General features: G+C 39.1%; 6 protein-coding genes across 14 annotated transcripts; 5 read left to right on the forward strand and 1 right to left on the reverse strand.

Moving 5' to 3' along the window:
• Positions 1-10277: 10277 nt before the first annotated feature.
• Positions 10278-24961, forward strand: hmg20a (high mobility group 20A). 3 transcript variants are annotated; one of them, XM_038285198.1, is made up of 9 exons: positions 10281-10566; positions 13755-13822; positions 13963-14172; positions 16973-17105; positions 17947-17984; positions 20681-20756; positions 20850-21065; positions 24291-24423; positions 24520-24961. In XM_038285198.1, the coding sequence occupies exons 2-9, from the start codon at positions 13757-13759 to the stop codon at positions 24521-24523; spliced, it is 876 nt and encodes a 291-aa protein (XP_038141126.1). In that variant the 5' UTR covers positions 10281-10566; positions 13755-13756; the 3' UTR covers positions 24524-24961. The 3 variants fall into 3 exon arrangements, with proteins under 3 accessions (XP_038141127.1, XP_038141128.1, XP_038141126.1); XM_038285199.1 differs by lacking the exon at positions 24520-24961 and having other exon boundaries at positions 10278-10566; positions 24291-24427; XM_038285200.1 differs by lacking the exon at positions 13755-13822 and having other exon boundaries at positions 10280-10566.
• Positions 24962-37939: 12978 nt separating this feature from the next.
• peak1 (pseudopodium-enriched atypical kinase 1) lies at positions 37940-164074 on the forward strand. 5 transcript variants are annotated; one of them, XM_038285202.1, is made up of 7 exons: positions 37940-38015; positions 62732-62842; positions 104314-104393; positions 137262-140685; positions 146906-147147; positions 156087-156913; positions 160114-164074. In XM_038285202.1, the coding sequence occupies exons 4-7, from the start codon at positions 137369-137371 to the stop codon at positions 161434-161436; spliced, it is 5709 nt and encodes a 1902-aa protein (XP_038141130.1). In that variant the 5' UTR covers positions 37940-38015; positions 62732-62842; positions 104314-104393; positions 137262-137368; the 3' UTR covers positions 161437-164074. The 5 variants fall into 5 exon arrangements, with proteins under 5 accessions (XP_038141130.1, XP_038141129.1, XP_038141133.1 ...); XM_038285201.1 differs by having other exon boundaries at positions 37950-38158; XM_038285205.1 differs by having other exon boundaries at positions 37950-38158; positions 156087-156904.
• Positions 164075-172652: 8578 nt separating this feature from the next.
• syt12 (synaptotagmin XII) lies at positions 172653-204165 on the forward strand. Of its 3 annotated transcripts, none has more exons than XM_038285195.1 (8): positions 172653-173050; positions 187969-188029; positions 188467-188660; positions 189207-189593; positions 198062-198277; positions 200112-200232; positions 200643-200776; positions 202609-204165. In XM_038285195.1, exons 2-8 carry the CDS (start codon positions 187984-187986, stop codon positions 202780-202782), a joined length of 1272 nt encoding a protein of 423 aa, XP_038141123.1. In that variant the 5' UTR covers positions 172653-173050; positions 187969-187983; the 3' UTR covers positions 202783-204165. The 3 variants fall into 3 exon arrangements, with proteins under 3 accessions (XP_038141123.1, XP_038141124.1, XP_038141125.1); XM_038285196.1 differs by lacking the exon at positions 172653-173050 and adding an exon at positions 173087-173238; XM_038285197.1 differs by lacking the exon at positions 172653-173050 and adding an exon at positions 173088-173202.
• A 3647-nt stretch (positions 204166-207812) lies between these two features.
• On the forward strand, positions 207813-220164 carry cat (catalase). Its single transcript, XM_038285192.1, has 13 exons — positions 207813-207976; positions 210460-210631; positions 211407-211517; positions 211637-211767; positions 211855-211959; positions 212527-212652; positions 213369-213560; positions 213821-213973; positions 214047-214185; positions 216475-216605; positions 217285-217392; positions 218842-218925; positions 219292-220164. Exons 1-13 carry the CDS (start codon positions 207911-207913, stop codon positions 219355-219357), a joined length of 1584 nt encoding a protein of 527 aa, XP_038141120.1. The 5' UTR covers positions 207813-207910; the 3' UTR covers positions 219358-220164.
• A 4568-nt stretch (positions 220165-224732) lies between these two features.
• Positions 224733-234568, forward strand: LOC119783605 (dispanin subfamily A member 2b-like). The gene is made up of 2 exons (XM_038285206.1): positions 224733-225227; positions 234339-234568. Exons 1-2 carry the CDS (start codon positions 225000-225002, stop codon positions 234477-234479), a joined length of 369 nt encoding a protein of 122 aa, XP_038141134.1. The 5' UTR covers positions 224733-224999; the 3' UTR covers positions 234480-234568.
• A 22963-nt stretch (positions 234569-257531) lies between these two features.
• LOC119783593 (chemokine-like protein TAFA-5) lies at positions 257532-283949 on the reverse strand. The gene is made up of 4 exons (XM_038285188.1): positions 283356-283949; positions 277318-277467; positions 269263-269390; positions 257532-257585 (listed from the first exon to the last, which is right to left on the reverse strand). Exons 1-4 carry the CDS (start codon positions 283435-283437, stop codon positions 257532-257534), a joined length of 414 nt encoding a protein of 137 aa, XP_038141116.1. The 5' UTR covers positions 283438-283949.
• Between the last annotated feature and the right edge of the window lie 2394 nt (positions 283950-286343).

Genomic DNA, 286343 nt, shown 5'->3' on the forward strand with positions numbered 1-286343 from the left:
GGTTGACGCGCGTCAAGGCGCAGCAAAAGGTCCTGCGGCGCGTTTCGAGCAGCAAGCGCAGCGCGTCTGAGCAGCTGAAGCAGCGCGTCGGGCGCGTTTTGGCATCTGACGCGCGTGACGCGCCGCAAACGCGTTGCTGCTCGAGATGGAAAAATTTAATTTTTGCTGCTCGACGCGCCGCGTCAACCAATCAGAGAAGCTGATCTGGGAGCTGGCTGGGAGAGAGACACAGCGCTGATGACACAGACCGCTCTGATTACTCCTCTTAAACAGTTTATTAACGCATAATTAACTTAAAATATATACATCTGCCGGCAGAATATGTTCGCTTTTATTATTGTGGTGCCTGCAGATCGGATTATTTAGATGAAAAACACCTACCAGCCGCCGCGGTAAACCGCGAGGAGGCGACCCGCCAGAGGCTGCTGATGAATGGATTCCTTCTGTCGGCGCACCGCCGGTATGTGGGGGTCTGAGCGGCTCCAACAGAAATAATATTGGGAGGCAGGATCGTAATCTGGATGAACTGACTGCTCTGATGTAGTTTTCAGGTGTATTTTCTCACTTAAAAACATATTAAAACTACTTTATTCCCACTGATCACAGCAAATATAGCTGCAAGGCAGAGAAAGGATAGTGAAGCTCCGCCCAACGCGCGTCAGACACACTTTTGGACTGCGCAGCCAGAGCAGCAAAGCTGCTTCAGCCGCGCGTCAGAACTAACTGGTACAAGCAGCAAAAATGAAGCGGCAGACGCGATTTTGCTGCTTTTGCTGCCCCCGGTGTGAACGCAGCATTAGACCAGGTTAGTGACTAATATGTTCATTATCATCCAATTCCAGAAAGACTTGGTCACTGACCTGTTGTCTCCTCCTGCAGAGGTGCCTTAAAGGTAATGCTATTTACAGTACTTCGGTTGAGTTTCCAATAAACTTTTTGAGAAATCTAACTGTTTGTCCGCCTTGAATACTGGATCCTACTGTTCTGAGCCTGACAATGTAACTTCAGCTGTTTAAATATCAGCGGAAAATAGGGTAAATTGTAGATATCTCTTGAGTAGAATTTCTTTGTCCTGTCCTAACAACTTGTGTTACAATACAATACTGCAGCTTTGAGTACTGGTCGATAGCTAAACTAACCCGATATAGGTAGGTTTTTTTATAAAAAAAAAAAATGGATTTGGAAAAATATTTCTTTTGCAGGTTTATTTGGAAATTATTTTATTTATTTGTAATTTTGCAATTGTTTTAGTCTATACGGTGCCAGCATTTTCATATAGAGTCTATCAGACAGCATCCTTTCTAAACATTTAATCTGATATAATGATATAACAGTGACTCATTACCTAAGTGGCATTTTTACTAAATGATGTTTTACTTTTATTTAAGTAATATCCAAGATGGCTGCTTTTTACTTTTACTTGAGTTAAAAGAATGTTGAAGTAAAGCTGCTCTTACTTGAGTTTAATTTTTACGGAACCCTACCCCCCTGTATATGTATACATAATGTATATATAATGCTTGCTCTTTAAATGCATCCTACTGATAGGACCCACCACATGTCGCTACCATTAGGCAGTCATCCAGGAGTACAGACTATAAATAGTTTGAGGAATTTAAGTGGTCTAAAAGGGGTCATCACACTAAAAACTCTGTCTATAGCAAGTAAACAAAAATATCCCTTCAAGCCACCTCCTCATCATTAAACCATAGGAGTCTGTTTATAATCGGATTGATTCAATAACCTTTTTTTTTTATCCAGACTTTTCCTACTCCTTCAGCATCCACCCAAACATCCAACCAACATGAAATGTAAAGTAAGCTCAGTTCAGTTGTTGAAAGAAATGTATTATTCTAAGATCTGATTCACCTTTGCCACATTAAATAGCAGTGTTCTGACAACAGCTTAACAGCCTTTGCGATAAAAGTGATCTGATATGCGAATCCCAATGGGCTAGATTAAATGCCAGCTTTGTATGTCATGGGCCGCTCTGTGTGAGTGCAGGTTTGAAGACTAAAGGCAAACAGCTGGAGGCGTTAAAGCTTAATACTGTTTCCTGTTTGAACAGGTCTGTATGTCAAAATGCGAGGCAAAGCCTGAGATACGATAAAGTGGTCTGCTCATATAAAAAAGTAATTTTTATGGCTGCTTTATTGGCTCTGTAAACCTTTGAAGTCCGCATCACGTCAAATGTTAGTATATATTATTTTATATCCAATTCTTTCTGGCACAACTCGTCCTCAAGTTGTGCTCCACAAAACTCTGTTCCTTCACACACATTTAAAGTAAGGCCATCAATTTTCATTATCTTTTTTTTTTTTTATTAACCAGATCCCTAAAGAGCAAAATTTATCAATTGACATTTTTTACAGTCTTTAAAATTAGGATTTAATGCCAATTTATGAAATAGATCAACCCCATATGTTAAATAAATGTGAATTTCGATTGAACTAATTTGGTTTGCAGTATTTTAAGTTTAGTTTATGCTAGAGTGAACCCCATAGAATAGAAATACACAATGCACCTATTTTATTCTATCATTATTAATATGCATTTTATTTGGAGAATATAAGGGGTAAAAAATGATTTGTGACACTATTTTTAAAGATAAGTGAGGTGAATTAAATGAACTGCAGCACACTTTTCAGATTTGTATTTGTTATCAGCTGAGTTTTATAGTAAGGTATCAGATTAAAGAGATAATCTGACAAACTTTACTTGTTAGATGACTTCTGATACACTTTCACTGCAAAAGCAATCCAGAAATAAGTAAAAAATGGCTTAAATTAAGTATATTTAGCCTTAATTTGAGCAGGTAAATAAGATGATTTGCCAATGGAATGAGTATTTTCACTCTTAAAATAAGATAGTTAGATAATATTTACTTGAAATAAGACGATAAAATAGTTGTTTCTTATTTTAAAATGAAATTGTCTTGTTCCATTGGCAAAGTGTCTTACTTACCTCCTCAAATCAAGGAAAAACCCACTTAGTTTAAGAAAAAATAACTTATTGAGATTTCTATTTTTTGCAGTGAAAAGGTCATTATAGGCCAGAGTTATCCTGCTCATATTCTCAGAGGATGTGAACGGGATTGGACAGGCATTCATGCACACTCTCAGAGTGAAGCTAAACTTCCATGCTGCCCTTTACTAAAAACTGTTAAGAAATAGTCCTAAATAAAGAAAAGTTTTCCTGGTAGACAATATACTGATAAGAAGACCTGAGAGGTCTCGTGGTAATGATATGTTCCTAGATAGATGTGGATATTTTATTCATGATTGGTGGTTTGTTTACTTTCCTACCCGGCAGTCTACATCAGGTTCATTTCTTTTTATTGAGAGGCCAGATCTGTGGTTCTGTGTTCCATTTTCGAATAATAGATTCAACTTTTCTCTGAGAGTCCAAAAGCTTCGGTTTAGAAAAACACTGGATCATATTCACTAATTGGGTTGATTCTAAAGGCAATTTAGTGGATTTTTTAAGGGTTAGCAAAACTTTTTGAAGGAATCATAATTTATTTGTTATATTTCAGATTTCTGTGGATATTTAAAACCAAAACATTAGTTTGCAAATGCATTAGTTGTTAGCAACCACTCCGAAAACTTCACAAATATGCACAACGTTTCTGTATCACAGAAAAAAGTGGCATTAAGGTTTGAGGCTTAATCCCTTTGCTCTCAGCTGAAGGTGAAGCAGGTTAATGTTCTTTCAGCAGTAAGGTTGTGAGGCAGATTATATATTTTCTAGGCTGCTTTCCTAATTTGAGCAGTCAATGTAATTTCACACCATGAATCACCATCACACCCCTTGGTGTCCTGAGGGGTGAGGAGGTGTTTGTTGCAGTGTTGCCGCTTTGCAGGACCGACTGACGGGACCATATGAGCGGACAGGTCATGGTTTGAACACAGCTCCTCCAGCATCTGAGGACAGGAACAGGCAGATATTGGTTTGTTTGGGGAGGTGGGGGCGTTTCAACGTTACCGCTGACATGACTGCTGAGTTTGGAGTTTTTCTTTAAAAAAATAAAAATAAAAACAAGGGAAAATTAAAGTAGAAAACAGGAAAAAAAATAAAATAAAAACTCAGCCAGTCACTGCTGCTGGGAGCTGAACAGTTGGTCTACATCACGCCTGTGTTACAAGTCACCCAATTAGTGACAAACATGATTCCACGCAGCAGTGGCACTTCTTATTAATTCATGACTGTTGCAGAAAGCTAGAATACAAAATGTGTGCAGGCAGAGTCAGCCATGCTGGCAGATGCCTTTTCTTCAACCAAAGATAATAAAGTCTTCTTTAGATACGAGGGGAAATACCTTTACTGCCCAAAAGTGGGTGACAATGGAAAAAACAAAAAGACAGAAGACAAAACATGATGTAATATAAAAGAAAAAGAAAAAAAGTTTAAAGTTAAGCTGAACAGTGGAAGAACAAAGACTCGTCTCACCATGCATTTATAAATAATAAAGACTTGTTTAGGCACAAAATTTCTATTCAAATTGGGAATAAGAAATTTGAAAAACAGCAGCTGATTTTAAGAATGGCTTAAAAAATGCAATTAACAGGTTTTTGCAAACAACTCTCCCAGAGAAACTATCCAAATAGTCATTAATATCATCTTATTTACATGTGCAGTAACCTCTATACCACATGCATTCAGTTTGTTAAAAATAATGCAAAGAACCAATGCAACCAAAAGCAAAGAGATGATAAAGTCTGAGCTCCTTTATGCATCTAAGATACAAAAGTTTTATATCCTGATTTTAAAAAGTACAGCTTAGTAGAGGGGTGTTTAACCCTTTTAATCAGGACCTCCTGTCCTGCATGTTGAGTTGAATCTCATCTCCAGCAACTAAATTAAATGATTGCTCCCCCCTCATTCAAGGCATTCTGTTGACCCATTTATTTAGGTCAATTGGATGGATGCAGAGGAACATCTAACGTACACTGAATGACCATACATCATACATCAGTGGGCTCCAGGACTGAGGACCTCTGCCTCAAGTTTAATGTTGGCCTGTTTTTTTCCATTTCCAAATCCAGTTTTGAAGTTTAGGATCATAATTCTGATGTTATCTGATTGGGTCCATGTTGTTTTTCTGAGATTATGTTGTAGAAGTTGGAGGTAGCCCTTCTTTAGCATTAAGCCATCCCAGTTGTGCAATTCAAAAAAGATCTCTATAAATAACACTGACCAATCATAGCTATGCTTTACATCTGTTATGGTGTTACATAGGAAAGCTCCAACCTGACTCCAAACACACATCTTGTTATTTTAACCTCTTTAAGCAGCTGAATATTTAAAGCTAGTTCGATGGCGTTTGGAGCAGTGGCATAAAACAAGTGGTGAGTTTGGTCCTGGTGGTTGTGGGGCTGTTGCAGATAGATCTCTAACCTATATTCTCTCCTCTAGGTGGGGCAGGTCCTGTTTAAAATATGGATGTAGTTCAGCTCCCAGAGAGGACGGATTGTAAAACACGCTTAACTTTTGAAATAGATTGCATAGCCTCAGATTAAGCTTTTGGAAAGCCTCACATCCATTTCTATTCAAATATTGCACTTTGCTTAACAGGCAGGAAGCAGCCAATTTAAATTAATTTTGCCGATCCTGCCTAAAGGAGCCAGCAAATCTCCAGCAATAATTATAGCAGGAGCTTGCTTATGGCTACAAACTGTGTGTAGGTTGAGGTTCAGTTGCTTAGGGGTTATTATCTATTGGAGCCTGCTTGTATAATTATGCAGAAAAAAGCAATAAACTCACACTTGTGCATCCAATCCTTATTTCCAGATTGTATGTAGATGTGTGTTGAGCAATCAATCCACCCTGGAAAAAAGACTAGTTTAAACCAGTGGCAGTAGCTGCTCTCTGAAACAGCAGAGGCTCAGTGGTGCTAAATAAAAACCAAATGTTATGTATTGCATTAATAAATGTTGAAACACATAAAACACATTACTACAACAAGTGAGAATAGCTATTGTGAAGCGCTCGGAAATATTAAACTCCAGACAAACTGACTAAATGATCACTTTAACCTCTTAACTCATGTGGAAAATCTCCTTGTTGTCTGGCTAATGTCAGTCAACAATTCTTAGGCATATTAACCAATCTGCATCTCGCAGCCAGCTTCATGACCAGCCTCTGCTCCATAGACCCCCTAAGATGTTTAGTTTATGTCCGAAAGTCCGCCCTAACCCCTAAATCCCTCAATCACTATATAGAGCGGGGACTATATAGTGGACTTTATAGTGAACTCAGTTAACTGACGGTTCGGACAGATGATCACTACTTTTCGCTCCCCGTAGGTCACGTAACTCTTCCTCCACCACACAGTGCCTGTGCCATCTTTGTTATTAGTCGCCACAGTAGGGTAGCGACAGCTGTAGGAGACAGAAGGCCGCTGTGACAGCAGATCCCATAATGCTTTTTGAGGAGAGTATTCCAGGATGTACGTATCTGCTCAGCTAGTGACCAGACCATAAGACAGAATCAAAGCAAGTAGGGAAAAAAATAAATAAAATCAAATAAAAAAATGCAGAAACAAAATAAGAATATAAAAATATAGTGGATTTTATAGTGAACTCAGTTAATTGACCGTTCAGACTTTTTGTTCCCCGGTAATCACGGGACTCCAACTCTCTGCATGGTGTCTGCACCATCTTTGTTATTTGTCGATGCTGTCAGGTAGCGACAGCCTATGGGTGCTTTGTGCATTCAAGGTGCATTGTGGGAAATTTTGAGTCCACTACTTTTTCATCCACTAGATACTTGGACACTAATTTAAAATAGCGTTACCACTATATAGTGCCCTATAGATTAGGACGGACATTTGGACACAGCCATGGAGGCTGACAGGCGGCATCCTGCTGCTCCAGAGCTGAGGGGAGATGGTGTCTTAGAACAGAATAACCAGCTGATTAATGTTCAACATACTCAAGAAATCAGGCGCATTTTAGTGCATATTTATTGCAGTTTAATCATGACATTTCTGAAGTTTGACAATGTCTATTTTACCAAAAATTTGACGTAATTTAAAGGGGACATTTAGCCTTTTTAGTATTCAATGATAAATCCCCACTGTTATAAATGCATTATGTAAATCACTTAATAAATGTCATCCTGACGATAATTATATGTAAAGTTCTGACTTGCAGTGCAGAATCAGCAACGCTCTACTGTTATCTCAACCTGTTTCTCCAGAGTGTTAATCTGCAGTGTAATGAAATGGAGGCTGGAAAAACATCAGGAATGGTTGAAAGTGATTTCTATTCATGGATTTAGATCATTCATGTCCCCAGCCACTGTTTGGATTACTTTCTAGATGTGCACCATTATCAGTTAACAACTGTCTGCCTCTGTTTGGTTAGTGACTTCATTAGCTAATCTACAAGAGGCAGCCTGATGTGGCCAACCTGTGTGTAATGAGCCTGGGAACCTCGTTGGATTAACTCGGGATAATTGGTATGAGATTGCAATGAAAGATTTAATTAGGATCCAGCTTCAGCTATCTTATTCCCACCTGACTCTTGATATGTGATGTGTTCATTTTAAATTCACATTTTAGCCTTTCTCTGAGCTCAGTGTGGAAAAAAAACAAACAAACTATGTTCTTACAGTAATCCAAAGATTGGCACTTTGCCTGATGAGCCGATTGTGATTTTGAGCCAGATTATTTTTTTGTTTGTTTTTTCCACTATGGTTATTGCTGCACAAAAATTGGTAGTTAACTGATTCCGGGTTGTACCAGTCAGGGCAGCCGAGGGGCCACTCCCTCTGGGGCCACAGCTGCCAATCAATTAACACAGAGAGAGGAGCAGACTATCAAGAAGAGAGACAAGAAAGGAAAAGGAGGCGATGGAAAAATAATGATTAAAAAGAGAAAAGCCCATCAGGCAGAGGCTGACAAATGTGTAAAATGCGCACAGATGTTTGCTGGTTGATGGTGGAGGCAGCCCTAATAAACAAGATTAGGGTTATTTCATTTTTGTTGTGCTTCTCATCTTTCAGTAGGCTGGTTGCATGTAGGTTTTTTAACAATTTCATTTTTATTAACTTAAACTACTGATAGTTATCTTACTGCTTCAGTAACTTCATTTTACTCATTCAATTTTTTAAAGTCAGTCTTGATTAAGTAGATTTTAATATTCCAGAGTTTATTGATTATGTGCACTATGCTGTGGTTTTTTATTCAGAGACAGCTAAAGCTCAATAGAGCAAAAATGTCCAGGAATACCCAAATGATTAGGCTGTTATTTATCATTAACCTTCTAAATTTGCAGATTGCAGATGTGATTTGGATTGAATCAATTTACCAGGAGCTGTGATGATATTCATTAACATAAAAGTTACAGGAAGTCTAAAGAAACTTTTATATATATATTGGTATTTTATACATGAAAGAACACCTGACAATGAAAGGAGAAGAGAAGCTGTGTGGAAAGTGCAAAGCTTAGGACCAAATAGGTAAGAAACAAACAGAATAGTGGCAGCTAAAACAGCAGCCGTTAAGCTGACAAAGAAAAACCTTACATTGAGAAGGTAATTTCACATTTATTATGGAAGTTATGTGATAAATGCTTCCAGAGGCACCCATACACATAATAGAATAGAATAGAATAGAATAGAATAGAATAGAATAGAATAGAATAGAATAGAATAGAATAGAATAGAATAGAATAGAATAGAAAATCCCTTTATTGCCCCACAATGGGGAAATTGTGGTGTTTAAAGAAGCAAAAGATTAGAAGTGGTCACACAATGTCCACCTTAGAAAAGGGTATAAAAAGAACAGATAAGAAAATAAAATAAATAGAATACTGTACTGTACTGTTTTGCAAAATAATAGTCTGTATCTGGAGAATAAATAATCAATAACAGCTGCTGACATTTTTACATTAATGGATATGTGAAACAGCAGCAACACCAGAGATGTGCAAAAACTGAAAGCTGCATGTTATTTAATTGACTAAGACAGAAAATGTGCAAAAATCAGCATGAATTTAACAACTTATTGTTGGGAACAGTATTGGTTATAGAGTCTTACAACTATTGGGAGGAAGGATCTGTGATAACGCTCCCTGGTGCATTTAGGGTGCAGCAGTTTGTCACTGAAGGAGCTCTCCAGTTCTGAAACTGCTTCATGGGTGGGGTGAGAGACATTATCCAACAGAGATTCTATTGTAATTAGAGTCCTTTTGCTTACCGCCTCCTGAACTGAGTCCAGGGAGCATCCAATATGCTTTACTACTTGGTTAATTTCACTATAGGAGAAGAACAACAGGTAGATGAGAGAGATTAGAGCAGGGAAAGAGAAGAAGAGGAGACAGAGGGAGCAGCAGACCGCCCATCAAGCAAAAGGATCTCAAAATCTGCCTTTTGGTTTAGGGCAGAGGTCTTCAACAGGGGGTCCGCATCCCCTAGGGGGTCAATGGAGGTAATTCATGGGGGTCGTGAAAGTTTTGGTTGATTTAGTAGATTTGGTAGACTGTTTTTTTATATACCTGCAATTTTTTCCACTAATTGAAATGTCTTTAAATACACATTAACATGAATTCAACACAATGTAGTAAACAGATACATGGAGGCAGAAAATGTCTTCCAGTCATCAATGCACACATTCAGCAACACACAGGAGCTCTTTCAAGCTGGGCACCGTTTCATTCACAACACCTGTCCCATCAACGGGGAATCAGAGTCAGAAATACTTTAATAATCCCAGGGAGAAATTACTTTCGTTACATTACTCCATCTGTAATAGAGTGACTATCGAGCCAGTTTGATATAACACAATTTCATACAATATATATAAAATTATGGGGTCCCTGCTCCATCTCGCCATCATTTTAGGGGGCCTTGGCCTGGAAAACGTTGAAGACCCCTAATTTAGGGAATAAGACTACTGGTCCTGAACATTTTGGAACTGCTCTAGTTCCCAAAAAGCTTTCAATGAATACTCTTCTTTAAAAAAAAAAAAAAAAAAAAAAAAAAGTTCCCTTTTGCTTTGGTTAGTGGATATTGGAGTCAGTAGCACTGAGAAAGTTTCAAAAATGTAGAAAATGTATGTAGAACAGCCTGAAACATATCCTGCCAGGGCAGAGGGCTCTCTGGATCCTCAGCAATCTGAAACCTCTGATCCTAGAATCTCTTCTGTGCATCAAACTCATACAAAGGTCACTGAAAACTGTTGCTGCGCTGCGTTAAAACGTAATGAACGCCAGGGGGCAGCAGAGAACCAGAGGTGGACAAAGCTTCTGGAAATACACCCTCGACGAAGAACGATCAGTCACAGAACTAGAAAATATAGAAAATAAACCAGAATTTAAAAGATAGTTTTTGTAACTATATATATATATTTTTAGGTTACATCACTAATATACGTTTCGTATCTAGTATCATTTTTACCAGTTTAAAATATCACCCATTTTTCAAATAATTTAGCTGAGATTAGCTGGATTATAGTAAGACATTAATCAACACCGTTTCTATCTCCTGTGGTTCTATGGTGTAGCTGCTGTATTGTTTTGGTTGATACGTCCCTGCTACAGCTTCGGATCACTTTTTACCAAGGTTAGTTCCCAACACTTTGGTATCACTATATCTATGAAAATAATGTCTTCTATGCATGTTAAACAGCTCTATAATAAGGAGCCAAAAACAACCCTTCCTGTACCCGTGTTTCGTCAGCAGCTTGCCAACTTAGCGCTCATGCTAGCTAGATGCTAAATTAGCCATTAGCTCCGCAGTTTGGTTTATTGTTACAGTTATATTTATTTCTGTAGTGTTAAATAGACAGTTTTTTATGACATGATATGGCTTAAGAAACATATAACGGAAAAAGTGGGACTCAGAAGTATTAAATTGTTAATAGCTGTTAATAGCTGTGTGACAGCGTTAGCATCCCTGCAGGAGGTGATGCTAGCTGCTAACATCTATCTGAAATCTAATCTCTTTATGTTTTATTGACATTCAAGTGTCTTTTTTGTGAATTTCGGAACGGGGAAAGTTAAATTTACACAATTTTTTTTTTTTTACCTTAATCTAAACATTACTTTTCGTCTGCGAGTCTATAGAGAAACAAGCCCAGCAAATTATTATAATAGCAGAGGTGAGGTATTTCTGTACAAACTTAGATAAGATGCATATCTGTGTTTTTATTGTATGAATTTCAACATTTGGTTGTTTTGGATTTTTGCTACCAAATGTCTTATCTCAAATATTTTATCAAATACACTAATTAAATATGTTGTAAGCAGCTAATTTTCCCACTTCTGTCTGTAAAAGTTACTATCCTGCTTTTAGATACATCCCTGCTCCAGAAAACCCTAATAAAATCAATGGCTTTTTGCTAAACCCGATGACAAAAAGGCACAATCATCTGATTTACAGTTTTAACAATTTTATTTCTTCTTTTTAAACTGGACACTAAACCAAATAAATTGTTGATAGTACTTTAAATGTGCACTGTTCAGGTTTTCAAGAGTGATTTGATCAGAAGCTACTATGATTTATTTTATTTTTGTGTGAAACATAAATGATTTTGTATGGGGAAACTAGTATCACGGAGCATTAAAATAATGTTTTTTGGTACTATACTGTCCTCTTTTAACATCCTTTTCACTAGTATCTACAGCCATTCTTCCTTTATTTATTTTTTGTTTTGTATTTTTATTAGAATCTTGCCACATGCATAAAAATGTGTTTATTTTACATTTCTGTTTTTTGCAATGACTTAGGAGCCACCCAATTATTATATTTATTATTAGATTATTATAACTGTAAGGTTTTTTGTATCTTGTGTGCCTCATGACTCACTAACTGAACTCTATGGTATCCCACAAATTGTTAGAGAAGAGTTTTAAGCCTATTTTTATAATACGTTAAACAAACAAAATAAGCTACTTATTATCAGTTTACACCTGGAAAACATTTTTAAATACTGTGGTTGTTGTTAAGACTTTAAATTATTTCTGTGAGCGACGTTAAAACGATAAACAGGTTCTTTGATTGTCAGTAAAACCTGGTTGCTTCTTACTCCTTATATTATGCTTTTGAATTGACAGTCTGACTATACTGCAGGAGTCATTTTTAGGATGCACACAAATCTTTGAAAATAATTCATATTTTAGCAGTTTTGATTGGTCACCCTACTGAGCAGTGTTAGTTCTGTATTGAAAGCAAACAGACCTTTGTTTTTTTGATAACATTGTGATTTTCCTCTAGCTGATGTTCGTCAACACTTCTGTTCTCAGTATTTCTGGTGGCCTTATTAAAAGCTTATTATAATAATGCTGCTTAGTTTCATTGGTTCAAATTAATGATTTTTAACCATTTCTAAACTCACCCCTCTGTCTCTGACCTGTTCTATTACAAAAATAAATTGACTACTGTAACACAGCCTACAGATTTTGTTGTTAAGAGTTTCTTGAAGTCTATTACTTCAATGCAGATAGTCTTTTTTGATATATGATAATATTATTTAATATTTGATCAATCAAATATTGATATAGGATGTTTACATCCCAAAACAACCATTCCAAGGGCAAAAAGGTGTGATAACAAACCCTGGTCTTTACTAATAAAATGTTGACTCACCTCCAAGCTGGCTCTGTTTGATGGTTCCTTCTAGGTTTTCCCCAGCAGAGGGCAGTGTTGCTCAGTTATCAGATGACCTGCAGGGAGTTCAATCCTGGTAGCAAACCTAGACTTAGACAAACTTTATTGTCATTTTGTATGCACAGAGTGAATACAAATCGAAATTTCAATGCATACAGCTTTTCAACAGCGAATGAGCAGCTTACAGCAGTGAAATTAACATTTCTATTCATAAAGTTTAGCACTGATAAGAAGAATAGGGTGCAAAATGCAGTAGAAACAGTTCTATTTAAAGGGATTTGAAAATTCCCCATGTAGTGCGAATATGATGTTTACAAGTGTGATGCAGAAACTTGATCTGTGGCTTGGTTAGAGGTTCAACAGTTCAACAGTCCCTTTAGCAATTATCCTTGTAGCAAAGCTCCGGCAGCCTTCAGCTGAAAACAAAGATGTTTTTCTGGTTAATTCCATCAGTCTCACTGAATTAAACCCATTTTTTTCTGAGATATAACATCTCTTAGTTGATACGGTTGTAAGACTTTATTTACTTCTTAGCTGCGTGGGGTTTCCCACCTGGTGTCAGGGCACACACAGGCTACTGTTGGTCTTACTAAGAAGTTTGGTGTGTTTTTTTATTGCTGCTAGGAGTTAATATAATGTCCCACAGGGAGCAGGCTTTTTATTTCTCTTTGAGTCGGAAAGTAAGATCCTGATTTCAACATCATCCTAGATTTCCTTTGCGACACCATCCCTGTTTAGATATGACTGCTTTAGCGTTTACAGTGAATGCGGTTTTCTTTTTCTTCACTTCTTCGTTAATGATTGATAGCAGCCAGACTTTTCTATTAGAGGAAACATGGTCAGCCAGAAGGTCGTTTTTGAGCCAAGACCGGGAGGAGTTTGGAGGAAAAGTAGCTCCAGCTGTAAAAGGAGCAGTCTATTTCCTGGCATTACTTTTCAGTGCTTCTATGTATTAGAAAAAGGCCCAGAGTCTCTCAATAGTCGACCCATTTTTAGGCAGCAGAGCGCGTCCCATTTGGTGGCTCCAATAAAGCCCCACCTTTTCAGGTCATTACATAAATACTTAATCAATCTCTAGATCTTAGGGTTTTTTTCCCCTCTATTCATATTCATTTCTTTTTCTCCCTCATGTTCATAAAAAGTGATGGATGAGCAGACGGGCTCTCCTGCAGCCAACACTGACAACAGCAGCCAGAGAAATGGCGATGAGGTAAGAGGTTAACAAATATCAAATGACGTATTTTTCACTTTTTCCAAAGGAAACTCCATGAAAGGTCCACCGGTGCAAATCACAGACAAGCTGCTACCTGCACCACCCAGTCACATCTCTTTTTATTGTTGTTTCTGCAGAAGCCTCGGCGTGGCAGCTGGACCAAAGGGAGGAAGAGAAAGAAGCCTATGAAGGACAGCAACGCACCTAAAGCTCCCCTGACGGGCTACGTTCGCTTCATGAACGACAGGCGGGAGCAGCTGCGGGCGGAGCGTCCAGACGTGCCCTTCCCAGAGATCACCAGGATGCTGGGCAATGAGTGGAGCAAGCTGCCCCCGGAGGAGAAGCAGGTCAGATGAGACGTTTCCAGCTCAGAGCTTACAAGTGTGAAGAGAAATGTCTGAGATGTGCTGTTTGTGTTGGCTCTCTTTTCCTGCTGCGGTGGTGCCCAGAGAGGGAGACGTAAACGAGCGCAGTGTGCTAACCGTTTAGACTGTCACAGAACACCATCAGAAACCAAAAAGCCTCATTTACACTACTGTTTTGAAACCATGTCGATAAAGGTCAGAGCATGGTTACCGAGATAACTGTTGAGTGTAAATGGAACGCAACTGAACTGGACCGTGCCAGACACAACCAAACACTACTAAATCTAGCACTAGTTCAACAGTAGGGCTCGGCTCTCCGATAACAAAGAGCGCATGAGTACACTGCGTCATCTCCTGTTTACAGTCAGCTGACTCATTTTGCTGGTTTTCTGGTGTGTCCAGCTTTGTAATTCACAGATCTCTTCACCTGTTCACAACACAGACTGCTTCTCAGCCTATTAACAATAAATGGCATCAAAAGAGAGTGGTGTGACCTGGGATGATGCAGAGGCCACGGCTCCCATTGAATTTGGGCTGAGGACGCTATCAAGGCACATAGATTTTTCTTTGCGTAATTCCCGTCTTTTAGAACTGTAGTATCCTGGACAGCTGATAGGAGGCGAGGAACCGTGCTGCTGTGATGTGAAAATGGTCGTAAGAACCAAGCTGGGCACAGATAACTGATCCATGCTCGGTCCGTCCTCGACACAGATCGGTCTCATGGGGTAGTGTAAATGTGGCAAAAGAGATTATTATTATTATTAGCAGAAGGAAATCCTTTCTTCACAAAACCTTATTTCTCTCCCTTCCAGGTTAACGCAGTTTGACACATTGCAGGTAATAGAGCAGAGGTCTGTAAGCTGCGGCTCGAGTCATGAGGGGCTATTTGGACCTCCTGCAATGGCTAAAATAACAGAGGCCAGTTTTAGAGGCTTCAACCATTTTTGAAAGTGGAATGAAATTTTATTTTCACAACAAAATAAAATGACAAAAGAACAATTATATTTGTGTGTTTAGTTTTAAATAATCTTCCACAAATAAACATCCAGAAAATCAATGTTTCCTGTTTATGGAAAAGATGCTTTTCTTCATTCTAAAACCCAAAAATACTAATTCAATTTTGGTTCTGGTACCAAAACACAGTTCGTTTAAGAGATATTTCACAGAAATGGGCTGTCTTTTATCAAAATGTCCTGTTATCTCTAATGTGCTTTTATTCAGCTACGTTCAGGGTTTTTGGATTTTGAAGGTTGCAAAAGCTGCTTTAGAGCTTCCCACGTGGTTCCCATCTGTTTTATAAAAACCTGCATAAAACGTCTACAACACAGGAAGGAATGAAGTTAAGTATATATATGCATTTCATCACCGTTGATTTCCAGTTGTGTTGCAGTCTTAACTTTGGCTAGGTCGTTCCAGCATTTTCTCCAGCAGTCCCTGTTCTGTTGGACGGTGAACCACCAACCTGTTGAGTTGCCTGCAAAGGCTCGCCTCACTTTTAGCTGCATTAAACTTCTCATTGGCACTGAGACGCATCTGCATCTCTTATAAAGTTTATAAAGTTTAATCTGATCAGCCTGTGTGGAAGGTACAGGCCGTTCGGCTAAGATGATACAGTTTGATGCAGGCCTGGGCGAAAAATCGATGCAATGAATTTAAATTTTTTGTTGCAGGTGTTTTTAAAAAAGAAAAAAAAGAAAATACTTTTTTCTTGTATAACGCCACAATTTTGGCTCCCCAGGGCTTCCATAGCTGGAGTATTACTCCCACAGTGCAGTTCGGCAAGTAACATCATGGCTACCCATCCGAATGGAAGTTAGTTAGTCCTGAAAAAAGGAATAGAATCATCCAGCGTTTGGAACTGGTTTGGAAACCCTAAGAAACCGCACGCTGCCACATTTACCTAAAGACAGTCGCAGTTAAAGGAAGCAGCATCACAAACCTTTTTCAGCCTTTTAAACAGAGACATTCAGAGGAATATGATAAATGCCAGTCTCTCTGAGACGAACAAACCAACAAACCTCAGCTAGAAGCCTAGGCTGGAAGGTGATGAAAACAAACGTACCAAACATCAACCAGAAATGCTTGTGGAAGCTGGGGTCATTAGCAAAACTGTTAGCATTAGCTATAAGGATGGGACTTTTCTGATGGTTAAAAAAAAAGATTTTATGTGGCAATTTTCTCATCTTGGAATTTCTTCATTACAATTATGCTGAATTTGTTTTATCTGAGGACCCTTACGGACAAATGGAATATAAACAATCTAAGATTCAAAAGTCGAAGCTTTATTTTAAAAAATGTTGATTTAATACGCTGCTATATCTTCATTAATTGTTCTCATGGTGTCCACAAAAAAAAAAAAACTTAGTTTTTGAGTTGTACAGAATCTATGATTTCTAAGGGAGTATAACAGATCTTTAATGTTAATAGTTTAACTGGTGTTTGTAGTGTAAATATGCACAACGGATGGCAGGGGATCATGTGGAGGTTTAGAGGTTGGGGGGAAAATCGGAAAAGAATCGTATTTCTAATTAGAAATAAATAAATCAGAGATTTTATTTTAGGCCATATCGCCCAGCCATAGTTGAATGAATTTCTTTATAAATGATGTTGAAGTTAAGGTCTCTGTTGAGGGAAATGAAGAATATGGATAACCAACAGTGGAGAGTTCAGAGTTTTATCTTCCAAAGGAAATCTTGATGAGCAATAATTAACCCCTATCTCAATTTGGCCAAATCTCATTTTCCTCCTCTCTCACCTTTAAGTCTTCTCTCTCTCTCTGCAGCGATATTTGGATGAAGCGGAGCGAGATAAGGAGCGCTACATGCGAGAGCTGGAGAAGTACCAGAAAACGGAGGCCTACAAACATTTCACCAGGAAGGTCCAGGAGAAGCAGAAGGGCAAGAGGCACAGGGGAGGTGAGATGTGGTCAGGAAGGACGCCAGGCTGCGAGAAGACTTTCCCTTTTTGGGACGTCCTGGTAGAAACGTGTCCGAGTGAGAAACTTCCTGTGTCTGTAGACGTTTGGAGGAACCAGTCATTGTTTGCCGAGCTGCCCTGTCCAGACAGGATGACTCACATGAACTTGAATTTGTAATAAGAGTGAGTGATGGAGGGAGCAGCCAGAAATGGGTGGGTTCATCTTTTACTGGACCTCAATCAATCATTTAACCAAGACACTGAAATGAAATCACTGAGTCATCAGCTGGGGCTTTGGCACTCATGAATTACTTTCTACACACCTAGATAGTGTGTTTGGTTAAAAGATCAGAACAGATGGAAGGTTGAAATAAGGGAAATATGAACACTGCAGCTGTTTTCCTGTCTGGACTGATTGGTTTTGGTTTCCTGAAAACATTGTCGCTCTTCAAACTAAAGCAGAAACTTTATTAAAACCAACATAGTTTACGTCTTGAATAATAGCTACACGTCATATTAATCAGCTGTCAAATGACTCCACTGAAACACTCCATTATTTGGCCATATTCTGCGTCTGCTCATTATTTTGAAACTTTATGTTCCCATAAAGTGGATAAAACCTCTGCCCGTGAAAGAATAATAAAATAAAAACAAGGTGGGACCGTTCCAAGGAGGCTGAAGTTTTTCCTCATTTGAGCTGATTGATAGAACAATTGGACGTTTTTATCGACTCTTGTATTTTTGTTCAACTTGTTCATTATGAGCTGATGACAGGCTGCACCCCAGAAAGTCTGACTCATTTCTGATGTCCTCTTCCTTTATTCTTTCCTTCCTCTCCAGATGTTGGGCACCAAGTCGCCAGTGAGGCTCTTCATGAGGTCAGTGAGTCTTTCCTGCCCGCTGGTAACACTTGAAATTGCCTTTTATAAGTGGTGACTATCACGTTTCATTAGGGAAAGAGCCCCTCTTGTAGTTCACTTAAGGATCTGATATGTTACACAAACCTATTAGGTCATGGAAGAGAAATGGTTTTATTCAGAGGGTTTGACATGTTTAGCTGCAAAGTTGAAAGATTTGCGTGAAAATGATTCAACTACATGCGACCCTCCCTGCAGCTTCACGGATGCAGAAAATCCAGTTTTCCTTTCTGCCTTTCCCCTCTATTGTTTTAGGCCTTACTTTCCCAAAAAGGAAGAAGGCTGTTTGCTTTCCAAAAGTGTCAATGAAACAAGTGGAAGTGTGTCGCTGTAGCAGTTTTCATCCTCAGCACAGACATCCACAGCTATAGAAAAGGGGCGGAGACTAGATCAGCCAATGCAGATGCTGTGGTATGTTTATGATTTTCTTCATAAGTCAGTTTCAGTCTTTGGGCTGATGAGTCTATGACTGCCAAATGAGAAGGCCTTTATTGTTCTCCTTTAGAACTAGACTAAGACATGCTTGGTGTTTGTCTGCTGTAGATAAATACATCATGGCAACTTTATGCATTAAGTTGCAGAAACAGGTTTTAGCTAAAGCTGAGAAACACCATGATTCAGTTAAGGGGAAGTAGATCATGTGGTCCTTGTGAATGGATAGAGGAGGTTTACAGCACTTGGAAAATTGGAAGTGATTAGGAAACTTAAAGGTATAGTGGAGGATGATCTTTTTCTGGGTGGATCATCAAAATAAGTGGTCCTCCAAATTGTCAATCATTGTGGTTATATCTTTACATAAGGCCGTCCTACGTGCTTGTCCCCATTTTCACTTACCGGCGGTGAGTCTGATATATTGGAAAAAATGTGAATCTTTTTTTGGAAAGTAAGCTTGTATGAGCGATGCAAACAGCAACTTTTAAACAGAGCGTGCACGAGGAGAAATGGTCTCGTGCACGCTTTTGCATGGGTTTAATGCACGTTCCCTCTATTAAACCCTCGGGTACGGGGTTGTGCATGTGCATTTGTTTTAAAAAATTTGCAAAAATCCTCCACTATAAATTTAAAGGTCTTATTTATTCAAAGCTGACTAAGTTTATTGATTTATAGGTTTCTACTTATCTCTAATCTGATGCACTAAACCCTTTTTGTATTTTCAGATATATGTATTTATTCTAATTATATGACCTTTTACTAAAAAAGATTTTTTTTTCAATAAAAATAAGTAGATTTTTATCCTTTAAATGTTAAAACCACTGTTTGCTTAAAGCTCAATAGTTGGAATAGTAGTTACAAATAGTTACAAAATAATTGGGATTTTAGAATTAAGCAAAATAAATCATGACTCATTAATCTCTGATTTGGGTTTAAAGGTCTAAATATTGTAAAAGTGCGATGAAATGTGTTTTTAGTGACTGAGGAGGAGGAAATCAAGAGTGAAAGATTGTTTTCCTGATTTTAATTTTTTCTTATATTAAAGCTGTCCTGAAAAAAAAAAAAAAAGCTGCAACCCTTAACTGAAGTAAATCTATTCAGTGAGGAGAAACGTCACCATAAGAGCCGATTATACCAAAGTCACCAGTGTCTCAATAACTGTAATTTCACAGCCCTTCATTGAGCATGGTGGAGGATAAGTGATGCTGTGGGAGCCTTGTTACGGTGCAAAGCAATGTGAGCTCTGCCAGGAAACCTGTAAAAAGTAAAGCTGAGAAAACCCGACTCTGGATTATCTCTACAGGAGGAACTAATGTTTCTCTTTTTGCAAAAATTGACTGAACACTTGAAGCTGAGCAGCAGCTCCTCCAACCAGAACCTGAGCTTCTTTCTGGTCCCACTGAGGAGAATCCCTTAATGACATTTCGGACTTTGTCACATCTGGGGTGTCAGAGATCATTTGGGGTTAAACCTTTTGAGAAAAAAACAGGGGAGGGGGGAAAAAAAATACATGTTAAATGAAAGAAGCAGAAGGTTAATGCATGTCTATAATAATGAATTGGTTTATTTGATCAATTCTATTTTTGTGTTATCTTTGTATGTTTTGTGGTATTTTCTCCCTGGAGAAGCTGGAAGTGCTGTTGGCCCTTCAGCTCTAAACATTTACTGCTCATTGTTGCATGACTGAAGCAGGGTTAATCCTCTTTACAGCCGCGTTTATGATCCGAACGCTTAGCTTCTACTTACTTTGCAATTCATTTTTATTAAGTTCTGTCTGTAATTAAGAGGCTTTCTCTGTAGTTCTCTCAGAACCTGGTGGAGGGTTGCAGCCAAGGTGACTTAACTGGAAGGAGCGCTGCTGTGGGAAAAAGGCGCCGCTCTCCTTCCCCTTAGATTAGCAGAAGCTGGGGATTCAGCATGGATGTCATTATGTTGGGAAATGAAGAACGATGGAGCTTTGCTGCAGTCAGAGCTCCATTGTGTCATGTGTCTCTATTTCGACGGCTGTTTTTAGTGCAGATTTATTGCCAAGCTTCCATATCTGAGATGCACCAATGATGAAATTACTTCCATCCCCGCATTTCATGAAACTGGATTTCTGTATATGTCTCTTGGCCAGATATAAAATCAATTACCAGCCCACACAGGACCTAGTAAGATAAATGACAGTCTGTTACAGCGTTTGGCTAATCCCCCCCTTTTCCCATGTCTCTGCCTGCAAACAGAAAGACGCAGAGGGAAAGGACAGGACTGTGTTTGACATACCAATCTTCACAGAAGAGTTTCTCAACCACAGCAAAGGTGAGAAGGCTGAACCTCATGAGACTCTCTAATCAGAATAAGAGAGCAGAACGCCAACCTCTCTGTTGTTTGAACGCCGTTTTTCCCCTTTAGCACGAGAAGCTGAGATGCGCCAGCTGCGCAAGACCAACATGGAGTACGAGGAGCGCAACGCAGCCTTGCAGAAGCACGTGGAGAGCATGCGAGGGGCGGTGGAGCGGCTGGAGGGCGACGTGATGCAAGAGAGAGAACGCAACGGGCTCCTGCACCAGCACCTGGAGACTCTGCGCCAGGCGCTCACCTCCAGCTTCTCATCGGTTCCTCTGCCAGGTGGGACTTTAAGCACCCTGCAGAGTTTATGACCTTTTCTCATTTTGTCTGTGTATTTTATCAGAATCATTTATAAGGGTCCCATGAAATCCATTTAGTTTTTTCCACAAGTTCCGTTTAGTTTTTTCCCCAAATTCCACTTTTTCCCTTTTTAACATTATTTTTAACATTACTAACAAATATATTGAAATAGTATAAGACATGCTAAGACATTCACATTCAAAAACAATATCTTAAATAACTTCTTTCATTGTGGTGTGCTAAAATTATTTACCAGCAATGTTCAGAACGCTGTAATCTCGAGCATCGGTTGTTTTGTCGACCACAGCATATTATTTTTTCCTTGCAATTTCTTCTGGACAGCCTCCATATGCTGATCAAACACCCGGGTAAGGTGGTTCTAATGGATGCTGCAAACGTCTCCTCGTAGCACACCCCCTTGCTTGCAGTGCTTTATCAAAAATGGATTAATCTTTCACATTTTTTCTAAAGGAATGTCTGATTCCGCATATATGTCAACAAAATCTTCAATAAACTCACGCCTCGCTTCCACTGACGTATTTGAATCTGCAACCGTATGCGGCTCACGCATGTGGCGTGGGTGCCACAGTTGTACTTACGCTTCCAATCGACCTGTGATGAAAAGAATTGCAGAAAAGTTGCTCTCCAGATTCATAACACTAGACATAACATAACAATTGGTGTTAAGTTTAACATTTTTTAACTTTCTGGATGACTTTGGTGTTTCTGCATGACTCTTTGACATGGCTGACCTATTTTTTTTGTCGTTTTAGAAACAAAACCCTGCCCTGCTTAACTATATATGCGAACAGGCAGAGGACAAAAGACCTTAGTTCTTTCCCAAAACAGTGAATTCCTTGTTTTTTTTTAACACATTCTATGTTATTTGCTAAATTCTACGATTCTTGCTGCGTTTTCTGCTTCATGGAACTCATAGGGGACTAATTTACTTCCGAAAGTCTCCCTGTGTGTCATTTATTGTGGAAGCAGTCTCTCAGTTAAGGCCTCAGGGGTTTGTTAATAAACAAAAGGCAACAAATGACATCATGAACCCCAGAAAACACACCACACTGGAAAGAAATCTAGATAAGTCCATTTTTCTTAAAATAAGTGCATTTTTTTCTGGAATTGAGGAGGTAACTGAGACACTTTTCCAATGGAACAAGACAATTTACATTTAAAATAAGAAGAAAACCATTTTATTGTCCTATTTAATGTGTATATTATTTAATGACTTTATTTTAAGAGTAAAAATCATCATTCCATTGGCAAGTAAGGCGAATGGAGAATACTTATTTCTAGATTGTTTTTGTAGTGCAGAGATGTCAGACAAAGTCAAAGGAGGAATTTCAGTTAGCAGGATGTTATTAAACAGGAAGTCAGACGTTTTTCAAATAGATTAATAAGAAATTGAGTGAAGTTATCCTAAATCCATGAAGGGGATTCAGAACTGCTTGGAAAAGAGTCTCAATGCCAGAAAAACTTTGCCCCTCAGAAGCGTAGCGCCGCACGTCACACTGAAGCAAGTGACCTGAAAATAGAACATGATGGCTGTATCAGGCTGACCATGTTTCCTGTCTGTAGAGACAGGAAATGTCATCCTTGGAACCATGGATCAGAGTATAAAAAACAAAAAGCTGTTAGAAGCTGAAGCAGAGGTTCACCTTCCAGCAGGTGAACATTCCTAAACATGGAGGCTGAGAGACACAATGCTGCAAAGTCTAAAGAAATGCAGCTTTTTTCTGCACTCACCCATTTCAGTGGAAATAGGTAAAAGTTGATTTCTATTTTCATTGTGTTGGTTTGTCTCTCTGAACCCAACAAGAAGAGTTTGATTCTAACATTGCAAAATGGTAAAAAAAAAAGGAACAGAAACTGTTTGGCAAAGCACTAGATCGCCTAATATCCTGGACTCATCCTCTTATCATGTATAATGGGATCTGTGATGGTGATATTCTAAACAGACAGGGTCCAGACTAACTCTGCATTTATTTCACTTTTTTCATGTTAATATCTTTTTCTCCACACATTTTTAGACTTCTCCCACAGAAACAGCGCAGCAAACTCAGCAAACACCAGAAATAGATGTAATTATTGCATCAGAGCTCCATAATGAAAGATGATTACAGAACAGGAATGTTAGACTCTGTGTCGAAGAGCTGTTCAATTAAAGTAGGTCAAGCAAAACCTGCAAGCTTCTGACCTTCCAAAGAAAAAAGGTTTCACTTTTGCTCTCCACTCTGATAGTGGCCTTTTAATAGGTTAAATACATTTACAGCAGTTTATAATTACAGGTTTATGACTCAGGTGTTTTACTTCAATGTTTGGCTTCTTCCTGAAGAAAGCTCTATAAATCTGAAGAGTTTATTCCTAATGTTCTCCTTTCAAAACAGACACACTGGTTGATTTGAAGTCCTGAAAGCACAATAATTAAGAGCACAAAAGATCCAACTAAAGATTTTCTGAGAGCCATCAAATGAGACAGAATGAAGCTGGATCCTCTGCTTTCAGAAAGACTAAAGGAGGGTCTCTGGGTTTACTGGCCTCCATAATGCCCTCTATGGAGCCTGGTTGTGGCAGCATCATGCTGTGAGGATCTAGTCCTGGAGGGAAGACTGTGTGAGGGTTCAAAGACAAGGAACCTAAACATGAACCAGATCTAGAATATGATAGCAAACTAAATAATACAGAGAAAATAAAAAGCAACAGTGAGAGAATGAGGGAAATTATTCACCTTTCTTATAAGGCCAGCATGCCAAACCCTTTTCTGTTTGGATCCGCAATGGTTTACACATCAACTTTTTATAATTTTTTATAGTTCAGCAGGCAAAGCTAAACTTCTTTTGTGTTAATATTAGAAGCTTTAAATTGAAGCAGAGTTGTACTTATTTTGAAATGATAAATGGAAAAAAATTCTGTTTCTAGATGGGAAAAAACGGACAAACACCTAGAAAGACTTGCGGACAAATCTGGTTTTACATAGTATAAATACTTTCCACGCTTTCTAGATTTTGATTTGAAGTGTTTATCAATCTTTTATCTATTTTCTGTTTACAAACTCAGTAACATATAAAAAGAGGTATTTTAAAAAGATCAGTCGTAAGAAGGTTCAGTGGGCGGGAATCGGTTTGTGATTTAAGTTAGAAAATGGAGGCGGATGAAGAACTGTAAGAAACGCTGAGGGTCCATGCTTTTTGCCTCTAGGCAGCGGAGAAACCCCCACCCTTGACAGCATTGACTTCTACATGAAGAAGCTCCACAGCATCATCGTTAGTAACCCCCAGGAGCATGAGAGCCTCATCAGCACAGTGAGGGATGTGGTGAGCCGTCTGGACAGGTAGGAACGGTTTCCTCTCCAGGGTTGGTATAAAAAGGATTCCACTTCGTCTTTTTTTTAATTCACCGTGAATTCTTTTTTATTACTTTTTAACAGATAATTTGGATCAAGCTCATCCGGTTTGATGAATCGGGATTTTCTGCACAGCTTCCTGTTTTCAGCTCTTTTCTCCAACTCATCGCCCTGGTTGGGTTAAAAATGTCCAGAACTCTGATCATATCGGTGAATGTGACCTTTGTTCTTTTATTTATTTATTGTTTCTAACGGTTTACACCTTTCTGTAGCGATCTTTTAAGCTGGATATGAAAGTTTCCCCTGTTCCATTCTCAACGTTCATTCCACAACAGACCCGTTATCGCCGTCATACATGCTGTGTTTGTGTTAAATCATAACCAAGAAATATTGTTGACATGTCTGTTAAACACTTATGATCTGTTGAAAAAGAAAAAAAAAAGGACAACTTGTGCCATTGTTTGTTTTCCAGTTGTGGAAATTCTTTGTATTTTCAATAAAAATGTTTTCATTGTCTGCATTTTAACATTGTTTAGAGAGCCTCACATTAATTAAGAAACAAATATTCAGTAGCAGATACACAGGTTAGCATTGGGCTAGGTTTCTCAGTAGCAGCCATATATATATATGTTTGGGGACATAAATTCAATAAAACCCTAAACTTAACTCAGGAAGTTTTCTGTTGCTGGAGGCAAGGAAATAACATATTCCACAGTTTTGTTTTTTTGTTGTTAATTTTGACATTTAGCTCAAGCATTACAGTTCTTTATATTATGTTATTTTCCTGATTGATAGTTTCCTTTAGAAACAGTACAAAAGCAGTCTGAGAAAATGTCTTTTTTTTTCTAGTTTTTGATTTTGTTTTGTATTTAACTGACATTGTTCTCTTTATTTGGTTTGTATATTTTGTGGGAGCTTTATTCTTTCGCTATTTTTTAAATTTTTTGTTGTATCTGAGAAAAGTTATTTTTAACTGAGAGAACCATCAGCTCCATGATGCAGAGGCATGTCACAGAGCTGCTGTGCAGTTTTCTCCAGAGGTCGTTAAGTTCGGGAACCTAAGATTAGAATTAAAATTAAAAAATAATAAGAAACTAATTTTTCTTTTATATGGAAACAGCATTTCAGCCTTAATGATGCAGAGAAACAGTAACTGTTTCTTTAACCATTATGTAGTGTGTTATTGCTTCAGGTTACAACTTTAGAAAGTAATAATTTGATCTGATGTCTGCATGAGCATTGTAGGATTATTTACTATTTTAAATAGTATGACAACCTATATTTTTTATGTAGGTTCAGTTTTAAATCTGATTAACATCATTAGGTACTGCTGCTTTGAGTCGGTTTTTAAGGCTAAGAAAGATGTTTTACAGTTTTCCAAAGCAGACTTTCCATCTGAAAATGTAAACTTTTGAGAGTTTCAGAACGTATCATACGTTTATATTCTTTGTTCTATATCCATAAATCTTCTGTGGCTAATCAACCATTAGTTAATCGACCTGTTTATTTTTCACCTAATCTTATTTACTTTCAGCTTATTTAGCCGATTAACAGCTTTGCTTTAATTCAGAAGCTGGACCTCGATCTGTGAAAACGGCTTCAACATTGAAATTAATGAATTTTCACACTGAAACAGAAAACATTATCAATTAATGGATGCATTTTGGTTCACTCAGAGCTGAAAAGTGCTGTCTGCTTATTGTGCATTAATATTTTACAGCTAATAAGAGCTTTGATAATGTTAATGTACATTTTAAATTGCACATTTCCTATTTTCTCTGCATGGGACTGACAGCATAGTCTGACCTGAAACTGGGCGTTTCATCGACCTAGCACCAGTTCAACTCAGCAGGTATGGCATCAGTCTAATTAAAGTAGCATGGTTCAGACAAAGTAGGGTTGATAAGCTGACCGTATTGACTAATAATACTCAATAACTCATTGTTTTATGAATGAATTTCTGAAATATTTTGCATTTTATAGTCGGCCCTTATATCGAGGTTTTACCTATGTGCCATTTATTGTTTTCACAAATATGGCGACATTACAAGGTTTTTTTTATACAACATAAGTGCACAAACACTATCATGCAGAGTAAATCAAAAAGGTCAGGGATGAAGATAAAAGATGTTAAAAGCATAGTTAGCTTATATTATCGATATTAAAATCTTAGTATTAAAAAACAATATTTAATTAATCATTTTAAACTGATATAACCAAACTAATAGGCAGAGGTGGTAACAATTAACCAGGGAGGTAACCAGGACGCTCAGTAACTCTGGAGGAGTTGGTGCGGTCCACAGCTCAGGTAAAGGTTTTGATGGAGCATCCCACAAGCTTTGTGGAGTGGCAGGAAGAAAGCTGATGGCAGAATGGATAAGGAGATTTGGTTTATTCTGTCTTCTGGGAATTTACATTTTTAAGATCCCTGTTGGAGAGACAACGTCCTAAAATTAGAGCCAACCTCAAGCTCAATGTCCCATATTACTGTTTATCACTGATTTAGCTAAATAAACCAAATTTAATAGCTCATTAGCTAGCAGACACATGGTGTAGGAGAATATTTACTTTGGAGCACAGTTCTTTAGTGTAAGAACACAATAAATGGAGAGAAACCAACTGTCGTCTGTTTAATACTAACATTGGTTCCTCCTAAATGATTGGATATTCCAGTATTTTAAAAAAGGATCTCAAGTTGGGTTGCCCTGACTTTTAATACAACTCCAAACTAAAAGTATTAAAGAAGAATAGGGTTAAAGATTGGGGAAAGAGATGCACCTTCCAGCAGGACAACAAGCCTAAATACACAACAACAGGTACAATTAAACTTTAGATGAAAAACATATTAATCAGGTTGAATGGCCTAGTCGAAGTCTAGACCTAAAACTACTAGAGAATCTGTGGGGAGACCAAAAAGCTCAATCCAATCTGATTGTTTTGCGTGGTGATGATGTGACTTAAATGTTGAAACTGTTCACGGTGTGAATACTTCAGCAGGTGCTGCATCCATTTGCAGTAAACAGCAAAACATAGCTTAAAATCTTATCTAACAATAAAAGTGAGATATATTTATGGATCTGCTGACGGCTGTAGATGTAAAACCAGACTCTTGCTTTGGCTGAGGGAGGGAAAAGCTTTAGATACTGGATGAAATCTGAACAAATATCCTTTTTTTTTTATGAAACCATTCCCCTGGTCTAACAGCAGGAAACATCAGTGGTCAACAAAGTAAAGTTCATCATAGATGCATAAATAGCCACTCATCCATTTATAGCTTCAAATGTTCATCCCCCTGTCTGGGAATGTCGTCCTGCTCCGTTATGAGATCCCTGATGAGATACGCAGCCTCATCTATCCATGGCCAATCTTCTTAGAACCGTAAAAATCTCTGCAAAGTTCATGCCTGTCTAATGTCCTCCCTGGAGCAATGCTTGGGAATAAAAAATGCTGAACTTTGTGTATAGGCTGGATGAAATTTGGGAAGTAAAGAGCATCCCATGAGAATCTGCCTCGGCTTGTTTAACTTGTTTACCTTTTCATTGACGGTGTCATCATTCACGTGTGTTCTGCTGGCTGTGTGCAGCGGGTCTCAGAGCTCATTTGTATAATGAGCTTAACTGGAGTGGGGTTTTTTTTTTTTTTCGTTTTGTTTGTTTTTGCTTTGATGTTGCTCAAAAGCTGTGAAAACACCATGAAAAACGGTTAAATCTGGGCTTGTGCCTCATGGTTGAGCTGTGCTCTCTTTTCCAGGTGGCGATTAGTAAATATGCTTTTCATGCAGGAAAGAATAGCTGGAGAGGAGACACAACAGTTCCTCTTGATGTTCCTCCCTATCAGCGGTGGATTTCTTTTATAAGGAGGCTCACCGCTCAGGGCGCTGTGAGTCTGTAGGGCGGCAAAAGCCCTTTTTTTAAAAACTGAAAAATATATACAAAAAAGATTTCTATCACATATTGCCATTTCCAGTTAATAGGAACCATTTTGGTCCTGGTTTCTTTTCATGCTGTATTTGCATAGGATTTCCACAACAGAATGACAATAATAACACAATAATTATTTTTGGTTGTTCCTTTATTTTATCTTTAGGTAAAAAAAATGTCTAGTTTTAGTTGGTGTAGGTCTGTCTCTGCTGTCCATCTACACAAAAGGACAGAGGACGTTCATTTGAGGACCAGAATGTTTACAATTTGGACAAAGAAGAGAGGTGGTTTGAAAGGGGTGTGAAGGAAGCCATTTATGTTAAGAGAGAAAAAAACAAAATTAAACAGAGGGGGTGGACTCGAAAACCTAGAAAGTGGCGATAAAGTTGATTCCTTCCGCTATCATCTCAACCCTCATCGTCATGCAGGCGACCAAAACATCTCACCTGGTCAGCACGACCAACAATGACCCTAACAACTCCCTTTTCAGAGGCATAGGCCAGTATTTGGTATTGCAGGCCAACAATGACCTCAACAACTCCCTATAATTAAGGGATGGACCTATTCTTCAGTTCAATTTTCATGTTTTCTAAGCCATAACAAAGCTTTGTTGGGCTACGGTATGAAGCCTGCAACTGAAGGCTAATACATTTTGAATTGACAAGTCTGCTGGATGGGAAAAAAATGTCTTCAAACTTGGAAAACTTAAGTTCAGTGGTTTGGTTTTTTTTTTTTTTACTTTTTTGGATTTACACAAACATAATTTCTTAAGAATGAGGATAAAAACTGCTCTTTGAAGGATGCTTGAATTACCAGACCTTAATTGGAAAATTAAAAAAAGAATATAAACATAGTTTGAGAGTCATCAAATCTATTATTCTGTTTGGAAAATTCCAAAAGCTCGAATTTTTTATGCTTGTTTGAATTATTTCACTTTTTTATTCTGATTAAATATTTCTACAGAGTAAGGAAATCAGTATCTGAAGGCTGAAATGGGGGTACTTTTCTACTAAAACCGTTAAAATCACTTTTTGTGTGTCTTTATTGTTGTAAAACTCATGTAAAGCTGGGTTTAAGCAAGAACCTCCTCTGCTCCTCTGGCCCATTTTTTTCTGGCCACCAAATGCAGCACACCACCGTCTTTTGTCTCCACAAAACAGACACTCATTAGAACACAAACACCTTCTGCAGCTCCTCCGCAGGGGCCCGTCTGCATCGCTGGCTGCCCTCCTGCTCATGGAGCGCAACAGGGTGGACATGAGGACAGAGGAGGCAGCTCCAGCAGAGAGTCACACGTATCCTGGACCAGAGGAGGGAGGGAGTGACTCAGACGAGAAAGGATGAGTCAGTGCGTCATGTGCTGAACTGGCAATCAGAGGTATCAGTGTCCTGAATAGTTTCTCTTCCCGCTATACCAGGGGCCGCTACTCTCAAACTGAGCTACCTTTTGTTAGGGTGTTGGGCCCAGTCCAGTGGACACATTTGTAGGAAGCGATAGAACAGTGTAGACTGTCAGAGAGAATGCTCTGGTCTTAAATTCAAAGCATTAGTTTAAAGACTAACTCCTATATGTTTACAGCTGTCAGATTCACAGTTCATAACCTTTGACATTTTTAACAGTTTGTCACCTCAAAGCCGCAAACTGCAATGTCATTTAATGTTATGTAGTTGACCAACACAAATAAGCACATATTGTGACAACAAAGGTAGTATTCAACCCCTCATAAAACCAACACTTTGTATACAGTAGACCTTTTGAGGTGTAATCATAGCTGCAGTTTTCATCATCTATAAATGTATAACATTTGTATTCATTTCTTCCTTTTGCAAAGGATATTTATTTATTTTTGTAGCCTCAAACAGTTTTTGTTCCACAATTAGTTTGGATTTTCCTCTATCAATTCTTTTAACTCTTACTTGCTTACTTCCCCTAGCATGATGCTACCATCGCCATGTTACCCTGGGGATGATACATTCAGTATGTGCTGCTAAGTTCATTTTTCACCTCACATAGTGTCTATCAAGTGACTGAAGTTCTTTTACATGTTTTGCTGTATCCCAATTTTCAATGAAAATGTTTTCATCATCTGCATTTTAAGATGTTCAGAGCATCACAATAACAAAAAAATAATCACTATGAAATAAAAAGTAGCAGATTTCGCTGGTTTGCATTCTTCTTGTGTTCTCAGTTGCAGCCATATACTTTTTCCATCCATTAATCCATTTTCTCCCATTCCTTGTCAGGGTCGCATTGAGGCCGGTGCCTGTCTCCAGCTGTCAATGAGTGAGAGACGGAGTACACACTGGACAGGTTGCCAGTCTATCGTAGAGCAACACAGAGACACAAAACCATTCACACACACTTAAGGTAGCCAATTAATCGACAGTCATGGTTTTCAACTGTGGGAGGAAGTCAGAGTACTCAGAGAGAACCAATGCATGCACGGGGAGAACATGCAAACTCCATGCAGAAACTGTTACTAACTGCTCTGTGCAACCCATCTTATAAAAAAACAAAAAACAAAACAGTTTTCTCTTGCTGGAGGCAAAGGAAATAACAGACAATTTTTACTTTCCACAGTTCTTTATATCATTTTTTTTCCTGAATGATAGTTGACTTTAGGCTATGAAAAGCACATGTCTGACATTTCTTTTTTTGTTTGTTTTTTATTTGTTTTATATCTAACTTATATTGTTCTCATCGTTTAGATCTTTCGTTTGGAGGGGGGGTTACTGAAATATGCTAACAGCAAACTGCAAATGGTGTTGTTCAGTCTTTTCTTCTTAAGATATGCTTTTTATTTCTAATAACAATAAAAAACCAAAGTTTAAGGGGATTAGCATTAATAGATGTTCTTAAAGAGCAGCACCCCCTCACCCCTCACTACCACCACCTAAGCTATTGATCTCTGCAGCTCCTCCACATCTGGGTGATTACCAATGACAGACAAGCTTTCCAGATTTGAAAAAAGAACAAAAAACAATCCTGCAATACGTATCGATCTTTAGCATGGAGCTAAATAGAAACACACCCATCCATTACTTTATGTTACGGCTGAGGATGAACTAAACTAAAAAAAGGGAAAATGATAGTCATCCTTCGTTTTTCTTCATCTAATCACTCCCCCACCGCTGGAAAGTCCTTGGCCTCGCTGCTTGGCAGCAAGGAGGGGGAAACAATGCCTGGAATGTTAACAGAAAAACTCGACTCATTCCCCACGTGTCATTTTCTGCTTCAGCTCCTCCTCATCCTCATCTCTTTCTGTCACAGAAGGCTTTCTTGGAGCGCAGCTTTAAAATACCGATCACAAACCAGAACCTTCGTCAGTAAAAGATACAACTTTTAATACAAACTTCTTTGTCATATCACATTTTGAAGTCTTTCACATCAAAGAATAACTTTTTTTTAATCTATTTATAAGACTTAAAAGAAGCTGGGTTCCAAAAAAAAAAATCTACTTCAAGAGTTGTGAGACTTTTTTGTGTGTTTCTAATTAATTCTGATCACAGCATGTTCTGCAGAACCTCAGGGCAGCTGAAGGAAGTGATTTCCTTTTTCCAGTGGTCATTATCCCTTACAGATACATTATGTCAGTAAAGCTGCACTCAACGCTCTCTAATAAGCATTACAGACACACTCTCGCTGTGGCTTTGTACTCTGTGCATATGTTTACTCCCTGCTGATTCAGTGTTTTCCCCTCCAAACAAACAGCAGTTTGAATAAATTAGACAGCATTACATAAAGTTTTACTTTGAAGTGGGCCTCTGTAACTTTCTGTTGACAAATGTAACTCTAGGAAATGTTTGAGGGTGTTGTGTAAATACCCAAAACAATTTAAATGAATCTAAGGAAAGATACAGTAATAGGTACTATCTCTAGATAAGCAAACTCTGTCTTAAACTGGCCTTGTTTATTACCATATGCGATGGGTTTGATTTCAGGTCCAAAACTTCTTCTTTTATTTGTAAGAACAGTTAATAAGATTTCACCTATGTTAAAAATTAGGATTATTTTGAAAAATAATAGTTAAACCTTTTTGGCAGATTTCCTGTTTATTTCAAAAAAAAAAAAAAAAACTAAATGGTTTAGAGAAAAACAGCTATTTTTGATCAAATTTTGGCATTCAGTTTCCGTCCATCTTTTGCAACTTATCCGCCCGGATCGCAGGAGGCTGGTGCTCATCTCCTGCAGTCTGTGAGCAAGAAACACAGGAAACACCCTGGATGGATCAGTCTATCACAGGAAAACAAATATGGCAATGCACACCGAAGGGCAATATGGAATTACCTACTAAACAAACAATCTGACAACCTGAAGTGAAGCAATGCATGCACTGGGAGAACATATAAACTCCATGCAGAAACATGTGGATCTTATTGCTGCAAGGTAACAAACATATAAACTTCACCATGATGTTTATACATTATATGTATAATGTGCAGTTACTATTTAATACCCTGCACAATAACTTGTTTCTTTATATTTAATATCCAGTGCAATAATTATGTATATAGATACCCATCTGTATTAACACCCTGTGCAATAACCCTGTAAAAATAATCATGCTAAAAAGAAACGCATAAATTTATATATATATATATATATATATATATATATATATATATATATATATATATATATATATACACTATATTGCCAAAAGTATTTGCTCACCCATCCAAATTATTGGAATCAGGTGTTCCAATCACTTCCATGGCCACAGGTGTATAAATTCAAGCACCTAGGCATGCAGACTGTTTTTACAAACATTTGTGAAAGAATGGGTCGCTCTCAGGAGCTCAGTGAATTCCAGCGTGGAACTGTGATAGGATGCCACCTGTGCAACAAATCCAGTCGTGAAATTTCCTCGCTCCTAAATATTCCACAGTCAACTGTCAGCTGTATTATAAGAAAATGGAAGTGTTTGGGAACGACAGCAACTCAGCCACGAAGTGGTAGGCCACGTAAACTGACGGAGCGGTGTCAGCGGATGCTGACGCGCATAGTGCGAAGAGGTCGCCAACTTTCTGCAGAGTCAATCACTACAGACCTCCAAACTTCATGTAGCTCAAGAACAGTGCGCAGAGAGCTTCATGGAATGGGTTTCCATGGGCGAGCAGCTGCATCCAAGCCATACATCACCAAGTGCAATGCAAAGCGTCGGATGCGGTGGTGTAAAGCACGCCGCCACTGGACTCTAGAGCAGTGGAGACGCGTTCTCTGGAGTGACGAATCGCGCTTCTCCATCTGGCAATCTGATGGACGGGTCTGGGTTTGGCGGTTGCCAGGAGAACGGTACTTGTCTGACTGCATTGTGCCAAGTGTAAAGTTTGGTGGAGGGGGGATTATGGTGTGGGGTTGTTTTTCAGGAGTTGGGCTTGGCCCCTTAGTTCCAGTGAAAGGAACTCTGAATGCTTCAGCATACCAAGACATTTTGGACAATTCCATGCTCCCAACTTTGTGGGAACAGTTTGGAGCTGGCCCCTTCCTCTTCCAACATGACTGTGCACCAGTGCACAAAGCAAGGTCCATAAAGACATGGATGACAGAGTCTGGTGTGGATGAACTTGACTGGCCTGCACAGAGTCCTGACCTCAACCCGATAGAACACCTTTGGGATGAATTAGAGCGGAGACTGAGAGCCAGGCCTTCTCGTCCAACATCAGTGTGCGACCTCACAAATGCGCTTCTGGAAGAATGGTCAAAAATTCCCATAAACACACTCCTAAACCTTGTGGACAGCCTTCCCAGAAGAGTTGAAGCTGTTCTAGCTGCAAAGGGTGGACCGACGTCATATTGAACCCTATGGATTAGGAACGGGATGTCACTTAAGCTCATATGTGAGTCAAGGCAGGTGAGCAAATACTTTTGGCAATATAGTGTATGTGAAGGCCCTATCATATGGTAACCCCTTTATATGGCTCCTTGGTTGAAGGCCCAATCATATGGTAACCCCTATATATGACACCCTGGGTGAAGGTCCTATCATATGGTAACACCTATATATGACGCCCTGGGTGAAGGTCCTATCATATGGTAACCCCTTTATATGGCGCCCTGGGTGAAGGTCCTATCATATGGTAACCCCTTTATATGGCGCCCTGGGTGAAGGCCCTATCATATGGTAACCCCTTTATATGGCGCCCTGGGTGAAGGTCCTATCATATGGTAACCCGTATGAATGGCACCCTGAGTGAATGCCCTATCTTATGGTAACCCCTATATATGGCGCCCTGGGTGAAGGTCCTATCTTATGGTAACCCATATATATGGCGCCCTGGGTGAAGGCCCTATCATATGGTAACCCGTATGAATGGCACCCTGAGTGAATGCCCTATCTTATGGTAACCCCTATATATGGCGCCCTGGGTGAAGGTCCTATCTTATGGTAACCCATATATATGGCGCCCTGGGTGAAGGCCCTATCATATGGTAACCCGTATGAATGGCACCCTGAGTGAATGCCCTATCTTATGGTAACCCAAATATATGACGCCCTGGGTGAATGCCCTATCTTATGGTAACCCGTATGAATGGCACCCTGGGGGAATGCCCTATCTTATGGTAACCCAAATATATGACGCCCTGGGTGAATGCCCTATCATATGGTAACCCGTATGAATGGCACCCCTGGTGAATGCCCTATCTTATGGTAACCCATATATATGGCGCCCTGGGTGAAGACCCTATCATATGGTAACCCGTATGAAAGGCACCCTGGGTGAAGGTCCTATCATATGGTAACCCGTATGAATGGCACCCTGAGTGAATGCCCTATCTTATGGTAACCCATATATATGGCACCCTGGGTGAAGGTCCTATCTTATGGTAACCCATATATATGACGCCCTGGGTGAAGACCCTATCATATGGTAACCCGTATGAATGGCACCCTGAGTGAATGCCCTATCTTATGGTAACCCAAATATATGACGCCCTGGGTGAAGACCCTATCATATGGTAACCCGTATGAATGGCACCCTGGGTGAATGCCCTATCTTATGGTAACCCATATATATGACGCCCTGAGTGAATGCCCTATCATATGGTAACCCGTATGAATGGCACCCTGGGTGAATGCCCTATCTTATGGTAACCCATATATATGACGCCCTGGGTGAAGACCCTATCATATGGTAACCCGTATGAATGGCACCCTGAGTGAAGGTCCTATCTTATGGTAACCCATATATATGGCACCCTGAGTGAAGGTCCTATCTTATGGTAACCCATATATATATGACGCCCTGGGTGAAGACCCTATCATATGGTAACCCGTATGAATGGCACCCTGGGTGAATGCCCTATCTTATGGTAACCCATATATATGACGCCCTGGGTGAAGACCCTATCATATGGTAACCCGTATGAATGGCACCCTGAGTGAAGGTCCTATCTTATGGTAACCCATATATATGGCACCCTGAGTGAAGGTCCTATCTTATGGTAACCCATATATATATGACGCCCTGAGTGAATGCCCTATCATATGGTAACCCATATATATGAGGCCCTGGGTGAAGACCCTATCATATGGTAACCCGTATGAATGGCACCCTGGGTGAATGCCCTATCATATGGTAACCCATATATATGGCACCCTGGGTGAAGGTCCTATCTTATGGTAACCCATATATATGACGCCCTGGGTGAAGACCCTATCATATGGTAACCCGTATGAATTGCACCCTGGGTGAATGCCCTATCTTATGGTAACCCAAATATATGACGCCCTGGGTGAATGCCCTATCATATGGTAACCCATATATATGGCACCCTGGGTGAATGCCCTATCTTATGGTAACCCATATATATGGCACCCTGGGTGAAGGTCCTATCTTATGGTAACCCATATATATGACGCCCTGGGTGAAGACCCTATCATATGGTAACCCGTATGAATGGCACCCTGGGTGAATGCCCTATCTTATGGTAACCCATATATATGGCACCCTGGGTGAAGGTCCTATCTTATGGTAACCCATATATATGACGCCCTGGGTGAAGACCCTATCATATGGTAACCCGTATGAATGGCACCCTGGGTGAATGCCCTATCTTATGGTAACCCAAATATATGACGCCCTGGGTGAATGCCCTATCATATGGTAACCCATATATATGGCACCCTGGGTGAATGCCCTATCTTATGGTAACCCATATATATGGCACCCTGGGTGAAGGTCCTATCTTATGGTAACCCATATATATGACGCCCTGGGTGAAGACCCTATCATATGGTAACCCATATATATGGCACCCTGGGTGAAGGTCCTATCTTATGGTAACCCATATATATGGCGCCCTGGGTGAAGGTCCTATCTTATGGTAACCCATATATATGGCGCCCTGGGTGAAGGTCCTATCTTATGGTAACCCATATATATGGCGCCCTGGGTGAAGGTCCTATCTTATGGTAACGTGTCTGTGTGGTATGAAGCCTATAAATGCCGCTGCTGTTAAAAGTGCAGCTTAATCAAAAGTAAAGCACATCTTCGTAAGGTTGTGAACGTGTTCGTCTTCCCACTTTACAGTCGCCTCAGGACGGCGCGTGCCCGCCTTCCCTGGCCAGCCCAATCTCTCCGTCGCGCGCGCTCCCGCATAAACTCGTTGAGTGAAAAAAAAAACTGCAGCGGAGATTCTGGAAAACATAAGCGGTGCAAAAGTAAAAGAAGTAAAACGGTTAAAAACAACAAGAAACGGAGAAAGATCTGACAGTTTATCTGTACTAATTAAATTCGAGGAAGAGCAATTACCAAGCAAAGTATTCATCGGTTACATCAGTTACAATGTCAAAATCTACAATCCACCACCATTGAGATGTTTCAAATGTCAAAAATTCGGACACATTGCAGCAGTTTGTAAAGGGAAACAGAGGTGTGGAAGGTGTGCAGGAGAACATGAATATGGTAAATGTGGAAAAGAAGCTAAAATAAAATGCTGTAATTGTGGTGGAGAACATACTGCTGCTTATCGCGGCTGTGAAGCAAGCAAAAGGTCTGAAGAAATAAAAAAAATGAAATTTGAGCTTGGAATAACTTATGCTGAAGCTGCAAAAAGGATCCCATCTCAGTCAGAAAAACCCAAACCTACAGTTCAACACACGGCAAATTTCAAACCTCTAGAGAAATCTCCAAAAATTGATGAAGACTCACTAATTGTTAAAAAGACAAATTTTGTTCTTTTCATGGTGGAAGTGATTAATTGTACTGCTCAGACGACAAAAAAAACAGAAAAAATCAAAATAATAGTGAAGGCTGCAGAAAAATATCTGGATGTTAAAGATATGAACTGGGAGATGGTTGGAAGCATGATGGAAAGACCAATGGGACCATCAGAAACTGGCAGAGGTACGATGACCTAGAGTAAATTAAATTATACGGGCAAATGTAATTTAGTATAATTTAGTATTATGTGGGTTTAAGTTACACAGGTTATTTTATTGTATTTTTTTTTTTTTTTTTTTTTTTTTTTTTTTTTTTGGGGGGGGTGAATCGTTTCCTGTTTCCTTGCTTTACTCCATATCAGTTGGTGGCGGTAATGCACATTTCACAAGTTTGCCAACCGCCATAAAATCTCATAAGAAGAAGAAAACTGCAGCGGCTGTTGGAGGAGCCACGCAGAGCAGAGCAGCGGTGTCCGAAAGGCTCTAACAGCAGGTCAGCAACTCAGTCTCTGCTCTTTTTCTCTGTTACTTTTCGAGTCAGTCCAGTTTAAGCCAAAAAAAAAAAGGCCCTTCTGGAGCTGGAGTTATTATTTCCCAGAAGTGGGAGCGGTGTCGACGAGGAGACGCTCTGCGGGGGTAAGGAAACGTTAGCCCGGGGTTTCTGTTTTCTTTCTCGTCGCAAAGTGTCTCAGCCACAAAGTGTCGCCAGTGTTCCCAAGTTCTACTTTATACAGCTGAGGGGGTCTTTGGGAGATTTTATTTAACCGTTAGCTGCTGCTGTCAGAGTGTTTCTTTTTTTGTTGTTTTCCCTCCTTCATGGATGTCAGGACTGAAGTTTTTACCATCCCATTTCAAACTGGTACCGCTACAACGTTAGCTGCTGCTGTCATAAGTTTGTAGAGACATACCGAGAGGTTCGGTTCGGGTACAGCAGGTAAGCTAGCACCGAACTCCAACTGGTGGGTGTTTACTAACAGGGCTGAGCGAGGCTGGGGTTAGTTTAGCCCCAGCAGGGGTCTTTAATGGGGAGTGGTACCTGGTTAGATGGGAGAGAGGTTAGCTGCAAAATGCTGCTGATAAACTGGATGATCATTTTCAAGCTTTTATTGTTGTCATTCTGATTTTAGAATAGATAATGCAATAGAACATTCATTTATTGTCCCACAATGGGGAAAATCTGGTGTTTACAGCATCTAAAAATATAATAGAAAACATTGTCACACAAATGTGGACCTTAGAAGAGTGTATGAGAGTAGCAGAATAGTGAAGAGTTAAAAGGTAAACAAATAAAAATGCAATACTGTACTGTAAATAGTTTTAATGTGCACCTGGAGAATAAATAAGCAATATATAGCTGTGGACATTTTTACAGTAATGGATATTTGAAAATGGCAGCAATGTCTGAGATGACAGCGAAATGACAGCAGCGTGTTATTTAACTAAGGTAGAAACTGCAAAAATCAGCGTAAATGTAAAAACTTACTGAGGTTGTTGGGAATAGTGGTGGTTATAGAGCAGGGGTGTCAAACTGGTTCCAGAAAGGGCCGTGTGGCTGCAGGTTTTCTTTCCAACCAAGCAATAGCACACCAGACTCCATTCATCTCATCAAGTGAGTCTAATCTTAACATGATGACTTGATGAGATGAGGGAGTTTGGTGTGCTATTGCTTGGTTGGAAAGAAAACCTGCAGCCACACGGCCCTTTCTGGAACCAGTTTGACACCCCTGTTATAGAGTCTTAACAGCTGCTGGGAGGAAGGATCTGTGATAACGCTCCCTGGTTCATTTAGGGTGCAGCAGTCCGTCACTGTAAGGCATTATCGTTAGATTTATTTTTTTATGTGTTGCGAAATGCTCCTATTTTTCATTTTTTTTTTTTTTTTGTTTGTTTCATCTTGCCAAGCCCCTTTGGGTTACCTTCAGAGGGTTTGTAAATTAGCTGACCTGGAGTAGTTATTAGTGATCAGTAAAATATGATAGTGTCTCCCACTCAGGAACATTGTGACCAAGTGTTTATTATTGATTTATCTGAGCTAGGGCTGCAATTAAGGATTATTTAGCAAATCGATTAATCCGTCGGTTATTTCTCAGATTAATCGATTAATAATCAGATAGCCAAAGGTTTCTTACAGATTTTTAATATATATTTTTTTTTTTGCAAAATCATACCAGGTCAAACTAAAACTTTTCCATTTTAGGAGTTCTGGATAGAGCATGTTTATGGACTAAAAAGTTTTTTTTTTTTTTTATCTTAAATGCTAAATGTTTACTTTTTTTTTTCAATTTTAAAATAATTACTGCTCTAAGTGGGTTGCTCTGTCAGCTAAAGGCATATTTTACAGTCTCTATACTCGAGTTAATGATTAATCGAGTACTAAATTAGTTGATGATTGTTTCAATAATTGATTAATCGCGATTAATCCGATTAATTGTTTCAGCCATAGTTCTTACCTTAGTTTTGAAGTCACACTGATTTAATAGAAGCAGGAGCAATAATGTTGCATATACACCAATTTGGCTTTTATTCAAATTTTGTTTCTGGCTTATACTGATTATCTTTGTCTGACCTGCTGACAAAGTTTTAATAATTAAATTTTTTACTCAATGTACTATCTGCGATATCAGCATAAATCATGCATATTTTATAGCTCTGTTGAATAAAATGTTAGAAAAGGCTTGATCAATGGATATCATTCAAACAGGAAATAACTGTCAACAAAAACAGGTAGGAATTAAAGCTCACCCATTTGTTATTAACCAATGGGTTATGTAATCTTTCAAGAAAACTTTATTATTCTTAGAGCTGAAATTTGGGTCCAGTTTTCTTAATTTTAGGCGGTGTGACTGTCTGATACCTAAGATGCCTTAAAGGTCTGAAAAGCAGCTGCTGTTAATGCTGTAAACTTTTTATTTATATAGGAGACTACCTCATTTTTAGATCCAATCAAGTTTATATCGTGTTGCGGGTATTTCTGTTCAAATGTTTTTTTTGTTGTTAAATCATTTTCAGATTTTTTTTTTCTTTTTTTTGGTGGTCGGCCAGAAATCTGCAATTGCTGATTTTAATAGTTACCATTGGAGCTGAATGTATGTTTCCACATATCTAATGCCGATACTTTTGCTGAAAACTGCTTATGTTATTACCAGTTTCCTTTCTTCCTGTTTATGTTACAAACTCTTCAGCTTCAACATCTCAGCAGCTAAAGACGAACATCAGAGGAAGCAGGTCAAAACAATTAGACTCCAGCAAATGGCCCAAATCTATTATTGATGGGCAATTATGCAATTGTCAGACACTTAACTTAATGTTGCAGTTTTCTGAGATTGTCATATCATGATCTGATAAGTTATTGATGGTAAAATAAAAACCTAAATGACCAGCCAGGGCACTGAGCTCTCAGCAGCCCTGTTCACCCCTCCTAGAAGCAGAGTTAACTTATCTAGTGGTCAGTAGCTGCCGTCCTCATAGTGGCAGAAGGACTTTTCAGACTGTTTATTTATTTATTTTTTCTTGCCATAGCTTTTTTTATAAAATAGCTCCATAGTTTTCCTATAAACTAAAATTTCCAATGAAAATCACAAAAATGAAGTGTTTATTGTTTGCTTATACAGTGTGAAATAGTTTTATTTGAGGTAATAAAAAAATCTTTTTATATGGATCAGTCAATCGCTGATAAAGAGAGAATTGATTGATTTCAGTTTCTGGATGGTTTGTTTGCATAACTTTACTAAATGGCACAACAACCAAGTCATTTAATTATTTAATGTTTGATTAGATAAAGAGAGGCAAGCTGTCCTTTTCTCTTATAACTGTAAAGTAGAAGCTTGCCTGTTAAGTGCTTTGCTTAAAGCAAAATGTTCATTGGTTTTTGGCATCACAAGTTCAGGTCACTTGAAGGTTTAAGTGGATCTTTGCCCCGAGCATGGGCTCCAGCAGAGCGCCCTCTGTGCTCCTGATAAATGAGCTCTTCTCTTCTTCATTCCACTGGGATTCCAGTTTTCTGTTCTTGTTTTTACTCACTTTCACAATGACAGATAGAGCCGCTTCTGGCGTTCTGTCAGCACTCCCTCAGAGAGAGGTCCCAGTGGGTTTGCGTCCTGGTGACGGTCCACCGGATGCTCGTCCAGAGAGCGGAGTCGAACAGATGTTTGTGGGATGGTTTCCTACATCTCTGAGTCGGGGACATACCTTTCATTCTTGTGGTGAGCAACAGGAAGGTTGTGTTTTGTGCTGATCTGGATATTGTAAACAGAGAAGTTATGTTTTTTTTTAGGTGCTCTGTTTTTGACCGTTAAACACAAAGTCTGACAGGAGTAAACCCTCAATACTCAACTTTGGGTAGTGTTGGCTAGTGGTTAAAGCAGTGCGCTTGTGCTCTGGGAAGGTTGCAAGTACTCTGTTCATCCCCACAAACTGCACTCTGGGTCCCTGAGCAAAAGCCTTAACCCCACACCGCTCCCCGGGCGCCACACAATGGCAGCCCAGTGCTCCCCGATGGAATGGGTTAAATGCAGAGAATGAATTTCCCCAGTGTGGAAAAATAAAGGAATTTACATTACATTAAATTTACTAAGACCTTTTGTAGCAGGTTTTTTTTTTTTTTTTTTACAGTTTTAAGCAAAAAAAATAAAAAAATTTAACACATCTAAAACATGAAAAGTTAAAACAATCTACCATGAGTCCAACTGGAATTAAGTGCTTATACATGTTTGGTTTTGGTTAATTTTGGTTCATGGTTTCATTTTTAGTTCAGACCAAACAAACCAGCTTGAATCAGTTTGTTAGAAATAAAGTTTCTGTTAGATGAAAGAGGCTTTGCTAAAACGTACAAAACATTCTCATCTGTTCAGCAATTACTGCATCATGAGCTAACGAGCTGCATAGCGAGAACAAACTGCATTATTTATCAACACAAAACGGACATGAAAGCAGGGAATTCTCTCTCATCGCTATTATTTACCTTCTTAAATAATTTCTCAAGGTCTGTCTGAATTTCCTATTGTAACTAAGCTGTTTTTTTTTTTGTTTATTGTGGAAACATTTTTTGAAATGTTTTATGAAAAAAACTGAAGTAAATTTTTCTTGAAACGATTTTGTTTTTTATTTTTAGAATTATGCAGGTAAGAATTGGCCATTGGTTTTTGCCATTTCAAATAAGGAATAAATATACTTTATTATTATTTTTTGATAATTTTTTGCAGAGAATTAATGTAGTTTTCAATTTGGTTTGTTATTTTCTTAATTTCAGTATAATTAAAAAAGGTTCACTCCTTTGTACAAATTGACGTCCTGCGCTTCATGACATCTGTCTGAAGCAGGAGCCTGAAGTGGTTTTAATGTCAGACATTTCAGCAGAAGTAGCCTGTTCTTGTGTTTTAACTTTGAATGTTAGTTCAGTTATGACCCGTTTCCACATGACTCGACCGGAGCAAGAGATTTGACAAAAGCGTTTTCTTTCAAAATAAATGTGTTTCTCTCTAAACATACAGAAGTGTTGGATCAGTTTCATATTTTGTGTTTAAAAGAGGTTTTTGTTTCATGTCTGTAGATTTAATCAGTTGTCTCTTTTCAAAAATACTTCAATAAGATCAAGTTTGAAATCGTTATTTTTCGACACATTATCTGCTTACGTTAAGTTAGCGGTAGCAATTTGTCGTCTTCAGCTGATTTTTTTCTGCTTTTATTCTTTTTTTTAAAGAATAAAAAGTCTGAAACGCAGCTGATATTAGATTTCTGAGCCTGAGAGCACGAGTCTGATTTCTCTCTGAGCTGCTTCCCAAACATGTTCTCCTTAAGATGAGAAACATTTCAATCCGACATCCATATTATCTCACCCTGAACGCAAACTGAACAGCTCGGGTGCAGTAATTAAAATAAAAATCAATTGGTTTCCTTTTGTTTTTGACACCTCTATAGTTCAGCACTGCAGTACGACAAACCACATCAGTGTAGTTTAGTTTTTTTGTATTTGTATTAGAAAAATACCACATAATTTTTTTTTTTTTTTTATGGATCCCAAAGGAATGTATTTTAAAAGAAAGGTCTTTAATAAAGTCTCAGTAATTCCTTAAGGGGAAGGAAGAACCTTTATTTATATAAGTAACAATTAGGCTGTATTTATTTAAATGTATAAATTTAAAGCTTACCTTGTGGGTAAAATCCGATTTAAATCATAAATACTTCAGGGAATTAAAATAATCTTTTTATTTGTTTCTGTTAGAGGAGAAAGCAATACAATAAAAACTCATTAACAAAAGAACACTACACCCTTTGTAAAGTAGATTGGCAAATTTTTCTTCAGATAAAATATTTTCGGTGTTTAAAGCCATGAACTCTTCCAAAAAAAAGCTCAACTTTAATTTGAAGGAGAAGTTCAAACAATATTTGATTAATAAGAGGATTTTAAAAGCTTAGCAATGACCTACAAAGAACTAAATTTTACCTTTAGGGTCTCATAAAAAGGAGGATGCGCAGGGAACTGTTCAAGGTAGCAAATATGAGATGAGATTTGGGATGTTGAATAACTCCCACAGAAGAAGACGGATGTTTAGTCATTAAGCATTATTTATTTATGTTTTTTCCAGCTTTTATTGTCATTACAGTGTCACAAGTACAGAGCTTGGGAGCAGTAGGCTGCCATTGTGCGGCACCCAGGGAGCAGTGTGGGGTTAAGTGTCTTGTTCAGGAACCCAGAGTGGCAGTCTGTGTGAGTGGGACTCAAACTCAGAACCTCTGGATTGCAATCGCAATGCCCTAACCACTAGGCTGCCACTCCATTAGTTAAAGGGATCCAGGTTGTTGCAGCTGGGCTAGTTTTTCTATTTCAAATTTCATATTTTCAAAGTTAGATTGTAGAGTTAAATTTAAGGCAGGGGAAAAAACAAAAACGTTTGGGAGAATCTTTCAAGGTCTGATAAAGCATTATAAAAGAGCAGTTTTGAATTTGAATATTCACTGCAGGGTGGTTAAATCTGAACATTACTCACTTGTTACAATTGAGCACAAGCAGTTGTACATTTTCATAATGTGCTGCTGCCTATTGACATCACCAGAAGATTTCAAGTCTGCATTCTAAGGCCAGAGGCGGACATGAACATGTTTCTGTTTCTTTGCACGAAACAAAAACATTGGAGGTGTTTCTGAAGGTCATAGCCTGATACAGTGCAGTTTGGGCTGGAAGCCTGGTTGCAATCAAGGCAGAGCTGTGTTTTGGAATATTGCTGTTGATTTAAATTGTGTTGGAAGGTTTTTGTCGTGTATTAAGCCAAATAGTTTTTAAGCAGTCCAGCTGCATGTATTAAATTGTTATGTCCTTTCAGTGGTCTAGAGGACCTCAAGCTCCACACCTCAAAGTCCTGCAGACTCATTTAAAGTGTTATTCCCTGCAGACATGGATGTTTTAGTTAACAGAGGAGATTATTAGATGTAGATACATGGCCCAGCATGACCTGCTGGTTCATGTTGATCAGATAAACACAATACTTTCAAACTAGGAGCACATTCATGTCACATTTTAAACCTGTCTGCTGAATTAGGGTGAAAGTTCATCTGCTGCTGATAAGTCAGAGAGCCAATTAGGGATGGAGGTGTGAGATGAACGGCCGCTGGTGCTGCATCTTAATACTGAGCTGATGTGCCTCTGATCCGTCTGTGCAGAAGCTGTGAGTATCTTTCTACCACCCAAAGCTGGAACTGTTTGATTTAAAGAGCTTTGTATCTTCATCTATGAGGCTGTAGGTTTGAATCAGCAACAAACACATCAGTTCTTAGTCGGAACATAATTTCCCTTAATCTAGGTCTTAATTAATGCTGTTGATCAATCTCTAGATATCTTCTCTTGCCATTTATTCCCTTTGAACAATAGCTGTAGTTGACCTTTCAAAGGAATGTTGACTGTGTAAACAGTGATTATTTGGGAGCCTAACGGCTCTGGTGCTTCTGATAAGCTGTTAACTAGAACCTGACCTTGGAAATGTCACAGTATGAACTTGTGGCTAACATATTTAGCTTTGGTGGATTAGAAATATAGAACAATCATTGAATTAATAAAAAAATAGTCCTGGTATAGAAAGATAATCCCATTTGGCCTATTTCTTTTATTTGAACCATAAAAATTATTTATTATTCAACCTTGAGATCAAGCAAGTTTTTTTTCTTTCATAAATTCCCAAAATTTTATAATAGTTTATTAAGATTACACCATGACAAATCCATATCAAATCCATCCTCCCCCCCACCCTGGACCCCTTTCAATTCGCATACAGACCCCGGCGCTCCTCAGAGGACGCCATCAACTCAGCTTTGCACCCAGCCATCACTCACCTGGAGAAAAAAGACTCTTATGTGAGAATGCTGTTCATCGACTTCAGCTCAGCATTCAATACAATTATACCCCAACAGCTGATCTGCAAACTGGACAAACTAGGCCTCAGCACCTCCCTCTGTAATTGGCTGCTGGACTTCCTGTGCCAGAGACCGCAAGTTGTGCGCATCGGTAACAACACCTCGGACACTATCACGCTGAGCACAGGAGCTCCACAAGGGTGCGTGCTAAGCCCTCTGCTCTTCACCCTACTCACACACGACTGCAAAACAACCCACAGCACTAACCACCTGGTGAAGTTTGCAGACGACACAACCCTGGTGGGACTCATCTCCAACGGTGACGAGACACACTACAGGACAGAGGTGGACCACCTAGCCAAGTGGTGCAGTGACAACAACCTCCTACTGAATGTCAGCAAGACAAAGGAGATTGTTGTCAACTTCCAGAAAGGTCCCCGCCGACTCCTGCCACTGACCATCGATGGCGCTGCTGTGGAGAGGGTGAGCAGCACTAAATTCCTAGGAGTGCACATCAGCGACGACCTCTCCTGGACCACCAACACTGCATCACTGGTCAAGAAAGCCCAACAACGCCTCTACTTCCTGCGGAAGCTGAATCAGGCCAGTGCCCCACCAGCCATCATGACCTCCTTCTACAGAGGAGCCATTGAAAGCATCATCACCAGCTGTATCACTGTATGGGGCGGGAGCTGCACTGACTACAACAGGAAAGCCCTGCAACGTATAGTGAACACAGCTGGGAGGATCATCAAGGCACCTCTCCCCTCCCTGCAAGACATCTACTCCAGCCGCCTCTCCCGCAAAACCCTCACAATTTTGAAGGATGACACCCACCCAGCACACAACCTGATCCGTCTCCTGCCCTCCGGAAAGAGGTACAGAAGCCTACGGTCCAGAACCACCCAGCTGGCGAACACCTTCATCCACCAGGCCATCAGAATGCTGAACTCCCTCCACCCCCTCCCCACACGGTCTGCTCCAGCCACCAGGCAGACAGGAAGCTAAGTCTGCCCCTCTCTCTCTCTCTCTGTCTCTCTCTCTCTCACACACACCCACACACACATACACTGTACCAGAGACTGCACCTTACCTGCACTACCTCAGCCTGGAACATTGCTGCTGAACTATTGCTGCTGTTTTTATTGCTTTTTATTGTAATGTTTATACTTCATACTTATATTTATCTTACCACTCTTACCTGTCATGTCCCGCACTTTATGTCAGTTTTTAAATGTAAGTCTTGTATATTCTTGTATATTTGTATATTGCAGAGAGTAAACGTAATTTCATTTCCCTTGTATGTCTTGTACATATGTAGAAAATGACAATAAAAGCTGACTTGACTTGACTTGACTTGACTTGATTTGTGAATTATTAAAACATACAGGAGCAGCATGATGTGGTAAATGTGATGTATATGGAAGATAGGAGATTATTACTGGATTCTGAAGCTTGCTTTCATGCAGCAGTAATGTTTTTTTTTTATATATTGCATATATGTATAGTACCCAGAGTATTAGTCCAGCGTTTTCCATTTATTAAATGAACTGGTGATGCTTTTATTGCTCTATTAACCATAAAGTTAGTCTGTGACTGGTTTGCTTTTTTGGCAAAGAACCTGAAGGATCATCAGCAGTTTGCTGACAGTAAACATAGAGAGGCACCAATCTGATGGTCTCCTGGATCATGGAAGTTGTTTTTGCCTTCACAAACTTGAAAATAGAATTTCATCTGGGCAGTGAATGTTTCATAAGGTCTACCAGCTTGTAATAACAGCAGGAAGCATTTTTTTTTCTAAAAAAAACAAAAGGAGAAACAGCACAGAGATGTGAGGATAAAACTATTGTCTTTCCACTTGTCCAAGTATGTCTCCAGTAACTCAAACCGAAATGTAACGCTTGTTAAAGGCTAATGAAAAGGAACTGACTATATAGATGTAGAAAGATGTTACCAGAAGAGGGTTAGTTGAGGAGCCCGAGGTGTGAATAATCACAGAGACAAAAATAAGGTTTAACTAGTTTTGTATTAAAGTGGCCAAGACACACACAAAAAAAAAAAAACAACAAACACACAAACATTAATAACAAAACAGTTTTTGATTAATTGTCCCCAAGGTTCAGTTAGGTTAGATTATTAGTCCATACGCTATGGTAATCCAGGGTTGAGAAGAGAATAGTTTTTATCCTTATAGGAAAGAAGAGTCTGTATCCTACCGCACAGGTAGAGGTCTTAGCTCGCCATCTTCAGTTGAATTAGAAAAAGAAAAAGTTGTTGTGAACCAGATTGTAGTGAGGGTGATGTCCTTTTTCTGGCATAAAAAAAAACCTGACCTAGAATGGTCAAAAAAACAACAAATGAGCAGTTGTTCTTAACCAATGAGATCTGCATGTTTAAAATATGTGTGCATTAAATTTTGGAACACATTTATACATGCAGATAGTTTTCCATATTTACGCATTTTACCAATATAGATACAAATATATATATATATATATATATATATATATATATATATATATATATATAGCTATAACAAATAACTATATAAATAAATAAATAAATCGTTTAACAGATTATCACAAAAGTTTTAGATACTCAAAAACACATTGTAATCAAGTGCACTTTTTTCCCATAAATCATGAATATTCAATGTATAAAAAAAAAACTCTTTTCCAATTAAATTACTTGAGCAGAGAAAAATACTCAAGCAGATCTTAAGTTGCGCAACAAATTCCACAAGTACGTAGCTACATTCAATTATTTACTTAATTTTCAATGAGGTAAGAGGAAGGAAGAAAAAAAAAAAACTAAACCTCATTGCTTTTCTAATGATCCAGTCAAAAGCTGGAAAAAAAAAAAGTGCAAAATGAAACAAAAGTGCAAACAAAAGGGGCGCTTCTGTTAAACTAAAATGTAAAGCACAATTCGGCTTGAATGTAAATTAAAAATAATTTATATTAAACAAGCAGAAGCGACATTTTACACACTACAAACGTAGTTCAAAATTCATAATAACGCTGGGACTCAGCGCGGCAAGGAATTAAGTGGAGGCAGCGGTACAAACAAAAGACGCAAATCGCGGAATATAAACTTAAATCTAGCCGCTGCAAACAAAATAAATGACCCGAATCGGAGTTAACAACTCACCGTTGAAGGGATGACAAGTTGATCTCCGTCTGTGTAGTGGTATTAATGAAAGACAACATGAGCGGTTTGGCCCAAGTTGTGAGAGAGAAGCGAGTCTGTAAAAAGTTACGCTTGGTGAGTAATCACACGATGTTAGTAAACATTAGGAGATTGGTTTTGTAGCGTTAAAACACTCACCCAAAAGACAGCTTATAATATTAGATCTTTAGGAAGATCCAGTAACTTTTTTTGAAATGAGACGCCAACAGAGCATGCGACAGCCACAGGTGGGGAATGGAGGAGGGAGTGGCACTCTGACTCTGCAGGTAAATAGAGTTGGGGTGATGTCGCACAGGGCGTGGCCCGTCAAATTAAAAGGACTTAGGAGCTGAGGGCTACAGAAACAAAGAGACAGAGGGAGGCTTTAAGTAGATAATTGGAAGGCCAAACATTACAGTAAGGTGCCTGATACTGGCTTCTACTATAAATGATTGACTGCTCATGACAAAAAGGTATGAAAAGGTTGTTTTTAATTTTGTTCTAAGATATAGTTTATAAAGAACAAACTAAATCTAATGAAGTTAGGATTTACAGGTCAGAGATTTACAATAAAGGTAAATTAGAAACAAACTGCCCCCAAAGCTCTGAAAGCTGCCTCTAAACACGTAGACTTAGTTTAGATAAGAACAATTAAACTCTTATATATTCTGTGGTGTTTCGTCTCTGTTTAATTGGCCAAAGGATCCAGCCTTGGGTCTTTGATGAAGATGCTGACTACATTACTTCCATCAGCCTGGATGAAGCGAGGCTAAAACTTAAATCATGTTTTTATTTATTTATTTTTTATGCACCTCCTGATTGATATGACCTCTTTAACTAGCCCTGCAACTAACAATAATTTTGCTAATGATTAATCAATAGCTAATGGCAACATTTCCTTAAGAAGATTTTTTTTTTTTTTTACAGAATTTGGATGAGAGGGGACTAAATCTTTTCCACATTAGGAGTTTTGGACAGAGCAGATTTTTTGTTTATTTTATTTTTTATCTCAAATGCAGATGTTTATTTTTTTAATTTTGATAGTGTCTATACCCCATTTAAAGATCAATCAATTACTAAATTAGTTGATGACAATTTCAAAACTCGATTTATAGCAATAAATCTAATTAATTGTTCCAGCCCAGTTTTTTTTTTCCTGCATTCCACTCCTCCTCTGTCTTTGTCTTTCCCTCCCAGTCCTATGGTCTGTCTACATGTCTCCTACAGTACATTTCTAGAATAAGCGGTTCAGTTTTACCTCATAGATTCACGCTGCTGTGCCTTGTGGTTTATTGATTACGATCTGGTTTTTAATGATGTTAGCCACTTGGGATATACACTCTCTGCCATTATTTGTTTTCCTGTAGGGATCATAAAGCAAACCCTGAACTCCAGCCAGTAGTGATGTAATTCTGTTTTATTGTTGACGTTTTCCAGACCTCTCACCTGTTTCCCAGCTTGTAAAAGTCTCTATTATGCCTCATTAATGTCGACTTAGTTGTTGATTGATGTGACTTGTGTTAGTGAAGATCAGCTTTTGCTTTCAGTGTGTATAGAAAAAACTATGGGACATTTAGATATTAGGAATAAATGTGAGGATTTTCTGTGATTTCTAGGCACCATCCAATAGGAAAGCAATAGGGTCAGAATGTTGTTCCACTGTGAGATCTGTACATTTTAAATGAGACGCTTGTGTCACGGTCATGTCGTCAAAAAACGTAATAGATTGTTCCAAAAATCTCTTGTTGGTTGATGAAAATGATAGGAGAGGGATCTGGCTTTACGGCATAGGGGAAATGAAAGGAATTTTGCCATCCTAGTTGGTCCCAGAGCTGCACGGTTTATTTCTAAGGGCTGCAGAGGATGTAAGCTCCAAAAAAAGAGTTAACAGTGTTTCGAGAGATTCAAATCTGCAGATAAATCTGGTTTGCAATTTCACTGGCAACACAGTGCCTGCAGGCAAAGTGGTACCGTTCTGTATTGCTTGTGATTCAATCTGGGAGCTGATGGACACAAGCAGTGAGAGTCCTAGGTTATTTCAGAAATCAATTCAGATGTTATTCTCAAAGGTTATGCAACTGGGAAGATGGATGTAGCTTTTCTCTTCTTTAGAAAAAAAAAAAGTTTGGAAAATCTGATAAGATAACTTTCACTGGTTGAGGCAAGTCTGAGGTGTTTTTATGGAGCATTACAGTTTAAATAAATGAGTGCACTGTCTGTAAAACAGAATCTATGCCATGAAATACATCAGGGGAGCTGGTTACTGAATTATTGTTTAAACATTATTTGCAATGTTAATCTTTTTTTTTGAAGAAAAACATCTGGACAGATGTTTATCATTTACTTTTCAGTAGTTTGGGTCTGAATCCTTAAAACCAGGTATTTACAGAATCCACCCTCAGCAGTCTGTTGTAACATCTATTAATAACAAGTCTACGCTTCTTTAAATCTGAGGGCTGCACCATGAAGCAGGATGACTGGGTTAGCGAGACAACTTCAGCTTTAACCCTGACTTTCCGGTACCACAAAGCTGGGTTCATTCTTAGTTAAGTAGTTACCATGGTAACATACTCTGATCAGGTAACCTGCTTGGAGGCAGGCTAACTTTCAGGATTGATCTGAATCCTAGAAACACTCCACACAGCAGGCAAACTGGAAATAATTATGTACCCTTTTAGTAATGAATTCGAAAAGAAAAACAACCTAAATAAAACTGTCACAATAAAATAACCTGAAAACCAAAAAGCAATTAAAACTAAATACTTTTTGGAAATTAAATAGTTTTTAACTTATAATTTTTTTTCCTTTGCTTCCTTTTTGACATACCATCCTTTTAATATTCTATATTTGTTTTCTCCTGTATAATGTCCTCATACACTGTAGGCATTCATTTTTTTTTTGTATAATTGACATATGAAGCCGATTAAAAAAATAAAACTCAGAGCACAAATTATGAGAAGATCCTTTGAATCATGATGACGGTTGCTTATATGAGACACAGGTTTGAATCATTCCAGGATCTGGCATATTTATGCTGTAGGTATTATGCATCCAGCAGCTTCATGTACACCGTCTAGGATGCTGAGCACCTCGGGGAAAAATACAGACTGATGAATGAATTCAGCTCAGAAATCAGGACGTTTAAACTCAGACTGGTCACTTCTTGTCTTAATAAGATGCAATGGTTGCATCAGCTTCCAGCTTTATTGTAGCCCAATATTATTGAATGGAAAAGTCCAACTAACCAGATGAAATTATGTTTTTGTGTTTTATTTTTATCTGCTCCAAAGTCCTCTTCCCTCCCAAGGGGAATGCGATTAACATGCAGTACTGTGTTAAATGGTACTGATTTTTAACAAACGCAGTCAGCAATCCTTCTCCACACCCTTTCCAGTATCGTTGTTTCCTCCACTGTGTTTAATTTTTTTTTCCATTGAAACTTTTTTCCTCTTCGTATTTCTGTAAAATGAGTTTTCGTTCCTTACAAGAAAAATATGCCGCTCTCCCTTCTGTCCTAAATGTCATTGGGCTGCTACCCTGAACTCACCCCTTTATACATTGGAGTTCACAGATTCATGAAATTCAAAAAGCTGGATTGAGTTAGCGAGTTGATAACCGGCTTTATGTTACCGCTGATCCTGATTGCCGTTGTTGTGGGTTGGTTAAATTCGATTGGTTATTAGTAGTTATTCTGGTTAAGCTCGCTTTGTGGAACCAGCCTCTTGGTAATATCCCATGTTGGCACTGTTCCTGTTAATTCTGCACAGACAAAACCTAAAAAAAGGTATTGTCTTGTTTCACGAACAATGTTTTTTGCTTCTAACCTTGTAACATTTGGAGACTAATGATATGGCTGCTCTCCTCCAAGCTTTGGAACACCGGCCTCTAACTGAGTGCAGTTGGTCAAGGAAGTTAAATAAACCTGTGCAGGTTGTCTTTTACTGTGAACGGATCAAGAAGATAAAGGCACCGCATATTTATGAAATTAGAGTATTTGAAAACGGAGCTGTTAAATGTTTCGTGTTATTATCTTGTCTTATTATGAAGCAGACCTCATATGAGATTAGAAAAAATCCTTCGCAAGGAATAAAAGTCGCCTTATATGCATCAGAGCCAAATCAGAACAATATGACAGCTTTAAATGTTTTCAAGTTCCTGACTTTGTCTTTTATATATTTTTTCCTTTTACTCAAACTGTCAAACAATTTGTAATATTTTTACCTCAGTATGGAAAGACTGTTCTACTGGCAGACTAAGAGAATTGATTTTATGTTAGAAAGTTGGGAGTGATTAAAAGTCTTGGAGTATTTTCTAATGCCAAATCTAGGCTGTCCTGCTGAGTTATGTTTAGGGCTTTTTCAGCCAAAATCTACCAAATTCTCCAACTCATTCAGTGTCTTAAAATAAGTTTTTTTTAATGCTTGACTGAAATCTCTCTGACACTGATGAAGATACTGTCTCGTACTGCCGTCTCATATTAAGGGTCTCCAAAATATTGTGTTGTTCAAACGAACTGATCGGGATTTCCCTGGTCCATGTTGACACTTTTATATATATTATAAATCAGATATAAAGGAATTACAAGTTTATCTTCAGTAAATCATTTTTTCCTGACAACAAAAAGTTTAGGGATATTTATTTTAAGTCTATTAACTATATATACATTTTAAAGGTTTATTTGAATTGCTCCCATGAACCTAGAGGGAAATTTGCTTTATTTATTTTTTTTAGGGATTGGTACAGATTGAAAATGTTTCTACAGCTATTATACTGGTATTGTTTTACACAAAACAGAACATGGATGTTTGGAAAATTCTTGTAACCAGCTCATCATTATACAAGTTTCCATTCAAGAGGTTTTACTTTCATTCTTTTGCAACTGCTTCCGAAGAACTTGGTTTGGACTACCCAACTCCGAATGCATTCGGGCTGAACTTCCCACCCGACCGACTCATTTGTCACCCTTTGATTCAAGGGGTTGAGGTCATCACACAACGTTCGTGTGGTAAACGCCTCGTAGCGCCCGCCACCTCAACACTTGTAAATAAACATCCACTGCCTGACCTCCTCTGACACAGCAAATCCATTTTCCAGAAATAAATCACGTGGATGCCGCTCATATTAAATTTGCACACTCACCCCGTTTTCCACAGAGCCAGCTGAGTGAGAGCACATCTCCAGTTACCCAACGCAGGGTCCATCCTTTCACTCTGTCACACTACGCGAACGCACACCTCAGCCACACCGGGATCTCGTTAGCAACAGCAGAGTACGTCCTGGCTCTGTCACCCCCATCCCTCCCCCTCCCTCACCTCCTTTGGTTTTGTTGGTACATTTTTGACTTATGTGCTGTAATCATGGTGGTATGAAAACAGGAGTGGTACATACTGAAACTGCATCAGTGTTTCATGCTAGTAGGGGTGTGTTTGGGGGGGGGATCATGGCTAAATGTTTGCAAGGGGAGTGTGACGTATCTGTCTGAGAATGTTGAGAAAGAGAGCATAACTGATTGAAAAAATGCATATCCTTATTTGGATGAGAAGATCTGGTTTAATGGTTGTCGCTGTGAGCTGGCTGTTTCTGATGTGGGGTTGATTGTGATAGCCTGTGGCTGCCCTGCCCAGATACTGGCGTCCAGCCATGAGGTTTGGGCCCTTAAAAGAAAGAAGAAGGAGGAGCCTGGGGGTCTGATTCACAGAATTGGTGAGTGACAGCAACAGGGGTTGCGCACCAACACCCAACTGGCTAAAAGCTGGTAAACAAGCTCTGTTATGCAGCTCATGTTCTTTGTGAGTTCACAACTGGGCTCTTCGGAAGATTAAAGTGAAAAAGGGATGTTCACTTATGGATTCCCGAGTTTGTTTCTCCAGCTTTAACATTTGATCTGATGAGGAGGTGCAGTTTAAATACAGAATGAAGTCATGCACATATGTATTAGGGCATGCTGATTTCTGCCTTTTGCTGGCTTATATCTCTGGTTTTAGGTGGTGCACCTGCATTTACTCTTTCAGCGGAAGCTTATGTAGACCTCACAAAAAAAAAACTTCCCTTTTGTGGAATACAAGCATAAAAAAGACCACCTTTGATAAAATAATCAACAGATTGTTTGTTGTAAATGTTCTAGTCCAACTTTTCTTGGGCCCTTAATCAAAAGGAGGTATTGGAACTCCCTACCTAACCACTACCTCTGTCAGAGAATCCACAGCTGATCATTTTTGTCTGCAATAATCCTTAGAAAGAAAATCTGAATCTCAAAATCAGAATCGCCAGATTAGACGGGTGGAGATCACAGAAAACCGGAGTCAGTATCACCCAGAAAATATGATCACTGCTTCTTTCAGCTTTTCACAGCGTTCATATTCCCTCTCTGTTAAATAAAAAAGTCCTCTCTGTGCAAACAGCACTGTAGCTGCCAATAATAACTCAGCAAGATGAGCAGCACATGCTAATTTACTGTTTTTGCACAAGCCAGAATTTGGCTCTGCAGAGGCGTGCTGGAAAAGAGGTCACACGTTGTAATGAGAGCAGAGAGGGCTTCAACTAAGCAGGTCTGTCATGTTTTTGTTCTTTTAAATATAGGGCCAACATAAGCAACACTGAAATAATTAGACCATACAGTATGAAAAATAAAAACAAAATAAGAAAAAATAAATCAGGCAGGGGATTCATATCAACATAAATGAAAAATGTTACCTGTAGCTCTTTGCAAATGTTGAACAGCTTCTTCATATTTTGGTTTTTATATGATAGAAAACCACCTTGCCATAGACCGGCGACCTGTCCAGGATGGACCCCGCCACTCGGCCATAGACAGCTGGAGATGGGCACCAGCACCCCTTGTGACACCAACTGAGATTTAGTGTGACAGAAAATTGATGAATGATAGAAAAACTGACATGTTGTATTTGTGAAGAGGAAGGGAAATAATGCATACAGAAAAAAATTGCTGTGCAGTTTGAATCTGTCCCTTTTTTCTCTGATTTTTCTCTACTACATGTCCAGTGCAAACAACAGCCCCCAGAAATCACCTAAACGAGTACATAGAGTCAGTTTGTGTGTAATGTGTTGTCAGCATTAGTGAACTACAGCACTATGAAGGTCAAATGAGACTCGTGGCGGTCCTTCAGGCTTCGATGCAAAGAACTGCATGGTGGAAAACTAACACACCATGTCCAAGGTTAAACATGGTGGTAGCAACATTAGATTGGGTGGAAGATTTTCTCTAACAGCAGCTGAGAAGCCCCATCATTTTTAACAGACATACAACTAGAGCTACCATATCATTATTTAGATCAGGGTAGGTAATGTCCGTCCCTGACGATCACGGTCGTGCAGCTTTTCCATCCAACCGTGCATCAACACACCTGAAACAAGACTGAATAATGACCACGGGATGTCAATGGCCATTAACCGTTTATTTGTTCAGGTGTTTGATCAGGGACTAGGGTTGGGAATTGATAAGATTTTCACGATTCTGATTCCCCTATCGATTCTCTCATCAATTCTTGGAAACCTGGGACATTCTATTTCTGCCTGCCTCGGAGAAAACATAAGGCAGTGAACGGGAGCTGCCAGCCTCTGAGCCAGCCAGGCTACCCGTCTCGTCACAGTCTTCCAAATCTAATGGAGAAGGCATCTGTTTAATGAAAAAGCATTACTGTACAATTTCGGGAAATAAACTCATCTCCCCTGATTTAAATAAATGAGCGTCACCTTTCTCTTGCTCCCTGAACTGCCGAGCAACTTCGTAGCATGTTTCGTTACAACCATTGCAATAGCTAGAATCATGTAAGAATTCCAGTATTTCCAGCTACCAGTAGTTCTAATTAAGCATGCTAGCAATGAAGGGCTGGAATAACAAGTAAGGCACATTCCCTTAATTACCCAAAGAGAGGTAGGACATTGGTTTATTTCCAGAAATTGCATATGATTTACTAGGAACCACATTAAGCACAGCCAGTGATATAAAACTAGCTACTTACCACCAGAGCTGGCTTCCATGCTGGTCGTAACTTTAGCTTCTGTCCGGAAGGCATCAAAAACACGGCATTCGTTAAAATGTATGCCATTTTGTGTGTGCAGGTGTTTCTGCATGTTGGATTTATTTCCTCCCGCGGATGTAATTGCCACTTTGCAATGATTGCAAAGCGCCTTGTTGCCTTCTTTCACCTCCTTAAAATGAAGCCAAACTTTCGATCGCTTTGATCGCTTTTGTTGTGCTTTTCTAGACTTATGCCTGGTCACGTTGTACTTGCTTACTGAATGCCGTGTGCGTAACTCGAGTAAAAAACGTGACCTAAGTCGTGCTGCCCCCCGAGCTCTAGGCTCTGGTGCTGCCTGGAACCGATAACAGAATCGTTAAGCAAGCTGCCAAATGGTGCCATGGAGTTGGAACACATGGAACCAGTTCTGAACAGGAACCGGTTTTCAATAACTGCAGGACAGTGTTGCTTTAGGCCTAATGTTGCTCTTTCCTGGTTTGTTAGAATGATCCAGTCCAAGTCCAGTTTTGGTAAGACAAAAAATATTCATCCATTCTGGCAGAACCTGAGCTACTCAGACAAAAACTTTAAAAAAAGATTCGGTCTTTTGATGTGCAGAGTTGGTACACACCTACTTCAGAGGCCTTTCTCTATAATTATAGTGAAATGGGGCTCATCAGAGTATTGACTCTTGGAGGGAGATGAATGGAAATGCAATAGATGGACTATGGGTTTGGGAAAATCATTTCTGTTTTTTTTTTGTTTTTTTTTAAGCCATCTATCCTTTTCCTTTGCTTTCTTTGTCATGGTGTATGGCTGGACAAAAAGTGAAGATCTTACATGATAGCCGCCAAACTTAAGTGTTTCTCTGCTAGGCAAGCTACTTTAAACTGGGTGCTGCAAAGGAATGCTCAGCATAAACAAAGAGACGTCTGGTTGGTTTTTATCCGTCACCCTCTCTATGTTTGGTTGAATAAACTCTTGCAGTTCTGGGTTACTTTTATGCGGACTGGAGTTTCTGAAGCTTAGTGAGTCTGCAGACCAGCAATTAGTGCTGATCATAAACAACCAGCATCCCACTGAGAGCTGTCATGGGTGGCTGCCCTCACAACGACAATTTGGAGTTTCCCCTTTGTCCACAAATGCGTTGCATGTAAAGCCAGCTGCCCAACCTGAGATTTAAATTGTAGGCCTACTGAGAGGACTGAAAGAAAGTTGGAAAGTGTGTGGCAAAATCTCAGGGAAGTAAAAGGAACCCCATGTTGTATAAGCGTGGCTATAAAAGGGTTTAACTCGGACGTTTGCATCCAGGAGGCGTCACACTCCTCAACCTGAATCATTTTTAAATATAGAGGCTGATGCCATCTGAACGTGAGCAATGCCTTATCTCTTTGATCAGATGTGAAACGTTTTCCGATCCGCCTTCAGCTGCGTTGTGATGACCTCATGGTTAATGCATTACTCAACCTAACTCCCCTTCATTTGAAGTTTTATGTTCATACCTTCACGGTGATTGTAGCTGTTCAATCACATGCCAAACTCTACCTTGTTTACAAAATTTCTGACTTGTGACATCATCTGTGGATAAATAGTCACTGGCTTATGTTTGGATTGGCTAGGAATGGAGGTAGTATGGGCCGTCTTTCCCAAATGTTGCCCCAAATTTAAAACCTTGAGCTAGGTTTGAACTCTAGATGTCTTTTTGAGTTTGAATCATGAGTTTTTAGCCTCATGTGATTATCATGCTGATGTTTATTGTGCAGGGAACAAAATCTAGCTTGAAATCTCTGTGAGTCAGCTGGCTGCTCCTTCTGTGGCTTTCTATCCCATTTGCAAGGGATGCAATTTAAGATGCAAGCCTCAGTGGGACAAGCAGATCAGCATTTAAACTGGAAAGTAAAATATTTTAGGAAACTGGTTAATGTTCTTGTAATAATCTAATTGAAAACGGAAAATGTCTTTCTTTTTTCATTTGGTGGTTCCCAATATTTTCATGGGGAAGAATAAAAGATTCCTGCAATCTTTTGAAGTAATTGGAACTTGATTATATATTTGTTTTGGTTTGGATAAGAATGTTAAAAAAAATAAAGTGCAGGAAAAAAGCATGACTTGTATTTTCTGGTTTTATTCTGGTCCTATTAACTAAACGTCTGTCCTAAGCATTAGAATAGCACACAGCGTGTCTTGTAAATGACTATTTCTTGGATTGTGGCTCCTGTCTAGTAAGGAGTGAATACCTGATACTTGCTGTTTCAATCCAAATCCTTTAATATCATATACGGTTTCAGGGTTAGTTTGATACAAAGTCTTTTATCCAGGTTCGGTTGAGCTCTGCCTGTTTTCTTCCTAGGAGGATCTCAGCAGTTCTTTAAGTTAAAGATCAAACAACTGTCACACATGCACAACGTGTAAATTATTATGGTCCAACTACATTCCGTTGCCATGTCGGTTCAGTCCTGATAATTTCTAAAGGGAGGTATACCATATCATTGTAATAGCAGACTGTGTATCTGAAAGTCCTGCAGCTAAAGGAGAGGTTAGAGGAGATGCTGGTGCTGTTAGGGTGCAATAAAACACTGGCATCACGGCCATTTGTATTCATCTCTGTATTTATGCTGATTGCCTTGCTAAATTCACAAAAAAACACCTGGAAATGTTCGGCCGCCTGTGTCTTTAAAAAAAACAACAAAAAACAAACTGTGGTGCTATGGTAATTAGAGCTGGAGGAAGGAAGTGGCCATGTCTAAAACTAAGAGTAAATGAAAGCCCAGGGGAGACTTGGCCAGGATCTGTGTTTTAACTTCATACTCAGGGGCACTTTAGACCTATTACTTCACTTTAACCTAAAAGCATTTTAACTTTGTTGTCTCCATTGGTATCAAATTATGTGGGAAGTGTCTGGCCTAAGCTTCAGGAATGTGAGGATTATCGTGTATCTATGGATCATTTTCCACCTTGTTTACTTTGATGTCTTATTTCTTCTATTCAGTTTGAAATGGAAAAACAACAAAAAAAAAAGAAAAAAAGATGAACAGCAATGAAGACTAATGAATAGATATATAGAATCTCAAAAATCTAGAAAGTAAAAATTATTGTTATTTTATAAAGGAATAAAAACAATGTTAAAAATAAAATTTTATTAATCTTTTCAAACTTTTTTGCTCACTTAGACCTATGCTAATGTATTCTATTTTCTTTTATACTTGTATTTAAATCTTTAAAGATTTATTTTTATAAAATCAACCTGCTAACAGCTTTTAAATCCACACAGTCGTGCTTTAAATCATTCTTGCTGGACAGTTTTCAACTATGATTTAACCTGAAGGTCATAATTACTTTTATTCGATGCAATAATGTATCTATATCAATATAAACAAAGTAGAAGCATCAGGAAAAACTGCCAAGAATGTCCACAGAAGACTCCTGTGTAAACTTCATTATTTTTGTAATGTTTATAAAAATCCTTCAAACTAACATTTTAGAATTTACTCCTTTAAAAAAAACATAATATTAAATGCGACCCGGAACCTCATCCTATGACTAATAATATAATTATAGATTGTAATGTGCATTTAAATATTGGAAAAGTAATATGATCCTTATTAAAATGAAATTATATTGTGACTAGAAACAATTCATCTGATTAATCCTGATTAATCGATTATTGAAATAATTGTCAACTAATTTAATGATTGATTAATCGTTAACTGGGGTATAGAGACTCTAAAACACACCTTATCTAACAGAGCAAACCACTTAGAGCAAACGTTTACCAAAATTGAAAAAAATATATATTTAAACATTTTACAGTTAAGATAAAAAAATTGTGACATAATAATATTAAATCATTGTTGACTCCTAATCAATGCTAAGTAAATGTGCAACATAACCTTTTATGTTCAACAAAAATTTGGTTTGGCTTTCCTACAGCTACTAATAAATGCTAAAGGCAATTATTAATAGGATGGACAAAAGGCGAGATAATCCCCCAGCGGGGCCTACAGTGGCCTTTATGTTAGCATTAGCAATCAGATTACATCACTATAATCTCCCTGGTCTCTAAGGTCTCTGCTGGCATGCATCTATGCAGGTTAGTTAGAGCAAAGCAACATGTAACACAGAGAAAACAGACTTAATAAGCTGTTTTAGAAGCTAATAGCCTGTGGTTGGCTGCTGGGTGTGAGTGGAGCAAGTGACTGACATGTTAACCCTATCAACAGGAAGTAGCGGTCAACGATGCGAAAGATGCATTTCGAGCAACGTGCATTAAGAACGAAGCGAAAAGTCGATAACGCAAATCAGTATTTAAAACCCTAACCCAGTATTTATAAACCTGAACTTTACTGCGATAACCAATCAGGGACTGGACGGCACTGTGCAACAGATACACTAAATTATATCCATTTACACTTTTATTTAATTGGATAACTGTATAAACGAACCCATTCTATTAAAACATATAGTAGAAAATACCGATACAGATTTCCACAAATAAAAATTAACAAAAAACTGCAAATAGCATGGAAACCTACAAAGCTGCAAGTGGGTTTAAAAAACTAGCTTGTTTTCCCACACCCACCCCCTACGCTCTCCTCCACCTACTGACCACTAGAAACTAATGTTTGTGTTGGATTATATGCTAAAAAGGAAATAATTTTAGCATGTGTACTTGCTTTGAGTGTAAACAGCTTTTCCTCCCCAGGCCCTTAACTCTAATAGTTTAAAACCGCATGCTGAACTCTACAATAACAATTCCTTATTTAGCTTGTTTTCTTGCCTGAGCCGACTGCCGGGTAAGAGGGTGAAACATTACAGCAGAGATTAATTTAAGGGAGGGGAGTGGCTCCTGTCTAATTTCTGTCGACTCACTGCTTTAAATGGGAAGTGGGACGTGACAGTGTTGGTATTTGCCTGTTATTCAGTCAGCATTATTCATTCATCCTGGTTCTCTGTCTTTCTGATCTGATCGTTAGCGTCCACCAGAAAGGAGCTGTGTTTGTTCTGTGCTCTGTCACGTTCACAGCTCAGTTCCTTTTTGGAAAGCAGTGACCACTAAGAAATCATTATTTTATGTCTAGATGATGTGAGGAAGATGTGGGTCAATTCTCTTTGTTGGTATTCAAAGCTTTGTGATTATTATGGTTTTATACTCTATCTTAAATGTCTGATGATTGTGGTTAAAAGTCCTTACTGATCACCCTCTGCCTTCTAAACTTTATAATTAGGTGCTAATTTTAAATCAGTTTGATGCATCAGCTCATTATTGCTTTTTGTAGAATCAGTCATTAGATGCAGACTGGCCATCGTAAGCAGTTCTAGTCTCTCTTGATTTTAAACCAATATAAAATGATGGTATGGTTCATGCCAAACTCCACCAGGTGGCTCTAAATTGGTTGTTTTTTGCATAATTAAAAGCAAAACTATTGTTAGTTTTAACCTTCAGGGCCGATCAAGCTAAAAATTAGTCCACTCTAACCTGCTTACCTCCAGATGAAAGTTGTACACTCGGTACAGAGTTCTGAGCTATTCAGATCATTCACCTTCATCAACCAGAAAAGCAAGCTGTAGGAATGTTTGAATGTCTTTTTAGGCTGAATCTCTATTTTTGTTATCTAGCCTTACAATCATATTGGATGTCGGAGGATGCACTCGTATCTTTTGGTGACATTAATCCAATTTCTGCCATGTTTCTGTGGCTTTTTTTTTTATTTTGTAGGAAAACTGACTGCAGCCAGAAGATGTTCTGCGGCTTCATATGAACCAGCTGGAGTGCTGAGACTTCAGGCTTTAGAAGATCAGAGGAAACAGGGAAGCTATAACCTGGCAGGTGAGCCAAGTCAGACTTTCTGTTGCCGTTTATTACCTAACTGCCTTCATTTGCTGAGTTTAGCAATTATCACAGCGGGGCTGCTGTTTCCCTTTAAGGTGTAATCTCTTATGGTTTGACAGTTTTACATAAGCTCTCCTTTTTTCTGCTGTATAAGAAAAATGACTTTTATCCCAACACCTTTTCATGAACTTTAGTTATAGATATTTTTCTGTCATTATAGAGATTTAGAAGGATTTCGGTGCCATGCAGGGTTCTACATATAAATCACTCCTTACAGTATAAAGAGGAGCTGTTGTGTAAAGTCATAACTGGGGGTTAGCTTTCTTGAAGAGATTGTTGTTGATCTATTAGTCATTATGATATCTTGCGCTCGTTTAAATATCCGGATGATTCTTCATTTACATAATGCTGTAGTCAAGCTTTCCCAGGCAGACTGGAGGGCATAATGTGTATTTCTGCTTGTCCTTGCTTGCAGAATGTGATCATTCTTTGTCTTTCTTGTTTTTCTTCCTGATTTATCTTTTTGAGTGGAATCTAACTTTGATATAAGACAACAAAACCTAACATCTAATCTTGCATATTAAGCTATTTTGAAATAACTTTAGCGTTGTTGTTGTGAGTGAGTCAGTAAGGTGGATGAAAACAGCCGAGTAAAAGAAATATCCAGTTTCTGGGTCACTTTAACCTTTGATAGATCATGCCTGACTAATTTTATAAAAAAAATTTATATTAGGATGTAAAGGTAGATTTGAAAAACCAAACTTATTATTATCTCTCTGTAAATTTGATCTTTTTCAATGTACATCAACTTATTTTTATTCTTAAATTGTTTCTGGTTCTGAGCTATTAATTTAATTAGCAGAATCTAACAAAATAAATTTGTCATATTGCAGAGGAGTGTGATTTGTGTCACATTACCTTTAAAGGAAAATTCTGGTCATATTCAGAATTCAAACTTCTGAAAGTACTTTGAATCTGGAATTATTACATACTGTTCAATAAATTATAAGTGTGTTTAATTAAGAGTCTTTTTGATTTCAATGTGTTTACTGGAGACATCCATGTTTGTCAAAGAACACTACTAACACCTACCGGTTTGTGACTTCATCGTGTGGTATTGACTGTTGATCAAGTCCCAATGCTGTATCTGGTGTTTGCCACACCGCGCTATTATCCAGATTATATTGAAATCATTCTTCTTCAAACTGTTGGCTGCATATGGCGGGTTTTTTCTCTGGCCAGAAATTCGATGGCAAATACTCCCTCTTCAAGTTGGTAATCCAACGACGAACCTGTGGTAGATCATGAATCGAAAAGGTGAACACATTTTTTTTTTTCACTTTTACCCGATTTATTACAACATCCAACTGCATGTGGGCATCGTCACTTTAACTATAGCTCTCATGAATTTCAATGGAGAAGTCCTCTCGAAATGTAAAATAGATGTTGTTGATTGCAGACGTTGAGTATTAAAGCGGGGAGAATGGCGCTAGACTTACCGCAACGTGACATCACTGCCGGAAGATATCAGCAGTGAGGTGTTACTATATTCGGGTAAAAATGGCCGGTCCTAGACAGATCGAGGGTTTGTTATTTTTTATTTTTTTACTGATTAACACTAAATTCAATAAAATCACCATGAATGTATTTGTTTTAGGTATAAATAATGATCCATTGATCAATCCTTGCTGACCAGACTTTTCCTTTAACAGTAGTAAGAAACTGAATTACTCCCTTCAGCCCTTTAGTTGGCATTAATGCTTTTAAAGCAGGCTTTCTGGCACACAGACGGGAAGACTGAGTTGCAGATAGCCTGCAGAACCATGCATGTGAATAGAAGTGATAATAGAAGTAGGCACTTTTCAACATGGTGAAAGTACTGCAGCACTGGAGTACAGATGAGAAAGTTTTCAAGGTCATAAATACATCAACATGCCTGTGGTTAATAAAAATGAACCTTAAAATTTGATTGCAATTGTAATTATGGTTGAAAATTATTCAGATTTATTTCAGTTACTGCATCAATGTGAGTTTTGGAGAAAATGTTTCAGCAAAATCTTTTATTGTATTGTATTATTTTGAGATTTTTAAGCGTTCAATGAAAATGAAATGTAGTAGAGTTTGGTTTAAGTGTGAATGAATCCTGGTTTATTTGCTGCTGCTGGTTGTTGCTTTAAATAACAAAGATCACAAAATTTACTGATAATAGATTTGCAGTTTAATCTGAATTACTTTGAGCAGAATGGTAGGATAAGCTTGAAATGTTCAGTTTAGTGGACTGGACGTGAAGTTTTCTAGAAGACGTTTCACCTCTAATCCAAGTGGCTTCTTTAGTTCTCACTAGTGGTAGGGAGACCTGAGATTAATATATTGTTGGTATAACAAGTTAGGAGGGAAAAAAGGTGGCTATGATAGAAACACTTATTATAAAAACAAATAATAACAATAACAATGAATAGCAAAAAGTAGGGAGCAGCAATGGATGAGCACCGTGTAATCTCTAGGCAGGGCTGCTGTATGCATTGATGATTTTATGAATAAATGCAGATATCAGCTTAGCCTGATAAACCAGAGTAAATCTGAGACTAAATGTTTAATTTAGCCTGGCCCTGATGAATAAGACATCGGAAGATTGTTGATGAGAACAACCCGTTGTTTTTCAAACCATGTCTGTGCCTACTGGCCAATGCTCTGACCAATGAGCGCAACTGACTGTGATGTAGGAAGCGCAACAGGAAGATTGTGGGGGAGTGTAAACAAACAGCCTGTCGTTAAAACAGCAAATACGTCCTTCTTAAAAATGTATGACCGTAGACCTTCTTCCTGCTCACGTTTCAACAAAAACGGCTAATCTTTCGAAAACTGATTCCAAAGCTCAGTCAAATGAGAACTGTTCAATAGTTGTTGCCATCTTCCTTGTTGTACTTTCTCCAGCGTTGCACAGCAAAAATTATTTTGGCCGCTGGCGGGTGGGGCTAATTTACTAGGCTAGTATCCGCCGATACCATACAAGAAATTACACTAATATGAGACTAAAATATTAGCGGCTGATGTATCGGTCTATCCCAAGTTGTAATCGTAGGTTAGTTAAAAAAAATCCATCCCCATTGAAGATAGCGTATGAACAGCTTCTTCAGTTTTAATGCAGGAATACCATTTTACCATCTGTCAGCTAGTTCAACTCTCATTGCTGACAAGTGAAATCAAAAGAATCTAAACTGAAAACTCTCAGGGCTGAAGGGTCTTTAAATGCAAAAGAAAGAAAGCCTATCGTTTTCTTTTTCATTTCTTAATTAAATTTTCACAGACAAACTGACCAATAGACCAGAACCAGAGAGTTTTCAATGTGACTGGTCAGTCATAAACGCCAAACCTCATCTTTGTGTTAGGAGAGAGCACATCAGAACTTACCTGGTAGGATAACGGTGTAGGTACCAGATCTGCTCGGGGCCCTGCCGCTTCTTATGACGTCAATATATGGCAACTCCGTTCGGACAAACTGTATTGCACCCGTTTGTTAAGGATTGAATCTCTTTTGGATTTTCAGTATATTATTACCTTTATTTGCTATTATTTCACATGTCATTGGCGATCTAAAGTAGCCGAAATTAGAAAACAATCATTGTCAGTCTTGAAGGAAAGCACTGCCTCTGCCATTTAACAAGGTAAAAAAAAAAAATCTCAGCTTATTTTTATTCTTTTTGTTAAGATCTGAGGGCAGGGGAGGACAAATGGGACATCTTAAAAAATTATTTTGGTAGAGATTTTAGACAAATAAAACAGTTATTCTACTTGTAGAAAATGAACTGTTGTTGTTGATACAAATTCAAAAGTAGTGTAGCTTAATATGGTCTAACTGAGCTAAAATAGGCTAACCTGTTGGCTACTGAGCACAGCTAGCCACAGCGCTACCCAGCTCTCCCCCTTTACACCATGGTCTAACAGTTACTTTGTTCACCAGAAACAGATTCTTTTCAGTTTTGTTATCTATGAAGTAAAACTTTATCGGTCATTAGACACAGTAACACTACAGATACTGCCGACTCCGGACACAGATGCTGTGTTCAGCCAATCATATAGTGTAACGTCAATGGCATGCGCAGGACCCCGAGCAGACCTGACCACCCGAGCAGATCTGGTACCTACACCGGCACCAGTTTAGGTGGAAACTCCTTCTATAGAGCAGAGTCAAATATAACTTTATTTACCATCAGTAAGGTAGTTAGAGTGAAGTCAGAGGAAGTACAGAGATGTGAGGTCAGAGGAAAGTTTATTTTTAAGACGTGTTGGTACCATCAGCCGCAAGACAATGAGACTTCAGAAAAAAAGTAGGAAGTGCTACAGCAAAGTTCTTTTTTGAACTTTTCACCTCTGTCATGAAACAAGCAGAAAATAATTTGTCCTTTTGATGATCTAAAACCTGATTAACACTGCTGGCTCTGTTGCATTGTGGGAAATTACTTCTCTTAATTTCCTCAATTAATGGTGGCTCACAGTAGAGCTGTTTGGAAAATATTTTCCCTTGTTTCATATCGTTCTTGAACCGTTAATTGAATTGGCCGAAATAGTTTTTTTTTTTTTACAAACTAGAATTGAAATAAATCTACCACACAGTTTTGATTGGATCTGTTTGGTAGTCTCACCTCTATGCATAAATATTTCCTTTTTCAAGGAAACGGCTGCACATTTTTGTCTTTGGTCAAAATGTAATTATTGAATGAACACAAAGTTTACATGAGTTAAGTCCTGCGTGTTTTATAACAGAATTGTTACAAATAAAAGCATTTAAACCTTGATTAGTGAAACTGAGCTTTAGCAAAAAGCTTTTTTCTTTTCTCACTTTAAATGTTCTGTTTCGATGATGGGTGCGATCAGAGTCCAACTGCTCCTTAGTCCCTGTGGAGGTGTAAAGTGTTATGAAAGTCGATGCTTATTGACTGACAGTATGTGCATATGTGTAGATCCATCATTTCTTTGACTCATAGACACTCAGAAAGTTCCTGTGTTTATTGATTGTTGCATTTCCCCCCTGGTAATTGAAAGTGATAAATGGGCTGAAATATGAGTTACCAAATCTGCTTTGTTGCTGAAAGTGCCCTTGCCTTCTTGTTTGTGAAGTAAATAATGTATAGTTTTTTTCCCCTTCAGGACCCACTTTGAGGTATATTGAATTGCTTCATAGAAAATATCAACCTTGGAGCAAAATGTTTGAAAGTGGAGAAAGGCTTGACTCATTATGTCCTTGAAGCCTATTACGTTAAAATCAACAGAAATCAATAAATTAGAAGGCATTTAGAACATTTGTTCCTATCACCCATCATGTTTGTCCTGCTAAGTGGAGTGTGCAAGCTAGCAGCTGTTGGAGTTCCCATCAGAGAGCAAAAATGGATTTCACAAAGTCACAGATGTCTAAGACATCAATATAAAATGATCTGCGGGTTGGCTCTCTGCTCCTTTTCTCCAACTACCATTCAGGGAAACGGATGCATTATACACATGTTTTCTAATAACAGTAATTGGATTAAAATGCCTCAGAGGGGGCAGTCATTTTTTACATAACACTATGACCTTTGGATGACATCTAAAAGATCCAGTCTGTCTGCTTTTTTTTAAGTCCCTCTCTCCTCCTGACCTTGGAGTATTTAGTCTAACTTTATAGATGTACTTGGGTTCTTGATGGATAAGAGAGCTTGAAGAGGTGCTGTAGATGTTTCCCATAAATCCCACTAAGTTGTATCCCATGTTGCCTGCTATAGTTACCCTGAGCCTTTTCACTTTAGTTATGGTAGGAATTTGGCATTGCATGAGAAAAGGTCATCATTCCTCCTCGCCTGTCATAGTTCTCCTTAAGTCAAGGCTTCCAACATACAGACATTCTTTCCCACACACATAACCATACACTGCTTCATCAATAAAAACTACAAATATTTATTATTTTAGGAGCTTAGTTGTTCTTTGCTCAGAGACTTTAGATGATGTAAGCAAAATGCTTTATTTAAATGGCTTTCTCTACTCATGCTAGATTTTAAATAAACCCAAAGTAATAGCTTCCACATGTTGAGAGGCTGAGTCACCAGAATATAAGTAACAATTTCCAGGGAAAATGTGTCAATACACTAGTTTACATTAGATAATGCATAATACTACCTACCTCTTTAGAAATTTGGTAGTGATCTGGGTCTTCCAGCTGCTTTTAGAGTCCTGGTGCTGTAGGTGAGTGGTACAGGGCTCGTGGAGGGATGTCAGTAATATTTTTAAAAAAAGGTCCTGGAGGGGAAGCAGCCCTCAAATTATTCTTTTATTGTAATTGTGTATACGCTTTGTGTATACAAAACAAAATATAATTTATTAAAGCTTTCCAGACAATTAATGAGCATTTTCTTTCCATAAAGTGCAGCAGTAATCAAATGTTAACAGTGTGGGAGAAAAAAATCATAGCATTCATATGGAAATTTAGAGCATTAATATATATGGTGCAAATATGTAGTATACTTTGTTTGATGTTATCAGTGTGAGGCTGAGTTAGTGAAATGATTTAGAGTTTTTTCAACAGTTCAGCAGTCTGATGGCGGCAGGAAAGAAACTGTTGCAGAATTTGCTGGACCTGCATTTCATGTTGGGAAGCCTCTTCCCAGAGGGCAGCAGGGAGAACGGTCCATGGTGGAGGTGTGAGGGGTCGCTGGTGATGTTACAGGCTTGGGATATGCAGCGCTGGGATGAAATGTATTTTATTGAGTACTGCTTTAAAATTATATCCTTTCTTTATGATGTTATGTTAAATAATATGAAGTGTTTCATATTCTCTGTGACTACTCTGAACCCCAGTGACCTTTTTTCCATCATTCACTGTCAAATTACAGAACAATTGCTATTTTCTGTTCCATTCTGGTCCATCTGGCTTCAGCTGTGTGTTTTGTTCACCCTCTCTTTGTGCACATTGTCATTGTATTATTAAGTATAAGAATTAGGAGATGAGAATGTATCATTATTTGACCACTATTTTAATCACTGTTTTAGCAAAGGAGTGCGGCACATATGAGCTTTTAAAAAAAATCAAATGTAAAGAATGTAATGGTGACAAAGAATGGAGTGTGGGGAGGTTTATGGGTACCTATTAATTTTAGCCACTAAGAGGACTGTTTCTTTATCCTACTTCCAGTGCAGACACCGGCCAGCTTCTGCCTTCTCTCCCACCTCTGTCTCTCTGTTTGCCTGGCAGGCTTCTCTGATCTACCACTGTACTCCTTTCACCTCCAGCTAGAGGCTAGCTTTGATCTGCTGCTGCCTCTTTCTGCTCTGTCTCCCTGGCAGACTTTTTAGAGTTAGCATCTAAAAAGCATCCTGCTTCCATCCTCCACAGTTAGCCTAGGCCATCTGTAGCATAAACATGGATAGACCCCACATTTTCGGGTGAGAGGCTTGCCAACAAAGCGGCCATCTTGGGTCAGACCAAGCTGCAGTCAGAGATAATACACGTCAATTTAGTTAAATGATATTTTATGACTTCAGACACAATCTGGTGAACTCTCAAACGATTTCCAGATAAATCGACAGATTGAGAAGTCCACGTTTCAGGGGCTACATAGGCACAACACCAATTGATATGAAAGATTTTTTTAAACAAATATGTAATTATGATTTCTGTATTGACAGTAGAAAACTTCCAGAGCTACCTGTCAGGATGCCTGACTGCTTTTTTTGTCTATGGGTGCACAAATAAAAGGAAACTACAAGTCATTGTGGCATAACCTTTCATAACTTGGATTTTACATAATCTTGATTGATTATCACTCCAGAACCTTCAACGTGATGTCAAATAAGCAGTTTAAAGTAGTTGTAGCCTTTTTAGTGATTTTCTCAAGGGTTGTACATTACTTCCTTTTTGTTTGTTTCAGAATAAGTGTGTTGAGACATTGATCCTAAATGCCTCATCTTCATAATGTTAGCATAGAGCGACATTGATTTTGTCATAAAAGTTGTGTGTGAAGGTGGTGCAGTGGTTAAATGCGAGTCCAATAAACGGAGGCCTCAATCCTGACCCGGCTGTCATGGGTTTGAATTCCAGCCCGTTGACCTTTACCGCATGCCTTCCTCCCTCGCTCTTAATCCCATTTCCTTTCTGCTGACTGTCAAAATGAATTAAAAAAGGCCCAAAAAATCTCTAAAACATTTTTTAAATTGCAAATATGTCATTGCAGTCATATTTATCTTTTTAAAGACCAGAAGCAAACAGAGATTTAGAATACATGCTTTGCAACGATTTTTTGTTTTAAGTGTCTATTTATGTAATTTTTTACATTTGCAAACTGTCCACGTCTTTACATCATTTTCAGGGCAGGCTGACTGCTATATCCTAGTTTTAATAATTTTTTTTTGTCGAATCGAAGTAGTATAATTGGAAACACTTACCAGAATCAAGGTATTCACAGATTCAAATCACTGCAACATGCTTTGTGCATGGATTTCATCTGACAGATTTAAACTCCGGTTCTGATGAAACGCTACAACTGATGTTTGACATACAATCGTTACCAATAGAGACGGGTTTTATTTGACACCAAATGATTACTGTGGTGTTCAGGCTATCAGACTGTTAATTGGATGCAAATAAACAGATTACACATATAAAAAATAATCAGTAATATCTGGATAATAGAACACGTGACATCCTAAATTTAAAGTTTAGCATGTAAATCCTTATTCATATGCACTACTTCATATAACCCCAGGCTCTATTTAGAGTAGATTATATCTGTGAAAGAGCTGCTCTGCTGCTGTGTATCTCTACTCCCAGATAGACCCTGATTGTCTCACCCTGTTTTTAAATTGTTTTCTCAGCTGTGTTTGCATTCTAGCTCCCTAAAACTTGAAAGGTGGGCTGAATGCCTTCTCCAGTGCTCACCCACTGACATCTGTCAAGACTGATTATCATTCAAAACCAGCATTCCTAAACTCTTGTGTAGAGTCAGTTGTTAAAGGTCAGAAAAGAACTTCCCAAAAACTCACAAAGGGAGATTGAAGTAGTTTCAAGGCCAGTAAAAAGAAGCTCCAAAATCTTTTCTAATGACTGGATGTCTTCAAATATTCAAATAAATAAAGAATTGCAAATTATCCAGACTGCAATGAATGATTTTTGCTGTTCGATTCAAATTTCAAACCCTTCTTTTTATTTCAATTGGCACGCAGTCTAAGGTAATACATTTTAAACAATTTGAGACGCACCCAGGAAATGTCTGGTTAATATAATCAGCAGTTGTCAGCTCAACTTGCCCTGATAATCAGCAAGTCTGAAACTCAAAAAACTGAACTTTTTCTGCTCTGTTGATGGCACACTCGTGTGTTTACTGTTACTGTAGGACGGCTATTTAATATTATCAGCTACAAAAAAATATTTTCTATGACGTCTTTCAGTTATTTTAGGTTGCAAAAAAGAGGATTACAGCCTGCTGAACTTGCTGAGGGCAACGTTGCTCTTTTTTTAGGATGTTGTTTAGGGCTGGGTAAAAAACTGATTTAATCGATTTTAATCAATTCCTTTACATTTTTTTGCCAAATCAATGTCTAGGGAATGAGATCGATTTGTTTTATAGTGACACATGTGATGTTCACGTTCAAATGAGCAGGAAAGATGCACTCAAGATGACTTCAAGCCAGACAGCTGCAAATATAGCCAATAGGTTGACTGAAGACATTAACAAATGGGGCTGACCAGAAAGCACCCTGTAGTTGTTACAGACAACGCTGAACATATGGTTTGTGCAGTGAAGATAATGCAGCTCATGCAGCTTACATGTCTTCTGTGTCCTCGCTGTGTCATGTCTGCTCGCCCAAGTGAGGCGTCACTTTTTTACTTTTCACAAATAAGCTTGCACTTTTGAAACAGTTTTGTTCACATCTCAATTTAAACTGTCTGATTTACAAGGTTGCACTTGGTGTTTAATATGACAGGGAAAAAAATACATGAGCATTTTGAAACACAGTTGAACCACTTTCATTATTGTAAAAACAGAATCAAAATAATTCAATTTAGAACTGTATGAATCAAAATCAAATCGATTCAGGACTTTGGCGAAAATACCCGGAGCTAGTGTTGTGGAACATGCTGGATTGAAATGTTTGCCAGTCTTTTGGAAATCACAGAAAAAAAAGAAAAAAAAAACATTTCTACGGAAAACAAATGGAAATCACCATTAACGATGGGTAAGGCTAACTGCTAATATAGAATGCTACAGCCAGTTTAAAAAGCCAATGTATATGTTTTTTCTTTGTTTTAAAATAACAATACATTTTTATGCCTATTTTTATGGTTTTATTCAATTCAGAAATACAAAACTGGCTGTAACTCATGTATCTGCAGATGCTGGTGGCTGTAGTGGTCTATCTTGCACTAAATCTGGAAAAGCCTCTGACTAAAGACCCTCTGTTGTATCACAGTCCGATAAAGCACATTCTCAGAGTTTTCCATAGTCCTCCTCGTTTCATTTTGCTATTTTATATATTTTCAAAAGAGAAACTGCAAACATCCAAATTAAGCCGGGGGTGGAATGCTAATGTCGTGGGATAAACAGGAATAAAAGTCCATTCATTGTTAAATAAATGCCTTCAATGTTTTTTTTTTACCAAAAACAAACTCCACTGAGCCCCTAATGTCTCCTTTAGAGACTCAACTTTCTGGTAATTGTTGGATTGGACTCTGACCACATCCATTAGGGCTAACTTCATTATGCATCATATATTTTAATATTCACGTCCAGACGTTAGCTGTCAAGTTGCCTCATTGCTAAAGAACGAGTAATGAACAAACCAGACAGATCACCTGCATTGTGATACCTGCAGGAGTCTGATGAACCATCCATCTCATTAATGTTTTAGTCTTTGTTGTCAGGATGCAACTGTTCTTAAATTAGGGATTAAAAAAACTAATCTGCAAAATTTACATTTTTATTCAAAGCTACCAGCCGGGGTTTGCGCTTTGAGTGTGTTCTTATAAAGCTCCAACAGCACCGACTTATCCATTAGATACCACAAATATCTTTAAAATTCAGAGAGAAGGTTTAAGTTAATCTACTTTTATAATTCCTGCCATTTAACTGTCTTTTTTCTGGACAGTAACTGCAGGCCCAACTAGCAAGACTAGTAAAATCTGTCGAGATGAATCATTGCCTGCACAGCAAAACCTTTCTCTTTTGAGCTAATGCCATGATGTGAGAGCAAGTTGGATAAAAGTCACTACACTTTGTCAGTGGATTTCATGAAACCTAGAGGGCTCTTTGAACTGGCAAAACTTTTCCCTGTCTGAAGAGATTTTGTAGCTTCTTATAGATGCAAATTTATGATAGTTACCCTCCAGTATCACAAGGTAATAACTTTCTTCCTCAGATTGATAGTGTTTCCTTTTTCTTTAGAAACGTCGTGTTTCCTGCCAGAGGACCTGCAGAGCCAGATCCTTCTTCGGGTGCCAAATGACCAAAATAAAATTAGATTTTCAGGGAAGGGAGTGGAGGGGGAACTATTTTCAGGTTGAAAAGTGGGGCAGGATTGGGTTCAAAATCAACTAGAAAATGTATTTCCTTTTTTTTTTTATTCTGTCAGGGTTTTATTTATTTATTCATCTATTTGTGGCTGATTTTAAAATTGCGAACCCTCTATGAACTGTTATGCTTAAGCTATATTTAGAGAAACTATATTTAGTTTCATTTAAGATCAGACTTTTAAATAGGTTCTCTTGTGATCATGAATTTTTTTTCTTCACAGTATAACTCTGTGAAATATAAAAGCTGTATTCATAAGGAAGCTATTTCATAAAGGGACATGCAAAATGTCTACATTAATGACATTTTAGGTCTCACTGGTTTCTGTGATATTCTGAATGTTGAAGCTTCCTGTTTTGTTTTTTTTTTCTGTATAAATTAGTTTAGTGAAAAGTCCTGTTGTTTACACAGCCTCATTTTTCTTATTTGATCAATGCAAAAATTTGTCCTAAGATGAATTTAAACTTTAAGTTAAACGAAAATCAAAGTGTGTGCGTCAGGTGCTGTGTGGCAACATGATGCTGTGCAGAGCTTTTTCAGTCATCAAAAAAATGCAAAGGGGGAAATTCACGCCAGTCAGCTGCTTCATTATGATAAATGCCCAAAACCTGTCATGTTGTAACACGATATTGCTCTTAAGGCCTTTATCCCCAAATCTGCGGTTCTGGCAGCGTTGTGATGTCCTGTTGCTGCACGTTTCTCACAAGCTCAGCTGTTGATGGAATGTGTGGCTGATGGAGTTGAAATATTTTACAGCAGGCTGGCATTGATGTGAAAGCTTCTCCAGAGAGCAGTGAAGTCTGTTTCCTGAAGCTTTTGGAGTGCTAATCAAACAGCATCCGATTCAATTCGATTATATTTTGCTGTGAAGTTTCAGAAAACGACCAAAGAGCTAATTTAATATGGAGAATTGTATTCATTTTTTTTTTTTTTTTAGATGATGTGTTTGGTCATTTGTTAACAAGATAGTAGTTGAGTGTCATTAGTAAAAGGGTCCCCTAATGTGCATAGTTTATGAGTTATGGTAGATTCTGTTTGATCATTTGATTAACATATTCGTAACATCCATCCATTCATTTTCAAACACGCTTAATCCCAGCTGGGGTCGCAAGGGATGCTGGTGCCTATCTCTCGGTGAGAGGTGGGGTCCACCCTGGACAGGTCGCCAGTCCATCGCAGGGCAACACAGAGACAAACAGGACAAACAACCATTCACACACACACTCACACCTAAGATGAATTTAGAGAAGCCAATTAACCTAACAGTCATGCTTTTGTGCTACCCACTGGGCCACTGAGCAGCCCATATTTGTAATATTTTCTTCCAAATAGCTGGATATACCTCTGCTTCCGATTAAAATTTAGGTAACATAAATGTTGGTTGTTCTTATACCAGTTGTTGTAAACTACTGTTCCTTGTTTGAGTAATGTTACTTAATCAAGCAATTTCGGATATCGCACCCTACAGGATGTTTCGTGCTGATATTTGGGGAGAATATTGGCATCAATCAAATCACTGGAAATGAAAAAGTTGTATCTGGAAGTCTGGGTTGGGATTTCCCCACATGACTTTTTCACAAAGATCTTATTGTGACAGCAGTGTTTAATCTGAGGAAGAAGCAGTGGAGCAAAAACGTATCTCTATAGAATTAGTTTCCCTTGCTCGAGGTACAGGTGAGATTTGTAGGAAAGGGATCCCAGATTAACTAATCCAAACTGTTCATAAAGTTAAGAATCAGTCATACCTCTGGCAGATCTAGATTAGAGTTACTTTAATTCAATCAGTGGAGTAAAAAAAAAACAAACAAAAAAAACACAATGCATTTATCAGTTAAACCCATAAAGGATCCGCTCTCTTTATGTAGGAGGAATGATTTATTCGGGGGATACCTACCTTGGCATAACACCGGTTTGTCAAAGTCCTCTTTCTAGATTTGGGAGCTGTTTAATTATGCTGCTCATTTTGTGCCCTTCTCATTATGTTAATGTAATGCCACTGTTGATGCACTGAGCTGATTGGTCATTGTGACAGCTGCTGCTCTCACAGTTAGCTGTGTCCCTATGGGTAATACGGATTCTGCATCATCTGTTTTCATTGGCTTTATCGTCCGATCGGTGGACTGGGCATCAAAACTAGATCCATACGATGTTTGGTGCCCATCTCCATTAATTACTCAGAATTTTTTTTTACAGATATTAATTAACCCCTTAAGCCCAGAGGGTCTTGGGAGCAAACTCCACCTGAAATTACATATGTGATTAAAGAAAGTACTGCTACCAAACTATAAAACCCAATAATGCCCGCCATTAGGGGGTGTGGCTAAATATGAAAACCTGCTGTTGCATTACTCCCGCAGAGTCAGACATGTCAGGTGTAACTTGAAATCTCATTTTATTTGTTTACACAGCTATAAAACAAAAATTACTTTTCAAAAAGCATGTGGATGAAACGCCACGTGAATGTTTTGGACATTTCTATAAATAAATAAACATGAGCAGATATCAGATGGGCCTGGTACCGGGCTCAAGGGTTTAAAGTATGTATTCAACCAGTGTGAGGAAATGAGAAATTACATTTTCCTGTAAACCTTTCATTTTGTTTTTGTTTTTTTTCATTTATTTATAAATTGCTTGACATATCTAATAGCCTTAAGCTTTACCCAAAATCTTTCCTTTGGCTCTGAAAGTTAACAGCCCTGCTGATGTTCAAGGTCCTGTTTTCATGATGAGCGGTAAAGAAATTCACTTCCAGCAGTATTTGGTTCCTGGTGTATTTTACGGAGTAGGCTTCAAAGGGCTAATTTAGGACTGACATCCTAAAAATAGAAGAGCAACACAAGGCTGTAAAACTCAGCAGGGAATGCTTCTGTTCACTCTTCTAATGAATTCATTTCTATGCACGACTCATAGTGCTGATGGACCTCACCATCTCGCTGTCTTAATGTCTTAAACATCACATCTATGGGACTGAGTAAGTGTGTTGAAGTATACAAAAGATGGAGGGTTTTATTTATTTTTTTCTCACTTCTAGATTTACTTTTCTCCTACAATATTCTGAAAGCAAATTATGTACACTATATTGCCAAAAGTATTTGCTCACCTGCCTTGACTCACATATGAGCTTAAGTGACATCCCGTTCCTAATCCATAGGGTTCAATATGACATCGGTCCACCCTTTGCAGCTAGAACAGCTTCAACTCTTCTGGGAAGGCTGTCCACAAGGTTTAGGAGTGTGTTTATGGGAATTTTTGACCATTCTTCCAGAAGCGCATTTGTGAGGTTGCACACTGATGTTGGACGAGAAGGCCTGGCTCTCAGTCTCCGCTCTAATTCATCCCAAAGGTGTTCTATCGGGTTGAGGTCAGGACTCTGTGCAGGCCAGTCAAGTTCATCCACACCAGACTCTGTCATCCATGTCTTTATGGACCTTGCTTTGTGCACTGGTGCACAGTCATGTTGGAAGAGGAAGGGGCCAGCTCCAAACTGTTCCCACAAAGTTGGGAGCATGGAATTGTCCAAAATGTCTTGGTATGCTGAAGCATTCAGAGTTCCTTTCACTGGAACTAAGGGGCCAAGCCCAGCTCCTGAAAAACAACCCCACACCATAATCCCCCCTCCACCAAACTTTACACTTGGCACAATGCAGTCAGACAAGTACCGTTCTCCTGGCAACCGCCAAACCCAGACCCGTCCATCAGATTGCCAGATGGAGAAGCGCGATTCGTCACTCCAGAGAACGCGTCTCCACTGCTCTAGAGTCCAGTGGCGGCGTGCTTTACACCACCGCATCCGACGCTTTGCATTGCACTTGGTGATGTATGGCTTGGATGCAGCTGCTCGACCATGGAAACCCATTCCATGAAGCTCTCTGCGCACTGTTCTTGAGCTAATCTGAAGGCCACATGAAGTTTGGAGGTCTGTAGTGATTGACTCTGCAGAAAGTTGGCGACCTCTTCGCACTATGCGCGTCAGCATCCGCTGACCCCGCTCCGTCAGTTTACGTGGCCTACCACTTCGTGGCTGAGTTGCTGTCGTTCCCAAACACTTCCATTTTCTTATAATACAGCTGACAGTTGACTGTGGAATATTTAGGAGCGAGGAAATTTCACGACTGGATTTGTTGCACAGGTGGCATCCTATCACAGTTCCACGCTGGAATTCACTGAGCTCCTGAGAGCGACCCATTCTTTCACAAATGTTTGTAAAAACAGTCTGCATGCCTAGGTGCTTGAATTTATACACCTGTGGCCATGGAAGTGATTGGAACACCTGATTCCAATAATTTGGATGGGTGAGCAAATACTTTTGGCAATATAGTGTATGTGGCATTCATCTTTTAATTCCTAGCAGTATTATTTTCAAACATCTTTCTTCAGCTTGGGTTATTTTACAACAAACTGTGCACATTTCATCTGATCTGTTTTTCCTGAATGAAAGGCCTCTGGCATAGAGGAAGGATCAAACAGCTTTTCTTTCTAAAACAATCACACAGGGGTGGCATACAGTAGATGCAAGAAGATGACTCAGGATATGTCGGTATTTTCTCAGCACTTCACAAGAAAGCCAAGGTGCACATTTTCTTTTTGCTACCCAGAGGGTTTGTGCGTAACTCTGGAACCGCTGCAGCCTGCAAATGTGTGTGAGTTTGCTCTATTAAAAAGCAGTGGGGTTTGATGGTTATTAGCTTAAAAAACTAAAATAAAAAATAGAAAGAAGACCCAGATTTTATTCCCATCCTATTATTGTGTTCAATAAAAAAAATTATCAAACTACTTCATTATATGTATTGATTTATTACCAACAACAGTTCTAAAGATGCATGTCGTGTCGACACTGGTTGGTTTTAGGTTCCCTGTGAAAAATCTTACTGTTTGCAATATAATCACAAAAATAAGAGTTTTTATAAAAGAAATAAAAAGCTATATTATTTCCATTGTTTATAAGTCAGTAAATCGTATCTATTATATAGATATATTCATAAGAACCTTTCTCCAACTTTTCAGAAGATCACTTCCTGCCTAAATTTTTCAGATTCCCTAAATGTTTTCTAAGGACCACCTCAAATGCCAAAAGTCTAAGCTGTTTTCATTTTCTTTTTTTTTTGTAACTTTATTTTCTTTTTTCATTTGCACAAAAACAAGCATGGAGATCTTTCACTCGAAGGGTTTTATTTCATTCTATTATCCTAAGTTCACTTTTTCACGCTCTTGTATGGAGAAGTTCTCACATCTTTAGCTGAAACTCTCATTTCTCTTTTTTGTGGTGGCAAATCCACCTTATGTGCATTACTGCCACCTAAGAGTTGGAGTGAGAAAGTCTATGCCTCAAGGGCTGGTTATAATCCCTGCAGTGTGTCGCAGTGAGCTTATCACAGATATTTTTTTATTTATGCCCAATATTGAAGCGTGGTCTGTGCTATTTTATTCCACGCCACAACGCAAGAGGGAAAATCAGGAACTGCCTATGGGTTTAGATACGGCTGAGGCGGTGAGGAAGTGGGGGCAAGTTTGTGCGACAACGGATTAACATGAGGGTGAAAAAGAGCGGAGTTCCAGGTGGAAAAAGGGTCCCAGCGTTCTCGCGCAGCTCACTCTTCTAGCTGGTCCATCTTCACGAGTTGTTTTCCGCAATGGTGGTCATACCAACAAAAAAAGCCGGTAAGGTACCAAACAGGAAATACGCATAGTGTAGAGCGGATGTAGATTTGACCAATCAGAGGCCTCCTGTCTGCGGTCACCTACAATTTTGAAGAGGTTTTGCAGACTGTATGCGGAAGGGGTGGAGGCATTTTTGCATTCACTGCTACACAGTTTTTATTGTTGTTAAAGGAATAGTACACCCAAAACATGATTAGCCTTCATTTTCTACTCACCCCCATGCTGAACAACACTCTGGAGTACTTTTTTGATATCTCAAATGCATCTGGAGATCTGGGAGGCTTCTTGCTGTCTGCTGACATTCAAATAATGGAGGTCTATGGTGTCCCGAGACAGAAAGGTCCATAAAAGTCCACAAAAAACGTGTCAATATTCCTCCATACTGCTCGTCCAATGTATTCCAAGTGTCCTGAGTGGGTAGCATCCAGAATTTACTCGAAACAAAGTCATTTAGAATGTTTTTAGAGCATAAACAGTAGTGTATAGGATTTCCTGAAAGCGCGCACATGCGCGTTCACGAGCCTACGGAAGCCGGCAGACCAAACCAGATGAAAGTGTGCATTCAGCGTCTGCTCTGCCAATAATGCAAGCGTAGAAGAAGAAATGTGCTGTTTACCTGTGCAAAGAAAGAAACAACGAAAGAAAAATGTCTGAGGACTTCAGTGTTGAGGAAGAGCATGAGTTCTTTGCCGAGCTGAATGCGCACTTTCATCTGGTTTGGTCTGCTGCGGTTTCCGTAGCGTCATGAACGCGCTTTCAGGAAATCCTATACACTACTGTTTATGCTCTAAAAACCTTCTAAATGACTTTGTTTCGAGTAAATTCTGGATGCTACCCACTCAGGACACTTGGAATACATTGGACGAGCAGTATGGAGGAATATTGACACGTTTTTTGTGGACTTTTATGGACCTTTCTGTCTCGGGCACCATAGACCTCCATTATTTGAATGTCAGCAGACAGCAAGAAGCCTCCCAGATCTCCAGATGCATTTGAGATATCAAAAAAGTACTCCAGAGTGTTGTTCAGCATGGGGGTGAGTAGAAAATGAAGGCTAATCATGTTTTGGGTGTACTATTCCTTTAAATGTGACCATAATAGATATGACAGTTTGAGTTGAAAATTTGGTTTTGTTAATTTGCAATTATTGCAGAAGCTGTCTGGCTTCTTTGTCTTGTTCTGTCTTGTGACTTTTTCCTTCTACTTCAGAGGATTTTTAGCAGTTCTAGTTCATATTCAGAAATCAGCCCAAAGAAGGAAGACTATATGAGCAGACAGCGCAGAGACATCATCTTGTAGTTAATAATGACAGTCCCATTCTCCCTTTTTCCTGTCAACCCTTTTTTTCTTTTCCTGAAGGCTGTTTATAGGGAACCCGTTGTTTATGGGTTTGGCATTCATTGCTCTCAAAACGTGCCTTCGGCTAAAAGCTGTTCAAGATGAAGGAACCGCTTCCAGTGAATTTTTCACATATTACTGAGGAAAAACTTTTTTTTGAGCGACAGTAAGGATCTTTCTGTGAAATGTGAAATAAGAACCAGCCAAAGGCAGTTTTACCTTGTCATAACATTGGGTTTTTGAAGTAATTATTGTACACACAGTACTTTGTAGACTTCCTTATTCATATCTCTCTGCTCAGTGTCACATTTTACTCTAACTTGTCTTAAAGATAAAGATAAATGCATTCTTTTAGCTGTTTGTTTATCAGCAGGTCTGACCAGGCATGAGCCAGTAGGAGACTTTTATGGTAATATTACCTTTAGAAAAAACTAATATGGCTTCATAGAATTTATCTGCTGGATATTCCAAATGCAGTCAGCCACGGGCGCACTTTCCAACTTCGGTTTTAATCAGCTTATACCTTAAAAAAGGCGGAACCCTTTATTCGGTTTGCATGTCTTTACAGCTGGGAACATTTCCGACTGTCCATTTAGTCTTTATTTTAACCAGGAAAAATGTACAGGTTCTGTTTTTCTTCTTTTATCATTTTCTCTATTCATTTAAAGACTTAAGGCAAAAGTCTTTAATTTTGTTTTATTTCAGTTGAAGTCTCAGAATGGAGTCATTGTCTCTGCCCCGTATAGAGATTAAAGCGTTGTTTGCTAATAGAGCACATCCATTAAGCATCAAGGTGCTACATTTAGCTAGTGGTAATACTACAGGCTCGCTTATGTTTCTGCATTAAACTTAAGATAATAAAGGTTCTCAATAATAACAAATTATTTAGAAATCAGAATAATAGAGTTGAGCAACCTTTTCAAAAGGCATCCATTTTAAATGTTTTTATTTGGTACAGGAGGTTTTACCCCGACAATCTTATAGTCGCAATGTTTCTACTGGTAGATTTTCCATCTGATCTTTGTTGTTTTATTTTTTACTTAATGACAGATTTGCACCAGTAAACTGCCTTGATTGGCAGCTTGCATAAAAAAATAAATAAATAAGGAATGTTTATTATCTTAAGAACCATCTAGAACCCAGGTAATCTGGCTTCTATGTTTCTAATGAGATAGAAGTCTGAATACAGTAAAAATTTACCATTGATATATTTTTGAAACATGTGTAAAACATCTGGAAAAGTTCAGTGACATTCTGAACATTTCTAATACCTGACTTTTGATTATTTAAACCCTCAAAGTCTTATTTCTTTTTTTAAACTTCCACCATACTCCTCACAGCCCTTGTTTTTCTAAAAAGAGCCAAACATGGTTGCCCAGTTAGATAATGCTTTTCGAGCCCGGCTTCATGTACTTCATGCATTCCTAAAATTATTAGTCAGAGTTTTGCTCTTTGAGTAATTTAGCTCCATTTTATCACTCTTAACAATTTATGCTCAGTGATCGGGTTAGGCTATCATATATCTGTCTCAGCTTAATATTTTATGACTTAATGCCCTCCTCTGGCTACAGATCATGTTGAAGATGATGTGTGGTCATTCTGATTCTAATGCTGTCCTTTGGCCTGTAAATGGGTTGGAAAACATCCATTTTTTTCTGCTGCAGTCTAACAATTTTAAATGGCCATATGAGGAGCTCATGTTATATCACTTTCCCCACCGGTTATATGTCCCGTGAAAGGCTTTTATAATCTTCCAAATTATTCATAGCTGTGTAACATAATATATTCCTCTGATTTGGAGAAATTATATCCATGATGGTCTCATTTAAGGTTCACTTTTTAAACTGGAAATGGCTTCAGACCACACTACTATTATGGCACTAATAATGTCATCAAGAAGTTAGTGCAATTATGTTATCAGGTCTCCTTTAAGCTGAGCTATGTTTCTGTTGGAGCTGGAATATAATTTAGAATCACCATGGATATTTTTATAAACTATGAAAAAGTAGGAAAAGTTTTTCCATCTACAAAGTATGTTAAAAGTAGTGCTGTTATAGTGGAGGAAAGCAATTAAAAATAGTTTTACAAGCCATTGCAGAGGATTAAAAAGTCTTGAATTTAACTTGCCTTATGCTGTAGGAACCCTGTGTCTACCCTTAGCTTCTCTACCTTCCCTGTGCATCAATAGTTTCTTATTATCTTCTGATTAACTTACCTGCAACCAAAGCTTTGCTCCCCTTCTCCGTTGGTATATATACTTACCGGTTTATATTGCTGTCTGCTAGATCCTCGGATTATTTCCCGTTTCTCACTCACTCCTGTCCTTTTGCCCTTACTCCACATCCTGTTCTTCCTGTAATGTTTTTTTTTTTCTTTTGCATTTTATTTATCATTAATTCTTCACTATCCTCATTCTAACCCTTAGGTTTTGGTGTTGTTGCTGCAAACAACCTACAGAAATGACAATAAATGCATGCATTTTTTTAATTCATAATAGAAATATTAGATATTAATACTTTTTTGAGGATCTAGCACTTAGGTGTGTCAAGGAATCAAACCTTCAGGAGGTATTATGACTTTTTCACTGCATTGTAGATGCTAGTCGTATTGGTGTTTCATTCAGCATGCAGAGAGTCGATAACGGAAAATATATCTGCTTCCTCAGGACAGAATCCAGCTTGGTCCCCATCCTTTTCTTTGTACACTCCTAAACTCCATGTAACTTTATGGGAGAATTATCCTGCCATAATGCAAGAGCACATAATTTCAATTTGAGAAAAGAATTAAATCTTGTTGCACTCAAAACTTATAATGCTCACACTCAAAACATGCGCTCTCTCTCAAATATTTTCTCTTCTCTCTCAAATCTTTGTTTCTTCTCTCAGATTTAATGCTTCCTGCACAGATATTTTCTCCTCTCACTTGCCTCCTTCTCTTCGCACACAAACCGTGCTCTGCTCGAGTCTCAGATACGCTCGCAAACCCGTAGGCTCTGCTTGCAGATTTTTTTGCTCTCTCTAAGACTGCAGTCGGATCGTCACCTAGCAACCTTTCCAGCCAATAGAACGACAGCCTCAGAAAGGGTGTGCTTGTCTAACTCTACTGAGTGTGCCTGTGATAAACCTTACAGACAATAAAATGGCTTTTTAATTTAAAAGCTATTAAAATAAGAAGCTGAAAAACGATAACAATCAGGAAAATAAATACAGGAAATAATAAAGGGCGATTCAAGAATCACCAATAAAAAGTCACGTAATTTCTGCTGGAGGCAGAATTAGCATCTGCCCTGACTAGCAAACTTTTTTTTTTTTTTTTCTGACGAGCAACTCTGAGGCGGGAGTTTTCTGTTCACATCACGTCACGTCTGAAAATGGGTCGACTGCAAGACTCTAAAGTAAGTAGTAATCCATAAGTACTGAACTTTGCTGAATCGAGCCACAAAACTACTGTAAATAGCAGTTTCAGCTGACGCTCTTATAAGTGCCATAGCCTACGGGTTTGCGAGCGTATCTGAGACTCGAACAGAATGCGGTTTGTGAGCGAAGAGAAGGAGGCAAGCGAGAGGAGAAAATATCTGTGCAAGAAGCATTAAATCTGCAAGAAACAAAGATTTGAGAGAGAAGAGAAAATATTTGAGAGAGAGGGCGCATGTTTTGAGTGTGAGCATTATAAGTTTTGAGTGCAAGAAGATGAAATTCTTTTCTCAAATTAAAATTATGTGCTCTTGCATTATGGCAGGATAATTCTCCCATATAACTTCATCTCACTGACTTCCTAATAGTTTTAGGATCTGGAATAAAGGTCCGTCAAACATTTGATTTCTAACCAAATCTAACAATTCAGACTTCGCACATGTGACACTGCATTCAGAGCAAAAAAAGAAAAGCAACCCAATGCTTTGCCATTATCACTTTTTGTCACTGGGCTCCCCGAGCTCAACCTCACTGACGCAGAAGCCCTTTCATACGCTTTGATCCTGTTAATAATTGCATGCCATGCAGCTGGAATAGAAGGGCAGATTTAAAAAGCTGCAGAAGGCCGGGAACTGATAGGGCTAATAATAGAGGGAGGCTTAAGACTTTTCTGTTGTCAGAGCTTCAAACCACAGTTGTCTATTCTGCTGTTTTGGGTTACTGTGATAACCATGCAGATGGTCTGAGGGTTTGTTATAGAAATGGTTTTTCTTTTTTTTTCTTTTTCTTTTTTAACCAAAAGACAGTATTGTTTTCTGAACATTTAGGAGCTGGGTTAAAAATATATTTGTTTAGTTTTTCCATAGATTTTTTCTGTAATTGCTACTCTATTTTGTTGAAGTTTTTGTTATTTTTTTTAAGGATTATTCTCCCTGTTAAATAAATGTGAAAAACCTGCTGTCCTGTGTCCACCCCGGAGCAGCTCTGATAGAACAAAAGGCAGCTTCAATGCTGGCAGAACTGAAAAAGAAAAGCAGTAACTGGGGACTTAAACAGGCCAAAAAAATGGATTGCTGTGGCATTCTTCCATTTCATTGTCATCGCTCAAACTCTCTCTAGCCTGTTGGGATATTCTCATAGAAGAAGCAATTTAAATGCTAAAAGCTCTTAATGTTTTCACAGGGAATAAAAGATGTTGTTCTCTGTAATACTGGAATTGTTGGCGTGTATATTTTAATAAAGAAAAAAAAGAATAAAAATAAAATAACTTAGAGGAATGCAAAGCTTTATATATTTAATCCAACAGTCTTCAATAAAGCAACATTTAGCTTATTATTATTATGTGTTAATGAGCAGTTGGTAATGTTGCAGGCTAATGTCAACATTTTGCATAGATTAACATCTGCCCTGATTAAGTTTTAAGCAGCTCTTTAACTTCTAACCAATTGGAAAATGTGATCAGTATATATTGGGGTAAATTCTTTTTTGTTTCTTTTTCTTCAAATATTATTTGCACATCTACAGTACAGCTTGAAATGATCCATACAGCTGGCAGAATGAGGTTTAAGGTATTTTCATTCAATCAAGACTTTTGGAGAGTCAGAAACTCAAAAGATTTAAAACAACCTAAAATCAGTTTCATTTCTTTAAATATTATTCAGTTTTTTATTTTGTTATCAGCAAAATAAAAAAAAAGATATGATATCGCTCTCATTTAGAGGAGAGCATTTATGGTGTCATTTATTGTTTCTTGTTAATTCCAATTTATCATCTAAAAATACTTTATCAGACATAAAAAATAAAAAATAAAAAAACAGGTGGATTGTGGATTTTCATTCTTAATATTTCTCTTTTATTGTACATATGAAGAATATGATTAAATGTGGTTACTACATCTGGTGATTTATTAGTATATGAATCATACTTCTTAATGTGTTATATTTTGAATTTTATATTTTTTTCAAACCAGTTTTTGTACCTTTTGGGCTACGATTGCTGTGGCATCCAGTCACAGATATAAAGATATCTAGGAAAGACTGCAAGAGTTTTTTACGGAAGAGGATTAGGGCCACTGAAAAAATTAAAAAAGTGAACTGATTTTTATTTTATTTCAGTGTTTCAGTATTTCAGTCTTTAATCTCAGAATTCTGGCTGAATTCTGACAGCCAACAAACATGTTGGCATCATGCTGTAGCCATGTCTGTTTTAGAGACTAAACTAGCTCTCTTGTTTTAATGAACTTCTGCTCTTCCATTAATGAAATAGCATCACTGGTGATCCCTCGGGGATGTAAAAAGTCGCCTAATTCCGTCATTTTCCACCAATGTGGTACTGGCCCTCCCAATCAACTCACATCTTTGTCAATGAAGCTGAGTGCTCCCACATCTCTTCCTTCATGGTGCTAATCCACATTAAGATCCAAGATTAATAGATTAAAGTTAGAAGTTTGAGAATTAAGTCAGAATTCTGAGGAAAAAAGTCAGAATTCTGAGATTTGAGTCAGAATTTGGAGGAAAAAAGTCAGAATTTTGAGATAAAATTCAGAATTCTGAGATTTTAGTTAGAATTCTGACTTTTTTCCCTCATATTAAACTGAAATAATTAAAAAATTTTCAGTGGCCCTAATCCTCTTCCTTTGTTTTTATAGTTTATAACAACAGTACTACAAAATATAAGAGTTTGAGGCCATATCACCCAACACTGCTCTCATTCATCAATAGAACAACAAATTTATTGATAAATAAAAATTTTAAGAAAAAGAATACATTCAAATAATCAAGCTTTTGAGAGACGAATTAAAAAAATGAGTGCATGTTTTACTATTATTTGAGGTTGGAAGGTCTCCTTGCCATCACCCTAATAATTTATTCACCGCCCCCACACTCACGTGAGTGGAGATGAAATCAAAGTTAAAAAGATTCAGTGGTGTTTGTGTGTAAAAGCACAGAAAACGGAACTATTCCTACATGGAGAACTGACTTGCACACAAACACTAAAAGCTCACATTCACAAATGAAGGAGGATGAACCGTAATGGGCAGGTTGGTCATATATAATGGTGCCTAACCACAGGGATTTTTCTAGAAGCAATCTTACATTTTCTGTGGTAACATATGGTTTGTAACAGCTGACTCACTAAAGACTGAAAACACAGGTTGCATAGCCCCTGAAAAAATAAAGCATGCATGTTTGGATCCTGTCTGTTTTCTTTAGTGCTTAGGGACATAATCAGAGAGGTCAGATTTAGGCAGTTATCCAGTTTCTGGTACATGTGATTATGTTTGGCAAGCTGTGGAATTGTTTAAAGCTGGACATCTAACAGAGCACTGTACTCTTAAAACTAAATTATTACGGCATTAGGGCTGCAGCTAATTATATTTTTGTTGATTGAGTCGTCGGTCAACTATCCTACTGATTAACTGAGCAATCGATTAAATAGTGAGCATATGCTATAGATCTTTCTGTTAATTATTTCATTAATATAGATGCACGCAAATGAACGAATCTGTAGCTCATTGCTTATAATGCCTTTGGTTTACACTTGGAACTACTGATGCATCTGCAGCTTAAAGATAAGTTCTAACACCAATATGTCAAAAGCTTAGCTCTTTCTGGTTGACTTTTCATCAATACAGCGCCTGCCTCGGTAGTGATGAAGGTCAAAAAGAAAAAAAAAAAACATAAAGTGTTGCATATTTTTTTACGTTCTGGATTTAAAGAGATATTGTTTGACATTACAAAAGCATAATGTAATCTAAAAAAAAACAAAAAAAAGAAGAAAGCCTGTAGTGTACTTAGGTAATCCTCCTTTATTTTATTTTTAGATGACAAAGGTTTTTCATCTTTAATCTGAAAGATTTGTGTGTATATATACACAATCCCATGCAATCCCACCTAATGCAAGAAGAATGTTTATCAGAGAATCAACCAAGAACCCAGAAGCCTATAGTAAACTGCAGAATTCCTGGGCTCAGGTGAGGAACCACTGATCATACATCGTCTAAAAAAGCATCAGGACAACAAAAAAGCCATTTAAATCCACCTTATTGTTTGCATCAAGCCATGAAGGGGACACGGCAAAGAATGCTTAATTGAGTTATTTGGTAAGAAATAACTCACTGTAGGAAAATCTACAAAATTCTCCACTTCTTGATTTGTAAATCTATTAGACACCTAACCCTACAGCCTGGCAGCCCTAATTGCTGCTTACAATGGCTCTGTTTCTTGCTTCCATTGCATTTGTATTTACTACTGTTTTGGTCTGGTTTTTGGTTGAAAAATCTTTCCAAAGCACTTAACATAATTTCCATATATACTTGTCTGGTCGTTCTGCAGCTAGCAGAGCTCTTTGGCATCTGTTAATCATCATGTGCAGAGCGGTGTAACGAAAACTCTAAGTCATCACTCAGTCTAACAGCCAAATGGAGTGATTAGACTGGAATATATGTTTATGGATCTTTATTCTGGTCCCAGAAGAGCAAAACCATCAGTTACCACAAGGCCTGCAAACTATCTCTTGTTTTTTGTTTTTGTTTTTTTAAGCCCTTTCTCAGAATTTTTTTTCTGTAAAGTGTCTGTATGTTAAGGTGGCAAATTACTGACAAACTTTAAGATTGACTTCACCAAGCCATCAACTGTGGTTTAATTCTCTCTCTTTTTTTTTTTTCATTTTATCTGTTTACTATTTTTCCCAATTTACTCAACAGCTTCTCTACAGTCTGTGTCCCAGTTCTTTTCTTTGTCATCTGTATCCATAGAACTATTTGAAAAGTACCTTTATAATTACTGTCCATAGCAAAAACTTTCAGCATTTCATGGGTTGCCATTTTTGTTTTGTTTTTTCAAGCAATGGCATTGTAAGCCCCTTCACCAATACTGTGACCTGACTTTAGGTGTGATATATAGACCCTGCTCCTGCTGTGTAAAAGCCATCTGGTCCAGATTTCAGTAAGGGTGATGGGCCCACACAGACCAGAGCAGGTCAACTGCCAACTGCTGTCACATCTGCATGCACATGACCTCCGATATCCAGAAAAGTTCCTGTTGGACCTAAATTATCGGCCAAGGTGCCGCTGAGACTAAACACCATAGAGGGTGGTATCCATCAGCTGTCTTGGTCTTCAAATTGTTTTAAACATTTCAGTCAGTATCACTCCTGTTTGTTTTGATTGGAAAGAAGGCGGACAGTTTAACAAAGTGAGGTCACACAGAAATGAAGAACTGTGGAGGCAGCCGTGGAAACTGCACTGCTAGGCAAACATCTGTGGAAAAACCGATTGGTTCTGTTTAGGTTGAGCTTGGATGTAATTGGCCCATACATTCCTAAGGCCCCTGTCACACTTTGATGATTTAGACCAGCGTATGCCTGACATATGAAAAATCTGGCGAAAAAGCCGACATACCTTAGATAAGTTTTGGTTACATTTTGTATAAGTTATGAGCACCTGGAAGTATGCTGAAAAACGCTGGCACACGTCGACATACGGCGAGTACGGCAAGAACTATTGAGCGTTCTCAATTTCCCAACGTATGGAAGCGTATGCTCATACGTGGGCCATAAGTTACAGGTAAGTTATCTGATCGTTGACATGAATTAAGTTTCAGTTACTTATAAGTCGTGGTGTCTAGCTTATCCAAAACCTATGAGTAACTTGCGCATAACTTACGAGTAACTTATCAAGAACTTATCTCCAACGCATATCAACGTATTTGACGTGTTCCAGACAACAGCTGAACGTTTTTCTGATATACAACTAATGTTCAGGGGCAAATTGGCAGCGTTTTGGTATGAAAGAGGGTTCATATGAAGAAACCGTCAGTTCTCCTCCAGACTTCATTCCATGAAGTCGAGTTTGATGGATCCTCCCTGCATTCATGGACACGACCAACAAACTTTCTAGCAGACATGACGCCGAATCTGCTGCGACTGCAAACCTTCTTTCTTTCTATCTTTTTATTTATTTTTTTGGGGGGGGGGGCAGGTGGTGAAAAGCAGCCAGGTTAATACCGCGATCAAATATATCTTTTTTATGCAGACCGGGCAACTCTGGGCGCATAACTGCTCCCCTCAGGCGCATTGGTTCGCCTAAGGAGAGCAGCTTTAATTGATATTGATGTCACACATTATGCATGAGTTAGGCTGTTATGAATACTCTATGTATATGCCCAAAATTGAAAAAATACATAGAAAGTTCAGTGTATGCCACAGTTTTAGGAGATTCTGGGTCACCAGGCATACGCTGTCTAAATTGGCAGGGCCCTAAATCCCTAACCATTATCTGAATCTTTAAAAGGAGATTTTAAAGAACCTTGCAAACTGTCCCCTGTGTCAACAATTAGTAGAACCATCATTTTATGTCTCGACCAGCTTTGCACATCTTTAAACCAAAGCGTTTGTCCGTTGCTCAAGGTTGGTCAGATTATGTTAACTTGAAACAGAGGTGCTTTCCACAAACCTCATCCCCATTCCTGCTGAAGCCCTCGGTCTTCATGAGGCAGATGTTCTTTAAGTAACTACTGAAATCTTTAGAGAACATTTGTTTTCTCTGGTTATAGACTTTCCTTATAAACCCCAAATTATACATCCAGGTTTCTGGCTGATTTTGGACAAAATGTTAAAAATGTAAGAGTATGAGTGCCTTTGTGTGGCTCTGTGAAAGATAATCCTTATATATCAAAGTAGGTCTTCTCCCCCTTTAACTTAAGTTTTTATTAGAAAACTTCAAGTGAAATCTTCAAATTATTTTGAACTCTTAGATGTTTTATTGCCCAATTTTCTAATAATTGCGAATAGGTTTTCTTTTGTCAAATTACTTCTCCTTCTCCCTTTTAACTCAAGAATGAACTTACTGAAATAAAATACATCTAGCCCACATTAAAACCCTCCAAGTGTGACGTATTTCTTTCTCGGCTGTTGCATTTTTTTTTAATATAGCTCACTGAGAGACGTACTACATCACATTCTCTGTCTAGACTCGGAGTTAACAAACGGTTTGGCTGCTGACACATCCATTAAATTAGCAGCAGGCAGACCAGGAACCACTCATACTTTGATCCACATCGCTGGATGGTTGACAGCTGCTCCACTCTCTCCATGTCTGAGAGATGTGAGGTTAAAAGGTGTCATGGAACTGATGGGAATCCAGCTCTACTCTCAATTAGATTTTTTTCTTTTCTTTTTTGAATCCTCTTGTAAAAAAAAAAAAACATGAGTTGTTGACTCTCTCTGTCAGTTTGACTTTTGAAGGAGATTTCTGGGCATATAGATAGAGTTATGATTATTATCACTAATTATTATGTCTAGCTGTCTTAATGCTTCTTTTTCGTATTGATCTTTCTTGACTCTCACTATTTTGTCCCGATAATCAAACTCTTCTTGTGTTTCCTCCAACTACTTGCTGTTCTCCAGTGTGACTATCTCACCTCATGCCTGCTCCCTTCCTTCGTCCTTTTGTAGCTCTTACGCTCTGCCTCTGTCCCCTCCTCTCATTCATGCTCCGGCTTCATTTCACCAGGCTTTTCATGCCGCTCACTCATCCGCCCGACCACAGACCGGATTCACACCAATGCTTTGTGAGTAGTTATTTTCTATTCACTTCTCACCTCCTGCCTAGCTGGAGGTTTTACCAACTGTTGCTGCCAGTTCTGTAAACCAGAGGCTTCCAGGAAAGCACAGATAGACACAATGATTACACATCATTTAAGAGTTTTCCCGTGAAAGTGCAGTATATTTGTTTAGATGAAGTGAAATATATGGGAAGCAGAAGCGGTGTAGTTGTAAACCTGATACCTGCTTCAGCACTGTCTCCTGACTACAGTCGAAGGACTTTCAGCACTGATGGGACACCCTCTAATTTAACAGGATGCGTTGGCATTGCACAGGCTGGCACACATTTTAATGAGCGCTTCTCATTCACAAAACACTGGAGTTGACATATTTGTTTAATGTGTCACTTCACGGCAGCCTTTGCTTTTTTCTTTACTGCTGGGATAACTGTTTGTGTCTTTAACTGTTTAAGGTCAATGCCGCATGTTCTCATATCGGACAGTTAATGAGATTAGAGTCTATTATTTAATCTCTATATGTGTCCATTCAGTTTCAGCTGCTGGTTTTTCTGCTGCTCGATGACACCAAATGTGTCATGGAGTTTCTCATTCCTCAGAAAGGAACAACAATGAAGCTGTATGTGGTTACAGGAATGCTGGTTTTCACTCAGTCTTTTCTCAAAATGTCCAAAATTTTTCTTCTGTCTGTCTGTTTCTCTTGCCAGCAGCAGATATTTAATAATGCCGCTCCAACATGGGTTAGCTTGGTTCAAACAGCTAATGTTCTGACAACCAAATGCCTGAAAGTGCAGCTTTATGATTTGTCTCTAAACTTACTCAAGATCTAGCAATTCAATTAGCTAAAATGTCTGTTTTCTTGTTTTAGATGTTAGCTGATATGCTAGGCTAACCTACAATCTACTTTCAACTTTTTCATGCAATGTTTTGTTTGTAACATGTTCCATTTTATTGTTTAAGGACACAATTAAGAAAAGAAAAAACATTTTTGCACTTAGATTTGGAAAGATTCAAATTTTATGACTCTGGATTCAGTTGCTGTCTGTGAATATTTAACCACCAGCAGCAGCTGTCAGTGTATACGAGATCAGTGGGCATAGTTTGGTCGTATGACACAGATGGACAGGAAGGGGCATCAGGCGGCACCAGCTCCCTTTTTATCCAGATATGATTGAAAAGATAATAACAGCCCCCCATTTTAGAGAAAATCCAATGCACAGGATGATAGGCTTATTTCTAAAATTGATTCATGATAGCCTCCAGGGATCCTACAGAAAAAAATGAAATCTTCACAGTTTGTACAGCAGCATTCAGCATTGAGAGTTTGGACAAAGTTTAGTTCACATGTTACATGTTATCTTGTGTCTGTGGTTTAAGTTCTCATTATATGTGTCCAATTAACCCCCTGTTCTTTATTCATGAAAGTTATGATAAATATTTTTTCCTTTGACTTTCCCTCTCTAGAAATGGCAAATCTCCTGTCTCATGTGACAGTTCATCTGTTTTATAGAGGAGAAGCGCTGGCTGCTTGCCAGCCAGTTTCTCTCTCACTGCTCTATAATTCAAATGTTTTACTGTGCCCTAAAAATAATCCCGGCACACTCAGGCGGAAGTGTTGATTGGCATGTTTTCGTGCCTTTATTGTTTTACACTTCACCCACATGTAAGCTCTGAAAGGGCAGGACGACGATAAGTGAACCGACAGGGAAATATTTGGAAGCTTTAAATTATCGACCGTGTTTTAAGTTTATAAAGCCTCACAAAACACTCAAACACTGCAAGCCGATTTGCCTCTTATTTCCATAAAAATAAAGGATACAGGAAAAATGTATTTATTTTTTAAATTACAACATGCAGCACCCAGATCCCACAGCTATGTCTTTGCTTAACTGATTTCCTGAGGTTGTCGGCTATTCTGTAATCACCCTATAGTTTAACAGACTTTAAATCTTTTCTGCTTGTGCTGTACTAACACAGGGTTGGGCGATATGACCTCAAGTCAATATCACAATAAATTGGGCAGTTTTACCTTGATAATGATAAAAGCTTTGGCTCTTCTATCAGGAATAAAGACATTTGCAAGATATGCAACTGATCTATTTATAATTTACTTATTAAATAAATCACATTCCATATTACTTTCAATTCATTATAAAAGTATTGTAGCCATTGAAGTTAAAACATTCAACAATGTCTCATTGAACTCGAGAAAAATTATAACTCTCATGCGAACAATTTTGCACAAAGGTAATGAAGCCTTTTGCACATCTTTAAACTCATTAGCGTGGCAGTTTGCATTTCATGTTCTTTTGCTCAACATTTATGGTGTAATTTTGGTGCCACTGAACTGAGTTTTCAGTGAGAACAACGTGATTCGTTTTAACTCGCACATCCTTGCTCAAAACCAGTCTGCAGGGCACTCAACACTGACAGCGTTGTTTTCGACATCTTCTCTGCATGCTCAGCTTCATCTTTGACCAGCTCAGCTCCACAGGATTAACTCATGTAATTTCGTTTACAGCTTAGTTAAAGGCTTCTTCGCTGGGCTTATTCGCCATTCTCTTTGTTTACGCTTCTAACTGGATCAGTGGAGTCATGTGATTACCCACGCTGCAGTGTCTTAAAGGTGAAGGAAATACTGGCGGGAAGAATTATTTACCAACTTATTTTTATCGACATGTGAAAATTTGCCCCGGTTATTGTAGTGAATTAGCCTGGGTGCCAGTCCGAACTTAGTCCCGCCCACAAGGTTTGAGTTCGGGGAAGTTCGGTCTGGCTCTGCTCCATAGTAGCGCGAGTATTAAAGCCCACTGTCAGGCGATCCAATCAAATTGTCAGGGCGGGCTTTATACGATGATGGACAGATGATCAAGAGTAACGTTATCAACCACGTGACCAAAGCGCGCTTGGGTGACAACAGTAATGGCTGCCGCTGGAGAGTTTGGGTGAGTAGATTCTGCTATTAGGTCTGTTCTAGAAGATATCGACAGCAAATTAATTTTAAAAGAGGAACAGAGAAACGCGATCAAGTCTCATCTTCTTATTCTAGGCGTGAAACTGCACGCTTTGATTTTTGTGGACAACAACTATGCCTCGCTTAAGATACGTCACGCACTCCGTTGCTCTTATTGGTTGTAGATCTATCCAATTGAGTGCGGAGGCATTTTTTTCCTGGTTCGTTCAAAACACGCCCCATAATCACAGCTCTATGGAGCAGTATCAGACTCATATTCTGACTAGAATTGAGTCGGACTACGTCAGGCTAGTAGTGAATAAGGGTAATGGTAGAAATCCAGTTTAGAGGCCCAGCACTACTAACACATACAGGTGCTGGTCATAAAATTAGAATATCATGAAAAAGTAGATTGATTTCAGTAATTCCATTTAAAAAGTGAAACTTGTATATTATATTCATACATTACATACAAACTCATATATTTCAGATGTTTATTTTGTTTAATTTTGATGATTACAAATGACAACAAATGAAAATCTCAAATTCATCATATCAGAAAATTAGAATATTGTGAAAAGGTTCAAAATTGATGGCCCCTGGTGCCACACTCTAATCAGCTAATTAACTCAAACCACCTGCAAAAGCCTTTAAATGGTCTTTCAGTCTAGTTCTATAGGCTACACAATCATGGGGAAGACTGCTGACTTGACAGTTGTCCAAAAGACGACCATCGACACCTTGCACAAGGTGGGCAAGACACAAAAGGTCATCGCTAAAGAGGCTGGCTGTTCACAGAGCTCAGTGTCCAAGCACATTAATAGAGAGGCGAAGGGAAGGAAAAGATGTGGTCGAAAAAAGTGTACAAGCAAGAGAGATAACCGCACCCTGGAGAGGATTGTGAAACAAAACCCATTCAAAAATGTGGGGGAGATTCACAAAGAGTGGACTGCAGCTGAAGTGAGTGCTTCAAGAACCACCACACACAGACGTATGAAAGACATGGGTTTCTGCTGTCGCATTCCTTGTGTCAAGCCACTCTTGAACCACAGACAGCGTCAGAAGCGTCTTGCCTGGGCTAAAGAGAAACAGGACTGGACTGCTGGTGAGTGGTCCAAAGTCATGTTCTCTGATGAAAGTAAATTTTGCATTTCCTTTGGAAATCAAGGTCCCAGAGTCTGGAGGAAAAGAAGAGAGGCACTTCATCCACGTTGCTTGAAGTCCAGTGTAAAGTTTCCACAGTCAGTGATGGTTTGGGGTGCCATGTCATCTGCTGGTGTTGGTCCATTGTGTTTTCTGAGGTCCAGGGTCAACGCAGCCACATACCAGGAAGTTTTAGAGCACTTCATGCTTCCTGCAGCTGACCAACTTTTTGGAGATGCAGATTTCATTTTCCAACAGGACTTGGCACCTGCACACAGTGCCAAAGCTACCAGTACCTGGTTGAAGGACCATGGTATCCCTGTTCTTAATTGGCCAGCAAACTCTCCTGACCTTAACCCCATAGAAAATCTATGGGGTATTGTGAAGAAGAAGATGCAATACACCAGACCCAACAATTCAGAAGAGCTAAAAGCCACTATTAGAGCAACCTGGGCTATCATAACACCTGAGCAGTGCCACAGACTGATCGACTCCATGCCACGCCGCATTGCTGCAGTAATACAGGCCAAAGGAGGCCCAACTAAATACTGAGTGCTGTACATGCTCATACTTTTCATGTTCATACTTTTCAGTTGGCCAACATTTCTATAAATCCTTTGTTTTTATTGGTCTTCAGTAATATTCTAATTTTCTGATATGATGAATTTGAGATTTTCATTTGTTGTCATTTGTAATCATCAAAATTAAACAAAATAAACATCTGAAATATATGAGTTTGTATGTAATGTATGAATATAATATACAAGTTTCACTTTTTAAATGGAATTACTGAAATCAATCTACTTTTTCATGATATTCTAATTTTATGACCAGCACCTGTACCTGTAAGATGTTTACCCTTGGTTAACTTTTCTTTAAATCAATTACCATTCCTGATTCCCAATTTCCGATTGTTTACTTGCAAAATCATTCAGTCCTCGAATCTCCAAAATCTTATTGTTTTAAGAATTAACCAAGAGAGATAGATAATGCAGTATCCAGTTGATATATATGGCCAGTTTGATCAGTTTTCTCTCCTGTCAGCCGATACTTGCTTGCATGTGGCGATTTATCAGTGCAATCAGCTGCCATGCTTTGAGATCATGCAAGGCATATGGATTGCTACTCCCTTAATTTGCTTTCCATTAATGATCTGACTGACTTGCTGATAAATGTTTCTTTATTTATGTAAACACAGACTTGTTCAACATTTGTTATCATGTAAACTGAGAAACAAAAACCCATATTAGTGTCAAAATGGGCCCCAAAATATTCACGGGACATATTGAGGATCAGCTAGAGTTATGTCAAAATAAACTGTATCGGCATCGACCTTCAAAAGCCTGTATCGGTCAATCTCCAGTCACAAACATCTCACTTGGTACAGATGCTTAGCTCCTAAATATGATGTTGACAGTAGAAACCTTTTTTTTAAAAAGTATTTTCGCCCGCCACGTTTTTTTAAATGATGTAATGGCTTAAGTGCCACCAAAAGTAAAGTATAGCTAATGAAACATTCATTGTGGTGCTTTTAAAACGTCTTAAGGCAAAATAAAAAAACACAGAATGGGCTGTAAAATTTGCCAATAGCATAGCACTGTTATCATACATTTGCGTTAACCAGTTGACTGTGACGTCCAATCTGCGTGACATACTGCCACAATAAGGCTACTTTCTGTTATTACAGCTATATTATAAGGAAGGTTAGAACCTGTAAAGGGCTAAAGAACAACAGCTGATTTTATTTATGCTTTTTCATGGAGTCTTTGGTTATTTCAGGTTAAGATGGTCTGCCTCAAATAGAAAACACGTAAACATCTAATTCTGAAACATACTTAAGAAGATCTTAAAGTAAAGCAAGCTGCCTCACATATTTTTGATATTTCAAAAAGCAGATGTAATCTATATGCCACTTTTGACCACCACTTTGCAAGAATTTACATTAATGCTACTAAAATATTAACCAGTTCCCAAATCAGGTTTTCTTTCTTTTTGTTTTTTTGTGGCTTAGTTATATAACTTGGGTCTGAAGGTGCTATTCTTGTTACTGTGCAAAGTTTGTCATTTTCTTGTAACATTATTTAATTCTCCAATGTTTTATGTTAAAAGCCTTAATTGCTGACCTATATGGGTTTAAACATGGCTACTGCAGTTCAATTTTCCTATAAGTTAAAATCTGCTTTCAACACAGCCTAGTTGTGTGATGATGGTGAACTTGGAACCGAAAGGTTCGAGTGACATTATCTTAGAGGTGATAGCATTCCTGTTCCCTGTTTCTTGATTCTCCTCTCCGTTGTTGCAACTGTTATAACTATAGCAATGAGAAAAAACACGGATCTAGGAGGTATCCCTACCTCTGATCTACACCTGCAGCTTCACTGGACCAGAACCACTCCCATGTGTTGTCTTTCTGTTCGATTTGATCTGGATCTGCAGCATATATTGAAGTAAATGAGGGTCTTCAAGTGGTTCAGCAAGTTTGTTAGTTTAAAAAATAAAACAGAAAACACAAACAACAGTTTTCTATCCACGACTTACCTGAATGTCTGTCCTATTAACAAAGAGCAGTGCTAGTTTGTAGCTATGGGGATGTGTTCACCTCTTGTGGCACTGACCCTACATATAGATGTAGGACAGTCTTTTAAAACAATCAAACTTTTCTGTTTTCTTGCTTCAGTAGAATCCATACATTTTTTCCCCCAGTAACACTAATTTCTGTTGAAGTCCCAAGCTGCCTCCTCCTGTGTGGCATCAAGCTTGCCACTGAGCTCTAGATTTTAAGTGACGATTTGTCTGTGGTGTTCCACCAAGCCATGTAGTTGTGTAAAGACTTCCTATGCTTAGCTGCACTTAACCACAGACTTCTAACTATCTTGAACACACCATGTAAAAAAAACAAAAAAAAAACAGGCCTTTAAAACAAGCTTACTCTGTAATCTCTGAAAACATCTAGATCATAGATTTTAGGCTTTGGGGGGCAAACTGGGCTGTGGGACTTAAAAGCTTGTGCTGTTTTTCTGAGGTTTTTGGAAGCGACTGGGCTCACCTTCTTGCGCAGCCATTGAGTAAGAAAGGTTGAATAAGTATTGTTATCACGAAGATAACTGTCCTTTGAACAACAGATGTCTAGCTGAAGGCATGCAGTCACATGGTGGATCGCTCCTTAAAGCTACGTCTGATTGACAAATTGTTAGAATTAGAGTCCCTGTACCTTAATCCTAATTTCAAGTAGGCATAATCCTCAGGTAATCTCATATGATTTAAAGTATGAACCATACCAACTTAAGTTATGGTGGTAGACACCTTCCTACTGGTATTTTTTTGGTCCAGTTGCTAGCTTTAAGAAAGCACCATGTTTTCACAAGGGGCTCGTCTCTGATGTTCAGATGACTCTTACTGTGACTGGAACTGGACATTTTTTTATTTAGCTTAAACGGCTCAGAACAGCGCACTTCTGGTGGTACATAAATGCTGCTTAGCCTCCTAGCAGCTGATTTCAGCTAACACCTATTGGCTCCTTAAGCCGATGGGTGGAAAGTACTGCTGCTGAAGTTCTCCTGCTCATCATTTCAAATTTTGCAGTTTCCTCGTTCTGATCTTGTCATGCCGTGTCATGGATGTTTTGTTCTGACCAGCATTCTTTCATTCGCATCATGGGGATTTTTCAGTCCATTAGACATGTTGCCATACTCTCAAACCAAAAAATATCTAAAAGGAAATATGTTAGAGGGTCATTTGCATTGATGTATCTTTTTTTGGGAACTGAAATGGAAATAAAGAAATACATTTACTTAAACAATTTGTCACATTTGATAATCCTTTCTTTTTCACATTTTTTGACAATGTCAGAGTTAGACTTCCAGGTTTCACAGATGTCAGCATATTAATTATATATTCTACCTTAAACCTCAGGGTAAACCAAGGGCATCAGTAAATCTAAAAATCTTGAATAGCATTACATCTGATAGACTGGTGACTTTTAGCCTTTCAACAAATAAACTGTGATTGCAGTGAAACGACACTGGAGGCTGAATCATAAGACCAGCTGGAGACTTAATTTTTCTGCATGCACCAGAGACACTAAAACAGCCTTTATCACTAACCAGGGAGTTTATTGTTAAACCTCTAAAGCATTTGAAAAAAAAAAGACGGCCAATTAAAAGCCTGCTCTTGTCTAAGTATGCAATTTAACAGTTCAAGCTGCTATTATTGCTATCCACTATAAAAGCAGCAACCTTAGCTCATGGTATCCCTGGAAGTGTGCTCCTCAGAGGAGCTGGGCTAATGGCATGACAGAGCTGTGAGTACTGCTGAAGAGAATTTAACAGGTAGCAGATGGATTACTTGAACCAGCTGCTGTTGGGTTTTTTTTTCTGAACTCTAAACCGCATTGTGGTTTAGAGTTCAGAGGCAAGGACATGCATGCAATGGCACCTGTAAACACCATGTACTTTGATGGAAATCTGCTGAGGTGTTCAAAAGGCCTTGCAACGACTCACGACAGGAGGCCACAATAGTTTGAAAAAGGTTAGGACGGTTTGATGAAACTATTTGCATAACTGACATAATGCTGTCATTGCTGTAGTGGGTTATTGTTTGGTATTGAGAAATACACTATATTGCCAAAAGTATTTGCTCACCCATCCAAATTATTGGAATCAGGTGTTCCAATCACTTCCATGGCCACAGGTGTATAAATTCAAGCACCTAGGCATGCAGACTGTTTTTACAAACATTTGTGAAAGAATGGGTCGCTCTCAGGAGCTCAGTGAATTCCAGCGTGGAACTGTGATAGGATGCCACCTGTGCAACAAATCCAGTCGTGAAATTTCCTCGCTCCTAAATATTCCACAGTCAACTGTCAGCTGTATTATAAGAAAATGGAAGTGTTTGGGAACGACAGCAACTCAGCCACGAAGAGGTAGGCCACGTAAACTGACGGAGCGGGGTCAGCGGATGCTGACGCGCATAGTGCGAAGAGGTCGCCAACTTTCTGCAGAGTCAATCACTACAGACCTCCAAACTTCATGTGGCCTTCAGATTAGCTCAAGAACAGTGCGCAGAGAGCTTCATGGAATGGGTTTCCATGGTCGAGCAGCTGCATCCAAGCCATACATCACCAAGTGCAATGCAAAGCGTCGGATGCGGTGGTGTAAAGCACGCCGCCACTGGACTCTAGAGCAGTGGAGACGCGTTCTCTGGAGTGACGAATCGCGCTTCTCCATCTGGCAATCTGATGGACGGGTCTGGGTTTGGCGGTTGCCAGGAGAACGGTACTTGTCTGACTGCATTGTGCCAAGTGTAAAGTTTGGTGGAGGGGGGATTATGGTGTGAGGTTGTTTTTCAGGAGCTGGGCTTGGCCCCTTAGTTCCAGTGAAAGGAACTCTGAATGCTTCAGCATACCAAGACATTTTGGACAATTCCATGCTCCCAACTTTGTGGGAACAGTTTGGAGCTGGCCCCTTCCTCTTCCAACATGACTGTGCACCAGTGCACAAAGCAAGGTCCATAAAGACATGGATGACAGAGTCTGGTGTGGATGAACTTGACTGGCCTGCACAGAGTCCTGACCTCAACCCGATAGAACACCTTTGGGATGAATTAGAGCGGAGACTGAGAGCCAGGCCTTCTCGTCCAACATCAGTGTGCGACCTCACAAATGCGCTTCTGGAAGAATGGTCAAAAATTCCCATAAACACACTCCTAAACCTTGTGGACAGCCTTCCCAGAAGAGTTGAAGCTGTTCTAGCTGCAAAGGGTGGACCGACGTCATATTGAACCCTATGGATTAGGAACGGGATGTCACTTAAGCTCATATGTGAGTCAAGGCAGGTGAGCAAATACTTTTGGCAATATAGTGTATATTTTAATGAGATTAGCTGTATTGCATAAATGATTCAAATCAAATAAGTACTGAGTTTGATTGATGTGTGGAGAACTTTTCCTGAATGTTTTATTGCACATAACCTTACAGATAACTTATCATTTTAATGCAAAAATAATTTTTTTACATGCTGGTGAAATTTAAAAAAGCTATTGTCCTGTAAAGGTTTTCTATGGCACCCAGGGTAAATTGCTTCTTCTGCATTGGAAGCTTCAAATTCAATTTAACCGAAATCCTAATTTGTCAGTCATGGAGCAGCAGATAACTGCACATAAGCTACAGCAAACTTGTTCTCCCATAATTGCTAGTTTAATACAATTCAGTCTATTTATATAGTGCCAATTCACAACACGTCATCTCAAGGCACTTTACAGTTCAGCAGATCGTACAGTCAAATTGATTTTCTATCTAAGGAAAACCAGTTGATTGCATCGACTCATTGACTCTTCAGCAATCCCTCACCCTAAGCATGCTTGTAGTAACAGTGGAGAGGAAACACTCCCTTTTAACAGGAAGAAACCTCCAGCAGAACCACAAGCTCTGAGCCAACTCCCATGTCAGAGGATAGAGAGCACATCCAGCCAGTCACAGTCAGAGAAACAGGACTACACTGAAAAACAGGCCGATCTCCAACATCTATAAACGAAGGTGTTGATGGCAGTAGTTCATGTGCTGCCCCCCAGCTGATGCTCCCCCAGATGGTGAGCCATATCAAGAATCACCACAGAAAATAAAAGTTATGACTCGTTCCTTATTTTCCCTCACAATTATGTTGGATTGTTGACTAGCATTCAAATCCAAACCAGCCCTGAACATCGTCAGCTCTTATCGTGAAACCTAGTAACACATATTCCTGCCTTAATTCAAGGGTACTGCCCGCTGCTCTCACAGTTTACATTAAATTAACCTTCCACAGGCTTTTTATTCTTTTACATATTTGGCCAGTACATTTTTCTTATCCAGAAGAAATTAAGTTAGCTCTAACAGCGAAGCCGAAACCTTCGGGACGACTGTAGCTATTGTATTGCAAATAAAACGGTTAATGTGGAACATTAATGAAAATGTTAAAATCAGGGTAATGCTTCTTTGTTTTGGCTTGTTTGTTCATTTTTTTATGCTGTTGCATAGCAACTCACATGGAGCGACTTGTTCTGCATCAAATACAAAAACTTCCAACTGATCCATAAACAAAAGGAGGATGGGATTCGCTGATGGGCTGAGCAGTCTCAGTTTGCCCATTAAAGAATATGTCTCCTCCTCACAGCTGGCATTAAACCCACCAACTGGATCAGGAAAGCTGTTACTGTCTAGTTTATTTTCAGCACAGTCGCACCAGAACAAAGCGGAAAGGAATCCGCTGTTCTTTGTTTCCTCAGCATTGTGAATTGTCAAAGATAGGCACAGTTTAAAGTGACACATTATCCAGAGTATTGTGCTGCCTTAAAATCCAAACCGCCCCCAAAGATGCTTTTCACCCAGTCGCTTTTGTTTTGGGTTCTGATGCAGAAGCAGCTCTTCTGCACAAACTGGAGACAGTGCTCCTTGAATGTTAAACTTATCAGTAAATCTGAGATCTGAAAATGCAGAGCTTTGTTAAAATGTGATTTTCATGCAGAATTGGAGCACATTGCAAAACAATAAAAATCTCATTAGAGGAATTCTGCTTGTTTTATGCAGCTATAGAGATTTATCTACCAGATTTTAACATTAGAAGGTCTCAGCTTATTCACAGGACAACGAGCTGCTTACAGTGAAGTCAGCTGCTGTGGGTATGACCACAGGCAGGTTTTTATGTGCTTTAACACATTGGTAGCAAAATATGTGTCTGAGATCTGTTATATAATGTTGAGCCTGAACCCTGAATGCCTCTGACACTAAACTAGGGTCTGTTTCACAAAAAGAGCGTCTCTCTTCCCTCCAACTTTGTCTTTAATTTCATCTCATCATCTGAAAAACCTCTGCCTTGTGTCTCTCTGTCATCCACAGGCTCCAGCTGTAAGTTATCTCTCCTCCATCATCCAGGACTCCATGGCTGCCGGTGCGGCTGCTGCCTGATTCATTGCACCGTGAGTTAGCGTCTGTTGACTGTGAACATGCATGTGTGTCCACGTTCCCCTATCCATCTGTGTTTTGTTGGCATTTTCCGGGTTGGTAGTTCTGCAGAAGAGGTGTTGTGTATATTTGATCAGCTCAGAAAACGAGCTGCAGCTTCTAGGATGCTTTGTGGTATTATGTTATCATACATACTTTTTTTCTTGTCCTTGAAAAAAAAAAAAAATAATAAGAAAGAGGTTTTTCCAGGTTAGACAATAGCAAACAAATATGTCCATCTTTTTCCCCGATGGCTTTTAACATTTATTTGACCAATGTCTTGCAGTATATTTAGCCTTCACCCATAGCCACTCACACAAACTAGCGATTTCCTACTATTCAGACTAAATGTTGGGTTAGAATTACCAGACACATTTAAAGTATGGCATCAGAGTCAAAGCCAGGCATTGGCTCACTCTTTAATACCCTTTGATTTTAGAGACCACCATATCTTGGTGTTTAAACACCAAGTTACGAGGTCAATTGATAGTCACCTTTAAAAGTTGAGTGTTTGATTCCCCCTCCTCCTGCCAGATGGCGTTGTGCCCTTTGGAGCACCACAGCTACCAGCATTCATCCAAACCAAAGGGTGGATGGAAACATTCTAAGTTATAAACCAAGTTTTAATGAGTTATTTTCAAACATTTTATTTATTTTTTTGTTCAATTCCACTGTCTTTTCTTTGGAGATTGATCAATAAAATATTAGCATATAGATTAAACCATATTGGCAATTTTCTATGAAAAATGGGAAAAATATTTTATTACAACTTCAGTTATAACAGTGCATTAAAAGTGATTTATCTTAATTATTATTCTTTAAATGTGATACATTTGTATGTTTAATTATATATATATATGTGTATATATATATATATATATATATGTATATATGTGTATATATATATATATATATATATATATGTGTATATATATATATGTATATATGTATATATATATATATATATATATATATATATATATATATATATATATATATATGTATATATGTATATATATATGTATATGTGTATATATATATATATATGTAGATAACCTTACTTATTTTATTTACTGGACTTTTGGAGCAGTATGGTCCAGTAACACCAGATAACAGGGATAAGAATCAGGAATATTGCTGGTATTATGCACTATAGGAAGTTTAACAAGTATGGTTAAACCAGTTGCACTACTTTAATCTCCTTTTCAGATATAAACTGTAAATGCATTATACTTCTAATGATTTTATATGTCATTAATTTTATCATTTGCATGTTAAATCAGTAAAAAAATGGTTTACTACTTTGTCTGATAAAAGGTAATTTGTTCATTCATTCATTCATTCATTCATTCATTCATTCATTCATTCATTCATTCATTCATTCATTCATTCATTCACAGTAGTGATTAAGGGGTCAGATATTGTTTCCAGGTGAACAGGTAGAGCTGCTTGTTTTAGCTGCTGTTTATTGTAAAGCATTTCTCCCACAGACATCCTCTCTTGTCTGCCTCTGCTGTCATTCACCTGGAAGGTAGACTGGTGTGGGACATGGTGAACCCCCCATCCCCTCAGCTCTCCCCAGTATCCATCACTCTCTGCTGCTTCCCTTTGTTTTGTATACATATATTTTCTGCATGTTAGAAGATTGTTGTTTCCGGATTAAAGTTCTTTTGGATTTGCTGTTTGTTTTCAAACAGCAAATCCAAGGGACTGATTTCTTTTACACAGTGAAACAGAAATGATGTGAAAAACCTTGTGTTTTTGTCCCTTTACCAAAGTCTGTCATGTTTGAAAACGAGGGGAATAGAAGGCAGCTTTGTAAAGGATCCAAAGTGAAGCCAGACTTTTGGATCAGAACAACCATTTTCCAGAGACCTCATAGCAGGCCTGGGAAAAAAAGTGCTACTTAAATCATTAGTTAAAAAAGAGCCTGTCCTGCCGTCACTATCAGCCTGATGCTGTCCAAACCCCTAATGAGGAGCCAGAGAGACATTCTTCACTCACAGAAACCGTTTCCTTTTGCTGGTGATTTGGAAGCGTTATCGAATCTGGTGCCTTGTTCTATTTTTTCCCAGAGTTGAGAGCTGTAGCAGAAAGAGGCGTTTGTTCTTTGAAGAAAAGTGGGACAAGCTTCTCCAGCTTCATTTTCACTCAGAGCCTCCTAAATATTCCTCACAGATGGTGTTATGCTTCTCCGGATAGACCCAGGGAAGCCAGAACTGATGAGAGCTGAATAAGGAGGTGTGAATAAATGATTTTATCATGTGTTCATTTCTTAAACACATTTAGTTTTTATATTTTTTATGTAGATAGATCTCACTAACTTATAATATGACAAAAGGGTTCATACGTTGAAAACTCATTTTGATTGCCATGCATACCCTTGGTGATAAACTGAAGTTATTTGGATTCATTTTAAGGACTTTGATTCGCCTTTGACCTTCAGATCTTCTGCATCTGACATCTCTTCTTCTTAAACTAAACCCCACAGATGATGTTGATGCTGATAATTCAACACTTTAATACAATGCTTACATATTTTACTTTAGGCAGCGGGGTACTGCTGAAAATGAAATCAGTATCTCCACCATCACTGAGTGCAGGGATAATACACTGGACCTCCTGGGCCTCCCCTTACTTCCCCCAGACTCTTGGATATTGACTCCAAAAAAAGTTGAAAAACAAACCACTGGCTTTTGTTTCTAAGTTTAAGGACATTTCGCTTCCCATCCAGGAAGCTTTTTCAATTCAAAATCCGAATTCAGCTCCTGACCTCACTCGGTCTGAAGGGATCATTTTAAGGGTTTTAAAATAAATTTTAGAATTAAGTTTTGGAATGACTAAACATTACTTCCAGTCATCTGGAGAGAGTCTGGATCTTTTCCTGTTTAGTTCAGGTCAAATGCTTCTGACTTCTACGACTTAGGTGTAGCTAAAGCGGTTATTGCAACGGTCCATCCTCATGTCCTGATAGGTCCCTACTTCTACACACCTTAATCAAACATGTGATTTACATCCTTAGTTTGCAGTCAGGTTGCCTGGAATCCTGCTAATCACCTGATTTTTTAACTTTTGATCGGAGATGCATCCCAAAGGTGCTGGAAGCCGGACCTCAAGTGCCTAAATGGAAGTACCCTCCTCTATAGTCTTTCTTTGCTCTGCATCTCAATCCCACAGTCACAACACTTTTTTTGACTCCGCCTTGTTCATTCAGTTCATAGCATTCAGTAGCCATGGCTTTTTTGTGTAATATCAGAGCCCAAACCTTTGGTTTTCATTCAGTAGTGTTGGAAATGGGCAGAGATGAATAAATTGGGTGTAAATTTAAAAGGAAATAAGACATCACCTGTTAAGTTGGCTGGGGAATCAAACATCAAACAGATATGAATCCCAACTGTCATAAGAGAAACACCATGAACATGTCTACATGCAAATGAATTTGGTGTAAAACCCGTCATGACTGCATGATTTACACTAACTGCTTGCAAGCTGAATTATTTTAAAGTCTATTAGGCTACAGAGCACTGAGAGGATCACTTGCCTTTTCCCTGCTGTCTGTTGTGCCTGAAAACCTGTTTGTGAAAGCAGTGTCTTTAAGTATTTATACCAAGTGTGTCCGTGGGATTTTATGGCATCGAAGCTGTAGGAATTTTCTGTGATCCCATCTGATCACTGTTCACTGGCAGCTCTGCTCTGCTTCCCGTTTCTAAGAAAGGGGGGGGTAGACTGTCAGTGGTGGAGAACGTCTTCATGAGATCTCACAGTCACCACCCTGCTGCCTTGGGCTAATCTGTGTCCGTTTCCACCTGGCTGTGGAGTGAAGTGCATATGAGGAGATGTGTGTGAAATGAAACTGGAAAACCTTAAAGTATGGATGCCCTTTTTAGAGATTTCTAGCTGATAATAGACTAAAATTTACATCAATACCTATTTGCAAATACTTCCTGAATCAACTATTAATAAAGCCAAGACACAGGTTTGAAACATCACCATCACTGTCTATTAAAGAAAAACAGAAAACACCATACATGTTAGCATTCAGATTACCATAATGATTTAGGAAAACTTTTTTTTTTTTTATACTCTTTATTTAACATTTTTCATTACAATAAAACATACAACACACACAGAACTTGGGGCACTGATACTTAGATAAGTAGAAAGACAGAAACAAAATAATACATTACAAGATGATACACCTAGTTATGCTTCCTTGCTCTTGTACGTCAGCCATTTAGACCAGCGTTTGTTGTATGAATGACCTTTCATACGTAAAAGATATGTCAGTTTTTCCATAGAGTGAATCTCCTCCACGACATCTCGCCAGTGGTCCAGCTGGGGTGGCAGTTTCTTTAGCCAAGACCGTGTAATTGCTTTTTTGCTTGCAATTGACAGAACTTTAAAAAGGTACTGATCTTCTTTTTGAAACACTTTTCCAGACATCAATCCCAGCAGAAAAATTCTAGGGTCATTGGGGATTGCATACCCCAAAATTATCCCAGTTGTCTGACAGATTCCATCCCAGTAAGTTGCCAACTTTGGGCAGGACCAAAATACATGAGAGTGGTTGGCGTTCTGATGACCACACTGTCTCCAACATTGTTGTTCTTCTCCTCTATATCTACTAGTAATTTGAGGTGTAATAAAGTATCTGATTAAGCACTTCCATCCGAATTCCCTCCATCTTTTGGAACTAGTAGATGTCTGTTGTGTCACACACATTGAAAGCCAATCATCCTCTGTAATTATAACTCCCAATTCTCTTTCCCATTTAGACTTAATGTTTAAGGTGTTATTTCCATTATGTTCCTGCAACCCTTTATATAGTTTGGAAACAGTTTTACAAGGGAGGTGAGTATAAGCTTTCGTAAAAATGTTCACAATAGTATTACCTTCTGGAGGAACACCTTTTTTTATTTTCGTATTGTAAAAATGCCTTACCTGGAAATATTTAAATAAATCTCTGTTCTCAAGATTATACTCCCTTTTCAGTTGCTCAAATGTTTTGAAGGTGTTACCTTCTACAAACTGGCTCAAAGCCACAAGTCCTCTATATTTCCAGCCCAAAAAAGAAGAATCTAATTTTCCTGGCCGAAAGTTTGAGTTACAGGAGGGCCACATCAGGAGTCCAGTGACATCCGCTAATCTGTATCTATCAACCACTTCCTTCCAGATTAACAATGTGCTTTCAACTATACCATTCCCATTTTTGTCTGTGACTATTTTACCTCCCAGACGTGTTTGGGGTTGGGCCCCACCCTGCCTTAGTTCTATCTGTTTCCATCCAGTCTCCATTTCTGGGGAGCACCAGCAGACCATGAATCTCATCTGAGATGCATAATAGTATTCCCTCAGATTTGGAAGGGCCAGACCACCCTGGTCCCTATTAATTTGGAGTATTTTAAATTTTATTCTTGGTCTGGCCCCGGACCAAATAAATCTGGAGATCAATCTATCCCAGGCATGGAACTGTGCGTTAGATATTCTAATAGGCAATGACATAAAAAGATATAAAAATCTAGGAAGCAGGTTCATCCTCACTATTTCCATTCTAGCTGTGAAGTCCAACAATAACCTTGACCAGGCTGTCAAGTCTTTTTGTATGTTTTTAGTAAGGTTATCAAAGTTCAAACTAAATAACTCGTCCAAGTCTTGAGAAACAAACACTCCCAGGTACTTTAGCTTTTTGGCATCCCACTTAAGTCCATAGGTCTTTCTTATAAATTTACTAGGGGAGTAGTTAATTGCCAGGACCTGTGTTTTTGTGATGTTTAGACTGTAGCCCGATAATTGACCAAATTCAGTTAGAGCTGACATAACCCTAGGGAGCGTTATATCTGGGTTTTGGAGGTATGTGATTACATCATCAGCAAAAAGGGCAATTTTGTGTTCAGTATTTGCAAAACTAATTCCCTTTATCCCATTATCCTCTCTAATGGCCTGTGCCAAGGGTTCAATGAATATTGCAAAAAGCGTTGGGCTTAGACAACATCCCTGACGGGTTCCTCTGTATAGTTGGAAGCTGTTTGTTAGGTGCCCATTGATTTTGACCCTGGCCTGTGGTTTATCATAAAGTGACTGCAAGCACCTAATAAACTGGTTATTAAAGCCTAGGCGTTCTAGTACTTTATATAGAAAGGTCCAGTTGACCCGATCAAAGGCCTTTTCTGCGTCTAAACTAATTAATGCGGCGTTGAGGCCCTGCTTTTTGGTTTGGTCTATGATGTGTAATGTTCGTCTTATGCTGTCATGAGTTTGTCGTCCTTTGATGAATCCCGTCTGGTCTTCGTGTATTAGGTCTGACAAGTAACACTCCATTCTCCGAGAAATTATTGATGTAAAAATTTTATAATCGACATTCAGAATTGAGATTGGGCGATATGATTCGCAGTATTCAACATTTTTCCCTTCTTTAGGGAGGACAGATATTACAGCCTCTCTCCAAGATGGTGGGATCTCGGCTCTGCTCAATGTCCAGTTCAAAGATTCAAGCAGGACAGGGGAAATCTCCTTCCTGAATGTCTTGTACCATTCATTTGGAAATCCATCGCTGCCTGGGCACTTATTACTTTTCAATTGTCCAATAGCTGTATCTAATTCTTTCTGCGTAATGGGAGCAGATAGAGTTTTGTTTTGGGTTAGACCAAGTGAAGGTAGATCCAAGGCTGCCAAATAATCATCAATAGCGGTTACATTAACTGGTCCTGGAGCAGAATATAGTGTTTTAAAGTAATTTTGAAAGGTCTTGTGTATTTTATCCATGTCATAGGTTAAGTTACCAGTTGATGGTTCTCTAATTTTGGTAATCGAATGCTTCAAATGGTGTTTACGAAGTTGTCTAGCTAAGATCCGTGTAGCTTTTGGGCCTGATTCATAAAATGTTTGTTTGCAGAATCGTAATTTTTCCTCAAGTTCTTCAAGTATCATATCATTTATTTTGTTTTTAGTTTTTGTTATTTGTTCTGAAATTCCTCCGTTATTAGTCATTTGCTGTTTTAATTCTAAATTCCTCAATGTTTTTTCCAATTCATCGTATTTTAACCTTTTTATTTTTTTAAGATAAGCAGTTCTAGAAATTAGTCTCCCTCTCATTACTGCTTTGACAGTGTCCCAGACTAAGGTGGGATTTACCTGCCCATTACTATTGTCTTTTACACACTCCGTTATTTCTTTTCTAATCTCCTTTGTTGTGGTTTCATTATTAAGAATGCCTATATTTAGGCGCCATAATGTTGTTTTAGGCCTATTATACAAACCGATGGTCAGATATATAATGTTGTGGTCTGAAATATCCGATGTTCCAATTAAGCATTCCTTCACTTTAGATCTATCAATGGTGTTCATCAGAAATAGGTCAATCCTGGAGTGGACTTTGTGGGTAGAAGAGTAATGAGTAAATTCTCTTTCTTTAATATGAAGGTCCCTCCAAACATCAAACAGGCCCATCTCTCTAATTAGGATATTTAGGTCTTTTGACCGACCAGATTTTTGTTTCCTATGGCTTGTTGTATCTAGGGTATAATTAGGGATTGTGTTCCAATCTCCAGCACAAATAAGAACTCCTTCACTAAATGAGATAATGGTGTCAAAGAACGTATTCAAGAAAGACCGGTCGCTCTCTGGCGGTACATATATATTAGCAATTGTGACCACAACATCATCAATTCTCCCTTTTATTATAACAAATCTGCCCTCTTTATCTCTCTTCTCAGATATCAATTCAAAATTCAATGAATTAGAAATTAGGGTGATCACCCCCCTCTTTCTACTGTTTCTACAGGAGCTATAAAACGTGTTCAGGTAACCAAATGACTTAAACTTATCGTGTTCTTGTTTAGACATGTGTGTCTCTTGTAAAAGAGCGATTTGTATCCCATCTTTCTTCAATTTAGCTAAGACCCTTTTTCTTTTCACTGGATTATTCAAACCGTTTACATTCAAGGAAGCAATTTTTAAATTATATGACAGTAATGTGTAGAAATACCTTGACTGATTTGGCCCCTGAATCCAGAACACGAACAATAACAGAACAAAACATTAACAAACTGACTTCCAAGGTGAGGAGAGGCTCCCTCTTCTCACTCGTGACCCCGTTGGCAAGTCGAGGGATAAACCTCTCAAACTGAGAGGGCCCAAAAAGGACAGTAGAAGCGCCTTTAGGAAAAAACACGTCCATCCTATTAGTCCAACGTAGAAAAAAAACAGCGTCCTCTCCTACCAAGTAGTAAATCAGAGCCCAGTCGAAATAATGCTGCGTTATATTATGTCATTCTGCCTATTTTCACTCGACTATGCTTCGCTGGAAATCCTGCAGTTTGCTCTTGGCTCTCTGCGCAACCGCAGCGCCGCTGCTATCCGCCGGCTGCCAGCCCAGCAGCTCCCGGAGACTCCACTCCGCTCTGGATCCACCGTCAGCTGCTACCGGTTCCTCCGACTGGATTCCGCGTCTCTTCAGCTCGTTGTAGGCTTCCCGAGCGCTGGCATATGTGCGGGTTCCTGATTCCCAGTGGATCCTCATGTTGGTAAACGGTGTTTGGAAGCGGATGCCTTTCGCTTTGAGCGCTTTCTTGATAACATTATATTCTCTGCGCTTTTTCACTATCTGAGGTGCATAATCGTGGTCGAAGTGAATAATAGAAGAGCCCACCTGGATCTTGCCCTTTTTCCACACTTCTCTTAAGATCTTTTCTTTTGTGGAAAATTCCAAAAAGTTGACAATAATCGCCCTTGGTGGTGAATCGGGTGGGGGTTTAGTTGCCAGAGTGCGATGTGCGCGCTGTATTTTCAAGTCCAGGTCCTCCGGTAGTTGTAACTGGCTTCTCAGAAACGTCTCGATATACTGTGTAGTTGAGTTCCCCTCCGTTCCCTCTGGTACCCCAAATACACGGACGTTGTTTCTTCTGGAGCGAGACTCTAAATCAAGCACCTTAAGCTGTGTTCTCCTCTGTTGTTCGATGCAAAAGCACAGCGCCTCGGTTGCCTCCTTTGCCCAGGTCTCCACTTGATGAACGCGGGCCTCCGCCTCGTCAACCCGCTCTGTCAAGCCCTGGACCTCGGTAGCAATATTGTCCAGCTTACCGTTGATCTCATGCCCCAGATGGTCAATATTTTGTTGCAGCTTTGCATTATCACCCTTTAAAGCAGTCTTCAAATCGTCGATAGCCTTAATTATTCCCTCCGAGTCCATGTTCGTTCCAGGGCTCTCAGCGTCCGAACCAGCCACGTTGTCGCTAGCTTGCTTCAGACACATGTTAGCCTGAGCTGCTTGGGCACTTTTATCCTGAGCTTTGGGCATTTTTGTCGATTTTTTGTGGCTCGACATGTTTCTCCTTCCGTTCATAAATTATTTTATCTAAATAGTGAGCGGATTAACGAGTTTTGAACGGAGAATTTTGAAATTAAGGTGGGAGAGAGGCTTTGGCACACCCGTCTACTCCATTTGCTTCCGGAAGTCGCCATTTTAGGAAAACTTTTAACTGATTAGGAAATTAAATGTGATCGTACCAAGTCTGTCTGTCTAAAGATCCTCTGCTCTTCGAAGAGACAAAAAAAAAAAAAAAAAAACTCACATTGATTGCTGTAAAGAAATATCTGGAATTTGATGAAAAAATTATCAGTTGCTGGGTTTTCTATTTACCGGTGTGTAGTCAGCTTTCCTGTGGGACATGTGGGCAAAGCTCTTCTGTCGCTGGAGGGGTTCCTGAGAGGGTCTCTGAGGAAAGGAGGCTGGGAATCATTGAATTAGTTGATACCTGTTCTCCCTAAGGATGCATCCATGTCTTCTTGTGACATGCAGCCCCTTTACTGCCTCAGGTGACTGATTCTTAGGGATGTTAAAAATTCTCAGTATCTCTCGTCAAATAGGAAATAATTTTTTTCTTTTTTTTTAAAAACCCTCTCCAGTTACTGTAGTTGTATGGTTAAATAACTGAATGAAGTAGGGATGCACGATATTGGGATTTTGGCCGATATCCGATATGCAGATATTTTAAAACTCATGTAGCCGATAACCGATACCGATACCGATGTTAAAGCTGGACAAATAATAATACACTCAAATATATTTTCATATGCTGATATCACATTGATTTTTAAAAATGCGGTATTGCAACCCAGTCTCATGGGAAAATGTACCCCCACTACGTTGGTCCACACTGCAAAACGTAGTGGAGGTACATTAATGGCCATTTTTTTGTGGTACTGTTACGTTTCTTCTACCTATACGCTTTCTATTGTTTTACGTCATAGTCACGTGACTTTCAAGATTCCAGCTGGCTGGGAGAAGAAAAAAAATAAATATATGGCCGACATTCGCTCATTTTTTTGTGGAAAGATTAATGACTTGAGTTTGTTTTTGCATTAAAATGAGTTTTGATTACATTTCTAGTGAGAAATGTATAGTTTGTTACCAGAATATTTACTCAGGGAATGTACATATTCACTTGCTTGTTCGTTTCTTGCAAAGATTTTTCAAGATAATGTGAAACTGTAACATTTTGGTATAAACATGGCTGAGATTTCTCTAACTTTTAGTGGGAAAATCAATAATTTCAATCAGTTTCTGCATTTAAATGGGTTTTTGATTACATTTATAGCGAGAAGTGTAGGGTTTATTTACATAATATTTCCTTAGTGAACATACATAATCACCCGCTTGCTAGTTTTTGCTACGGTATTTCGGATCTCGTCAGGATTATGTGAAATTGCAACGTTTTGGCTGCTACCCATCGCCTAGCATTTAGCTGCCGCCCCGATTCAACATTGAATTCTTTGTGATTTAACTCCATCTGACGGATCAAACCCTCGCCACTGCGGCGTTGCGTCTCAGGTTGATTTTCAGATCAATGCATTACGTCGTGGCATACGGGAGAAACTAATTAAATTAGTTAAAAAAAGGATCATGGGTTAAGATCGGATGTGTTTTATTTGGAAATCTACCGGATCCTTTGTGCATTTCACTTCCTGTTTGGTGCGATCTCATTGATGGGTTTTGACCAGATTTTGACCAAAGAGGAACTAAAAAAAAACAAAACAATTTAAATACACAACCAGCATATCTGGAATCAATGACAGAGAGCGACTGGGACCAGAAGTTTATTCATCTCTCCCCACTGATTTCCATTCAAAATGTTTTCGATCCCACCGTGCTCTAGGGAAGGGGCGGACATACCGCCACCTACTGTTCATGAGTGTGTAGCATCATTGTTTTACATCTATTAAATTCTATTTTTTAATTTTGTATTCTGAAGATAAATAAATAATGCTTTCCTTAATCTATAAATATCTTTTATATTTCCTTTATTTCCCAATAATCCTCTAAGACTCCATTCTTGGCCTGTCCTCTTTTCAATTTCTTCCTTTCAGGTTCATATGTTTTGCAGTTCATCAATACATCTGCATTTTCTATCTCTCCACATCCTTCACATTTATCATAATTTTTCCTCCCTATTAAGTATAAATTGTCATTTAGATAAGTATGACCTACTCTTAATCTGATCATTATTATTTCTTCCCTTCGGTTTCTCTCATTAATATTTCTATTTAATACTGACTTTTGTACTTTATATAACCTTCTTCCTTTTTATCTTCATTCCACCTTTTTTTTGTGCCATTTTTCAATGTCTTTCCTCTTAATAAATGATTTTCCTTTCCCTAAAGGAATTGTAATTGTTATTGCCTCCTCTAATTGCTAATTTGTCTACTACTACTACATTTTCCCACTTTGACCTTTTAAGGTTAGCATATTGACCAAAAGCTGACACCAAATATAAAGCAATCGATTATTTACAACAATATGTTACATTTAATGAAGACTAATACAGATTTTACTCTCTTATAAGAATTAGTTTTAGGTTTTATAGGGGAGAGTTTGTATCGGCAGTCATCTGGGAATCTTTTATGTATTTACTGGTAAAGAACAACCTCTCAACCCATTTAATGTAAATGTTGCGTCGAACCAGAAAGTTATTTGATGAGCATAGATGCATAAATATGTGCATAGCTTTAACAAGGGCCTCATGAAGGTCTGTTCTGTTATTCTCTTTTGGAGAATATAGACATTGTGGGCATTCATTTCCCTGATAAGCTGGTGAAGATTCTTAGACATCCAGGTCATAATCATTCCAAAAAAAAAAAAAAAAAAGCTTTGGACTTTGTTTTTCAAGTTTGAAGACTTCCCATTCAGGACGTTTTTCAATTCAAAATTACAGTAGCCCAACAAATCCTTGTTTTGGCTAAGAAAATATGCAAATTGAACCTGATGCCTGATCCCAATAGCTTGACTCTGAACCGAATTTGATCCCTATTACTTTTTGGCCACATGCACATTATTGTGCTGCCTGGTCAACCCTAAGAAAATATTCTGGAACTGCCACTGAAATGACACCCAATGCATGGAGGGTAACCCAAAAAGGGCCATTGTTAGAGAAACTGGGTGCCTACAAAGTGCTGTTTTCAAGCTAATTAATGGAAAGTTAGCTGGAATGAAAAGTAGACAAATAACAATTACAATTCCTTTAGGGAAAGGGGAAGGAAAATCATTTATTAAGAGGAAAGAAATTGAAAAATGGCACAAAAAAAAGGTGGAATGAAGATAAAAAGGAAGAAGGTTATATAAAGTACAAAAGTCAGTATTAAATAGAAATATTAATGAGAGAAACCGAAGGGAAGAAATAATAATGATCAGATTAAGAGTAGGTCATACTTATTTAAATGACAATTTATACTTAATAGGGAGGAAAAATAATGATAAATGTGAAGGATGTGGAGAGATAGAAAATGCAGATGTATTGATGAACTGCAAAACATATGAACCTGAAAGGAAGAAATTGAAAAGAGGACAGGCCAAGAATGGAGTCTTAAAGGATTATTGGGAAATAAAGGAAATATAAAAGATATTTATAGTTTAAGGAAAGCATTATTTATTTATCTTCAGAATACAAAATTTAAAAATAGAATTTAATAGATGTAAAACAATGTTGCTACACACTCATGAACAGTAGGTGGCGGTATGCCCGCCCCTTCCCTAGAGCCCGGTGGGAGCGAAAACATTTTGAATGGAAATCAGTGGGGAGAAATTAATAAACTTCTGGTCCCAGTCGCTCTTTGTCACTGATTCCAGATATGCTGGTTGTGTATTCAAATTGTTTTTTGTTTTTTTTAGTTCCTCTTTGGTCAAAATCTGGTCAAAACCCATCAATGAGATCGCACCAAACAGGAAGTTAATTGCACAAAGGATCCGGTAGATTTCCAAATAAAACACATCCGATCTTAACCCATGATCCTTTTTTTTAAACTAGTTTAATTAGTTTCTCCCGTATGCCACGACGTAATGCATTGATCTGAAAATCAACCTCAGACGCAACGCACACAGTGGCGAGGGTTTGATCCGTCAGATGGAGTTAAATCACAAAGAATTCAATGTTGAATCGGGGGCGGCAGCTAAATGCTAGGAGATGGGTAGCAGCCAAAACGTTGCAATTTCACATAATCCTGACGATATCCGAAAAACGTAGCAAAAACTAGCAAGCGGGTGATTATGTATGCTCTCTGTCACTGATTCCAGATATGCTGGTTGTGTATTTAAATTGTTTTGTTTTTTTTTAGTTCCTCTTTGGTCAAAATCTGGTCAAAACCCATCAATGAGATCGCACCAAACAGGAAGTGAAATGCACAAAGGATCCGGTAGATTTCCAAATAAAACACATCCGATCTTAACCCATGATCCTTTTTTTAACTAATTTAATTAGTTTCTCCCGTATGCCACGACGTAATGCATTGATCTGAAAATCAACCTGAGACGCAACGCCGCAGTGGCGAGGGTTTGATCCGTCAGATGGAGTTAAATCACAAAGAATTCAATGTTGAATCGGGGCGGCAGCTAAATGCTAGGCGATGTGTAGCAGCCAAAACGTTGCAATTTCACATAATCCTGACGAGATCCGAAAACGTAGCAAAAACTAGCAAGCGGGTGATTATGTATGTTCACTAAGTAAATATTATGTAAATAAACCCTACACTTCTCGCTATAAATGTAATCAAAAACCCATTTAAATGCAGAAACTGATTGAAATTATTGATTTTCCCACTAAAAGTTAGAGAAATCTCAGCCATGTTTATACCAAAATGTTACAGTTTCACATTATCTTGAAAAATCTTTGCAAGAAACGAACAAGCAAGTGAATATGTACATTCCCTGAGTAAATATTCTGGTAACAAACTATACATTTCTCACTAGAAATGTAATCAAAACTCTTTTTAATGCAAAAACAAACTCAAGTTATTAATCTTTCCACAAAAAATGAGCGAATGTCGGCCATCTAAATATATTTTTTTCTTCTCCAGCTGGAATCTTGAAAGTCACGTGACTATGACGTAAAACAATAGAAAGCGTATAGGTAGAAGAAACGTAACAGTACCACAAAAAAATGGCCATTAATGTACCTCCACTACGTTTTGCAGTGTGGACCAACGTAGTGGGGCTACATTTTCCCATGAGACTGGGTTGGGTATTGAGCTATTTTACTTTCAAAATCTCGTGAAATTTCATCGTTCTGTTACAAACTCTCGTGATATTTTTCTGGTGAGATTTTGTTAGTAAAATAGATCGATACCGCGTCAATATATCAACTTATAAAAATATGGCAAAATTTTGTGGATTTTCGGGGGATTTCGTAGCATAATGATGACATATTTCATTAGTAAAAGAGATTGATATGGTGTTTTTAAATGGCAATATATCAGCGTATGAAGATATTGTGATATTTTAATGTATCAATATTTTTTCCCTCGTCTTTAGACGTTTTTAAGTCTGTAAAAAAGAAGTTTTTGAGGAAGAACTAGTAGTATTTTTTTATTTTTTTTTTAGACTTTAGAAACTCAGAAGCTGATCAAATATCGGATTAAATATCGGTGGGGTGGCCGATGTCCGATATTCAGTTTTAAGGCCGATACGATAGGGGGCCGATTATATCGTGCATCCCTAGAATGAAGGAAAAATTTTTTTACAAAAAAGCTTTATATTTGCTCCTTATTTATTCTAAAATGAGTCTTGAGGGATATTCACCTCATACACTCACATACATATATATATATATATATACATACACATACACAAAGAAAGCAAAGGAAAATCACTTCTTGTTTGGTCTCTAGACAATTTTATTCAGGTTAAACTCCACCTGTGGTTCCTTTGTTAATTTTGTTTTACTGAAATTTCCGGAATGTTAAGAAAACCAACCTAAACAAATGTTTGAATGAAATGTTGGGCTTTGAAAGGGGTAATGAAAATATGTGGAAACTTCTGATTTTCCACTTTCTGTGACTATCTGCCGTGTATAATTCTACATGAAAGAATGATTGGTTTATTTTTTCTACACATGGTTTCAGATGTGTAAAGCCTAGATGATGGCTGTCTCTGAGAAGAGATCAGCAGTACAGACCTAAGCTGTTCTGGGAAATATTGTGCTGCACATTTCACCTTTCAGATTTGTGTGGAACACCCTGAACATTTCTCTGCTCCATAGTTATTGTAATCAGAGATGTTATATAAATACAAAGTAGTGTTGGCAGCTCTGTAACCATCCGTTAACACGATCAGGGAAACTACGTGTTTGGTTTGAACATTTGGAGGTCAATCAGTTCTACTACTCTGAGCTTATGACTGATTACCTGAACAGTCAGCCTGGCTTCTGGACTAAACTTGAGTTATAGATTTAAATGTAAAAAAGGATTTAAAAAAAAAGAGCCAGCACAAAACAAAAACAAACAAAATACACAACTTATTTCCCCTTTTTTGTGATTTATAGTGGAGTTGGATAATTTTTCTCCTTATTGTCCTAACAATCTGTACACCCCTTGTTTGACCCGTCTACAGTTGAAGTAGATCGTCATCCTCATGGATGGAATATAGTTGTCTACATAAAACCCTGCTCCTACAGAAACATCCCATAAAACCAGTCATCTTGCTTTCAGAATCTGTTACATTTCTTTTGTTGTGTGTATGTGTCCCTTTTGTTCACCCTGTGTGTTCTTTGTGTGTACTGTGACTCCTACACATCTGGCTTTGTCTGCTTTGCCACTCTGCTGGTGTTTTTCTGCAGGCTGCTCTCCCCAGAGACCTGCTCTGGCTCTTTCCCAGGCCAGACTGCAAGCATTCTCCCAGAGCTTGCACAATACCAAATACCACAGAGGAATGTGGTTGCTTTCTCATTTCACCCCTCTTTTTACCCCCCAGTTGCTCTCTGTATTTTCTCATTTTATCACAGCTTCTAGACTGTCTCTACCATATTATGTGGCTCATAAATCCCAAAAAAAGGCTCACTTTTATTTTATTACTAGATAAATCTTTAGCTCGTGCCTAATAGTTGAACCTCATCCAAGAGATGGCTTTGCATTGCTATATTTCACCTTTTAACCTGCCTTGTTTGCATAACATAAACAGAAACTCTATACCCTCGCCTTAAGAGGAGTCAGAGTTTTATACTTTATTAGGGCTGATAAATCCGGTTTTTCACAGATTGTGAATTTAGAAAGTTCTCCTAAAAAAATCTGATCCCCAGTTTTGATATCCCCTATCTTAAAGAAACTAAACTCCTGAAATGCATCAGATAGATAACTGAGCAACTCTACTGCAGCTAAGATGTTGTTTTGACAGTAATAGTAATTTTCTTTTATTTTTTTGTGTCCAGTTTTGCCGATATAGCTCTGGGAATAAATGTCCCAGAGTTGGCTGATAGCCCACCAGATTTGCTTTCACGAGCAGACCATAATGGATGTTGCCATAAGGTTCTGCTTGGTACTTGTACATGAAACTTAATCTGAATTATTTAGGGAGTAAAATTGTATAAACGGAGACAGAAAGGGAGGTGATAAATAAAGACCAGATAAGAACTAGGGGAAGAGAGAAGGAGGTAGAGACAGAAAAGAGTGCATGAAAAGAGAAAATAAAAACAAAACGTTAAAATTAGGCACTGAAGATGTACAGTAACTCCTAAGAGTCTGCTTCCACACCTGTATGAGACGAGAGGAACAGAAAACAGACAACACAACAGCAAAAGGAAGACAATAGATGACAAAGAAAACATCAAAAGCTTCTAAAGCTGCAAGTATCCCTTAGATATTCATACATGTGGAAGACAAAACCTATATCTGTAGCTTAGTATTTAGTCTAAGTGTGTATCTGTGAGTGCTGACAGTAATAAGGGCAGATTAGACTTCTGCAACCGCTCACATCAAATGTCGCTTGCGTCTGGTCATGAACCAGTTTTGCTGGTATGCTTCTGCACCATCGGTCGGAAATTTCTAGGGAAGCATAGCAGTTTCCCTTCAAAGCGCAAGGGGGAGCCTATTCGAGAACTCGCAAAAACTTTGGCGGATAATCACAAGAACTTTGGCGGCACCGGCGGGAGTGTTTATCTTCCAGAACAACAATGGCACGTCTGCAAGATATCACGTCACAGGCGTAGGTTGTCCACACAGACAGCCGGAATCACAGCTGCTTTTTGTCTGCACACTTCCGCTTGAGGTCTGCATGGGTTTGTTACCGTCCGACTCGTATTCAGGATTTTTTTTAGGTGTGCAACGACAGTTGCAGAACCTGCACGGGGAGCGTGTTTGCGCACAGCAACAGTTTTGCGACAGAAGCATAAATTGGCCTATAATCTTTGAACATTTGATTCTGTCTAAGGTAGAGCTGTCACTGAACGAGCTCTAAGTTAACCTCCTTTAATGAGGTGATTTAGGCTTTACATTACTCTCTGTCTTCACAAATTTTATAAGGCTTTATGATTTTTGATCTGTTCTTAATAGAAAAGCCTAAAAGGAATTGGACGGTGCCTTGCTGAGGTTTTCACTCATCCTTTTTTTTTTCCATCACCAAGACAAATTTTAACATGATTATGTACTGATGAAAATGACAGAATAGAAAAAAAAAAATCGTGTCTCTACTGTTTGTTTGACCCCTTTATTCTGATGTCCCTTCATAAAATACTTCTGTAAAAATATTCAATTCAGGTCATTTTTAGGAAACTTTTGTCACCCCGAAATTAGTCTGTTAGAGGAAGAGCAGCATATCATGTTTACATGACATTTTATTAAAAACATACATCATCATAAGGCTTAAAAATCTCCAGCCAGTTTTGGAGAATTTGCTCTATTAGATTTTGTTTCTCTTTCTGTTTCATCAATTTCGTTGAGGCTTTCAATAATAATGGTCTACAGGAGAATTTGCTTCTATAAAATATTTAGGTTAACCTTTAAACAAGATGCTGCTGGAAGGAAAAACAAAAGTCTTGTTCTCCTTTTCTATACTGGTAGATCTTAGATTTGTTTTGGTCATAAATGTGCTTCTTGGACCCTCTGTAGGTCACACACTAAGTCACTACTGTAGTTGTGCTGTTCTGTTTTCTACCTAATTGTGTCACTCTATCTTGGGCCTATTATCAGGCTTTTTAACCCGAAATGACTCACTGCTTTATTAATCTGAGAGGAAATCTCAAGCACATAATTCTTTTAAGCAAATAGTTCTTAATTACAAACAGTCTCCTTTCAATAGTATGAAATGTACTCCTAATTTAGTAATTATAGTGTGTGAAGGATTCACTGGTTTCTTAACATCAGTGTTTGTATGTAGCTGTCTTTTGTAGCTTTATTGCTACCTCAATATTGCGATTAACGTTTGATTTAAACAAACAAGAAACCATAATCTAGTCCATTTAAAAGCTCCTGTTTCTAAGCCACCCAACTGTTTTCCATTTTGCTCTAAAGATTCTTGTGTTCTTGTCAATTTCAATACATATCTTAAACTATCCATCTCACCAGAGAAGGCTTTGCTTTGATTTTCCTGAGGGGTTTGGGTTTGAAAAACGCTTTACTTCATTTGATGTTAGCTGGGAAGTGATTACAACTCTTTAACATGTTTAATTGAGCAGCTAATGAGGGTTGTGCTTTTGGGAGAACTCCTTGAGGCTGGAATGACATACAGTGGAGTCACTTTGTCAGGACCCCTCAGTGGAACAACTGCACTGAAATTGGGTTGAAACTCTATATTGTGTGAAACAACTCATCCATGAAGCGGCTTTAGTCCTGGAAATAAAAGCTTGTTGGATTACGCCGCCCACCTCTGGGGTTATACAGTCTCATTTACACACTACAATGTGAATCATGATTTTTTTTTTTTTGACAAGAGGAGTTTTAACTTGAGTGAACCTATTCCACTAGCTAAAGATGCAAGCCTCTGACACCACTGGAATTTAGAAATACACCATTTGTAGATTGTGGCCAGTTCTCAACCTAACCCTGATTATGGTCTCTGGATTCTCCAGAAGGTAGTAAGCATTTCTGGATCAAGCGTGCTACATGACAAGATGAGGTTTTATGCTTCAATGGTAAAAGGACATCCAACTTCACCATATATCAAATTACCATAATCGTAGAATAAAACATTGCAATCTTTATTGTGAATGAAACGGTGAGACACTCAACAAAGTTTAGCAGCTTAGTTTGAAAGAACAATTAAAACTTGAAGAAAAGAGCACAGGGAATTATAAAACAACAACATTGAATAATCCATAAATGTTGCTCTCACTTTGTCATGCTGAACCCTCAGCAGAATTTGACTCAAAACTGTCTTTAAAAAAAGGCCTAAGAAAACAATATTTGTTTTGCAACAATCAAGTTTAAAAGGTCAGAGTGACCACTCAGCATTCAGCATGCTGATGGATAAAAGATAAAAAAATTGATCAAATTCTATTAACAACAGACTTTGAGCTGCCACAATACAGTAATTTAAACAGCACATGCCCTGTGTGTAATCTGAAGGACTTTTCTTCACTTTTCCGAGACGGTAAGCATGCAAACATATTATTTGAGATCACACTGAACACGTTGCAGCTGCCTGAACACTTACATCAGCCACGGTGGAGTGTGGGTGGGGTTACCAAAGCCACATGGATCATAAAGGAATTGAAAAAGCCTCCTGGATGGGAATCGAAACGTCTTCTATCTTAGAAACTCTTAGAATCTTAGAAAAGTACAGTGGATTGTTTTTTTTACTTTTTTGGAATCAAGAAGGAAGTCTGGCTGGATGCTGCAGCAGTCTTCCAATCAAGCTAGGGCTATTGGACCATGAGATGGGATATTTATATGCAGCTCCTGGAAAAAAAAGCATAAACCCACATGAACATTTTTCCTGATTACAGTTTCTGAACCTGGAGCCGCAGCTGGGACACCCTAGACCCAGCATTCAGTTTGGGGGACTTTCTGCAGCACACCTGCACCAAATCTGCACAGCAGCTAAACTGCATTCAGTGTGAACCGCAGCTTTATTGGCAACCTTAAATACACTTTTAAGAGCTTTCTTCTATGGAGCTAGAACACCAAACACAGAGAGTAGACCAGGACATTCTCTACCTTGCAGTGTTTCAAGGAGGCTGTTCTGTTTGAGAACCCTTCACGGTTGCAGTGTGGGTTCCCTAGGATGGGGACTTCTTAGAAGCAGAAGTCTGACACCTTCTCTACATAGTAATCATTGATGACTGATTGAATGTTGACAGCCTTGTGTGAAACTCATCCCCCCTTGCTGAGCTTGTTACCATGGTGTTATCAACGCACTTCATCATGCTATTACTGTGGTGGTAGGAATTAGGGCTGGGCGATATGACCTCAAATCAGTATCATGATTAATTGGGCAGTTGTACCTTGATAACGATAAATGTCGGTACTGTAAATGCTCCGGCTCCTCTATCAGAAATAAAGGCATGTGCAGGAAATGCAACTGATCTATTTATATTTTTTTTATTGAATAAATCACATTACATATTACTTTCAATTAAATGTTAAAGTCTTGTACTGTACTGTATCCTCCGTAGGGTGGCTGGGCTCTCCCTTAGAGATAGGGTGAGAAGCTCGGTCATCCGGGAGGGACTCGGAGTAGAGCCGCTGCTCCTCCACGTCGAGGTGGCTCGGGCATCTGGTTAGGATGCCTCCCTGGTGAGGTGTTCCGGGCACGTCCCACCGGGGGAAGGCCCCCGGGGAAGACCCAGGACACGCTGGAGAGACTATGTTTCTCGGCTGGCCTGGGAACGCCTTGGGGTTCCTCCTAAGGGGCTAGAAGAAGTGGCTGGGGAGAGGGAAGTCTGGGCCTCCCTTCTTAAGCTGCTGCCCCCACGACCCGATCCCGGATAAGCGGAGGAAGATGGATGGATGGATGGATGGATGGATGGATGGATGGATGGATGGATGGGTCTTGTACTGATTGAAGTTTAAACATTCAACAATGTCTCATTGAACAGGTGAAAAATTTTACCTCTTTGCGTAAAGGTAATGGAGCCTTTTGCCAAACTTTGAACTCAACTGCGTGGCTGCGCTGTAGGTGGTGGAGATTGGATGTGTTACTTCGGGTAATCCCGACAGTTTTCAGGCAAACTTTGCATTTCGTGTTCTTTTGCTCAACGTCTATTGCGTAATTTTGGTCCCACCGAACTGAGCGTGCAGTAAGAACTCAACTCTGAAAATGCACTCTCGGCTTCTTCTCTGCGCGCTCAGCTTCATCCCTACTCTCCCTCAGCTCCGTAGGATTAACTGATGTAATTTTGTTTACAGCTGTATAAGAAGCTTCTTTACTGGGCCATTCTCTTTGTTTAAGCTTCTGACTGGATTAGTGGAGTATTGTGATTACACCCATGCTGCAGTGTCTTATAGGGGAAAGAAATACCAGCCAGCCTTGCACTCAGGCAAAATGGCAGAATTAAGTTATCGAAGTGAGTGACGGTAACGGTAAAAAATCACGGTTTATCGCTGAGCCCTTGTAAGAATGCATTTGTAGGTACTGGGATCTGGGCTGATGTTGTGGAGAAGTGGTTGCCATCTCTAAGGTTGCGAGTTTGATCACTCAGGAAGTCCATGATTCATTGGCAGCGGGAGTGTGGTAGGCCTATATCTCGCTTAACCCTAACTAGTTTATGGGGGAGGGTTGAATGAATCGCAGAGGCTTGTACTTTTTGTCTGATGCTGTTCCGTTACTGTAAAAATGGGGCTGTCCTTGTTCCTGAACAGGGTCCGTTTCTGGTTGACAGACTGTAAAACCACGAATCACCTCCTGAACCACGAACCACAGGAACTGACTTCAGTAGTTTGTCGTGTCCTGGATGGCTATCCACACTAGCCTGCCCTTATTGCACCCTCTAAAGATGAGCATCCATGCCATTGTTGCAGTTTCAATATGTTGTTTTTAAAATGACAGATGTCAACCAGTCACATACTGATAAAGCTTTAAACAGTTTCTCATGATTTGACCCTAAAACATTGAATTTGTCATGTCAGGTTACCACTGCCATTTTAAAAGATAGTATCTGGATTTAAAACTGATTTCACTTTGTTTTCATGTCATCATGAAAAATAAAAGTTTCCTATTTTTTTCAGTAAAGCCTTTAATGCACACTACATTGAATTGGATTAGATGAAAGGTGACCTTTATAATAACGGTAGTATCACTCATAGTAATGCAGTCTATGCCTCTGTTGCAGCGGCTGACTTTATCATTGAAAGCCTCTTCCAGGTCCCATCAGCTCCTGGCTCTGGGTTTCAGCTTCGTTTTCTCAATATGTAGCAGGCAGGAGCTCCCACTGTCCCTTACTAAAACTCTTTGTTGCAAATTAGATTCAATACTGAGCACTAACATTTCCGAGAGGAGGAAAAACATTGGCTCTCTGTGTTGGGCTGATTGACTCATAACCTGATGTTAAATGTTAACAAAGGTCAGTTTTTTTATGCATCTCTTAATTATTTCTTAGATTATCCTAAAGCTTTTCATTGCCTTTATTGTTCACCAGCACCCTACCCTTTTTTGCTTTACCTTTAAAACTGTCAAGTGTCTTGCAAAAAGTGAAATTGGGCATATTTTGTCACATCACAAACTTCAATGCAATTTTCTTTTAGGATTTTATGTTGCTGCATCATGATGCCATCACGACCAGGGACCAACATGTGTTTTCTTTGTCCCCAACATATTTTTTTGCAAACTGCAAAAGTGAATAATTCACCAATTCTTCTTTCCATTTTCCACCAAGGCCAAATTTGTGGAATGCATAATGAGCAATTTTTCTTTCTCCAGTTTCTTTCAATCTGATCTCTGGACTTTGGGTCTCTTGCCATCTTCTTCCATGCCCAGCCTATATGTTCAGTTGAACCGCAACTGCAGCTGGACCGCACACTTTTCCTTTCAGGATGATCCATTGAACCTAGCTCCGCTTTAACCTGAAATTACTCTTAAATTTATTAACCAGGGGTTTAAGAAAAAATTGATTCTCTCAAATATTGCGATATTTCATAATATTGGTATCGATTCAAAATACAGCATGATTTATCTTAAATAAGCCTGTCTGTACTTAAAAAAGTACTGATAGGCAAAACATCCTTTTCAATGTCTTACTTTTATATAATTCTAAACCTTCACCCACTAGTTGGCAGTGCACCGCCAAGGAGCCTTTTATACAGCTGCTCTGTACCAGCAGCAGCAGAGCAACGACAAGTTCTTGTGAGGTTTTCCAGAGCTATATTATTATTATAAAAATCGCAATATGTTATCTTTGTTAATGTATTGGGATAAACGATATCATGTATCGTGATACGTGTTTTATCAATAAATTCTTGCCAATTTGCACCCTATTATGTAAGTTGATGCTTAATTAAAGCAATTAGCTGCACATTATTTTAATTTGGGGTATCAGAGTTGGATGATCGAAAAAGTTATCCTGTGCTTTGGAGTTGTTTTTTGTGTATTTTTTTTTTTCTTTTAATCATAATAATCCCAAAATAGCAAACCGCTCTTACCGTTTCTCAGATTTTTAACTCTAGGGTATGGTACTGTCCGCTGGCTCGATCATATGAAGTATTTTCTTCACTGTGAGCAACAGGTGACCGAGCTAATCTAAATTACTAACACAAGCTATTAAATATTGACTTCAAAGTTCTCAATATTGAAGCCAGATCATTTTTTTTATTTATGCTTTGTTACATTATGGTTTTATCAGTTTACCTCAAACAATTTTACTTTGTACACCACAGCCTGAAATAGTCTCTGATCACCATGGTCTACTTCATAGAGGAATCACACATCAGCCAATGAGGAGATAAAAGCTTATTGTTGCGGCCTTCTGTTCCAAAAAACACCAAAATTTCCAATAAAGGCTGTGGGTAGTAACAGGTGGTTTTTGGTATTGAACGCACTTCCAACTTGACTTATTGTAAAAGCAAAGACAAAAATATTACTAAAAATGTCATTCGACACAGCACCCCGTGTGTTCTTAATTACTCAAATTAATACCAATTAATTTTAACAATTAACAATGTAATCAAAACAATTCCAAATATAAAGAATAATTTAAAATGTTAGTTCTTAATTATCTTGAATATATTCTAGCTACCCAAACAAGAAAACTAAATTGGTGTAAGTTGTGGCATAAATGCCCACAACACTTATGGAGTTTTTTTGTCGTTTTTTTACAGAGAAGTTGCTGTTAAAGTTTTAAAATCCTTTTAATGTGTGGCAGTTGGGTAGCTGTCTGAAATACCGTCTGTGGAAGTCCTGTACCCGTCTTTGTGTGCTGCCAATACAAACCACCAGTCTGTTGTGTTCACAAACATCATTTTGACTGTGCTGGATTGAATGTGCCCTCCAATTTAGTGCTGTGAAATGACACACTCACACATCCTTGCCTCAAACACTGTTATGCAATACCCCCTTCTCCCCTGAAGCCAGTCACAAGGCACTTCTTCCTGAGTCAGAATCAATTTGACCTGCTGGAAAATGGTGCAGAGACAATGTAGCTAAAACATAAGGGTTGCTAAACTCATGGTGACATCTTTGCAATCATTTCCAGACAGCTCTCTATTGCTTGATCTCCTTTAAGATGAGCATTTCTCTAGCATGTCAGCTCAATGAACTATAACTGATGGGATAAATGATAAGAAAGGCCTCAAGTGTAGAAAAGTTTAATTGAAAAAAATGGTCCTGGTGTCAGGATGTAAAACTTTTACACACTTTTCTTTCCGGAAAACGCCTCAAAACATAACAGTAATCATCTGAGTGATAAACAATGATTTCACAAAAGTTGTTGACTGTAATGTATCTTTTAGCGTTTTATGTTCTTCCCTCTCACTTAATTCGAATGATCTAATAAAAATAATAGTACATTTTCTGACACCCTACATTTGCAAATAAATTCAAAGTGTCCAGTCAATATAATGAATAGTGTCTCAAAAACAGGGACCTTAACATGCTAATAAGTTACACCAGTAAAATAGTTAGTTTTATTAAACATCTCAATGTCTGTTGAGCCCTCAGATGTGGAGGTAGTGTCCACTTGGAAATGAATATGGATTCCTAGTCTCCTTTGGTTTGGGATGGAGTCTTGCGAATGTGGAGAAGGTGGGTGTTGGAGCAGTGGGGAATGTGTTTGGGATAGTTACTGTAAGAGTCAGGAGGTCTTTTAACTAAGATGGCATATTGCTTTGCACATGGTGGAAAGTCAGAAGATGAGAGATGTTTTAAGTAATGGGAAGCAAGAGAAGTTAACCATGAACGTTTATTCACATTTATTATTCACATAACATTTATTCACCCATTCACACACACACACACTCACACACTGATGGTGGCAAGCTACATTGTAGCCACAGCTGCCCTGGGGCTCACTGACAGAAGCGGGGCTGCCGTACACTGGGCCGGGCCCTCTGACCACCATCAGTAGACAATGCAGGTGAAGTGTCTTGCCCAAGGACACAACGACACTGAAAGTCAGAGTCGGGGCTTGAACCGTCAACCCTTCGATTTCAGGGCAAACTCCTACATCCAACGCCACTGTCGTGATGGTAGGACAGGAACTGGGTTCCCTCCTAACAACCCAATGGGATTTAAATGGATCTTACAGAGACTTTGTGAGCCCAGGATGCAACTCTGTTGTTACAGCTCCCTAGCCATAGCTTTTGTTTTTTTAATCTTCTTTAGAATGCATCTCACTGTGCTTGTTTGTTAACCTAAAGGCTAGAAAAATGTCCGTGTCATATCCTATTTCCGCTACAGGGAAATAATGTCAGGGATTACGGATCAGAAAATCTTAGGTTAATCTGAACATCTACAAATTCCGAATTTCTACAAAGAAGCTCCTTGCTTTTTGAATAGTTGTGGTGATTTAAGGTTTCATTAGTGTTTGCAATACTGAACAGTTTGCTTTATCTTACGCTAAATTCCTGAACTATTTCTTTGTATTCATATAGTCACACACTGATTTCCATATTATGTCATCCTTCCAGCTTTCCATAAACATAGTTTTGATCCACCAGTCGCTTTCATAAGGAGTACAAATCTGGGGGCTCACGTGTCGGTCTCATGAAGCCTGTGTTTTGGGGGTAGCGGCACAGAGCAGCAGGTGTTGTGCGTTATCTCCTCTGCACAAAACCAGACCCTGTTTGCTGCAATCAGATCAGGAGCAGATGGTCACAGATTGTTTTCCTACCCTGAATCCCATATGCCATCTTAGTCTGCAGTGTTCAGAGAAGTCAAGAAATTGAGACTTTAACAGTTAAAATCCCCCTGAGTAACCCATTTCACTGAAATGTATTTGATTTTTTAAGGTAAATTAGCATTGATTTTCCATATGTGTGGCTGGTATGTAAAGTAATTTGTCTCAAAGATACAAATATCTTTGAGATGCATTTTAAAAGAAAGAGACAAAGGCATCAATGGATTTGGCTACTGGGCTGCATTTACACAGGGAACATTGAAAATGTAGAGTGTAAAATAAAATCTCTAGACTACAAAAGCATCTTAGAGCAAAACTCAACATCAATAACAGGTGCCCCTGCAGGACATAGACCAAAACATGCAGCTAAAAGCACTTAAATGGCTAAGAACCCCCCCTCCCAAAAGAAAACAATGTTGGACCATTCCCAAATGGCTCCCTGTGACCCCAGATGCTAGCCGTATTGAGTGTCAATGTGAAGATCCTAACCCTGCAGCAGAGTAGTGGACCAACCTACCCGATGACAAATGCATCTGAATTTCAGATATAGATAGAATGCTAGAGATGGGTACTTGATCTGGTTGCCCGTTGATCTTAGGCTCTCTTGCCTCTGTAATTGTGAGCCAACATGTCCAACCAGGCACCAGTCCCCTGCAACTTCGCAAAGATAAGGGGGCGTTCTGGCAATGCATGGATGCATACCATTAAAGGAGAAGTCCGGTCAGCCTGGAATAATCAATGTATCATTATCTACACTTAAAACTAATACGTATGTAGTGATTCAATGAATTTGGCGTTAATCAGTAAAAATATTAAAGCAATAATTTTCGTTGCAGTCGCTGAGTCTGGGAGCAACCATTTTTGCCCAAATATAGTAACATCTCACTTCTAACATCTTCCAGCAGTGACGTCACGGTGCGGTAAGCCTAGCGCCATTCTCCCTCGCTTTACAAGCAAAATCAATGGGAGCTACTGGACAGATCTTCAATCCACAACAATTATTTTAGATTTCGGAAAAGGTTTTCACCATTGAAATTTGCGACAGCTATAGTTAAACTGACAATGCCTATGTGCATAGCAGTTGGATGTTGTAATACATTAGGTAAAAGTGAAAAAAGAAAATGTATTTCCCCTTTCCGATTCATGATCCACTACGGGTTCTTCGTATGATTGCCAACTTGAAGAGGGAGAATTTGCCATCGAACTGCTGGCCAGAGAAAAAAACACATAATATGTAGCCCACATTTCAAAGAAGAGGGATTTCAAGATGACTTGGATATTGGCACGTTGTGACAAACACCAGACACAGCACTGGGACCTGATCAACAGCCGATTCGGCACCGTGACGTCACAAACCGCTAGGTGGCAGTAGTGTTCTTTGACGAACATTGATGTCTCCATTCAAATAAAAAATTACTTTTAATTAAAAACATAATTTATTGAACAGTATATAATAATTTCCTATTTAGAATACTTTCAGAAGTTTGAATTCTAAATATGACTGGACTTCTCCTTTTAAACATGCATGTTGCCACAAAAAACAATTATGCAACTACAAAGGTAAAGAAATTGCAGCTCAATAGAAGCACAGATGCAGCAAAATGTGTCCAAAATATTTCTCAAAGGTTATCGCTCCATATTTGTTGGTATCAGAGAGTTCTAGAAGATAATGGCTTCATTGATGCCATCACAATAACAATACAACGTGAATTTGTGATTCCACTACATTTCACAGGAGCTCTAATCAGTTGAAATTTGGTGACTTCAAAGGCCAATGGTTCCCAATAAACTCTTCATGTTCAAGAAATAAGCGTGAGATTGTTCAATCATGTTAAACTAGTGCAACTAGTTGATGCATTCTAGACAGGCTTAACTGGTATAGGGTTTAGTTTAATGTAGTTTGTTTTAATCACAGAAAAACAAAGGAGAAAAAAAGTGATAAAACAGGGTAAAAGTAATAACAGATGTGATGGCATGGTAGACACGAGTAGATTTTTATAAACGATACCAATAAAATTAGAAATCATGGTACAGAATATTAACAACACATAATTATCAAGTATATATTAATTATATAACAAAAATTAAACTTAAAGAAAACATGAAACATTTTCAAAATCCTGCAGTTTTGAATGTAATGATTTTTTCGTTGTACATTTTTGAACATGGAAAATAGAGAGTGTTCCATAAGCTATAAAAAATGGTTCCAGAGAGTTCCTTCTTATGGTCAGCCAAGGATTGTAAAATGAAGAAATGTTTAAAAGGACCATTTTTAAAAACCCACTATCAAATATCTCATTTTGCGTACAAAAGTACAAGTTTGCAAAATATTTCTATGAAATATATGCAGCAAATGCTGATTAGAAAAGTAAGGTCTATGTAAATATTGTTGTTAATCTAACAAAGCACTGTTAAAGCAGCAGGATTTTAATAAAAATATAAAATGTAGTTGTTCAATCAACAATGCAATATTTTTCTACAAAAGATGGAGACAGTTGTACAGATAAAAAATAGAATTATAAACAAAGCTTATAATTTTTGTGATAATACTAAGTGATTTAGTAAAGGTATCCATCAAAGTGTGCCAAAAAAATCATCATCTCTGTCTTTGATACAAAGCAGGATTAATATGTGCTTTCTTGTTGTTTACTATAAATTGTAATCTTACCATCTGCTTTAGCAGCTGAAGAGACTCACCAAAGCAGCCGTGTTTTTAAACCTGTGGCTCTCTGTCCTTGGTCAACCTGAGGAAACGGGAGCCTGTTCTTAGCTCACAGGGGTCCACCTGGTGGGGCCCTCAGCTGCTTACAGCACCTGTTCTTCAGAGATGGTTCTCCAGATACCTTGGAAGAACTGGATGGTTTTTGAAGTATTGTGGACTGTATATCGCCTTCAGTTAGGGACAAATGGTATTGGTATCAGTTTAATAAGTAAAAGCTGGTCAGTATTAACAACCGATGTTTATTTTAATGTAGTTGCTGTTTATGTTTCAGGAGCTGAAGGGATTTGTAATGTGGTGCTCGTTTGGTTATGTGATGCTGAAGCAGCTCAGGATATTGATATCAGCCAAGATTTTCATGTCAGTCATCCCTGACTTAACCCAGTCCACGCATACTGACAATTGGAAAGTTCCTCTTTTTAGGATTCTTCTTAATAAATCTGAGAGATAATTGTGCGTTAAGATCCCAGCAATTATTTCTGAAATATGTAAACTACTCCAAGTGATAATGATAAACCATGCCATGCCGAAAGTTGCTTTATTTTCCTCTTTTCCCCATGTGGTTTTTGTTCCATCATCAAGAAGGACTTTGCCCTATCGAAATGGCCAAGTGACATGAGTTACTCCCATGGCTAACAGAGAGGCTAGTGAATTATAGAAACATAAAAAAAAAAAAAAAACGCTGAGTTTGCTAACTTGCATAATAAGAGAAAAATAAAAAAAAATGGAGAAAAAGTATTTCATGTAAAATATATTTAGTCAGAAAGAGGCTCTGCTTTTTCAAACATTTCTGTGTAGATTTATCCTGTTTTCTTCATTTCACCTCCAATGTTAGCTGTGAGCAGGGAATTGTGATAAACACCTACAGTTCCCACCATGTTAGATTATCAACTGACATCTCTGGTAGAATGTGGCCCTGTTATTTATTGAAGCATGGTGAGAAATAAAATTACTACCAGATTGTGCCTGCTTGTTGATTTCATGTTGAATTAAATCTATGAACAGATGAGAAAACACAAAAAGTCGGTCGTGGATGACAAAAAAGTTTCCATATTCCTCACTCATAGCTTGTGCTTTCATGAAAGGGGCCTGGAGCCTTCTGTAATACCTGATTTTCTATAATATTTATCAGAAAAGAAAGCCATCATTAGTTGCTTTGCATAATTGCATCTAGCTGTTAGAATCATATTCAGAAGATCACATGCAGAGCGTAGAGAGGAAAAAATATATTTCTTCTTGATTGATGCATGATTGCTATTACCTGTTGTAATCTTCCAACGGTAGATACTAATAATGTATCAAACCTAGATTTTCCAACCTGACCGAAGTCTTTTTTTATACCCACAAATACAGAATAAAAATCTGTGTATTTAAGAAAAACATAGTTTTAATTAATAATTTTGATTATATTCTATGATGTGCTGCTAAGAAGATATTGGTGGATTTTAAACATTGAATTTACATTTTTTTTTTTTAATAAAAGAAATTTACAGTTTAAGAACAATTCAAAACAACCAAGGGGACATTTCTGACTTGCAGAACCTTCCATGTTTTCTCACCTGGTTTGTCTGATGGCACTACTGACGTTCCGTAAAAATTCAAAAAATATCCACTGGACTTGGTTTTCAAGATTTGAAGACGTTTCGCCACCTCTCCAGAGAAAGCTTCCTGGAGAGGTGGCGAAACGTCTTCAAATCTTGAAAACCAAGTCCAGTGGATATTTTTTGAATTTTTACGGAATGACTGACCTGGATGACTGAGAACCTTCATCAGCATATCGCACTACTGACGTGTTTTAAATGATATTGTTGGAGTGATGGTCAGGGCTCCCTGGAAGGATGAACACTGTGTGCTGCAGCAGGAGAAATCCTCTCCCACCCTTTACCATGCAGCCTGCAAAGTTCCTGCTGTAGTGTGTCTGCTGCTGGGCGGGATGTTCTCATGTTAATGTCTATCTACACAGGATCTGACTCCAAGACTGATTCAGTCATCTGTTGATATGAGATTAAACATGAGTCATGGCTTCATTTGGAATTGATGTAATATAATAGTTTAAAGGGTGGGTGGTAAACTCCGAACTGAGTTACACTCTTTAAAAGAACAATACCCGAACAATTGTTTTTAGCTTTAATTTTAAATTTTCTTCATGGTTAGGCCTCTGCCAGGAGCTGTTTGGAGGAAGATATAGAAATGTAGCAAGAACTAATTACATAACATGGCTTAAAATATTTGTTTAGGTTCTTAAAGTGAAGATAAGTCTAAATCTACTGGTCTGTATAAGTAAATACAAGTGATTGAGAGTTCAGACTTAATTCTGCTTACCGAAATACATTTTTCTTAGATTTTCTATATCACAAACTGAGCTTTGATATTTAACTCAACATCTTGTTTTCTAAAACAAAGCAATTTCATTAGCACTGCTGCATGGCAGTATTAAGACTTTAGGTGTTGATCGATCAAAGATGAAATATGCAAATATTAGAATTTATGGAAAAAACTTTGGTCATTCAAAAACATCTGCTTGTCTTTTGAGCAAATATAATCTGGGATTAAAAATTTAACAGTTTCAGGCATTTCACAGTTTGACAGAGGCTACCACAGTGTCTGCTGATAAGCCAATAGCAATGCTCCAAGGGAAGTAGGTGTAACATATTGGTTTATAAAAATTATTATGCATTTAAGGTATGTTTATATATACATTCCCTTTTAGCCCATTTGTTGAGATTAATGTTTTTGGATTAATGTTTTTGGATAATTATTTTCTCTATATATATATATATATATATATATATATATATATATATATATATATATATATAATAAAACTAAAATTAGGAGAAAAGAGGAGATAAGTTTTAATTTTCTTTCACATATTATAGAGCTTGATGATCAGGGCAAATTTCATGATCAAAGCCTATGTCAGATGGGTTTTGATCATCTGACATAGGCCATTATACTGAAATGACAGCTCCACCTGACGCAAATTAGTTTGAGCTGATTTAGCTCTGATTGTCTGCAGTTGTAGTAAAATGTTAGGTTAATTAATAGAATACAAGAGCTTACCTGTGTTTTCAGCAGAGTTTTTGTTATGTTTAAGATTGCTTATTTAAATTAAATTCAAATGAGGATTGAAAATGTAGAGCTTTTGTTTATTTATTCAGAAATAAATCAGACATGGTAAAAATTACAACAGTGGTTCCAGGGGAACAGTTTTTCTTGTTGTCTAGCCTTTACACAGGTACCATCTCCTGTCCTTTATTCTCCATGCTATTTCTTATATTTGCCAATTAGTGGGTTAGGAGACAAATCACTGCACTTTAAAAGGGATTCACATTGCAAATGGAGAGTCTGCCACCCTGTGGAGGAATTGTGGTACTGCTTTTACAATAAAACCTCCCTCTTATCTGCACTTCTTACTCTCTGGAGTGCCTTTATTTTATGCGTCTCATTGCTCTGTGTTGCTTGATAAATATTTATTGCTTTTGTCATAAAGAATTACTTTAACAATAGATTATCAAGTGAGTTTTGTTCTCAAGGAAGCACCCGTTATTTTGTTTCCAATTACCTCTAACAGTTTGCAATTCCTTTCCCGTTTTGTGTTTCAGGTGCAGCTTTCATCGTTGTTGTTCTCCAGTCCTTTCCTCTGCGCCCTGGCTTCATGGAGGGATTTCCTGTGCACTGACCTAGCAGGCTGCCCTCTGGACCAGCAGCCATGTCAGCTTGTAGCACCTTCACTGAGCATGTTTGGAAACCAGGCGAGTGCAAGAACTGCTTTAAACCAAAGAGTCTGCACTGTTTGACGCAGAGCAGTGGGGGAAAGCCCCCATCTGAACAGAGGCCACCCTCAAACCAGCAGCAACCCCCCCTTCCTGCAGGATCCAGAGCTAACTCTAACCTTACTGCCAACTCCCAGCGGGTAGGGGGCGGACCTGCACGTCCAGGACACATCCGTCCTCCGGTCGCTAAGAAGCCAACCATTGCTGTTAAACCTACTATGATGCTCCCCAGCTTATCTCCAGGACTGGATTCAGATGGCAATCTTCAACAGCAAACAAATGTTATAGAACAAGATAAAACATCAGCTTTTACTGCCTGGAATCGCAATGGACTGAACTGTAAGAGGCCTGGTGGGCCCAACAATAACAATGAAGGAGAAGATGACAGTGAGGAAATAGAGGGTTATGGACCACTCAGCCCAAGGACGCCCAGTGGAAATAATAACAACAGTGGACTGACGGATGTCCTTAAAGAGATTGCTGGGTTGGGCCCTGGCTCTAGCTCCCTGCTGCTGTCTGGTTCCAAAGACCTGTTTTGGGGGCGAATCAGTAGCTCATATCGAAGGTCCCTGGAAAGAGGCCTTCCAGCTTCTAGCTGCCTGGCTATAGGAAGCAGCAGCACAGAAGGTGGAGCTCAGAAACGAGTGTCACTAAGTGATTGTACAAAGATCATTAGCTCAGAGGGTGGGCGCTACTGCTACCCAGAGTTTTCCAGTGAGGATGAAGATGATGATGAAGATGAGGAGGGTGAAACTGAGAAAGATGAGGAGGAGCATGAGAGCTGGGATGAAAGTGATGAAGAGTTACTAGCCATGGAAATCCGTATGCGAGGCCAGCCACGATTTGCCAATTTCCGTGCTGCGACCTTGTCTCCGGTGCCCTTTGCAGCAGGGAAAAAATGGAATACGGTGCCCCTTCGAAACCGCTCCTTACAGAGAATTTGTGCGGTGGACTACGATGATAGCTATGATGAAATCTTGAATGGATACCCATCCAATGGAAGCCTTCTCCCCTATGGACCTCGTGAGACGCAAAGCAGTGCTTTCCTCTCAAATTCAGAATCCACAACCTCTCCTGAATCATCTTCATCATTGCAAGAAGATTCTCAAACCATTTCCAGTAGTGGAAGCAGTGTGTTTAAAAATGGCTTGCATTCGCCCACATCTTCTAAGGCACCTGTGCTTTGTACAACCCCCCCAAACAAGGAGTCTCCAAAAAGGGCTCTGAGTCCACCTAGGCTGGCCGAGACTCACAAGGCAGTGCTAGCAATTAGATTAGAGGACCAAGATGGTAGGGAAGGGATGCCAATGCCTCAAGCCCTTCCTGGACAACCAGTTACTATAAGCTTCAGCCCTACAGAGGAGCAGGCTAAACCTTATCGTGTAGTTAATTTGGAAAAGTCCCTGATTTGTAAGCCTTACACTGTGGTAGATGTCTCTGCATCAATGGCAAGTAAAGAGGAAAACAAACAAGATCCGTTGCCAAGACCCAAAAACCTACCAAAACCCTCTAGTCCTACATCATTCTGTAGCACCCCTTCAGTCCAGCCCCTTTCTCCTGTGACTCCCATTTCCCCAACTTCTCCTTTAAGATCAGTATCACCTTCATCCATTGCTCTGTCACAAAAGAAAACTGGACAAATACGATACCAAGAAGTATGGACGTCAAGCACAAGTCCTCGTCAGAAGATACCCAGAGTGGATCCAGGGTTTGGGAGTAGTTCTGGCCAGTCCATTGCTCCTCAGTTTTGCAGTCACAAGTCAGCTCCCACTTCTCCCATTGCAGGACTGTCATCCTCTAGAACTGTACCCGTAAAATCTCCAAACCTGTCTGAGATAAAATTCAATAGTTTTAATAATGCTGGCATGCCTCCTTTTCCAATTATTATCAGAGATGAGCCAGCCTATGCCCGGAGCTCCAAGAATGCAGTGAAGGTACCTATTGTTATCAATCCGAGTGCCTATGACAATCTTGCAGTTTACAAGAGTTTCTTGGGCCTCCATGGTGAGCAGTTACAAACAAAAGGGGGTAGTGGTAGGGTTGCAAGCCATACATATGAAGAGATTGGTTCTTCCGAGAGTGTCCAGTCCTCCTCTACAGAGAAAACACTTTCTGGGAAGGCCGCATCAGAGCAAGCTTTGCTTGAGGAGACGAAGTTTCCACTTGAAGTAGTGCCAAGTTTGCAGGGTAGAACCACTACAGATCCAAGCACACTAACAAGCACTGTTAAGAACTCCTCATCTGGGGTCCTCTCTCCCACTACAGCAACAGTTTCTTCTGCCAGTCTTGCCATTGCTGCAAATATAATTAAAACCAGCCCTGCTGCTAATGCTGTTACAAACCCCTACATTAAAAGTGGAAATGATGATGATAAAGTATTAGTTGCACCTACGGGGACAGGTGTAAGTCACAGAGAAGAGGCCAGTGCTGTGCTGTCACAGATTGTAGCATCAATCCAGCCTCCACAGTCTCCTCCAGAGCCCCCCTCAGCACAAACCAAACCCTTGAGCTCTGAGGAGTTATACGCCCTCCCTCCTGATGCCATGAAGGAGACCCTTACACGACCCAAGTCTCTGTTTTCTGGCACTGATAGTTGTCTTTCCAAGCCGAAAAAAGAAAACCCCTCAAAGGTTTTGTCAAAATCCCAGAGTGCGTCTGCTGCTGTCCCACTCGCCAATTCCAGATCAGAGCCCAGTGCGCCCTACCCACCACCGAGGTCCACATCGTCCCCTTATCATGCTTCTAACATACTACAGAGACATTTTGGTAATTGGACAAAGAGCTCCGCCTCCAGCTCCCCATCGCGACCTGGTGAAGGCGAATCGAGCCCCGGTGGGGAGGGGAGACGGATGTCTGCTGAGAGTTCCAAACCTAAAAGATGGATTTCCTTTAAGAGCTTTTTTCGCCGGCGGAAAGATGATGATGATCAGAGAGAGAAGGCAGAGAAAGACAAAGAGAAGGGCAAGCTGGTTGGGCTTGATGGGACTGTCATCCATGTTCTTCCACCACCACCCAACCAACATCAGCACTGGTTCACAGAGGCCAAACCTGAGGATCCCACCCAGAAGCCTACCATTATTTTTACCTACAAACCAGACACAGGTAGCAGCCCTGGTGATGGAGATCTTCGCATAGAGCAGTGTAGAGAAACTGATCTGCTGGCAGAAGAGAGCAGGGACTCTGACCTTTTGGGCCAAGGGGAAACTGTACCATCAGAAGGTGCTGGAGGAGACGCCAGCAGTAAAGACCTCAGGTAATTCTGCTTTTCATTTCTCAATGTCATCAAAGCATTACTCAGTATAGATTTTCTTACTGACTACAAACTATATGGCTGAGTTTGATCTTTCATATTGTTTCATGTTATTTTAGTAAGAAGTTGTTTTTGCAAACTGACTGATCCTATGTCCTGATTTTACATATTCCTGTATCAGTAAAGGTGAGCTAAAACATCTCATTCCCATTAGTTCAGCTATTCCACACAGGTAAACAAAACAACCAGAGTCTCTACTGGTTGGGAAGATTTCTAAGACGCCTTGCAAAAGATTTTACACCATTTTAGCTATTTCACATTTTGTCAAGTTACATTGACAGACTCCATTGTAGTTCATAGGTGGAAGGAAGAGGATGAGGATACCTAGCTGTGAATTCTATTTGTAGATAAATTTGTATATAGGTATTTTTAAATAGTAGATTGTATTTTAATTCAGTCCTCCTTGAGTTGTAGGTGATTTGTAGTTCCACCTCTTGCTGAGATTACGTTTGCAGGTTATAGCTCTACCAGCTCTGCACTTCTAAAGACTGAACTTTTTTACATTTTAATTTACAAAATAACTCAAGTTTAGTCAGCCTGGCTGGAGAGCATCCATAACATCGACTTTCAAAATTTGACTCAGATTTAGTTTTTTTTTTTTTTTAACCACACAATGGATCAAATCAGGGAGAGCTACCAAAATGTTTTTTTTTTTATTATTTGGTAAATTAGGCCTGGATCGATATTTTATATTTTTAAAGTTGAACTTTCTGATAAGTTTTTTTTTTTCAATTTGATCATATGTTAAATGTGCTCAAGCAGTAAAAAAAAAAAAGGAAAGAAGCATGGTTAACTGATCTGACAAATTTTTCAAGGAAACTTTAAATTCCTCATCTCACTAACAAGCTGTTAACATTTTCAGTCTTCAGTCACTCTTCCAAACCTGCTCAGCTTCTGAGCTCATATCTTGTTTTCTTTGCCCTGCTTTTATTCTGGTTTATTTTCTTTATACCCCTGCCATCCTGAACAGTTTTTGGGTTGTGTTCAGATGCCTTCTCATTTTTTTTATTATTTGTTTTCTCTATTTTAGCTCTCCCAGGATTCTCTTTTCTTTGAGCCCAAAGCCAGGAAATATTTTACTCCTCTATCATGTCAAAAGCACGGCCTCATTCTGTCTCATTTCAAACTTTTCAAATTTTTTTCTTCCTGTGGTTTTTGTCTTTTATTTCTTCCTAGATTTTTAGTAATTTAATTTCTTTTTCACTTTATCACTAGTCGCAGGAAACTCCAGTATGTCTAGTTATGCTATTTATATCTCACTGCCTGTCTGCTTATGATATCTGATGTATTAGGGCTCTCAGCATGCAGTAAAGGACCCGCTGTAGGAGTAATTAAGTCTTATTAAGATTCAGATCTCCCCCAGAACGATAGACTGCCCTCTGATTAGACTCTGCTGCAGCATTAAAGCTGATCTTTCACCATTTTCACACAGTGGCATCCCAGTAGGCAACATGAAACTCTCAGACTTAACACAGACAGTAAAGGGAAATATCACACCCAGTTTAATCAGTAGGACTCTCTACTCACTTACCGCTGACTTTCTGGGTGCTTCAGCCAATCCTGATTTGTTAGCTGTGAAAGAAACCATAATTTCTTCGAGTTATCCTTAAAAAGCTACAGTAGCTCAGAGATCACCTCGTATGACAGCCTACTTTCACAATATTACTGTACCTGAACAAAAAAAATAATGCATTGTCTGGATGGACCTGCTTGTGTTTAAAATAGAAAATCAAATATAACTCCACTTCCGCAAAAACATGCAAAATATATAAGCAGTTATAAACAATGTATATGGCACATTTTAAATTTGATTGACCAGAGAAGGATCTGGGATAGTTTCTGCCAAACTTTACATGTAGTTCACAGGAGCTTGTTGTGCAGAGCGTAGTACATAGTGTGCTGGTAAAGACTCTGCCGATGGCCCTGCAGTCGGCTCTTTAATCGATCTGCCACTTTGAGGTTGCTTTTACAGCTTCCCTTTAAATGGAGGAAGCGGAGCTACTCACTTCTTTTCACTCCACATCGATTTCTTAATATTACCAAACAGCCAAATTGTTTTTTCTTTGCGTAAGCTGAAAGAATGGCTACTTTTAGCTGATCAGTAGTGTGGGGGAGGGGCAGCACTTAATAAATAAGTTTGTTCTGATTATTTTTCTTGTATCTAATGGAAAAAAAACTCATGTTGAAGACGGTGAGTTTTTAAAAACTTGGTATACCTTTACAATGATAACAGGTTCACCTCTGTTCATACTGTACAGGTTCCATAATCAGTTTGTTCTCTTCTTGTTCCTACTAAAGGTGTTTTATGTAGAGCTGTTTGCTGAGGTGATAAACAAACATTAGCTCAGTTACCCTGGTTTTCTATAAATCATTAATATAAGTCATTTTCCTACTTTAAACCTGCGTAAAACAATGCTAAATAATTCAATTAGAGACATTTTAAAACCTGAGGCAGGTCTCATCCTTTCAGGTGGGAAACGAGGGGTTAACTCAGGAGAGTTTTTTTCTATTCGTGTTTTATTGGTGAACAGTGGGCGTGATCTTAAGGGCTGGGCAGCACACTTTACCTTCAACAGGTAAGAACTCTCACAGAGGGACAGACTGAGAAGAAGACATGCAGGAAAAGAGTTTGTTCCTCTGAGTCAGACCTGGTTTGGCATAGAATGTGATTTCTCCTGCCGTTTTGTTCAGAGTTTTCAGATGGGAAGCTGTGTGAGCCAGTACAGCGGGTAAGATCTGGCTCTTATCTTTTTACACGCCTTTGAAACCTGTGACCAACTCTGGTCAGTGGTTTACTGTAGACTTAGCTGGGAGGAATGAGTGTGTTTTCTTTCTTTCTTTTTTCTTTTTGTTCCGTTTCCATCCTCTGGACATGTGCAGCAGAGTTCTGAGAATGAGGGAGGCTGTTTCATGCTGTCTGAACAAGTCAGATCCTGACACTGAAGTGTGTAGCAGCCATTAAGGTATTCATTGTGTCAAGGACCTGGGAAGAAAAATGTATGGATGTTTTGTTCAGTATTTATTCATATTAATGGTCTTTAGACTTTAGGGATCTTTCAGGCAGTATTACAGCTTTTTGTCAATCATTCATATTTCAGCTCAGTTTTTCTTATATGCTTGAATAAAAAACAAGGAAGAATCAATGAGGAAATATAATTAATCAGCAACAAAAAAGCAGAAGTCAATTAAACATCTTCTGTGGTTAATTGTAGTGTTTTCTTTTTACCCTCTTCAGCTTTCATGTTTACTCTCTCAGCCGCTTTAGTAACCACCCACCTGCTAATGCTGGAATCCTGCATTAGCACTAGGAATGTGTCGCTCTGTGTTGATCAGCTGCCTTTTAAAGGCTCCAAGATTGTTTATGGCCTGCGGGAACATATCTGAAGCAAGTCAGATGATGAGAGGTTTTTCTCAGACTCACTGTCTGCCGAGGATAAAGGCAAAATTGGCAGAGTGTGGGGATGAACTGTTGGAGCATGTCTTTTCTGATCTTTTGGTCATACATGTGTCAAAAAATGAACAGCTTTTTATGGTAAGATGGTACATTAAACCCAACCCTCTTGATGTGTAATTTTAGGGACTTTCGCCCTGTATTCACATCATTAGTCACATCTGTAGCATCCTGAATCAGATGTGCCACAGTACAGGAAATGATACAGGATTCTGGTTTATTGCTGTTATTGTGCCCTTCCTATGGACAGAGGGTGGGGGAATGACGGTTCAAACTTAGCTTTAATAGAAAATAGTTTACATCAAACAGTACGTTGTTACCGTGCTTGGAAAGTAGAAAGGGTTCGAGTCTACAGGAGGGTTCAATGCCACCCAGAGCTACAATATACCTGGACGATCTTTGGGAAATATCAAGCTAAAGAGACTTTAGCCATTAGGTCGTTATACTGATTCAGGCTGGAGGGAAAAGAAGAGTTTTCATTTTATTTACAAAACCCAGTTAGTTTTTCTTTAAGGTAACGTCATGTTTCCTCAGGGTTCCTGTTCCTCAGGTACACCTTCCTTGCATGTTGTAGACAGGACTTTGTTCCAGCACACCTGATTCAAGTTAAGGCTCCTCCTTGACAATGAAGTGCTGCAGAGGCCTGTTAATTATCTTTTTTTTTTTGGGTCTGATACAACAAGAAAACTCCTTAAATATGCAGGACAGGGGTCCCTGATAAACAGGGTTGGAAACCACTGGCCAACTGGTTATGTTTAAGAAGGATTCTAGGTGGGACAGAATAATGGTATGGAGTCTTTTCATTTGATTGGCACATTCCAGTATTTTAGACATAAGGCTAATGTTGGTAACAAGTGGGAAGTTGCTCACATTGTCAGAGTTTAGTCCAGGCTGTTTGAATATGGGGGTCACAGCATCTAGTTTGAGTTTTGGGGACTGAACCAGAGTGAAGAGGAGTGATTCGTGCAGAATTTACAGAGAGATGCCGATGGTCCTTCAAAAACTTGGATGGGATGGGGTCCGGAGCACATGTGGATCTACGCATGCCTGCAATGGACTGTTTGGACCGTTCCACTGATGGGAGAAACTGAGTGGGGAGATTTGGATGAGGGTGATAGTATTCATGACCACAAAATGGTGTTTTTGTTCCTTTGGAAAAATGACAGAAAGAAATTGCACTTATTTACTGTGAAAAATTTGGAGATCTTGTCACTTCTTTAAGGAGTTTCTTTACTGTGGAGAAAAGAACCTTGATATTAGACAAGCCCTGGTGTATGAGGTTTGATTATTACATAACTGAGCTGAGTGAAAAGCATCTTTATATCGTAGAAGATAGTCAGTGTGGACTTCGTTAGGAAACAGTTTCCTTTTACAGTCTTTCCAGCACTCCATTTGGTAGAGTTTGGTGGTGTATCAAGGAGCAGAGTGCCAGAAAGTGACAGTTCTGGTTTTAGTAGGAGCCAGCTGGTCAAGACACGAGGAGTGTAAGTGGTCACGAGGTCAGAGGAGAGCAGGAGCACATTTTAATGTTAAGAGAGGCTGAGAGGGCAAAGAGAGGATGGATCAGATATTTCTAAATGTTATTTTGCCTTTGTCCTGGCGAATGGGGATGTTGATGTCCATAGGGGTTGCCAGGTGGTCTGAGATAATTATGATGAATAATAATTGAACTTAATTGATCTCACATTGGAGAAATTTACCTCTGCATGTAACCAATCCCCTTGGGGAGCAATTGGCTGCCATTGTGGGGTGCCTGGGGAGCAGTGTGGGGTTAAGGGTCTTGCTCAGAGACCCAGAGTGGCAGTCTGTGGGAGTGGGGCCCAAACTCAGAACCTCAGGATTCAAAGCTCTATCCCCTAACAGCTAGGCTGCCACCTGCCCAATGTTCAGCTTTGCAGAAAATATGGTAGTTTTAGTTGAAATGAGTGGAAGAAAGCGACTTAAAAATGTGTCTCTGTTTAATTAATATTATACAAGTATAGAAAATTAAGATCGATGGCAGAAATGAAAATACTCTCTGTGGTATTGAATTCAGTGCTGCTTGTTACCTCTGCAATTACCAATATTAAACAGTTGGTTGATTATAAGGCTCCTCTCTCTCCCTGTAGCAGCCAAGGGAAAGTCACCATGGCTTGAGGTATTCCCTTCAGCCTAAATGACCCACAATTATCTGGAAACATAAAGTATGACTCACATCTCTTTCACTAGTCATATTAGTTTTGATCTGATGATTAATTCTCTGTTCCAGTCAGGCAAAGGCTTGGTCATGCTGCTCTAAATTCATTTGTAAACACTTCTGATCAAACTATAGTACCTACCCTTCCATAGGTTCTTTACTAATACATGATCATCACATTACACAGTGCCATATTTTACCTTGTCATTGCATCTCCTTCCTGCCTTTATGTGTGAGGTTACCTGTAAAAACTCACATTTCAGATACTTTGATCAATCCAGTTCCCCCTGAGAGCCAGGGGGGTCATAGAAACACTGATTTTAGAGGGTTAAAGAGGATAATAAGGGTCAGTTTAGAATAAGAAAATGAAGTCCTTTAGACATTAACTTTTGATTGTAATTCAACATTAGCTATATTTGTGTTGTGTTGTTTAATTTTATCTTGCTGCTTTTTTGATTTCTTTCACAAGAGCAGCTTTTTGTTTTCCAGTTTTAATGAAGTATTAACATGAGTTCTTCCTTCTCTGTCATTTGCAGCCAGGTACCAGTCAGTCATGCCAGGGACCGGGACCTGCCCAGGATCATCCCTCTGCCTGCCAGAGTGAATCTAGGGCTGGTGTTCGGGGACGCCCATGAAGACCATGCCAACCAGGCCGCCCCCCCAGTCGCCATCAGTGATGGCAGCATCAGCGTCGGCGAGCCGGAGGACGATGGAAATCATTCCCATCACTCCCACTCTCCTGCCTCCAGCCAGTGTAGCGCAACCTACAGCAACCTAGGTAAGAACGGCTCATAAGAAACCAGCTATTCTTCATGTTTAAACCTTAGTTAAGAAGATGTGTTTTTAGGATTTCAATCTAACAGACAAAGTAGTATATAATTGTAACAAATAAGAAAGCTAAATCTTTGGCATGCAAACCAAACAGAAAAGTAGATGAACATTATCACCAGAACTGGGCCTGAACTCAGCATGCATCCTCATGTGACAAAGCTGGAATTCATTGCTTCCAAACATCTCTACACAACGTGTCACCGACCGTCTGCCTCCAATAATAACCCGAAATCTGTCAGCTTGAGGTGGGAAATGATTGCTGCGAAGCTGGGAGCTCCAGTTTTAAAGAGCTGGTCCTGAAATAGAGCGATAATTAAAACCGGGGTCTCTCCTTCAGCTGTAATTTGCAGTAATGAGGGTTTTAAGATGTGTGAAATCAGTTTTTTGCCTACCAAAAGTTAAAAATCAAACAGACAAAGTTTTTATTTCTTTTAAAGAGGATACACAGCACAGTTTCTACTTCTCCTATCCAGCTCCTATTTCTCTAACCACACAGTACGGCTGGGCACAGAGATGCTGCTTGTATTATTGCTGTGCTGAACAACAATCGGACCATAATTATATATTTTCTTTGTGCTGTGATCCTAATAGTTAATGGGATGCGGCGATATTAAAGCCCAGGGTTACAGAAACGGATGTGATTTAAAGCCATCAGGTGGCCGGCTTGCAAAGGAAAGAAAGAAATCAGGAGATAACTGAGCAGCTCATTAGCACAGGCTATTGACCTGCTTTATAGTCGTCCAAACTGGTGCTGATGATGAAGCTTCCCTTCTGAGGATCCTCTTTTAGAGCTTCTATTGGGCATTGAATATTTAATCTTCAGCTTCTCATAATTCGTTGTTAGAAATTTAAGCCTTTATGAGATTCTTACATCATGAAAACTTTGAGTAGAAATACTAGTTTCTTATGTGTGACATGATTTAGCTATGAATCATTCCTGCTGCTGCCAAAACAACACAAATTGTTACATCTCAGATAAAGTTAGCTGACCTTTATGTATTAGTATCTTAAATTTGATGCATAAATACTGCATGAAGAGATGCTGATTTAGTACTAGTGTTCAGGTTCTTACTGTAAATAGTTTCCGAATTCGAATGTTTTTAAGTAACTCAGTTATAACAATCTGATACTAGCTGGCTAGTATCTGGTCTCTTTCTCCTCGAATATATAGTCTGCATTTAGATATGCTGCCATGTCCGTGTTCAGCAAGCTAATAACCAAGCTTAAAAGAGCTTCTCTGTGTTTACAGTATGCTTTCAAAGATGCTTATTCATCCTGGTCATAGTCATTCCAAAAATAAAAAAAAAGTAAAAAAATACGACCCCCCTTTCGGAGACATAGACAGGTATCGGGTATTGCAGGCTAACAAAGAACCTAAACGACTGGCCATTTCTAAGGGGCAGACCTGTTTGTCCATTTCAATTTTCATATTTTCTAAGCCAAAACAAGGCTTTGTTTTTGTTCCACTCTATAAAGCCACCAATTTAAAGCTATTTCTGACATTTTGAATTGAAAAAGCTTCCTGGATGGGAAGCAAAATGTCTTCAAACTTGGAAATATAATCCAGTGGATTGTTTTTAACTTTTTTTAAATGTGCTTACAGTGTTTTTACATTAGCTTAGCATGTAGCACCGCTCAGCATTTAGTTTTTTCTTGTCAATCTACACAAAGAACTCTTTTGTTTTCCCGATAAAGAAGTTCTGTTTTTTTTTTTTCTGACTTTTTTCTGGATATTCAGACTTTAAAGAGTTATTATGGCCTGGTGAAGCAGCGTCTTTTAATGCTGCACCAGTGCTGAAAATAAGACTAATGTTATTGAGTAAGAATAAATCAATGAGTATCTTTGAATTATTCCTTTTGATTTAAGAATGAATTAATTCCAGGTATTGATTATTTATATGGCCTTCCTGACAAATCATGTGAATATTTTAGATGTGATCAGAATCAAACAGTTATGCATTTAGAAGCACTAAATAAAAAATCTCCTGAACCAATATAAACAGATTTATGCAGTTAAAATGTTGAAGGTGATAATTCTCGTTGTTCCCTTTTACATCAGCCTCTACATCGTCATCCGTGACTTGAGCTGAATAGGAAAGGTTTTGAGTGTTTTATTAAGGAATGATGACGATAGTAGAATGTGCTCCTCTTTATGCATCGCAGATATGAAGCAGTACTTCAGAACACTTTATATATGATTCATTAAGAAAGCTAAACCTTCCAGCATCTTTCAGTTTCTACAGTGAAAGATTCAAACAGCTTTGCTAACAGTCAGATTAATGACAAAACTAATACATTTTTCTTCATGTGATCTGGAATAGACTGGGCGTTTACCCAATGTATTAGCATGGATGGTGGGAAAAAAAAAAAAAGGATTAGGATTTTTAGCTCTTTCCTCCTAAAAAAGCACAATGTAGTTTAAGCACAAGTTTATCCAACACTGGATAGTATGTGTGAGTCCCAGTTATTGCATCAAGTAGTGGTAGAGGTGGGCGCAGCGGTGCTGGCCACTTGAAGCTGCAATGTGAGTGGGAAAGTATCAGGCTGTGATGAAGAGCATCTATACAGGAGAAGAAATAGAAACATAGTGATGGACAGAAGGGATGAGTGTGGGTATTGTGGAGTAGATTCATCAGCGAGGTGCTTCACTTTACAGATGCCAGTGCGTGGGTCTCTCTTTCTGTTAGACGACTCATCAGGGACTAAATATGTCTGTTGTTCTGTGCTACTTGCTAATTGTTGCTCTTATGTACCCTGCCTAAATGTGTGTGAGCGGTATTTGTGTTATTAAACCTCAGTGTGTGTACTTGTTGTGTTGGCCTGTGCTAAAAGCTCCCTGGGTGTCTAATGATGAGCTGCCTGCAGCCTGTTTTTTATTTTGCTTCATGCAGCTAATGAGAGACGAGACAGGAAATAACGACTCTTTGTTTCTGTGAGGCGGCTAGGAGACGAGCGCATCTTCTGCCTTGAGATGCACAAGTCGTTATTTGATTTGATGAACTGACTTGCTCTCCCTTTTGCTGTTTTTCTGCAACTTTCACTTTTCGCGCACACATGTGAGTACCTCCCTCCCTCCCTCGCCTGGGTGCACCAACTTGTGGTTTAATCAGAGCATCAGGCAGGAGGAGGCAGAGCGCTCGCTCAGAGCTGCTCCTCACAGACTCAGAGATGGAAGCAGAGAAGAGTGTTTCACTCCGCCTCTCTGCTCAGCTGCTGCACAGTGTTTGCTGTTAAAACGTTAGTGGAGTTGAGGTAGGCTCGTTTTTTCCTTGTTCTCATCCCCTGGTTTTCATCTGTTTTTCTTCTAAATTTGTCAGTTTGTCCACCAGGATCCACCCAACTTCTCTGCTGTTGTTCCTATGCTTATCCTGATTTTGTTTCAAAGAGTTTGGCTGGAATCCTGTTGCTATATCAAGAAGTTCTGCATCCCCTCGTTTTAATCCGTTTTTAGAAGCAAAGAATGTATGAATGTTTTCTATAAAAAAACTCTAAAGTCTGCAAGGATGAAAATGAACAATGCTAAACACTGACAGGATTACAACCACTGCCTACAGTATTATTCTGCAAGTTAGATGATTGTTACAATTGTGTTAGAAGATCTATGATGACTGTCCAATGAAAACTAGTAGATATACCTTTCTTAGACTCTCTGACCTTACGTCGGACTTACCTTGATTTGGTTTGTTTTTTCTGGTCATCTCAGAGAACTGAAATGATTTCTATTTCTTAACAGGAGAAGAATTTATTTTAAACAAGTTGACACATATTTCCTTAATTTTTTATTCCTTTTCTGAGTCGAACATTTCCTGCATCCCAAAACAGTTTGCCGGGTTTTGACTCATGACAAACTATTGGGTGCATCGTGATGCACAGATTGCAGCTTTCTGGCTGATCACAAATTACCAATCTTTAAATGGGGCTTTTTTTTTTTTCATTAAAAGTGACACTGTCAGTTATTATAAGATCGCATTACACCTTTAATATTAACTTAAAACATTGAACTATACATGTGAAACTATAAAGATATGTTCAGCTGCCCACTAGCTCAGTGTTTCCCAACCTTTTTTGACTTGTTTACCCATGAGTACCCCTCTCAGTCAAAAGTATTGATGATTGTCCAAAAGTGTAACGTACAATAACTGATTTTAAAATAAAAATTATTTCACTTAATCTTTTAACTTGAGCATTTAATTGTAAGGCATTTTATAGAATAAAATCCTATTATAAACATTTATTGGTAAAACCGGAGCTCTTCTGAATAACTCCCTTATAATCACATTTAAACTTGATGAATTGGGAATAAAATACAGAAAAAAAATTATAGTCAGTCTGACTTCAATAGTTTTATTTACTTTTTGGTTGATACTACCTAAGAAATAAATTATGTTCATGTACCTCTTGCAAAGCACTGATTGACCACTAGGGGTACAAGTACCACCGGTTGGGAATCAGTGCACTAGGCGATGGTTGGGATGTGACCTAAACTTGGTATATCGGTGGGAAATGGAGGCTGATTAATGGATGCACCCCTATGGGAGGTGAGTTTAGGATTGCAGCCCTCTTTGGTTGCACACATGGTTTCAGCTCAGCCTCTTCTTTAGGATTTTAATGAGAACGGTAAGACATCGCCTCCAGTGAATTTGTCACTTTGTTCTTTAAGCCTCTTTGAATCCATTAATATCCAAGAATTACCTTCCGGACTATTGCTTTAATATTTGTCCTTAAAGGAGAAGTTCGGTTTTTAACACTTTTAGCCCATTTTCTGTAGTGTCCAGGATGAAATCGAATGATCGACACCAAAATTTTGACAATTGGTCCTGTCTCCGACGTCGAGGTGCTAACGTCTCTGTTAAACACTTTAAAAAACTCTGAAAATGGAATACGAAAGGTGGATTCTTGATTCTCGACGTCGGAGTACACAGAGTGAAGCGAAAAGACTACAACTGTGTAAACAGGCTCCATTTCCGTTTCCGGTGGCAGCGGAATATTGACTATTCCAACAGAACTCAATGGGATTTACAAAATGCTAAATAAAACACTACAGGAACGTTTTTTCTTCACGAAACTTTTTTTGGAACGTCATTGAACAGCGCTGACGACCCGGTGAGTAGCATATTTTAAAAAAAGAACGTTTAAGGTTGTTTTAAGGACATTATCGGACATGCCCTATGGAAGCCATTCTGAAGCAGCTAGGGGGTGATTCTAAATGAGCCAAAAAGCAGAGACAGGACCAATTGTCAAAATTTTGGTGTCGATCATTCGATTTCATCCTGGACACTACAGAAAATGGGCTAAAATTGTTAAAAACCGAACTTCTCCTTTAATTTTCTTTCCTCATGATGTCATTAGTTTTGAGGAGTGAAGAAAGACATGATGTAAACTTCATAGATAACACTGTTCTCATGCTTCCCCTACTTTCTCTAGATGTGACTAATCATCGTCATTTTAGCCAAACACTTCCACTACACCACAGGACATGCCTGATGATAGTCTTTGTTATTGAGTCTGTTAATGAATTGCAATAATGCTTTTTACATATTTTTTTTTTCTTCCTTGCTGATCAGCTTTCAGCCATAAAGTGGAGAATAACGAGCTCTTACCAGCCTCAGATAGCATCTTCTCAAGCAATAAAGTTTGTTGTTTTTCTAGCATCATGACAAACATTTTGCCACTAAATAGGCTGGACAATAATCTAACATTACTATATATAATAATATAGATTTTATTAAATAACAGGGATATGAATTTTCTGAACTTTTATCCGAATACCTCACAGTCTTCAGCCTTCAGTTACACCCTTCTGTGATTGTAGAAGGTATCACTGACTGATCTCCCAGGTTTTATGTGGTTTTGGGGGGGTGTTTTTTAAGCAAACATGTCTAAAGTGTCATATTGAAAGAGCAGAATGATCATACGTTTGTTTTGGGCATTCTTAGCTGTCATTTTTTTATATCTATATCAAACCTTTATCATATTGATTGAAATAAAGATATGTATCATGGTGTATTGATCACAGTGTTGAGCTGTAGCCCCTAAACAGGTTCATCTGTGGAACACAGAACCCGTCTCCTGGTTTTATACTCCTGTATAATCTAATAGAAAACCCTGGAAAGGTTATGTCTATCAATCAAGGGGACTTGCAGAGGTCCTGACATCTCAGCTCATTTCTTTAGATGTTGCTTTCATGTTAGGAGCAGACTGTTTGATGCATCGCCTTTAAAATACACCCAGTGGAGCATCCATCCTCATTTTAACCCCCATGTTTTTCCAGAAACTCACAAACACGTGATGCTTCAGACTGTTTAAAGTAGTAATGATTTTACTGTGTCTTTTTGTATGACATGGAAATAGCTCTGTGGAAAAACAAAATCATATTTGGTAAGAAATGTTTGGTTATTATGTCACATTTTCTTATGTAATTCATTGAGTCACAACAGTAGATCCCTTCGACTGGACAAGGAAGATGTCTGCCTCCTTGGACGGATTACCAGAGATTGCTGGATGAACATAATAATCTGTGCCTTCTAGGGAGGATTATGATGAGTCATTTACTCATTTCATCCTGACCGCTCTGTCCAAAACTGTAGCTCCATCCTTAAGGCGAAAGCACATCAGGTGGTCTTATAGCAGAATTTGTAATCAGCAGCATTTTATGCAGGGAGAAAAGATTTGTTAAAGCGGATGCCTGGACCACTCTGATGGGAGGAGTAAATCTCCAGAGTAATTGACTGAAAAGGACATCATCTTCTTACTCTGTGCAGTCTTACAGTAACATCTGCCAGGAAACCAAGGTGATCCTTGGCGAGCTAAAGCGGTGCTGAAGGCCTGCCTGTGACCTTTTGAACCCAGCTCCCTCTTTTATTCCATGCAATGGAAAAAAAACGTTTATCTAGCCTTTTAATGGACGCTTATCTCTGACGTTTTTGTCTCTGGGGATCCCTGCAGTAAAAGGATGAGCCCCCTCCATCCTTGAACCTCTTCAATCATTTCATAGAGATAAAGAAACAACAAGCTTTGGGTATATTTGATCTCTATAACTTGGGGTTTAGTTTGAGGCTGGTTTGGGCAGGCGAATAGTTTCAGCTCCTCTGCTGAGTGTTTTGAATTCTCCTCAGAGCCACACGTTCTTGCACATAAATTTTTCACACTCTTGTCTTCATATGAGGCAAGAAGCCAGCAGCCACGAAAGAAACCACTGGTTCAAAGAAAGACGTAATGAGGAGTTCTGCCTTTTCTTTCGTCTACGATTTCTCTTTGATTCTTGTTAGAGAAACGTTTGACATCAGCATCCATCTTTGTTTTTTATAAATTCTTGAAAAAAACAGGAACTGTGGATGCTTCAGTTAAAATCCTCCAGATTTTATTTCTAATGGTGCATTTAAGAGGAGCACATGACTGATTTGTAAAAAAAACAAAAAACAAAAAAACACACGCACATTATATGTATGTATATATGTGTGTGTAAGTGTATGTGTGTGTGTATGTATGTGTGTGTGTGTGTGTATATATATATATATATATATCTATATATATATATATATATATATATATATATATACAGGACTGTCTCAGAAAATTAGAATATTGTGATAAAGTTCTTTATTTTCTGTAACGCAATTAAAAATCATGAAATGTCATACATTCTGGATTCATTACAAATCAACTGAAATATCGCAAGACTTTTATTGTTTTAATATAGCTGATTATGGCGTACAGCTGAAGAAAACTCAAAAATCCTATCTCAAAATATTAGAATATTTCCTCAGACCAAGTAAAAAAAATAAATTATAACAGCAAAACAAAATCAAACATTTGCAAATGTCCATTAATGCACTCAGTACTTGGTTGGGAATCCTTTTGCACAGATTACAGCATCAATGCGGTGTGGTATGGAGGCAATCAGCCAGTGTGGGAACTTCACACTGGATTTCAAGCAACTTGGATTTTGTGCCTCTCCAGCCTTTCTCCAGACTCTGGCGCCTTGACTACCAAATGACATACAAAACTTGCTTTCGTCTGAAAAGAGGACTTTGGAGCACTCTGCAACTGTCCAGTGCTTCTTTTCCATAGCCCAAATCAGACGCTTCTTCAGTTGTCTTGAGTTCAGAAGTGGCTTGACCATGGGAATACGGCTATTTTAGCCCATTTCCCGGACACGTCTGTGAACAGTGGCTTTTGATACCTGGACTCCAGCTTCAGTCCACTGTCTTTGAAGCTCCCCCACATTCTGGAAGCAGCTCTTCTTCACAATGCTGTTAAGGCTGCAGTCACCTCTCTTGGTTGTGCAGCGTTTCCTGCCAGATTTCCCCCTTCCAACACACTTTTTGTGAATGTGCTTTAAAACTGCACTCTGTGAACAGCCTGCTCTTTGAGAAATTTATTTTTGTCTTACCCTGCTGATGGACGGTGTCAGTGATGGTCTTCTGGACAGCAGTCAGATCAGCAGTCTTCCCCATACTTGTGATTTAGTCTACTGAACCAAGCTGAGTGTTTTTCAAGGCTCAGGAAACCCTTACAGGTGTTTCGAGTTAATTAGACGATTCAAGTGATTAGTTGAATAGCCTACTAGTATACTTTTTCACGATATTCTAATATTTTGAGATAGGATTTTTGAGTTTTCTTCAGCTGTACGCCATAATCAGCTATATTAAAACAATAAAAGGCTTGCGATATTTCAGTTGATTTGTAATGAATCCAGAATGTATGACATTTCATGATTTTTAATTGCGTTACAGAAAATAAAGAACTTTATCACAATATTCTAATTTTCTGAGACAGTCCTGTATGTGTATATGTTCTTAAATCCTATGCATGTCATTTTGATCCTCACAGTTGAGTCATCCAATTTAAACCCATATTGAAGTAGCTCTTCTTTTCTATCTCCAGGTCAGTCAAGAGCCAATATGATCCCCCTGAAACAGCCGCGGAACCTCAAAGCCTCCAATGACACGTTGTCCTCCGTGGATCTCGACGGCTCCATGGACCAGCCCCCTTCTAAAGCCACTCCTCCTCCGCTTCCCAAGAAGATTGTCCCTCGCTCCAGCACTGAACCCAGCCTGGGGATCAAAGAGCCCGCCCAGGGAGCCCTCAGACCCCGGGCTGAGGCCAAACCAGGAGGTACTAACCTGAGTGTGGCCAACCCTCTGTATGACCTGGACTCCACCTGGGAGACGGCTAGCCAGAGCTCATCTGTGAGCTCTGAACCACATCGAGGCCATGACCATGAGAGCGGTGACTCTTTGGAGAGGTCGTCTGCTTCCACAGCCACTAGCAAGGGTCGCTTGGCTAACAGCGTGTCCTCCCTTACCCCCCAGCCAGCCACCGCCACACCTGGTACTGCCTCTGGCAGGGACAAGAGGGCCTTCCCCAGCGTGGAGTCTCTGGGTGGGAGGGGTCGGACTGCAGGACGGGGGACGGCTGGCGGGGGGGCCTCTAAACCACACAGACCTGCTCTTTACAGGGGCTTGGACAGCTGGGATGAGGTGGTTGGGAGGATCCGCGGACTTCACACCGACACCCTACGGAAATTGGCTTCAAAATGTGAGGACCGCTTCATGGCCGGCCAGAAGGACCACCTGCGCTTTGGGACCGACAGCTGGTCCCACTTCAGGTTGACCACCGGCAAACCGTGCTGCGAGGCAGGAGACGCCGTCTACTATACTGCCTCTTACGCCAAGGACCCTCTGGTCAACTACGCCATCAAGGTGAGCAAGGTGCTTCTACATTCATTATTGAGGATCAGTTAGATTTACAGATTGCCTCAGACGGACCAGCACCTCTAAACACAGGGTTTAGGATTAATTGTATCACCAATACCTTTAGTAAAAGTTTGGCTCTGTTCAGGAATGAATTATAGGGACAGCTCCTTGCAAAAGTGTGTTTTTTTTATAAGTTCATTTGATTCTTTATGCAGGTTCTCAGAAGAACAAAGCAGGTCTTTTTAGCTTAAATTCAGGAAGTCAATCAGTCAGGAAAAACTATACTAAAACTATAAAAACGTATTTTTACTTTTTAATCCTTTAATCTCCGTTTCATTACCTTAATTATATTCTTTATTCCATTCCTTCTTCCTTATGTCGTTCCTTGCTTCTTGGCTCCTACTTTATCTTCATTTTTTGTCCCTTCCTTTAAGTCATTCTTTCCCTTCTTCAGTCCCTCTCTGTAGGTCCCACCTCTCTTACCTACCTCACCATCTCTTCCTTTAAATCCTCTCCTCTGTGTTCTTGCTTGTGTCATGTCTTCCATGAGTTCTTTCCGTTTTCCATAATTTAATGCGCCCATTTCCCCATTTTTAATCTATGTTTTGTCAGTGTGATTCCAAAAAGTACAAAAAAAACAATGTACTGGACCTTGTTTCCAAGTTTGAAGACGTTTCGCTTCCCATCCAGGAAGCTTTTTCAATTCAAAATGTCAAGAATAGCATTGAGTTTGAGGCTTTATACAGAGCCCAACAAGGCCTCAGTTTGTTTAGAAAAAATGCAAATTGAAGACTTTCCTTTAGCGGGTCATCAAAGCAGATCTGAGTGGCTGTCCTAATGATTGGACCTAAATACATTAAAATCCAGGACAGAGACCTGCTTAAATGTTTAAAACTGGGGTGGAGGGTCACTGCCAGATGAACAGCAACACTTGAAACAGAACCAGAGCTACAGAATGGCAGGGATATTTTGGAATAAAATTAAACTCCTCTATTTAATATTTGTTCTGCCCTGAGGACTGGAGTGTGAGATCCCTGGTTTAGATCAAAGCATATCAAGGTGCTAAACCAGTAACCACACACCTAAAAACAGTCACATCTGTAAAAGCATCAGAACAGGCAGACTGAATACAAATATACGGCACATTTCAACAGTATTTTACCTGTTAAACCAACCTTCAAAATGTACCCACTGCTTTAAAAGCTCCGCCAAAGAAAATCTTCATAAACACATTAAATCCTTTTTTGTGTTGTAATTTCTGTGAGCTTCATAATGCATATTGAATGATGCCAGTTCAGAATGACACACCGTAACGGTCCAATCAAAGGCCTCATTTCTAAATGCTGCCTCTAGTGTATGATCAAAGCAAAGCCTTTTAAAACATACCCTCCTAGAACTCAATATTGTTGCCTTTAGAAGTCCTTGTTTTCTTTCTGTGGTTTAAACTCCTCCCACATCCTCTGCAAAAGTGTTTACCTTAAAGTGCTGCTACTTAAACTTTGAGCCCTGAGGAAACGTTCCCGTGTAATAAAACCTGTCTGTGTGTGTGTGTATGGACTAAAAGGTAATTGTGGCTTAGCTCTCTATGCCTCATTGGACATCAAAGCTCAAATATAGTCTATTCTTTAAGGTGTTTTTATGAAACAATGCAACTGGAAACAGCAGAACTCCAACAAGCACCAACTTGCTGGTTTTCCTTTTGTAAAATCTTCCCCCAGTTTAAAACCCTCTTAGCATGTCTTTGTAAAAATAGTTTCTGACGCACAAAGTTGGATATCTACATGAACACGTTAGGTTAATTTATGAGAGTTAAGTATGTAGTGAAAGGGGTGGGATGTTAAAGCATTAAAATGAAGCTCAGATTTATTTCTACACAGCTTCTTGGTTGCTTGCAGAGATTCAGCTGAAATGGGAACGGAAACTGGGCTGAAGGACACCTCTCAGCTATGGACCTGTAGGCCTGTTAGGTGATCCTCTCCAGTTAGATGTGCATCTTGTTCCTTATTCTCCTTCCCTCCTCTGTCAGGATGCACTTCAGCAGCGATACGGTGGAGCTTTAAAGCTTCCTCTTCTTGAATTTATCCCAGCACACACTGAATAAATCAAGCGAATTCTAATCCCTCCGAGTCCCTTTAGCTCAAAAGTAAAATATATTGCATCATTTTAAATTTTTCTGCTTTTATTACTGGGGGTAAAACCTGTTCTTTTGAAGACTTAAATAACAGTTTTATATACATTTTAACAGTGTTTATAAATGTTTAAATACTGTGTGCTTCACAGTCTACCTGCAGCCAAGAGTAACAATGTGATACTAATACTCTGAGCTGAGGTGAAGGGCTTGAACATTTTACTGACCAATATATGCTAATCCAAATGCATGGGGTGTATCGTCAGATATCAGCTTTAGTGAGGTCTGAACTCTAGCTAAGTTTATAACACATTCATATCCTTTTTTTTATAAACTACTCTGTTGCAGCTTTGACTCTCTTTTTACGATTGTTGCCCCTCTTGAAGGAGAACCTCCACCCAGCCTGGAGCCTTTTAATGCTTCTAACTTAGACTTAGATGGATTTTTTTTTTTCATTTTGCATACAGCAGTGTATACAAAAAGAAATTTAGTTTCAAACAGCTGTAGAAAATTTTTATTTTTTCATATTCTGTGAAATAGTGAAGAGGAGCTGTTCTTGGCCGCTGCCTTGGAGCGCCGCTATGGGGGCATGGGGCCAGGATTGTTTTGTATTCAATTTACTCTGAAAAGCTTTAATGCCATACTAAAGAAAAGGATCCCATAGCATGATGCTGCCACTATTCTGTCATTTTGCAGTGCAGTATTGAGTTTCTGATCAAAGGGTTTCTTCTTTACTGATTCTAAGGAATTCCTTTGCCTCCTGTTTCCATTACTCTGAATATTTATATAAATCCGTCTGATAACGTATGGAAAATTTGATTAAATAACTGCAATATACCTTCTATCCAGTGTTTGGCTTTACTAAAATACAAGACTGACTGAATGTTTAGATTGGATCTAAGAATTATAAAAATAAAAAAACTGATAATCTGTCCACAAGTACAGAGACTTGATAGTGTTTACTTCTAATCATAAGCAAATATTAATATAAGGAGAAGAAAATGAGGTGATGTAGAAGGTGAAAGCAGGATCAGCTGGTGGGGTCCAGTAACAATCAGTGATTTCTGTTTGTATTAAATGTCTGCAGATCTGCCGCAGCCACGTGAAGGAGACACAGCAGCAGTTCTTCCACAGCCTCGCTGTCAGACAGAGCCTGCCGGTGCACTTTAACATCCAGCAGGACTGTGGCCACTTCCTGGCTGATGTCCCCACCCGACTGCTGCCTTGGGAGGAGGAGGAAGAGGAGGAGGACAACAACGAAGATGAAGAGAGGAGAGAAGGGAATGATGAAGGACAGACGGAGAAAGGAATTCGAATGGACACAAAAGTGAGCGAGTCTGAAGCATCCAACAAGTCCGATGAGACCCCAGCAGCAGGGAACATGAACACAGCGGCCCACCTGAGGAGCCGAGTGGTTGTCATAACACGGGAGGTGCCCTTCCAGACCGTGGCGGACTTTGTCAGAGAGGGTGTGGCCCGCCATGCTAGCAACCCCGAGCTTTACGAACGTCAGGTGTGTCTCTTGCTGCTGCAGCTCTGCTCCGGCCTGGAGCACATGAAGCCCTTCCACGTCACCCACTGCGACCTACGGCTGGAGAACCTGCTGATGGTCCAGTGCCAGCCGGGCAACCCCTGGAACCTGGAAATCCTCGAACCCAACAACAACAGCAGCGGCAACAGCTCAGGGGCTTCAGCTGCCAGCAGCGCCACCTGTCCCGCCCGCCTCATCATCAGCAACTTTTCTCAAGCCAAACAGAAGAGCAGCCTGATGGCCACCGACCCCGGGACGCTGCGTAACCAGTCGAGGCTGGCACCGGAGATCATCACGGCTACACAGTACCGCAAGTGTGATGAGTTCCAAACCGGGATCCTCATCTACGAGATGCTGCACAGACCCAACCCGTTCGAGGAGACGCCGGACCTGAAGGAGCGGGAGTACACATGGGCGGACCTGCCGCCGCTGCCCGTCCGGTCGCTCTACTCTCAGGGTCTGCAGCAGCTGGCCAGGTTGCTGCTCACCGTCAACCCGTCAGAGCGCATCCAGATGTCAGAGGCCCGAGCCTGCCTGCAGTGTCTCCTCTGGGGGCCCCGGGAGGACCTGTTTCAGGCGCTGGGCTGCAGTAGCACAGGCCCCATGTCAGGAGCCACGGCGAGCCAGCGGGAAGCCACCCTGCAGAACTGGCTGGACCTGAAGCGAACCTTGATGATGATCAAGTTTGCTGAGCGCTCCCTGGACACAGCCTGCAGCGTGAGCCTGGAGGACTGGCTCTGCTGCCAGTACCTGGCCTTCGCCACCACAGACAGCCTCGGCCGTGTGGTGCACATCCTGCAGCAGCTGCCCCACAACCAGAACCAAACCCAAACACATCCGGCACACACACACCGACTGACTCAGTCGCAGCAACTCTAAGCTGCTCTTCCCATCTGTTACTATGGCAACTCCTCCAACCCCCCCACCCCCTTCCACTCTGTGCTCCCTCAGCTGATGGTGAAGTGTGAATTAAGCTGGCTGTGAGGCACCGCAGTGCTCTGCAAACACTGAGCAGTCTGTTTTCCTCATCAGTTTCTGCTGTGACCCCATTACTGCTATGGAGTCCTCAGCAGCGCCTCTGAACCTGATTAGATCCTTACCAAACGTTTAGGGAGATCATCAGAGGTTTGAGCTGCAGGTCTCAGTCATTCACAAAAACACAGCAGTGAAGATTTAGAAATAAAAGGCGGCGCTATGAAAAAACTGAGACATTTAAACAGTTAGTTCTAGAGATCTTTTAGGGCTAAAGCAAAAATGTTTGTAATGAACAATAAGAAAACCAGATTTATTTTAAAGGAATTAAAAAAAAGGGTTTTAGAAATTTTTATGTAACACCGATGAAAAGTAGTTGATAAATTTCCATTGAAGCCAAAGATTAGCCTCAAGCTGCCCACACAAAGTTTCCTAGACAGGGTTTTTTTTTTCTAGAAATGCACAGATTAGACTCTTGTGTGTTTTAAACTGCCAATAAAGATTTCAGATCATAAGAAGAAATATAAACAGGATTGGAAATGTTTTTTTTTTAACCACAGACGCTCCATCATACTTTATAACAGCAGTAAAGATGACATCCACTGTGTGAGAGCAGCTGCTGTAGAACAGGGTTTAATTGATAACAAATCTCAGAGTTTACATTCGAACTGGTTTAAGCAGCTTATATTTGTGTTTAAAGGATCAGTGCAGCCTTCTTTAGGAAAACAGTATTCTCCTCGTTAAACTCAGAAAAATGGATGATTATCTTCATTTTTTAGATTTCCAAAAAACTCAGTGTTTCTAAATACAGCGCAACTCTTCACCGAAGGTATAAACACAAAAGGATTAAAGAAAACGCTGTACTATATGCAGCCTTCCCGTTAGGTGCTTGAAGTCTTGCTCTCTCTCACTCTCTTCCAGCTCAAAACAACCACTTATATTACTCGTCACATAGAAACTAAATAGCTTCTATCTCTGTGCTCCTCCTTGATGCTGAAAACATGGAACTTTTTCTTTAAGTACAGAAGAAACACTAATCAAACATGTTGGACCTTTCAGTTACTGACAGCTAACGATCTTCTGATTATGATTTCTGGATGCATCTCTTGTTTTCCCAGATTGTCTGAACAGAACATGGTTAAAAAGATGAGTCTGACTCTGAAGTTTCAGGCGCTCATTTTTAAAAGCTAAAGGCTATTTTCCGGTTGAAATGAATGGCTTTCCATACATCCTGTTGACCAGTCTGACCTCCCTCAGTGTTTTTCTACAATGGCTCATTTTATCTCATATTAACTCTTCCATTGGTTTTTTGGCACATAAACTGATTTTATTTTAATCCTGCAACTTAAAATACATGGATTTCTTCCCTTGGATGAAATGTTTCATGGACTGCAAAATAGTTTTTTTTTTTTTTCCTTTTTTTTTGTCGCATTGTTTTCTGAGCTACAGATTATATTTGCACATTGTGTCAGAGCGGTGGTGTATGAGTGGACGCCTAAGGTTTTAGAGAAACAGAAGACTAAGAAAAGTTGTGAAATGGAAGATTTGACTGTGTTTTTGGACTGGGATAGATGTTTGAACTCTTACTGAAACAGCCTTGAAAAGTAGGAACGAACTAATGCAACCACTGCTGAATGTTTCTGGCCCTCTTGTCATCCGTTCGGTCCTGAAATAAATCCTGATCTCTGGTCAGATGGCTTATTCTGCCTCGATTAAAGGGATGTGCGTTATTAATCGCAGCCTTTCAGCTTCCAGTCAATGCAGGCACACATGCCTCCCTCCACCATTCATACTCGGATTAAACACTTTATTTGAGCAGTTTGCTTGTTTTGCTCTTTTTTTTTTTTTTAAGTTGAACTCTTTTTGTTTTTATTTTTACAGTATATCAACCCTGCAGCAGAGTGCGGATCTGGAATAATTTCTTGCAGATGTACAGTTAAAACCAATGGTTCAGATTTAAAAAAGATAAAGTGGTATTTGATTCTGCAGTAGCGTATGGTGAGGTATGTGTGTGGGACAGCACTGGTGGCTGGCCGCCTTTATATAGTAAAAAAGATAAATTTAACCTTTATCTATTTTATCCACACACTGTTTTATGGAGTACAGAGCACCTGTATTTTTCTTGTCTAATAGTCATTTATTCATTGATGCTTTACTTGACTCTCTTTCTCCTCGCATGTTCTGGAGGAAGATTAAAGTGAGTAGTTATCACTGTCCTACGCAAACAAATGACCAGAGAACATCTCCAATATCACGTGCATTAATACGGCGCAGTGTACAGTATTTTATCGCTTGTGTGAGTTTACCTAAAAAGGAGAAAAACCACTGTGGCTGAAACGACGTCTTTCTGAACCAGCTTTCAACGCGTTCAGATTATGCATCAGATTTTTCTTCTGTTCCGGTAAATTCCACTGAGTTTTAAAGATGAACAGGAGCTCTAATGCTTTCTGTGAGGTGTCCAGTTCTGTCTGCTGGCTTCATCGCCATTAATTGTTGAACAAGTTAGACTGTAACAGAACAATAAATATATGTTTTTATATATATAAACATACTGTCTTTGTGTCTTTTTAGCCTTTATATGTCTACCATGTTCACACACTCCCTTCAGTCTCTAAATAGTATATCCCAAACTTTCCAAAAAAGTAAAAAAAAAATCCACTGGACTTTGTTTCCAAGTTTGAAGACGTTTCGCTTCCCATCCATGAAACTTTTTCAATTCAAAATGTCTGGATTAGCGTTGAGTTCCAGGCTTGAGTTGGTCCACTCCATAACGCTTCGAACTAAACACTAATTCAGACATTTTAAATAGGAAAAGGCTTCCTGGATGGGCAGAAAAGCATCTTCAAACTTGGAAACAAAGTCCAGTGGATTGTTTTTTTGTTTTGTTTGAAATGACTATGACCTGGATGACTGAGAATCTTCACCAGCATATGTTCCAACCCTTAATCCACATCATACCTGTAAAAACCAAAACCAGAAAATGTTGCTCCCCCTTAGGATTACTGGGAACGATTTTCGTCCCTGGTATTTTTCCATCTACACCGGCCCACTTATGACCCTGGTATGATTTAAGGAGGGCTGACCCTCCCACGCTGAAATTAGGTCAACGCCCGGTATAACAGATTACCAGTCCGAGCCTGTGTAACTAGTAACTTAATAATGTGACATTGCCAAAAGGTCTAAAAAAAAAAACACATAAGCAGAAAGTAGGATCAGGTCTGTATGATACTACTTCAAAGAAATAAAATAAAAATATCTTTGTGTTTATAAGCAGTGCTTACTTGCTTCCTTTTTTTATATGAAGGTTTCTTCTTTGGCCACCAGGGGGAGGCCTTTACAAGGTGGGAAAAAAACTGCTTCTGATTAACCTTATGCTATTATGTTGTTTACTCTCTCTTCAGTACATTAGAACCCTCTAGTTATGCAACCACCATTAAAAAGTGTTTCTAAATGAATGGAGAAAATACAAAAATTATAAATTGGTCTTCTCCTGTTTTTTCCCAAATTCATATATAAAAATAAATTGGATAGGATTTCAGTTTCAGTGCCCTACAGTTTATTCACCCCAACATCACACACTTTATAAGATAAACAGATCAAAAACACATCAGGAAATGTAAAATCAGATCAAACACAGTCGGAATATTTGGAGGGATTTAAATAAAACAACATTCTTTTTTATTTGTGATGACGTTCTAATGCGATCAAGTTTAGTTTTTAATGGCAAGCTTATTTATCTACAGAAGGCCAGCGAAGACATTGATTTTGCTGCAGTTCCTCATGTGGTGAGAGGCCAAAGAAAGCTCAGGGTGAGCGGCCATCTGCCTTCACTGACCATAGAGGGCGAGAAAATGGAACAGACACAAAAACAGAGACACTCGTCATTTGTATTTCGATGTGCAATAAAATCTTGTTAATGGCAGCAGTCACTCCATTTTCCGTTAGAAGACTGAGTTAAACAGAACGGAAACTGTGTCATCTAGAGCAGGAGAATGTAGCCAGTGGCAGCACTAGGTCAGAGGATGTCCCTACTCTAAAAAAGTGAAAAGAAATCCAGAGAATGAATTAACAGGTTAACATATGCTTCCAGTTTCATCCAGAATGTTAATTCTGGATGAAACTGGAAGCATCCGAATAGACCCAAAAATCGAGGAAGCCTGTCTTTTATAAGATGATAACAGCTTAAGTTCTCTATCCATACACTCACAGGTAAACTTGTCTGTTTAAAGCACATTGTTTCAGATGAAGTGTCAGCGAGGTGCATGAAAACCCGACATGTTTGTATTTCTAGTGATAAGATGAAAAAAAGCTTTTTTTCCTCAAATCGTTCTCAGACAGCAGGTTAGAGATGGAACAATGAATGGATGATATTAATAACCCCTCAAATACTGCTGTTTGTCATTGGTAGAAAAAAAGAGGTACCCTCATTGAACCTGGTGGTAAGCAGCTAAAAGACAAGAACATTTGCACTGATTAACTTCCCAGAGAAACAAGTTAGGAATTAATTAAGTTATCTATACGAATCCTTACATTTACTTATTGCTTTAGCAGCTCACAGTAGCTTTCTATAAATATGCAATATGAGATGAAGGCTTTTTATGTGGCAAGAAAAGTGGAAGGTGCTGTAATATTTAGATTCAGCTTTAAGGAAAAACAAGATTGTTAATTAAGTTCCTGCTCTAACAATGGTCTCATCTTAGAAAGCAATCAAATAAAGCTTTAATAATGGAATGCTCTAGTGGCTTTATCACCGGTGTTTATGCTGGCATCACTGGATCAATAATGGAGCCCAATGTGGTCCCATTTTTCCATTTGCTGATGGATGAAACATCAGAGGGTATTGTTAATCCAGACTAGGATTAGGATTTTAGAGGTTATCTGTGAAACCAGTTCAGGTGGCAGCTGACTCAGGCTTTCAGAGAGAATAACTGCTGGATTCTTGAGCTGATGGATGTTTTTATGAACAAAAATCCAATGTATATGTTATGGCTGATCTTTTTACAGTGAAGCATCATCTTTGTTTAAGGTCCTAATTATGATGCATCTAACAACAAATTATTAAAGCGGTCATAGGATGATTCTGTAGGGTATTTGGTGCTGGTCCTTAAGGTCTCTGAATAGGGTTTGTAACATTAGTTGGGCTGAAAAGGGCATATTTGCTGTTCTATGTGCCCTAATTCAAGCCTGGTTAAAAACCCTAGAATGAAGCGACAGGTTTTCTTCCTTTTATGGCATGCTGATGATTATTTAGATGAACTGTGCTCTGATTGGTTGGTTTACAATGAGCGCAGCTGCTGAGCAAAGATGCATTATAGCAGCAAGCACTCACTCACTGAAACATGGAAATTGTTGATATGGTAGCATTGCTATCAACAGTTATCAGAATCATACAGCTTGCGGATGTGGTGGCCTTACGGTCGGAACAGCCCCTCCTCTCAGTAAAATAAGTTTAGCAAATCCTGCTTTGAACTGTCCAAGATTTTGAAAGCTGTCTTCCGTAAAATAGTTAGAGCAAATGAACAGCTGAGCATCAAACTTTGCAGGGATCTTCTGATACACAAAATAACCCATGCTTGTTGAGTCTTCAGATCCTTAGGAAGACTAAAAAATGTCCACTTTCTCTGTGCAGTCTGGAACGCTGCGTTTACGCCCATTCTGGCTCATTTTCAATAGAGAAACTGCCTGCTTTGTAATTCTTGTAGAAGTAAACCCAACTGTAGGATAAACAGCTAAACTGGTGTCTTACATCTACCTCTATTCATGCTCTTTGGTCAGTGAACCAGTGGGCTGGTCTGTGTGTCAATTTCAGGGCGCGACAAAAGTACAGGCCAGAACCAAATAAGGCAACATCCCTGAATTGACGTCAATTCTGGGCTTCTTTGGATTCACCCGGTTTATGATAGAAGTTTAGGATTGGGAGATTTGCAGAGGAAGAAGGTGTTGATGGGGGGTGAACTTCTCTGTATGTCCATCTCACCCACTGAACTATCGTTATTCATTTGTGACTCCTTTAAGGCATCAATATCACAACATGATTACTGACAGAAAGAAATAAAAAGACCAGAAGGACACAATTTCAAGGATTTACATGAAACTTTATTATTATTATTTGTTGGTTCAAATACAGAAGAATATCAGAAGGCAGAATTAAATAAATTTTTATTTATATTTCCCTTTGAAGCACTTGAGATAACCAAAGTGCCATACATTAAATGAACAATAAAGGAACAAAGTGAGACACTATAACCAATAACAATATAAAGGTAAAAAATATGACACCTTGTAACTGAATGTCAAAAGCTAGTCTGAATAAATCTTTAAATAGGTTAAAGTCATTATTAGTCTGCATGTCAGGAGGCAACATGTTCCAGATCCCGGGCCCAGCCCCTAGACAAGTAGAAAAGCAAGTTATGAATTTACATATGATGTCTATGGCAGCTTTTTACTGTAGTGATTGATATTTTGGCAAATCTCAATAAATCATCAAAAACACAGGTCATTTTTGTCATTGATTTAAAATGTGAAGCTTGAGGGTATGTTATGTAATAATTATGGCTTACAGTCAACGAATGCCTGAAAGAAATCACTATTAGAAAACTTTAACACAAAGATTATCTTATGATCATGTTACGACTCCAATCATTGCTAAATATGCAGACTGCTCTGAGTATATTAATAGAAGGTTGAGTGGAAGGAAAAACTATGGTAGGTCCACAAGCAACAGGGATTACTTCTCACATCAGAGGATTCTATAAAAAAAAAAAGTTTTAGGGTTTTATTACATGTTGTCTTCAATATTAAGACGTCATGTAATCCTTGTTTTAAATCATGCTTGATTTTAAAGATGGTCAGAGGAGTCCTAACCATGGCCTACAGGAAACTGCAGTGGACTACAAGTGATCCTAATTTCCCTTTTAAAGCTACAGTGTGTAATAATTACAAGGAAATACAGTCAGAAATGTAATATATTATACATAACTATGTTATTTATCATCATCTACGAGCTCAGCCTCTTAATCTTAATATTTGCGTTGCCTTAGAATTATAATTATATTATTATTATTATTTATAATTACATAGGAGCGGGTCTCGCAGCCATGGAGGCAGACATCTTTGCGCTACGGCAGCGCAGAGCCAACAAAGTAGCGATTGCGAGATCGCCAAAACGTCACAACGATGTAGAAAAAATAACGGATATATTTATTATCTTAAGTCTACATGAAATCTATACCCTACACAGACTAATGAAATACTATCTGTAAAATTATCTATGTAAACAAACCTCATCACTTGAGAAGGTAGGTGATGTGGACGTCGTGGAAGACATTTTGTCCCGTAACGCTCGCCGTACTGTTGGGGGGGAGAAGCGGTGGGGGGGAGATGTTCATGTTGCTGCAGTCTGCAGTCTGACCGCTAGATGTCGCTAAAAGTTACACACTGTAGCTTTAATTTAAACTATATGGGAATCTTTTTGAATATCAAGGCTAAAGAGTCTTGAAGAGGAGTAGAGGAGCAGATAATCAAGCAGGTTTCCATATTTAGTCATTATATACTGCAGGTGTTCATCCACTGTTTTTTATTGAGTCCAATTTAATTCAATTTATTTATATAGCACAAATTCACAGCACACGTCATCTCAAGGCACTTTACAGTTCACCAGATTATACAGTCAAATTTATTTTCTATCTAAAGAAAACCAGTTGATTGCATCGACTCATTGACTTGAAGGCAATCGCTCACACTAAGCATGCTTGTAGCGACAGTGGAGAGGAAAAACTCCCGTTTAACAGGAAGAGACCTCCAGCAGAACCAGGCTCAGTGTGAGCGGCCATCTGCCGAGGCCGACTGGGGTTCAAGGAGACAGAAGCAGAAATTTAAAAGGCAGCCCTGTCCAGGAAACACACAGCCAGGCAGACAAGCTCCAAGCCAGCTCCCATGTCAGAGGATGAAGAGAGCACATCCAGCCAGTCACAGTCAGAGAAACAGGACTACACTGGAAAGCAGGTCGATCTTGAACATTTACAAACAAAGGTATTGATGGCAGCAGCACAGCTGATATTTCTCTCTAGGATGGTGTCACAGCCAAACAGGAACAGACGAGGGAAAGCTACTATGGGAAAAAGCAGAGAGAGCAGAATGTTAGAGAATGAACTAACAGATTTTGCCAACATATTCTCATTATGAGTTCGTATGAAATTGTACGAAAAGTTATGCACACTATTTCGTACGTTTTGGACGTTTTTCCTCAAAAAACCACATCAGTGCGCATGCGCTGGCAGACAGACAAAAAAAGCAGATCCACGGACGGATGTAAAACTGGGAAAAACTTCTCACTTCTTCATGTCTCTAACTACGTTGCTTGCTGTTTTATATCTTAGGGTTAGGGTCAGGGTTAGGGCTAATTGTATTTTAAATTCTATGTTCTTGAATGGTGCGTAAGATGCGCATGCGCATACGACGAAAAAAACGTCCAAAACGTAATAAATTACGGTGCATAACATTTCGTACGATTTCATACGAACTCATAATGAGAATAGGTTGATTATGCAGAGTAGGAGAATAGAGATAGAATGATGAAATGGGGGTCCCTATGTCCTCCAGAAGCCTAAGACTATAGCAGCATATATAGCTCAGGATAACCCGAGCCACTCTAACTAAGCGTTATCAAAAAGGAAAGTTTTAAGCCTAGCCTTAAAAGTAGACAGGGTGTCTGCCTCACGGACTAAAACTGGTAGTTGGTTCCACAGGAGAGGAGCCTGATAACTAAAAGATCTGCCTCCCATTCTACTTATAGAAATTCTAGGAACCACTAGTAAACCTGCAGATTGAGAGCGAAGTGCTCTGTTAGGAACATAAGGAACAATCAGATCTCTGATATAAGATGGAGCTTGACCATTTAAGGCTTTATATGTGAGAAGGAGGATTTTAAAGAAGAGAAGCCAGGACAGTAGAGATGTGATCTCTCTTTTTCATTTTCATCAGAACTCAGGCTGCAGCCTTTTTGGAACAGCTTAACCCTTATATTATGTTAAGGGTCAATTTGACCCATTTCAGTTTTTGTGTTGATCAAAGTACTGGTTATCTTTTTGTCTTCTTCATGAAATTTGGTGACTTTTCCTCATCTGGGGTCATGAACATGTATGTAAAATCTGGCCACTCTGATGTGTAGTGGAGTGTCTGTGCAGAGTATGTATACAAATATGATGTTATGGGTCATTTTGACCCGGACACTTTAATGTGGGTAATTAGCCATTCAGGTAAATAAAAATGGCTCTTTGATGTACTTTACTCTTGTCATTTGCCTCTGAGACCCAGACCCAGGTGTGGTAAGGGAGGGAACTTTCTTACAATAGTTCTTGTCACTGCTCTCACGTCATCTATATGAAAAAACTCACCAAAAACTGAGCTCCTGAAGGATTACAGCTGAGTAGTCTTTTTCACAAATTTTGAACTTGGATAGTGATGTAGAGCAAGAGTTTTCTAAAGCAGAGGATATTCCAGAATCAGAAGACAAAGTTATTGACCCACATTATCAATTCTCCTACTATGAGATGGACTCAGAGGAAGAGTCTTCTATTATCCCCCGAACAGATGAAAGCCCAGGAATGAGGCAATCATCTTCTGCAAGAGTGACAACATCACAACACCAGAGTTGATGCAGACTATCATCAGCTAATTTGATAAAAACTCCTGGTCCTACCAGATTTGCAATCACATGAATTGAAGAGATTCAGTCAGCATTGCTCAGAATGCCCATATCATAATATGGGCAACCTGAGGTGCAAAATCCAGCTATGCATGATATATGCCAGTATATACTGGAAAGCTATCTGGAGGAAAAGCTTAGAAGAATCAGGGAATGTGTTTGATGCTGGAGATGAATGAAGGGCTGCAAGTCATAACATCACTTGTGACAACCTCTATGTCCTACCTGTTTGGAGAAGAACTTCAGAAAAGAAAGCTGACCATGTTGGGAACAGAAGGTTCTTATCATGAATATAATGCAAGCTGATATATCTCTGAGCACAAGAAAGGACTTGAAGGCACAAATGATCCTGGATTATAACTCAACCAGAGGAGGAGTTGACAATCTGGACAAAGTCACAGCAATATACAGCTGTCAGGGCAAGACTGCCCGCTACCCAACCAACATAAAGTGGAGACGGGTGAATAGAAGAGGAAAAGATCACAGCTCTGTCCCTCCAGAGAGGACAGTAAAACAAGTACATCTTGTGTGAAATGTATGAATTCCATCTGCAGAAAGCAGTTACATTCTTCCCATCATGTGGAGAACTTTAAAATTGTTGAATGTTCAAAATATTAGTAACTAGCGAATTTTAAAGCTAAATTTCAAAAAACAAAATTTGTGAAGAGGGAACATTTTAAACCTAAATAAAGTGTGTGAAATAAAACTGTATGGTTTGTCACTTGACTTAATGTTTAAGTAATCTAAAATAAATTGGTTATTGGTTTAACCTGTTTTCTTGACTATTTTGCTTGTATTTACACAGTGCGGGTCAAAATGACCCGCAACATAATGAATGTAATTTTTTTTCAACATAATATAAGGGTTAACTACAGTTTGTGGACTTCCTGATAGTAAAGAATTACAATAGTCCAGCCTTGAAGTAACAAATGCATGGACTAGTTTCTCAGCATCACCTCTAGACAGGGGATTTCTATTTTTTGCAATAGAAAGATGAGATGGATCTCCTCATGTCTGCTGAAATGACTTTAGATTAACTGTATGCCGACATGAAAACCATTCAATCATTCAATGATTTTCTGATCAATGTGAGTGTTTGCTGTTTGACTTTGCAGGGATCTTTTTCATGGACATAACTCAAGTGGACGGGGGGGGGGGTGGTTGTGATAAATAAACTAAGACAAATACTCTAAAAGGAATCCTAACAGCTGTGATAAAGAATAAAGACAGAGGAGCTTTATTTGTGTTTTTCTCCACATTGCTGGTCAGCTTATATCATTTCACTCTCAATCATTTGCTGACAGCTCAGATCTGAGGGAAGACTTCCGAAATTTAGAGGATCTCCCTGACACTCCCTCCCCCCTCCCCATCTTGTTTCTGCCCCACCACCCCTGTTGATTGCGTTGCGTAATGACGGGCTACAGCGTGTGTGGTGGAGCAGGTAGGATGCTCCTGCTCTCTGCAGCCTCTCTGAGTGTCTGAGCCGATCAGCAGCGGCAGCAGGAGGCGGTCAGTGGACGGTTCAGGTTGCTCTGCAGGGGCGGGACTGGGCCGAGCTGCAGCAGGGATGCATCAGGCAGCAGAACCGGGGCCTCTTCTTCTTCCTCTTCCTCTGATGCGCTACTAAAGAAGAGGGAACGCTGCCTCTTTACCTCCTCCTACATCTCCTCCTCCTACCCCCCTCTGGGGGGAGGAAATAAACCCGATCAGAGTCGCTGAATGGAGAGAGGCGCCTGAAGAAGGGAGAGCGGTGGAGTTGCTCTCCTCTCCTCTCCTCCTCCCCTTCTTCTCTACTGCACCAAAAGAAAAGCCCCGGTAAGCTCCTCTGGCACACACTCACAGTCGCCTGCGTCTTTCCTCTAGTCTGCTGCTTTTGTTGACATAGATGGGATTATCTTCAAGCCGTGCCAGATCCCGTTTGTTTCTACTATCAGACTGGAGGCGGACTGATGTTTCCAGATGTTGAGGTGCAGCATCCCATGGCTCAACTCCAGCCAAATGAAGTTAGTGTAGCTCTATTCAGGAATGCATTCCCTCCAACCTGCTGCTTTAAAAAGTATCATTAATGGTCAGTTTGATGCAATCTGCGTCAATCTGAGCTGCCTTTAAAATAACTCAGAGGAGTTGGAGAACATTAGTAAATGAAATGCATCAGGACAAAACAAAGATTACATCAGACATGTCAGGGGAAAGAGCTGATTCTCCCACTTTCCTTCCAGTGAAACGTAAAGATTAATATTTTTAACATTTATAAAATAGAGAGTTGGACAAAATCTGAAAAAGGTATTAACATATGGAGAGTCTAAAGAGAACTCATGGTTCTGTTCCATCCACCTTTCCTTCCTATAGAATCAGTTTTCCACAGTGAAGAATGGAGGAGCAGGCTGTGACTGAGATCTAATGACCGGATTGTCATGAACCTCAAAACATCTTCTGGGTCTGCTTCTTTAATCATTGTACAAATGAGGCAATCTGGTAAAGGATGAAACTGCTGACAGATCAACTTGATGCCCCTTAGAGCTCATGTAGACTCTGCTGTTTGTTCGATGCTGGGAATCGATGCATGGCGAGGAATAAGATCCTGCTTTGGCTTTTAGTTTTGGGTAATCCCATCAGCTGATGCTTACTCTGGCAGCGTGATGTAATGTGTTTAAATGCTCTCTCCTGTTCTTCCGTTCATATCAGCTGAGTCAGATTTTTTTGTTTTTGTAATCCTGTCAGCATCTGTGGATATCAATTTTTACGCTCTTGATCCACAGTTTAACTTTTATTTGGAATTCGTTTTGCCCATTCTCATATGAGAATCATGCTTTGATTAAAGGCACTGTTAACATTATAGCTCTGTATGTTTTGCACGTTCCTGCTCAGAAACGACCCACGCAAACAGTCAGAAGTCTCTGCAAGCCCCTTTCCAAGGTTTCTTTCAGGGTTACTCAGTATCTAGCTCCATCCATCTTCCCAAACCTCTTACAGCCAGCTATCCAGTCCTTGCTGAAAAGAAAAGCAATCCCCTCTGCATGATGCTGCAACAACTAGGATGGAAAAGAAGTAGGGGATTACCAGAAGATTTCTGTAAATATTTCTGTAAATATCCTTATAAAAAAGACAGATGTAAAACAATTATAGAAACATCTTAGATGTATTCCAATATATTTCTATTATTATTCTTAATTTTTTTCCACCTCTGCTGGTGAGTTTAAACTTTCTCTAAACTTAACAGCTATAGTCTCCAGACTCCCTGGAAATGGCGTCAGCTTTGGTTGATGTCTGGTCTTTATTTTTCATTATGGTCCATTGCGTTCTATTTGAGTCAGTAACAGTTTAACATTAAATTCAAGAAAATAAAGCAAATTTCAAAGAATTAAAAAGTACCAAATAGACAAACTGTCATGATTTGTTTGTGGAAAGATGACCCAAAATGCAGAGGCAGGGAGGCAGAGATGAATTTCTTGAGGGTTTAATATAAGGGAAACACAAAACAGAGGCAGGAAATCCAAAAATGAGAAACTAAGTCCAAACAAACTGAAAACCAGGAGTCCAAATATCCAAAATCCCAAAATCAAAAACATGAAAACGAAGTCAAAACAAGCCAGAAACCATGGAGATATCAGGGGGATTCAATCTAGGAGAGAAAGGCTCAGAGAGACGGAGTTGGAGGAAGTTAGACGAGGACCCAGCAAAGAGGAACTGAAGAGAGAGGGCTTTTAAAGGAGACTGAGACGAAGAAGGCTAATGAGGAAACTGGGAGCAGGTGTGCACAGAGCAAGAGAGGGAAAGAGCTAGGGAGAAAAGAGAACATAAGAGAGCAGCAGAGGGCAACAAAAAGAAACCTGGAAGACTTGAAATAACAACAAAATAATAATTAAACCACTAGGACTATAAAACATGGAGAAAAGAAAACTAAACACTCAAAAGAAAACATAACAGAACCAAGACTGGGATAGTAACTGAGAGAAAACCAAAGAACACAGCAAAATAAAACATCTAACACTAGAAAACCAGGAGTAAAGCAAGACTGAACACTAAAAAAAATATATAACCGATCTAAGACTGAGACAGTAACTGAGAAAAAACCAAAGAACTCAATAAACTAAGAATTAACCCACTAAAACTAGAAAGCAAGGAGCAAAGCAAAACTGGATACTCAAAAGAAAAAACATAACAGAAACCTGACACAAACAGATTATTAAAAGTATTGTGGAGGATTTTTGCGATTTTAAAAAAAGACTCGGCCTCTCCACTTAAAAAAAAAAAAAAAAGCACATGCACAACCCTGTAGCTGCTCCGAAGAGGAAACTCCTATTAATATGCTCACACTTAACAACGTGCACAAGCCCATTTCTCCTGTTGCACGCTCTATTTAAAAGTTGCTGTTATCATAGCTCATACAAGAGCAGGGACTATATAGTGGACTCTATAGTGAACTAAGGTAACTGACTGTTTGGACAGATGATCACTGCTTTTTGGTCACGTAACTCCTCCTCCGTCTGTGCCAACTTCAAAATCAGTCGCCGCTCTCGGGTAGTGGCATCATTTGGCGACAGCGGGCCACTGTTACAGCAAATCCCATAATGCTTTGCAAGGAGAGCTCTCCACGCAAAGCATTCCGGGGTGTATCTGCCTATTCTGAGGCCTTTCATTCCTTCTCATACACTTTGTAGACACTTTTTCTCGTACGACCCTAGACCATTTTTAAGGAACCATGGTGAGAAAGGTGAGCTAAAATGACTGTCTGAAACTGTAGCTCACCACAGATTACGCCTGAATGCGCAGAGAAAGATAGCTAAGTGGGCGAACATTTAGGACGTCCTTACATAAAACATATCACCTAGCCTGATAAACCAGATTAAATGTGTAATTTAGTCTGGCCCCTGATGAATGAGACCTTGGAAGATTGTTGATGAGAACAACATGTCTGTGCCTATTGGCCAATGCTCTGACCAATTAGTGCAACTGACTAATTAGGACAACTGACAGAAAGCTGGTGGGGGAGTGTAAACAAACAGCCTGTCGGTAAAACGACGAATACGTCCTTCTTAAAAATGAGTGAACGTAGAGCCTCTTCCTGCTCACGTTTCAATGGAAACCCCAAGTCTAATCCTTCTAAACTGATTCCAAAGCTGAGTCAGATGAGAACTGTTCAATAGTTGTTGCCATCTACCTTGTTGTGCTTTCTTCAGTGTCGTGCAGCTTTGTCGTGACCCCCTCCAAACCCCACCCGCTTTGCATCCAAAAATTCCAAACAGATCTCTGCTCTGTTATTTGCCCGCCAGTTCTAGGGCCATGGTGCAGACCACTCTCAGGCTAAAATTATTTTGGCCGCTGGCGGGTGGGGCTAGTTTACTAGGCTACATATCACCAGAATGATTGACAATAAGAGCACCACCTATTTAGATGATCCACCCGGAAATAGAAAATCGTCTTCTATTTGTTAATTTCATTAACAAATAATTAAATAAAAAAGGGAAAAATATACATTTTCACTTATCGCCTTCATTTCTACTGACTATGGTCCATGATGGGTTCAAACAGGACTTCCTTTAGCTTTCTTAAAACAAAAAAAAAACAGATTTGGGAACAGACGATAATGCATCATTCTTATCCTCCCAGAAGTGATCATTAGGGCAACAGTTGGTTTTTGGTTGGTGTTTGACAGCTTCTCAGTTCTGTCCGGTGTGAAGCAGTGAGTATTGCTGCTGCTTCAACGAAATACGAGCCGCTCAGAACTCAATTCCTCCACTAGCGTTTGCAATCATCTCACCCCTTCCCCGCTGTCTGTGTGTCTCCCTCACACTGATCTTTCCCTCTGTCCTCTCTGAACTCATTAGAAGTTTTATTACATCAGGGAAGCACTTAGATGAAAACTGAAGAGGTGATACTGTGTGAGTTCTCAGATGTCTGGATGTATTACAGCTAATATCTCCAGAGGAGATTAACTGAAAATTAAGCTTAAAAATGTGCCAATATAGATGCAGACAGGAAGTTTAAAAATGAATATTTACAACGTTATTAAACAGTAGAGTAGCAAGAGAATCCCAGAGCCTCTCTTTCATGAGAAATCTGGCCCGCTTTCTTAAAGTGAGTGGACATCGTTCCAAAACATTAGGTCAGCTCTTACAGGCTTTTCTGCAGCCCTAAGTGCTTTCTGCTGTGTATTAGCTTAATTGTTGGGTTGTTAATCTCATAAGTGGTAGCTTCAATTTGTTAGCAGGATCAGGGGACGACACTTGAGTTATTGCTTTCCCTTTGATGCCAGTTTGACAATCTGTGAGTTAAGATTAATTAAAGAAAAAATTTTGGTCTGGACTTTGACTAGGACATTAGTCTTTAATATTCCCATATGGATGTATTTAAGTTGTTTGCAGTGGATACTGTGTATGTGCCAATCATCTTGCTAAGTTTAGGAAGATTCCCTGTTATGGGTCTTAAAGAGAAACCCCATAGCATGATGTTGCTGCTGCCATGCTTCTGTATAGTCTGAAGTTTGTTGCTTATTTTACCATCATACTTTAACATACTGCTTTAATTTGATTACAATCATGCACCTCTTTGTGTGGTTTTAGCACATAAAATTCATTAACATCCATAGAAATCTTTGTAACATGACAAAATGTGAAAAGGTTCAGCTTAAATTAGCTTATTTACATGATGATGTGATAAAAGCACAAGAATAAAGCCCCACATGCTTTCATTGCCTGGACCTAGTTACCTTGTAATGAATCATTACGTGATACAATGGTAGATCTGATTCTGGATTTATTCAGAGCCTCACCTTGTAAATATGAGTGAAAATATTTGATGTCGGTATTTCAGCTCAGCTAAATTTCAGTGCAAGAGGCCATCTGCCGAGGCCGACTGGGGTTCAAGGAGACAGAACCAGACACACAAAAGGAGAACATATCTAAACATGTTAACAAAAATGAAATAAGTTATTTGGCGCTCGGGCCCCGGCAGAAGACTGTGATGCTAAGAATCAACATTCGAGTGTGGGAGGGACTGAGAATAGTCTGAGAGTGAGGGATGAGACGGGACGGAGATGGTTGATAGTTCACTGGCATGCAACAGGGAGGCTAGGCCAGGATGCTAAAGGGGAACTCGAACAATGATTGGCTTCAGAGGAGGTGCGGTCCCGGGGTTGATTGGTGGGTGGTTCAGGTGAAGCTGATCGAAGTTCTGCTTAAGCTTCATAATAACTAGGTTTAAATTTATGTTGTTAAAGCAATAAACTTAACAGTTTTTAAATAGATAGAATCACTAGCATTCATTTTGAGTAAGAATACCTTATTTATACTAAATATATAACCTGATGATAATGCATATCAAACAAATAATCCTTATTATACAAATAGATATGCATAATGTAAGGTTTAATTTGGCCTGAAATGTTGTTGTAAGTGGCCTTTAGTCTGTTATTTCCTTCAGCTTCACTTTTAGGATTTGGAAAAAGAGCAATGATAGATTCTGCTTATCTGGTCAATCTTAAACAATAGTTCTCAGTGCAGGAATTCAGTTATAGAGATGATCCCTTCCAGGTATCACCACAACCCCCACCCCATCACAGAGGAACAAAGTACTTCCTCTCGTCAGCCAGGTGATCAATCCCGCCTTTAACGGAGACCTTTCACAATCATAGACAGGTTTCAGGTATTACAGGCGAACAATGGAACCAAACGACCAACTCGTCGGTTCCAATTTGCATGTTTTTCCAAGCAATACAAGGCCTTGTCTATATAAAGACTCAAACTCACTGCGGATCCAGACATTTGAATTGAGAAAGCTTCCTGGAGGGGACGCGAAACGTCTTTAAACCTTGGAAACCAAGTTCAGTAGATTGTTTTTAAACTTTTACGGAATGATTATGACTTGGATGACTGAGAATCTTCATAATCATAGTGCAGGAAACGACTTTCCACCTTATAAGCTAGCTGCACACAGTTGTGACAGATACCAGCTTAACCATAGCAACAAACCTATGGGCCACAATGGAAGACAAACTTATTATCCAGACAATTTGGAAAGATGGGGTCAGGGAGAGTTAAGACATCTATGAAGAGAAAACGCTTGCCTTCCTTCCTTCTAGTCCCTCTAGCAATACCGGCCTGTAGATGGATTGCTATAAAATCCTGAAACATTGATGGTGGGCTCCAGAGGCTTTGGTCATGAATAAGATTATACGCTGTCATTTCCATGAAGTGAATATAAAATGTGTGCATGAAAGAGATGGATGAGGAGATGTTCTATGATTATTTTTGTTTATAGTCTAGCAGGTAAATACACTGGGCTTCATCCTCAGACGGTTTGCAGATTTTAACACACAGAGCAGATCTTTAAAAAAGGTCATTTCCATTTGTAATTCAGCAGATCTTCTTTTGCGTGTTTGCCTCCATCAATACGCAGATTATATTCTTATAATCAAACTACCAAATTCATTGTTGGAGGACATGCAACTGGAAACATTTACCACGTCCCGAAGCTATTTTCCAAACGGGAAACTCAACAGCAGCTACAGTTTCTGCCTCCTTTAGTGCTTCTTAAAGCCAGTTATAAACTGACATGCAAAAATATTTGTGGTCATTGTGGCTAAAAAGGAGGATTATGTAAACATGTCGGGACTGTAAGAAATAACATAACAACCGTAGAATATATATAAGAATATATAATATTAAGAAGAGAAAATTATAGACCAAAATACTAGAGCTTAAAGTCCCTCATTTGGAATCTTTGCAGCTCAGACCTATTGTGTTGTTACGGCCCACTGCTTCCTCAACTGGTCCAATAAGGTGTCACAAACCAAAAAATAATAATGTACCAGTTTAATAATAGAGAAGCTATTACTTAGCTTTATATTTTTTAATATGTAAAACCTATTTATTTTCTGAGAATGTGCTTATTTAGAGCAACTATGCAAATTAACAAACATTAAGAAAAAGTGCACTATATTATATTATTTTCCATGTGAATCCCAGATAGTTCATGCTTCTTTGCCTTTTCTAAAAAGTGCTTTAAATCGGCCATACCTGTCTTTATCCATGCTGGCTCAGATCCTGACATTTGAAAAATGAGGCAGGGAAAGCAGAATAAAGCATTAGCCTCGCTGCAAGCAGTTAGCCAAGCCTTGTAGCTACACCAGGTTCTGGAAAAAGACTGAGTGTACTGTCTCCCTCTGTCTTTTGATGGCTGATCAGGTCCAGACGCTTTCCCCTCCAGCTTCTCTTGGTAAGTTTGCTGTAAGGGACTTTACTTAATTTGATTTTTCTTATTTTTTGCTGCTCTCCTGCACCCTGATGTGTTTCAATATCTCCTATCCTTTTGTATTGCAGAGGAGCAACTGCACATGTACAAGTTTTAACAAGAGTAAATTTTTGCTCCCCAGGGTGGAAATACGTCACCAATCTGACAACGAACAAATAGCTTTACTTGTCATTATTTATTTTAGATTAAAATATTTATCTTGGCCATCTAAAAATATGATAATATATTTCAAAATATTATGATTATATAATTAAAGTTTTATTTATTATTATTTTTTAATGTCTTAATCAAGGTCATTGGGTGGGGCGGCACCTTAGCGCCCTCTATTAGCCATCCGCCACTGTTTCGAACCCTTTACAGGCTTAACATGGGAAGGCTGGATCCTAAGGCTCTGAGTTGGCATGGGAGGTGGGGGGGGTTGTGTTTTATATGAGTGACTGGGGCGTCCTGCTGCCACATGCAGACTTGTCCTCCATTGGTGCCAATGCTGACACTTGAAAACCTGTGCCAGTAGGTGCTTCTTTTACTCAAAATAAACGGAACCAAAGAGCCAAAGCCCACTTCACTCTGGAAACAGACCAAACGGGAGATGAGGAGCACAGTGTGTGCAGGATAGAGATGCATTGCCTACCTGGCTGCTCGGGGACTGCGGCGTTATGTAATTTCACAGTGCGGCAGCTAATTTGATTGTGATGTCATTGAAGGAGATTAAAAGCTGAGCTGATTGATCAGGCTGTCAAGAAAGTGAACAGGAGAGCGAAGAGCGAGGGCGGCTTATACGCTCGTTCTCTGCCTGTTCCTCCCACTCGCAGTGTTCCTTACTCCTCTGTCAGCACAGACACATCGTTCTTTAACGACAATAGCCATTTGTTTCCATTATCCATCTCATCAGCAGCTTTTTCTCTCCCAATCTAAAAGTTTCTCTTTTAAGCTGTGCATGGGTTTGCTTAAGAAAGAGCCAATCAGTCCCTGTGTGTACATGCTGTTGGATATACAGCTAAGACAAAAGTATAAGCTCTGAATCAAAGGTTCCTCTTTACTGCTGCAGACATGTCTTTATAAGTTTTCACCTAAAATTATATTGTATCCTTGAGTGTGTATTTTTATGGAACTTAGCGTAAATAAAACCATAGCTTTCCATGAGCAAAGATATCATGGGGATGAAAGAGCTCTGGGCAACTTTTCATCTTACAGGCAAAACAGTATGTGTCATGAAAAACTGCAAATTAAACACTGCATTCCACTGTTAAAATATGGTGGTGGCAGTATTATGCTGTAGAAATGCTTTTTTTAAAGTATTAAAGTTGATGAGAGTTCATTCATTTTAGCTAGTGTTTTAAAGAGTCTTTGCTAAGATTTACTGGTCAGGTTAAAGGATATTTTTTTACTATCAACTGCTGTTCAGACCAGTAGAAAAGTGTAACTTTTTTTATTATATTAATGCTCATCTGATGCATCTTAATTATCTGATTCTGTCACAGACTCAGCACTACTTTGTGTCTTTGATATGAGGGTGTATATGTTAACATGGCCATGTTCACATCTAAGGCCCATTAACACATCTTAAAGGTAGTGGTGAATTTTTTGTTCTTCACGCAGAACCGTCCTCTCCACAGCTCTGTACCGAGAGGGAACGCCTATTAGACGCATGCACGAGAATGCACGAGCCCATTTCTCATCCAGGAGGTGTGGGGATGCAAAAATCACGACCTGCTTGTATGTGTGTGTGTTTGCTGCAGTGGAAATTTGGACATTTTTGTGGGGTAATTAAGGCATATAACTATTGATGCAAATTACAAAATAAACTTATCTTGCCTGGAAAGTTACAATATAGAGGTAGATAACTTTTACTAGCAGTGATGTGAAATGGATTTCTCCAAATAGCATGCCAAATTTTACCTGTCGAGTAGAAACTTGAAACGGAGGCATCAGTGGGAAGCTTGATTGTGCTGTCATCGTGTGCCATCACGTGAAAGAATCTCCCAAAAACACTCTGATCTTGTTTCTCTCTACTGAGGCCTTTCTTGTCTTCTAAAACACTTAATAGGCACCTCTCCTATGACCCTCGGCCATTTTCAAAGAACCGCGGTAAGAAAGGTCAGCTTCAATGACTGTCTGAAACTGTTGCTTGCCACAGATATACGCCTGAAAGTACGCATGAGCAGCAAAAGATAGCTAACTGGGGACAAGAATGTAGAACGGCCTTACTTAAACATGACTGACAAGGGTCACGGTGTCTCCAAAAAGTCTGGTGTGCGAACTGTACTACAGCGCCTTAAGCACTCCATGCACAGTTTTTTTGATGCACACCATGGCGGATTGAGGCTTGGTCCAACATCTAGCTGTAAACTGGGCTTTAAACCTTGCAGATTGGAAGAAGTACTTTAAATTCAAAGCCAAATTAGGAAAAAATGGAAAAAAAGAAAATAGTTTTTTTTTGTACTTATGGATTTCTCCCCTGAAAATGTGGCTTTTGAACCATTCCCATGTTAATGTGGAGGTTTACGGTTGTCTAGATTAAAGCCAGTAAGTTTGTGGCCAGGTTTGGAGGAAAGATGTTTCATTTCACTGCCTTTTTATCTGATGTGTATTTTGGTACTTATTGTGTTGTTGTGTATGCCTTTTTATTTAAAAGTTATTTTAAATGTATTGCTTTAGGTTATGGGGAGTGATAACAGATGATTTCTCTTTCTGCTCCCTATTATTCAGGAGTTTAGAATGTTTGTTTTTATTGTAAATGGCCTGTACTTATATAACACTTTTTCAAGTCAGAGTACTTGACCAGAGCACTTTGCATTACATTCAGTCATTCACTCACACACTGACGGTGCTAAACTACATTATAGCCAAAGCTGCCCTGGGGCTCACTGACTAAAGCGAGGCTGCCATACAAATGTGCCACCAGTAGGCAACGCAGGTGAAGTGTCTTGCCCAAGGACACAACAATAGTGAAAGTGGGAACCGGGGCTTGAACTCTCAACCCTCCGGTTGACGGGAAAACTGTCACTGAACAACTCATTATGTTTAATGTTTTGTTTAAACACAATGAATGAGAAACATTCAATAACTGAATCAATAAATACATGTTTATGTATTACATTTAATAATCAACAAGGCTCTTATTGCTGTAAATCTACAAAATTATAAACAAACGGATATGCCTCCATAGATGCAGCTAGTATCAGTGAAAAAGATAGAATGGAGAAATGCTTGGTCATATAACTACTGTATTTATCTTAAAAAAAAAGTTGATGTGCTGGTTTAGATGTACTGGTTTGGCCTGAGAAAACATTTTGAATTAGTTACAAAATATAGAACAAAAAGTATAAAGAGAGTATAAAGTATAAAAAAAAAATCAGGAGTTATAATGGGGCTTTTTTAAGAGTGATCATTAAGAAAAGAGAAAAATAATTGTCAAAATGTAGAGTGAGACTTTATTAGATTGGACTTAGACAACTTTTATTGTAATTTTGTATACATAGATTGTATACAAAATTCTATTTAGTTTAGTAAAACTAAACTAGGCAGTAAATGAACATTTCCACTGCATAAAGTGCAGCACTGATCAAACGTAAAAAGTGTGGTGCAAAAACCGCATAGATATGGAAGTTCAGAGCATTAATAAATATGGTGCAAATTTGCAGTATTTTTGGTTTGGTGTTGTAAGTGTGATGCAGAGTCTGTGACTTAATTTAGAGTTTTTTTCAACAGTTTAGAACAGGCATCCCCAAACTCGGTCCTCGAGGGCCGCTGTCCTGCAGGTTTTAAGGGTTTCCTTGCTTTAGCACAGCTGATTATCATGAATGCAGTAGAGCAGAAGCCTGTTAATCAGCTTTCAATTAAAATCAGCTGTGCTGGAGCAAGGAAATCTCTAAAACCTGCAGGACAGCGGCCCTCCAGGACCAAGTTTGGGGATGCCTGGTTTAGAAGTTTGATGGCAGTGGGGAAGAAGGTGTTTCAGAATCTACTGGACCTGGATTGAACACTGCAAAGCCTCTTCCCAGAGGGCAGCTGGGAGAACAGTCCATGGTGGGGGTGTGAGGGGTCATTGATGATGTTACTGGCTCGGGACACGCAACGCTGGGATGAAATGTCTTTAATGGAGGGAAGAGGAGCCCCCATGATCTTCTCTGCTGTTCTCACCACTCTCCTCACCTTCTTCCAGTCTGAGCTGCTGCGGCCTCCACACCACACAGTGAGACAGCTGGTCAGAACGCTCTCTATGGTGGTTCTAGAAGGTGGTGAGGATGGGTGGGGGCAGGTATGCTCTCCTCATCCTCAGCAGGAAGTACAAGTGCTTCTGTGCCCTTTTAACCAGTGAGGTGGTGTTTACAGTCCAGGTGAGGGTGTCTGTGATGTGCACCCCTAGCAATTTGGTGCTGTTGACCACCTCTACAGCTGAGCTATTGATGATCAGTGGAGCGTGGTTAGGACGTTTTTTCTGAATAGGACTATGATCTCCTTCAGCTTCTCCACATTCAGAATCAGGCTGTTATCTCTCCACCAGCTGCTCCACCCCCTCTCTGTAGTCCAGGTCGTTGTCGTCTCTGATGAGACCCACCACCGTGTTGTCCTCTGCAAACTTAACAAGCTGATTGGTGGTGAACCTGGGGAGACAGTCCTGTGTCATCAGGGTGAACAGCAGGGGGTTCAGGACGCAGCCCTGAGGGCAGCCTGTGCTTAGGTTGATGACATCAGAGGTGTTATGTCCGACCCGGACTGACTGAGGTCTGTTGATGAGGAAGACTAGCAGCCAGAGGGATGTTTTGAATCCCAGCTGTTTCAGTTTTCCTTTAGATGCTTTGGGATGATGGTGTTGAAAGCTGAACTGAAGTCTAGGAACAGCCTCCGCACACGGGTGTTCTTCTCCTCCAGGTGTGGCAGGCTCAGGTGCAGAGCAGAGGAATTCATATCCTCGGTGGAGCGTCGGTCGAATGTTGGGGGGAGACTGGAGACAATGTTCTTTAACCCGCTTTTCGAAGCACGTAATGTCTTTCAGTCTTAACATTACACTGGACACAACGTTTTCACTGTATTTATGTAAACATTGTAAAAGTACTTTTTTAAATGGATCATATTTACACCAATTTAGCTCCTATAAACTAGAGCATAATTCATTTAACAGCAGGTTCCTAATTATCCCTAATTAGTCTACTTTGAAGTCTTACTGCTGTTTATTTTACAGAGAGAACTGCTGATTCTTGTAGTTCGTTAATGTTTTTTTTTGATAAAATCGTCCTTTAAAGGAGTTGCTGAAGCATCCGGTAGGTTTCCTGTTGAAAGGGGACCAGTTAGAGTTCGAAGGTAGCGATGCATCTTACTGCAGAACTTCCCTTCGAAGGATCAGCAATTTAAAAACAGTAAAATCTCCCATATCTAATAGAGTTAACCACCCTGCTGCAACTGGACTTAAAAAGACTCAGGATTGTGAGCCTGCATCAGGATAAAGACTCACTCAGAGGCTAAATGCAGCTCTGTGATTGATCAAACAACTTCTTCCACTTGACTGGATATGCAAACAAATGAACTGCTTTTTTTTTGTTTTTAATCTTTATGTTTGAAGCTACACTCTGCCCTCCTGAATCCACAAGTGTTTGCCCCAGTGAGCCAATCTGAATCCCGTAGAGCAGAGACTCTGGGAGATTCCCTCTCTTTCTGCTCACCTAATGGCACATCAGGAGCACGTCAGCGGGCGCTGCACTGCAGCAGCATATTTAACTAGCTTGCATGGGTTGTGTTCTCTAAAGCATTTAGTTAAAAAGAAAATAAAAAAACAACAACACACACATACTGCAGCCCTCCCCCACTGTTTCCCATATATCATTAGTGTAATGCTCCCATTCCCCCCAAGCTGCTGAGATATGAGGAGATTCTAACGCACTGGCAGGAGGGAGGAGTGGCAGAATGAGTCACACACAGGCGAGCGACCATCTATTTTATAGCTTTTATGGGTTTATTTATGGAAGATAGTGATGCGGAAAAAAACATTCTTATTTTGCATTTGGAAAAAAGAGTTAAAGACACTTTATGCCACATAATGAATAACCATAGAAACTGTATGTCGCAATAAAGCATTGTGAAGGTTGGCTCCATGTTACATAAATGTAAATTAATAATCAGATGTTTTACCAATGACAGAAAAAACCCTAAAACATGTAGCATTTCTTCAATGGTCCTTTTATAATTGGATTTGATTAGTGCCTCTGTCTAAATGATTTATTAAAGAAAATAAAAATGTACATGAAAACATGGATGGAAAGCATGGATGACATTTTCTTTTCAGAATTGGGGGGACGCAAGTATTTTTTTAATGTCAGTTTGACCATCCAATCTCAAACTCAGTTTAGTGGCGCATCAGATGTTTGTAAATCTCAGGAGTGACGGCGGTGACATCAGGAGCTTTTGGCGGTCAAAACTCAAGGAAACGGGCTTCAGCTTGAGCTGCCATTCTCCGCTTGGTCCTAGTGCTAAACAAATGCGTAATGTATCATAACATTATTTTTGGACAGTAAAATGTGCAGGGGACCAAAACAGACGTTTGAAAAAGTGCAAGAGATGTGTCCCACATGTCCCACCCCAGAATTACGTCTATGATGGAAAGCAAGTCACTAAACACAGTTCCAGCCCCCCCATATTACCAGGTAGAAGCACACAATTTTTCTTCTCAGTGCATTATTGTCATCACACTGTCACAAGTACAGAGCAACGAAATGAACTCTCTGCATTTAGCCCATCACCTTGTGGAGCAGTGGGCTGCCATTGTGCGGTGCCCGAGGAGCAGTGTGGGGTTAACAGTCTTTGATCAGGACCCAAAGTGGCAGTCTGTGGGAGTGGGGCTTTAACTCTGGATTCCAAGCTCTATGCCCTTACCTCTAGGCTACCACTCCCCCCCAAATGGTTTTTTAATGGTCTACTAAAAAATATTTTTTGATGTATCAGTCATAATGAACAAATTCTCCACAAAAAAAAAAAGATGAAATCCAACAAACTCGAAAGTAGAACCCAAAGGAAAAACAACTTGAACACTTTTGGGGGGAAAACAGGAGCTGGATTGAGCTTCCCTCACATTAAAGTATAAAAAGATCTAAAAAGACAAGAAAAAGTATAAAAGAAGGAAAAGTAAGGAAGGGGTGTGGTTTCGGTTGTATCAATATAGTGGTTCCTGTTTCAGCATCTTTAGCAGCGATGGACGTTAGGTTCTCATTGTTATTCTGTCCTGTGTCCTTTAAACTATTGGCTCAGACAAATGAACAGTAATTCAGGCTGATAGGAATTGATCTGGTTGAATTTTCTCTGTAAAGCGCCTTGAGATGCCATGTGTTTTGAATTTGCGGTATATAAATAGACTGAATTGAATTGATTGAGGTCAAGGGGAACAAGCTTTTCAAGCCTCCAGAGCAACTGTCATCTGGGATGTTTGTTTAAATTAAAATGTTTGCAGTTAAACTACAGAAAGAGTCTGTTTTGTTGTGATCCTGCAGGCTGGATGAGACATCATGTCCTCGGCTGAGAGTGAGGATTTATCAGGCTACCATTTGAGTGGTAAGTAGACTTCACACAGTTTATGCTTGCTGTATTTCTGTGCACGGATACATTTCTGTGGAACGTCTTTAACTTGTCCACGTGATCCAAGAATCAAACATGACGTTTTGTCAGTTTTCACAGTTGAGTCTCGGTCTCATTTGTCTTTCCACACAAGCTCTGCTAGTGCACACACACACGCATTTAATTTGCTGCGACACTTTAATTACCTGCCAAACCTTGTTGGATATTTGCCTCCAAATATTTGATTTATTTCGACTTTATGTCTTCTGGCTGTTCCTGCATTCACCCACTCCCCCTATCAGAGGCACCACCTGAAACTGGATCTGGACAAAGAAACGTTCATGGTTTATCTTCAGTCCTCCATCTCGTCCATTCTGAGGCCTCTGTAGATCCGAGCAGCTTTAGGATGCTATTTGTTTTTCTCTGTGTTTCAGTTGTGCGTAACCCTCCAGGCTGGGAGGTGGGGATCTACCTGGTGGGCTTCCTGGTGCTGCTCGTCGCTGCGGGACTAAACATCTGGAAGCTTTGGAAATCTGGAGCCTTCCCCGCCCCTTCGCCCTTCCCCAATTTTGATTACAGATATCTGCAAGAAAAATATGGAACCTCCTTCTCAGAAGTCAGGCAAAAGGTAACGTCTATTTAACCTTCACTAACCCCAACCTTTCCTTTCATGATCAGCAATCCTGACCTTTGATATGTGAATCAATGTATGTTGAAAGTATTTCTCAGCAAAAATCGGAGCTAGTCATCAATAAATTCAAGACTAATTTTATATAAGCTGCAAAATATAACTACATTTTTCAGCATGCTTCCGAGTAAACCTATGTAGATAAAGCCTAAATAGAAGGTTTATCATCTTCAGAATTGTAGGGGTTTTCTTTGAATGCCATTTTAATGTTGAGTGTTTATACCGGTCGGGCCATTAAAGTCGCTTGTACACTGTGAGAGAAATGAACGTGAGAGGAGAAAAACACTTTATCTCTTCTGGAAAAATAAAGATTCATTAGCTCAACAATATAGAAGTCCAGCTTTATGAGCCTGACACACAAAATCGGTGTTGATATTTAAAAATCACATGCAGAAGAGACTAAAAACAAGCAATTCTGTTTTTTTTTTTTTGTTTTTTTTCTCTTTGGCATCATGATGATGATGTCCTTTTCTTTTCTCCCTAAAGAGAGTTGCAGCCAACAACCACCGGCGCACCTCCACCACCTCCAGTCGTAAACCCAGCCTGGCCCTGGGTGACACCCCCGATGCATTCAGGGAGTTGGGCCACCTGGAGCTGATGAGCAGGGAGCTGGACCCAACAGGCGTGGCTCAGATCAACCGTTCCATCTCCACAGACTCGCTCAGCTCTATCTCCTCCATCGCAAACAACTTTGGCCATGACTTCACCGTCGGTCAGCTGGAAGTGACCCTGGAGTACGATGCACATCGGCAGCTGCTTCATATCACCCTGCACCAGGGAAAAGACCTCCTAGAGAAAGAGGAAGGAGACTTCCCTGGATGCTTCATCAGAGTGTCACTGGGGCCAGAGGAGCTTCATGTGGGCGTTACAAGGGTAAAGAAGCTTTGTTATCCTGCTTTTGGATTGCATCATTAGACTCAGTCACCTTCCTTAAACAGTGTTTTATGGATTACATTAAAGTGAAATTCAACTCCTGCAAAGATAATTGCATCAAAAGGTTAGACTGGACTGCTACCAGCACTAAACATGCTACACTTGCTGGTTTTTCTAGACCGGGGGTCTGAAACTTGTTGCTTCTTGCACCCTCTACAACAGCTTTTAATAGTGCTAAAAATGATATAAAGAACTAACTAATGCTCCATAATAACAAATATCAGTCTTAAAAGCTTTTTATAAAGAAGATTTCCATTGAATTTTAACAACAAAATGACATTAGAAGCACCAGAAACGTGTTTTTAGATCTATTTTTCTTTTTTATTAATATGGAAATGATTTATTAATATTAATTTCTTTTACATGAAATTATACCATATCAATGAAAATCCATGTTTCATCTTCATTAATTGTTTGATGTGTCCCCTTATTTTAATAACTCAAATAAATAATAAACTATTGGTTGTTTTAGATGGCAGCAGATTTCCTTTGGCAGATGTAAAAAAAATATATATAGAGAGAGATTTTTTCAAAAGTAATGTAATATTTGGCCTCTCTAAATGACTTTAGCCGGAATCACAAGATTGCTCTTTGGATATGAAAGGTGGCAGAACTCTGTTCTAGACAGTGCGTTCCTCCTAAGGAAATAATACTGCTGCCCATCAGTATTGATTAGAAAATGTCCCACTGTATAAGAACAACATTTTTTACACACAATGCCGCATCCAAACCACATTTTACCATTTCTTTACCTATATTGGGAAACTAGTGAACCAGACTGTCAAAGATGATGCTTTCAACATTTAAGCAGATTATCCTCAGGCACCTGGCTTTTTGAGACCATATGCCTTCATTCTTTAAAGACAGGAAAGAGAATTCTGTGGTGGGAGATATGTCCAACTGCTGTTTGTGTATTTGAATCATGCGCATGCAGCAGTTCCCCTTCCTTTGCAAACGTTCTCTACACTGGAAACACCTCCGCCGGTAATTTTGTATTTCACCTAAAGAGGCAGCATGAGTAGAGTTTCAGGATGCACCTAATCAGCAGGAAATCTCCAGAAGGAGAAGGGGTCTCTGCCGGCGTTATCGCAGCAAGTTATATTTACAATTTGTTAATGTGTTCTTGCTGCTGCTGCTACAAATTACCTCAAAATGCGGACTCCTTTGTTGTCAACGTCTCAATTTACACGTTTTCGACCGTACATGTTTCATAATTTGAAAAAGCAGTACTTACTACAGCAATGAACGCATTTTACCTGTCCAGGAGAAGTTTTGCGACCAAAGCATCTGTTTTCAGACCCTTTTGCTCCTTAAGAGAACACCATCTCTGAAAAAAATCTCCTTAAACACACACTGTCTGTTGTCTCCCACTTTCTTTCCTCTTTTCAACTACATTGAAAAAAAGGCTTTCTTTTCCGGTTAGGTTTATCAGGATTCTTTTTTGGCCATTGATGGTTTCCACAAACAAATAGCTTAAAAGAAGCTGCTGCAGCAAACAAGCATGGGAGTACTTCTACCTGCTTCGGGATAATGGTGGAGCCCTAGCCAAACAGAGTATGAGTAACGTTTGGGGTCTACGTAAAAATGTCATGGCAACATGTAAGCAAAATGTTTGATTGACTAACAAGTAGTGTATGGATTTTGGGTGCAAGAATGCCACCCATTAATTAATTCATTTTAGATGAATCTGGACATTTAAATTCTGAGAAAAATCCTCTTTAATACCTTTAAACCAGGTCCCAAAGTGGAAAAAAGTCTAAACTCCTGTTTTGTGTTTCTGTGTGTAGATACAATATTTTCCTAAACAGCAAAATCCTTGGTTTATATCTGCCTTTCCTCTCTGTGACTCAACATGCTGCCATTTTTCCACATTAACCTCCAATGAGATTTATTTGCATGCCTGGTGTTTTATTCTTAAATTCAGGTGTTTTATGTTTATCTACATATATATAGTTATGTTATTATTTATTCTGATGAAGGTTCTCAGTCATCCAGGTCATAGTTATTCCGTAAAAATTCAAAACATATCCACTGGACTTGGTTTTCAAGATTTGAAGACGTTTGAAACGTAGATGATTCCTATAATCTGCAAGTTTCCTAAGCAATTTCTCATACTCATGCGTTATTCCGAGGGTGTCTTTCCCAAAATGGAGTGCAATATGCTGATGAAGGTTCTCAGTCATCCAGGTCATAGTCATTCCGTAAAAATTCAAAAAATTCAAAAAATATCCACTGGACTTGGTTTTCAAGATTTGAAGACATTTGAATTGAGAAAGCTTCCTGGAGAGGTGGCGAAACGTCTTCAAATCTTGAAAACCAAGTCCAGTGGATATTTTTTGAATTTTTACGGAAAGTTATTATTTATTTGTTATGTTTTTATTGTTTGTATTTTTTTAATTATACGCAGCTGTACCATGTTGCTAATTTGTTAAATTACATAAACCCAGAAAAAGAAATATCAGATAAAACTTGGATGGCTACCATGTTGAATTCTTTGATGGTTCCTTTAATTATTAAGGATGAGCTTTTACTGATTTCTATAATAGATTTAGGAAGTGCTGTTAAGTTTGGCTGTGGAACAGCATCTATGAATGATGTTGATGAAGCTTTTTCAATCAAATTCTAGGAATCGTGCAGCTTTGATGTGTTAGTGAGACTAGTTGAAGTACATTTATCAAACCTTTTTTTTTCCAATTTTAAATGACTGTATTGTATCAAAAGTTTATATATAATAAAATTAGAATGACGTTTGATCGTTCTTAGCGGTTAGAAGCATTTCTGAAATCACTAGTGGATTTACGGCCAAATGTCAAAGATAAGAGAATAATCTTGCATGAGAGGAGTTGAGATGATTTTATTGTCTTTCAGCTCAACTGAATTTCCAGTGTGACAGTGATCCTTCCCTCTGGACCGGGAGCTTGATCATTCAGGTCCAACAGAGCTGTCTGTTTCAGTTGCTACACAAGCTGCTCCTTGGGGGCAGGAGTCAGGAAGGTGGATTTCACATTGTCTCACTGTCACCACAGACAGATAAAAGACTACAGCTCAGCTCAGTTTGCAGTTACAGATGCACTCAGTGTATTGAGGTTTATGGCCAACTTAAAGGTATATAGGACGATCTTTTATTTCCGGGTGGATCATCTAAATAAGTGGTCCTCCCAATTGTCAATCATTCTGGTGATATGTTTACGTAAGGCCATGCTGCCTGCTCATATATGTGTGGTGAGCGACAGTTGCAGACAGTCATTGAAGCTCAGCTTTCTCCCCTCAGTTCTTTGAAAATGGCTGAGGGTCGTAAGAGAAAAAGTGTCTACGAAGTGTATTAGAGGAAAAGAAAGGTCTCAGAAGAGGCAGATATATCCTGGAATTCTTTGCATGGAGAGCTCTCCTCGCAAAGCATTATGGGATATGCTGTCAAAGAGGCCTGCTTTCGCCATAGGCTGTTGCTACTCAACAGCGGCGATAATAGCAAAGATGGCGCAGTCACCGCTCTGTGAGGGAGGAGTTACGGGACCAACGGAGCAAAAAGTAGTGATCATCTGTCCGAACTTTAAGTTAACTAAGTTCGCTATAAAATCCACTGTATAGTCCCCGCTCTATATAGTGATTGAGGGATTTAGGGCACAGTTTGGGCACAGTAAACTTGTATGAACTATGAGAACAGCAACTTTTAAGAGCGTGCACGAGGAGAAATGGGCTTGTTCACGCTCTGGCATCCATTTAATAGACGTTCTCTCTCGGGAATGGGTACAGGATTCTGCATGTGCATTTTTTTTTTTTAAAGTATAGAGGTCGGGTTTTTTCAAAAATATGCAGAAATCCTCCACCATGCCTTTAAGTTAAATTTTGATGCCTGGATTAAGATTTTAGCTGATCAGGAAATTTCCAGCATTTAAAATGTATAATTCCAGCCTTCCTGGGTAATCATTTATCATTTATATTGGAAGCTGTGGTGATGCTACTCCCTGCAGTGAAATATGCTTTTAATATGTTATAATGAGGGCAGAGTAAACAGTGAGCTGATATTTCAAACTGTCTATGGTCTCATGTTAGCAACTAGCATATTAAATGTGGTTAGAATGACTTTCTATGGTTAGAATGACTTTAATTTAATATCATCCATTGAGGCCCGTCAAACTTTACTCGGCTGTAAACAGTTTGCTATAACTGACCAATCAGAAGAGAGAAAATGATGATGTAGGAGTGGGCCCTTTAGCTGGGCCTGTGAAACAAACCTGAAATCTGATTGGTTGAAGAAAATGTTCCTGAAATCTGATTGGACAAAATATGTATATACATAGCAACCACGTAAATATAAAGTAAGTAGTGCAGCTAAGAGACATACAATAAAATTAATAGAATGGATTGTTTGGAATAAATTAATACAGTTGTATGGAGAAAATTTTAAGTTGAAGTTGTGAATGTAGGTCTCGTGGGAAAAAAGTATTCAACTATTCACCCTAGTTAAATAAACGGAGATGGATGGATTTCACTCAGTCGGCACATTTATTCATATCTTTTTAAAGAGAGAGCAGTTCATCATACAGCCCTAATTGCACAGCATTCAGCCCTGTTCTGCACGAGCAGCGTTCGTTCCCCCTTACATACAACAATGGAAAAGTAGTCAGAGTCAAAACAAATAACAGACACTTTGGTTAAACAGTAATATGTTATGAATAAACCTTGAGAAAGAATCTGGTTTGTTATGGGAAGAAGCTATGTCTGGTCTACAAACACCATCCTGCAGAGTGTGGCATTGAAAGTGAAACAGATTGAGTGAAAACTTTAATAGTGAGTAAATAGGATACATTTATATTCTAATTAAAAGAGAAATCTAAATTTTCTGACAACATAGGTTAGTGTTTCTGATTGATTTTAGGCCAGCAGTGAAGGCCTTGAAGGCCCTGACCACCTACCACTATTAAAGGCTATCTGTATATTACCTGTATAATGTGAACCTTTACCATAACCTCACATATAGAAAATTAAACCTCCAAAGGAACTGATCTGCACTGGTTCATTGATTGGAAAACATTACAGATTTCTTTCTGCAGATTGTAACCAGTTACTATAGTTTTATATATATAAAAAGAAATCAGGTTCTGATGGGAAATGAGAAGTTGTTAATTACAGTTTTCAAATAACTACATCAGTTATCCTTTTTTATCATGCTCAATTATAATAAAAAAAGGAACTGTCTTCAGTTAGCCTATTATAGCTCACCTCTTAGACCCACAGGCCCCCTCTCATTCCTTGTTGTCACAGCTAATTTTCATAAACGCCTTCTAATGTAAAATGAAGGAAAGCGGCTGCGTTCCTCCATCTGTTCCACCTGTCTTCTGTTCTCACTTCCTCGCTGCCAGAACTTCCTCCTCAGTTGATGGCTGTGACTCATCGCTGCTGTATGCTCTATTCCTTCAGGCATACATGTAGGATCTACATTTTAGTTTCTTCGTGATTAAACCATTTAACCTGACGTGTCTATAGTCTTTTTCCCAGTCCGTCTTCCTCCATCTACAATCCTTTCTTTCATTTTATATTTTTCTTCTGATTTCATTTTCTCAGTTATTTCTGCAGCGTTGCCTTCTTTTTTCTTTCTGCTCTGACTCACACTCACTCATACATATTTTACCTTTGTTTTGCCTCATGTTCCACACAAACACCTGGCCATCATTGTCTCATAGAAACAGGAGCATCACTATAGGTAGGATGCTGCATGTGGTGCATTGAGGAAAGGCTGCACGAAACGTACCTCCCTCACTGGATCCTATTTAATATGAGCTTGTTTAGATGGTTAATATAATGCGCCATATCTGTCATCTGTGCAAAGGAGCTTTACCTCTTTAATGGTGCCGCAAGCTGTTTTTATTTATCAGGCGCTCCATGTGACTTTGATGAAATATCTTTTCTCACAGCGTCTTGTTAACACATACGTGAGAACAGCAATGTTAGACATATTTATAAACAAAACCAGCATTATTAAAAACAGCGAAATTCCCAAATGGGTTGAATAAATATCATTATTTTAACTTAAATGCATAAATAATTAGCCTTAAATATTCTTTGTTCTGTGCCATAAGAGCTAAATATAGTTAGTCTTCTGCAAGACAGAGGATTCATGATTTTATCTGTTTTTTTGTACTATAAAAAAAACATTGTTCAGAACCCCATTTAACTAGAGGCTGGAGCTGCAGTTTTGAGAATTAATTTTCTGATTTGTCTGCAAAAAAGAGAAAGCTTGGTCAGACTTGCGTTCTTGCATTTAGGGCTAAACCATTTACTGGATGAATTGTGATTAATCGATTATTGAAATCATTTTAAACTAATTTAGTAATCATTTAGTAGTCATCAATGGCTGCTGGACTTCCTCACCAACAGACCTCAGTCAGTCCGGGTCGGTCAGAACACCTCTGACGTCATCACCCTCAGCACGGGCTCCCCTCAGGGCTGCGTCCTGAGCCCCCTGCTGTTCACCCTGATGACATATGACTGCGTCCCCAGGTTCACCACCAATCACATCGTGAAGTTTGCGGACGACACAACGGTGGTGGGCCTCATCAGAGACGACAACGACCGGGACTACAGAGAGGAGGTGCAGCAGCTGGTGGGCTGGTGCAGTGAAAACAGTCTGATCCTGAACGTGGAGAAGACGAAGGAGATCATCGTCGACTTCAGGAAAAACCGCCCCCACCATGCTCCACTGCTCATCAACAGCTCAGCTGTGGAGGTGGTCAGCAGCACAAAGTTCCTGGGGGTGCACATCACGGACAACCTCACCTGGACTGCAAACACTTCATCTCTAGTGAAGAGGGCACAGAAGCGCTTGTACTTTCTGCGGAGGATGAGGAGAGCCCGCCTGCCCCCGCCCATCCTCACAACCTTCTACAGAAGCACCATAGAGAGCATTCTGACCAGCTGTCTCTCTCTGTGGTGTGGAGGCTGCAGAGCCTCTGACTGGAAGAATGTGAGGAGGGTGGTGAGGACAGCAGAAGGAATCATTGGGGCTCCTCTTCCCTCCATTAAGGACATTTCATCACAGCGCTGTGTGTCCCGAGCCCGTAATATCATCAAAGACCCCTCACACCCCCACCATGGACTGCTCTCCCTGCTGCCTTCTGGGAAGAGGTTCCGCAGCATCCGCTGCAGATCCACCAGGTTGTGCAACAGCTTCTTCCCCACTGCCATCAGACTGTTGAACCTTTGATCCACAAACCGAACTCTGCACCTATTGCACATTATCAGGCATCAAATGCTGCTGAACTTGTAACTTTCTATTTTCAATAACGCATTTTTTGCACAAATGCCTATTTGCACTGAACCACTGCAACTTGCACACTGTCTCTTAACCTCTGCACTGTTCACACTTTGACCACTGCTGCACTTTTTGTATTTTTCTATAACTTGTGCCATTTGAAATATCAATGCAATGTTCATAAGCTGTATGTTACGCAATTTCGTTCTGTATGCACCCTGTGCATACAAAATGACAAATAAAGAAGTCTAAGTCTAAGTCTAAGTCTAATTAACTGGAGTATAGGGACTGTAAAACATGCCTTTAGCTGAGAGGAACCCACTCAGAGCAGCAATTATACCAAAATTATAAAAAAATATATAAATATTTTGCATTTAAGATCCAAAAAAACATTTTCGTCTGTTAATATGCTCTATCTAGAACTCTTAAAGTGGAAACGTTTTAGTTTCAGCTGCTTTAATTTTGTTAAAAATCTTCTTTAATGAACCTATGAATATCCAATTATTAATCAATTAATGAAAAAAAATCAATATATTAATCGATTTGCACAATAATTGTTAGTTGCAGCCCTGCTTGCATTAGATTCTCGGTTGTATTTTTTGTCTGTACTTTGACTGGGCCACTCTAATACATTAAAATACTGTAATCATATTGTTTCAAGAGGGAAAGGTCTAGATGCAATGTACTGCTGGAAGGTGAACTTACATCACTTCTTTAACTGTATTCTTTAGTAACATGCAAGGCCATATTTCTGACATCTGAAGACCCAAACCGGTTAATACGAGAAACGATGATGAACGAAGATCATTGATGGTTTGGCTGAAAAGAGAAAAAGTGAGATGAAGCAATAATCCAGTCAAAGCTCAGACCTCAACCTAATTGGAAATGCTGTTCATAAAGAAATGACTCCAAACATATGGTCTAGAGAAGCAGTTGGCAAATAGTTCCCTACAACAACATTGGTGACTTTAAGTCATGCAAAAAATAAGTTTGAAGTTTTTATAACATCTTTAATCAGAGGGAGGGTTTGGTTTGTATACATAAAGTCTGTTTCTTAAGTTTTTTTTTTTATAATATATTTTTTCAGTACTTTCTCTTGATCTGTGCTGTATCACTATGACCTCTGACACCTAACCTTTCAATCACGTTTCCATAGGTTCAAACAAATGCTTTCACCGTCATCTTCGATGAGCGTTTTTCCATCCCCATGGATCCGTCCGCCCTGGACGAGTACAGCCTGCGCTTTGCCGCTTTCGGCATCGATGCTGATGAAAGGAACATCAGCGCAGGCTTAGCAGAGCTGAAGCTGTCAGACCTGGACCTGACCATCCGACCATTCAACGCCTGGCTCTACCTCCAGGACGTCAACAAGGTCTGGTGGGGAGTTGGAGGGTTATATGTGGCAGTGAGAGTACACAATGCAGACCAGGATGTTGCAAAAAAGAGGCTGACCTGATTATTCAGATTCATCCTCAAACAGAAAATTACCTTTTTACATTGTCAGCATGATGTGGTGTTTTAGTCCCCCTGGAGGACACTAGACGGAACTACATGTCCGCTTCAATAAACAACCTTCTGCAGAAGGTCAAACATACATTTTATCGACAACAATCCAGGACTTGTTTTTTAGGATATTAAAGACAGAAAATAAATAAATAAAGGAAATTCTATTTTGCCTTAGAAAACATTGGACTTAAATGCTGCCTGGTCTGAGGTTAAGTCACGGATACATCTGGGCTTTTTACTGTCTTTGCATCAGAAGAAACACTTCCTCTTTTAGATTATATAGGATTACATCAAAAAAGTCTTTCATATTTAGATCCCTTATATTTGAAAGGATTTCCTGTGAAACTGCATTACATGGGTCAGTAGTTTTCAGCAAACTTCCATAAGTTTCTAAAAATAGTTTGTAGAAATTTTTGCCCATTCCTTTCCTGCAGGTTAAAGGCTTCCCTACTTCAGCACAGCTGATTTTCATTGATAGCTGATTAACAGGCCTTTGCTGAACTGAAAGCATCAGCTGTGCTGAAGCTGATAAATATTGGAGACTTAGATGACCGCTGCCATCAAAGACTTTGACTGCCTGCTTCAGACTGAACCATTGAAACGGAGTTAAGCTCATAGACCATCTTGGTTAGACACCCAAATCCACTATGTACTGAATCAGGGCTTTGGGATGGACCCTTTCATTTCTAAACGACTTGAAACTACTCCCTTATTTGCTGCCATCCTCTTACACCCCAGCTAGGATGTTCTTAGGGTTAAAAACTTTTTTTTCTCCAAATGTTATGATAGTTATTAGGGCTTAAGGATTGAACTGCATCTTCATCAGAATGTAGACTACTTCTCCAAGATGTTTGTCCATGAGGGCATTTATAAACTGTAATCTGGCTTTTTATTATGCCTTTGGAGTAAATTTGTCTTTATGTGTCTCTTCAGACCATGTTGTTGGTTGAAGATTTGTTTTACTTTGCACCCTTTAGAGTGAATATTTTCAGTTATTTTGTTTGTTAGCTCTTTTTATTCTGGGCAGACCACTTCACTGCTAAACACAGACAGGACGGTAAAGATGAGTTTTATTTTAGTTTTATAAGAGTGAAATATTTGGATATATTTGTAGAATTGATTCTTGTGAATGGCTGCGTGGACAGATTAGCCCCACCCCTTTAGCCGCTCCAGGATGTCTTTCTAAAAGAAACAGGTTGTTTTAACTGTTGGTTTCTTGTAAACATGTTCACAGATGAGAGGGCTTACAAAGCCGCAGCATCATCATCTGTTTCTAAACAGTTTAAAAGCACCGTTTTCTTTGTGTATGCAAACTTCTGACCTTGGAGAAAATAAAACTGATTTGGTAAATAGAAAACAAAAACAGGAAAAGTTTAGTATGAATGAATTATCCAAAACTATATAGCATCTTTTATTTCAATTATTAATTAAATTATTTTAAAAAAGAGCTTTAAAGTTGAATATTTAGTTTGCTATTTTAATCCATTAACTGACTGATTTTTCAATTTCCAAATGTGCTTCTTGTTAAAATTCAAATTTACTTGAATAACGCCTTATTATAAAAATCTTATGAATGATTGAGCTCATGGTCGAGCTGCAGCAACTCCAACATTCACCCCTGCTACTGAGACAAACTCTTTTTAAAAGTGTCCCCTGGTCTGATGCATGTGGGGTCAACTTATCTGTGTCTGTGTCCACAGGCAGTGGATGCGGTCGGGGAGATTTTGTTGTCTCTCAGCTATTTACCAACAGCAGAGCGCCTCACTGTGGTCGTGGCCAAGTGCAAGAATCTGATTTGGACCAACGAGAAGAACACAGCAGGTGAGGAGAGTCAGTTCGGTGTTTGTGGTTTACTAAATAACGTCGCTCAACTCAAGAATTTAAACTTATATTTAAAAGAAAATGTTAGGTTCAATAAATTGTTTTATTTTATGCTTTCAAAGGATAAAGTAGGTTAAAACTTTTATACCAGACTGAGTAATAACAAGTTACAAAAGCTATTAATTGCTTGGGAACAATCTTTTAAACACAATGTTCATCCACTTAGTTTAATAGATCTACTGTGTACAACACTAAATATATCTGCTCAATTTTTTTATTGTTTTATTTATTTCATTTTTCACGCTCAGCCAAATAGGTGGGATGGTCTCTTTAGTTTTAGTGTGTTTTTTATTTGTATTTTAGAAAGCATTAAAACCCCCTGTTAATTTTTTCTGTTTCTCCACCATCAGATCCGTTTGTCAAAGTTTACCTCCTGCAAGATGGCAGAAAGATCAGCAAGAAGAAAACCTCCACGAAACGAGATGACACAAACCCCATCTTCAATGAAGCCATGATCTTCTCCGTGCCATCCATCGTTCTGCAGGTGATACTTTACACTTTTATCAGAAAGAGAACTTTCAGGTGGAGGAAAGGCAAAATGCTCCCTTTATTGTTATTAAGGGTGTCCAAATACTCCTTTTTCATACCTTATTGATATTATGAGTATTGACCGATACCGTTTTTGACCCAATACAATATCTGTATGAATCATACTTGCTTTCGTTAGACAAACTAAAGTTAATATTACCATGCTAATATCTGAGAATTCAGATGCAAGCCAATATACTCAGGGAACACTTTTTTTGGCTGATAGCGGGCCGATATCGATATTGGATCGAGACGTTCCTAATTGTTACTTTTAAAGTTCCAGAGTTGCTATGCATGTTTTATATATTGGAGTTAATTGCATTTATTTAAAAGAAATAAAGAGCCTTTAAGAGAAATAAAAAGAGGTGTAATAAACTGAAGTAAGTTCAGTGTTTAAAGTATAGTTTTAAACAGAAAAAAAGTAACACTTTACAATAAGCATAATTTATAAATGTTAAAGCTATACTTTATTAATGATTAACAGGTAGTCATTAATGTCTGATCGTCATTTATAAACTGCATCTGAACAATTTATAAATATTGCCCTGCCATGTTAGTTTAACATCAGTGGAATTAAGACGTAAACCTAGCCTTTGTTTTTTTATTTTACTTTCACTGTCATGTTGGTCTAACCCTTATTCTAACATCAGTAGGTTTAATATGTTAGTAAATTATCTATTCCCTTTTTATTAATGTTTTAGGTGGAGTTTATAAATGAATCAAACATTAAAAAACTTTTATTAGCGGGTTGCTACAATGGTTTTGTAAAGTGTAGGTGAAAACAACTGTTAAGGAAAAATCTTTTAATATAATTTTTTTTTCAGGATTTTCCTTTACTTCTATGCAAGGATCTGGGAGATTTCATTGGCAGATTTGTTGGGTCCTTTGTATTATCCAGTTATTTATTCAGAATGATTTATATCACAGGTTTTATCCTAAATTATTCCCTTTAAAAGAATCTTGTTAGCAGTTCTTAAATAATTTGTTTGTAGACATAAATGCTGAAGGTTGACCTTCATACCAGCTGCTTTAATGAACTCTGTGAGGGACATGTGCTCTGCTAAATGATTTTAACTTCATCCTCATCATTCACTTTATTTGTAGAGTGTTTTAAATGAGCTAACAGATAAAATCAAAGTGCTGGGTATGGCTAAAAGTAATAAAACACAACAAAATAATAAAATACAGCATAAAGATAATAATAAGCCTTTAATAACAATATGTTTAAGCTAATTAAACAAGTTCACAACAACTCCTGTTTCTCCTGTCGATGAATAGAAGTAAGTTTTTAACATTTATCTACATTTGGTAAACCAGCACTGTTCATCGCTGTTAGCACACCCTCCCCACTATGTCATGCTGCGCTGTTGCTACATTAAAGGCAATCATGGAAGAAAACCTGTCAGATGATTGAAGAGTTAATAGTAGGATGGAGGTTTCTCCTAAACATGTAGCCAGTTTGGACCAAATGTCCAGATTGAAAAATAGTTAAATATTGAAATGCACAACAATAGTTTGACCTGAAAAAATGCAGAATTTCATACAAACCAACTAAAGTCGACATTATAAACCTGGAAATATGTTTTAGTTTGTGTTTAGATATCAGTACATTCCACAAGCTGGACCTTTTGCACCTAACAATACAGAGAAATCTACTGCTAAGGTAGAAAGGCTAAAAACAATAAAACCATTAATGGACTTTATTTATTGAACCATAAAGATTTGGACAAACCATGCTGAGTCATGTCTCCACAGTCTGTTTATGTAACCGTGTCGTTGTGCTCACAGGAGCTCTCCCTGAGGGTCACGGTGGCAGAGGCCACTGACGACGGACGGGGCGAAAACCTGGGTCATGTGATCATCGGACCTGAAGCCAGCGGGATGGGGATCACCCACTGGAACCAGATGCTGGCTACCCTGAGGAAGCCTGTGTCCATGTGGCATCCACTACGCCGGATCTAACCCCCTCTCCCCAATGAGCAGACCCTTACCTTTCCTCCTCCTGTTCTTTTGGATTCTGCTTTGGTGCCGCGTTCAGATCTGTTATAATGTCATAGTTAGAATTTAGAGTTGTGATTATTGGTACCAAAGTGGATTAAAATCATATCTTCAAGTATTGAGGAAAATAACATTGGATATTATATTAAATATTTTGTTATTGTTAACTTTCACCTAAATCAGCCTGATTCTTTCTCTATTGACAGCAGGGGAAGATGTGAATATGTAAACCTTTTTTCCAGCCGTTAACAACTCTGAAATAAAAGTTTCCGTTTTCAGTTTTAGGTATGAAAATCCCCTCCTTGCATGGTGCCTACTCCGGTTGTAGCCTCTCTTGGATGTGATGGGAATGATGAACAGGACCGACGTCGATCCTCTTTCAGGAAAAACAATGGTTTGACATTGATTGCGCCTCATTGATTTATTCTTTCCTAGTGGATTTTGAGCTGTATTTAAATTGCTTGTATATCTTGTTAAGAGTCAGATGGATTGGGGGTTTGTTTCTTTTTCTGTTTAGTATTTAATGTACATTTGAAAAATATCCAGGTACTTTAATCCAGGTGAAATAATTGTAATCTGTAGCAGTTGTTTCAGGGTGGCCAACTCTTAACGTCATTCTGTTTTTAATGCAATAAGCAGATTTAATAGTAGTGCACCGTAACGCTTTTTACATTGCCACATTTTCCTCAAAATTCCATGTACAAATCATGTTTTCCTACTTCAATTTAGAAAATTATGTTTTAGCTTACATTTTATGACCGAGCAGCTAAACATCATGGAAGCGGCTCTGTAAAGCTTGCTAAGTGTTGAGTTCTGGCTGTGCGATTTCACTTCAGTTAGAGAAAACAACTTGATGTTCTGAATTTGATGTTCACTCTTGTCAAACCTACTTGAGTCATCCTTAGTGACGCAGCTTGGCTGAAATGAAAGCAGTGAGACAAGAGGCTCACCAAGATCAGAATGTCAAGGTGGCTTTTTATTCTCCAGCAAATTGTGCAGTTGTATTTTATCATAACCTTCAAATGTAAGAAGAAATAACATTTAACACATAATCAGCCACAGGCATTGATGTGGAATCATTTTTGTTTCTTTATTTTGGCAGAACTGCATTTCACTCCTCACTTTACAAAACTGTCCAAAAACAACATAACGTAAATCCAAAATACATTTCCTCTGTGCCAAAAAATAAAGCAATATTTTCATTCATTGTCACAACTTGCATTCAACAAAGCTGTAGCCTACATTCAGCCATGCATGACGTTCCTTGGCACTTGATGTGGATGAGCCTCAAGAAAACAGTGTATAGTGTGAATGCTGTTTCAAATAAAAAAAGCAGTTTGATAAGAATAAGGCTGATTGACTTATTTAACTTTCTTAGACATGTTGATAGAGTTTGGAAAAAGCATTCAAACATTTCTTGCAATTTTAAACAAATAGAAAAATTAGGGGGAAAAAATTAATAAAGGATTTTATTGTTGAAAATAGATAATAACACCAAGGGATGAAAAGATACCAAAGGCAGAGGTGGATCACCCACAGACACACAGAGCTGCAAACAATATCGAAGGAAAAAACTAAAAATAACATGCTGTCATTTTTACAAAATACCTTTTATAGCTGCGTTTTCGTTCTAAGGTTTATCTCATTTTTTGTCGACTAATACTTAGGAAAGAAAAAAAGCTTTAAAGACAGAAATTAAGCACAAGGTAGCTTGTAAGTTTTACAAATGAGTTTTTACATAATATACAAGAAAATAAACTCTGAAATCAAAACATAAAACACAGGCCACACAAGAAGTTAGGAGTAGAAGTAAAGTTTTCAGTTCCAGTCTAAGTTCATATTGCATTTTATCCGGTAAGTAAAAAGAAAAAGCTGGAAAGTTCATAGAAATATGCTCTGGTAGATCTAACCAACTAAAGCCATAGGCTGGGATTTTAACAACTCCCTTTGAAAAATTCAGTCTGACTATAAATGACCAGTGGTTAATTAACACGTAACATAAAGTTTGATGAGGAAAAAAGTAATAATCTTTCAGGTTGAGTTCATTGCTGTGGATCATTGATCACCTTTTTGCAAAGCAAGCTCACTATATTAGTGAGCCATGCTGCACTTCTATAAAATAGTAGTTATAGGAGGGAGAAAAAGACCTCAGTATTAGGCACAGGATCACTTTGCTTTTACCTGTAAAATTTGATCCACTGCACGGTGGAGCAGTCTGTAGTACTGCTGCCTTGCATTTCGTTTCCCGGTCTGTGGTCTTTCGGCATGGAGTTTGCATGTTTAAAAATAAAATACAAATGTAACGTTAGACGTAGACAAACTTTATTGTCATTTTGTATGCAAAGAGTGAATGGAAAACAAAATTGCATACAGCTTGCAACCGTGTAACGATATTGCAGTTGGAGAAGATAAACATTACCAATGTAAAGTGCAGCAGTGATCCTAATGTAACAATGTAGGAGAAAAGGAAATCAGTTTAAAATAATGGTGCAAAAGAGCGTTAATATGTAAAGGTTCAGTGCATTGCAAAATGAATATGGTGCAAAATACAGTAGAAACATTATCCAATTAAAAGGGTAGTGATAAATAATGTGATGCAGAGTTCAACAGTCTGAAAAAAAAGTCTATGGTGGGGATGTGAGGGATCATTGATGATGTTCCGGGCTCAGGACACGTAGAGCTTGGATGAAATGTCTTTTATGGACTTTTATGCTGTCCTCACCACTCTTCTCACATTCTCTCAGTCTGAGGCGCTGCAGCCTCCACACCACACAGTGAGACAGCTGGTCAGAACGCTCTCTATGGAGCTTCTGTGGAAGGTGGTGAGGATGGGTGGGGGCAGGTGGGCTCTCCTCATCCTCAGCAGGAAGTACAAGCGCTTCTGTGCCCTTTTGACTGGTGAGGTGGTGTTTCAAGTGCAGGTGAGGTGGTCTGTGATGTGCACCCCCAGGAATTTGGTGCTCTACTGCTGAGCTGTTGATTAGCATTGGATGGTTTGGCCGGTTCTTCCTGAAGTCCAAGATGATCTCCTTCATCTTCTCCATATTTAGAATCAGGCTGTTATCTCTGCACCAGGCCACCAGCTGCTCCACCTCCTCTCTGTAGTCCTGGTCGGTAAAGATTCTCAGTCATCCAGGTCATAGTCATTCCAAAAAAAGAAAATTAAAAACAATCCACTGGACTTTGTTTTCCAGTGGATTGTTTTAAATGTTCTTCTTTTGGAGAGTCAAACAACATTGTAATGTCTTTCAACATATAAAAAATATTTGGTCCAACACTTTAGTTTAGAGGACACATAAAGAATAAAAACTACAGTAAAACAGCTTTTCTCAAACAACACTTTTGGTTGCCTGGATACTTAATCTCCTAAGCTATCATTTGTTGCCTTGAACACAGACTGTGTTTGACCTCATCCCAGGCTTGTTCCTTACTTCAGAACAATTTCGTCCAAATCTGAGTGAAAAATGTGTCTCATAGGACAAAACTATTGTTGATAGGTGATGAGATACCTTCACTTACCTACATTAGGCGTCTTCTTCCTTCCATGATGTTTGGGGAAAGTAACAGTTCTTATTACATTATTATCTGTTTGTCAAAAAGCTATTACACACCCAATTGACACACACCTACTAGAAAAGTTAGTAAGGTGGAAAAAATAAAGCAAACAATACATGATGTTGTCTGCAACAGGAAAGCAAGACAACACATCAGTATCCATAAATGGTAACATACTTTTTACTCATGAGAAGCATGGCTCCAAACACCTTTTGCTTCATAAAACAATCTTTCAAAAACACATTTGCCTCTGAAGAGAAGACTTTGAGTTATGATTGATTATACACTTAATTATATCGCAAGATTTTTGGCAATAGGAGGCAATAGGATATAACACTACTTGCTATTTAAAGAGTAGAAGTTTGCTATGTTTGTATTATTTAAAATACTTGCAAGACTGCAAACGCTTTAGAAGTAAAGTGGTAAAAGGGTAAAGGTGAGTATGACAAAACATGTTTCAAAGATTTGGAGTCTTTAAGCTACAGTAACATACCTTGTCAGAGTTTTAACAAATTTGGCACTGGCATGGCAGAAAGGTGACGATAAAAACATTTTCCCAGAATATATATATGTTAGTTGTTTTTATTGCATTTTTTGCACCTAATGGTAGTAAACTGACAACTGTTTATCATCTTTTCACACTTTACTGAGAGTACTTAATATGTCTGTAAAGAATGACTTTATGTTTAGAAATTTTCCATTTTCAAAAGTGTATTTGTGTGTAAAAAAGTAACAAATATAAGTTCATAAAAATAGTTGTATTTTCAGAGTGTTTCCACCTATTTATCCAAAGGAAATTATTTACTTTTGCCAATAAGAACATGTCTGAACCATTTGTCTATGTCATGCATGAAAGAGAAGTCACATCCTAAATACACAAGGTAAATATTCAGTGGACTTGAAGTAATTGGTCAAACAGACCATGTTTGTATAACACTTGAGACAAAGTAATATAGCTTCACTGGCCTCTCACAGTGCAAACAGACAATGAATGGGCAATAAGAACAATAAAATAATCTATCATTTTTATAATTAGCTGAAAAAAGAATGTTAATTAACATTAAACAGAATTGTGGAACAGTTAATCATTTAGACAGACTTTATTAATGTAGATTAGTTTTCATGTTTTCCAGTCTTTGGTAACTATTTACTATAATGTGCTATAAGAACTGTTCCATATTTTGTGCCTGCAGGTGTATTCTAGAAAATGAAAATAGAGTATGTTTGTTTTCAACTATTATTTAGGAAGATGGCTTATCTGCGAAACATTAATTTCTACTTTTTTTTTTAGTAAATTAAGATTTTAATAAATAAATCAAAAGTAGCTGTGACGTTATGTAAGTCCAGCAAAAAGCCCATGCAAAATGTAGGTCAGTTCAGCCCTCTCAGCCAATCAGAATTGAGGGGCGAATAAGGGGCGGGGTGACGTAGAACAAAGTCCAGGAAGGATTTCTGTGGCTGAAAGTAAACAGATAAACCATTTTCTCCAAGACACCCCTTTAGCAGTTTGTGGTTCTTCTGACGTGAGGCTGTCGAGATGGCGGACAACAGAGACAAAACTGCCGACCAAATGAAGACATGGAAGGAGAGCAGAGGCTCCCAGGTTTGTAGAAAAGCTGCATTTGTTCAACTATTTTACTTTGCACTCTGATATCCAAGAACTGGGTGATAGGTCGTGTAGGGGTGACAAGGCAAAACCGCCCTTTGTTTTTCAGCCTTTGACCGCTTATTATTCATTTTATCTCATCCCAGACATTCTTATAAACCATTTAATTGCTATAATTATGGTTTTGCAGTCATTTCTTTGTAGAAAAGAGCTGGGTTGCTAATGTTTTGCTAACTGAAATTAATACAACGCCGTCAAGCTAAGGCTGGCTGCATTAAAACCTCCCCTTTTTTAATATCCAGCATAGGTTAAAATCAGCTTAAAGAAGTGAAGGTGTATTCCTACTGCTGTATGTGATGGAACTTGAACTTTTAGTTACATAACGAGCCAACAGTGCAGTCTGCACGGGTGGGATGACCCTGCCTGGGGCTGTTACTAAAATAACCTCTAACAGTAAATCCACTGTTGCTCATTGAAATGAGGTTTAAACCCAATTCAACTCTAAAAGTTGTTTCACTAATATTACATTCCTTTGTGCTTTGTAAACTACTGGTGTTTTTCACTATATGAGTGTGTAACTAATTGATATATTCAGCATTATGCAAAAATAAGAAGATTATTTTGAAAGTAATCAGTGTTGTGGCACTTTAAAAGTTTTGTACCGTGTGAAAAAGTGTAAGAAAATAGTTATTATAGCAAAAATGCAGAAAAAGTTGTATTTCAATTTATTCATTGAAACTGAAGCTTGAAATTAATATGAAAATGTCTTGATAGCTGTACTGAACGAGATCTCTTTTCGTGTACACTGTGTGTGTACAAAATGACAATAAAGTCTGTCTTTTATTTCTCTCCTTGAACCCTAGTTGGCCTCGGCAGATGGCCGCTCACACTGAGCCTGTTTCTGCTGGAGGTTTCTTCCTGTTAAAAGGGAGTTTTTCCTCTCCACTCTACAAGCATGCTTAATGTGAGGCATTGCATTTGTGTCAATGAATCGATGAAATCAACTGGTTTTCCTTAGATAGAAAACTTTGAATCAATTTGACTGTATGATCTGGTGAACTGTAAAATGCCTCAAGATGACGTGTTGTGAATTTGAGCTATATAAATAAATTGAATTAAGTCTAAGTCTTAATTGGAATTATTAAAAGCTGTTTTTAATAGGCCAATGCAATCAGTAGTTTATCCAGTAATCAATTGTTTAAAACATAAAAGATTAGCGCATTTCGCTCTTAGTCAGATTACCAGTGATAATGTGCTGCTGGAAATCACCACAGACACCACGGTTGGTCTGAATGCAGCCTAAGATGACTGATTGGGGTGTTATGATGATAAAAATCATCACACACACACTACCGTTCAAAAGTTTGGGGTCACATTGAAATGTCCTTATTTTTGAAGGAAAAGCACTGTATTTTTCAATGAAGATAACTTAAAACTAGTCTTAACTTTCTAACTTTGTAAATCTATAGAAACAGTATATAAATAAAATAAAAATGTAATAAAAATTGATTTTGTGTCCTCTGAAAGATTAAAGGGCATCTAGTTTATTTCCTTTTTTAACGTTTTCCCTTTTTCAATAGACTTAATCACCCACAGATCTAGATTTGCACTCCTGTGGGATTTTTTTATTTGAAAGCAGTTGAATCGGATTTTAGAAGTGGAGAAGAGTGTGCCTTAAAGACAGTGGATTAAAAAGACACCAGTCCAGTTTTTGTGTTTTTTTTTTTTGGCTGGAGAGTGTGTTTAAATAAATATTTAATCCTAGGAAGATTATTGTAATTAAATCTAACTTAAATGGTATTAAAACTGTTGCTTTAATAAACCTAGATTAAGGTACTGTTTGTGTTAGGTTTAGTCTTTGCATCAGTTTTGCAGGTAGGATAACAATCAGTGAAAATACCCCAGTATTTAGATGGATTTTAAATTTGGTACAGATTTAAGTGATTTAATATAGTTGTAATTTGTTTATTATCACTATTGTTTAACCTTTTGTGTTTTGGTTCACCCTGTTCTTTTTTCTTCTTTTTCAAGGTAACATAGAACAACATAAAACATTTTTACTACAGTTGTAATTTTTAAGTACCGGTACTTGCAGTAGAGAGCAGTTTACCTTTTTTTGTGTTTCTGCGCATTATTTGGAAAACAAACTTATTTTAGAAGAAGGTTAGGCAGTTCGGCTATTTGTTAACGTAGCTCTCCTGCATCTAAAGGTGGCCAACCACAGTACTAACACAGGATAACAGGGACTTCTGGTGTTTTGTTTTGCAGCTCAGTTTGTTTTCTTTGTGAGCCAGGGAAAGACATATCAAAAAATGTTTAGCCAGCTGTCCATCAGTGCTTAGCAGCGTTCAGAGGAGTTGGTATATTTGCAGCCGGGGAAGATTCTGTCCATTAAAAGCACCTCAAACATTATGAATGATATGAACTTCAATTTTGATTATTCTTTTAGGACTATTTCTAATTTTATTCTTTTATTTTAGAAACCGGATGTCCTGACCACAGGAGGTGGCCATCCCATCGGAGACAAGCTCAACATTCAGACGGCAGGACCCAGGGGCCCTCTGCTTGTGCAGGATGTGGTCTTCACAGATGAGATGGCCCACTTCGACCGAGAGCGAATCCCAGAGAGGGTGGTTCATGCTAAAGGCGCAGGTGAGAGGACACTAGCTTATAGTTTTAGAGCCTGGTTTTGGTAATCAGTCTCTGCAGTGACATGTAAATCAATCATTGCGCTCAAATTAACAACTTACGCTCAAAAGACTGTTTTCGGCAGAAAGATGACCCTGTAATTTTTTTCCTTCCGAAAATAGGAAAATATTTTTAAATTAGAAAAAGTGCTCATTAACTTATATATTTTTTTCTCCATTGTCTTTTTATTGATCAGTAACACAGTACATCTTTTCAAATACAAGAAAAACAATACTCATGTTTATATTTTAACCCCCCATCCCAAGAACACATTGGACACCAATCCACTAAGTGTAAATAATTGAAGGTAATACAAAAACAAATAAGAACAATTAAAAATAATAATACTGCAAAGCTGTGCACTAAACAGGACACGGTTCACATGCAATTGCAAGATGACGGCTAAAAGATCAGATAGGAGAATTTGTCCCTGGACCCCTGAGAGTAAATTTTTTTTTCTGTAATTGCATGAATTGTGTCACGTTGCTAAACCACAAAGACACCTTGGGTCTATTTTTTTTATTTTTTTCTAATGCATAATATTCTTCAACGTCCAAGCAGCATTGTAAAAGCTATTATGTTTTTATAGCTTTTCCTTAGTGTTGCATGTCTTCTATCTATGGTACCAAATATGACCGTAGCTGTGTTTGTGTTGAGGATTAGCATTTAATGCTTCTGACAAGGTTGCTTATTAACGTATTAACGTGTCCTTTTTTTTTTTAAATCTCCCATGATGCAGGGGCGTTCGGCTACTTCGAAGTCACTCATGATATTACACGTTACTGCAAGGCCAAGGTGTTTGAACACGTTGGGAAAACCACACCCATTGCTGTCCGTTTCTCTACTGTTGGTAAGAAATTCACTTTTCTTTCCTTTAGTAATGCAAAATTCTTATTTACCTTTAATAATTCTGCCACCGTTTTGAGATACTGGGTAAAGTTGAACTCTTTGTGCATCCTTTGTCCTCAGCTGGGGAGTCAGGATCAGCTGACACCGTTAGAGACCCCCGAGGCTTCGCCGTAAAGTTTTACACTGAAGAGGGTAACTGGGACCTGACGGGCAACAACACCCCAATTTTCTTCATCAGGGATGCAATGCTTGTGAGTTGGTAGATCAGCTTAAAGCAATAATGGCAGTGAGAACATCAAACACATTATTATTTGTTTATTTGTGTTTTTTGCCTGCAGTTTCCATCCTTCATCCATTCCCAGAAGCGCAATCCTCAAACCCACATGAAGGATCCTGACATGGTTTGGGATTTCTGGAGCCTGAGACCTGAGAGTCTGCATCAGGTTGCTGCTGATTCTCTAAGTTTAATGCTTTTTAAGAACATTGTTTTCTTGTTTTGTAGCATTTCTTATGAATATTTATAACAAACACATTTTCTCTTAGTGATTTTTATAATGTGATTTTGCAGATATTAGCCCTTCCTGATTTCTATGACATTAACACTATATAAATCAGAATCAGAACCCGACAAAGATAAAAAATCTACGAATAATTATGTTAATTATGTCTTTACCTTTTTTTATCCAACTGTGCGCACTCATCATGTCTGCATTTCTTGACTTGTTTTATCATTAAGTATATACTCTAAAATGCTCCTGACTACCGTCAGACTGCCGGTTAACACCACACAGCTATATGGAGTATTACTACCACTAATGACTGTTTATGCTCATTCCAGATGCACAAAAACACATATTGAGTTGATTTTCTTAGTTATAAATAATGTATGTTCAGATTAATGATCAGTTTGATGACAGAAATGAAAATAATGCTTTAGAATATAACTGTAAATTAAATAAGTTGTCTGTAATGAGCTGAGCTTTTATGTTCCACTCCTGCTCTACATGCAGGTATCTTTCCTGTTCAGTGATCGAGGTTTGCCTGATGGTCACCGCCACATGAACGGCTACGGTTCCCACACCTTCAAACTGGTCAATGCCGCAGGCGAAGCTGTCTACTGCAAGTTCCACTACAAGGTCTGTTTAAAAGCTGGGCTTCTTTTGGGAGTGCAAGGCTCTGATCTCTGTTTGTTCACTGGATAGCTGATTGTCCCTAGCTAGACCGGTCGCAATGTAAACAATATGTGCGCTACACCATCGAACAAGGATGATGTTCTTATTTTTTGGGGCTTTAAGACTTTTAAAATAAAGATTCAGTCATCACTAAGACACACACTTGCTGTTTTATAGCATCGGTAGACTATTGTAATTTATGGTAAAAAATAGGCACATCACATTGCATATTCAGTATGATGTCCAAGAAGTCTAAAAATCATGTAATATAACATATTTATCACAACAAAATGAGCGTGTTAATGGAGCATAATAATACTGTAGTCAGATATCAAGAATATTACACGCACACACACACACACACACACACACACACACACACACACACACACACACACACACACACACACACACACACACACACACACACTATCTGATGATGTGCCAAAAGTGCTAAATGGATGATGTATATGTAATACACATGTATTACATTGTTATGGTATTTACATTACATTAGAGGCATTTTTATGACACGAATCTGTGAGAGTGGGCGGTACTAAGATGTTGGCAGGTGTTTTTTTTTTTTCGGCCTATCAGCAATCCATTGAATAAATGGAGACCAGTGGTGTTGTTGGTTTGCAGAAGTGTGTGATGGATGTGTTTGTATTTTGTTTTTAAAGACTGATCAAGGAATTAAGAATCTGTCGGTGGAGGAAGCAGACCGCCTTGCAGCAACCAACCCAGATTATGGTATCGGCGATCTGTTCAACGCGATCGCAAACGGCAACTTTCCATCCTGGACCTTTTACATCCAAGTCATGACCTTTGATCAGGCTGAGCGGTTCCAGTTCAACCCCTTTGATCTTACTAAGGTACTGCATCCCAACATGGTGAAACACACATATTTACATTGATTACAAAAAAAAACTGTGAATAGCTACTTTACACTATTAACAAACTAATAACATCTTAACTTTGTTAAAAGCTGTTTTGCACCTTTGTTAAACTCTTACTCTGGTGGAGAACATTTAGATTTTGAATCTTTTTATTCAATGTTTTACTTAAAACCATAATAATGTTGTTTTATTTTCTGTTATATGAATATAAAAAAGTAGTTTTCTTGCTTGTACAGGTGTGGTCGCATAAAGATTACCCTTTGATCCCAGTGGGGAAACTGGTCCTCAACAGGAACCCAGTCAACTACTTTGCAGAGGTTGAACAGCTGGCTTTTGACCCCAGCAACATGCCGCCAGGCATTGAGGCCAGCCCTGATAAGATGCTGCAGGTAACATAGTAACCATGTGGTGAATATCAACAGCACATATCGTTCCTTTTTAATCTCGGGTGCTTTTGTGTAGGGTCGGCTGTTTTCCTACCCAGACACGCATCGTCATCGGCTGGGAGCCAACTACCTGCAGATCCCAGTCAACTGTCCGTTTAGGACCCGTGTGGCCAACTATCAACGTGATGGTCCGATGTGCATGACTGATAATCAGGGTAAGTTCTTCAGTTTGCATTTGTTTTCCTACTGTATTTTAAAACATTTAATTTATCTACTTCTATAGCTTTCACTTTAGCATAAATGTTTAACTCATTTAGATTATCTGTAGATCCTGCAATGAAATTGTCCGGACCAATGGTGTTTAGTGCTGCATGTTAATACTTCGTTAAAGTTAACTTAAAATCATGCTTTTTTATGCAGGTTGAAGTTTTAGACAAAAGCTATGATTGGAATTTTTCTTTTCATCCTGTTTGAGTAAATCAATCTCGATAGATTTCTTTATAGCATGTCGTCAAGACTTAGTAAATATTAGGGAAAAAATGACCGTCCTGCTTCAACCCAATAGGTTCCCTATGGGAAAATCAGAACGAGAGATATATTTTTTTTAGGATTTCCGTAATCAGTTAGCTCTAAAACAATCTGATGCCTTTCAGCTTTACTACGTTGATCTGCTCTTCACACTCTGATTTTTCTGTCCTTTTCAATTTGTTTGAGGCTCCTTTGAAAAGCTGAATCTATTGGCTGATTGTGCCAAACTTAAGAACATCTAAACTCCCACCTGGGATATTTCCAGTCATTCTGTCAGGGTTAAGCTCCCCATTTAAATAAAACGATACATTAAACATCTTATGATTGGAATCAATGATTGATAATGGACAATGAAAGTTAATGCATGTGCTTCACATGATCTAAATGCACATGGATCAGTCGATACAAGAAAATTACACCAGTATCAGCCGGCTCATGTATCGGCCTGTAGAGTATTATCAATAATACAACTGATGATCTCCATTACTAATAGTGAATTATCCTAAAGCTGTAACACAAATATTTGCACATTTTATAGCATATTTGAACAAAGATAATATATTTATTTACCAAGATCAGTTTGCTAATAATAAATATGCATGTTAGATGGTCAAACTGTTAAAACCTTTGAAAGTCTTTGTTGTGTTTGACAGCAACAAGAAAAGACAGAACAGAAATAAACTTTTATTGTCAAAAGCTTCTAACTAGACTTTAGTCAAGACTAGAACTTTAAAATTAAATCCATTTGCAATATAATCGCTGTTTCCAGATTGCAAGGACACCCAAGTTTTAGTTATTTTTCTTATCTGATTGAAAGATGATGTCTTTATTGCTGTTACCACCAGGGGGCGGTAATACTCAATAAAATGGAGTTTTAGCAGAAAACCCACTTTCTTAGTGGTGTTGATGTTGCAGAAACTTTCCAACTAATGCCCTCTTCAGTTCAGCAGTTTCCTGTGTTAATTTGGATTCTATATCCAAACTGATTTCCTGGTTTATATGAAGTCGGCTGTTTAAAAACTTTCAGAAAAGCCAGAAAGGAGCTCAGAATGTGGCCAAACATCAAGTTCTGTTCCCCAACAACTGAAGTGTAGATCTGAAAAAACTTTCTGTTTTTGGGCTAAAAATATAACTTGAACAAAATCTAAAATAATCAATCAACATCAGATTTTCACTTAGTTTTTTTCTCTTAAAATAGTGCCTCTATAAAATATATTAAATTAAGTTGCTAAAGAAGTGGCTAAAGTTCCTTTTAAATGATTACTTCCTTCTTTAAAAAGACTGATTAATCTCAAATGTAGTAAAGAAATGATAGCAATTATAAAAAGCATAAATGCAGTTATATATGTAAGAATCAGATCTACTGCTAAAGAATAAAAACATTAAATATATAAATCCATCTATGTATGGAAAAGTGTTTTAAATATGCCGACTTTGAACCATTGTCTGGTTAGTTCATGTTTTGGTTTTGAAACCAAAACAACTTTCTATTCAACTTCTGCTTTGAATATAATGATTGACACTAATACTTTAAAATAACTAGTACTGTTTGAACATGTCTAATTAAATTAATTATATTTAGATATGTTTATAATCCACACAGTTGAATGAAGGTAAAACAGCATTGGAACATTTTAAGGTTTTCACAGGCAGCCAATTAGACATGCAGAAGGAAACAGGAAGACGATCAGATGGTCAACTTGTCTAAAAGAGACAGACGGCATTCGTCTGCAGTCTGTAGGTGACTCCTTTTTTACTGTTGTGGTTTGAAACAAAACTTACAGAAAGCACAAACATTGATGACTATATATACATCTGCTCTTCAAAACTTTAACGATCTTTACATAATAAGACAACAAACCCACATGTTCTGCTATCTCTGTCCCTTGTGTTGACAAAGATAGCAGATATGTTTTGATCCAGTATTGGTGCTTTTTCTCCTTGACCTACCAGTGCTTCCTCTGTCTGACCTCTAGGTGGCGCTCCAAACTACTATCCAAATAGCTTCAGTGCCCCACAGAATCAGCCCCTGGCCTTGGAGTCCAGGTTCAGGGTTTCACCCGATGTGGCTCGTTACAACAGCGAAGATGAAGACAATGTGACACAGGTGATGAAGATTAAACTGGCTTTTAGGGCTCGAGTCTGTATGCTGTACTAGCATGTTTAGACCATTTTGTGCCTGACTGATTGCAGAGACATGTCACAGACTAAGCTTTAGATTAAAGTAGAAAACAGTCAGATTGTAAGTTTTTTCAGAGGTGTGTGTGTTTTTATATGTTTGATTTTATCTCATGCTCAGGAGGTGATGGCTTCATGATATCAAATCGTTTGTTGTTTTTTTCTCAGACGGATCATTGAGTTTGGGTTTTTTCTAAAACGTAGAGCCTCATTCACAGCAGGGGGAAGTCGTCATGCTTCGGTGCACATAGCCTCCATGCTGGACTGTTAAATAGTTTTCCTGTCGGGTGTCAGCAGAGCTTTTGTTCCTTTATACTTTTACACTTTCAGTTCCCTTATGGTTTTAAAATGTAAACTTTTCAGTACCTTGTTAAATATCAATCAAAACTCGAGCATCAGATATATGACATCACCTTTGATTTAAAATAATGTATTAAATATTTAGTAGTGATATAGAAATGTTCATGAAGAAGTGCAGGGATGTGATTGGTCAGTGGGGCTGCTGAGGACAGTGTAAACTCTGTTTTCAGTTTAATTCAATGATATGTTTCTCGTTTTGACTGGAGCTGCATTCATCAGGTTGTGGATCTGTGTAAAACTGGTTGCAGGTTCGAGCCTTCTACACCCAGGTGCTGAATGAAGAGGAGCGCCAGAGACTGTGTGAGAACATGGCAGGGTCCCTGAAAGGAGCCCAGCTCTTCATCCAAAAACGAATGGTAAGATCACACTTTGTTTCTCTATGAAACAAACGCTTCTTTTTCTCTCCATAGCTGTGTCCGAATGTCTGCCCTAACTGCTATATTGGGCACTGTATAGATTGTCCAAAAATCTAGTGGATGAAAAAGTAGTGGACTTGAAATTTCTCAGCTTGAAAAATAGTGATCGTTTATGGTCTCTAGAGGAGCCATATCTCCCAGATTGCTTTGCGAGAGCTCTCCTCGCAAAGAATCATTGGATTTGTTTGACAGTGACCTAATAAAGATGGTGCATGCATCCTGGCTGAGTTGTGTGACCAACGGGAAGCGAAAAGTAGTGATCATCTGTTAGAACGGTCAGTTAACTGAACTCACTATAAAGTCCACTATGTAAAATCCCCTCTACGTAGTAATGGAGGGGTTAGGGGATAGGGCGGAGTGTTCGGAAACAGCCTTGTATGTTTATCCTGCTTTTGTAAAAATTTACGATGAAAAAGGTATTTTTAAATAAAATATACCAGGTTTCGGATTATCTCTTGTCAAGTATTGATGGATGATGTAGGATAATTGTCAGGCAGTTTAATATTTTAATAAAAAAAATAAATAGAAGAAAAAATTACTAGTAATTTAACTTTTTCATTTATTGAACTAAAACAAGAAATCAAATAACAAACCATTATCTGATTCCCATCTTGCTTTCTTGTTCTTCTTTTATTGTTGTGCATCAAACAAAAACAAAAAAACTGATTACAAGCTTTCGATTTCTAACCTAACCTTGAAAACTTTTCTTTTACATAAGCAAAGTCAGGGCCAACAAGATAAATATTGAAATTTAGCATCCGAAGACTCACGACTGTGACTGCAGTGAGAAGCCAGGACTGTGTTTTAATAACCCTCATGATAGAGGCCAATGTTTTGGGACAGAAAGACCAAAACATCTAACAGGCTGGTGAAAATCTGGTGTGCTGATGGAGCTACACTGAGTTAGCATCCATATGTTTAGGCTATCTAGTTTAGCATGGTGTTATATTGTTTGGCTAGAGGGAAGCAGCAAGGGTAAGATGCTGTTCTTGTGAATATTGTAATTAGCTTGCCGTGTCACGGCTGCTAAGATAAAGTACGTAGCATAATGTTGCCTTAGGTAGAGTGATGCTAACCCAGCAGGTGTTGCCGGACACAGGCTGTGCTGACTGTTTCCAACCCAAACAGTCTACCTCAATGAAGACCGCCCTAGATCCCCTCCTCAACCCAACTATCACAGGAATAATAAATAACACATAACCATAAAGCTGAAGTTGGCCTTTGATTTGGAAAGACAGCAATCAATATAGCTGTTAGCACCTCACACTGTGGTTTTTGGTGAAAGGACAAGTGTATCTGAGAAAAAACTCATGGACTGGACTCGACTTTTTACAGGGACCCCAGCAAAGAAGCAATGAAGCCGATGTTCATTTAGTTTTCTTCCTGCAGGTGGAAAACCTGAAGGCCGTCCATCCAGACTATGGAAACCGGGTTCAGAGCTTGCTCAATAAGTATAATGCTGAAGCCAAGAAGGTAAACTGTTTCTCCATGAATGTCCACCACTTATAATTTAGCATGAATAACTTGTATCGTTTCCATGGCTGTTGTATAAATGCATATTTAACATGAAGTTCTAAAGTAATCTTGAGAATTTTGTTTGAAAATATTAATATTCCTGCTAAAAAGCACAAAAATCTTGACTATTATTAAGATAATTATATATATATATATATATATATATATATATATATATATATATATATATATATATATATATATATATATATATATATATATATATATATATATATATATAATTATATATATATTGAAGCAGATGACCTAATGGAGTGGAGTAAAAAAAAAAGAGGCTAATTTCATGTCTGTCTGTGTATCCAGAACACAAACGTACACGTCTACAGCCGTCCAGGAGCTTCTGCCATCGCCGCCTCCTCCAAGATGTGATGCCTTCAGTCTGCAGATCCAGACCCATCAGTGTATTAATTACAGTCACAGATATGGTTGCTGTAGTTCTAATGCTCTGTTTGTATCCTTTCATGTTGATCCTTGTTTCAGAGGAGGTAACCTTCATGAATTACTCTGCATTAAATCCTGTCAGGTAATATTGTTGATTAGGCTGCAGATTTATTAAATTACCTTAATAACCTGATGCCTTAATGATGTAAATATTATTACCATTTCAATTTGATTGAATTAACCAACTTTGATTTATATACCTCTTTCTCATGCATTCTAATTGCTAAATATGTTTGTAGAAACTCAGAAGAAGGTAATGTTGAAGCCAAATGTATTTGAAAAGATGCTGATTATTGGGTCTGAATTGTAAAGCTGCTGTAGGGCAGGTAGTGTGTTATTGCTGAGCACTATGGTAACTTCTGGGTTGTTTAACTCTAATTTGACTGAATAGCTTACTGTTGAATGTGTTTCTATAAGAACCATTAATCTGTTTTCAAATTATAAGATCATTTAAAGCATTTGGAGTTGATTGTTTCCTTCTAAATATACTAATGTCTTATAGTCTAAAGGTTGGCTAAAATAATCTAGTGCTCTTTTATTTTCAGCTGTGTCTAAATATACAACAGATTTTCATTTCACTCATTGAATGTAGAAAGTGAAAACCATGATTTTGTAGATTGTCTTGTGGGGGTTTTGTTCATTTTGATTATTGTGACTTGGATCTAATAAAAATTCTGCCAAAATCAAGTTTGCATATCACAGAAAACCTGTAAGAGTAAACATCCACCAAATTCAGTCTGTTGGACGTGTTTCTCTTGACCTGAATGTGCTATAAATAAAACTAATTGCAGTTCACTGTTGAATCTTACAGGCAAACTCCATTTCAAGCACATGCTTAATGATCACAGTCGTCAAAGACTACATTCCAGTTCAAATTCCTTAAATCCAGCTGGTTGCATTGAGCCTCTGATTTGTTCGATTCTCCTCTGCATTTAACAGCAATTCAATTCAATCCTGGAAATGAGGCCAATCTCCAACATCTACTGTATAAACAAGGGTGTTGATACAGTTTGTGGACTTCCTGATAGTAAAGAATTGCAATAGTCCAGCCTTGAAGTAACAAATGCATGGACTAGTTTCTTGGCATCACCCCTGGACAGGATATTTCTAACTTTTGCAATATTGCGCAGATGAAAGAAGAAAATTCTAGAAACCTCTTTTGATATGGGAATTAAATGACAGGTCCTGATCAAAAACAACACCAAGATTTTTTTACTTTATTATCTGAAATTTGTTTCATCCCATCCAAATGAAGTGACTGACTAATCAGCTTATTTGTCAAAGACTATAACTTCTGTTTTGTCTGCATTCAGGTTCTTGTGTCTTCGAGACATGCCTGTAATCTATGTAATGGGTTAGCTTCATCTGGATACCGATATCATCAGCATAACAGTGAAAATTAAACCCATGCTGTCTAATAACTTGATATATATATATAAAATGTCGAGCCTCTCGCAAAATCCTCTTATGTGTGGTGGCGCAAAAAAGCTTGCAAAGTTTGTGACAAAGAGCCCTCGCTTAAGCCCAGCACCATCTACTCCTGGTCAGGGTTGTGCTGCCGTAGCCTGCAATACAACACCCTTAGTCTTAGGGTAATAGACTTTACAGCCTAATTTGGTTTCTGCATACAACAAAAAAAACATGACCTTAACACTGCTATGGACCTTTAGTCACCATTTAGGAAGTCTGTTAGGGAGTCCAGAAATGTGAAGATTTTCCTGGCTTGGTCTCTATCTTTTTCTTCCAGAACACCAACTTCACACATTGCATCACCACTCAAAGCACCAATTAAAATTTCCACTTTCCAGCACTAATAACAGCCACTTTCTTGAGCATTTAATAACCCTTGTATTTGCTGTTTCCAGTCCTGATATAAGATATCAGAGTCATGACCCTTACACGTTGGTACCCAAGGAGCACCAGGATATACAGGCATCATCATGTTTTTCTAATTTATCTGCACAATAGGTGTTGAACACTGCTCCCAAACTTATTGTCCTGTCAGCAACGCCAAATTATGTAAGCACCGCGTTGGTTCCTTAGTGCTACAATAGGTCTTTTAACAATTAGAGGGAGCTAGTGAGTCAGAACCCAGGGAACAGAGAACAGGGCCAGTTTGAATGCAGAGTTTTAATTTTCCTTAGTTTCTCAAAAAGAAAGCTAAAAATACAATAAAAATGTTTTCTCTAAAAAATAAAAACTCAGTAAAACTACTAAAACAGAGACATTTACAGAGGGGTGTCTTGAAGCCCCGCTGTTCCAGTTTTCCTAGCAGATGCTGTGGGATGATGGTGTTAAAAGCTGAACTGAAATCCAGGAACAGCATCTGCACATGGGTATTCTTCTCCTCCAGGTGTGCCAGGCTCAGGTGAAGAGCAGAGGAGATGGCATCCTCAGTGGAGCGATTTCATCGGTTGGCGAAATGGAGAGGGTTGAATGTTTGGGGAGGACTCTAGACAATGTGTTCTTTAACCAGCCTTTCAAAGCACTTCATCATGATAGGAGTCAGTGCAACAGCTTGGTAGTCATTGAGTGAGATGAACTATATTGCTCAATCCATGAAACAGGAGCGCTTTGATTGGTTAATCCTTTTATGATCTACACAGAACTCAAACATAATTTTTCTAAATAATATATTAATTTATTATAAATTATATATTAATTGATAAAGAGCTGTTTTGTAATCTGGATTGAAAGCGAATCACACTGGGCTCTGTACTCTGGTTCGCTGAATAAGGAGTAATAATATTTCGTGCATCGCAAAGGCAAAAAGGTGGGATTGTCATGTTATTTCTTTTTTGCAAAATGAATTGCATTTTTAATAACATGCTTTTATTCGGTGTCAAAAATTGACCAAACGGGCACTTGTGGGCAGATGGTGTAGGTCAGGTGTATCCAAAGTAAGTCCTCTAGGGCCTGGAGGTTTAAGAGGTTTCTCTGCTTCAACACAGCGGATTCTAATGATTGCAGTTAAGCAAAAGCCTGTTAATCAGCTATCAATGGCACTGCATTAGATCACTTTCAGATCTCATTGTAAAGGCACAGTAATAAAATTAGATACATTTGTGAAGGAGAATACAAGTGCTTAGATTTAGGCTGATCTTAGCTCATCTCAGTTTGGGTCCTCAGTTATATTTATTATTATTCTGTTTGTCAAGATTTATGTTATTTTTGAATTCTTAGTTTTCCCTTGTTACTTCTTTCAGTTATCTTTTTTGGTCCCCTTTTTAATTTCAGTCATTATATTTATTTCCTCTAGCTTTATCAAAGTTCTTTCCTGGTTACAGATATATTTTGTTTTCCCTGTTATTTTTTGTTGAACCCTAGTGTCCCTTTTCTTTCCCCTTAGCTCCTTTTTAGTTGCCCCTGTCCACACCTACTCCCTATCAACTAGTTAGCCCATTTATTGGGTGTTTCTCCCATATGTACACCTCCTGTGCAGTTCCTCTTTACTGGATTCTCTTAATTACTTTATTCTTTATGTTAGTTTCCCTGATCGTCTCCTAGTTTGTCATTCCTGAGTTACTTGCTTGTTGTTTCTGTATTATTTGCTTCTGTACTATTAACATCTTCTTTAAATCTGCAAGAAGTGATATCTGCCTCTCCTTCTCTGCATCAGGGTCCTCAGCAAACATCCAACAAACCTGAGAAAGCTTCTCTGATTCCATAACAAAAGTGTCTCATCTTAAACCCCAGAACACAGATTTAGTGAGAGCCAGGACTAAATGAGTTTCACTAAATGAGTTTCTTTCTTGAGACCTAAATGTTATATATATACAGACACAGGAGCACATTTACTGTAGAACATTTTCCATTTAAAAATGTTTATAAAAGTCTGAACAGGGTATATTGTAATCACTCACATTGTTTATCCATCTGTAAATTTACATTTTGCATTGGTCTTTAAACTATCTTGTGTTGGATTTAAGTTCTGAAGTTCAACCAGTTCTCTACCATCAAAGCAGTTGTTAATGACCCAAGTTTGTATTGAATGGTTCAACCTGTTGGGACAGTGTCTGAAGAAGACTGTGTCATTTTGTTGCATCAGTCATCTTTGTGACATATGCAGTTTTTCTAACAAAAGATAATAGGGTTAGAGAGATAATCTAGTTTGGTAAAAATGAGGAACAAGGGGACGTGGTTTGGTGGTTTTCAGAAGAAAGTAGCTGTCCAGTGTTGATCTTCAATCCATCAACGGCCACGTTAACACCATCCTTGTTGTTGGTTGGACTCCCTTTTCCCTCAAAACGATCCATGTTGAAAATCTCCCACCCTAAACCATCCCAGAGCAATTTCACTGGTTTCCGTCATGGAGACCCTGGAGGACTATCGTATACATCCATCCATCCATTTTCCATCAAGCTTTTCCCAAGTGGGGTCGCGAGGGGTGCTGGTGCCTATCTCCAGCTGTCTACGGGCGAGAGCTGAGGTACTCCCTGGACAGGGGATACATTAAACAACTATTAAATATTAAAAGTTTAACTGGGTTATAAATGATTTTCATTAGCCAGTTAGTTGTGTATGATGGTAGGAGGGCGTTTTTGCAACCTATTGAAACAAAAAGTCATTTCTCCACAAATAACTCAAATTGGCTAGAATAGATTGAGCTATTTTGAGCTTGTGCAGTGGTCTTCTGGTTCAAGATTCAATGTGTTTTGAGCAGTTTTTTAAGTTAATGTTTTTTTTTTTTTTCTAGAATTCATGCATTCCCCTCCAACCAATGACATCAACAAACATTTTTGCCCAATAAAGAAAATACTTTTTAGTATATTACATAATCAACCCATACTTGGGGATTGATTGACTTATACACTTTTCTAAGGTCCATATCTAAGCTCAGATGTTGAAATATCACATTCTAATTATCAAATTATTTACTATCATGGAAAAGATTGGAATCTCTCAAATCAACGGGGGCTTGAGTCTTTCTGACTTTAAAAGCATTAATGATAGGGCAGCTTTTTTATTGAGCTGCTGGTGTATTTCAATCACATTTTAACTGTTATATGGGTGGACTTTATAGACTTTATCCTCTCTTTGCAACTGCAGAACTGAGCTTTTCATAATGTCCTTCATTCCAACGGCATTAAGACTTTTAAGTTCCCAATGTTCAACTTTAATTAGGTGCATTGGATCAATACAGACCAGAATACAAGTGCCACAAACCTTTTAGGTTTTATATATCTTTCATTTTTGACTTTTCAGTTAATCACTCCATTTTGGTATTTATATTTATATTTATTTATATATGCCTGTAAGTAGCTAAATGGTTTTAGGGAACAATCTTTTTTTCTATTTTTCAAAGCAACTTGTTTGGACGAAGTCAATGTGTTGCATCATTCTCTTAGTCATGAGTGTCATTTTCTGTGTTAAGGATGGAAAAAGATTGTTCAGATAATGGACTGTTTGGTGTAAAATGAAGGTGAAAGGGGTATATGGTCTAGCACAGAGGTTTTCTCCATAAACACTGATGTTAATCTCAAATACCTTAAAGATAAAATGAACTCAACAAGCTTCAGTTATCATCCTGTATCCCCTCTGAGGTGGGCACAGCTACTGCAGTTACTGGAATGGCTTTAAATTTACCAGATGCAAGGCATCAAGCTGAGGCTGTTTTACTGCAGGACTATGGAAACCTTGAAGTCCAGGCACATGGTCAGGGTACCATAATGATTCCTCAGACCACTGTGAACATCCCTGCCGAGCAGCTCAAGGACAACATTGTCTGGTCTCTCTTCAGCTTTGTCTATGGAAATCCCTGCTGCATTGGACTGGCAGCTCTCATCTTCTCTGTCAAGGTCAGCATGTGCATCTCTGTTTTAAACTTGGGTTCTATTTTTGATCAGCTTCAGCATGTAATTTTTTTTTTATACATTTCCTATACATTTCAGCAAGAGCAAAAAATCTAACCCTGAAAATAATCAGAGGGATTACAGTGAAACCCATGTAAACTGCTTAAAATAAAAAATTGTATTTTATCGGGTTGAATGATGCTTAAAGGTCACCATCGATGCCTCAACATCTGGCCCACAATGCCATATTCAAGTGCTGGTTCACTTTTCCTTATTGTATTTATAATAATGGTTGGGCTAGAATAATGTGTTTCCAAGGTTAGTGAATGCAGCAATTACATGTGATTCAACTGTGTGGTCAATAAAGTACAGAAATACAATTTTGTGCTTTTATTTATTTATTCAATGTACCTGAATAATGAAAAACAAGACATTGCTATAGTTACTTGAATTAACACTTTGTTTATGATTATGGCATAACAGTCAAAGAAAAACTCTGTTCTTATAAATGAATTAAAATTAAGAATCCCTGCCTTTCCTACTTTTAACTCCGTCAGACTCCTTCATGTCCTTCACCACTCATTTCCACAGTATTTTCAGGTTCTTCATCATTAACTTCACCATAGTCTCTGACTTAATCAAATCCATCGGGTTTCACTGATAGAAATTCTTTAACCCAATTTGAATAAAAAAGTAGTTGTTCTGTAACTAGGATTGATTGGTGCATAACTTGAAATCTGTCTGTATGATCCCATTGAACTGATTCCTTTTTCTTTAGCAGTCTTTACACAACACATGTAAAGACTAAACTGAACTGAAACACTTTAATATACAGTAAAAATTCAAGCTCAGCGACACATTGCTTAAATCAGTGAGCAATTGTACAACCTTTTTTTGTTTATCTAGATGACATTATTATCTAATCTTGGGATTTGGACTCCCATAAGAACCATGTCAGAGCTGTACTGTTGCGCCTCTTGCAGAATTTGCTTTTTTTAAAGCTGAGAAATGTGAATTTCATGTTGAAACTATGTCATTCCTGGGTTTTGTGGTTTCTCGTGACCAGATTACTATGGACGCTACGAAGGAAAGCGCTGTTACCGACTGGCCTGTACCCAAAGACAGAAAGCACCTGCAGAGATTCTCGGGTTTTGCTAACTTCTACAGAGGGTTCATCAGAAACTACAGTCAGGTTGAGGCGCCTCTTCATGCCCTCACTTCAGCTAAGATTAAGTTCTGTTGGTTCAAACAGGCTGATCAAGCCTTTTAGAGACTTTAAAGCTCTTTATTTTTGCACCTGTTCTTGTTTCCCCTGATCCAAAGGAAAAATTGATTGAGGAGGTGGATGCCTCTGGTACTGGAGTTGAGGCGGTTATTGATAGTCTAGACTCTAGACAGTCAAGCCAAGGGTGCTAACCGCTGGAGAGTTCCGGCACCCGAATACTGGAAAGGCCAGAAGGTTTGGCTCTCAACTAAAGACCTGGCTTTGAGGGTGGAGAGTAGGACGCTGACACCTCATTTTATCAGGCTGTTTCCTTTTGCTATGTCCGTTTGGACAGGAGCTAGAAACAGAGTTACACATTTTGTTTGAATCAGATCCCACTAAGTGGGCCAGCCTACTTCCCTAGGTTGAGCATGCTATTAATTCAGCCCCCCACTTGGCTCTCTCCATTCTATTTTGTGTTTGGGATTCAGTGGGGAACCCGGTGGCCATCCATCTCCCTTGTTCCATGAAAATCACGGTCTGTCTTGATCTTGGTGCTGATAACTGGCTTGATTGTTCATTCCATTCACCTGCTTAGCTCCACCCAGTTTCACATCACCGTCCATTTATTTCACCTACTTCAGTCTCTATTTAACCTGCTTGCATCCAGTCATAAGTGCCAGATTATTCAAGCCTTTTAGTGAGAGTCTTCTATCATACTTGAATGGGTTCTTATTGCCTGATCCTAGCTTTTGACCACTGAGCCTGCCTGTTCATTCTGATCTGTTTGCCTGACCTGTCTTTGGACTGGATTCTGCATGTTGACTGAACCTGGATCTGATTCCTGACACTGACCTGGATTTCCCTTGAGTATCTTCGGATCTCTGATCTTCTGGCTCGGACTCCTGTGACACTGGCTTTGGCTTCACCCTCTGAATTATCCTTCTTTCCTTCTTCTGCTTGGATCTGATCTCCTGCCTGTTCTCCAGTCTTCAAGGTTTCAGCATCTGGATCTCTCTGGGCAGCGTTCGCTGCATGACTGTGGATTCCAGCTAGTTCTGAGGTTCCTGCCTTCCCAATCCTTTGGCTTTCTGATCTCCTGGTCTGTCAACCTGGCTTGGACTGTAATTCGGCTTTGGATTATCCCTCGCAGACACTGTTGCTTCCTTTGTGGCGGCTAGCACCAGCTCCTTTCCACCCTGAGCTCTGAAGCAGTTACGACTGTGTTGTGCCATATGCCAAGATCATACTTTTTGGACATTGGGAACCAGTGTCCATATTTCATCTTGATAGGATGACCAGAGGAGAACACGCAGCTTTGGTGAATAACAGCTGGGGGACTTCTGCAGCCCCCCCTTTTCAGCCAAAGCAGTCACAGGCCAGTCACATGGAAGCCACCAGAGGTGTGAAAATCTACCCCCCTCTCTGTGAGGACAGACAAAACCACAGAGCACACAGGATTCTGTCTCTGCTGCTCCTGCCCCTCTCCTTGCCTCCTCTCCCTTGTCCAGGGAGATGGGGTCCGCTGTGGTGGAGATGCGGGCCCCAGGAGAACCAGATCTCCAGAACCTCGTACTTGTACTCGTCGTCTCCCGCTTTATCCGGAACCGGGTCACGGGGGCAACAGACTAAGCAGAAACTCCCAGACTTTCCTCTCAGCTGACACCTCCTCCAGCTCTGTTGGGGGAAGCCCTAGGCGCTCCCAGGCCAGCCGAGTGACATAGTCTCTCCAGCGTGTCCTGGGTCGTCCCCTGGGCCTCCTCCCGGTGGGACGTGCCTGAAACACCTCCCGAGGGAGGCGTCCAGGGGGCATCCGAAGAAGATGTCCGAGCCACCTCAACTAACTCCTCTCAATGTGGAGGAGAACCGGCTCTACACTGAGCCTCTCCCGAAAAACCGAGCTCCTCACCCTATCTCTAAGGGAGAGCCCAGCCACCCTGCGGAGAAAGCTCATTTGAGCCGCTTGTATCCGGGATCTCATTCTTTCGGTCATGATCCAAATTTCATGACCATAGGTGAGGGTAGGAACATAGACCGACCGGTAAATTGAGAGCTTTGCCTTTTCGCTGAGCTCTCTCTTAACCACGACAGACCGGTGCAGCGTCCGCATTATTGCGGCAGCCGCACCGATCCCCCGCTCCATTCTTCCCTCACTCGTGAACAGGACCCCAAGATACTTGAACTCCTCCACTTGAGGCAGGGACTCTCCTCCAACCTGAAGGGGACAAGCCACCTTTTTCCTGTCGAGAACCATGGCCTCGGACTTGGAGGAGCTGATTCTCATCCTAGCCACTTCACACTCGGCTGCAAACCTCCCCAGCGCACGCTGTAGGTCTTGGCAGGAGGGAGCCAGCAGAACTACGTCATCCGCAAAAAGCAGGGACGAGATCCGCTGTTCCCCAAACCATACCCCCTCCGGTCCTTGGCTGCGCCTAGAAATCCTGTCCATAAAAGTTATGAACAGGACCGGTGACAGAGGGCAGCCCTGTCGGAGTCCAACATGCACCGGGAACAGGTCCGACTTAATGCCGGCAATGCGAACCAGACTCCTGCTCCGCTTGTACAGAGAACGGATGGCCCCTAATAAAGGGCCCCCGACTCCATACTCGTTCATTCTGGTGTCTGTGAATGGCACGCTCTCTCAGTTCAACTCTGTTCAATAGGTTGCCAGATTTCTTTAGAGCCCTCCAAGCGAAACCCCGGCTAAATCACACCGTAAACAAGCCTTAATATGTAGCGGGAAAAACACCCAATCTGGCAACACCAGCTACCAGTGTCTTAGCCTACAGCCGCGTGCGTCATCAAAACAAAATGCAGCATGGAGGCGACCGTGGATGCGACAAAGCAGCGGTATGATCACTTAAAACAGTTTTATGACCGGTGAGGATGATGGCAACAATCTTACATTTCTCTGCAAACTTTGCCTGCCGGCTTTCAGTAAAAAAATCCGCACTTCAGTAACTTAAATTCCTACCTCAGCCTGGTCCCTCAGTTTGTGTTAGTAAAATGTTCTTGAGTGGAGGTCTTCAACAGGGGGTCCGCGACCCCTAGGGGGTCGACGGAGGTACTGCATGAGGGTCTGCAAGGTTAGTTGATATTTTTATATTCCCCCCCCTGCAATTTTTTCCCCCACTAATTGAAATTTCTTTAAAAACATGAAATCAACACACTGTAGTAAACAGATAAATGGAGGCAGAAGATGTCTTTCAGTCATTAATGCAAACATTCAGCGACACACAGGAGCTCTTTCAAGCTGGGCACCGTTTCCTTCACAACACCTGTACCATCAACCAGGAATCAGAATCAGAAAAACTTGAATAATCCCAGGGAGAAATTAATTTCTTTACATTACTCCATCTGTAATAGAGTGACTATAGGACACAATTATACATACAATATATATATTTAGGGGGTCCCCGCTCCATACTCCTGGAGCACCCCCCACAGGGCAGCACGAGGGACACGGTCGAATGCCTTCTCCAAGTCCACAAAACACATGTGGACTGGTTGGGCAAACTCCCATGAACCCTCAAGCACCCTGCAGAGGGTGTAGAGCTGGTCCACTGTTCCACGGCCAGGACAAAAACCACACTGCTCCTCCTGCAGCCGAGGTTCAACAATCAGCCGGACTCTCTCGCATGTCCTGGACACTCGGGGGAAGAGAGGGGCGGAGCTGTCCACCGACCACCACCTGGTGGTGAGCTGGATACGCTGGAAGAGGAGGAAGCCTGAAAGACGTGTAGTGAGGTTCTGCTGGGAACGTCTGGTGGAACCCTCGGTCAGGGAAGTGTTCAACTCCCACCTCCGGGAGAGCTTCTCTCAGGTTCCGAGGGAGGTTGGAGACATGGAGTCCAAATGGGCTTTGTTCTCTGCCTCTATTGTTGATGCGGCTGCCCGTAGCTGTGGCCTTAAGGTTTGCGGTGCCTGTCGTGGTGGCAATCTCTGAACCTGGTGGTGGACACCTATAGTAAGGGATGCTGTCAAGCTGAAGAAGGAGTCCTATGGAGCTTAGCTGGCTTGTGGGACTCCTGAAGCAGCAAGCAGGTACCGTGAGGCCAAGCATGTCGCGGCCCGGGGGGTTGCAGAGGCAAAATCTTGGGCCTGGGAGGAGTTCGGAGAAGCCATGGAAAAAGACTATGTGTTGGCCTCAAAGCGATTCTGGCAAACCATCTGGCGCCTCCGGAGGGGAAAGCAGTGCTTTGCTAACACTGTTCTCAGTGGGAGTGGGGAGCTGCTGACCTTGAAGGAGGATATTGTCGGGCGGTGGAAGGAATACTTTGAGGATCGCCTCAAACCAACAGACACGCCTTCCATGGGGGAAGACGAGACGGGGTGCTTGGGGCTGGATTTGTTCATCACCCAGGCCGAAGTCACAGAGGTGGTCAAAAAACTCCACGGTGGCAAGGCTTCAGGGGTGGACGAGATCCGTCCTGAGTATCTTAGAGCTCTGGATATTCCTTAACCGTCAAGGATAAGTCAGAACCTTTCAGAACCAAACTGCTGCAAACAGACCTTTTGCAACACATTTCTCTTGAGTTTCAGAACTTACAGAGCCAATCTAGATGAGAACCATGCCTTGGGTGTGAGCCTGAGGGGACCCCTGCTGTGAGACTGCGACAAAGAACCCCTGACTGCAGAGCAAAACTGGATGAAACTCAAGCTTTCCAAATGGACATGGAAAAAGGTTTGAGGTCTGGCATGATTAGGGACAGAACAAGCAATATGTCTTTTGATGATGCTAATCATATCGTGTGTTTACTGCCGAGCAAAGACAACGCTAATTGATGCTAAAGAAAGGACTGCATGCTACGCTATGCTACAGGAAAATGTGTTGAGCTGTTGTTGAAGCTTGGACAAGCTTTATTCACTAAGGATTTAAATACTGATATAACAATAGTGTTCATATGTTCCTCAAATGCTCATTACATTACATCTCGCCATCAGTTTGGGGGTCCTTGGTCTGGAAAACATAGAAGACCCCTGTTCTTGAGGGTTTTACTATTCATGTAACTAGTGTTGCGCCGATACCGATACCAGTATCGGACGGGGCCCCGATACTGCCCTAAAATGGTGGTATCGGTATCGGCGAGTTCCAACAAATAGGGCACCGATACCATTTTGAGAGCCATAAGTTTATTCAACTATTGTCACCCACTCCTGGTAGGCAATAAAAACTTTTATTTTTGTTATACAGTAGAACTTTTAGATAAAAAGTTCTACTGGATTCACTTTGTATTAGATTTTTTCCTGCTTCACAAAGGTAGGCAGCAGCTTGACAAAGCCATGATGGCAATTATTTTACATTATTATGGTATCGGTATCGGCCGATACTGCACAGCCAGGTATCGGTATCGGGGCCAAAAAATGGCATCGGCGCAACACTACATGTAACTTGTTTGTTAAACCTGCCTGGTATAATTTTCCAGGATTCCAGTATTCCTTTTTAGTACGTACTGAAATGGAATTTCAAATGGAAAAAATTATTCAAATAAAAAAAAAACATTTGCACCTTAAAGACTACTTTCCTATTTTTCTTTTAATAATTCCTCATAAAAAGACCATTTAAGCAGCACATTTTTCCTGATGTTTTTTGAGAATATAATGTAGGGGTGAAAGCTGCAGCTGCTACTAGTGTGAAGTGAATGGACAGCAACAAAGCATTAAAGCAACAATGGGGAAATGCTGTCCCCTCAATGCTAATGTAAACCCTGGTTGGATAAGGATTCAAAACTGGATATGAAGATGAAATCTGACGCACAGTTTCAGTGTTACAACTGATAAAATAATTGCCGTCTGTGGTTCTACAGTAGGCTATGATGTAATTAAGCAATATATGGAAAAAAAAAAAAAGAACTATGAACTAGTTCATTTTTTGGAACTGTGAACTTAGTTCAAAATTTTGAATTATGAACTATGAACTGAACTAGTTCATTTTAAAATGTGTGAACTGAACTTTGAACTAGTTCACGTAGAAAGAGAACTTTCCCAACACTGGTGAATTTATTCCATGTATGTGCAAAATTAACTGTTTGACCATGATTAGTGTTCGAATCAGTCTTTCATTCATTGTTCTAACACACAGTTAGTAGGACTGTGTGTCATAAGCAATATATAAGAGCTGAAATAATATCTGATTAAATAAGATATTTTATCACCCCTACAGGGGAGGGCAATAAACATCTTAAAGTATCAGAAACATAAATTCCCAGCGGGCTGGGAATAGAAAAGAACATAAAATCACAACAACCGCAAGCGGCGGAAAATCTGACCCTGGATTGCTCCTTTCCCTCTGGAACTGGACTGAACTCTCAGCCAGGTCCTGAGTTTGCTGTCTCTGCAGAGAATCCGGTATTCTGCCCCGCAGACGTACAGCCGCTCACTTAAGTTTTGAATAAAACTTGTTTTGTAAACGCTCATGATTTGTCTGCTTGAATATTCGGTCCAAGGTTCTGAGATCATTACAGTAAGAACTTCAGAAGACTCAGGTAGAAGCATCAGTTTTCACAGACTACCTGACAAACGGACCACAGTTTGTTAGGCTTAAGGTTCAGCTTTCTTATCAAGTGGTGAGCAGCACAAAAGCACCACAGGGGAGAATATTCTCGCCATTCCTTTTTATTTAGAAATACGCGGATGACTCTGCAGTCATTGGTGCATCAAAGATGGAGAAGAACCTAAATATAGGGAGCTGGTGAACCGCTTTGTGGCATGGTGTGGAAACAATCATCTGATCTTGAATGTCAACAAAACAAGGAAGATGACTGTAGATTTCAGAAGAATCAGGAACCAGTTGAAACCTATTAACATCATGGGAGAAGAAGTGGAGGTGGTTAAGGAGTATAAATACCCTGGTGTTCACTTGGACAACAAACTCAACTGGAGATACAACAGTGAAGCCGTCTACAAGAAGGGACAGAGGAGACTGTACTTCCTGAGGAAGCTTAGGTCCTTCGACATTTGCAGCAAGATGCTACACATCTTCTATTATATATAAGTATATACTATATATGTATAAGTCTGTTGTGGAGAGGGTGATCTCTTCTGCAATCCTAAGAGCTAATAAGTAAAAAAAAGGAAGATTCTTCATTAAGTGAAGAACATCATGGACAACAGTGAGCATCCAATTCATCAGATTGTTTCTCCAGTTATGGTGCAATGTATATTGGTAAAGAAGATCCTTTCTGCCTTCAGCTATTAACACCTGATTAAAAAATAACCTATAAATTAATGCAACATTTAATTTCCCTTTGGAATTAATAAAGTATTGTTGAATTGAATTAGAATTTAATTTCAATGGTATGATTAAATTTGTTTTTATCAAACCTTGAGTCCAAATGAATACACCTGAACAGGGACAATCAAGATGCCATTATAAAAAAAAAAAAATACTTTTTTCTTTTTTACTTTAAATGACTATGTATTTAAATTTAAGTGTATAAAAACTCTTCAATTTAAATAGTAAATACAAACATACAGATAAATGGCTGGGTTACAAACGCAAACTACCAAGATAAATGTAGCCTCCAGTTATAGATAAATTCATTTATTTTTCTTCTGATACTCTGATTTTTTTTTTATGAAGAGGTAATTAATAAAGTTTGGCTTTTTTATTCTATTCCATGTTTTATTTTTGATGTAAGGAGATTATGCCATCAGATTTCTGTTTCTTTCCAACTGCATAGAAACGTGGGTTTAACAGACAGGATTTTAAAGTCAGGAACTAAGAAGAAAGATATCTTTACTTTCAAGATGATGAATCCTATTCTAAAAAAAAAAGAAAGAGAAAGCAGTCATGACTGCTGTCAAACACAGATTTTCAGCAAAGGATACAGCAGAATCCAGTGTTCTCTGTTTTAAGTTTCACATTTCTTTATACTGGCGCAGTTTTAAGATAATATTTTTGCTCTTTTCAGGCCAGAGACCGGAAGATGGTTGGAGATCTGAATGGTGCCAGGAGTTATGCATCTACTGCTCACATTCTCAATATTGTGTCCACAGTCCTGATAATTATAGGAATCCTCCTTTTTATAATTGTGTTCTTTCTTAACCGTTAGCAAAAACGCCATCATTCCTAACCAACTTTCACATTGTATGAGAGTGCTGTCCAACACCATGGCTTGGTTGCTGCGCTGATTTTGCTCTGGTACCAAATTAAAATGAAATAACTAAGAGAACTGCATTCCTGTAAAATTTCTGTGTACAAAATCTGTCATTTCTGCCCTCAGATGAATGAAAAGCTTGTTGCCTGATTAAAAAAGCATAAAACAATGTTCTCTTTATATTACAGGAAAAAATGTTTTTTGTGGCGAGATTCTCCAATTTAATTCTTATTGACAAAACTACTGGGTAAACAAACTAACAGAGCGGGGTAATAAAGTGGTGCAAAATCGAACAGTTATGAGGAGCATCTAAGTCCAAAACAAAAGGAGTGTAACAATGGAAATAATTATTTGGCAAGCTCTTGCAAAAAAATTAATATAAAATGTTATTACACAAATAGTAAAGCTTTGGCGTGTGGCTACACCTAGCTGCTAAAGCAATATCCCACACTTCAATCTAAATAAGGCAGCAAGGTTGTTATACAGTTTAAGTGCTGAGCCCTGTTGAAGAAGACCAGTTCCAAATGTAAAAACAGCATTTAAAAGCTTTAATACCACAGAATGTATTCTCTGATAACAAAGAAGGTTTAGCCTATGTGTAATGTAAGCCACAATCTCCTTGAATAGCGGCAGATGGCCGCTCACACTGAACTGGGCTCTGCTGGAGGTTTCTTCTGTAAAAAGGGAGTTTTCTTCACCACTGTCGCTATAAGCATACTTAGTGTGATGGATTGCCTTTGAGTCAATGAGTTGATGCAATCCGCTGGTTTTCATTAGATAGAAAACTTTGAACCAGTCTGACTGTATGATCTGGTTGTCTGTGGAAAGTGTCTTGAGATATGTTGTGGATTGGCACTATATAAATATATCGAATTGGATAGAATTAAATGGGGCATGTCTGGCCAATCCATATGGGTTACATATAGAACCTATTATTTATTAGACAAATGTTCTGCTGGGCTTTGGGGGGGGCCTGGTGCACTGTAAAATAGGTTCCAAGTGGGTTTGTCAACAGGTTCTATAAAGGCCACACTATACCAACTTTATATATGAAGCACTTTATACACCGGATAGGACCAAAGTGCTGTACACAATCATAGAATACAATGCAATTATAAAATAGAAAGGATCGAATATACAATGCATATTAGTATAAAAATAGAATAAAACAAAGTGAAACCTCTGAAATTGTGCCAAAAGCCTACACTGCAAAAAATATAAATCTCAATAAGTTATTTTTTCTTAAAATAAGTGTGTTTTTCCTTGATTTGAGGAGGTAAGTAAGACACTTTGCCAATGGAACAAGACAATTTCCTTTTAAAATAAGAAAAAACTATTTTATCGTCTTATTTCAAGTAAATATTATCTAACTATCTTATTTTAAGAGTGAAAATACTCATTCCATTGGCAAATCATCTTATTTACCTGCTCAAATTAAGGCTAAATATACTTAATTTAAGCCATTTTTTACTTATTTCTGGATTGTTTTTGCAGTGTAGGAAAAAAAGATGAGTCTTAAGAAGGGACTTAAAAATAGCAAGAGAAGAGGCCTGTCTCATGCTCAAAGGCAGATCATTCCATAGCTTAGGAGCTGCCACAGAAAAAGCATGTCCCCTCTGAGCTTGCATTTTGTCTTTGGGACCCTGAGATGCAACTGATCAGCTGACCTAAGGGAACGGGAGGGTGTGTAAGAATGTAACAGCTCAGACAGATAAGGAGGGGCAAGGCCATTAAGAGTTTTAAAATCAAATAAATGAATTTTAAGAACAATTTTAAATTGTGCTGGAAGCCAGTGTAAGGAAGCTAAAACAGGGGAAATGTGATCGAATTTTCGTGTACCTGTTAAAAGACTTGCAGCAGCATTTTGAACCCTCTGAAGTTGGGAATCCGAGTTACAGTAATCCAGCCGTGTGGTCACAAATGCATCACTGTTTCAAAATATTGTTTTGAAAGAATGGGTTTTACTTTGGCTAGCTGCTTCAAGTGGAAAAAGCTGGACTTTATAACGGCTCTGCTTCCATCTTAGGACCAGCATCCATCTTAACCCCTAAGTTAGTAATAACCGGCTTAATGTACTGAGCCAAGGAGCCAAGACTGGTCAAGGAATCAGCAGACTGAGCTAAAATATTTTAGAACCAATCAGATAACTACGGATATGACACAAAAATTCATTTTTTTTTTTTAAATCAGGAACCAATAACCTTTAGTTATTTGATTCTTTACTTGCTTTGAGTGCGCTAGACATTAGCAAATATAAGGATTCCTATTAATTACTTTTCGACAATTATGTTTTTGGCAGCCTGAAATGTAATTTTTGCTAGCAACAATGTAATTTAGGATATCTATATGTACAATTCTGGCTAATAGGAATGTAGATAGGACTAGGAAGAATCTTATTTTAGAGGTCAACAAATGGAACAACAGAGAGGACAGCGCTCCTAATAAATGTCAAAATGGCCTGCCATAAACGCCTGTTACAAAAAGAGACCGAATTCCTCCTCAGGTTTGCGAACCGCGACATCATGTGAAAAAGCAACGCGTGAGCATTCTGTTTCTCTGATAGGTCTGTGACGTCATTTTACATTCTACACTTAGACTATATAATAGGGCTATCTGAAATGAGCCTCACTCGTTCTTAGCACTTCAGTGGAAGAACAACTGCTAAAATTTTTACACAAGTGAGTTCAGGAATAAATGTCTTCAATGTCTTCAGGAATAAAACCAGAGACAACAGAAGAAAAAGAAACCTGCCTTGGTGTTGTGTCACCAGAAATGGAGCCTGAATTGTCAAAAGGAGGAACGAGTAAGTTACCCAAGGGCACACGGGTTGAAATATCAGTGGAAAACCAGTCTGGTTTAACTTTAAATTTGGAAACCATCAAAACAGAACTGGATAGATTGTTTGAAAAACTAAAAGAGGCAAATGAATCTGAAGAGATTTTGGACAAGAAAATTTACAAAATGACAGCTTGTGGAAGAAAAACTATTGAAAATTTTACACAAGCGAGTTCTAAAGCTTTTGTTAGCTCAGACATAAGTGATCAGGAAGATGGCAGGATTTACAAACACAGCAGCATTTTCAAATTGATTGATATCCTGATAGAAAAATACCCCAGTGAATCCAGAAGCCAGTTGCTGGTGGAGAATTCGGATGAAATTAAAAAGAAACTGTCTCTACTTGACATCTCCCCATGGTATCGGAGGATACATTGACTTAATCGAACAAGTACACACTGAGGCTTTTGCAAAGTATGTGCTTATCCATCTTCTTGGTATTTACAATACACCAAAAGACTTGATCAGAGAAGCAGTAAAACAACAGGAACGGTTTCAAGACGAAGTTGTGATTTCTGTGCTAGTTGAACTTTTAGACAAAAGAACAATAAGAAGAAAGTCTTGTTTAAAAGAATGTTTTCTCCATTCGTAAAAGCCTTCCGATTTTTAACTATTATGATTTATATTAATTGTAGTTCAACGATACAATTGATGTTAGACCTCAGCTGTTAGACAGTTAGACAAAAAACGTATTCCCTTTTCCCTGTCTGTCTGTCTGTTAATCTATATATATGTACATCTAACATCTAATCTAGTGTATTTTAAAATGTTTTGTGCAGTAATTATGTTTTCTATAATGACATATTGATTCCCGGCCTGGGGTCTTTCTGCATGAAGTTTGCATGTTCTCCCTGAGCATGCGTGGGTTCTCTCTGGGTTCTCCGGCTTCCTCCCACAGTCCAAAAAGATGTCTGTTAGGTTAATTGGCCTCTCTAAATTCTCCTTGGGTGTGAGTGTGCGTGAATGGTTGTTTGTCCTGTTTGTTTCTGTGTTCCCCTGCGTTGGAATGGCGACCTGTCCAAGGTGTACTCCGCCTCTTGCCTGTAGACTGCTGGATATAGGCACCAGCACCCCTCGCCACCCCGCTTGGTAGTGATGGGTCGGGCAACACCGATGCGTCGGCGCATGTGTCTGTCTCATAGAGCGAAACCTGTGTCGACGTGTGTATCGCTACGGAAAAGTCACGTGACCGAAACAGTTCCTGTATCGGTCACGTGACCGATGTTTCGAACTGACTGACAAGCCTTTATAAGGATGCGCATCTGCCAACGAGATGCATCTGCCAAAACAATCTTGCGTGTTTTGCGAATATAAAATTCATCAAAAATTATGGAGCTTCCTCAAGCAAAAAGAAAGGTTTCTGCCGTGTGGGACCACTTTGATGTCATTTCGGAAAATAAGGTATTTGTTTTAATTTCCTTGTTTCATCCTGTTCCTCTCAGAGTTTCCACTTGATTCATGTACTAAAATACTATTTTTTTTTTTAAGATGACCTTTGGAAACATTTTGATCTCGAAGTGGGGAGGCAGACCAAAAGTGCCACAGCTGATGCCATCCTTGAGGTGCAGAGATACATGGCAGAGGGCAATATTGCGAGGTCCCAGGATCCTCTTGTATATTGGAAAAACTAAAGGACGGTTCATCCAAACCTCTTCCGCCTGGCCTTAAAATTTTTGTGCACTCCAGCTTCATCTGTGCCGTGTGAGCGGGTGTTTTCCACAGCTGGAGAACTAATATCAAAAAAGCGCAACAGACTGAATTTCAAAACGTATTTTTTTTTAATAAAAATTTGTAAAAAAAAAAAAAAAAATACCAGTGAACAAGCATCTTCATTTACTACATGTTTACTTAGACTTAGACTTGACTTTATTAATCCCTTGGGATTACTCCCTTCGGGAAATTGTATTTCCAGTAGCAGGAAAAATTGCACATACAAGAAAATAGAGGATGTTTAGACACAGTATATACAATAGAAAAATAAAATCAATTAAATAAGGTGTAGGAAGATGTATTGGGGGATGAGGATAGACAAATAAATACAGATTAGAGATTATTAAATTATGATGCAGGTTCTCATTATTCATTGACTGTTTCTAAAATATCAAATATGTTTTAATAATAATACAATGCATCATACAATGAATTGCATCATATTAGTGTATATAATAGGTCATCAAATCAGTGTCAGTTAACTCTGTCAACTAGGTTGCCTGTAGGGATTTTTAATGTCCAGCAGGTGTCAGTATTCAGTGACACAGTATCGACACAGTATCAATACAGTTTGGTAATTTGTCGAAACGTTTCATGACGCCTCATCAACCCATCACTACCGCTTGGTATAAGCATGATGGAAAATGGATGGATGGGTGAATAATGACATGTAATGATTTATTTCAATGAAGAACACTAGTAGCCAAGGAGAGACGAGGTAGGAGGACAGCAAAGACAAGGAACCAACAAAGAATGAGAGCAGAGGGAGAGCATAAATAGCTGACAGAGACAAAGGGAGGGCTAACGAGCTGACAAGGAGCAGGTGTGAGAGGAGACAACGAGGGAGCCAAGGGGAAAGGAACACACACACACACACACACACAAGAGGGCAACAACAACAGAAAAACATGAGAACTAACATAAATCTAGAAATGACAACAAAACTGGAATTAAACTAATAAAACTAGAAAACAAGGAGCAAAGTAAAGAACAACAGAACCAAGACCATGACAGATGCTCTCACAATCTTTCAGATGTGGATTGGCTTTACAACAGAAAAATGGGCAAATATTTTCACATAAAGATGTGCCACGCTGACAAACTTCTGACCAAATAAAACAAAGTTCTGTAACAACAGCAAAATGTACTATTAGCTGAAGTAGGTTTGCCATCTTTCAGAAATGGAAATAAGGGATGCGTGGGTCCTATAGAAACTTCATTGTCGTGGGGGTCTGGGGTCCTCCCCCAGAAAATTTTGTATTTCTTCGTTGCAATTTCCTTCATTGTAACCAAATTGTGTCCTGTTTCAGCTCAACACAAAACCATACTTTTATTTTGTTCTTTAAGCATGGCTTGTATTTCTTGCAATAAGGTACAGCCAATCAAAATAATTAATAGATGGAAATGTTAAGTTTGGACAGTATCATCTCACACAGAAATCCCCTAAAAAAACAATGGTGTGCTTGGCCTGGTAGAATTTTTTTAGACTATAGGGAAGATTGCCGGTATCATATTAATGTTTTGTTTTTTGCTTATTTTTGGTTTATTTTTGGTTGTTAGTTACCCAGTTTATCAAATGACTCACTTTGTTGTGCTATACTTTTCCTGCCTACCTGCTGTGGCCCACCAAGGTCTATGGCCCCCGGCCTCATGATCATCTGGTAACTGGTTCGTTCGTCTGTAGCTTCTATTGCTTGTAGGGTCTATGACAATATTGGCGTTCATTGAAACAAACAGTTGGAAATAGTTGCTTGAAGATTTGGACGTGGACAATGTAATAACATTTGCTGTAAGTGCAACTATTTTGTACACTACGTTTCTGTTGCACGTTTGTAGTGTTATGCTGATGATACTCTACTTATATCTGTCTATAAATCCACATGAAGTTAACCCATTACACAGATTACAGGCATGTCTTGAAGACAAAAACCTGGATGACTTTTAACTTTATACTCCTAAATGCAGACAAAACAGAAGTTATAGTCTTTGGATCAGAGTCTTTGGAAAATAAGCTGATTAGTCAGTCACTTCATTTGGATGGGATTAAACTGATTTCAGATAATAAAGTAAAAAAATCTTGGTGTTATTTTTGATCAGGAAATGTCATTTAAATCTCATATCAAATTGGTTTCTAGAATTTACTTCTTTCATCTGGGCAATGTTGCAAAAATGATAAATATCCTGTCCAGAGGTGATGCCGAGAAACTAGTCCATGCATTTATTACTTCAAGGCTGGACTATTGTAATACTTTACTATCAGGAAGTCCACAAACTGTAGTTAAAAGTCGTCAGCTGATCCAAAATGATGCAGCCAGAGTTCTCATGAAAATTAAAAAGAGAGATCATATCTCTCCTATCCTGGCTTCTCTTCATTGGCTTCCTGTTAAATCCAGAATAGAATTTAAAAATCCTCCTTCTCACGTATAAAGCCTTAAATGGCAAAGCTCCACCTTATATCAGAGACATGAACGCTCCTTATGTCCCTAGCAGAGCACTTCGGTCTCAATCTGCAGGTTTACTATTGGTTCCTAGAATTTCTAAAAGTAGAATGGGAGGCAGATCTTTTAGTTCTCCAGGCTCCTCTCCTGTGGAACCAACTACCAGTTTTAGTCCGAGAAAGAGACCCCCTGTCTACTTTTCAGGGTAGTAGGCTTAAAACTTTCCTTTTATTTATTTGTTTAATAACATTTTTATAAGTTTTGTTTTTTTGCAAACCAAAAAAGAAAAGAGAATTGTACACTGTGCTGCCAATCATCTTACATGTGTTTGGGATAGAGAACAGAAACAAAAACAGCATATATATATATATATATATATATATATATATATATATATATATATATATCCACCTTACCAGCACCGAAACAAACCCCGAACCATCCCATCACCTCCACCATGCTTAACAGATGGCGTCAGGCATTCTTCCAGCATCTTGTCATTTGTTCTGCGTCTCACAAACGTTCTTCTTTGTGATCCAAACACCTCAAACTTGGATTCATCCGTCCACAACACTTCTTTCCAGTCTTCCTCTGTCCAATGTCTGTGTTCTTTTGCCCATCTTAATCTTTTTCTTTTATTGGCCAGTCTCAGATATGGCTTTTTCTTTGCCACTCTGCCCTGAAGCCCAGAATCCCGCAGCCGCTTCTTCACTGTAGATGTTGACACTGGTGTTTTGCGGGTACTATCTAATGAAGATGCCAGTTGGGGACCTGTGAGGCGTCTGTTTCTCAAACTAGAGACTCTAATGTACTTATCTTCTTGCTCAGTTGTGCAACGCAGCCTCCCACTTCTTTTTATACTCTTGTTAAAGCCTGTTTGTGCTGTCCTCTGAAGGGAGTAGTACACACCGTTGTAGGAAATCTTCAATTTCTAAGCAATTTCTTGCATGGAATAGCCTTCTTTTCTAGGAACAAGAATAGACTCTCGAGTTTCAGATGAAGGTTCTCTTTTTCTGGCCATTTTAATTGACCCCACATATTTGGTGCTCCAGAAACTCAATCTGCTCAAAGGAAGGTCAGTTTTGTAGCTTCTGTAACGAGATAAGCTGTTTTCAGATGTGTGAACATGATTGCTCAAGGGTTTTCTAATCATCAATTAGCCTTCTGAGCCAATGATCAAACACATTGTGCCATTAGAACACTGTGATAGAGTGATAGTTGCTAGAAATGGGCCTCTATACACCTATGTAGATATTGCACCAAAAACTAGACATTTGCAGCTAGAATAGTCATTTACAGCATTAGCAATGTATAGAGTGTACAGTATTTCTTTAAAGTTAAGACTAGTTTAAAGTCATCTTAATTCAAAAGTACAGTGGTTTTCCTTCAAAAATAAGGACATTTCAATGTGACCCTAAACTATATATATATATATATATATATATATATATATATATATATATATATATATATATATATATATATATATATATATATATATATATAGTTTTTTTTTTATTTGAAGAGCCAGAACTCTCCCTTCTTCGCCTTCTTGCTTGTTTGAAATTCCATATTTGGAATGTCAGGAAAGGCTTCCATCAGTGCTTTAGCCATCTAAAGAAACATAACTGCTTTGACACGGATTGTCATTGCATAATAATGCAACAGACTGTAACGGATCTCATAATTATGACATAATATGTCATATTTAGGAGATCAGGAAGGACATTCATTGCTGAGCTACGTTGCATGAAACATGAACAATGAGTGGATTGTCAGATTTAATATGCTTTTATTTCCTTTTAGGTATGCAACACCTGGAAATAACGATTTTCCTCAATGCAGATGGAATTAGTTTTAGTTTGTCAGCATTGTGCAGGTACCTTAAGTCCTTAGAATTGTTTTGGCAAAAAAGCCCACTCTACTCTGACTTGCTGGAAATCACTCTGTTCCTGCAGGAGCAATTAAAATATCATGAGATGCTTTATGAATATAAATGAATGCATCTGAAATAGATTCCAGCTGGTTTGGTGGTGTCCCAAAGAACTGTCAACCGGTACCTCCTCTAAATCCTTGATCCTCAAGGAGTACAACTGAGGCTTCAGCACCGTTTAAAATGACCAGGTCCCAACTTCATGCAGCATGACGATTCATATGAGAAACTAAAACCATACTTAATCTGTATTAATGGAGCTTTTGATAGATTTCAGTGTGTGGTCATATGGCTGCATGCTTACTCCACAAGTAATAATCCCAGGCTTATAGCTGGGTACTTTATTGATGAAGTGAAAAACAGGAGCGGAACCCCAACATGTATCAGGTCAGACCTGGATTTGTTAAGCTGATGTCAATCAAGCTCACGCATCTACAATAAACTATCATGTTGTAATGTAAAAAGTTCGCATTTGCGGATCTCACATGGCAGAATTGTAGCAAAAATCACATGTGTAAAGAGAGCCAACTGAGAAACCGCTCAACTTGTAACCAATGATTTGTCTGTATTTCTGGGTCTTGAACCGAAAATACTTCAGACATAAGTGTCTCTCTGTGTGCTCACAGATTGCTCTACACTTTTGCAAATCGTACTACAGATTTGTAAATCTGAATACAGATTTGTGGATTTTTTTTTTACACATTTACAAATCTCAGTACACATTTGTAGATTTGAATACAGATTTGTGGATTTTTTTACACATTTGCAAACCGGATTACACAAAAATAGTTTTACACATTTGCAGATTGTTTTACAGACACACAAATCTCTGCACACATTTACAGTTTCATTTACACATTTTCAAATCCCACTGCACACGCACAAATCGAGATACAAATACACAACTCTCCACACACATTTGCAAATCACACTTACAGTGCACAAATAGTTTTGAAACAAAATAACCTTCATATAAAAGGGAAAAAAAAGAAAAAAAACTAGAATCCTAGTGTCCAAGCAGAAAAGACTCAAGGGGACCCCAAAGTGCCAAAAATGTTTCTGATCTGATAAATCCTGTAAACAAGGATTTATAGAATGTGCACCCATATGATTAGGGGAAACATTTAAGATAAAACACAGGAGACAAAAAGAAGCGCATCCCCAAAACCTTTTCCATCACCAAATGAACTACCCTCCAGAAGGACCTTAATAAATCATATGACCAGAATAGATGGAAAAAAGTACCACTATGCCTCAAACATTTGCATCACAGATTTGAACGGTCGGGGAACATTCTCTGAAGACAAACAGGGGTATAGTAGGACCTTAGCCTGACGTAGTCCGACTCAATTCTAGTCAGAATATGAGTCTGATACTGCTCCATAGAGCTGTGATTATGGGGCGTGTTTCGAACGAACCAGGAAAAAAAATGCCTCTGCACTCAATTGGATAGACCTACAACCAATAAGAGCAACGGAGTGCATGACGTATGTTAAGCGAGGCATAGTTGTTGTCCACAAAAATCAAAGCGTGCAGTTTCACGCCTAGAATAAGAAGATGAGACTTGATCGCGTTTCTCTGTTCCTCTTTTAAAATTAATTTGCTGTCGATATCTTCTAGAACAGACCTAATAGCAGAATCTACTCACCCAAACTCTCCAGCGGCAGCCATTATTGTTGTCACCCAAGCGCGCTTTGGTCACGTGGTTGATAACGTTACTCTTGATCATCTGTCCATCATCGTACAAAGCCCGCCCTGACAATTTGATTGGATCGCCTGACAGTGGGCTTTAATACTCGCGCTACTATGGAGCAGAGCCAGACCGAACTTCCCCGAACTCAAACCTTGTGGGCGGGACTAAGTTCGGACTGGCACCCAGGCTAGTAGGACCTATAGAAAAGTTTGAAATTCAGTTCTTGTATAGAAATAGAAGTGCATCGAGGGAAGGTTCCATTGCAGATCTTAAGCCAATCAGAGGGACTGAATTGCATCTCCAGATCACGCTCCCACAGCCGCTTGACAGAGTCAAAGCTTGATGGTACAGGGCTGAGTAAGAGTGCATAGAATTTAGAAATCAGACCCTTTGGAGTTGGTTGAAACCAGAACATTTTCTAAGTCTGTCAGTTCCCTACGGAATGCATTAGACCGAAATAATGAATCCATAAAATGCAGAATTTGAAGATATAATCTGAGGAATGTTGCTCTTGTCCCTAATTTGATTAAAGGATTTAATAGCATCGGAAACCAACAGATCAGAGAAATCATTCAGACCAGAACGAGACCAATTCAGTAGACCAATACTTCTAATAGAGGTTGGTAGGTCCGGATTTAAGGTCAGGGGGGGGGGATCTAATTCAGATAGAGGGGGGAATATTCAAGTATTTCTTTATGTCTCGCCAAGCTAAGAAAGTAATATAAACTTCCATGTTTTCCTTCAATGAATCCACTTGATCTATGTCATTGATAAAAGGGAGATAACTTAACCTTCTAAGACAACATGTCAGGAATCGAGGACAGATGGACCCAGTATTCAGGAGAGACAGTCAGTAGGAAAGTTCAAAAGGTTTATTAAAATAAAACAAAAACGAAAGCGGAGCTGTGGCTCGCGGACACTGCAGGCGGGGGGGGCAGGGCACCGCCCAATCTCAGACACTCTAGGGGAGAAAACACAGGTAAGTGACCACGCTAAACTGATATTAGATTATCTGGGTTGGTCACCTACCTGGTTAACAGTCCAGACCACAAGTGTCCCCAGTGCTGCAGTCCCAGGGGTCATGCTGGAAGCTGATCCTGGTGAGGGATCCAGAACAGACAGGAACAGACAGGATCAAGATCAGACAGGAACAGAAACAGGTGGCAGGATCCAGACTTCCAGGCATGCACAGGCTTCCAGGAGGGTTCAGAGTCAGACTGGGACCAGAAGCATGACCAGGTGGTCACGCACAGGAGCAGACAGGATCAGGTGCAGATGAGCAGGCTCAGTGGAAGAGGGTAGCCGAGAGGACGTAGGAACCGGAACTTGAAGCAGACTTTAAACTGGTCTCCACCCAGGAGCCAGGCTTACTTTGATAAAAACTGAACCTCCCCCAATAATGAGCCAAAAACCCAGAGGACTCCAGAGGAACAGTGGACGATCAGGAGACGAGACAAACACTAAAACCCTCTTTCCACTGGCAGCTAGGATCCAGGACATGAAACAAATAAAAACTGAACAGAAAGACTGACAGAAAGACAAGCAATGATCTGGCACTGAATGCTCAGGCTGAACTGAATATAAGCCAGAGGAAACAGGTGAGAGGAATAAATTATAATTGAGGCTGGGAAGGAAGAGGGCAGGTGAGAGGAATTACTAATTAGGGGAGAGCAAACAGGCCAGATCATGACACAACATGATAAAGATTTGAGGCCCCGCCATAAGCAAGTGTCTCTACTATAAAACCAGTCAGACATAATTTTAAGCTGGGCAGACCAGTAGTAGAGCTGCAAATTGGGTAAAGATAAACCTCCCAACTGCTTGCATTTAGTAAGAGTGAAGAACCTAATTGGTTGATGTTTATTGTTCCAAATAAAGCGAGAAACATAAGAATTAAGGGATTTAAAGAATTTAAGGGAAAAGTAGCAAGGGAGGTTTTGGAACAGGTAGTTTAAGCGAGGGAGAGTATTAAATTTTACTGTATTAACTCTACCGAGAAGTGATATAGGTAAAGTAGACCATTTCAACACATCGTTCTTAATGTTTTGAACTAGTGGGGGAGTAGTTTGATGAGAATAAATCTTTCAGATCAGGGGTAATAAATATGCCCAAGTACTTTGTTTGAACATTTAAATTTTGTTTCATAAGCCCTTTTGTGGGTCACATATAAGCACAGCCTAGATGTTTAAAAGTAGGTGTGTGATTCAGTTTTAGTGACTCAGAACATAACCCTTTACGTGCTGAATTCTGAATAAGCCTTTCAGCCACAAACACCATCATGAGCTTCTATTGAATTCCTCTTAAAGGGTCGTGTCACGTACTTTGCATACTTTCTATTTTCAGATATTGAACTAGACATAGTTCTCTGAGATGTGTGGATGACTTTCTAACCAGCACACAGCATTTAACCTGTCCACAATTTTTTTTTCTCATACTTGTTTTGTGTGGTCTTTGGTGACATGTTTCTGTGTTGTTTAATAAATTCCAACAAGAATCTGAGCCCCCTAAATAACAGTTGGAGTAAGCTTAAAGTAATCTACAAACAGGTGGACACTTTTTGCTGGGTAAAGTTGACATATGACTGCAAATAGTTGTGCTGATCAGAATAAAAAATGGCTGAATAAATATAGAGCCTATACTTTTAGGGTACGATCACACTGGAATGCAAATTTTACAGCTGGAGAGACGGATTCCCATGTTATTTCTATGTAGAGGGTGAATCTGGAGGTGAACAGCACAATTACAGCAAAGTTAATGACATTTGAATAAAGTTGAAAAAAATCAGCTGTTTTATTTACATACCAGTTGTGAAATACGTTCAGGTGAAGGAACGCAGAGAACATGAACTTTTTTATTAAAAATGGAAGATAGAGGAAAATAATGTTGACAAAGTAAAAAAGTTATTTTACTTTATCCCTAGAAGGACTGTTTAGTCATCTTACCTTCTCGCCCCAGTTTGGGAATCTAGGAAGGCTGACAGCTTTGTTCGACTTTCTAAAGTAAAAAAGCACTGCCAATAGCTTTGTAAATCCACTGAGCCATGATGAGGTGAAACCAACGACAAGCAGACTCCCTTACGTAGGAGCCTTTCGCCTCTGTGCCTATTCACTGTGCTAAATGATTTCGCTCGCCAGGCGAACTTCAAGGGCAAAAGCAGACAAAACTAACAAACTTTTCCAAGGTTTAACGCTCGGCTTGAACGCACCTTTATATTTTTAGTTGAATTTAATTTTTAAAATGTACTACTGTACTTTGTGTTGGTCTTTCAAAAAACTAGATTTGAATTTGTTAAGTTTGTCTAAATGGTTTATTTACTTTAAAAAAAAGACTTTCCTTAAGTTACTCTGGACATGCTGGTTTATATGGATTTAACAAATTTTTTATTTAATCCTGAATTTGCTTTTACCATTATCAGCAGCACAATTATGTTAACAAAATGGAAAAATGGAGAATTTCTGAGTTTTGAAAAGCAAATGCAAATGTACTGTAATCATCCATCTGGTTTTTGCACTTGTGTTATGTTTATGTTGATTTGCTATAAGTTGCACTGTTAACCACAGACATTATAAAAAGGAAACCCACTTGAGGAAGTGTACCTGTTCTTCAACATATTCTTCAGATACACTTTCAGCATCAGATTAGAGCAATGGATTCGCTATCCCCCCTGAGGATGTTCCACTGCAGAATGCAGAACATCAATGGACCTCTGAACAGCCTGGGGGACCTATAGTAGCTCAGCACTCCACTGTGATTATCCCTGCTGAGCCCCAAAAGGACTATCTCATCTGGTCACTGTTCAATTTTGTCTATGCAAACTTTTTCTGCTTTGGATTGGCAGCCATCATTTTTTTTGTTAAGGTATGTTTATTTAAAATAATTCCCTAAACATTTTCTTAAATATAAGAGGCTTCTGATTGTCTTTGTCTGACATTAAGGAAAAAAAAAAACAACTCGTCTAAAGACAGTGTTAAAAATTGGCTTATAGTCCAGGTTCTTTTAAACTTTAAGTGTGGTGTTTGATGCATGTGTCTGCATTCTGAGGCAAGCAGTATATTACCAAGAAGGAAAAAGTTGAAATCCCTATGCTTTACAAAGCAAACAGAAATTAAACCATGATGCTGGCTTTGGTTCTCTTGACAGTTAAAAGTTCCACTGCTCAATACAAGCACCAGAAACAGGAAAACAACTTGAGATACCCTTTGAAATATTCACCAGATTATTCCGATCTCTCTCCAAACTGACACTGAGCTAAGAGGAATGAATCCAGCTCACCCGATTGAGGCTGTTCCACTGCGGGACAGAAAATATGGATGGACCACTAGACAGAATGACGGTCCTAAAATAATTCAGCACACCTCTTTAAACATCCCTTCTGAGCCTCCGAAAGACCATCTCATCTGTTTGCTGTTCAACTTTGTGTACAGAAACTTTTGATGCCTTGAATTGATGGCTTTCATTTTTTTCCATTAAGGAGAGTTAATGTAAAACATTTTGTTTCAGAATTTATAAACAACCAGTTATTGTTAAAGTAAAAACAAAAAACAGAGTATTCAAACTGGACAAACTTGGATCAATTAAAATCTAAAGGGTTAAGCTCTGGATTAAACACAAGTAAATGCAGATAACTTCCTTTCAGAAAACCAAGGAATAGAGTCCTTCCAGTGCGATGATTTACATTTCTGTTGAAACCACTTGAAACATCTTGGGTCTAGGTTAATACAGTAGAACTGAAAGGATCTGTCATGATGTTACAAAGTACTGACCCAAAAATGCAGAAAACCGAACAGAGAGACCAGAGGCCCTCCTTCGCCGCCGGCCTCCTATCGTGGCCCTCCTGCCTCGCCTCCGGCCCCACGGCCACCCTCCAGAGACTCTGCTTCTCTGGTTCAAATGAAAACCAAATGGTTTTGTGTTTCGTATTGCCCTATTGCCCTCTTGTGTGTGTGTTCCTTTCCCCTTGGCTCCCTCGTTGTCTCCTCTCACACCTGCTCATTGTCTGCTCGTTAGCCCTCCCTTTGTCTCTCTCTGCTATATATGCTCTCCCTCTGCTCTCCCTCTTTGTTGGTTCCTTGTCTTTGCTGTCTTCCCATGCTGTGGTCTACGGTTTTTGTCTCTCCCTGGCTCCTTGTGTTTTGTTTCCCCAGGTGTCTCCATAGTTCTGGTTTGCTTTGTATTTTTCATGTTGGATTTTGGATTTTTGGATTCCCGCCCCTGTTACCTGTGTTTATTTCATTAGAGCTGCAAGAGATCTCCTCAGCCTCTGCGCCTCTGCATTTGGGTCCTGAAACCACAAATAAACCCTGACAATCATGGATTCTTACAAATTTCAAGGTTTGAAGAATACATTTTGTACTAACTTTATTTTAGCTTGACATAAATTGCAGAGACCTGAACAATCAAAATGGGGTTGTTTATGCGAAAGTCGAACAATTGCAGTAAAGCTAAAGTACAATTTTTTATTTTTTATTTTAAGTTTAAAGGTGTTTGTATGTTATGAAAAGCTGAACAACTAAGTGTTATATTTATAGTACTGGAATCTAAGTTAAAAAAAAAAAGTTGTAATCTTTGACACAGTTGAATGAGTTGTTTGTACTGATACAACTTTAAGATGTGGGTTATCTTAACAGGTGTAAGTTAACTCGTGCTTTTGTTGAAAAATGTGAGAAAACCAACTTTTAGAGTTGGCTTTTAAGTCACAGCCTGAGTATATGTTAAAGTAAGATTTTAATATCAAAAATTGCGCTGCTAATGACATGGTACCAAAATAAATGTTTGTTTCTATCTGTACAATAACTTCGTATTGGCTCTTGTATTTATATGGTCTTGTCATTTCTCAAGGTTTTAGTTCCAATCTCTTCCAAGCTCTTCATGCTTCCAGGTCTCCTTGCTTCTAGCTCTGCAAGTTGTCTAGATGGATCAAGCATCCAAAAGCTGCCATTAGCCTGTCTACCATCCATTACCTCACTGGCACCCCAACCATCTTGGAAGCCTCTACTCGCCAGTCACATATGCTCAGTAAACCCGCAGCCCTATTGCCTCCCTTAGGATTAATTTATTGTACAAAACCGCACAACCAATTTCAATATCATCTAATTCCTACAAGCTTTCTCTAGCCATCTCCTCTTCAGTGCTTATGTTCCTCCTGTGATTCCAGTTTCTGAGAATGTTTCATTATTTACTCAGAGCAAAAAAAAAATTCCTTTACAGAAACCATTTCCCAACTCGTAATTGTGTTTGCTTAAGATTAAAAATATCCTCTCAGTAAGACAGCTTAGCTACAATAGTTGTATTTTTAAGGTAAGAAAAAAAAGTCACATTTTAGTATTCAGTCAGTTATCATATATTATATGCTGCATTCAAGAGCAGGGTGAAAAGATAGAAGAAATCACTTTAAGTAGTTGAATCGAGATAAAATCGATGTAAATGTCCTTGGACCAAAGGACCATGTAAAATTTTGCAAAAAGCTCTTAATATTACAACAGGAAACCATCAATCTTGAAATGAGCACCCAGGCCCTAGTCTGATCCACCTGGTTCCTGCTGCTATTTATGCTGCCTGTTTGCCTGCCATCGGCGCCAGATTATTCTAGCTGTTTGTGAGAGTAACCCTAGCGATTCTGTTACATTCTGATTTTCTGATTCTGACTTGTTTCTGCTTTTGGGAATTCCGAGTTTTGCTTTGCCCCTGTGTTTGCTTGGTTGGTCTAATCTGGTTCCTGGATTCTGCCGGCTCAGCGAACTTGGACCTATCTTCTTACCTCGACTTGTATTCTCCTCTGGTACCTCCTCGACTCTCTGACCTTCTGGTTTGGTAACCTGGTTCTGCTAAGACCCCAGCTTTGGATTTACCCTCATGGATACAGCTGCTCATTGGTGTCGGCTGGTGCCTGCTCATTAGTCTGCTCTGCTCATCACTCTCGGGCCAGCTCCTGCCACAAGCTGTGGACAAAACCTCCCTTTTGTATTCTACTCCTTCCTCCAGGATTGAACTGATCCCATAACCAGGTTAGTGACTTATGCTCATAGTTAGGGCCCGTCTTAGATTTATAGTCACTAACATGAGTTTCTATCTCTACAGAGTATCCAGTGAATCTGCCCGAGCTGACGAGCAGGTGCACGATTATGATCTGATAAACACTAGATTTAAAATCACCATGGTCTGTCTGCTTGAATATTGGGTCCTAAGATCAGAGTTTCTGACACTTATCTTCAAATATCGCTTTTGTATTGCCTCTAAGCCATTTTTTCGCATGTACAGTAGTTTGAATTGTCTTGCCACTTTAATCTTCTATATAAATAAACTTGCCTTGTTACTTAACTGTCTGTCAATGAGAATAAAATGGACCTTTCCAAGATGGCCTCCACAACCTCTGAGAGCACCAATAGGCGATATCGCTCCATAAGGCATCTACTCTATAGAAACGTTCTTCAAAATTTTCAGATACTAGGCACTGAATGCATGAACAATTTTTTGCTGTACATATACAGAATGTTGAAAATAATACAGAAAAATTGTTATTTAACTATTGGAAACAACAATAAGTAAATATCAATTGCAGGATATGGCTCAAGATTATCAATAAAACTCAACCAGTTTTTTATTAATTACACTGTAGTGGCGATTTCACAACACACCTCACTCCTCAAGAATTTTAGCTGTAATAAAGCATCTATTAATCTAATAACAGGGGGAAAGAGACACCATTATTATTCTGTGGACAAAATAGACTGTATATATACCCTTCCACGGGCATTATTGCGGCCCAAACAGTAGGAATGAAAATGACCGACACGAGTGTCCGAGGTTTGTTATTACTAAGTGATGGCGATTTAATTGCCAAAGAAAACACACATAAAACTAGGGGTGGATATTGGCAAAGAAGTCACGATTCGATTCGAATCACGATTCACATGCCACGATGCGATTCTATCACGATGCATCACCATACTTGAAATATTGTGATGCATTGCGATATTTTCACACTGTAAGAACAGTGTTCAGTGAAAACCAGTGGCTGACTGGCTGGGTATGATCTGGATAGTGTCTTCAATTGATACATAACTGAAAGCAACTGAATTCATACATAGCTGTATTTATTGAAAAGACTTTTGGAGGTGTTGCCATGAAAACAAATACTGGACAGAAATATTACTATTACTGGCATGGACACACTGACAAAAAGATCTTAGGATTCATCAAACTTAAAAATAACAAAATAAGGATAATCAGTGCTATTTACATGGCCTCAGTGGCCCTTTAAACCATCCATCCATCCATCCATCCATCTTCCTCCGCTTATCCGGGGTCGGGTCGCGGGGGCAGCAGCTTAAGAAGGGAGGCCCAGACTTCCCTCTCCCCAGCCACTTCTTCCAGCTCTTCAGGAGGAACCCCAAGGCGTTCCCAGGCCAGCCGAGAAACATAGTCTCTCCAGCTTGTCCTGGGTCTTCACCGGGGCCTCCCTCCGGTGGGACGTGCCCGGAACACCTCACCAGGGAGGCGTCCAGGAGGCATCCTAAACAGATGCCCAAGCCACCTCAACTGGCTCCTCTCGACATGGAGGAGCAGCGGCTCTACTCCGAGTCCCTCCCGGATGACCGAGCTTCTCACCCTATCTTTAAGGGAGAGCCCAGCCACCCTACGGAGGAAACCCATTTCGGCCGCTTGTATCCGCGATCTCGTTCTTTCGGTCATGACCCAGAGTTCATGACCATAGATGAGGGTAGGAACGTAGATCGACCGGTAAATCGAGAGCTTCGCTTTTTGACTCAGCTCTCTCTTCACCACGACGGACCGGTACAGCGCCCGCTTCACGGCAGACGCTGCACCAATCCGCCTGTCGATCTCCCGCTCCCTTCTTCCCTCATTCGTGAACAAGATCCCAAGATACTTAAACTCCTCCACTTGGGGCAGGATACCCCCCCTGACTCGGAGAAGGCACTCTACCCTTTTCCGGCTCAAGACCATGGCCTCGGATTTGGAGGCACTGATCCCCATCCCGGCCGCTTCACACTCGGCTGCGAACCGATCCAGCGAGAGCTGCAGATCACGACCTGATGAAGCCAATAGGACCACATCATCTGCAAAAAGTAGAGACGCAATCCTAAGGCCACCAAAACGGATCCCCTCAACACCTTGGCTGCGCCTAGAAATTCTGTCCATGAAGGTAATGAACAGAATCGGTGACAAAGGGCAGCCCTGGCGGAGTCCAACTCTCACCGGAAATGAGCCCGACTTACTGCCGGCAATGCGGACCAGACTCTGACACCGGTCATACAGGGACCTGACAGCCCGTATCAAAGGGCCCGGCACCCCTTATTCCCGGAGAACCCCCCACAGGGCCCCCCGAGGGACACGGTCGAACACCTTCTCCAAGTCCACAAAGCACATGTAGACTGGTTGGGCGAACTCCCATGCACCCTCCAGGACCCTGCTGAGGGTGTAGAGCTGGTCCAGCGTTCCACGACCAGGACGGAAACCACACTGCTCTTCCTGAATCCGAGGTTCAACTATCCGACGGACCCTCCTCTCCAGCACCCCCGAATAGACCTTGCCGGGTAGGCTTTAAACCAATGAAATGAAAACATTCAAATGTACAGTATGACATATTCCCTTTTGCAAATTACGTGCATCATATCAATTTAATTTTTACCTTCTTTGTTTTTAAAGCCTAAATGCATCCAAGCATCTGATTTGAAATGTGATGAAGCCGCAGGGCGAATTTTCATAGTGTCCTCCAGGTTTTATTTCATATGACTCGTCGCAGTATCCTGCGGCCGGAAATGCTTGTGACACAAAGCAGCGGGCATCAACACATCCGCAGCGAGATCTGATGGACTGCAAGTTGTATTCCACTTGATTTAGCTGATGTGCGCCAACCATCAATGTATTTTATTTGTTCATTTTTTTTTTTATAATCGATTCTTGCCTTCAAGAATCGATGCAGTAGATCACAAAAATTAGGATCGTGATGCATCGTCATGACGATTATTTTGCACACCCCTACATAAAACCCCTTTGGAATGAAAGGGGAGAGGGGAGAAAGAATATTTAATGGACATAACAATTTATTTTATCTGAGGCTTCGCTGTGTGGTCATACTTTAACTTACAAACACAGTTTAAAACTCTGTTTGGAGATAAATCCTTCGTGATACAAAATCAAAAGAGGTTGTGTTCATAACTGCTAGGGTTTTTAAAAAATCATTCATCAAGCACCACCACAAGTTTGAGGGAAAAATACAGATTTAGAGTGGATGACATATCACAGCAGAGTGGAGAGTTTTTGTTGGGCAGTAATTTGTTCGGAGGGTTTTTTGTCCAACTCTAACATATATTCCTATGAGAGATTAGCAGAAACACAAGTGTGACAATCTGTTTTTAAATGGTCCTAAATAAGGAAGAATGATTTAATAATCTGAAAAGGATTGTGTATCACTGATGGCTCTGACTAGCCTGACGTAGTCCTACTCAATTCTAGGCAGAATATGAGTCTGATACTGCTCCATAGAGCTGTGATTATGGGGCGTGTTTCAAACGAACCAGGAAAAAAATGCCTCTGCACTCAATTGGATAGACCTACAACCAATAAGAGCAACGGAGTACGTGACGTATGTTAAGCCACGCATAGTTGTTGTCCACAAAAATCAAAGCGTGCAGTTGCACGCCTAGAATAAGAATATGAGCCTTGATCGCGTTTCTCTGTTCCTCTTTTAAAATTAATTTGCTGTCGATATCTTCTAGAACAGACCGAATAGCAGAATCTACTCACCTCAACTCTCCAGTGGCAGCCATTATTGTTGTCACCCAAGTGTGCATTGGTCACGTGGTTGATTACGTTACTGTTTGTCATCTGTCCATCATCGTATAAAGCCCACCCTGACAATTTGATTGGATCGCCTGACAGTGGGCTTTAATACTTGCGCTACTATGGAGCAGAGCCAGACCGAACTTCCCCGACCTCAAACTTTGTGGGCGGGACTAAGTTCTGACTGGCACCCAGGCTAGGCTCTGACCCTTTCCTTAACACACAAACCCCATAGATTTTCAAAGTAAGACTCCAAGGATTCTACAAAATAAAAGCCTTTACATTGTACTCACCAATTCAGCATATGTTACAACATTATGACCCAAACTCAACCACTTTTTTAAAATTAGACTACCAAGGCCACCTCACAACCCACATTAATACACATTTCAAAATAAAGTTCTCCCATTTTCACTTCAATAAACCTTCTACTGACCTAATAATAAGGAAAAAGACAGATTAAACAATTGTAAATGGATTCCATATTACTCCTTAATATAACCGTATGCTAAAGAAACATCCCTGCTAGACCTTCAAAATAACACCAGGTAGTCTACAAAATAAAAGCCTAAATAATATACTCAGACATTTATTGCATTATAGAGATCTTTATCATCACCCCAGTCGCCACTAGGTCTAAGAAAGGCAGTTGGCAGTAGGTAAGGCGATGCCAGTCGCTACTGGGTATGGCAATGCCAGTTGCCATCAAGCTTGAACAAGCAAGTTGCCAACTGGTATGGTGACATATTTTGCCACAATATTTCATGCTCTTACCCAATGTTAGGTGAACCCAACTAACCCCATCTTGATATACAGGAGGCCCACTCACCTCATGTCTAACTGTTTTGTTTCATAATCATCATGAAGTGATATCTGTAGCCCTCTTCAGGAAGTATCAACATGCCAACACGCTGCAACAGCTACAAACAACTATTATTTATCAACGATCAACACATACCCCTGGATTGATTGGGCTCAGCCTTTAATTTTTTTACCATTATTTTTTGCTTTAACTTGTGGACTGCTGTCTGTTATAATAACATTAAACAAGAGCTATCAAACAAAACCACTATGAAAACTAAAGTTACCCTACAACCGATCACAGCATGCCCATTGATACTTCACTTATTTGTGGGAGGCTGGTAGCTTCCTCTAACAATTAAAATGTTGCTGAAATTAGGAAATCTGTTAGAATAAAGCCCTTTATTGTCCCAGAATGGGAGAATTCTGGAAGCAATGCCCCCATACCAGGAGTGAAACCCAGGCCACCCGGGTGAAAACTAGGAATCCTAACCGCTAGACCATATGGGATAATGTAGGGCTGTTACTGCTCTGATCAACTTCACTAAAGTTCACCAACTGTGTTGGTTCCTGATGAGTTGACCTTCATACTAGGATCATCTAGTTTTCAGATGATCCTCTTGGAAAAATGGATTAAGGACAGAAAATCATGACACTTGTATAAAAGCAGCAGCAATACCATAATGATGTGTTTAAATATAAAATTCTATCTATATATATGGTTTTCAAAGCAACTAAAGAAAGAATATGTATGTAAAAAAGAAAGAACATTACTCTGTTTTCTTCCCAGCGTTTTATTGGGCTATAAATGTAAAGAGAGGATCTCCTGTGGCGACAGCAGCCATTATCTGCAGAACAAAGATTAAAATGTGACATTGGTTAGGAAAGCCAATATTCCTATTGCTTTAATCGAATATCCTAATTATTCCTCTAGAGGTCCAATTAGCTCGATGTGGCTGAACATAAAGCTAATAGCTGGTCCTCAACATGCCATGGATTGGACCTCCCTTCTAAGGTTGCTATTAATATAGCACTTTGGAGAAGTTCAGTTTTGAAATAAAGTTTGTTTTTTTGGTTGATAAACTTTTAATTATTTTGTGGCACGGGGATGAGACACATCATTTGGCCACCAAAAAACTGGACCAACATGCAAAAGATAACCAGGCCTTTGTACAAAGCAGTTTTCACAGATGGTCATGCAACCGACTCAGAAAAGATCCGAAACAATTCACTAAAACAGAAGGGTGTCTCTTTGGTTTCCATATCATTTACTTTCAGCATTTTTCAATATCCGGTCGGATGAGAGGGTTTCCTAAATACCAGCTAAGTTGCGTCTCAGATTCAGTTTATTTATTTAATATAGCCTCAATTCACAACACAGATAATCTTAAGGCACTCAACAGAGACATTTCAATCAGATCATAAAGCCAGATTGGTAAAAACAAATTCTACCTCAGGTTAACCAACTGATTGCACCTAATCATCGCCTTTGCAAGACAAAATCCTCCTGGATGAGCATGTGGTGACAATAGATATATTGTAATGTTGACTCACACTCAGCAATCCCTTACACCAAATTTGTATGAGGAGGGAAAAACTCTTAGAAATGTAGAAGAAACTTAGCGTGAGTTCCTTTCTGCTGAGGCCGACTGGGAGTTCAAGAAGGCAGAAGCAGACATAAAATAGGAAAATAGATACACTGATCCTTAAGTACTGTAGGTACTGAACTTAATTTCGTCTAAATTAGGTTATTTATTTTTCCGTGATATCTCTGTATTTAGCTCTAACTGTCCAGAAGCACTTTAAAACATAGATCTACTGCTGCTCTTTTCTACTGTACACTTGTCGCTTTCACACTGTTTTATTTCTGGTAGTAAGCAGTAGCGAGCCTCTTTCTAAACGTTCCTCAGCTTTCTCCTGCTCTATGTGTCAGATGTTCAGTTATTCCTCTAACTCCTTTAGTGATAATGGAATGTGGAATAAATGTAGTATTTTTGTAGCTTTGGAGGCATGAGGGTCAGAGTTAGAGTGAAAACACCAAGACCAGGGACACTTCTATGTAGTGGTTCTCCAAAAGTGCCTTAGCAGCCAGGTGATTGGGTGACAGTATACAGAAAGCGTAGTTCTAAATCTCTGGGAAGTGGTCACCACCAAGCCGTCCATGTTTCTAACCGATTTTCCCCGCCCACTCGGGTAATTAGCAGCTCCATAGTCAGAAAGGTGGAATTAGAAACACCAGGGATCACAGGCAAATGTTTGCTGGGGGCAAGAATGGGCAACATCAAATGCTACTTGAAACTAGTGGCTAAGTAAATGTTAAATACAGTAAGATTGTTATTCACGCTGGCGGTAATGACACCCTGTTATACCGATCGGAGGTCACTAAAATAAGCGTTGCTTCTGTATGTTCGTTTGCCAGAAGAATGTCGGACTTAGTAATTTTCTCATGTCCCCTTCCTCATCTTACCAGTGATGACATGTTTAGCCACATGTCGTCATTCAACCGCTAGTTGTTAATTGGCAGTCTTTTAGGAAAACCTGGTCTCATTCGAAAAGACAGTATCCATCCGACTTTGGATGGTGCAGTTCTTTCAGGGAATCTGGCCGAATTTATTAGTCCTACAAAACCCTGACCACCCAGGGTGCAGATCAGGAAGGAGAGTCTATAAATAAATTAGAAAATAATCCTGAAAGAGTAAATTGTGATAATCTACTTAAAATTTAAATTAACTCCAATTGGGTGAAAAAAGTAAAAACTATTAAATGTGGTTTATTTAACACAGGCATCCCCAAACTCGGTCCTCAAGGCCCCCTGTCCTGCAGGTTTTAGAGGTTTCTCTGCTTCAGCACAGCTGTTTATAATGATTGCAGTAGATCAAAAGCCTGTTAATCAGCTTTCAATTAAAATCAGCTGTGCTGGAGCAAGGAAACCTCTAAAACCTGCAGGACAGGGGGCCTTGAGGACCGAGTTTTATAATAAACTTATTATTATATATTTTTATTTATTTTATAAACCCTTTTAAAAAAACACAGCTGCCACAAAGTGAGGTCTGTATCAGGTAGAGTTAAAATTGTGAAAAAACAACACAGAAATTTAAAGGAATAAAACAAATATCATAAAATACTTAAATACATAAAACAAATAAATCTGTATAAAAAAAAGAAAATAAATCAAACCACAAGCGCATAAACTGAGTCTCATATTGTATTAAAAACCAAAGAATAAAATAAGATTTAAGATGAGTTTTAAAAATAGACCCTTAAGATGATTGTCTAATTAGGAGGGGGAGCTCATTCCCAAATTTAGGATCAGGAACTTAAAAAGCTCTGTCTCCTCTAAGCTTCCGTTTGGACCTCGGTGGGGGGGAGAAGCTCAGAGAGGTAGGGAGGGGCCAAGCCATTTAAAGACTTAAAAACAAATAAAACATTCCTAAAATGAACTCTAAAATGAACAGACAGCCAACGAAGCCAATGTGCTTCCTCTTACATATTCCAACTAAAATGCATGCAGCTGCATTTTGCACCAACTGGAGACGAGGGAGGACTAGCTCACCACAAAATAAAGTGTGCTATAGTAGTCAGAGATGTATCAAAGGCATGCATTATTGTTTATAAATGCTGCTGTGCAAGAAAAGGGTTGACCTTGTCCAACTGTTTGATAGGATAAAAAATTAGCTTTACTATAGAGCTGACTTGCCAATACAATTTAAAATCGGTCTTAAAACCCAAGTTTGAGACAGCAGGATTTTTTTCAAAGTTAAAAGGCTCAAGTCAACGGGGGATTGGGGGGGGTCCACCTTCACAACGTTATGGGGACCAAACATTATCACTTCAGTTTTTGCGTCGTTGAGATAATAAAAAGTTCCACTGCCAACCAGGCTTTAATGTCCTTAAGGCATGCCAGTAGTGGTGCAAGGGAGAAGGCATTTTTTTTTTTTTAAAAAGGCAAATAAATCTTACTTAACCTGAGCCACTCTAACTATAAGCTTTATCAAAAGGGAAAGTTCTAAGGCTTTCCTTAAAGTTAGACAGGGTGTCTGCCTCACAGACTAAAACTGGTACTTGGTTCCATGGGAGAGGATCCTGATAACTAAAATATTTTCCACCCATTATTCTTTAAACAACTCTAGGAACCACTAGTAAATCTGCAGTTGGAGACCTAAGTGCTCTGTTAGGAACATAAGGAACAATCTGATCTCTGATATAAGAATGAGCTTGGTCATTTAAGGCTTTATATGTGAGAAGGGGGATTATAAATCATATTCTGGATTTAACAGGAAGCCAATGAAGTGAACTTGAATAGGAGAAATATGATCTCTTTTAAAAAAAAAAAATGAATACGTACATGCACCTCCAACAGGAGCAGTGGAGTCAAGGAACTTTTAAATGGGAAGGATCTCAATTAAGGTCACTGCCACTGGGACTCCTCTCACTTTGGACTTAGAAAAGTTGCTATATAGAGACCATACTTCAGACTTACTCAGGACTGACTTTTATTCTTTTATTGAACCTTATATCCAGTCAACCAAGTTTTAAGCAGTCAGTTATTTTTCAAAATGTATCATTTATAGCTATTATTTATAGCTAATATTTCTAATCTTGAATATTATAATCATGGTGAAGCATTTATGCATGTTTGATTTACAGATCATTTTGGGTACCAAGTTGTGCCTGTTGGTTGGGAAACCACCAGATGACGTTGAGGATGGGGATAGTTTCCTCCCCTATCTTAAAAAATATATAACATTTATACACAAATATATACACATATGGCAACACCTAAGCTTTTTGATCCCATATTAATTAAATTTTTGCCATGTAGAAAATGATGATCTCATTATGTATTCAGTTATACTATTTTAAGTTTTCAAGTAACTATATACACCTTAATGGTTTCATTTAATTGATTATATCCTCCAGCATTTATCATCACTGAGGTTGCCTTATTATTATTTCTACATTTGACATTTTAATTTTTACATATGTAAGTATATCTAGACATTGCTTCCCACTTGTATTCTACAAAATAATTTGATAATAACTGATAGACAACCACGGTAGCAGGGAATATAAGGATGGTCTCTGTAGCACCAGAAAGTGGGAAAGACTTAGAATGAATTATACCTCAATCCCCTCGAAATGAGTCCCACAAGCAAGGAAATTCATTACAACTTTCAAGGAAAATTATACTACATGCCAGAAAATTTTTTTTGACGCTGTGAATACAGGTCCTTCTCAAAATATTAGCATATTGTGATAAAGTTGATTATTTTCCATAGTTTAATGATAAAACTTGAACATTCATATATTTTAGACTCATTGCACACTAACTAAAATATTTCAGGTCTTTTATTGTCTAAATATGGATGATTTTGGCATACAGCTCATTAAAAACCCAAAATTCCTATCTCACAAAATTAGCATATTTCATGCGACCATTAAAAGAAAAGTGTTCTTAAGACAAAAAAAAGTCAACCTTCAAATAATTATGTACAGTTATGCACTAAATACTTGGTTGGGAATCCTTTTGCAGAAATGACTGCTTCAATGTGGCGTGGCATTGAGGCAATCAGCCTCTAGCACTCTTGAGGTGTTATGGAGGCCCAGGATGCTTCGATAGCGGCCTTTAGCTCATCCAGAGTGTTGGGTCTTGCGTCTCTTAACTTTCTCTTCACAATATCCCACAGATTCTCTATGGGGTTCAGGTCAGGAGAGTTGGCAGACCAATTGAGCAGTGATACCATGGTCAGTAAAACATTTACCAGTGGTTTTGGCACTGTGAGCAGGTGCCAGGTCGTGCTGAAAACTGAAATCTTCATCTCCATAAAGCTTATCAGCAGAGAGAAGCATGAAGTGCTCCAAAATCTCCTGATAGCTAGCAGCATTGACCCTGCCCTCGATAAAACACAGTGAACCAACACCAGCAGCTGACATGGCACCCCAGACCATCACTGACTGTCGGTACTTGACAGTTGATTTCTGGCATTTTGGCATTTCCTTCTCCCCAGTCTTCCTCCAGACTTTGGCACCTTGATTTCCAAATGACATGCAAAACTGAGCAACAGTCCAGTGCTGCTTCTCTGTAGCCCAGATCAGGCGCCTCTGCCGCTGTTTCTGGTTCAAAAGTAGCTCGACCTGGGGAATGCGGCACCTGTAGCCCATTTCCTGCACGCACCTGTGCACGGTGACTCTGAATATTTCTACTCCCGATTCAGTCCACTGCTTCTGCAGGTCCCCCAAGATCTGCAATCGGCCCTTCTCCACAATCTTCCTCAGGGTCCGGTCACCTTTGCAGGTGTTTAGAGTTAATTTGTTGATTCAGATGATTAGGTGAAACATAATTAAATCAAACCACAGTTGATTTTTCTGGGCTCATTTAGAGACCTTTTTCATGATATGCTAATTTAGGGTTTTCATGAGCTGTATGCCAAAATCATCCATATTAAGACAATAAAAGACCTGAAATATTTCAGTTAGTGTGCAATGAATCTAAAATATATGAATGTTCAAGTTTTATCATTACATTATGGAAAATAATTAGATTTATCACAATATGCTAATATTTTGAGAAGGACCTGTATTTAAGAAATCTCATAATAATTTAGATTGGTGTCTCAGATTGTTGTTTACAAAATAAAACATTATAAAAGAATTATGATATTCATGCAAGTGATGAACACATGTAACCTTCTAAGCTCAACTGGATTGTATATAATTCCAGATGCCCTCCTTCACTTTCTCTGCAGCCAACTCATGGAAACAACCTGAGATATTTTATAGTCTTGCATGTAGTCCATGTTTTCTTAGCTTGGCTAGGATATTAGTGTGGAAAAAAGTGGATACAGCATGATTTCAAATGCGAGACAAAGTCAGCAGAAGCAGTTTAGAACCAATTAGATGTGACCGATCTTACAGGAAAATATTAAAAAAAAAGAAAACATAAGACAATATAGATAATAATACATATATTTGATGTTCCTTTTCGGAATAAAAGATATGAAATCCATGGATGGGACCTTATCTTTCTTTGTCAGATCTTTTTATAAAAATATAAAGTCCTTCTTTGACTGTAGTTTACATTGGTCAGCCAAACATCAAAGAGCGGTCCTTTAGGCTTTTAAGGTTTCTCACGGTTGGTCTTGCATGAATTCTCCTCATCTTTCACCAGTTACTTGTCATGGTAAGCAAATCAAAGCAGGAATCTTTCTTCTTTGTCATCTGTCAGGAAACCTGGAAAAAATTAGCGTTATTACAAAGGCTTCCTTTGCATGTTTAAAAAAATTAGATTAATCAGTGTAAATACACTTTCTTAATATTGTGTATCTACCTTTAGTTTTATTGTTGAAATAAAGAAAACACATAGCATAAATATGCATTAATAACTAAATAATTTCATCACCTGATAGGCCAGGCTGCTACATAAATTTAGGATGTGTTGTAAACCTGTGGCTGTGATGAATAGATGAACTGTGCCACATAATATCTCAGGAATCACCCCACAATAGCAATGTAACTATGTCTCACACAAATCTGCACCATGCAGGACAAGGAAGCGATAGTGCCAGTTGATCCCTGCTGGATCCAGGTAGCTTTTACTCTGTCTATTTCTTGGTCCCAAAAAAGACTGGGGACCTTCATCCATTTCTAAAACTCAGGGGACTGAACTCATTTCTGAAGGACATGCGCTTTCGCATACTGACAACCAAGAGAGTCTTGCAGGCTATCTCCCGGGACGATTGGTTTACATCAAATGACCTAAAGGATGACTATCTTCATGTCCCCATTGCAATGGTTCACTGGTGGTTTCTCCGATGTCCCCCAGGAACTGGAATTGCCCACCCCTTTATTAGACTGTGCCCCTCCAATGCCTTGTGGGTATACCAGTATACCAGGAAAATGGAGTTATGCAACCTTTCATATGGGCTATTGGGTCTCTGTGCAGAAGTTTGGCTCTGATTTTTAGGTATTAAGTCAGCCCTTTTCCCGTTGCATGTTGGACTTCAGCAGGGCAGGAGTCCAACATGCAACGGGACCTATATAATCTCTATGAAAAGGGATTTCTTGGTTCATCCAAAGGCTGGAGGGGGGGCTGGTTGGAAGACGAGCAGAATTCCTCTCTGCGTTTTGCAAATGATGTGGTTCTGCTGGATCCCTCATGCCAAGACCTAAGCCATGCACTGGGTTTTCACAAGTGAGTCAGAAGTGGATGAAAAAGTAATCAGCTGAAAAAGGCATCACACTCAAGCCTAACCCCTTCTCCACCCTCCTCTTGGGTGGTTCTAACTCAAACCAACCAGGGTTCTAAGATCTCTTATCCTAACAAGTATGACCATGCTTAAAGTTCCTATGAGACTTGCCTAATGAGGATCACCATCTCTTTCCTTTGCCATGGTCAGACCTCACGGGTCAAACCATTTTCTAGCAGCTGACAGCTCTCAGTGACTTTCTGAGAGACTGAATAATTATCAATATTTTCAGATGATTTAACTGTTCTCAGGTTTTTCCTGTTGTATATAAGTCTCTGTTTTCCATTTGCCTTGTGCACTGTTGCCATCTTATTGTCATTTATTTCCTGTAAAGTTTGTAATTTTCATTTAATATTCCTCCATCTCTTTTTACTGCTTCAGGCCTTTAAATTCATGACAGTAAAGCCAAGCGCCAACTGTGCAACCTGAGGGTTGTCGTTTCAAGCCCCAGCTATGCCTTTCAGTGTTGTAGTGTCCTTGGCAAGACACTTCACCTGCATGATGGTGGTCGGAGGTGGTTGGCGTTTATGGCAGCCTCGCCCTTGTCAGTGAGTCCCAGGGCAGCTGTGGCTATAATATAGCCTGTCACCATCGGTGTGTGAGTGTGTGCCTGAATGGGTGAATGACTGAATGTAGTCAAGACCTCTGACTTGAAAAAGCGCTATATACAGTACAGGCCATTTACCATTCCCAAAAGGGACATAACGGGCAGGAGCAAATTATCTTGTTGCAGTACCTCAATCGGCACCTGAAGATGGCATCTTCAGTGGAGCAGTTTCGTCAGTAGGCAAATTGGAATGGGTCGAATGTTGGGGGGAGAATTGAGGCGCCTTTAGCACCGGAATGATGGTGGCAGACTTAAAGCATGCAGACACTATGGATTGGTCCAGCGAGATGTTAAAAATGTCCGTCACTGCTGGAGTGCTGTATAGTGCCTCAAACCTTCCATTGAAGTTATTTTGTTCATTTAGGAAATCAGCATTTGCTGCATCTACCAGGAGGGAGGGTGCTATACTCAGTAATCGCCTGTATACCTTGCCACATCTTCCTAGTGTTGCTGACATCATGGAAGAGATCCTGGATCTTTCGGCTGTGGTTCTGCTTTGCAGATCTGATAGTACTGTTCAAGTTGGCACGTCCTGTCCTCAATGCCTCTTTATCACCAGACTTGAAAGCTGAGTTCCATGCTTTTAGCGATTTCCGAACCTCCCCATTCATCCAGGGTCATTGGTTGGACTCGGATGGTGATGTTCTTTGTTTTGCTGATGTCCTCAATGCATTTGTTGATGAGGGCTGACACAGCCATGGGATACTCATATATATATATATATATATATATATATATATATATATATATATATATATATATATATATATATATATATATATATATATATATATATATATATATATATATATATATATATATATATATATATATATATATGTGTGTGTGTGTTTTTTTTTAAATACCGTATTTTCACGACTATAAGGCGCACATTGGTGCCCTTTGGTGCGGTGCGCCCTATGTGTGTTGTAACTGCGACTTTTGAGACCACCTCATTGAGGAGATGATGAAAGAGTGGCTCACTGTAAGGAGACCAGGTGTTTTTTTTTTTCCACTCATCACCACACCATTGCTGTTAATCTGACTTCATGCGTGCCCATCTCACAGCTGATGTGGAAAAACATGGTGAAACAAGTTAATGCTGTGCTCTCTGTGAACCGGACGCAGCAGAAGCAGCGAGTTTACATGCAAAGTCAACGGTTGACGAGCGTATAGACGCAGCAAAAGGTCCTGCAGCGCGTTTTGGGCAGCAGGCGCAGCACGTCGGGAGCGCGCTGCCAACACGCTGCTGCTGCTCGAGATGGAAAAATTGAAGTTTTGCTGCTGGAAGCGCCGCATCAACCAATCAGAGAAGCTGATCTGGGAGCTGACAGCGAGACAGACACATCGCTCTGATGACATATGATATTAAAGCAAATGAAAGGGCTGGATGGATGAGGAGATGATGAAAGCGTGGCTGAGGCAGGTGTATGTGAGGAGACCAGGTGGTTTTTTCCACGCATCACCATCGCTTTTAATATGTGACTCCATGCGTGCCCATCTCACAGCTGATGTGAAAAACATGGTGAAAAAAAATTAACGCTGTGCTCGCCGTTATCCCGGGAGGTCTGACAAAGGAACTCCAACCGCTCGACATCTGTGTGAACCAGCCGTTCAAAGTAAGGCTGCGAGCGGCGTGGGAGCGATGGATGACCGACGGAGACCACAGTTTCACGATAAGTGGAAGGCAGCGCCGGGCAAGTTACGCCACCGTTTGCGGATGGATTGTTGATGCTTGGACTAACGTGTCTGCTGGCACTGTTGTTCGAGCTTTTGCAAAAGCCGGCATTATTTCTGAGGAGCCGCGCTGCACGGAAAGTGACTCTGACAGCGAAGAAGGGGAAATTGGCATGTCTGATTTAGCGCAGCTGTTTAATTCAGAAACAGAGGATGATGACTTTGATGGGTTTGATTAATACTTTGTAATAAATACATGAATAAAGCACAAACATAGCCTACTCAGTTTTGCTCCCCCTCTATTTTTCTACCTGAAAACTTAATTCAACAGCAGCCTCTGGGCCGGGTCTCCTCCGGGTTCACCGCGGCGGCTGGCAGGTGTTTTTCCATCTAAATAATCTAAATCTTACAGCTATATTTGCTGTGATCAGTGGGAATAAAGTAGTTTTAATATGTTTTTAAGTGAGAAAGTCCACCTGAAAACTTAATAATTGCAGTCAGTTCATCCAGATTATCATCGTGCCTATAGGCTACTATTTCTGTCGGAGGCGCTCAGACCCCCACATACCAGCGGTGCGCCGACAGTAGAAATCACTTCATCAGCAGCCTCTAGGCCGGGCAGCCTCCGGGTTCACCGTGGCGGCTGGCAGGTGTTTTTCATCTAAATAATTTAAACTGCAGGCACCAGGATACCGGTAATAAAAGCGAACATATTCCGTCGGCAGGTTTCAGGATTTTAAGTTAATTTAGGAGTAATCACAGTGCTCTGTCATCTGCGATGTGTCTGTCTCACGGCCAGCTCCCAGGTTTGATTAATACTTTGTAATAAATACATGAATAAAGCAGAGTCATACTCAGTTTTGGGCCCGCTGTATTTTTAAATACTCAGTAGAGGTATTTAAAGGTAGTAGAGGACATGTACCTGTATATAAAAAACGCGCCCTATAGTCCGGTGCGCCTTATGTGTGTGTTAAATACAGAAATGGCACACATAACTGAGACTGCGCCTTTTAGTACGGTGCGCCTTATGGTCGTGAAAATACGGTAGGTTGCTGAAGCTTTTATCTTTTTTAACAGTCAGAGCATCCAAAACAGTCTTGGAGCTTCTGCATGGCCCCCTCGCACCTAACTCTGATTTCTTTGTCTGCAAGTTTGGCCCTGATTAGCTGGGGCCTGTATGCAGGAATTAGCATGACAGAAAGGTGATCTGATGACCTGAGTTGGAGGTGGGGTGCTGCTCTAAATGCATCTGTGATGTTACAGTAAACCAGATCTATATTGTTTTCACCCCTGAATTGCAAAGTCCAGATCTTGGTAGAAATTAGGGAGCACAGTTTTTAAGTTAGCCCGGTTAAAATCCCCAGCATATTGAAAATGCCTTCTGTGTGTGGAGACTGAAGCTAAGAGATAGCCTGATGAAGAATCTTCATGCCCTCTTTTGTTCATATTAAGCTGCTAACACCTGGAGGAAACTCAAAATTTTGGGGAGAGTTTCTAGTTAAACAATATTTATTTTAATAATTTTCATAATTTCATATGTTTATTGATGAGTAAAGACAAAGCTAACATGATAGAATGCATGGTACACTATGCCAGAGTAATATATTTTTAGCTGTTGTTATAAAGTTAGAGCAAGCTTTATTTCACTAAGGGATTAAAACACTAATAAAACATTAAAGTTCATACCTTTTGATTACCAAATTATGACAAAAAAAGTAATCTAATGGAATCCTCATTTTTGCTAACTGCTACCTTACTCAAAGAAGACTAAGAATCATTTAACTAATGATGATTGATTTCCAATATAATCATTTAATAAAACATTATTTGGCCAAAAAAATCTTTTATTTGTGTCATGGATTTGCATTGTGAATTGGTTTGAAAACATTCCAATTGCTCAACTGGGTTAATCTTGGTTTGTGTGATTCTAAGCATTATTATTAGAGGGAAACATACACATGTGAATCATGTTCTTAGCTAAGAGTTTGTTCTCACCATGGTGGTCTTAATCCGGCCTCCTGGTTGTGTACAGGTCCAGCCGGACTGATTGTCCAGAAGGTTACAAGCCTCATCATCCAAACATGGAGCCATCTCACACCATTGGTGATTCCTGATGATTTGAACTAAGGAGAAATTAACAAACAAATGAGGTCAGTTATTCCTTGTTTTTGAGGTTCTACTTTAGACAAAATTTTTACCCAGTCTCTATACTAAATGACAAAGGTCAATTTAAAATTATGGTAAGAATAAAGGATCGAACATAACACACTGTGTGAAAACATAATTCTGTGAAATTTTATTTGTTAATCAGAGGTAACACAATATTTAATTTAACTATATTTACTCATTTAATACAATGTGATTTTAACTTATGTGAACTATGTAACCTTAGTGACTGAACTCATATGCTGTGTTTAGGAATGCTTGTTGAGAAGGGAGGATGTCTCTGCTTGCAAAACATTATTTTGCTCTGTTCTTAGGTAGGTCAGGTTCTTGGAACATTAATAACCCTAAGTGAGGTGAAAATGAGTTTTTCCCCCATGATCCTCTGTGTAAAGAAGATGAGGCTTTTCTCCCTTGAACAACTCTTTGTTAGGAGTGGATAACAATTTGGTATGATGGAAGACGAAGCTGATAGGACATTCAGGCATGTAAATCACATTGCTTATACTTTTGAGCCCATTTGCAATGTAACTTGAGGTTTAGTAAGAGAGAAGAGGTAACTGTCGAGCTGGTGGCTGTAGAGCTTCTGGTATATTTATTTCTTTATGTCATTGTTAGAGACTTAGAATTAGATAGATTTATTTTGTCATTTTGTATACAGAAGTGTAAACAAAAAGAAATCTAGAGGTCTTTCACTGTCAGTACATTGTAGTGGCCTTTCAACCATTATTAGGGTTATCCTTATTGATATTGCCTGAGTTTGTTAAACCATAATATTACCTGCATGTTGCATGTCAGAAATGTTTTACTAAATAGTTTATCTAATTAATTAGGACGGCTACTCGGTCAGGACAAAAGTCATCATCATTATGCAAGTGGCAAAGATTTGGGAATGGAATAAGAGCAGCGTCCTGATCTAAAAACAAATTGTAATATTTTGGTAAGGCTGGAGCCATGACTGTCTCCTCATCTGCAAACTTGTATGATATAATGATGTGATGATATGGCATACTGAAGTTTTAAAATGCTTCTCTAACTGTGAGTTGTGGCCACTTCATGAGATGTGTGCCAAGTAGGTAAGCACTACCTTCTGTAATTCAAAGCAACTTCTCTGATCTGAGTAAGATTACAATTTCATTCAAAATCTGTCGTCATATCTCATGGTTATTTGATACATATACATTATGAGGTGTTATTTAAAGAGTTTGTCCCAAGTGATCTCTTTTCAGTAAAATACCTGGAGAGAAAGCTTCAAGGTGTAAACACAGAGCTTTCAATAGCACCATACAATTCCTTTCCAAGTTCTGTGTTTCCTATCCTCCATGGTTCTGACTTTACATGGACTTGTTGTCTCTAGGTCCCTGGGGGTCATCAACATCTCTACACTGATATCCACCCAGTAGGCTTCTCTTTTCACTTCTGTTTAGACCTCGTCCCGTCACCCCACCACCACCACCACCAGTTGGCATTTGATGTCACTGCTGAACCCCACAGGAATCCTTATTTGACTATTAATTGTTGGCCCAGATCTGTGAGAGCAGAGACAGGCAGAATGATTAAGGGGACAATGCAGGTCTGAGAGCAGGTCCAGAGTCAAAGCTAGATGATCAGAAATCCAGAGACAATCCAGAGGAGAACCTGAGAGCGAGGTCAAGGCACAGAACGCAGGTCAGAGATCCACAAACAGACAATGGCAGGTCCAATAGGATTCAGTCAGGCTCATAGAATCAGGAGGCAGAATTGGGTCTTAATCAGGCAGACAAGTTTAAAGGAATACTGGATAAAATTGACAGATGGCTTGTAGTAATCTGGTTCTAATAACTGGTCTGAGAACTGGTTATATAGTCAGGGAAGCGATGAGTCTGTAAAGGCTGATTGGAAATGGGGTGGAGCTGACAAGTTTGTTGAATATTAAATCAGACTAGCACTAGTACCAGGAATCATGAAAGATGGCTGGCATTTGGATTTATTGTAAGAGTTCTGAGATGTCTGCAGTGTGGATTGGCTTTTTTGGGCCGGTCAGCACTGGCTAGTTATATCTGCTTGCTGTTCTGCACCCCTGCTTGGATTCCTTTTTTCCCATTATCATAGCTTTGTCGTTGCTGTAACATCTCACTTCACACTCAAATTTCATCTTTGAGGTTTCTCTTACTGGCAGCTTTCTGAAGTTGATGTGGCCTGTCCTGTTTAGTGTGACCTCTCTTCATTCTTTAAGATATCCTGATGGAGAATTCACCCACTTCTTGTAAGCTCACACTGCTGTGAGGGTTTGATCTTTGTCCAGACTGTATTTAGTTCTCCCGATACAATAGTCTTGTCAATCGGCTTTATCTATGACTAATTAGTGTTGCTGTGCAGTTTTGTGTTTGCCCACAGGGTTTCCGGTCACTTGCCACAGGTTTCTAGCTTGTCAGAGGACCAGATATCCATATTCCGTTCGGTGGTAGGCTGGGAGCTATGGTTAAAACTATCTCTGTACTGTAAGTGTTGATCCAAACAACACCCTCTTTGCTTTACCTGGTATCCGGCCCGTGGATGTACCTTGTAGTCTTCTCAGTCAAATTTTATACATGCAAAGAGAGACATCAAATCCTTGACAAAACATGCTGAGTGTACTGTGTCATCAGTGTGCTTACAAGTCGTGACCCCCTACAAATGGACTTACTGGAGGTGAGAGCGATTCAAAGTTATGCTGTGCCTGTGGTTTGAGGTGCATTTCTCAGGTGAGTGCCACTATGCTGTTTCTATGTTAAAGGGGCGCTACTGCCTGACCCAGGACAGAGGGGGGAATGTTATTTGTGTATTTTCCTGTCTCTACCTGTAGTTCAGCTGGCCTTATACCTTAGCTTTGTTAACTTTGAAGATACTGCAGCATGGGTATAAACATTTAGAAGGAAGTGGATAGTCAGAATAAAGTAATTAAGGGGAAAGATTTAATGTGATCGACCATTATGTCATTGCAAATGGAAAAATATACAAAATGTTCTTGCCATACATGCAGGGGGCTGGTTCATGACCCGCCTCTAACCTAGGCCTGACCAGTATGTCCCCCCTATAAATAGGCATGGTCAAAACTAAGCCTAATCCCTCCCTCTCCTCAACTTCTCTAAGGGGCTACAGCTCTTAAACAACCAGGTTTCAATTAACCAACTTAACTATAACTAAGCTGTGTACCTAGGGAGAGCCTTTAAAATATTTTGGGAAGCAGATAGACCTGTAAAACAGATCAGATAAATGTTTAATGAATGTCTTTGAATCCTGGGCAAGGAAGTTGATTTTGTGAAAAAAAAAACTCTTCTCTAACTTAGCTGCAGCTGAAGTCAGAGTCTTAGCTATTTGCTCTTTTTAATCAGCTGTGACAGACCTCTGTCACAGCTCTGTCACAATAAGGAAATGAAATTATCTGAATGGCCTTAAGCAGGGCAGAGGGAGGGGACACAGAAATAGCTGGCATTTGCCACCAATGCCTAAGCTTAGTGGCCATCATGTGTTTTCTATTTGTTTGAGGGGTACTACTGTTAAAGAAAAAACTTTCCGTGCCACTTTCCTGTGAGACAGACTCTGGGATTGAGTTAGAACATTCTTTTGAATGTCTAAACATCGCACTATCAGTTTATTAGGAAGAGATTCAATATGTGTACTTATGAAATATCACCTTTTTAGAGCTCCTGGTACAATACATTTTCAGACAAATTGAGTTCTACAAAATTGTTTTTGGAATAAATATAATGCAGCGTTTTCTGTTTCTCTGACTGCTGCACAGGATGCTTTTTTCTAATTGGTGATTATCCACGTGTCTTAAGCATAGCCCTATGACATGCAATGAAGGGATGTGGATGAAATTGTTTATCACTGCCTAACGGCCATGTCACAACTTGCTCATTTATAAAGCATGTGCCCTATGTCCTAGAATCTTCTAAAATGCTGGCATACGCTGAACATGTATGTATTTTTTTAATTTGGGGAATATACATAGCGTATTCATAATGAGTCCAGAACTTATGTCCAGCGACAGCCTAACTTACTGCGATTATTAAAGTACAGGTGCTGGTCATAAAATTAGAATATCATGAAAAAGTAGATTGATTTCAGTAATTCCATTTAAAAAGTGAAACTTGTATATTATATTCATACATTACATACAAACTCATATATTTCAGATGTTTATTTTGTTTAATTTTGATGATTACAAATGACAACAAATGAAAATCTCAAATTCATCATATCAGAAAATTAGAATATTACTGAAGACCAATAAAAACAAAGGATTTATAGAAATGTTGGCCAACTGAAAAGTATGAACATGAAAAGTATGAGCATGTACAGCACTCAGTATTTAGTTGGGCCTCCTTTGGCCTGTATTACTGCAGCAATGCGGCGTGGCATGGAGTCGATCAGTCTGTGGCACTGCTCAGGTGTTATGATAGCCCAGGTTGCTCTAATAGTGGCTTTTAGCTCTTCTGAATTGTTGGGTCTGGTGTATTGCATCTTCTTCTTCACAATACCCCATAGATTTTCTATGGGGTTAAGGTCAGGAGAGTTTGCTGGCCAATTAAGAACAGGGATACCATGGTCCTTCAACCAGGTACTGGTAGCTTTGGCACTGTGTGCAGGTGCCAAGTCCTGTTGGAAAATGAAATCTGCATCTCCAAAAAGTTGGTCAGCTGCAGGAAGCATGAAGTGCTCTAAAACTTCCTGGTATGTGGCTGAGTTGACCCTGGACCTCAGAAAACACAATGGACCAACACCAGCAGATGACATGGCACCCCAAACCATCACTGACTGTGGAAACTTTACACTGGACTTCAAGCAACGTGGATGAAGTGCCTCTCTTCTTTTCCTCCAGACTCTGGGACCTTGATTTCCAAAGGAAATGCAAAATTTACTTTCATCAGAGAACATGACTTTGGACCACTCACCAGCAGTCCAGTCCTGTTTCTCTTTAGACGCTTCTGACGCTGTCTGTGGTTCAAGAGTGGCTTGACACAAGGAATGCGACAGCAGAAACCCATGTCTTTCATACGTCTGTGTGTGGTGGTTCTTGAAGCACTCACTCCAGCTGCAGTCCACTCTTTGTGAATCTCCCCCACATTTTTGAAGGGGTTTTGTTTCACAATCCTCTCCAGGGTGCGGTTATCTCTCTTGCTTGTACACTTTTTTCGACCACATCTTTTCCTTCCCTTCGCCTCTCTATTAATGTGCTTGGACACCGAGCTCTGTGAACAGCCAGCCTCTTTAGCGATGACCTTTTGTGTCTTGCCCTCCTTGTGCAAGGTGTCGATGGTCGTCTTTTGGACAACTGTCAAGTCAGCAGTCTTCCCCATGATTGTGTAGCCTATAGAACTAGACTGAAAGACCATTTAAAGGCTTTTGCAGGTGGTTTGAGTTAATTAGCTGATTAGAGTGTGGCACCAGGGGCCATCAATTTTGAACCTTTTCACAATATTCTAATTTTCTGATATGATGAATTTGAGATTTTCATTTGTTGTCATTTGTAATCATCAAAATTAAACAAAATAAACATCTGAAATATATGAGTTTGTATGTAATGTATGAATATAATATACAAGTTTCACTTTTTAAATGGAATTACTGAAATCAATCTACTTTTTCATGATATTCTAATTTTATGACCAGCACCTGTATGTCTGATTCTGATTTTGAATGCACGGAAGTGTCATGTATAAGCATTGGTTAAAGCTGCCCCCCGGAGGCACCAGGTCTGCATGAAAATACATCTTTCATCACGGTATTATATGTTTGCTGGCTGGGTCTGAGTTGTGGCCCATCCAAGGCCCATCATAAACACATCTGGCAAAACACTTGGAGGAAACTCAGGATGAATATAGCTGAGCCCCGGGTGGGTAACCCAAGTGGATGCCAAATTTTATTGCAAAACCCATTTGGGCCCCACATATTTGTTGGTTGTGCCTACTATAAGTCATATCATAAACAATTTTAGGTAAATAGACTGGGGACCACCATAGAAACTGATGAAAAAATAAGCTTGGTGCCAGTTGGTTTTCCACATGGGCCAAAAATATTAGGCCTACTGTGCCCCATTTGGCCCCATCATGTCAGTAGGGCCCAATTTAGAGCTGTTGGAATGTGTTCAGACTAATTCACAATGCAACTTCATAAGGTAAATAAAAAATCCTTTGCTCAAATAAATGTTATGAAATTATTTGCCTAATCAGAAACCATTAACCGTATAACTAATTGGTTTTTAACCTTATGTGATTCTTCTTAAGGGAATAGTAATGGATAGGAGTCCTTATTCCCCCTCACAGCATAGCATGTATAGGACATTACAAAATAATAACAAAAAAACAACAAAAGAGTACATAAATCCTGCCAAATGTAAAATATTATTTAAATTGTTAACCAGTATATTCCTTAGCCTAGGTGAGGAAACCTGACAGCCTGCAGAGCAAAACTGAGTAGTAGCCTACTGGGGAAACCTCAGAGAACATCAAAGCCTACACGCTCTGAATGCTCTATCAGTACCAGCCCTTCACAGGATAAGACCTTCACCAATACATTTAGAACCTATCAACCAAAAGCTTACCAAGCTGAATGCCAGACAGACCCTGGTAGAATTTATGCAAAAGGAATTTCGAAACCTGAAGGAATCTCTTTAATATAGCCAAGAGCAGCTATGGTAGGAACTGAGAACAACATGCTTTAAAAAAAGCTTCATGGTTGATGTAGTTCTTAGGGGAAAACATGAATGCGGTGAAGATGATTGCCGTTTTCCAGCCAAAAGGTATGCAAGATAATCTTGTTTTTTGTGCCGTTCCTAAGTCCACAGAACAACATCCAGAGTTGACAGTGTAAAACTGTCTTAAACAAGAACTCAACATGTCAAGGGGGATGTCAAGTCCCTGTGACTCTGAGGACTCTGAGGGTGTGACGCTAATGCGTGGCATTGATTGTTAAGGCAGTACAGCTTAGGTAGGACCTGAATAGAGCCATTGTCCCACTGCTACAATGGCTAGCCTGCCCCTATTTCTATGAGCACCTCCAGGATTCACAGTTTCATACACTAGTCTATTTCACCTGTCTTTGAAGCTGTACTGCTCTAACCATGTATGTAAAAAAGCACCGATTCCAAAGACATTTTTGACACAATCCTGCCAGAAGGCTTTTCAGTCTGAGCACCTAAAGTCTATGGTGAGAGCATAGCCTGACTGAGGTGCAAAATATTTTTTCCCTCTGAGATGCAAACAGTTTGACCAGTTATGCTCATTGACCAATGTCATCACGTTGCTGCTGTCCGGGTGTCCTTCTTGCACAAAAATAAATTAAATACACAATGTAGGTCAGAATAAATCATGTATTTTAGGAGATAAGCCTTCATCACAAATATAAAAATGTATAGTTGGGTAGCCATTACACAAATATATAGTTGAGTAGCTAAATATACATTCTGTGATATAATTCCGTGATTTTGGCTTATTTCATTAAACCAACAGACATGCCTGTATCTATTGCACCACTAGGCTCTCTGAGCACCAAGAGCAGGCAAGGCAGGAGAGGTGTCTTGCAAAAGCACAAGACAACTGAGACAGATGCACTAGGGACTTCACCCAATAACCCCACAGTTTCACGATTAATCCCTCCATAGGACTGACTGTCTGGATTCACTTGGCCCCCTTCAAAATGCATCACACACATGTTTGTGTAAACAACAACGACTGTTGCTAATTTCTTTTAGATGATCTGTTGGCAAAAGTGTGAGCCAACAGAATTGACAAAGACTGCTGGATAGATCTTGAAAGCCTGCAGTTCTGAAGTAATCAGAGAAGAGTTGATGGTTGATCATATCCTCATCATCTTGTGTTGTGTTCTCAATCAGAGCATTCTTTAGGAAAAAAACAAGCATACCATCAACACAGGCAGGTTTGGTTCGTGTCATCCCAGCGATCTGTCCTTTATGGCAAGCACAACGGGCTGTCTGATGAGCAACAGTCATCCTGGGCTGGCTGCTGTCTCGATCCAGAGTCACAATCTCACAGCTTCCTGCCACCAGCTGACCTGAGAGCAAGCATTTAAAGAAGAAAAAATTATAATCTACATACAAGACTTTTCCTTCGGTTTGATTTAATACATTCACTAAGTTACAGTCTTGATTCAAATTTAAAGCTAGATGCAGATTTATTTTCTTCATGACTCAATGTTAATACAAGTCTTATTTAGAATTATATTTTATTTAAAACATCTCTGATTAAAGTCGGTGTATCAAAATATGAGTAATTTCACCTCTATAATCTAATTAAAATGTCTCCAATTAAATAAAAAATCATAAGGACGACAAGCATTCATATATAAAAAATATATATATATATATATATATGCTGAACTTTTTCATATAACATCCTAAATTGGATTTTTCTTGCTTTTTTCCATTTCTGTTGTGCAATGAAGACAAACCGTTAAACTGTCCCATCTCAGATCTTTTCTACTTTATTTTTTAAATCAAAAAAAGCATTCTATCATATGTTTTAAGTTAAACAACAATTGCAGGGTAGAAAATACATAGTTAAAACAGAGTGCTATACACTTCTTTACAATTTTGAATATTGGCCCCACAGAATCGACCAACTGAAAAAAAAATGTCATGTGGTAAAGACTGAATCTATATTCTTATTAGTGTTGCTCTGATGTCATTTTTGGCCCTGATACCGATATCCAGCTGTGTAGTATTGGCCGATACCCATACCATGCCGATACCATCTGTTTAAAATAGATGTGTTTGTGTAATATGAAGAACTTCATACTACTTGGATGTAAAATAATTGCCATCATGGCTTTGTCAAGCTGCTGCCTACCTTTGTGAAGCAGGAAAAAGGCTAATAAAAAGTGAATCCAGTAGAACTTTTTATTGCCTACCCAGAAAGGGTGACAATAGTTTAACAAACTTTTGGCTCTCAAAATGGTATCGGTGCCCTATTTGTTGGTATTCCCCGATACTGGTATGGGTACCGGTGCAACACTAATTCTAATATCATGAAGTAATCCATGACCAATAGCAGAATACTTTGAACAAAAATAAAACAAAGATAGACATTTTTGGAAATGTGTTTATTGCACTGCAGTCATTTCAAATAGATGGGGTTAATCTCCAGGCTGTTCACACCACTGGTCAGAATATAGTGAGCCAGCGTCGGGTTGTGCATCAACCTGCTGTCGAGTGCTCCCCGGCATTTTTTTGATCATCTCTATGATTTTGTCAGCCCTCCACAGTGTGGCTGAATTTCCACACCGTGGTGTCCTCCTTGTCAGTCTCCATGTCACTCTGAGGGCCGCCACCACCCCTTCCATGTATTCCAGATCTACATCAGATCGCCATTGAGTGACTTTCTAGCGATCTCCTTGTGTGAATTAAGCAGCTGTAAATTAAAACAAAATAAAAAAAGCAAGTTAAATTTAATGATAACAAATATTTATAATTTTTCTTCTCAACTTTTCACTTCATCGCACGTTTGCATTAAAACTGCTCCATTGCAGAATTTGCTTTTTTCTTGCTTTATAAAACTAAAACTTGGGAAACAAAAATAGATATCCCTGCTTAGGGTTGAAAAGGTGCTGGTTGGTCAGAGCCTGCTGAGAAGCAGGATTATTGCAACTGCAGGTGCAGAGCTGGTTGAGAAAGATTATGCACACCACTTCTCTTAACCTAGTACATAAATAATGCATAAATTGAGCATTTTCTCGAGGAGGATCATTATTGTGCAATGATAGTAGCCCTACTATAAGGTAAATGAAATCATCACTATATCCATTTACAATGAAGTGAGAATTAATATTTAAAACAGACTAATTTGTTTCCCCGCAGACAATCACACCCTCAACTCCCCTATGAGATCTGATCTTTTCCAATATAAAAATGTCATTGGTATTGCCATCCTCCGTTCTAAAGCTAAAATCCTTGGTATGAAGTAATTCAACCATGACTCAGTTGTCCAACTTTTCTGAGGTTAGGTGTAGGTGATAAAGCACAAAATTAAGGCCAGGCCATCCTCAGCTTCTTGGGAAAGAAAAAGAAAACCAGAGAGGCATACTGATGTCACCCCGGTTATTTGTACACTTTATTTATTTTACAAGAGTTAAATAAATATAACTTATAAATAAAGGGAAGGGACAAAAGAAAAAAATGCAGTATTGCACACTCAAATAAATGAACTAGAGCAGTTGTCCACTTTATTGATTGTTGGTTTAAACAGTACTTTCTGGGAAAATAAAGTGTTCGGTTTTAAACCAATTAAAACACTTTTTATACATCAGCTAAAAACAAATATTTTGTTTTATAAGAGTGGACAACTGTCATGGTTCTCTTTTTGAGTGTATAGTGTTAAAATTTACAACACTAGATACAACCTAAACATTTTTTCCTTGCCAAAATGACCTTTTTAAATCAGGAGACATTCTTCGTATCAAAAATAAGCATTCTGGATGTCTAGAAATAAATTTCAGATCTCCATATTCCTATTGTTACTGGTTATATTTTTATATTATTTTGATCAGACAGAAATATATTTCAGATATCAAAAATACATATTCAGTCAAGCTAATAAATGTGAAAACAGCCAATTAAAATGTGTAAACATTAGACTTACTGATAATTTTGTTGAAATTTTTACTCTTAGGTGATGATCTTGAGCTCCTTGTGGAAGTAATGGGTCTTCTGCAGTCCATTTTCTGATTCATTTCTTCCACTCTTCCTCAGAGGTGGTGCAATTTGCCACCTAGGTTGGACACAGCCTGGTGCAATTTACACAGAGATCTAGGAAAATAAATATTTATTGTGTATATGGCAAGGGGACATCACAGGAGAAACTGTAAACATTCGACAGATAAACCCAATGATCAGTCAGGAATCCTGTAAGAATGTGATAGAAGGGAGGAGGACTTCACAGGCGGTTTGAGCTTTCACAGACTTACAAGGTCTAGGCTGATCTCAGAGCTTGAAAGGCAGAAACACAGTCTGAACAGTAAGGGCAGAGACAGGCAGATTAGTCAATAAGCTCGTGATTTCATCCACAAGCAATCAAACCATGCTTACCTCCATACGCCAACAAACGAGATGTTGATATCAATTGCACCTTCCCTTGCTGCTGGTTCGAGCTGTAGCTGTAAACAACTTACTCCTCTTTGTCTGCACTTTTTTACACTGGCTGTACCAACAGCTTCAAACTTAAATGTCATTGGTCATTAGAAACATTGAGGCAAAATGAAAATGATTGGTGTTGATTTTTTTTCCAGTAGCACCACTTTATTTTTCCAACTGGTGAAATTTAAACAGAAGTATTAGAGAAAATCTAAATCATTTGAGTGAATATCATGTAGCCTTGTTACATGCTAAACAAAAAAATGTAAAGACTTTATAGGTTAGAATGTTGAGGCTACAATATCAATATAAATAAAAAAAAAGTTAATAGTCACAATTATATTTTTAATTTCCATGTATGTCATAGATGTGTACGGATTTGTAGTAATGACAACAAAGTCATGCTAATGACTGTTAATTACCTTCTTTTTTGTCATTTTAACTGTGGAAAAGCCACACTAACATTTTGCTGGAAAATACCTGTGCATTATTAAATGTTTTGTATAACGAAAAAAATCTGACATAAAAAAGGAACAATTTGGAATACTCCAATATATATGCTTGGATGTTTGGCAGATAAAATTTTTATGGATTTGTCAGGATCTTACCTGTATATCTGACACATCCATAAACCCCTATCTTTCAGTATATTTAAAGGATTCAACACTTCTGAATCCGTTCCGGATATGTTGTTCAGATAAATTAACATGCTTGTAATCATCTTTTTCTGTCTTATTAATTCTGATCACTGAATTTATGTTCATTGAAAACGTTTTCAGGCTTTTATAAAGACTAAAAAATGACAAAATTTCACAACACTCAGATCCATAGCCATGATGTATGTGTATATGAAAGGATTTTTGACAGATCAGATCTGACCACATTTGTCTGGATATTTTCTGGATAATTGACAGATCCATATACTGTGATCTTATTATATTTTCCAGGATACCAACCCTTTTTGTCCAGGGTGTAAAACTGGCAATCAGTTCCATTGAAGAGGAGCTTGATAACTAAAAGTTCATCCTCCAATTCCACTTTTGGAAATTCTAGGAAACACAAGTTAACCTGCTGATTGAGGGTGAAGTGCTCTGTTAGGAATGTAATTAACAACAAGATCTCTGAAATAAGATGGAGTTTGGTTATTTAGGTTGTTATAAATGAAAAGGCTTTTACATGCTATGCTATATTTTACAAGAAGACAATAAAGGGAAGCTTAAATAAGGAGTGTGATCTCTCTTTATATTTATCTGCATAACTCTTGCTGTAGCATTTTGGATTGGCTGTTGGTTAATGACTTCTTGAAGGTTAAAATGACTTCATGATATTAAAAAAAGCAATAGTCAAACCTTGAAGTGATAAAGGCAGGAACTATTTTCTTATTATTACCCCTTGAGAAGATATTTAGATTTTTTTACCATATCCCTCAGATAAAATAAGTACATTCTAGAAATCTGATTGATGTCAGAAAAGTCATGAAGAAAAATAACACAAATGTTTTTTACATTACAGCTATTTATTGCTGCCCAGATGAAGTGGCTGACTATTTTTTTTATTTTTTTTTGTCTAAAGATAATAACTTCTGTTTTGTCTTCATTCAGAAGCAAAAAGTTTAGCGTCGTCTGGGATTTTACGTCTTTAAGACATGCATGTAGTCTATGAAATGGAAATGTTTCGTCAGGATTTATAAGAAATATGCTCGAACTTAGTTAGATAATAGATAACATTTTATAGCTCATAAAACTTGATCAAAACCAGCCACTTCAAAGGGTATCATCCCATTAAATCAATTATTAGTGGTTATCAGTCCCATAGAATGCCATTAGATTGTCCCTTCTACCCGCCAGTAGACTCAGGTTATCACCCAAGGAATCCTAATCCTGAGGTATTTCCTTTTTTACCCGCATAAACGGGTGTTTAAGTAAAGAATGATGCACAGAATGTTGATTCTGATATTGTTGAAAAGGAAACATTATGTTTTACAGAATAATGTTGGGAATTGGCACTAATGTTTTAAAAAAATCTACATTGACAGTGAACCCTTGTTAGTACTGTTTTGTATTAGAAGTATATGAGAAAAATACACTGAATGAAAAGCATTTACAGAACAATGTGATGTAGTGGACTTAACCTGTAAGTTTACAATCACATGTTTTTTTAATAATAGGTCACTAATTAAGTTGGCCTGTCCGAGGCATGAAATTCCAGAGCTGAAAATGAGTCCCACATTGTCCTTCATTGTCTGGTTATGGTGGACCGGGTAGCAATTATATGAGAGACAATTAACAATTTTGATTATTTTTTTAATAACAAAATATTCAAATTTTGTGTCATTTATGGGTTTAATGTGTCTTTTTAAACAGACATATGAGTCTTAAGATCTGGGGCTATTTGGAACAACATGCGGTGTTTACGCCAATATTATACTTGTATAAATACTTACTTCTGTTTTTTTTTTTCTTTCCTTACTTTTCAACTCAGCTTTCATGTGCTTCATCTCTCCCTCTGATCTACACTGTATCTCTGGATGTTCTCTTTTAATGGAGGTGTTACAACAAAATCTGTGACCCGTTATTTATGTGACTCAAGCGCAGGCTGTCTACTAACCCTAACTTTACAGGATTCATACATAAACCTAATGTCACTAAATGAATACCTACTCTTAATGACGTTTATTGAGAAATACATACATGTGACGGGTCACAGGTTATGTTGGAACACCAGGTCGCTTTTATCTGCAGTTCAGTGAGTGGACAGAAGGTCAGCGGGTCCCAGAGCACCGAAAAAGGTGGGGGGGAAAAGAAACAAAGCTTACGTTGATTCAGCAGGAGGCCGTGGAGCAGCAGGATGCAGACCGCAGCGGCAGGCAGAGCCCAGGCCAGCCGGTGGAGCAACATGAGGGAGACCGCAGGAGGATCCACGTTGTGCCGCGTCCTCCTCACGACCTCACATTTAATCCGATCCGAGCCAGAGGAGGACCAGTAGCACTCACTATCAACATCATCATCATGTAGGTTGACTTAAATTAGAACCATCAGAACCGATATTTTGTTTTAAATACAATCAGATTTTTGGTGTTCCAACACTTTCTATATAGTCCCATATGTTTTTGCAGCTGGGAAGAAGTTTTCCAACTCTCAGTCCGCTCCTGGTGTTCAGGTCCTGGTTCGGCTTAAATCCACAGTGGGCTTCGATCAAAGGTGCTGCTGAAGTGGGCTTGTTGAGTTTGTTTCTCCGCTACAACCTCACAGAGCCCCGCTGCTGCTGCTGCTTCTCATGGGATCCTCTGAAAGCTTTCTCTATCCCTTAGTCCATAGTACTCCATTTTTTTCTTCCTTTTTTAATTTCAATTAAAGAATAAAGTTCAACCATAGGATACATATAACAAATAAATTGGCCTATACCAGGAGGTATGCCACAATAAAAGAGGAAAGAAAAAATAAACTGATAAACATATGTGCTGAGGAGCAATAGCAGGACAAATCAGAGTCGGCCGGAGGCGGGGCAAATGACCGCTCCTTTAGTTCATCAATATTTTACCATTTTACGCCATAAAGATACCAGCAGCAGCGGAGCTTACAAGGTTCAGCACCACTAAAAACAAGTATGGCATTTTGAAGTCAAAGAAACATGTAATATAACACTCCAAGAGAAGATGAAACTCATTAGGCTGCAGGGTGCAAAACAACACAAATCCAAAGCAGATCAGCACCATGGATAGCAACTGGATCATACTTACACCCATCAATATATTTCCTTTTAAATATTTCAAACCAGTAACTTTTACGCGGCTCACATGTTCATAAACACAATTTCATCATGAAGTACTTTAGGTCACCTTACTACTATTTGAAGGGCATATGATGAGTCTTGCGCTCCGCGAACTCATCCACAATACTCTGAATTTCCATTTTCTTTGCTCTCTTATTCTCTATTGCAGGGGAGTCCAAACCTTTTTTTAGCGAGGGCCCAATACAAAAAACTACACCAAGGGCTGGGCCACATTCTAGATGTGACATAGTGATGCATGAATACTGTGTATATTTCCTTTTTTTACTCCTTAATTACTTCACATAAAATAAATGAATATATGCACTCAACACATATGCAAAGAACACATACTAGGATATACTGTGTGTATATCTAACTCACATATAATGAGAAGAACATTGCATCAGTGGGAGCAGTGACGCTGTCCTTTGGATTTAAGGATGTCTTACATATCAGTAGAAAGTTTGGTGGTAGAGACACAAAGGGCTTCACAGGGATGGCTATCACTTATTCTTGTTCTCAGTCTGCCTTTGCTCTGATTTAATAGAGAAAATGTATGTTCATATATGTATGTTGAACCGAACAGGCTCATAGTTCTTTTTTACGTGCATTTCAACCAGTTCTAACAACAGACTCTCTTCCACTTATTCTGCATCTATCAGGAAGGGGGTTGAGAACATCTTTATTTGTTTTTCAATGACAGAAAAATCTTGGAAACGCTGGTTAAATTCTGTCGCAAGAGATGCAATCACAGATCAGCACCATGGATAGCAACTGGATCATATTGACTGCTATACATAATAATATCATGTCATATCATGCCTCAATGTCAAATGACCAGCAGTGAACCCCAACCTACAGTAAATCCAAGGTTGGAATACACAAACTTTCCTGTTTGAGCTAGGATACATAACTGCAAGTCAGCAAAAGACAGAAAAATTTCATAACACAATCACTTAAAAGAATATTGCTGTAGTGCCAAGAAAGCCAGTATTACAGCTGAGAGCCATTTATGTCAAATGGTGTTTGGTGGTGTTTATGTCACTCTGTGCACTAATGCTCTACTGCTCCTGAAGCACCAGCAGGAGTGATGTCATCACCATCACCATCACCACCTTTGAATAGCAAACATATGCTAACAGTGTTCTTCCATTCACTGACCAGAGACCTTTCGTGTCTCTGGATATCACACTGTGTTTTAAACTTAAACACAAATACAAAACACAACAAATTTTTTATAAGGTACTTGCATCTTTTTTTTTTTTAATGGCACCATGGGTGGGGGCGGGGGGGGCTGACTAAATCTGTTTCTTTTCTGCATTTGGCCGCATCCTCGTCCAGCGCCTCTCTTTTTTTTTTTGGGAAATGGGAAACAGTTTAAGGCGGTTTAGCTAAACGATTCGATGCTTGAGTGTAGTTTAAAAGATTGTTCTCTTCTTAGAGATTTTAACCACAAAAAATTACAAAAGATTTTATTATACACACCAATCGAACAATTTCAAAGAAACTTAAATGGGGAAAAAGCAAGAAAAACAATTGCAAACATTTGCAAATGTAGCATATCTGTAAAAAACAGTATATTATATTTTAAATTAATGCAAATGGCTCATAACAAATAAGTTCAATAGGCTAGTTCTCAGAATATAGGTACGACTCATGAAACAGCAGACAGAGACTAGAAGTTTGCAGTTGCGAGTGCTTTGTATTTATAGTGAGGAAAATTTTATACATATTTACAACATCATTGAATAATCCGAATAGCCATATAAAATGCGCAGAAAAAGAAAGAAAACAAAACAATAAAGAGGAAAAAGAAAAACAAAATTAATCAATTCCACAATTAATGAAACCACATCCCTTCAGTCCATTCACCCCAAGCTGGGGTTGATTAAAGGTCCCAAGCAAATTCCTCTTTAAAGTGCTTGGTACAGTGCAGGTTGTGGACTGACAAAAGTCAGAGCAAAGTGGAAACAAAATAGTTCGTTGGCTGCAAGGAGCCTCCTACCAGCCTGGCAGGAGATCCAAAGTCTTT

This window comes from Cyprinodon tularosa, unplaced genomic scaffold, assembly GCF_016077235.1.
Source record: "Cyprinodon tularosa strain WSP-4 unplaced genomic scaffold, ASM1607723v1 ctg208, whole genome shotgun sequence".
Taxonomy (NCBI): Eukaryota; Metazoa; Chordata; class Actinopteri; order Cyprinodontiformes; family Cyprinodontidae; genus Cyprinodon; species Cyprinodon tularosa.

Coding starts and splice junctions, on each gene's coding strand:
- hmg20a (XM_038285199.1), top strand. CDS start 13,757: ATGGATGAGCAGACGGGCTCTCCTGCAGCCAACACTGACAACAGCAGC. Junction 13,823..13,962: donor GCCAGAGAAATGGCGATGAG/GTAAGAGGTTAA, acceptor TTGTTTCTGCAG/AAGCCTCGGCGTGGCAGCTG. Junction 17,985..20,680: donor CCAGTGAGGCTCTTCATGAG/GTCAGTGAGTCT, acceptor GCCTGCAAACAG/AAAGACGCAGAGGGAAAGGA.
- peak1 (XM_038285202.1), top strand. CDS start 137,369: ATGTCAGCTTGTAGCACCTTCACTGAGCATGTTTGGAAACCAGGCGAG. Junction 147,148..156,086: donor CGCAACCTACAGCAACCTAG/GTAAGAACGGCT, acceptor TTCTATCTCCAG/GTCAGTCAAGAGCCAATATG. Junction 156,914..160,113: donor ACGCCATCAAGGTGAGCAAG/GTGCTTCTACAT, acceptor AAATGTCTGCAG/ATCTGCCGCAGCCACGTGAA.
- syt12 (XM_038285195.1), top strand. CDS start 187,984: ATGTCCTCGGCTGAGAGTGAGGATTTATCAGGCTACCATTTGAGTG. Junction 189,594..198,061: donor TTCATGTGGGCGTTACAAGG/GTAAAGAAGCTT, acceptor ACGTTTCCATAG/GTTCAAACAAATGCTTTCAC. Junction 200,777..202,608: donor TGCCATCCATCGTTCTGCAG/GTGATACTTTAC, acceptor TTGTGCTCACAG/GAGCTCTCCCTGAGGGTCAC.
- cat (XM_038285192.1), top strand. CDS start 207,911: ATGGCGGACAACAGAGACAAAACTGCCGACCAAATGAAGACATGGAAG. Junction 210,632..211,406: donor GGTTCATGCTAAAGGCGCAG/GTGAGAGGACAC, acceptor CCCATGATGCAG/GGGCGTTCGGCTACTTCGAA. Junction 211,960..212,526: donor GACCTGAGAGTCTGCATCAG/GTTGCTGCTGAT, acceptor CTCTACATGCAG/GTATCTTTCCTGTTCAGTGA.
- LOC119783605 (XM_038285206.1), top strand. CDS start 225,000: ATGGCTTTAAATTTACCAGATGCAAGGCATCAAGCTGAGGCTGTTTTA. Junction 225,228..234,338: donor CTCTCATCTTCTCTGTCAAG/GTCAGCATGTGC, acceptor TGCTCTTTTCAG/GCCAGAGACCGGAAGATGGT.
- LOC119783593 (XM_038285188.1), bottom strand. CDS start 283,437: ATGTTGCTCCACCGGCTGGCCTGGGCTCTGCCTGCCGCTGCGGTCTGC. Junction 269,391..277,317: donor CAAACCTGCCTGTGTTGATG/GTATGCTTGTTT, acceptor ATTTCTCCTTAG/TTCAAATCATCAGGAATCAC. Junction 257,586..269,262: donor GCCGGATTAAGACCACCATG/GTGAGAACAAAC, acceptor TTTGTTCTGCAG/ATAATGGCTGCTGTCGCCAC.